The 288,358-nt window shown below is 46.7% G+C and overlaps 2 protein-coding genes across 10 annotated transcripts; one reads left to right on the top strand and one right to left on the bottom strand.

Annotated features, from left to right (window-relative positions):
* Nucleotides 1–60,214: 60,214 nt before the first annotated feature.
* znf408 (zinc finger protein 408) lies at nucleotides 60,215–88,600 on the bottom strand. 2 transcript variants are annotated; one of them, XM_038807409.1, is made up of 7 exons: nucleotides 88,471–88,600; nucleotides 78,988–79,084; nucleotides 74,675–74,949; nucleotides 73,224–73,291; nucleotides 66,156–66,352; nucleotides 63,885–64,847; nucleotides 60,215–61,545 (listed from the first exon to the last, which is right to left on the bottom strand). In XM_038807409.1, exons 2-7 carry the CDS (start codon nucleotides 79,067–79,069, stop codon nucleotides 60,275–60,277), a joined length of 2,856 nt encoding a protein of 951 aa, XP_038663337.1. In that variant the 5' UTR covers nucleotides 79,070–79,084; nucleotides 88,471–88,600; the 3' UTR covers nucleotides 60,215–60,274. The 2 variants fall into 2 exon arrangements, with proteins under 2 accessions (XP_038663337.1, XP_038663338.1); XM_038807410.1 differs by lacking the exon at nucleotides 88,471–88,600 and adding an exon at nucleotides 84,736–84,790.
* A 40-nt stretch (nucleotides 88,601–88,640) lies between these two features.
* prdm11 (PR domain containing 11) lies at nucleotides 88,641–286,325 on the top strand. Of its 8 annotated transcripts, XM_038807407.1 has the most exons (13): nucleotides 88,649–88,717; nucleotides 89,629–89,677; nucleotides 112,752–112,854; nucleotides 145,428–145,812; nucleotides 167,163–167,283; nucleotides 170,858–170,970; nucleotides 172,968–173,230; nucleotides 176,272–176,339; nucleotides 183,085–183,272; nucleotides 200,536–201,318; nucleotides 219,999–221,392; nucleotides 237,184–237,406; nucleotides 248,409–248,912. In XM_038807407.1, the coding sequence occupies exons 5-13, from the start codon at nucleotides 167,168–167,170 to the stop codon at nucleotides 248,543–248,545; spliced, it is 3,285 nt and encodes a 1,094-aa protein (XP_038663335.1). In that variant the 5' UTR covers nucleotides 88,649–88,717; nucleotides 89,629–89,677; nucleotides 112,752–112,854; nucleotides 145,428–145,812; nucleotides 167,163–167,167; the 3' UTR covers nucleotides 248,546–248,912. The 8 variants fall into 8 exon arrangements, with proteins under 8 accessions (XP_038663336.1, XP_038663333.1, XP_038663329.1 ...); XM_038807405.1 differs by lacking the exons at nucleotides 219,999–221,392; nucleotides 237,184–237,406; nucleotides 248,409–248,912 and adding exons at nucleotides 164,119–164,295; nucleotides 283,643–286,325 and having other exon boundaries at nucleotides 88,642–88,717; XM_038807401.1 differs by lacking the exons at nucleotides 219,999–221,392; nucleotides 237,184–237,406; nucleotides 248,409–248,912 and adding an exon at nucleotides 283,643–286,325 and having other exon boundaries at nucleotides 88,642–88,717.
* The last annotated feature ends 2,033 nt before the right edge of the window (nucleotides 286,326–288,358 follow it).

Raw genomic sequence — 288,358 nt, 5'->3', positions numbered from 1 at the left:
AAAGGGTAATTTAGCATGGCCAATCCAACTAACCTGCACATGTTTGGACTGTGGGAAGAAACCGGAGCACCAGGAGGAAACCCACGCAGACACAGGGAGAAAGTGCAAACTCCACACAGACAGTTATCCAAGGCCGGAATTGAACCTGTGTCCCTGGCGCTGTGAGGCAGCAGTGCTAACCGCTCTGCTAAAGTTCCACCCAGTGGATGTAGTCTACATGGACCTTTAGAAAACCTTTAACAAGGTGTCACATCGCATATTATTCAAGGAGATTGAAGGACATGGATCGGGGTGAGGGGGAGGAGTGGTAAGAAATTGGACAGAACACAGCTTAGAAAGAGGAAGCAAAGTAGGAAATCTGCACAGTTTCTCAAAGTAAGTGAGTAGTGTTGCCCCACACCCTGGGACTATTTCTGCTCACTATGCACATTAATTATTTGGATACGGGACCAAAAGGAATGGTGTTCAAAGTTGTTGCTGACATTAAATAGGAGTCATGGTAAATAATCCCGAGGGGGAGGGTGTCTAATGTAGGGATTTGAATATTGAAAAGCTATTGCTGTAACAATAAAAAAAACACAGTAAAGAGGTGTGGTGTTGCTGATCGCTACTACACCAGTTACAGGTTTGTGACTTTTGGACCAGTGATTGGCAACCTGTGTCTGGGGTCCACCTGCAGCCCACCTGGGCTCTGAGTGTGAAACTGATGTGACCATCAATTCACCCGAGACACGATAGGAAATAAACTTACAGCTGAGCCTGCCTGCGACCAGAAGAACTGAGGGCAGGCTCGCAAGGCTGCAGCACTTTATACTTCCGGTAGTGGGAGGGGCCATGGGCGGAGCCATGGGCGGAACCGAGGGTGGAGCTCCGTTCCTGACCGGTGCGACAGGCGAAGGGGGGCGCAGGAAACCTATAGGCATGGGGGCGCAGGGCGTGGGGGTTTGGGTGGGGTGTAGTGTGAGTGGTACCTCGGCGGTGGTGGTGGTAGTGGTGGATCCTGCAGGCGCTATGTCCCTGAGGGAGACGGTGTCCTGACGGCCGTCGCAGTATTCAATAAAGGCGTAGTGTGGGTTCGAGTGCAGCAGTAGTACCCTCTCTGCTAGTGGGTCCGTTTTGTGTTTCCGGACGTGCTTCTGGAGGAGAACCGGGCCCGGTGCCCTCAACCAAGATGGGAGCGAAGCCCCCGTGGTAGTGCCCCTGTGGAAAACAAATAGTCGTTCGTGAGGGGTCTGGTTGGTGGCAGTGCACAGGAAGGACCTAATTGCATGGAGCGCATCGGGGAGGACCTCCTGCCAGTGGGAGGTCGGGAGATTCCTGGACCGGAGGGTCAGTAGGACGGTATTCCAGACTGTCGCGTTCTCCCTCTCCCCCTGCCCGTTCCCCCTGGAGTTATAGCTGGTAGTCCTGCTCGAGGCGATGCCCTTGTCGAGCAGGTACTGACGCAGCTCGTCGCTCATGAAGGACGAATCCCTGTCGCTGTGTACGTAGCTGGGGAAACCGAACAGGGTGAAGACACTGTGCAGGGCTCTGATGACTGTGTGGGAGGTCATATCGGGGCACGGGATGGCAAAGGGGAAGCGGGATAATTTGTCTATGACGTTGAGGAAGTACACATTTCAATTGGTCAAGGGGAGGGGCCCTTTGAAATCGATGCTCAGGCGTTCAAAGGGCCAAGATGCCTTTACCAGGTGGGCCTTGTCTGGTCTATAGAAGTGCGGTTTGCACTCAGCGCAGATCGGGCAATCCCTGGTGATGGCCTTTACCTCCTCGGTGGAGAAAGGCAGATTTCGGGCTTTGACGTAGTGGGCGAGACGGGTGACCCCCGGGTGGCAGAGGTCATTGTGGATAGCCTTTAGCCGGTCGTCTTGCGCGCTGGCACATGTGCCGTGGGACAGGGCATCTGGGGGCTCGTTGAGCTTCCCCGGTCGATATATGATGTCATAATTATAGGTGAAGAGTTCGATCCTCCACCTCAAGATTTTATCGTTTTTTATTTTGCCCCTTTGCGAGTTGTCGAATGTGAAGGCAACTGATCTTTGGTCGGTGATGAGGGTAAACCTCCTAACTGCGAGGTAGTGCCTCCAGTGCCATACGGCTTGATGGAACCATCAATTCACCAGACACGTGTTTCCGATGTGAATCTAGGCTTTAATCGACTTACTTCAGAGCCAGCCTGTTACCTGTCGATGAACTCGTAGTGAACTCAGGCTGACTCTGGACAAGGGTATTTATACAGCTGCACTAGGGGGGAGGAGTCATGGGCGGAGCCAAGTGTGGAGCCCAGTACATGTTCCTGAGTGCTCCCAGCGCTACTCCCCCTAGTGGTAGGATAGTGCTACTGCGCTTACAAAGGCAGTGTGAATTAACATATATACATCGATATTACATTCACCACACGGCTTCCACAATGGCTTGAGCTTCTTTTTCGACTAAGGAGTGTCGAAGTTCCGAAGCGGAGAGGGTTCGGGAGAAGAAGGCGACTGGTCTCCCTGCCTGATTCAGAGTGGCGGCGAGAGCGACCTCTGAGGCGTCACTCTCCACCTGAAAGGGGACGTATTCATCCACCGCCCGCATGGCGGCTTTGGCGATGTCCTCCTTGATGCAGTTGAAGGCCTGGCGGGCCTCGGCTGACAGTGGGAAGAGTGTGGTCTTAAATAGTGGGCGGGCTTTGTCCGCATACTGGGGGACCCACTGGCCGTAATAAGAGAAGAATCCCAGGCACCTCTTGAGGGCCCTGGGACAATGAGGGAGAGGGAACTGTAAGAGGGGGCGCATACGGTCCGGGTCGGGGTCCAGGACATCGTTTTCCATGACATAGCTGAGGATGGCTAGTCTGGTAGTGTGGAAAACGCATTTCTCCTTATTGTAGGTGAGATTGAGTTTCTGGGCGGTTTGGAGAAATCGGTGGAGGTTGGCGTCGTGGTCCTGCTGATCATGGCCGCAGATGGTGACATTGTCCAAGTACGGAAACATGGCCCGCAGCCCGTACTGGTCCACCATTCGGTCCATTGCTCGTTGGAACACCAAGACCCCATTCATGACGCCAAAGGGGACCTGGAGGAAATGGGTCGAGTTCCAGTCGATCAAGTTTGAGGGCTGATTCCATAGTAGTTTTCTTAAGTCTATCAAATTGATGTGACCATCAATTCACTCGAGACACGATAGGAAGTAAACTGTGGTTTTAATAGACGTACAACTGAGCCTGCCTGCGACCAGAAGAACTGAGGGCAGGCTCGCAAGGCTGCAGCACTTTATACTTCCGGTAGTGGGAGGGGCCATGGGTGGAGCCATGGGCGGAGCCGAGGGTGGAGCCCTGTACAAGCTCCTCATCTCCCCCTGTGGGCAAAGCCACGCAACGGCTCACAGACAGAGCCCACAAGGACACAATACTATACAGTGTGAACACAATACTATACAGTGTGAATTACATGAAGTACATTCACCACAGAGACATTGTGCTGACCATTACCCACACGCAGGGGTACCACATTCCGGTGATTTCCATGTGTGCATTTTTTTTCCTACCGGTCTGACTGAAGTGTTAGGCACATAAAACAAGGGCAAGTGAAGTGAGGTGTGTGCTGATTGCAACAACATTGACTGTGAGAGCTGAGCACTCTCTGCATCCAGAGTGTAAATATTTCTTTTGTTTTTACCATTTAAACTTGATGGTAGTTCTGTTAATATATGAATGATTAAGCATTTTCTGTAACTCATTATGAAATATTCGGCAATTATCAAATGTGTTTAATCATGGGGTCACGGTTAATGAACAAGCCTGACTTCCATCTTGCAGCCCACTGAGATGAAGGAGGACTACTCATGCGGCCCACTCACCAGACTAGGTTGGCCAATACAGCTTTAGATCCTGAATTAGACTGTGTCAAGGTGGACGTTCAGAGAGGATGCTTGATGTCTCCTAACAATGAGAAAGGAGAGGATCCATCTCCTGGCACTGCTACACAGTGACTTGACAGTGAGAAATCAGCAGGGCTCAAGTTAGATAGGGGAAGCAAACATGAAAAAAACCTCAATTCGAACTTGATCTTTTCCAGCCGAAGGGAGTCATACAGGTCCCTCAGTCAGGCCGCTGTCCCCGGTGTCGTTGGTGACCACCATTCCAACAGAATCCTTTGCTGGGCAATAAGAGAGGCGAAGGCCACCACATCAGCCCTCTTCCACTGCATCAGCTCTGGCAGCACGGTAGCATAATGATTAGCACTGTGGCTTCACAGCACCAGGTTCCCAGGTTCAATTCTTAATCGGGTCACTGTCTGTATGGAGTCTGCACGTTCTCCCCGTGTCTACGTGGGTTTCCTCCGGGTGCTCCGGTTTCCTCCTACAGTCCAAAGATGTGCAGGTTAGGTGGATTGGCCATGATAAATTGCCCTTAGGTTAGATAGGGTTTCAGGGTTACTGGGATAGGGTGGAGGTGTGGGCTTAACTAGGGTGCTCTTTCCAAAAGCCGGTGCAGACTCGATGGGCCGAATGGCCTCCTTCTGCACTGTAGATTGTATGAGATAACTAAGGGATTTCCAATACCCCAAAACTTGCCACCATACAGTCCGCCCAGCCTCTACCTCCACAATCTTCTATAGCGTCCCGAACACACCCCTCCCAGAACCTCTCCAGCTTCTCACAGCCCCAGTTTATATGCGTATGATTTGCTGGTCCTCGTCCATTCTTCTCACCTCGTCTGGCACCTGCTGGAAGAACCCACCCATCCTCGCCCGAGTGTTATGCACCCAGGCAACAGCTTAAGTGAATCAAACTCATCCTCGAACACGAGGAGGTTGAATTTACTCTCAGCATTGTCTCACTCCACACACCCCATCCTACCTCCCTTCCCGCTCCTCCTTCCAATACGCCACTAATATTAGTTACATCAGGATAAATACATATTTTTAATGATCACATCTCAATTAACCTGAATTTTTCTCCCATCAAGGTTGCTTTAGATTGTTTGCTTTTTTGAGCACAATTTGCGCGTGTACAATTTACTTTTGTGCAAAGTTTACTTTTGCATTGAGTAACACCACAGAACAAAATAAAGTGAACAAACAGCAGCAGTAACTGAGGGCAGAGACAAATCAGATAACAGGTAATCAAATATTAACACAATGACAGTGCTTCTTGCCAAAACACAAGGGTTCAACGGATTATACATTGTAGCTCCTTCTAGTGATGGGGAAACAACACTGCATCTCCTCCAGTGAGAGCGAATAGACACCGTGAGATACACACGGCACATCCTCCAGTGAGAGAGTCAGGTGTCACTGTGAGATATGCACCTCAACTCCTCCAGTGAGAGAGAGGGGTCACTGAGATACACACTGCATCTCCTCCAGTGAAACAGATGAGTCACTGTGAGATACCCACTGCATCTCCTCCAGTGAGAGAGAGGAGACACTGTGAGATACACACTGCATCTCCTCCAGTGAGAGAGAGGAGACACTGTGAGATACACACTGCATCTCCTCCAGTGAAACAGATGAGTCACTGTGATATATGCACTGCATCTCCTCCAGTGAAAGAGAGGAACCACTGTGAGATACACACTGCATCTCCTCCAGTGAGAGAGAGGAGACACTGTGAGATACACACTGCATCTCCTCCAGTGAGAGAGAGGAGACACTGTGAGATACACACTGCATCTCCTCCAGTGAGAGAGAGGAGACACTGTGAGATACACACTGCATCTCCTCCAATGAGAGAGAGGATTCACTGTGATATATGCACTGCATTTTCCCCAGTGATGGAGAGGTTTCACTGTGATATATGTAATGCATCTCCTCCAATGAGAGAGAGGAGACACTGTGAGATATGCACTGCATCTCCTCCAGTGAAACAGAGGAGTCACTGTGAGTTATGCACTGCACCTCCTCCAGTGAAACAGAGGAGTCACTGTGAGATATGCACTGCATCTCCTCCAGTGAAACAGAGGAGTCACTGTGAGATATGCACTGCACCTCCTCCAGTGAGAGAGAGGAGACACTGTGAGATACACACTGCATCTCCTCCAGTGAGAGAGAGGAGACACTGTGAGATACACACTGCATCTCCTCCAGTGAAACAGATGAGTCACTGTGATATATGCACTGCATCTCCTCCAGTGAAAGAGAGGAACCACTGTGAGATACACACTGCATCTCCTCCAATGAGAGAGAGAATTCACTGTGATATATGCACTGCATTTTCCCCAGTGATGGAGAGGTTTCACTGTGATATATGTAATGCATCTCCTCCAGTGAGAGAGAGGAGACACTGTGAGATATGCACTGCATCTCCTCCAGTGAAACAGAGGAGTCACTGTGAGATACGCACTGCATCCCCTCCAGTGAAACAGAGGAGTCACTGTGAGATATGCACTGTACCACGTCCAGTGAGAGAGAGGATTCACTGTGATATTGTGGTGGTATGAATGTGAACACTGCCATTGGTGCAGAGCATGGGTTCCCCATTGGCTCTGGCTTGTCATGTGCCTCTCGTCCGATTAGCTGGGACTAGTCATGTGACTGCTCACCAATTGGTCGAGAGGCAAGTTTACCCCGCCTCCGAGGCGGAGTATAAGTACCCAGAGTTCCCGGCGGTCGACCTTTGTCTGTAGTCGACCACTGTGCGAACAACTAGCTGATTAAAGCCACAGTTTGGATCTTCATCGTGTCTCGAGTCCAATTGATGGCACATCAATTTAATCAGCTAGAATTTTGGAATGGAGCTACGCATCAAGCCTGACTGCCTCCGCACCAGCCCGCATGCTGCAAATGCGTCTGCAATCTTTAAACACTGGCAGGCATGTTTCAACAGTTATCTGACAACTGCAGCCGGCAAGCCCACCAAGGAGCAGAAACTCCACATCCTCCACTCATGCGTGGGCACGGCGGTATATTCAATGATTGAGGACGAAAGCGATTATGATGCGGCCATGGAGATTCTCAAAGGACACTTTTTCCGGCCGGTCAACAAAGTATACGCACGGCATCTCCTGACGACTAGGCAACAGTTCCCTGGTGAGTCACCCGACGAGTTTTACCAGGCCCTAGCAGCTCTAGGGAGAATGTGCGCCTGTCTCCAAGTTTCGGCGACTGAGCACATGGAACTTCTAATCAGAGACGCTTACGTTGCTGGCATGCAATCCTCCTCTATCCGCCAACGATTGCTGGAGAAGAACGCCCTCAGCCTAGCTGAGGCACGGACCCTTGCAACCTCCCTGGAGGTTGCTGACCTGAACGCCCGCGCATATGCCCCTGGCCGCGCTGCAACCCCCTGGAGTTCATGGCACGCGCCACCCCTGTCCTCCGTGGACCCCTCCCCCCCCCCCCCCCCCCCCCCCCCAGGCCTGCGCTGCGGGTCGCTCCGATAAACTAGCGGGGCCCCGTTGCTATTTTTGTGGCCTCTCCAAGCACCCCTGCCCGCGCTGCCCGGCCCGCTCCGCTCTGTGTAAGAGCTGCAGGAAGAAGGGCCACTACACAGTGGTCTGCCAGACCAAGTTGGTCGCTGCGCGGAACAGCCCCCCCCCCCCCCCCCCCCCGGACCCCCTAAGGCCCAGCGCCGTGCACCAACCTCTCCAGCCCGCTTCCCGGCCCCCGCAATGGCCCCACGGTCCTCCCGACCCTCGCTCCCAGCTGCCCCGACCGGCCCGAAGACGCCGCTGACACTGCACCCAGTGGCCAGGAGGTACCCACGGGCGCCGCCATCTTGGGCCCCGGACGCCATGTGCGGGCCATGGGTGTCACCATCTTGGGGCCCCGGCTCCACGTGCGGGTCCTGGGCGCCGCCATCTTGGGACCCCGATTCCACGTGCGGGTCCTGGGCGCCGCCATCTTGGGCCAACACGGAAGGCCCTGCCAGCGATTACTCTGCCACCGAGGAGGATCTGGAACTCTCGCCACGACTTGCTGCCATCACACTCGACCAGTCGCGACCACGCACGCTCGCCAAGACTACGACAACGATCCAGCTCATCGGACACAAAACGAGATGCCTGCTGGACTCCGGGAGCACGGAAAGTTTCGTCCACCCCGACACGGTAAGACGTTGCGCGCCCCCCATCCATCCAGTTAAGCATAAGATTGAATTGGCCTCGGGTTCGCACTCCGTCCAAATCTCCGGGTGCTGCATAGCGGACCTCACGGTCCAGGGGAGGGTTTTCAAAAACTTCAAACTCCTCATCCTCCCCCGTCTATGCTCTCCGGCACTCTTGGGCCTGGATTTCCAGTGCAACCTGCAGAGCTTGACCTTCCAATTCGGCGGCCCTATTCTCCCCCTTACTGTTTGCAGCCTCACGTCCCTCAAAGTGGACCCCCCTTCCTTGTTTGCTAATCTCACCCCAGATTGTAAACCTGTCGCCACTGGGAGCAGACGATACAGTGCCCAGGACCGGACCTTCATCGGGTCCGAGGTCCAGAGGCTCCTTAAGGAAGGAGTCATCGAGGCCAGCAGTCCCTGGCGAGCCCAAGTGCTGGCAGTTCGGACTGGGGAGAAAAGCCGGATGGTCATTGATTACAGTCAGACCATCAACAGATTTACGCAGCTGGACGCGTATCCTCTCCCCCGTATTTCCGACCTGGTTAACAGGATCGCGAAATACAAAGTCTTTTCCACAGTGGACCTTAAGTCCGCCTACCACCAGCTCCCCATCCGCGCGAGTGACTGAAAGTACACCGCGTTTGAGGCAGATGGGCGCTTCTACCACTTCCTCAGGGTTCCATTCGGTGTCACAAATGGAGTCTCGGTCTTCCAACGGGAGATGGACCGAATGGTCAACAAGCACGGTTTACGGGCCACCTTCCCGTATCTCGATAACGTCACCATCTGCGGCCACGACCAGCAGGACCACGACATCAACCTCCAAAAATTCCGCCGAACCGCAAAACTCCTTAATTTAACTTACAATAAGGATAAGTGCGTGTTTAGCACCGACCGTCTAGCCATCCTTGGCTACGTAGTGCATAACGGAGCGATAGGCCCCGATCCCGAACGCATGCGCCCCCTGATGGAACTCCCTCTCCCCAACTCCCTCAAATCCCTCAAACGCTGCCTGGGCTTCTTCTCATATTATGCTCAGTGGGTCCCCAACTATGCCGACAAATCCTGCCCCCTCATCCAGTCCACCTCCTTTACCCTGTCGATGGAGGCCCGCCAGGCCTTTAGACGCATCAAAGCGGATATCGCAAAGGCCACGATGCGCGCTATCGACGAGTCCCCCCCATTCCAGGTCGAGAGCGGCGCGTCTGACGTAGCTCTGGCGGCCACCCTGAACCAAGCGGACAGACCCGTGGCCTTCTTTTCACGAACCCTCCACGCTTCCGAAATCCGCCATTCCTCGGTGGAAAAGGAGGCACAGGCCATAGTCGAAGCTGTGCGATATTGGAGGCACTATCTGGCCGGCAGGATGTTTACTCTCCTCACAGACCAACGGTCAGTAGCTTTCATGTTCGATAATGCACAGAGGGGCAAGATCAAGAACGACAAGATCTTGTAGTGGCGGATCGAGTTGTCCACGTACAACTACGATATCTTGTATCATCCTGGGAAGCTCAACGAGTCTCCCGATGCCCTATCCCGCGGTATCTGCGCCAGCGCGCAGATTAACCGCCTCCGCTCCCTCCACACGGACCTCTGCCATCCAGGGGTCACCCGTTTTTACCATTTTATTAAGACCCGCAACCTGCCCTACTCCGTTGAGGGGGTCAGGACCGTCACCAGGGACTGCCACGTCTGCGCCGAGTGCAAACCGCACTTCTACCGCCCTGAATGAGCGCATCTGATCAAGGCATCCCGCCCCTTTGAATGTCTCAGTATAGACTTCAAGGGTCCCCTCCCCTCCAACAACCGTAACACATATTTCTTGTGTGTTATCGACGAATACTCCCGCTTCCCTTTCGCCATTCCCTGTCCCGACATGACCACAACAACCGTCATAAAGGCCCTCCTATCCATCTTCTCCCTGTTCGGATACCCCGCGTACATCCACAGCGACCGGGGGTCCTCCTTTATGAGTGACGAACTGCGTCAGTTCCTGCTCAGCAGGGGCATAGCCTCTAGCAGGACGACCAGTTATAACCCCCGGGGTTACGGTCAGGTCGATCGGGAGAATGGCACCATTTGGAAGACCATCCTGCTGGCCCTACCGTCCAGAGGTCTCCCTATTTCCCGTTGGCAAGAGGTCATCCCCGACGCCCTGCATTCAATACCACTAATCAAACACCTCATGAGCGTCTTCTTGTTTTCCCCAGGAAGTCGTCCTCAGGATCCCCCCTCCCGACCTGGCTGGCCACCCCCGGACCCATCTTGCTCTGGAAACATGTGCGGGTGCACACGTCCGACCCGTTGGTTGAGCGAGTCCAGTTACTCCATGCCAACCTGCAGTGTGCGTACGTGGAGTATCCCGACGGTCGGCAGGATACGGTCTCGCTTCGGGACCTGGCACCTGCCGGCGTGCGGCCTTCTCCCCCTACATCAACACCTCCCCCAACCCCAATTCCCCCCAGCGCCCCCCACGCCCCCACGACCCAGCGCACATGCCCCCTCTCCCCCGATTACAGCGTCTCCACCACCGGCCCGGGGTACGGAGACACATCTACGACCAACGCTCCTGGAGGCAAGGACAACCATCGGCCCGCGTCACCGGCTCCACTGCGATGGTTCACCAGAACATCATGGGCACCCGACAGGCTGATTGTGGCCATCTGATGCGGCCATGGGACATTTTGTTTTAGGACTTTGTTGTTATTCTGTTGCACTTTAAGTTAGTAGTAGTATTGTTTTTTTTACCACGAGCCAGTGGGCAGGCCACCTTTCTCGATTTTCGCTGCTCATACCACCAGTCCTTGAACCCCCCCATTTCCCCCCCTCTCTCTTCCACTTCTTCCCCGCCTTCTTTCTCCACAAGGGGTGAATGTGGTGGTATGAATGTGAGCACTGCCATTGGTGCAGAGCATGGCTTTCCCATTGGCTCTGGCTGGTCATGTGCCTCTCGTCCGATTGGCTGGGACTAGTCATGTGACTGCTCACCAATTGGTCGAGAGGCAAGTAGACCCTGCCTCCGAGGTGGGGTATAAGTACCCAGAGTTCCCGGCGGTCGGCCTTTCACCGGGCTAACAACTAGCTGATTAAAACCACAGTTTGGATCTTCATCGTGTCTCGAGTCCAATTGATGGTACATCAGATATATTCACTGTACCTCCTCCAGTGAGAGAGAGGAGACACTGTGAGATACGCACTGCATCTCCTCCAGTAAGAGAGAGGATTCACTGTGAGATAAGCACAGGGCTGGTTTAGCTCACTCGGCTAAATCGTTGGCTTTTAAAGCAGACCAACAGGCCAGGAGCACGGTTCGATTCCCGTACCAGCCTCCCCGGAATGTGGCGCCGGAATGTGGCGACTAGGGGCTTTTCACAGTAACTTCATTGAAGCTTACTCGTGACAATAAGCGATTTTCATTTTCATCTCCTCCAGTGAAACAGAGGAGTCACTGTGAGATACGCACTGCATCTCCTCCAGTGAAACAGAGGAGTCACTGTGAGATACGCACTGCATCCCCTCCAGTGAGAGAGAGGAGTCACTGTGAGATATTCACTGTACCTCCTCCAGTGAGGGAGAGGAGACACTGTGAGATATGCACTGCTTCTCGTCCAGTGAGAGAGATAGGAAACTGCATCCTCCCATCTAGCCATCCTTCCTCCAGGCTACAGAAAAAGAAGGAAATAGCAGCAGCAGCTTCCTGCCTTCAGCAGCTAGAAGCAGGAGCTAGCACAACCTGCAACACCCCTTGAGAATATTTTGTTTATTAAATATAAATACAAACAGATTTTCAAATCAACTACGTTAACATTCCACATATCATAAATGCAGCATGGTAGCACAGTGGGCAGCACTTTTGTTTCACAGCATCAGGGTCCCAGGTTCGATTCCAGCCTAGGGTCACTGCCTGTGCAGATTCTTTCCATTCTCCCCGTGAATGCGTGGGTTTCCTCCGGGTGCTCCGGTTTCCTCCCACAAGTTCTGAAAGACGTGCTTGATGGGTGAATAGGACATTCTGAATTCTCCGTCTGTGTACCCGAACAGGCGCCGGAGTGCAGCGATTAGGTGCTTTTTACAATAACTTCTTTGCAGTGTTAATGTAAGCCTACTTGTGATGCTAATAAAGATTATTATTATTACTAACCATTAAACAACACGGAAACATTACCGTTCCATATTGGTACCAATACAATGATTTATTGGCTCATCACACAGTATCCCCATTCGCAGGTTCCTCAACTGAAACGGAGGATAAGCCTGAGAATATGTTACCATGTCCAGAGGTTTGTTGTAGAAATGATCTGTCCATCAATATGTGACTTGTTCCACACATCAGTTCCATTCTCCATCCAGTATCCGCAGCTGCGCAGGCCCTCCCACACGGCCCAATCCCACCAGAATCAAATCCTGGCATCCACATATTCCACTGGTGCTCATGTAGCACTCACCATGTCAGCAACAAAAGCATCAGCAATCTGCAAAAGCATTTCTTAGCGGTGTCATCAGGTGGCCCATTTGGATCAATGTCACGCACCAGGTCCTGTAGCGTCTTCTAGCTTCAAACCGGATTACCTTCTGGACTCATACATGCCCCTGAGCCCGGTATTCCAGGGTCCAGGTACCTTAGAAAAAATTGTCCTTCTCTCCAGCTACAGAAAGGTAAGGAAACAGCAGCCTCCGGGCAGTAGCAGCCACCAGCAGGAGCAAGCAGCAAACACAACCTGCAGCTGTGAAGTGCTCTCACAACTAACAAGGCTAATACCTCATTCACAATACCCTTCAGCTGTTAATTTAGAGGCTGCTCACAGTCAAAGGAACTTAAAGCGACCTTCAGCATAGAACCAATAACAGGCATCTGTCCTCCATGTTTTTGGTAGGACAGCCAGCAGCTGTATTTGCCCCTGTTATCAGTTTAATAAAGAAAGGGAGTCAGAGGTATAACTGAAAGAAGACGTTTCTTTATTTATTTTTAAAATACTTCTATACTCCATGTTTTCACCATTTTCACCACACAAGGAAAGAAAACAAAAACAAAACCACCCCAACAGTATAAAACCTAAAACATAAACTCGGAAGTTAAAGAAATTAAAGCAAACCCCGCTTAATTAACCCCCCTCCCCCCACCCCTGCAGTCAACGACAACCAACTCCCAAAAGTGCATAATAAACTAACCACAAGAATTGTAGAACCCCTCCTTCGCCCCTCCTCAACTCAAACTTCACCTGCTCCAGGGTTAAAAACTCCAGCAGGTCCCCTCGCCACACCAAGGCACAGGGCGGAGAAGCTGACCTCCACCCCAACAGGATCCACATGTGAGCAATCAGCGAGGCAAAGGCTAAAACGTGTGCCTCCACACCCGCCTGCATCTTAGGCCGGTCTGATACCCCGCAAACTAGTCTCCACATCCATATGGAAAACCCCCATGATAAAATAGAACGGCATGGTAGCATAGTTGAACGGTTGTGGTGATCTCTACCACTGTATATATGTGTGTGCTTGCATTAGGGGATGTATGACAGTACCTGTATTACAGGTTTGCTGGTAAGCCCCTGCCGGCTAGCTCCGCCCCCAGGGAGCAGTATAAATATTCATAAGTTTCCCTGAGATGCCATTCTACAGCTGCAGCCGGAGGAATAGCATCTCACTGTAATAAAGCCTCTCTTGTACCTTATCGAGTCTTTTGTGTACAATTGTTAGTGCCACAACGGCACAGTAGCACAGTGGTTAGCACTGTTGTTTCACAGCACCAGGATCCCAGGTTCATTTCCCATCTTGAGTCATTGTCTGTATGGAGTCTGCACTTTCTCCCTGTGTCTGCCTGGGTTTCCTCTGGGTGCTCCGGTTTCCTCCCACAAGTCCCGAATGACGTGCTGTTAGGTAATTTGGACATTCTGAATTCTCCCTCTATACCTGAACAGGCGTCAGAATGTGGCGACTAGGGGATTTCCACAGTAACTTCTTTGCAGTGTTAATGTAAGCCTAATTGTGACAATAAAGATTATTACTATTTTAAAAAAGAGTACTAAACAATGCCCGTGTGATTTCTCGCTGGGAAGCCGGTTAATTCCTGGGAGGCCTTTACATTCGACTTCAATCTCACTAATCAGATGGAAATTAATATAAATGAGAGCTAATGGTAAGTTTGCCATATTTGGGTGTGATCCAGAACTCACCATCGGGAGCGGACTGGTTAAATAGCTAACTGATTCGTACCTGGCACAAATCTCAATTTTGTCCTTTCCCGCTATTTAACTGCTGTGCCCAGATCCGCGCTGGGCACAACACCGTGGTTAAATTGCCCCCAGAATGTTTGTGGCCCGATCGTGATCTGTTCCATAGCACAATGGAGTTCAACCAGGCACCTCGTTAGTCACCCCAAAACTACACTGTCACATGATCGAGACTTGAGCTGTCTGAACTCCTTTAAATAATAAGCTGCTGGACCTTATCTTCAGTCACTTTTTTGACCTAGAGAGAGAAGGGCTCCAAGTAAATGGACTGTCATAGAATCATATAGAATTTACAGTGCAGAATCATAGAATCATAGAAGGAGGCCATTTGGCCCATCAGTCTGCTCCAACCCTTGGAAAGATCACCCTACCTATGCCCACACCTTCATCCTATCCCCACATTTCCACCATATCCCCATAACCTCACCTAACCCAACCTTATTGGACACTAAGGGCAATTTATCATGGCCAATGCACCTAACCTGCACATCTTTGGACTGTGGGAGGAAACCGGAGCACCCGGAGGAAACCCACGCAGGCACAGGGAGAGCGTGCAGACTCCGCACAGTGACCAATGCCGCAAATCGAACCTGGGACCGTAGAGCTGTGAAGCAACTGTGCTTGCTACCGTGCTGTCTACCATCTTACCATTGAATAGCTAGTTGCAGAAGGAACTCTGTCCTGGCCCTCATATACATGGTGAACAGAACATAGAACATAGAACTGTACAGCACAGTACAGGCCCTTCGGTCCACGATGTTGTGCCGAACTATTCTGAAACTAAGATTAAATCAACCTACTCCCAATCATTCTAGTGCACTCCATATGCCTATCCAATAACCGTTTGAAAATTCCTGAAGTGTCCGACTCCACTACAATAGCTGGGAGTGCGTTCCACGCCCCAACCATTCTCTGAGTAAAGAACCTACCTCTGACTTCCCTCCTGTATCTTCCACCATGAACCTTATAGTCATGCCCCTTTGTAACAGCTACATCCACCCAAGGAAAAAGTCGCTGAACGTCCACTCTATCCCTCTCAAAATCTTATACACCTCAATTAAGTCACCTCTCATCCTCCTTCGCTCCAATGAGAAAAGCCCTAGCTCCCTCAACCTTTCCTCATAAGACCCACCCACCAATCCAGGCAGCATCCTGGTAAATCTCCTTTGCACCCTTTCCAATGCTTCCACATCCTTCCTATAATGAGGTGACCAGAACTGCACACAATACTCCAAATGTGGTCTAACCAAGGTCTTGTACAGTTGGAATATAACCTCACGGCTCTTAAACTCAATCCCCCTGTTAATAAATGCTAACACACTATAGGCTTTCTTCACAGCTCTATCCACTTGGGTGGCAACTTTCAGAGATCTATGGACATGAACTCCGAAATCTCTCTGCTCCTCCACATTCTTCAGAACCCTACCGTTAACCATGTAATCCGCATTCAAATTGGTCCGACCAAAATGAATCACCTCACGCTTATCAGGGTTAAACTCCATCTGCCACTTTTCAGCCCAGCTCTGCATCCTATCAATGTCTCTTTGCAGCCTACAACAGCCCTCCACATTATCCACACTACTCCACCAATCTTGGTGTCATCAGCAAATTTACTAACTCAACCTTCAACTCCATCATCCAAGTCATTGATAAAAATCACAAATAGCAGAGGACCCAGCACTGATCCCTGTGGTACACCGCTGGTAACTGGGCTCCAGGATGAAAAGTTACCATCTACCACCACCTTCTGTCTTCTATGTGATAGCCAGTTACTTATCCAATCGACCAAATTTCCCTCTATGCCATGCCGCCTTACTTTCTGCATGAGCCGGCACCTTATCAAACGCCTTACTAAAATCCATGTATACGACATCAACTTCTCTACCTTCATCTATGTATTTAGTTACCTCCTCAAAGAATACAATCAAACTTGTGAGGCAAGACTTACCCCTCACAAATCAGTGCTGACTATCCTGGATTAAACTGTATCTTTCCAAATGATCAGAAATCCTATCCCTTAGGACCCTTTCCAATAATTTACCTATGACCGAAGTGAGACTAATCAGCCTATAATTCCCAGGGTTATACCTATTCCCTTTCTTGAACAAGGGGACAACATTCGTCTCTCTCCAGTCTTCTGGCACTCTTCCTGTAGACAGTGAGGACATAAAGATCAAAGTCAAAGGCTCTGCAATCTCATCCCTCGCCTCCCAAAGAATCCTAGGATATATCCCATCAGGCCCAGGGGACTTAACTATCCTCAGGCTTCTCAAAATTTCTAACACATCTTTCTTCCGAATATCTACCTTCTCCAGCCTACCAGCCTTATTGCACTATCCTCCTCAACAACATGGCCCCTCTCCTTTGTGAACACTGAAGAAAAGTATTAATTTAGGGTCTCGCCTATATCTTCAGACTCCATGCACACGTTCCGACTACTGTCCTTGACCAGCCCTAACTTCGCCTTGGTCATTCTTTTATTCCTCACACAAGTGAAGAAAGCCTTAGGCTTTTCCTTGATCCTACCCGCCAAGGACTTCTCATGCCCCCTCCTAGCTCTCCTAAGCCCTTTCTTGAGCTCCTTCCTAGCTATCTTGTACCCCTCAAGTGCCCCAACTGAACCTTGTTTTCTCATCCTTACATAAACCCCCTTCTTCCTCTTGACAAGACATTCAACCTCTTTTGTGAACCATGGTTCCCTCACTCGACCATTTCCTCCCTGCCTGACAGGGACATACATATCAAGGACACGCAGTATTTGCTCCTTGAACAAGCTCCACATCTCAATTGTGCCTATTCCTGACAGTTCCTGTTTCCATCTTATGCTCCCCAATTCTTGCCTAATCGCATCGTAATTACCCTTCCCCCAGTTATAAACCTTGCCCTGCCGTATGTTCCTATCCCTCTCCATTGCTATAGTGAAAGTTACCAAATTGTGGTCACTATCTTCAAAGTGCTCTCCCACAACCAAATCTAACAATTGGAACATTGGAACTGCTGCCATTAAGACTAATTGTTTTTTAGAAATGTTTTTATTTGTTTTCCCATTTTTATGCACACATTCCAGTGCGTACTTTAAATTTACAAGTTACATAGTTTTAAGCAAAGCAATCAAACACAAATTAAAAATGACAAGTGAGAGATAAACCAAAGATGAACGAGAAGAGGAAAATGAAAACAAAGATGGATTATTATACATATTGACATGTTTCCCCCTCTCTGTGGTTGGGAGCCCCTTTTGGCCACTCTGCCTTAGTTGGACTGCCCAGTGTTGACCCTAGCTTGTTGCTGCCACCCCTGCCTTTTCCTGCTTGCCCTCGGGCCCATCTCCTGTCGCTATGTCCCGCCGGCTTTTTAATAGGTTTTTCCATCTCCCTACCCCTCACTCCCCTTCCCTCCCCCCCCCCCCCATTCTTTTGAAATCCGTGGCTCGTCTGTATCCCCCCCGCCCTCTGTCCCCCCCCCCCTCCCCCCGCCCCCCTGATCTACTGGTTGCTGGCTACGAACAGGTCTTGGAACAAGTTGGTGAATGGCTTCCATTCTTGAGGAAGTCCTCTTCCGACCCTCGGATGATGGATTTTGGGCTTGATTCTCCCAATACGGGGCTAAGTGTTGACGCCGTAAGGAAGACAGTGGAGTTTCACTACGGCAACATTGGGCCCCCAGGTGGAACCATTCAATGGGCCACAAGGGGCTAGCACAGACGGGTCGTGCAAAGTGTGATGGACCGGCCGCCGACTCACTGGTTCTGTCATTGAAGTGATGCCGCGGCTCCAGTTAAGGTTTCTCCCCTCCACACACAGCCGTCGCAGGCGGCTCGCTGAGCAGTGCCGCGATTTAGGGACGGCGAATTGGAGACCCTCCTGGACGCCGTGGAGGAGAGGAGGCTGGTGTTATGCCCCGGGTGGGCCGCAGGACACTAGGCGCCATTGTTGGCCGTGCATGGTGGAGGTGGCCGACGATGTCAGCACCGTCGGGGCATTGGCCAGGACTGCAGACCACTGCCTAAGAAGCTGCACAACCTCCTCAAGGCAGCCAGGGTGAGTACCCAGCACTGTGCCCTTGGCACCAACTCCCCTACCCCCCACACACATGTGAACCACACCCAGGGGGATGGTCCCACCCGCACTCTGACCGCATGGCTGCATCCACCCATGCCAGCTGCAATGGCCGGGTGCCCTGTGCACAAGTACCTTCAGAGACCCAACCCCTGGGCTGCATGCGTCAGACCGTCTAACACTGTTGCTGTTTATGTTTCCCCTCCCCTCCCCTCCCCTCCCAGGTGAAGACCGGAGGGTGACTGGAAGACCTGTGTCCCCTCACCGTGCCCGAGCTGAGGACACTCGACATCGGCAGCGGCCGGAGGAGAGGGAGGGCGCCGACGCGGAGGTCAGAGGCGCGCCACCAAGTGAGACCCCCTGCCTGGTTGCGGCTCCTCACGACACACGTGTGCGCACCCCTCACCCCTCCACACCTCACCCCATACACCAACAGCCCCCACCCCTCCACCCTTCACTACTCACCCCTCACCCCTCCACACCTCACCCCACACCCCACACACCAACAGCCCCCACCCCTCCACCCTTCACTACTCACCCCTCACCCCTCCACACCTCACCCCACACCCCACGCACAAACAGCCCTCACCCCTCCACCCCTTACCCCACACACCAACAGCCCTCACCCCTCCACCCCTCACCCCTCCACCCCTCAGCCGTTACCCCACACACCAACAGCTCTCACCCCTCACCCCACACACCAACAGCCCCCACCCCTCCACCCTTCACTACTCACCCCTCACCCCTCCACACCTCACCCCACACCCCACGCACAAACAGCCCTCACCCCTCCACCCCTTACCCCACACACCAACAGCCCTCACCCCGCCACCCCTCACCCCTCCACCCCTCAGCCGTTACCCCACACACCAACAGCTCTCACCCCTCACCCCACACACCAACAGCCCTCACCCCTCCACCCCTCACCCCTCCACCCCTCACCCCATACACCACCAGCCCTCACCCCACATACCAACAATTCTCACCCCTCCATCCCTCACCCCACATCCATCCACCCCTCAGCCGTCACCCCACACACCAACAACCGTCACCACCTCATGCCTAACCCCCGTCCGCTTGTCTAACCATACATGCTGTCTTGTGTCTTACAGGACCAGCTGGCGATGGGCCCGGCTCATCCGGGGCCCCCTGCCCCCAGCCAGTGCCAGGTCCAGTGCCACCCAGGCACCCAAGCACGGACGGCGAAAGCAGCCGGAACACCAGCCCTCTGGTGAGACTACACAGCACACACAGCACAGGGGACAAAAACAGAGGACACCATGGCCCAGGAGGCAGAAACACAGGGGATAGAACACAGCACATGATGACCCAGGGGACAAAAACAGAGGACACCATGGCCCAGGGGACAAACACAGAGGACATCACGACCCAGGGGACAAACACAGAGGACATCACGACCCAGGGGACAAACACAGAGGACAGAGACACAGCACACTGCGACCCAGGTGACCCCGGACTTCGGGTCCGATGTGGACATTGACTTTCCAGCACTGCTATCTCCTACACCACGTCGGAGACTCTCACCTCGGTTGGGCAATTTAGTGGAGAAGCTTCTGGGACACTCACTGATGAGCACCACACAGCCGTACCGGTATAAAGTTGGAGCTAGGAGTAGCCGAGGGGCCGGGTAGTCAGAGGGCAGCCCGGCCCCAGCAGCCAGCTGCTGCCCAGATGGCTCCCGGGTTCCTGAAAGACCTATTCCCACCCATATTTCAGGTGTGTGGTGAATGTATAAATACTGTTAATTCACCAATATACTGTATTACGTTATACTATGTTATTAACCCTGTGGGCTCCATCTATGGGCCATTGTGTGGCTTCACCCACAGGGGGAGATGTTGGAGCATGTACGGGCTCCTCCCATGGCTCCGCCCTTTAGAGGAAGTATAAGAGCAGCAGACCTGTGGGACCGCCTTCAGTATTGTACCGGTCGCAGGCAAAGTCGTAAGTTGATTAAAACCACTGTTTACTTCGACACGAGTCTTCGAGTGAATTGATGGTCGCATCAAGGTGCAGGCAGAGATCCAGGGACCGGAGAAAGGGATGACGCCCTGCTTCCAGCAGCTGCAGATGCAGGTGGAGGAGTCCAACCGCCTGCAGGAGCAGGGAGTGTTGCCGGTCATGCGTTCCACCCAGGCCGAAACCACACAGGTGGCATCCGCGGTGGACGCAATGGGGGTGGTTTTGCAAGGTCTGGGGCATTCTGTGCAGGCAGAGTCTGTGGCCCAGGACAGGGCTGCCCACTCACAGGCAGCCATGTGCCAGAGCCAGCAGCAGATTGCAGCAGCTCTCCTCAGTGTGGCCCAGTCCCAGCAGGCCATGGCTGAGAGCGTTGGCGCCATTGCCAAGGTGCTGGCCAATGTCGCACAGACCCAGAGGGAGATGGCCCACTCCCTTGTGCTCCATGGCCGCTAACGTACAGACCCTGGTCGATACCAGTGCGGGCATCCGCTGGCAGCGCCAGGTGTCGGGGGTGCCTCGGGGTTTGCCTCTGCTCGCACCCTCATCCCGTGGAGAAGCCTGGGGGGCCATCGGGCACCCCGAGGGAGGAGGAGGTGTTGGGGCCCGTGCTGGTGACTCCTACAGGGGAGGTCTCGGAGTACCGCAGCACCTCGGACTCCCCCCTCCTGTGCCGGTAAATCTGGTGGGCAGCAGGCAGAACAGGTCGGCACCACGCCACCCGGGCGTCCAAGGAACAGATGTGCCCATCCAGGCTGTGCCACCCCAGGAGACGAGTGCCAAGGGGACCCTTGTCACAGGCAGGAGTCACAGCAGTCCACCTCCACTCCCTGCAAGGACATACAGGGCTTCCGTCACGGCACAGATATACCTGTGCGCCGATGCCTGGGAGATGCCGGACAGGTCCCCACTTGGCGACTGGAATGACCCTGTGGCACAGACGTTCAGGGCCATTGTCACCTTGACGGTCACCGGTAGCGGGTGTCCTCCCCCACTCCCACGTGTTGCCAGGTGTGCCATCATGTGGCAGATGTGTCCAACAGTCTCCTGGCTCATCCGCAGTCTCCTCCTGCTTGCCTGGTCTGGAAGTTCCTCAAAGGACATGCCGCCCGTACATGCGGGGCCTCATCAGGCGCCTCCTTGGCACCACCACCCTCTCTTCCTCCTCCTCCCCTTCCTCCTCACCTTGTTCCTCCTCCTCCTCGGCCTGTCGGACGGGCGGCCCTCCAGCCTGAGCGGCTACCACTTGCCCCTCTGCAGCCCGCTCCTTTGCTGCAGCCTCCGCCTCCTCTCTGAGCCGTATGTGCTCATGCTGCCACAGGGCTGCATGCAGGGCAGCAGCCCCCGCTACGGCAACCAACATCACTGGGTGGTTACCAAACATGATCTGCAGGGGGTGAGGGGAGAAGATAATACAATGGCGCATGGACCCGTGCACAACCAGGTGCCATGGGCTACATGGTCGTCCTGGTTGGCACTGTGCGCCCCAGCCATCCATGCCCACCACCCTTGCCCAGTCAGTGCTCCCGCACCTGGAGCCCATCCCTGCTGCCAGGGCCACCATTTCATGGCACTGCCCTCACTGGGGCCTACCGTCGGTGTGGCCCTGGGAGTACCCCCGGTGGGTGTCGCCGGTTGAGTGGGGTGGCCGGGGAGGGGGGGGTGGCAACCACCCATACGGCCGTTATCCCTGCGTTCACCCAGCGCCCGGGGTGGGTGGCTAAGAAGATGGCTGTCGCAATGGCAGCACAGTAGCGCAGTGGTTAGCACAGTTGCCTCACAGCTCCAGGATCCCAGGTTTGATTCCCGGCTTGGGTCACTGTCTGTGCGGAATCTGCACATTTTCCCTGTGTCTGCGTCGGTTTCCTCCTGGTGCTCCGGTTTCCCCCCACAGTCTTAAGATGTGCAGGTTAGGTAGATTGGCCATGATAAATTGCCCTTAGTGTCCAAAAAGGTTAGGTGGGGTTACTGGGTTACAGGGATAGGGTGGAGGCGTGTGCTTAAGTAAAGTGCTCTTTCCAAGAGCCACTGCAGACTCGATGGGCCGAAAGGCCTCCTTCTGCACTATATGTTCTATGTTCCTTGCGTGGGCACCGCCCTATCATGTCGGGGCTCCCCAACTGCTAGGCCTGTTCTTCCCCACCTTCCCCTCCCCTCCCCCGACACGGAGAATTGATCGGGGGGCACCTGAGGCGATTCTCCGGGCCGCATGGAAGGCACCATGATTCTGTTGAGTTGGGCGTTCTGAAGAATTGGAAATCGGCGCAAAAACGGAGTCAAAGCTGATTTCGGAGCCGAAGCCGATTCTCCGGCCGATCGCGTTTTGCGATTTCCGTGCGATATCTCAGAGAATCCAGCTCTTTATCTTTTCCAGTCAGATGAATTCCGACAGGTCAGACATCCTGTCTGCAGCTTTGGTGGTGCTGCCCATCGTCAGCCAAGCAGGATTCTTCGGTGGGAGATTAGGGAGGCAAAGGCTAGGGCGTCAGCCCCACTCTCCATAAAGAGTTCAGACTGATCTCAAACCCCAAAGACCGCCACTTTTTGACATGGCACCACCCTCACCCCACAGTGGACATCGCCTCAAAGTAGGTTGTCCAGAACCCGACAAGAGGGCAGCACGGTAGCATGGTGGTTAGCATAAATGCTTCACAGCTCCAGGGTCCCAGGTTCGATTCCCGGCTGGGTCACTGTCTGTGCGGAGTCTGCGCATCCTCCCCGTGTGTGCGTGGGTTTTTTCCGGGTGCTCCGATTTCCTCCCACAGTCCAAAGATGTGCGGGTTAGGTGGATTGGCTATGCTAAATTGCCCGTAGTGTCCTAAAAAGTAAGGTTAAGGGGGGGGGTTATTGGGTTACGGGTATAGGGTGGATACGTGGGTTTGAGTAGGGTGATCATGGCTCGGCACAACATCGAGGGCCGAAGGGCCTTTTCTGTGCTGTACTGTTCTATGTTCTATGTAAGTCTGGGGGAGGCCCAGAACATGTCGGGGTGGTTGGCCGTGCCTCCCTGGCACCATTCACATTTGTCCTCCACCTCCGGGAAGAATGTGCTCATTCGGGTTCTGGTTAGGTGTGGTCTGTGCTCCACCTTTAGCTGCGTTAGGCTCAGCCCTGCATATGTGGAGGTGGAGTTTGCCCTGTGCAGTGCTTCGATCCAGAGTCCCCCTCCTACTTCCATACTTAGTTCTTCCTCCCATTTTTCCCTTGTCTCATCCAGGGGTAACGTACCTCCTCCAACAGTTGTCCGTTCAGCTCCCACAGTTCCCTTTCCCTCGGTTACCCGCGTCCAACAGTTCCTCAACTAGTGAGTATCCTGCCATCCAAGGGTACGTCGTTGTTTCCCTACTGAGAAAGTCCTTGACCTGTACATACCTCATTTTGTTCCCTTTAGTAGTTGGAACTGTTATGTTCCTTGTCTTGTTCTCCAAGATAGCCAGATATGTAGTGTTGACAAAGAATATAAAACTACGAAGTTTAAATCCAAACTAATGTATTTCACACTACTGGTAGCATGTTATATTTCGACTACTTAACTTAATTGGGTTCGCACACTTTACTGAGTAACAGATAACAAAATAATAGTACTGAATCTGTAATACAGTAATCAATAATTTCTCTAATTTATAAACTACACTATAACTCAATCTCATGCTATCCTTCTACAATGAAATCTCCATCAGCTTCCCCCAGCATGCCTAGAGACACAGCCTTATATATGATCACTTAGTAACACCATCTAGTATTGAGTTACATGGAGTCTCTCTTGTTAACCCTTTACTACACTTGTACTATACACATCAATACAGGAACCTCTCCGTACCTCCAGAGTCGCCAGTCTGTTGTCTGTGTACATGTTTCTAACCGTCAGTGTCCACTCGTCCGGTCTCCACCTTCTGAAGGTGGCGTCCATTGTTGCTGGCATGAACCTGTGGTTGTTATAGATGGCGTACATGGTGGGCATTTCAGTTAGGCTGAAGTGTTGTCTCATTTGATACCATGTTCAGAGTGTGGCTACCACCATTGGGCTTTTTAAGTATTTGGTTGGAGGGAATGGGAGTGTGGTTGTTGCTAGAACTCAGAGCGTTGTCCCTATGCAGGAACTTTCCTCCATCCTTACCCATTTTACTCCTGGTTCCTTCACCCATCCCCTTGCTGTGTTCTTTTTTTTAGTTCTTTTAGGATGGTGAAGGTTGCAGTCCTAACAAAGAACAGCAAGCTGTGTTTAATAAACAAAGCTAATTTATTACACTACAATGAATTAGATTTGAACATATTACTAAGGAATTAGTTAAGTAAAAATTACACTACACATCTACACTATTAACTATACTATTAGTTCAACTATCTCACAACTACTGCTCTCTATCTCCATCTAGCTCCGTCAATCCTCATCTATCTCCACCGATCTTCTAGAAGTCAAGGAGGCATGTTTATATTTATATGGTTGCTCTATAGCACCATATAGTGACTGGAGTAGTAACATTATATTAACCCTTTATATGCTTTACAATATCCACATATTGTGACATCCCACTTCCTTTGAAAAATGTAAATTTGCATTCAAATATATACAGGTAGTGTATTGGAATTGTACAATAATGAACATCATTAAAAGTTACACATGAATTAAATCAGTGTTTTACAGTTCGTAAATTGATATGATCAGGTTTCTTTCTTGATCTCGTGGATCTTCTCAATCCAACTACCAGCGAGTCAGAATTTTCCAACTTCTGATTGGTGTTTGTATCAGGAAGTTGAGTATCAGATGATAAAGTTTCAACAAATGTCCAGGAAACCTACTGTTGGAACAGAACTGTTGAGGCTTAATTGGAGGTTGAATTGGAGTTGGAGGTTGATTCATCTTCAGCAATGCATGGAGATTTCTCCTGAATATTGAACCTTCAGACATTTTTACAAGATAGGAATGTGGAACTGCCTGACTTAAAACACGAGCAGTGCAAGACCATCCGTCTGTTGGATCTTGTGCAAGTACTCAATCTACTGGAACTAGCGGAATCAGCTATTTGGCTGACTTGTTATAATACAAGCTTTGAGTATGCTGCTGCTGTCTCATCTTGTTTACAATTGGTTTATCATCAAGATTGGGTGCAGTTAGGCCTGGTAATGTGGTACGCAGCTGTCTATTCATAAGACATTGCGCTGGTGAGAGGCCAGTCGATAAAGGAGTAGCTCAATAACTTAATAAAGCTGGAAAAAAATCTTGTCTCGCCTCATATGCTTTCTTCTACAATTTCTTCACGATACCCAACCTTTCTCAGCCTTCACATTGGACTGGGGATATAGAGGGCTTCACGTGACATGATTAAAATTGTGGCACTAAGAAAACTCAGTCCATTCCCAACGTCGAAAAAAGGTCCATTGTTAGGACTGTTAATGGTATCCCATGTCTAGAAAAAATATCTTTAGTTGCATTAATGCCTGCCTGCAAACTCGAGTTTGTAAGTTTAATAACTTTTGGATAATTTGAGTAATAATCGATAATGACGAGATAGTTTTTGCCTTGAAAGTAGAAAACACCTATTCCCACTTTAGGCCGTGAAATTGTAACAATATCCATCATTGTGAATTTCTCTTTCTGGTGAGCAGACTAGTTTCTTTGACAAATGTCACATTCAGAAACATAATTTTCAATGCCTGAATTGATGCCAGGCCAATACACGGACTGCCTTGCGCGGCACTTACAGTTCTCAACACCCTGGTGTCCTTCCTGGATCTGCGTAAGAATCTGTCTTCTCAACTTTGTAGGAATGACTTTCTATCCCGTTTGAGTAAAAACAAATTTACCACAGAGAGGTCACCTTTAACACTTTTGAAGCTGGAACAGCTCGCATCTGGCCATCCATCAGTCATGTGATGAATCACTCGCTGTAAAACTTCATCCTTTGCAGGTTCTGCTTTAATTAGTCTTAATTTGACTAATTTCCTGGAGTACATATTACTGGTGTAGCATTTTCTTTAAACGATATTTTATAGGTAAACGGTAACATTCCCATACGAGTAAACACATTTGGAAACCTAGCAATGATGTCCTCTATTTCACCATGCTGTGAACCAACACATTGATTGGCGCAGTGAATCCTTTCCACAAGATTCAGCATCAAACAAGCATCAACACTATTAGAGATGATTTATTGGCATTAACTATTTCAAATTGCACTGGCAAGTGGATATCATTGTTGCTTACTGTTAGACAACGCGATCCTCTTGTGCTAATGATGTTGCCATTGTAGCCCCTCAATTGGCATTTAGTAGCTTTAATTGAAGGAGGACACTGTACATTAGAAAGGTCTGATTCAGTGATCAAATTGGCATGAGCTCCAATATCCAACTTGAAAAAAATTTGTAGGGTTCGCTTCCCCCCGTCACCAGCCTCCCTCTTCCCGATCGACGATGTGTTGCAGCCTCCCCTCACTCCTACTTCCTGGTGCTTGCTTACATGGTAGTGTGGTGGCCCCCCTTCTGGAGTCGATCTGTATCTCCCCCTGCCTGCTGTTTGTCTGCTTCCCCTTCCTCCTCCTCACCCTCTCCTGCGCCCTGCTGCTCTCGCCGCCTCCTTCCTGATACTTAGCTTCAGCATTCAAAACAGGGCAGTACAGTCCCGAGCAAACAGTTTCTCAATGCCCAGTATGCCCGGTTCATCGCTGGTTCTGTTGCTGTCTTCCCAGCCCTTGTTTGTGGACGAGTTCATCCGCGTCCGCTAGTGTGGTGAAGTAATGTTCTCTGCCCTGGAAGGTCACCCAGAGCTTGGCTGGCTTTATTGTTCTAAATTTCACACAGTTCTTTTTTTTTTTATCGCTAAATTTTGAGTACCCAATTCATTTTTTCCAATTAAGGGGCAATTTAGCGTGGCCAATCCACCTACCTTGTACATCTTTGTGTTGTGGGGGTGAAACCCACACAGACACAGGGAGAATGTACAAACTCCACACGGACAGTGACCCAGAGCTGGAATCGAACTGGAATCGGCGCCGTGAGGCTGCAATGCTAACCACTGCGCCACCGTGCCGCCCTACACCGTTCTTATAATGGGCTGCCTTGGCTCTTTGAATTTCACTCCACGCTTGGCCAGGTCTGCCCCAATGTCCTGGTATCTCGATCGAATGACCCTACCAGTTGCAGGAATTTCCGTCTTGCCCAGTTCAAGATCCTTTCCCAGTCCTGGTACCGGTGCAGCTTCGTGATGATACCTCTCGGTTGTTCCCCGGTCATGGCTTTGGTTGGAATGACCTGTGGGCTCTGTCTACTTCTGGCAGCTTGGGAAAGCTGTCCCTTCCCACCATTTGGGCCACATGTTCTGTGGGGTTCCTGCCCTCGGTTCCCTCTGATAGGCCCACTATGCGGAGGTTCTGGCACTGCGATCGGCTTTCCTGATCCTCGATCTTTCCCCTTAGCGTCCCTTGTGTCGCAATCAATCTTGCCATCTCCGTCTCTAACGCGACGATCCAGTCACTCTGGCTTATCGAGGCCTTCTCCAGATCCCTTATCGTTGCGTCCTGGGTCTCCAACCAACCTTCCGCCTTTTCCAGAGCCTCCTGCAGGGTGATCAGTGCCTCAGCAACCGTCACTTTGACTGTTGCCCTCATCTCCGTCTTAATGGCCTCTTGGAGTTCCTGTGTGAGGAATTCCCTCCATCCATTCATCAGGGGCAGGGTGGGGGTGCTCTGTGTGTGGCATGGGGGTTCATCTCGTTCAGGTGTGGCCAGGACCTCGTCGCCCGCATACTTGCCGGCACCTCATTCCTTCTCTCTTCTGTCGTTTCAGGCCCTGAAGCTGCTGCTGCTTGGCACGTCTGGGTGAAGAGGGGTGTTTTCACCTGATTTTAGCGGGCTATTTGGGGCTTAAAGTGTCTGATTCCAAGTTTTCAGGAGCAGAAAATGAAATGAAAATGAAACTGAAAATTGCTTATTGTCACAAGTAGGCTTCAAATGAAGTTACTGTGAAAAGCCCCAGTCACGCCATTCCGGTGCCTGTTCGGGGAGGATGGTACAGGAATTGAACCATGCTGCTGGCCTGCCTTGGTCTGCTTTCAAAGCCAGCGATTTAGCCCTGTGCTAAACCAGCCCCATTCCTGTGCTAAACCAGCCCCATTAGAGCCATCTTTTGTGCGTCCACTCAGCACATCCCCGTCACCAGAGGTCCGCCCTTCAAGATTAATTCAACTCTATCTGCCTTGTCCCCTCATGGGAGTCCTCACTTCTGGAAAGACAGGTCACCCTGCGACAGCTAACCAACCTACCCTCTGAAGAAACATTCGATTAAACTTTCAATTCTGGATCTGGACTCACGTAAAAGAATAAATTGTATTTTTATTGTGGTTTGGCCCTGTACCCCTTTCCCTTATCCGTCATTCATTGTATGGGTGCAAAAAAGGGCAGATGTTGCAAAACCGCTTCCCCTGTTTTGTGCCTGTGCAAAATAAACCAACCCTGTTATTTTATCTCAGGGTTGCTGTGCGATTGAATTGTAGAGGATTGGAACACTCCAAAGGGGGAAATCAGAAATCAAAAAAACAGGGCAGCACGGTGGCACAGTGGGTTAGCCCTGCTGCCTCACATGCCGATTGGCCACACTAAATTGCCCCTTAATTGGAAAAAATGAATTGGGTACTCTAATTTTATTTTTTTTAAATAAAAAAAACACCATTGTGTTTCCAGACAGATAATGAGAGAAGAAATCATGGCTGTTTAAATGAAACAGCCAATACCATTACATAAGTGTATAGGACTGATTCATTTATGAGTCTCTAAGTCATGAAGGTAATTTGCGACCAGATCATTGCAGTGGTTATTCCTGTCATTCTTGGGTGTTATTCCAGGTTACATTTTGGATCTAGTCCTTGATGCAATAGGTAGTTGAGGAGCTGGAATGGATCTGATTTGTCCCCGGTTCTGCCTTTGTGTGAAATGACTTCAATAGGACCTTAGTTCCGAACAAATCTTTGCCACCTTGGCTGTTTACCATATCATTTTCAAACCTACGGTTTGTGACATTATGCATAATGTCAAGCACATTAAGGGTTAATGTAATACTCTAACCAACCACTAGATAGAGCTAGGGCGCAGACCTATAAAAAGGAATGCCTCTCAGGCTTCTGGGAGAGTGTAGAGAAGTCGGATGAGAGCTAGTGAGAATAGGAGTAGAGCAAATATAGATATAGTGCATGAGATAGATGCTAGTATAGTGTAGATTGTAGTTTCATTATAATATTGCTTGCTTTAAGAAGTGATCAAACTGTATAATAAGTAGTGTAATAAATTTAGCTTTGTTTATTAGATTTAGCTTTTGTGTACACTATGTAATCCATCCTAATAGCAGCACAAAGAACAACACAGGGTTGTGAATCATTTGTGGGTCGCGGGCTAGTGTCGGGGGCGGGGGGGGGAGGGAATGTATCACTGCGTTCTCAATCGCAGGACCATGCGTCGGCATTCCCGATCATAGGAAGAAGTGCACAGTAGCACAGTGGGTAGCACTGTGGCTTCTCAGCTCCAGGGTCCCAGATTCGATTCCTAGCTTGGGTCACTGTCTGTGTGGAGTCTGCACATTCTCCCTGTGTCTGCGGGGTTTCCTCTGGATGCTCCGGTTTCCTCCCACAGTCCCGAAAGACGTGTTTGCTAGGTTATTTGGACATTCTGAATTCTCCCTCTGTAGACGCGAACAGTCGCTGGAATGTGGCTTTTAGGGGCTTTTCACAGTAACTTCATTACAGTGTTAATGTAAGACAATAAAGACTATTATTATGAAGAGCCCAACTGCAAGAGCGGCTTTTGAAAATGCCGACTATGACTGGTTCAGGATACCGACCGTTCCACACGTGTGCCCCCCTCAGCAGTGCGTAGGCCCGGAGTCCAGCAGGGCAGAACGCCTCCGCCTGACGTCAGTGTGCTGATTGTTTTCAAATTGTTGGAGTCATCCTGCCTGGAGCGGTGGCGGAGAGCAGGTCAAGTGCCCCGAACACTGACGTCGCGTGGTCTGGGCACGAGAGAGAGATTCCTCTATTTTGCTGCTGCCAGCAGTGCTGGTGTGAGCTCCAGGGCCTCTGGTGAACAACCCATATTGAATAAGCTGAAAACAGGAACAAAGCAGCAGAAAGATGATTACTTGATATGTGGGTTTATTAATTGTGACTCTGCAAATCAGAATTTAAAGTTCATGGGCTGGGTTCTCCGCTGTCGGGATTTTCCGTTGCGCCAGCAGTGTGCCCACACCTGGGGATTTCCCGTCGGCACGGGGTTGCTTACAATAGGAAACTCCATGGAGAATCCCGCTGCCAGCGAGGGTGCGCCACAGCAGAAAATTGGTGCGGCGGAACAAAGGATCCTGTCCTATGTGTGTTAGATGTAAGGAAGCACTGGCAAATGAAAGTTTGAAACTCTCAAAGGCACTTGAAGATGAGTTCGAGGACAAACCTCTTGATTTTGTTCAATGGATGCAGTGAGATCATAAATCATCAGCTGAAGTCATTGTCAGAACTATAACATTGAATGACAAAGCAAGTGAGATCGGGATGTTCAAGCAGGCTCACCTGTCACAGGTAAGTGAAAATGATGGGTCATGAAGGTTGTCCGGCGTGGGTCGCGAAAGTCGACTGTCGTGGGTTGCGAAGGTCGGCCGTTTGGTAAAAATAGATCCCAGGCAAAAAAAGTTTGAAAACACTGGTATACCACATACCTTCGGTGGGATCCTGGAAGTAAACTTGTTGTCCTAACTGTAAATTTGGCAGTTCTGTACCCGCATTTTTATCCTGTATAAAGAACAAAGAACAGTACAGCACAATAACAGGCCCTTCGGCCCTCCGAGCCTGTGCTAATTATGATGGCTGGCTAAAACTTTCGCAACTTCCAGGCTCTGTATCGCTCTATTTCCACCCTATTCATGTATTCGTCACGATGCGTCATAAACATTGCTATCTTATTGGCTGGACACTCCCATTTTCAGGCTATGTCCTTTGGAGGGAGCGGCGTACCACTTTGGAGTGAGCGGCGTATTGCTAAAGTGGCGCTGCCCCCGATTTTGTTGCAAACCAGGATTTTCCGGCCAATCACCGAACGCGATTTAAAGGTCGGAAACCGGAGAATCCCTCCCTGGGGTTTCTTTCCTCATGGAGGGTGAGAGGGGGAGGAGAGAGGGGGTTTAGGGGATAGGGCAGTTGTTGAACTGTTGTTGTTTGTGTATAATGAAAATGTCTGAATAAAAATATATTTTTTTAAAAGCTGCCTGTTCCACGCCCGATGATGCTGACAGTAGATTGATTTTACAGTTGGCAGTTCAACTGAATCAGGGTCACACCATTTATCAGTTTACAGATGTGCAGATCCTTCCTGCTGAAAAGCACTGTTGTAGGGTGCGCAGTGGTTAGCACTACTGCCTCATGGTGCTGAGGACCCGGGTTCGAATCCCGGTCCTGGGTCACTGTCGTGTGGAGTTTGCACATTCTCCCTCTGTCTGCGTGGGTTTCACCCCTACAGGTGTGTGGGTTAGGTGGATTGGTCATTCTAAATTGCCCCTTAATTGGAAAAAAAATAACTGGGTACTCTAAATTTAGTTTTAAAAAGCCTACTGTTGTGCTGGCGAATGGAGCATGTATTGAACGAATGATGCTAGAGCAGTAAAGGGTTGTTTTACAGTCACTGATCTGCACAGGACTGTGCTTAAACAGGATGGGCAGGGTTAAAGCCACTCAAGACAGGTAATACAACAATGAACTCAACTGATCCAGTCCACAAGTGGAGACTGCTGTTAGGCAAGATTTCAACAAACCTGAATTTCAAATGAACCTAGTTACTTACAAATATTGTAGTTACCTGATTAAAAGTAGCGTTCACCAACCTTGTAAGCATTGACTTGTTTAATGGGTTCGTGTTTTGATTTGTAAAATGAGATTTTATGTCCTAGGACCATATAGGTAAGAACAGAAGTTGTCCATTCGGCCCCTTGATCTGTTCCGCGATTCAAGGAGGTCATGGTTGACCCGTTACCCAACTCCATATACCCTTGGCCTTTATTGCTTAATATCTTTGGTTAACAAGAATATGTCAATCTCAGCTTTTAAATTCGAGTCATAGAATTATACAGCACAGAAAAGGCCCTCCACAAATGGGAAAGTCTGTTCCTGTCAACTCTATCTATGCCCCTCATAATTTTATACATCTCGATCATGTTCAGCCTCAGTCTCCTCTGTTCCAAGGAAAACAACCCAAGTCTATCCAATCTCTCTTCACAGCTAAAACTCTCAAGTCCAGGCAATATTCTGGTAAATCTCCTCTGCGCCCTTTCCAGTGCTATCATATCCCTCCTGTAATGTGGATTCCAGAAATGCACACAATACTCTAGCTGTAGCCTCAACAACATTTTATATAGTTCCAGCATAACCTTCCTGCTCTTAAACTTCCTGTTTCAGCTAATAAAGGCTAGTATACCACATGCCTTCTTAACCACTGTATCCACCTGCCCTGCTACCTTAAGGGACATGAACAATTGATCTAGCACTGGTTGCTGTTTGCTGAAGAGAGTTTCAAACTTTCATCTCACTCTGTCTAGAAAAACTGTTCACTAATTCCACTGTCATGGGAGTGTCCCTTTAAGAAATGTTTTGTCTTATCACATGGTGTGAGTGATGTCATTATGTGGGTGGAGCTGGGCTGTAGCTCTGGGTTTTTATTTTCATTTTTGAGCTGGGAGTTGTTGTGTGGCTCTGAGTATTTTTACTTTCATTTTCACATTTGGCTGCTGGACTCAGACAGAGAAATTTTGTCTTGTCTCTCTCTCTCTCCATTTCTAAAGCTGTTTCCAGATTACTTGATAACTTGAAAATAAATAATTGTTTTCTCGAAGAAATTCAAACCTGCTGTTTTGGAAAGGACACAAGAGCATCTATACAAGGTCTTGAGTGCTGTGTGCTGGGCCACACCTTTGAAAAGGGTTTTCTGATCAATGGGATCTTGTTATTAATTTGGAACAGTTTTAAGGGGGAATTTATTGAGGGTTATACATAGAGTACTGTAGCTGTGTGGGGTATTTATGTTTGTAGTTGATAAAAATGCCTACTGTGTGTGTTTAGAAAAATGTTAACTAAATTCTTAGAATAAGCTTCGTTTTTGATTTTAAAAAGCGTTTAAGGCCTTCTGTTGAAGAACACCCGAAAGGTAGGCCCTTGTGCTCCTTGTACCAAAATTAATACACAGTTGTAGGCCAGGTGAACTTCATGGTATACTTTGGAGTTTTCTAAACTCTGGCCCATAACACAACTTTCTGAAATTTTCGACCATGCCCCCTCATCCCAGTTTCCCCAATTAGCAAAGTGATTTTTCTCTACCCATCCTATCTGTTCCCCTTAATATTGTGAAAACTTTGATCAAGTCATTGTTAAACTTCTAAATGCAAAGAAATATAATATTTCTATAATCTCTCCTTGTAGTTTAACCCTTGGAGTCCAGGTACCATTCTAGTGGATCTATCCTGCATTCTCTCCCAGGCCAGTACAACCTTTGCAAAGCATGGGGCGGGATTCTCCGGTCGCCGACGATGAAATTGCGTTTGCTGATTGACCGGAGAATCCCTGTTTGTGCCGAATTCGGAGGCGGCGCTGCTTTTGGGATGCTCCAACCCCTCGAAAGCGGTGTACTACCGCACACTGTCGGGACGGCCTCAGGACATCACCTGAGGCCCTCCCCCCGATGGGCCAATTCCTGTCGGCGTGGAACACTTATCCAATTTCTTTTGTGAACCCAACCTGGCAGCTGCGGACTGAGTCCTGCGCCGCACAGTCTGGTGGGGAGGGGAGGGGGAGCCGTTCCATGGGCTAGGGGGGCTTGGCAGGGGCTGGGGGCGCTGTTGGGGGACAGTCTGGGGGTGGTGAGCCTGTTCAATGGGGGGGCAATTTTTGGCAGGCCAGGTTCGCATGCGCGGCCACGGATCCGGCAATTCTCCGGCCATATCTGCAGTTGAAGGCGGGGGCTTTTGTAATAATTATGCTGCATGCCTGCTAGTCCCCCACCAGAGGGAGGATTGGTGCAGCTTCTGCGCCGTTTTCTCGGACGTAAAACGCCATCGTTCCCACGCCGGCGTCAGCACTTAATCTTCAAATTGGAGAATTCAACCCGTGGTGTCTAGAACGGCTCTGTACTTCAGTATAGTCTGGAGTTTGAATAGCTAAAGCATAACTTCCACCCCTTTAAATTCTTATCCTCGAGATATAGAAGCCAATATTCCATTAGCCTTTTTGCTTATTTTCTGTTTCTGTTCATAACATTTTAATGATCTGTGTACCTGCACTCCTAAGTCCCTTTGGATTTCCACTGTTTCTAGCTTTTACTATGTAGAAAATGCTTTGCTTTATCATTTTAAGTCCAATGCAGATGACCTCACATTTTGCCGACATTAAAATCTATTTCCCAGTTTTACTCATTCAATTCATCTTTTAATATCTTTGTAATTTTATATTTCCATTTCAATTCTATAAGCACTTGCCACTGTCCACCAGGATGATCCCTGCATGCAAGCTGCCCATTCCATTACACGGTCCCATCAAATCCTTGGGGTGGCGGAGGTTGGGATGGTGGTGTGTATGGGGGTGGGGGGATGGCTACTCCATGGGACGGGGTGCAAGCGGAGCTAACCCCTGAGGCTCCCCACCACCTGCCGCTGCCAGTCCTGGAGGCCCACCCCCTGACCATGGTTGTGGTGATCACAAGTTAACTAGATGCAATACAACTGAGCAAACACTAGAGGGGACACGGGAGAGCCATATAAATAGACGGGGACAGGAAGTGAGGACACACTTCACAGAGGACAGATACACACCAGCTAGTAGCACTGAAGGTAGCCATAGGTAAGAGCTCTGAAGAGAGAACGAACTCACAATAAAGCATCTTCTCCACATTGAGACTACGAGCTTTATTAAGACACGAGTAACAACACATGGTACCCAGGAGTGGCTTCAGAAGCTTACTACAGGACAACTCAGTGGCAGACACAGAAAGAACAAAATGGCATGGAAATCTCCTACTGGACATTCGACTTGGGAAGACATCGCTGATGGGAGGAAGTGCCTTGGATTCCCAGTTCAGCTGGACATGACTGGAAATGTAAAAAGTGTCTGGGAAACGTTTAAACAATGGTTCGGTTACGGTATCATAGCATATGATGCAGAAGCAGCCTCAGACGAAATTAAAATAGCAATTCTCATCAAAGGACATGAAGCTACGAAAGTTTATAATGGATTTAAATACTCAAAAGGTGAAGACAGAAACAGCTTACAAACGGTACTAAACAAATTTGAAGAGTACTGTCAGGAATTTGCACAGCAAGGCATGCTCAGAGTCCAAACTGCAGAGAGACTGAGTGATGCAAAACTTAAAATATCACGAAAAGAACAAGAAATCGCGAATGAAAAGTACAGATCAAAAAGAAGAAATAACAAGAATTTCTCACAAAGCCAAAACGCTGAAACCCAGTCCAAATCGGGAAGAGAAGGTAACTTACAACTTTTCGAAATCCAGTCCAGATGGGACAGAAAAATCGCTGAAATCCGCGAAAAAATGGCGTCGGAGCACATTTTGCAGTCTCCGGTAAGCAAAGAACTACAAATTGCGTCTGCGCATGCGCCGGAACCGGAAGCCGCGCATGCGCAGTTTAAAAAATGTCGCGGTGCCGATCGTTATGCGCATGCGCAAGCCGCGCATGCGCAGTCAAAAAACGTTTTGGTAGCGGATCGTAATGCGCATGCGCACGCCGCGCATGCGCAATGGAAACAAAACCGCACAGTGAAGGAGGAAGGCTGATTTGCGCATGCGCAATGCATTCCTGCGCGTGACGTCATGACGTCTGAGCATCCCGACCACGCCCACTTAAAAGGGAAATGCCCGAAAATTGCAAACAAGACACTTAAAGTGGTAAACACAAATTTTCTTGCCTCAGAACACAGAAAAACGCCTGAACTTAAACCAACAGTTAAAAACAACTTGCACAACACCCTGAAAAAAGCAGTCTGCACCACCCAAAGTGAAGAGAACAAAAAGAATTCCGAAACAACAAAAGATGATTTGTTTTTTGAAGATTACCTCTCAGACATGGCTGAGTCAATCAGATATGCTTATCACAGCATCAGCGACACGGTCGCAAAGCACAACACGAACCAACTCGTGGTAGATGAATCCAACCAAGATGATTTGGTTTTCAAAGAACACAACTCAGACATGGCTGAGTCAGTCGGATATGCTTATCATAGCATCAGCGACACGGTCGCAAAGTTCAACATGAATCAACTCGTGGTAGAAGAAGCCAACGAAGATGAAATGGGTTTCAAAGAATACTACTCAGACATGGAGGAGTTATTTGGACATGCTGATCACAGCATCAGCGACACCGTTGCAAAGCTCAACACGACTCTACTCATGGTAGATGAATCCAACACCATGATGCCATGGCAGCTCGTCGATACATTGGATGACAGCAATACCCTAGACGACGACGACGCCACACAGAGAGCACAGGAAGACTCCACAGAGCGAGCGATGACAGGCTCCACAGTGCGAGTGATGAAAGACTCCAAAAGGGATGCAAGCAAACACTCTCTGGCGAACACCATGCATGAACAAGACCATGCAGGTAAACCCGCTGTATCTGAGCAACCGCAAGCAGACTATGAAAGTCTACCAAGCTCACAGGAACAGGAAGAAGACAACGTACATCTAACCACTGACACCATGCATGCACAAGAAGAAGACAATGCACCTCTACCCACTGCATGCGAAGACAGTGACAAGGTGATCACACTCGACGTACAGGATCACAGCGAGACTGACAGTTCTCAGCTTGTCTGTACCGACGCACAGAGCGAAAACAGTAACAAGGTGATCGCACTCGACGTACAGGATCACAGCGAGACTGACAGTTCTCAGCTTGTCTGTACAGAAGCACAGAGTCGGGCCACCCAACAGTCCAGAGAGACGATGCCGAAAGAAACCATGCAGATTCTGACTCCAGAAGAGGAGCACCTGGAGTCCAGAGAGACCAAGCCAAAAGAAAACATGCAGATTTTGACTCCAGAAGAGGAGCACCTGGAGTCCCGAGAGACAACGCCGAAAGAAACCATGCAGATTCTAACTCCAGAAGAGGAGCACCTGGAGTCCAGAGAGACCAAGCCAAAAGAAACCATGCAGATTTTGACTCCAGAAGAGGAGCACCTGGAGTCCAGTGAGACAACATCAACAGAAATCATGAAGATTTCAACTCCAGAAGCGGAGCACCAAGAGTCCGGAGACACCACGTCAACTGAAATCATGCAGATTTGGACTCCAGAAGAGGAGCGCCAGAAGTCCACAGACACCACGTCAATTGTAATCATGGAGGTTTTGACTCCAGAAGAGGAGCGCCAAGAATCCAGAGACACCGCGTCAAATGAAATCGAGAAGAATTTGACTCCGGAAGAGGAGCACCAAGAAAGCAAAGATGAGGAATCCAATTCTCCACAAATGATTGATGTCACCTGCACCGATGCAACATCAGATCATTCGCACCACTCTCGAGACGAAATGCTCAATGACTCAAATTATCCACTCGGGACACGAATAGAGTATAAAAAGAAAAACAAAAGTCAAAAGAAGCACAGCAGAAACGGGACAAACAACAGCAAGAACAAAAGCAACATGAAGCGCGACAAGACCAACAACAATAGCAAGAAGCACAGCAGAAACGAGAACGACCACAGAAAGAACAAAAGCAACATGAAGCGCGACAAGAAAAACAACAAAGTCAGGAACAAAGATAGCGACAACACCAAAGACAGAAACGACAAAAACAGCAACACGAACGGCAACGAAAACAACAAAGTCAGGAACAACGACAGTGCCAACACCAAAGACAGAAACGACAAAAACAGCAACAAGTACGGCAACGAAAACAACAAAAACAGGAACGACAGAAACAACAGCAAAGAAACAACGACTTGTACGCAATGGTACTACTCGGCACATGAAGGACAATGCCACAGCACACTGCAAAACGATGACAAGACCACAAACATGTCATGGGATGACAACGAATCGCACAAACTCACGTCTGCTCCAGAACGAGCAAGCACACCAGCATCCAAGGCGGATGAGACAATAAATCAATACCACAAGCACAGAAAAAAGTCCATGCCAGTCAACATCAGTGAGGTGACCATGCAAACACCTCGGGATGATGCATTGGGTACTTAAAATAACAAGGAACACCAACAACATTCACAGCGGACTTGCAATATCAATATCACCACGTCATCAACAACAAAAAGAAAAAAAGCTCTGAACAAATTCATCAAGTTTGGACTCATAAATGTTTTTATTAAGATTGGACATATAACTACATTGGCTTTGTAAAATATGCAATAGCACCATCACCTGTATAGATACGCATATCATAAGTAACTGTTTTCTATAATTTTCTTTCACGATGTACAGCAAATATGTAAAGAGAAAAAGGGGGATGTGGTGATCGTAGATTGACTAGATACAAAACAACTGAGCAAACACCAGAGGGAGAGCTATAAATACACCGGACAGGATGTACAATTTTCTTTAACGATGTACAGAAAATATGTAAAGAGAAAAAGGGGGATGTGGTGATCACAAGTTAACTAGATGCAATACAACTGAGCAAACACTAGAGGGGGCACGGGAGAGCCATATAAATAGACAGGGGACAGGAAGTGAGGACACACTTCACAGAGGACAGATACACACCAGCAAGTAGCACTGAAGGTAGCCATAGGTAGAGCTCTGAAGAGAGAACGAATTCACAATAAAGCATCTTCTCCACAATTGAGACTACGAGCTTTATTAAGACACGAGGAACAACACAATGGTCTCAATGCTTGCGGCCATGGAGCACAGGGAGTGAACCACCTCCCTTTGGTTCTGCGCCACACAACAGTACAACTGTGCCACCACAGTCTGGGTCTGTGCCACCACAGCCTGAGTCTGTGCCACCACAGCCTGGGTCTGTGCCACCACAGTCTGAGTCTGTGCCACCACAGTCTGGGTCTGTGCCACCACAGTCTGGGTCTGTGCCACATCAGCCAGTGACAGCGCCACCTCCCACAGGATCTGTGCCATGTCGGCCAGTGTCCAGGCAATGCCGCTGACTCCCTCAGCCATGACCCGCTTGACTGAGTCACACTCTGGAGCACTGCTGCAATGTCCAATGGGCGCTGGATGCTTGCCGACAAACCCTCATGCAGGTCCCTGGCTCTGCGACTGTATTTCCCCTATCGATGGGTCAGCCCTTTCCAGAAGCTCGAATCCAGACGGCAGCTAGTCCCTGGGGTCAGGCCACCCTACCTCTACCTGCTGTAATGCGACACATTTGTGGTGTGCACTAGATAGTGCTCCACGATTCGTTAAATTGCCCAACCGAGGAGAGTGTCTCTGGAATGGTGGAGGGTACTGGAGACAGCTGTGGATGGGAAGTCAGCATCTTCCCCGGGCTTGTGCTGTGGGTCAAGGGCTCCTATCGGTGTGTGTCCTCCTCCTTCTCCTCCTCTCTGCTCTCCTCTTAGGGTTGGGGTTGTGGTTGAGGGCAGGGGCTGGGGGCACCAGAAGGACCCACCTCACTTCCCATACCAGCCTCGCCGGACAGGCGCCGGAATGTGGCGACTAGGGGCTTTTCACAGTAACTTCATTGAAGCCTACTTGTGACAATAAGCGATTTTCATTTTCATTAGGTGATTCTGCAAGACACAAAACAAGATGCATGATTGAACCGCTGGTTGGGGGATGGTGGAAAGGGCATTAGGGGGGGTGTGGAGGTGGTGGAGGAATAGTGGTGTGTGTGGTTGGGGTTGGTGGAGGGGTGGTGGTGAATGTAGGGGTGTTGGAGGGGGGTGCTAGTGGATGTGGGGGTTGTTTAGGTGGGATGGAGGCGTGGGTATGGTGGAGGAATAGCGTTGGGTGTGGGGTGCGGTTGGTGGTGAGTGTTGTGGCAGTGGAGGGTGTGGGTGTCATGTAGGTGGGATGGAGGTGGATGTGGTGGAGGGGTGGGGTAGTGGGGATGGAGGCATGGTGGTGGGTGTGGGGGGATGGAGGCGTGGAGGTGGGTGCGGGGGTGGTGACACATGTGCAATGGGGAACCGCAACCCAGCAGGGTCTCACCAATCAGGTGCAGTTGTGGTGAGGGGCCGCAGGTCCAGTGGTCCCTCTCCGGTTTTCTCTCTCTCAGGGTGGTTAGGCACTAACTTCCCCTGGGGTGAGGGGGGGTGGGGGGGTGGACAAAAACGCACACATGCAGGGGGTGAGTAGATGGTGGCCTTCGTGGCCAGGGCACCTGGCCATGGCAGCCGGTATGGGTGCTGGCAGGTGGTGTAGGGTGGGAGTTGGGTCGCCCCAGGTAGGGGGGTGGGAGGGAGGGGTGGAGTTGCGGGTATGTGGGTCGAGGGGTAGTGCCAGGGGTACAGTGCTGCCTACTCACCCAGGCCTCCCTTAGGAGGTCATGCAGATTATTGCGGCACTTCTGGCCGGTACTGGCAGTGTTGCCCACGGCACTCAATACCACTCCCACTTCGCCCAGCCTGGTGCAAGCCGGTGGCTGACAACCGTGTCCCCACCCAAGTGTACAGGGTGGCCCGCCTCTCCTCCACAGCGTCTAACAGGATCTCAGATTCCGCATCGGTGAACTGTGGTGCAGCTCTACTTGCTGCTATCTTGTTGGCTGGGATGGTGGGTGTGGGGAGTGGTGTGCCAATATGCAGCTGCTGCTTGTCAGCCTCTCAAGTGTCAATCCCGACTCTGGTGAATCAGACACCGTTTATCATTGGAATCAGTCGTATTCCACATGGTGCCTGTGCTAGCCCATTAACAGTCGAAGAGCTGGGCCGGGAACGGCGCAATGTTGCTGTCATAGAACACCACTAATTCAATCCCGGCATCAACACTTAGTTTCTGAAATGGAGAATTCCGCCGCAGTTCTTTGATGGGGCGATTGAAGGGGAGGCTTTCATTAAAGCTCAAAGACTTGGACTTAACTGAGGGGGTTTGAATAGAATTTTGTTTTCTCTTTTTTTATAAATTTAGAGTACCCTATCAATTTTTTTCCAATTAAGGGGCAATTTAGCATGGCCAATCCACTTAGCCTGCACATCTTTGTGTGGGACCTTGCAAAAGGCTTTGCTGAAATCCATATAAACTACATCAACTGTACGATCCTCTTCTACACATCTGGTCGCCTCCTCAGAAAATTCAATTAAATTTTGTTAGGCATGACCTCCCTCTGACAAAGCCAGGCTGACTATTTCTGATCAAACCTTGCCTTTCCAAGTTGAGGTAGATTCTCTCTTTCAGAATTTTCTCCAATAGTTTCCATACCACTGACGTGAGACTCGCTGGCCTGTCGTTCTCTAGCTTATCTCTACAACCCTTCTTAAATAGTGGAACCACTACTTTTCACTGTATACTATAATACATGTGACAATAATAAATCAAATCAAATCAAAATGAAATCAAATCACATAGTTGTTCTCCAATCTTCTGGTATCTCCCCCATGGCCAGAGAGAAATAAAAAATTTGGGTCAGAGACCCTGCAATCTCCTCACTCGCCTTCCACAGCAGCCTGGGAAACAATTCATCCTGGACCAAACAAGATTTGCCTGTCAACACCTCCAATACCTTGTCACTCCCTATGTCAATTTGCTCAACAGCCTCGCAGTCTCTCTCCCTGAGTTCCATACCTACATCCTCATTCACTTAGGTGAAGACAGATGTGAAGTGTTCGTTCAACACCCGACCAATGTCCTCTGGCTCCACCCACAGATTGCCTCCTTGGTTCCTAATGGGCCCTACTCCTTCTGTGGTTATCCTCTTCCCATTGACTTACTTAGAGAATACCTTGGCTTTTCCCTACTTTTGAGATCCAGAGTTTTCTCATATCCCCTCTTTGTCCTCATAATTGTTTTAGAATCATAGAATTTACAGTGCAGAAGGAAGCCATTCAGGGGCAATTTTTTAGCATGGCCAATTCACCTAACCTACATACCTTTGGACTATGGAAGGAAACTGGAGCACCCGGAGAAAACCCCCGCAGGCACAGGAAGAATGTGTCACACAGTCACCCAAGGTCAGAATCGAACCCGGGTCCCTGATGCTGTGAGGCAGCAGTGCTAACCACTGTGCCACCCAGTTTTCTTAAGCTCCATCTTGTACTTTCTGTACTCCACTAATACCTCCGCTGATTTGCTCCCCTTGCACTTGCTAAAAGCCTCATCGTATCCCGAACATCTCTGGTCATCCATGGTTTCTGGACTTGTTACTCCTTCCTATCACCCTAGAGGGAACCTGTTGGGCCTGTACTCTCCCCATTTCCTATTTGAATGCCCCCACTGCTCTTCTATAGATTTCCCCACAAGTAACTCTTGGCCAGATCCTGCCTACTAGGGTTACGTTCTCCAGATGTGATCTCCGTGCCCATGTGAATAGATCATGTTTGCTTGGCTACCTGAAGGATGACAAAATCATTAAGGTGTATAATCTTGGGATGATCTCTATTGTGTCAGTTGGAATTAGGGTTGTTGCTTTAACATCCTCCCAGATTCTTTCTATGCAGAAATTTCTTCAGAAGCAATTGAAGGGGGAAAGGAGGGAATTGGTGAGAAAATGACTGAGCGAGAGCTGATGCAAATCCAACATGAAAATGTATTCTTTCAGATGCTGGCTGATTTCTGCATTTCCCCAGCATTTATATGTATTTATTTTGTATTTTTCATTTGAACAATGCTATAGATGTAATCCTTCACTTTGCTCCTTGTGTAACTGTCACTTGCAGGTTCCTATGTTGGATTTGAATGCAGGGTTGGCTACCCAATGTGAATGCACTTCTGCCTTGGGAACAGTTTAGTGCCGAGCAATTACTTGCTGTGCCAGGGTTGCTGGAGTCAATTTCAGATTATTCAAATTGTATGAATTACTATAAGTCTCCCAGTAAAATTACTCCACGACCTGAAATTTACATTTTGAGGTTCGGTGCACATTCAACTGGTCTCAGCATGTGTCCCAATATTATTGCACACGATTGAGGTGCAATATTGAGGTTGGTGGGTGCACAAACATGCGCGTCATATCCCTATCTGCTGACAATTAATGGACAATTAAGGTAGTTGCCAAGCCGATAGAACATGATTTTACATTGTCCGAGCGATTTGCGCTCATTGCATGGGAAAAACAGATGTGCGGCCAACAGGTTTTAATCACCCAAGGGCAGGATGAAATGTCCCCAGAGTCAGGCACATTCAGTCTCAATGAGGGGTTGTTGCCATGTCCGTACAGAGTTGTGTGAGGTTTTCTTCTCATTTCTGTAGCTTTTCAAGACTGCCGGGCTGTATTTGACGACCTCATCTTGCCTGGAAGCTTTGCTTGAGGGTTCATAGAATCATAAATTTTACAGTGCAGAAGGAGGCCATTTGGCCCATCGAGTCTGCACCAGACCTTACAAAGAGCACCATACTGAATTCCACTTATCTACCCTATCCCCAGAAGCCAGTAACCCCCACTTAACATTTTCTGGACACTAAGGGCAATTTAGCATGGCCAATCCACCTAACCTGCACATCTTTGGACGGTGGGAGGAAACTGGAGCACCTGGAGGAAACCCACGCACACACGGGAGAACATTCAGACTCTGCACAGACAGTGACCCAAGCTGGGAATAGAACCTGGGACCCTGGAGCTGTGAAGCAACTGTACTAACCACCATGCTACCGGGTTGCAGAGCAGTGTACCCTTACTTGACAGGCACAGGAGCTTGAGCATTTCATCTAATGGGGATGGTATATATCAGCTGGTGGGACCTCCCCTGAAGAGGAAGAGAGGGAGTGGGGGAGGGGGGCTAGGTGAACATGGGCAGCATCCCAGGTGAGACCTCTGAGAGGAGAGGCATAGGCTCAGTTGGTGGAGGGCCAGCAGTGAGGTCAAGGTGGCCACTTGGCCCATTGATTCTGCACCAACCCTCCAAAAAAGCACCCTAGTAAGACCCACACCCTGCCCTATTCCCGTAACCCTGTAACTCCACCTAACCTGCATAGTTTTGTATACTCGGGGGAATTTAGCTTGGCCACCCCCCGAACCATGATAATGGCTTTGAAGGTCACAGTGGCCCTCAACCTCTACTATCTGGTTCTTTCCAGGGCTCAATGGAGGATCTGTGTGGTGTGTCTCAATCAGCTGCACATAGTTGCATTAAGCTTATGATTGACGCTATCTTCACATTTATATAGTGGACAGATTGGGGCAGTCAGGCAGAGACTTTGCCACATTACTGTATGTTCGCCCACATCCAAGGTGTAATTGATGCACTCGTGTGGCCAGCAAGGCACCAGCAGGTGAACTGGAAGGGCTTTCACTTAATGAATGTGCAGATCATCTGCAACCACAGGACACAAACTCTCCAAGTCTATGCCCGTAACCCTGGCAGTTCACATGATGCTAATATCTTGCAGCACTCACAGGTACCAAAGCTGTTGTGGCTCCTAGGTGACAAGGGATAGCCTTTGGAACGGTGGCTCATGACCCTACTGCAGCACTCAAGAACAGAGGTGGGGACAGATACAACAGGCTCCACATGGGGATTGGTGGAGAGGACCATTGGACTGCTCAAAATGTGCTTCAGATGCCTGGACCGATCAGGTGGAGCATTCAAGTATCCTCCAAAGAATGTCTCCCTTATAGTTATGGCATGCTGCGCCCTGCACAACCTGGCACTGGCAAGGGAGATTCAGTGGAGACTCAGGAAAGCGAGCAAGCTCCACACACCAGGGAGGATGACTTCAGTGATGAGGATGTGGAGGTAATGGCAGGGAAGTAGGGACACCAGGGACGCTTTGCTTGTGTGAACCTTCAGCTAGGCATTCAAGACATTGATACTTCCAAATGCCCCGCTTTCCTACACGGTTCCTCTCCCCTCCCCCTACTGCCTATCCCCACCTCAATGGCTGCAGCATTGGAGGCAATCTGCTAACACTGCTGAGCCCCTTCAGCCGGCTCCGTCATTCAATACTATCATGGCTGATCTCATCTCGGCCTCAACTCCACTTTCCTGCTAGTTTTCCATAACCCTTCAACCCACTGCTAATTAAAAATCTGTTATCTCCTTAAATTTACTCAATGTCCTGGCATCCACTGCACTCTGGGATAGTGAATCCTCTGTTTTAAATCTGCTATCCCTTATCTGCCTAACTAATTTAGTGGAATTTTTTGAGGATATTACCAGTGCAGTAGATAACGGGGAGCCGATGGATGTGGTATATCTGGATTTCCAGAAAGCCTTTGACAAAGTGCCATACAAAAGGTTGCTGCATAAGATAAAGATGCATAGCATTAAGGGTAAAGTAGTGATAGAGGGTAGAGCATGGATAGAGGATTGGTTAATTAATAGAAAGCAAAGAGTGGGGATTAATGGGTGTTTCTCTGGTTGGCAATCAGTAGCTAGTGGTGTCCCTCAGGGATCCGTGTTGGGCCCACAGTTGTTCACAATTTACATAGATGATTTGGAGTTGGGGACCAAGGGCAATGTGTCCAAGTTTGCAGATGACACTAAGATGAGTGGTAAAGCGAAAAGTGCAGAGGATACTGGAAGTCTGCAGAGGGATTTGGATAGGTTAAGTGAATGGGCTAGGGTCTGGCAGATGGAATACAATGTTGACAAATGTGAGGTTATCCATTTTGGTAGGAATAACAGCAAACGGGATTATTATTTAAATGATAAAATATTAAAGCATGCCGCTGTGCAGAGAGACTTGGGTGTGCTAGTGCATGAGTCACAGAAAGTTGGTTTACAGGTGCAACAGGTGATTAAGAAGGCAAAAGGAATTTTGTCCTTCATTGCTAGAGGGATGGAGTTTAAGACTAGGGAGGTTATGTTGCAATTGTATAAGGTGTTAGCGAGGCCACACCTGGAGTATTGTGTTCAGTTTTGGTCTCCTTACTTGAGAAAGGATGTACTGGCACTGGAGGGTGTGCAGAGGAGATTCACTAGGTTAATCCCAGAGCTGAAGGGGTTGGATTATGAGGAGAGGTTGAGTAGACTGGGACTGTACTCGTTGGAATTTAGAAGGATGAGGGGGGATCTTATAGAAACATTTAAAATTATGAAGGGAATAGATAGGATAGATGCGGGCAGGTTGTTTCCACTGGCGGGTGAAAGCAGAACTAGGGGGCATAGCCTCAAATAAGGGGAAGTAGATTTAGGACTGAGTTTAGGAGGAACTTCTTCACCCAAAGGGTTGTGAATCTATGGAATTCCTTGCCCAGTGAAGCAGTTGAGGCTCCTTCATTACATGTTTTTAAGGTAAAGATAGATAGTTTTTTGAAGAATAAAGGGATTAAGGGTTATGGTGTTCGGGCCGGAAAGTGGAGCTGAGTCCACAAAAGATCAGCCATGATCTCATTGAATGGCGGAGCAGGCTCGAGGGGCCAGATGGCCTACTCCTGCTCCTAGTTCTTATGTTCTTATCGTAAAACTATGACCTCTCATTCTAGATCGCCCCACAAGAGGAAGCATTTGTTCCACGTCTACTTTGTCAATACCTTTTATCATCTTATATACCTCAAATAGATTTCCTCTCATTCTTCTAAACTCCAGAGAGTATAGATCTAAACTTCTCAATCTCTCTTCATGAGACAAACTCCTCATATCTGGAATCAATCTAGTGAACCTCCTCTGAACTGCCTCTGATGGAACTACATCCCTTCTCAAATAAGGGGACCAAAACTGTATACAGTACTCTAGGTGCGGTCTCACCAATGCCTTGTAGTTACAGCAAAAAATTTCTTACTTTTGTACTTTATTCCTTGAGCTATTAATGACAAAATTCCATTTCCCTTATTACCTGCTGTGCCTACAGATTAGTTTTCTGTGATTCATGCATGAGGACATCCAGATCCCTCTGAATTTAAGCACTCTGACGTTTCTCTCCATTTAGATAATAAATTGCCTTTCCATTTATCTGACTAAAATGGATAACTCCACACTTAACCATATTAAATTACATCTGCCAGATTTTGGTCCACTCAACTAACCTATCTATGTCAATTTGTAAATGTCATATTTCCTTATTGCAACTTACCATCCCACCTATTTTAGTGTTATTGTAATCATGAGGCGCCCCTAAAAGGTTGGAAACAAATTACTTTATTTGTGAGTAAAGCCGCTAAGCGCCGGGGAGAATAGCCATCCGAAGATGCCGGTTCCCTCCTGGGCCAACTTTTATCTGTGGGAATTAATGAGACCCGCTGTTGAGCCTCCGTCCCTCAGTGGGGGAGTTTATATTCCATGAGCCCCACAGGGCGATCAATCGGTTCATCCACATGGGGTGACAACAAGTGTCAGCTGCAAATTTGGATATACTACCTTCCATACTGCATCCAAGCCATTAATATATATTTTTTTTCTGCTCCCTCCATTCTCTCCCTTCATCCATTCTCTCCCTCCCTCCACGCCCTCCCTCCATTCTCTGTCCTTCCCTCCATTCTCTGTCCCTCCCTCCCTCCATTCTCTCCCTCCCTCCCTCCATTCTCTCCCACTCCCTCCCCTCCCTCCATTCTTTCCCACTCCCTCCCCTCATTCTCTCCCTCCCTCCATCCAGTCTCTCTCTCCCTCCCTCCATCCATTCTCTCTCCCTCCCTCCATCCATTCTCTCCCTTCCTCCCACTCTCCTCTCCCTTCCTCCCTCCCTCCATTCTCTCCCTCCCTCCCTCCATTCTCTCCCTTCCTCCCTCCATTCTCTCCCTTCCTCCCGCCCTCCATTCTCTCCCTTCCTCCCGCCCTCCTCTCCCTTCCTCCCTCCCTCCCTCCATTCTCTCCCTTCCTCCCGCCCTCCTCTCCCTTCCTCCCTCCCTCCTCTCCCTTCCTCCCTCCCTCCTCTCCCTTCCTCCTCTCCCTTCCTCCTCTCCCTTCCTCCCTCCATTCTCTCCCTTCCTCCCTCCATTCTCTCCCTTCCTCCCTCCATTCTCTCCCTTCCTCCCCCCATTCTCTCCCTTCCTCCCCCCATTCTCTCCCTTCCTCCCTCCATTCTCTCCCTTCCTCCCTCCATTCTCTCCCTTCCTCCCTCCCTTCCTCCCTCCCTTCCTCTCTCCTCCTCCCTCTCTCCATTCTCTCCCTTCCTTCCTCCCTCCCTCCATTCTCTCCCTTCCTCCCTCCCTCCTCTCCCTTCCTCCATTCTCTCCCTTCCTCCCCCTCCCTCCATTCTCTCCCTCCCTCCATTCTCTCCCTCCCTCCCCCCATTCTCTCCCTCCCTCCCCCCATTCTCTCCCTCCCTCCCCCATTCTCTCCCTCCCTCCCCCCATTCTCTCCCTCCCTCCCCCCATTCTCTCCCTCCCTCCCCCCATTCTCTCCCTCCCTCCCCCCATTCTCTCCCTCCCTCCCCCCATTCTCTCCCTCCCTCCCCCCATTCTCTCCCTCCCTCCCCCCATTCTCTCCCTCCCTCCCCCATTCTCTCCCTCCCTCCCCCCATTCTCTCCCTCCCTCCCCCCATTCTCTCCCTCCCTCCCCCCATTCACTCCCTCCCTCCCCCCATTCACTCCCTCCCTCCCCCATTCACTCCCTCCCTCCCCCCATTCACTCCCTCCCTCCCCCATTCTCTCCCTTCCTCCCTCCATTCTCTCCCTTCCTCCCTCCATTCTCTCCCTTCCTCCCTCCATTCTCTCCCTCCATTCTCTCCCTCTCTCCATTCTCTCCCTCCCTCCATTCTCTTCCTCCCTCCATTCTCTTCCTCCCTCCCTCCATTCTCTTCCTCCCTCCCTCCATTCTCTCTCCCTCCCTCCCTCCATTCTCTCCCTCCCGCCATTCTCTCCCTCCCGCCATTCTCTCCCTCCCGCCATTCTCTCCCTCCCGCCATTCTCTCCCTCCCACCATTCTTTCCGCCCTCCCTCCATTCTCTCCCTCCCACCCTCCATTCTCTCCCTCCCACCCTCCATTCTCTCCCTCCCACCCTCCATTCTCTCCCTCCCACCCTCCATTCTCTACATCCCACCCTCCATTCCCTCTCTCCCTCCATTCTCTCCCTCCATTCTCTCCCTCCCTCCATTCTCTCTCCCTCCCTCCATTCTCGTGCTCCCTCCCTCCCTCCATTCTCTCCCTCCCTCCCTCCATTCTCGCGCTCCCTCCCTCCCTCCCTCCATTCTCTCCCTCCCTCCCTCCATTCTCTCCCTCCCTCCATTCTCTCTCTCCCTCCCTCCATTCTCGTGCTCCCTCCCTCCCTCCATTCTCTCCCTCCCTCCCTCCATTCTCGCGCTCCCTCCCTCCATTCTCTCCCTCCCTCCCTCCATTCTCTCCCTCCCTCCCTCCATTCTCTCCCTCCCTCCCTCCCTCCATTCTCTCCCTCCCTCCCTTCTCTCCCTCCCTCCCTCCCTTCTCTCCCTCCCTCCCTCCCTTCTCTCCCTCCCTCCCTCCCTTCTCTCCCTCCCTCCCTCCATTCTCTCCCTCCCTCCCTCCATTCTCTCCCTCCCTCCCTCCATTCTCTCCCTCCCTCCCTCCATTCTCTCCCTCCCTCCCTCCATTCTCTCCCTCCCTCCCTCCATTCTCTCCCTCCCTCCCTCCATTCTCTCCCTCCCTCCCTCCATTCTCTCCCTCCATTCTCTCCCTCCCTCCCTCCATTCTCTCCCTCCCTCCCTCCATTATTAATATATATTCTAAATAGTTGGAGCCCAAGGACTGAACAGTGTGACACCAGTTACATCTGGTCAACCAAAAAAAAAAAGACCCTTTATCCCGACTTTCCGCCTTCTGTCAGTTAACCAGTCTTCTATCCAAGCAAAAAAATTACCCCTAACACCGTGTGATTTTACCTTGTGTATTAACCTTTTGTGGCACCTTATCAAACGCTTTCCGGCAGTCCAGATGTACTACATCTACAGGATCCCCATTATCCACTTGGTTTGTTACACCTTCAAAGAACTCCACTAAATTAGTCAAACACAATTTACCCTTCATAAAACCATGCTGATTCTGATGAGCTTCGATTTTCCAAATGTCCTGTTATTACTTCCTTAATAATGGATTCTAATAATTTCCCAATGGCAAATATTATACTAACTGGTCTATAGTTTCCTAGCTTCTACCTCCCTCCCATTTTGAATAAGGACATTAGTATTTTTCCAATCCACTTAAACCTTTCCCACATCCAGAAAATTTTGGAATACTATAGCCGGTGGGTCCACTATCTCCGCTGTCACACCCTTCAATACACTACAATGTAGGCCATCAGGCCCTGGGTACTTGTGTGCCTTCAATTCTAATAGTTTGTTCAGTACTTTTTCCCTATTGATGATGATTGTTCTCAGTTCTTCACTATTACCTCTGTATTACCTGTTACTATTGGGATGAAACCAGTGTCCTCCATTGTGAAAACTGAGGCAAAATATTGATAATAATCAATAATAATCTTTATTATTGTCACAGTAGGCTTAAATTAACACTGCAATGAAGTTACTGTGAAAATCTCCTAGTCGCCACACTCCGGCGCCTGTTCGGATACACGGAGGGAGAATTCAGAATGTCCAATTCACTTAACAAGTACATATTTCGGGAGTTGTGGGAGGAAACCGGAGCACCCGGAGGAAACCTACGCAGACACAGGGAGAACGTGCAGACTCCGTACAGTGACCCAAGCGGGAATCGAACCTGCGAACCTGGCGCTGTGAAGCAACAGTCCTAATCACTGTTTGAATCTAATACTAGCCTTAGTTTCTTTTGTTAGTCTCATAACTGCTGAGGACTTATACGTTGGTCATGCCACCGCTCGCTCTTTGGCGTTCCGCCACATTTTCTCCTGAAAGGGAAAAATAGAATTCACTGTTAGTTACCTTTACCTGAAGGTCCATTCCAGCTTGATGCCCCATCCCCCGCCTCCGCTCCCACTCAAACCCCAGCCAGGTAGTGGGGTATGTCACTGTGGCACACTTCATCTTCCAATGCACTGAGGCCAATCATGCTGACATCCCAGCCTTGGCAGCACAGGCTTCAGTGCAAGTTGACACACATTCTTACACTTTGGAGGTCCCGAGGAATGGCCATCCGACTACACTTCCCCATACCATCGCTGCACTTACCTTTGTCAGCCACAAAAGATCATTGGACCTATTGCAGCACTGAAGCCACATGCGGTGCATCACGTTGTGCCCACTAAGCTTGGCAGCAACCTCAGCGCATTGCCATTTTGGTCAAGTGGGGCAGCCTTCTCTTGTCATCCCTGGACATGGGAATGTCCTGCCTGGCACAGATCTCCTTCACCAGGACTCCCAGGCACTCACCCCGAGAAATAGAGGGCAAAGTGCCCATTGAACTTGGCCCCCGTCTTCCATACCCACCAGCTACATGACTACTCCAGGCCTACCCACCAGCTACATGACTGCTCCAGGCCTACCCACCAGCTACATGACTACTCCAGGCCTACCCACCAGCTACATGACTACTCCAGGCCTACCCACTAGCTACATGACTACTCCAGGCCTACCCACCAGCTACATGACTACTCCAGGCCTACCCACCAGCTACACGACTACCCCAGGCCTACCCACCAGCTACATGACTACTCCAGGCCTACCCACCAGCTACATGACTGCTCCAGGCCTACCCACCAGCTACATGACTACTCCAGGCCTACCCACCAGCTACATGACTACTCCAGGCCTACCCACCAGCTACATGACTACTCCAGGCCTACCCACTAGCTACATGACTACTCCAGGCCTACCCACCAGCTACATGACTACTCCAGGCCTACCCACTAGCTACATGACTACTCCAGGCCTACCCACCAGCTACATGACTGCTCCAGGCCTACCCACCAGCTACATGACTACTCCAGGCCTACCCACCAGCTACATGACTACTCCAGGCCTACCCACCAGCTACATGACTACTCCAGGCCTACCCACCAGCTACATGACTGCTCTAGGCCTACCCACCAGCTACATGACTACTCCAGGCCTACCCACCAGCTACATGACTGCTCCAGGCCTACCCACCAGCTACATGACTACTCCAGGCCTACCCACCAGCTACATGACTACTCCAGGCCTACCCACCAGCTACATGACTACTCCAGGCCTACCCACCAGCTACATGACTGCTCTAGGCCTACCCACCAGCTACATGACTACTCCAGGCCTACCCACCAGCTACATGACTGCTCGAGACGTACCCACCAGCTACATGACTGCTCCAGGCCTACCCACCAGCTACATGACTACTCCAGGCCTACCCACCAGCTACATGACTACCCCAGGCCTACCCACCAGCTACATGACTACTCCAGGCCTACCCACCAGCTACATGACTACTCCAGGCCTTCACATAATTCAGTCTGCTTCGCTCGCAACCCTTGGCAGCTCTCTGGGTGCTTCCTGCTGAATCTATAACTCCTTCCCCCATCCCCCCTCCCTGCCTGGTGACCATCAGACTTGGCGCGTGACTTGTTCCCACTTCGTCAGCATTGTCAACCCACCCGGCACGCACGTTGCTCACTGAGTGGGACTTAATTGGCCACCCACTGTGATATTGCTTTGGGAACGCCTCGATCTTGGCTGGGAGCAGATTTTACACACGCTTCTGGCCCGCTGACTTTGCACGACTCCTAGGGCAACATTCAGGCCAACGTGTTTGTGATGTTAGTTACCATCAGGATCACATTTGAGAGATTTTTGTCCACAAGATAAAAGCTTTTTGTTCTTACAAATAAATTAAAAACATAATTAAATGGAAGTGAAAAGGAAATTGTTGGGAGTGGGAGCATGCAGAAATCACTGCGCTCACAAAACAGGTAGGAATAGTGTAAATGGAGACATATCTGTGGTGTATAGTGAATGAATGGCAGGGATAGCAACATCCTTTATCTCAGTTTTAAGAGATTTTTTTTGTTAATTAAGATTGTAAAACTGTCGGGTGTGGATGCATAAATATTAATTGACATTAGTATCCATAGTCCATATTTAAGGCTGCTGAGAAGAGGATTATAGCTTTTGAAATGTGGCTCTGGTGAAAGAACCGTGTCTGCAGGAAAGTCCGGGTCCCAGCATTTCATGGGGTCTTGGACAAAGTGCAGAAGCCAAATTGAGAAAGTACGACCATCGGAAAGGGTTGGGTGAATGTCTGATTTTGGAAGGCAAAATATCAGGAAAGAACAGGCCTGATCAGAGAAGGGCTGGATGGGCGGACAACATTAGGAATGGGACAGTGAAAGGAACAACAGCAGTGAACAGGACAGTAGTGATCAGAAAGAGGTGCCACTGATCCCTTGTGAGCAATGGCTAATTATAAAAAAGAACGAGTACCGAATAACATGCTTAAAATAGATAAATAATAGGGGCTCTATTCACATCAGAGGGGAGCACAGTTTGATGTGCCAGCATCAAATGGACAGCAGAGGTTCAAAGCAGTGGCTCATCACCACCTTCTATAGGGCAATTAAAGATGGGCAACGAATGCTGGACTTATTTGCAACACTCACATCTTATGAAAGAATAACAAGTCAGGATACCTTGACTGCATTTTCCAAAACCTTTTAGAAAAGAAAATTGTACAGGAAAACTGGATGTTAACAAATACCTGTGCCTTCTGAAGGAAAGGCAACATCAAGCCAGGATGTTATTGAGCAGGCAATCGTATTTTATAGCTGTTGGTAAACTGTAAGTTAATATGGGATGAAATTAGTGAGCCATCGGGGAAATGAGGGGAAACAGGGAAAGAAAATACCTCTGAAATGCTAAGACTTTTTAAATGGAATCGAGGAACTTTAGTGTGAAAATACACAGGTTACTAAGGGTGAAAGCACAAGTAGACAATAAAATAAAAAAGGCAAACTTTGATTTCTATCTTGAGACATGGCGCGAGATGGCGCGATGCTCCCAGAAGGGAACAAAGTCCAACAGCGAGCGTGTTTAGCCACGTGTTTCCCGGCGCTCGCAGTTCAACACGACTCGCGTTGTACACGGGCCCTGTATGGGGAATGTGTGGTCGAGGTTGCTCATAGCCTCTTTTGTACAGTGCTCTGCTCACTGGAACTCCCCAGTGTAGCGTCCCAATCTCGAGGCCCCCAAAGCGATCTGCGACTTCCCCCCTCCACCCCCAGCCCAAACACATTATGGGAGAGCCCCCCCCCCCCCCCCCAATCCTCCCCCAAAACCCATGCAGGGCACATCTGGCCCGACATGTGCAAAAAATTCCAGCTTGGCAGTACTAACCTGGTGCCTTGGCAGTGCCACTTGGACACCTTGGCAATCAGGTGGCACCAGCAGTTCCAGGTCACCACCCTGCCCAAAGTGAATGCAAATAGGGGCCTCCAATCCCCTGGGAGATCCAGAGTGCCATTCCGTCTGGTCCCCATTTGTGGGGACCAGTGCTGAATGGCGCTCACCCAAGGTCTCCGAGACAAAGGGGATGAATCCCAAAGCCTCAGGTACCAGCACATTAGAGTGGTTAGCTGCCTCGCTCTAATATGCAGATTTGCTGAAAAGTGATCCCGCCCACAACTGATAGGATTTACATTGGATCTCGTGAGGCAAGGGAGCCAGGTGAATCCTGGGTGTATGGGCTCCCGGCTTTTACCAGCCGCGCTGCAGCGAGCTGCTTTTCCGGCGCAGAGTGGCCATTGGATCGCGCCCATAGAATGAAAAAGTAAGGAGGTAATGTTAACTAGTTCGAGACCTCACACCATAGTTAGGAATATAGTGAGTAGTTCTAGGCACCTAGTATTAGAAGCAAACCGGAAGGTAGTTACGTGAATGTTACATTCGCACCACACAAGTGCCAGGCAATGACCAACTTCTCCTACAAGAGAGGATCTAACCACTGCCCCTTGAGGTTCAATGGCATTACTATCGCTGAATCCCACACTTTCAACACCCTGGGGGGGGGGGGGGGGGGGGGGGGGGGTGCCATTGATCAGAAACTGAACTGAACTAGCCATATTATTAGTGGGGCTACCAGGGCAGGTGAACAGCTAGGAATCCTACAACGTGTTGCTCACATCCTGCCCCGCCAAAGCCTGTCCACCATCTACAAGGCACAAGTCAGGAGTGTGATGGAATACTCTCCACTTGCCTGGATGAGTGCAGCTCCAACAACACTCAAGAAGCTCAACACCATCCAGGACAAAGCTGCTCGCTTGATTGTTCCCCCTTCCACATTCAAACCTTCACAACTGACGAACAGAGGCAGCCATGTATACAATCAACAAGATGCACTGCAGTAACTCACCAAGGTTCCTTAGACCCAAACCCACGGCCGCTACCATCTAGGACAAGAGCAGCAGATACCTGGGAATCCCATCACCTGGAGGTTCCCCTCGAAGTCACTCACCACTCTTAACTTGGAAATGTATCGCTGCTCCTTCGCTGTCGCTGGGGCAACATCCTGGAACTCCCTAACAGCACAGTGGATGTACCTATACCTCAAGGACTGCAGCGGTTCAAGAAGGCAACTCACCACCACATTCTGAAGGGCGATTAGGGATGGGCAATAAATACTGGCCTAACCAGCGACGCCCACATCCCCTAAATGAATTTTTAAAAAGGTTACAGGGATTGAAGGGATACAGTATTGGGAAGACGTGAGAAGTTATGACTTTTCTCATTGGATCGGAGAAGGGCAGCATTGACATATGTCATGTGAGAGAACCTTTAAGAACTGGGTGTTTATTAAATAGCTGCAGTGATAGATGGAAGCTTCCCCAGCTTGAAAGCCTTGGAGGATAAATTTGAATTGCCAGCAGGGAACGGGTATAGGTATTTGCAGGTGCGAGACTTCTTGAGAAAGCAGGTTCCGGCCTTTCTGCTGCTGCCGCCATGGGGATACAGGACAGAGTTGTCTCCAGTACCTGGGTGGGAGAGGGGAAGGTATCAGATATTTACCAGGATATTTGGGATGTGGAGGAAACCCAGGTGGAGGAGCTTAAGGGCAAGTGGGAGGACAAGCTAGGAGGAGAGATAGAGGTGGGACTGTGGGCGGATGCCCTAAGCAGGGTTAATACCTCCTCATCATGTGCCAGGCTTAGCCTGATACAATTTAAGGTAGTCCACCGGTCACACATGACTGTGGTCCGGATGAGCAAGTTTTCCGGGATAGTGGACAGTTGTGCGAGGTGCATGGGATGTCCAGCAAACCATGTCCACATGTTCTGGGCATGCCCGAAGCTTAGAGGGTTCTGACAGGGTTTCGCTGAGGCAATGTCCCCAGTACTGAAAACACGGGTGGTGCCGAGTCCGTAGGTGGCAATCTTTGGAGTGTCGGAAGAGCCGGGAGTTCAGGGGCGAAAGAGGCCGATGTCTTTGCCTTTGCCTCCCTGGTAGCGCGGAGATGGATCTTACTAATGTGGAGGGACTCAAAGCCCCCGAGTGTAGAGACCTGGGTTAGTGACATGGCTGGGTTTCTCAGTCTGGAGAAAATAAAGTTTGCCTTAAGAGGGTCAATGTTAGGGTTCTCCCGGAGGTGGCAGCCGTTTGTCGACTTTCTTGGGGAAAGTTAAACTGTCAGCTGAAGCAGTGTCCCAAAGCGGGAAAGGGCGGGGGCGAGGAGGAAAGAGGGCCGGATTGTTGATTGTTGTTTCATGGTTGGGGTGTGTGAAGATTGAGATGGGGGGGGGGGGGGGGATGTTTATTGTACCATGTTCATGCAATTGTTATTGTTATTATTATAAAAACTTGCAAATACCCTAATAAAAAAGGGGGTGGCGAGGACGGTGTCGAGGGTGGTGGGATCCAGGGTCAAGCCAGGATGGGAACTCGCGATTTTTGGGGTTGGGGTGGAGCCGGGAGTGCAGGAGGCGAAAGAGGCCGGTGTGCTGGCCTTTGCGTCCCTAGTAGCCCGGCGAAGGATCTTGCTACAATGGAAGGATGCGAGGCCCCCAAGCGTGGAGACCTGGATCAATGACATGGCGGGTTTCATTAAGCTAGAGAAGGTCAAATTCGCCCTGAGAGGGTCGGTACAAGGGTTCTTTAGGCGGTGGCAGCCTTTTCTCGACTTTCTGGCTCAACGATAGGGTACGGGGACAGCAGCAGCAGCAACCCGGGGAGGGAAAAGGGGAGGGAAAAGGGGGGGGGGCTGACAATGACTATATTTGTTTATTTAATTTTAATATTTTTAAAGTTCTTTTGTTGTTCATTAGGGTTGGGGGTGTGGGGGGATGTGATACATGCGCCGATACGGTCTGGGGGTGTCACAGATATTATGGGTTATTTTGTTGCATTTCATTGTTTGTCGTTATGTTTTATATTTTCTGTAAAAAATTCCAATAAAAATTATATAAAAAAAAACAAAAAAGAAAAAAAAACAAAAAAATATATATATTTAAAAAAAAATAGCTGCAGTGATGTCAGAGTGTGGGTGGAGCTGGGCTGGCGCTTTGAGCAGGGAGCTACAGGGTGTGTTTAGTTTTGTTTTTCAGATCTGGAGCTGCATCCAGCAAGACAAGGTGTGATTCTGAGTTTCTTCTGTATGAAAGGAATGTCTTCAGATCATTTGCTAATTTAACAGTGATAACTGCTCTCAGTAGAGAATTTAAACCTGATCTCGGTGTTAAAAAGGATCTTTTGTCTTATGGGTGTTGTAAGGCAAGATCAAGGGTTACTTATAGAGTACTGTATTCTTTGGTGGGAGTATTTTAGTTGATGGTTACCCAGATGTTTACTGTGTGTATTTAAAAATGTTAATGGGACTTATAGGATAAACATTGTGTTTTGTTTAAAAATACTTTTAGATCTCTGTTGCACCACACCTGTAAAATGGGCCCTTGTGCTCCCCATAACTAAAATCTATTCAAAGTTATGGGTCAATTGAACTCCATGATACACTTTTGAGGGTCTCTAAATCCTGGCCCGTAACACATACAAGAACTATTTTGATAATGAAGGGCTATGATAGGGTAAATAGGGTTTGCTTGTTTCTATTGGACAGTGACAAGAAGGGAAAAGTTCAAAATAGCAAAGAAAATTCATGGAAAAATTGGGGAAATTTTTTTTTTACATCGATGGTGCTTTAAATGTGTAATTCTTCACCAAAGGTTGAGCATTAAAAGCTAAAGGGAACAATCAGAGTAGAATTATGGTAGGACGGTCATGTGAAGGAAAGCATTAGCACAGATTTAAGGGGCTGTTTAGCACAGGGCTAAATCGCTGGCTTTGAAAGCAGACCAAGGTAGGCCAGCAGCACAGTTCAATTCCTGTATCAGCCTCCCTGAACAGGCGCCAGAATGTGGCGACTAGGGGCTTTTCACAGTAACTTCATTGAAGCCTACTCGTGACAATAAGCGATTTTCATTTTCATTCAGATTTGATAGTCTTCATGATCCCCAACTCTGTACTGCAACTCTGACCAATTCTTTGTGATATCAATCAGTGGCTAGACGTTTGTTCACCTGACATTAGGAAATTCCAAAATGTTCTCTCATTCTGAGCTCTACTGACATCGTTCAATGACAAAATATGAAGAAAAGCACTGAATTTTCAGACTAATAGTGTTAAGTACTCAATAATTTTCTAACACATTCGATCTCTAAGTGGAAGACTCTTGCACTCCAACACCAGAACGGAGTAGTCACTTATTTATTTTTGTTATATATACTTCCCATACTAGGGAAAAGAAAGTTCCCTGTTTTCATCAGACCATACTATACATTCATTCCTGGACAATATGATGTGTAGGAATTATTTTGGAAAGTAACTGCAATAATTCATGTCAACATATCATGGACTGAGCTCATCTTGCCTCCTTCCAGATGAGATGGCTTAAAGGATCTTTTAGTGAGTCTACTGTATTTTCCACTGCGTTTGCCTGGGTGGAATTTGAACTCACTTGTTCAAATCTGGATTACTAGATAGAATCCATTTGACTAAATTGATGGTCATTACCTGAAATAATTTTAAAACAAAAATCTTGTCTATTTTTTTTTGTTCTGATATTTCTATGCAAAATGCCTTTCATAAAACTATTATAAACAAGAATCTCCACATTGCGGAGATTTTTGAGGCTGCACTAATTCAGTTTTTTTATAAAATGGACAAGTGATTGATCAATTCCTTGCAAACAACAATGATTTTTACATTGAAGGCTATTGTGACACTTCTGCTACAAGAGTAGTCTGACAAATGTAATATAAATGGATCCTGCAAATTAACAACCAGCTATTTGTGATTGGCTTGCAATGGTTGTGATTGGCTTGCAGCTTTAAAAACCTTTGAAAGATGTGTTACACAGCAGCTGGTTCAATTGCTTTTGTAACAGAGCATCTGTTTATCACGGGTACTCCAGGAAATCCTGGAAGCACTGTAGTGGATTTAACAATCCCCGCTGGCCACACTCCAATCTGTATTTTCGTACATGCTTATCAACTAGTAACTTTGAAAATAGATTGGAAATAAATCCATTATAAATAAAAACAGAATCATGATATATGTAATTCAACCTGAATGGCAATTTGTGGAAGTGGATTGCAAGCTTCCAGGATGTACACTGTCATGTCTATCTAGAAATAGGTATTTCTAGGGAAAGCAGTGGCGTAGTGGTATTGTCACTAGACTGGTAAACCAGAGACCCAGGGTAATACTCTGGGGACCCAGGTTCAAATCCTGCCACTGCAGATGGTAAAATTTGAATTCAATAAAAATCTGGAGTAAAAAGTCTAATGGTGACCATGAAGCCTTTGTCGATTGTTGTAAAAACCATCTGGTTCACTAACGTACTTTAGGGAAGGAAATCTGCCAACTTTACCTGCTCTGGCCTACATGTGACTCCAGACCCACAGTGATGGCCTTCAAGGGCAATTAGGAATGGGCAATAAATGCTGGCACAGCCTGCAACACCTAGGTCCCATGAACAAATTTTTAAAAACTCGTCACATAGCAGTTACTGTGGAAAAAGATATAACATATCAGATTCCCAAATGCAGGAAATATATTTTAATACCAAGTCAGACACATTAATAAAGACACTGATATTGGAGTTCAACTGCCAGTTGATATCTCTATAATCTCAGCAACAGTATTAAACCCAATATCTTCCTCAATAACAACAGCATTGCTGGTCAATTTCTCCTGCTCCACAACAACACAGTTTCTGGTATTGACTCGTTCCCCATAATCCTCACTGTCCGGAATAATTATTTCTATGATGTCTTCATTGAGAGTTTGCTGACTTCCGACCAGGGCCTGAGCAACTACATCTTGCGATGGGTTTCCAACCACCCCTTCAGTCTCCAAAGTTACATTGTGCTCTACCTGCTGGAATGTAACACTCGAATCATCTAAGCTCTGACCATCAGTATTTAACGTCATGTTCTCCTTGCGTTCTGTACTTGGGATTTCCACCATTTCAATGGTGTGCACATAGAGGTTTAAAACTACACTTTCGTTTCCACCCGAGTCGGCACTCTCTTGGTTGACAGTGTTTAAACCGACTTTCCTAACCCGCTTGGGAGTCAAACTAAGAGTTTTGCTTTCAGAGCTTTCCTTTTCCAAAGAGGCGATAGCTTCCGCAACCTCGCCTAAACTACGTGCATCACTTTTCTTGTGGGATGCCCTGTGTCTCTTTAAGCTTTGGGTCATGGTGTACCCTTTTCCACATATGTCACATTTAAATGGCTTTTCAGTCAAGTGGATTCTCTGGTGCCTGCGAAGCTTGGTGGCAAGGGTATATGCCTTCCCACACTCATTACATTTAAAGGGTCTCTCTCCTGTGTGTAGACGCTCGTGAGCTCTGAAAGTGTGTGGATCCCTCAACGTTTTCCCACATATTGTACAGAGATAGACCTCTCCAGTGTGTGAAATCCGGTGCCTCCGCAATTCAGGTAATTGGGAGAAGAACTCGCCACAGTCCTCGCATTTATATGGTTTCTCTCCAGTGTGGATTCGTTGGTGGCCCCGAAGATTGCCGATCTGCCTGAAGGCTTTGCCGCAGTACGTGCAAGTGAATGGCTTTTCACCCGTGTGCAGCCTCATGTGGTTCTTCAGCGAGCCCGGGTTGGCCAGCTCCTTGTCGCACACACTGCAGCGGCATGCTTTCGGGTTGCCAAGATTCATAGCTTTAAGGCGGTGGAGTTTCTTATGAATTCGGAGGGATGGTGGCCTGGCAAATGCCTTGCCACACTCACCGCATACAAATGGACGTTCTCCTGAATGCACTCGCTCGTGCTCCCGGAGATCTCTCTTCAATGCGTAAGCCTTGTCGCATTGCTGACATTTGAATGGCCGCTCGCCTCTATGTAGCATCTGGTGGGCTATTAAAAAAGATAGAGAAAAGATGGTGTTTAAAATAGCAACCAGCTTGCATGAATAACCCAGCAAACTCTGCTAATCAGTTCTTGGGAGTGAATAGTAGATCTTGGATTGGATTTGTTTATTGTCATGTGTACCGAGGTACAGTGAAAAGTATTTCATGCCTTTCATGATCTCATGCCTTAGAAAAGCAAACATGGTTTCTATTTCTTTTAGCCCCTCAATTTTCCACTAATTAATTACCTTTTGGAGGGCAGTATAGTGCTGAAACACTATAGACTTGCATCTTTTACTCCCATGTTTTTAAAAATTAATTCAGAGGGGAAGTGGGGTCACTTGCTAAGCCAGCATTCATTGCCCATCCCCAGTAGCCACGAGGCATTAACCCCTTCTTCAACCACTGCAGTCCGTGTGGTGAAGGTACACCCACAGTGCTGGTAGTGAGAAATTTGATGGAGCAACAATGAAGGATAGGCAATGAGCTGAATTCTCCATCGGTGGGATCCTCCACTTCGCCAGCAGTGCACTCATGCCCGCGGATTTCCCGACTGCGTGGGAGTGCCCACAATGGAAAGTCCCATTGGCCAGCTACCGGGATGGAGGATCCCGCTGCTGACAGAGGCATGGCAGGTCGAAAATCCCACCCAATATATTTCCAAGTCAGGATGGTAAGTGATTTCAAGGAAATTCCAGGTGGTGGTGTTCCCATGGGCATGCTGTCCTTGTCCTTTTAGATGGTAATGGTCATGGTTTGGAAGGTGCTGTCTAAGGAACCTTGGTGAGTTCCTGCAGTGCACCTTGTAGATGGGACACACAGCTGCCACTGTGCGACAGTGGTGGAGGAAGTGGATGTTTCTGGATGGGGTGCTAATCAAGTGGGCTGCTTTGTCCTGGATGGTGTCAAGCTTCTCGAGTGTTTTGGAGCTGCTCTCATCCAGGGAAGTGGAGAGTATTCCATCACACTCCTAATTTGTGCCTTGTAGATGGTGGACAGGCTTTGAAGAGTCGTGAGGCGAGTTACTCACTATGGGATTGCTAGTTTCTGACTGGCTCTTGTTGCTACATGATTTATATGGTTTGTCCAGTTCAGTTTCTGGTCAATGGTAACTCCCAGAATGTTGATAGTGGAGAATTCAGTGATGGTAATGCCACTGAATGTCAAGGGGGCGATGATTCTGTCATGTTGGAGATGGTCATTGCCTGGCACTTGTGTGATCCAAACGTTACTTGCCACTTGTCAGCCCAAATCTGGATATTGTCCAAGTCTTGCTGCATTTGAACATGGACTGCTCAAGTATCTGAGGAGTCGCGAATGATGCTGAACATTGTGCAGTCATCATCAGTGAACATCCCCAATACTGACCTTACAATGGAAGGAATGTCATTGATGAAGCAGCTGAAGATGGTTGGATCTTGAACACTACCCGTAAGAACTCCTGCAGTGATGTCCTTGGCCGAGACAAAATACCTCCAACAAATATCCTCCTTTGTGCCAGGTATGACTCCAATAGTGGAGCGTTCCCAAAACCCCTTCAACATCCCACCCACCCCATCAGAGTCCCGGTGACTTCAATTTTGCTGGAATGCACCTCACCTCTTTCGGTCACCATTGGACCAAGGCTGTAATGAGGTCAGGAGCTGAGTGACTCTGGATGTAGAATAACCCCAGGGAAAATTCAGAAGAGCGGGGGTGGTGTTCTCCCCAGCGTCCTGACCAATATTCATCCCTCACCAACACTCCTAAAACATTGCCTAATAATTATTTCACTGTGGTTTATGGGGCTAAAATGTGAGCAAATTGGCTCCAGTGTTTCCTAATGACAACAGCAACATGAAAAATTGTAAAATTGTGAAAAGTGCTACATAATTCAAGTCCTCTCTCTTTTTCTAATATTTAAGACAGACAAACGTGGTATTAAAGAGCCTCTGCATCAAAGGATGCAAGACTGTATTAGCTGATCATCTGGCAGTCTGCCAGAAGGCTTGTCCAGATGTGAAGTGCCAATGATGCAGGGCAGCTGGGTCCTCTCCCAGGAAATCAATGAAGCTGCTTGTGAAACAATAGACTTGGCAAGGTCTGTACACAAGTCTGCCAAGTCTTCCCAACTGACCCAGGGAGTATTAGAACAGGAGACAGTAAAGGATGTGGGAAGATATTTTAAAAATGGTTCAACACAACACTAGAAGAATTCTATTGCTTTTCCTCCTTAAAGTCCACTGGTTTAGCATAGTAACAAAAGATCAGACACAGAATACTTTACACAAAAATAAAACCCCAGAGCATCAGCTCCCTCACTGGTGAAAACGACTACTGCAATGTTGGGTAGCCCCTTCCTTTTACCTCTAAAACTCTCCTCGGAGCTGTAGCTCTTCCCACACTCATTGCACAGGTATGGTTTATGCCCAGTGTGGGTGAACCTATGCTTCTTCAAGTGGCACAACTGGATGAAACCTTTTCCACAGTCATCACATCTGTACCTTCTCTCACTGGGGTCAATCTGGGAACTGTCACGCCGGCAGAACTTTCTCCTGCCCCCGGTTTTGGTTTTAGGTTTGCGTTTGCCAATGACTCGAATGTGCTCTCCGTTTTCAGCAGGTGGTTTTAGCCCCTCCACCTTTTTGTGTGGTGTGGCCAAATCACCGCCTGATTTCTCTTTGGCTGCATGATTCTCTGGAGATTTGGCCTCTGCATTAGAGGTAACGCAGCTTTTCTCTTTTACTTCTTTAGACTTTTCCTGGTTGTCTCTCAATGTCGCTTTCTTGCTTCTGTTCTGTTTTGGTACCTGCTGCTTCGGTGTTTGAGAGTTGAGCTCAGGGTGCATCAATTGAGCTCTCCCAGTTCCAAGGCCTTTGTTGCATAATGATGACCTTAAGGTCCTCTCACCAAGTTCAGACTGATTAATTTTCTTTTGCTTTTTGGGCTTAATTTCACAAGCATCCTGTGCTAATTTGTCAATCCCAGGGTCATGCTGCTTCTTTGTATTGCTCCGTTTGGAGCAAGGGGCTGGGAGGAGTACTTTTTCAATGTTATTGGTTCGTTTTAATTTTGGTGATCGTCCCAAGGCAACCCAGCTCACTTTCTTCTCTGGTGACATGCTCTGGGTTTTATGTTTGATCTGAAGCCGCTGTGACCTTTTAACTGGCTGATCTGTTTTCACCACATTCATGCCCTCTGGCTCTTTTTCAGCTACAGGTGATTTGATAGACAGTGGCTTCGACGGAAGAGGATCGGCTGGCACATCAACACCATGCACTGGTGTGTTATCCATAGGCTCTTCATCCACGGGCTGTTCATCCAGCAGATCTGATAACAAGAGGTCAAAGCATTCAATATAGAAACTCAACTGCATTTAACTATAGGTGATCAACAAGTATAAAATGACACGGTACCAAACTTCCTCCACAGCAACTCTACTCAATGGAAACTCTGATCTAAGCATAATTAGTACTTAAAAGGGGAAGTATACCCTTGAGTATTGATACACAATGCTCAATGTGCGAAACAGACGTCAGCTGCTTACTGTTAACTTGCTCTTAACAATAGTCTTTTGTTAAAACTGCTGCTTGGAGACAAATATAATTTGTACAAGCTGAACATCCTGAATATCATTTGATGGAGCCGATCATCTGTATTCATGTATTCACATAGCGGAGATGCGTGTTTAAAAGTAGACACTAAACTGTCCACCTATTGGATGTAGTGGTACCACGGATCTTGGTCTACCTAGCAGGAATGGCTGAGGCTGAGCATATAACATAGGCATAAGGATAGGCCATTCTGTCCTTCAAGCCAATCTAGTCATTCAATCAGTTCACGGCTGATCTGTACCTCAGTTCCATTTATCCATCTTTGATCCATATCCCTTGACCAACAAAAATCTATCAATCTGTCTTGAAAAAAATACAACTGTCCCAGCATCCACAGTCATCTGGTGCGGAAAGTTCCAGATTTCAATCCTCAATAGGTTGGCTCTAATTTTAAGATTATGCCCACTTGTTCTGGAAATCCCCACTCGAAGAATTTTGTTTTCTATGTCGAACCAATTAAACCTCTATCATTTAAACACCTCAAACTAAATCACCCTTTATACTTTTTAAATGCAAATCTATGCAACCAGTCCTTATTATTTAATCCTTTTAGAATGGCAGAACCAGAGGTTGTGGTTCAACCAGAAATTGTGCCCTGTTTAGCAAGAATCGTGAGACGAAAAGAAAATGATCCCTATTTATCTGGAGTGTTGGAAGCAGAGAGAATGTATTCTACCTACTGGGAATGGACAACATACTTCAACCCAACTACAGAAAAAGGGCTGAAAACACGAAGTGTCTGATGTACAAGCAGTGAATGAACCAGGTACTGTACACATAGCTCGGTGTATGCAGGGGCTAGTCTCTGCAGTTCCTCTCCCAATAAACCACATCAGTACCCATAGTTCAATTAGATAGAGCATTAGACTATCATGGCAGTATCCACATGGAACGATAGATGATAATACATACACTATACCTGTGCAGAGCTTTAGAAGCACAACTTGTAGTCCATCTCGCTGAAATTAGGGAAACATAAACTACATGGTATCTACATGAAGGTATGGAAGCAGATTGCATTTACCTGTGTGAATGGTGACTGTCTCACTGTCCTTGTGTGCATTGTTTACATCTTGCATTATTTGAATTTGATTCTCCTCTGGCCACAAGAGAAGTTCCTGGCCCAGTTCGATAATTTTAGAAAGCCGGTAGTAGATCTTTCCATAAAGTTGGAAAATGACTGCATTGCTTTCCTCTTTTGTTTTTGCCTTGTTTGCATATCTATGAAAACAAAAACCCTCAGATTAATCATCCATAAAACCATAGAAAAGTTACAGCACAGAAGGAGGTCATTTGGCCCATCTTGTCATGCCAGCCCGAGGACATTCAGGTGCTCTTTCTAATCGTACCTTCCTACACCCGGTCCATAGCGCTGTAGATTAGAGCACTGACAGTGCAAATCCAGGTATGAAAGAGTTTAGGGACTCCCACTACCCTCTGTATAAAAAGGGTTCTTCCTCCTGCCCCTCTACACATTCTGCCATTTATCTTGAATGTATGTCCCCTGGTTCTAGAATTCTCCGCCATGGGAAACAGTTCTATCCTGTGCATTATCTCTTCCCCTCATAATTTTTGAAACCTCAATTAAGTCACCCCTCAGCCTTCTTTGTTCCAAGGAAAATAACCCCACCTATCCAATCTCTCCTTGTAGCTACACTTTTCTAGCCCTGGCAACATTCTTGTAAACCTCTTCTGCAATCTCTTCACAGCAATTACGTCCTTCCTGTAATGTGGTGACCAGAATTGCACACAATACTCCAGTTGTGGCCTCACCAGTGTTTTATATAATTCCAGCATTATATCCTTACTTTTATATTCTATACCTCTGCCAATGAAGGACAGCATTCCATATGCTTTCTTGTCAGCCTTTACAACCCATTATAATTGAGGCTGGACCTCTGCAGAACCTCTCTGTAACAGCTGTGCATCTGACCAGCACACAGCTCAATTTATTGAACCATTTGGAAATGTATCATTTTTCAATTTAAAATGTCCACCCTACTCTCATACATGTCCTGCCACCAATGCATAGCATAGGCACGGAGTCATCTTTTTAGCATGTGACTCGAGGAGGATCGGTAAAGGAAGGTGAACGGAGGAGGAAAAAAGTAAAATGGAACCTTTATTGTGTGTGTCTCTGTTGTAGACGGGAATGAAGTCCAGAGGACATCTGTAATTCACTAGAGGTTTGCTCCCACAATTTAAGACACGACCCAATACTCCCAATTAGATTTAGCCTGTGCTAATTCTCAAGTGTCCTCCAATATATCTGAATTATTTTTGTGTCATCTTGTAATTTTGCGTGTATTCCACTTTTTAAGGTCAGTCTAGGGTGGAATATTTACTTGCTTTAACAGAATAGATAGAGGGCATCCAACAGAGGGCAGCAGTGAGAAGTGACTGAGGATAGGGCAGCACGGTGGCACAGTGGGTTAGCCCAGCAGCCTCACGGCACTGAGGTCCCAGGTTTGATCCCAACTCTGGGTCACTGTCTGTGTGGAGTTTGCTCCTTCTGCCCGTGTCTGCGTGGGTCTCGCCCCCACAACCCAAAGATGTGCAGACTAGGTGGATTGGCCAGACTAAATTGCCCCTTAATTGGAAAAAATGAATTGGGTACACTAAAAAAATTTTTAAAAAGTGACTGAGGAGGATTCTGGGAATAGCTAAACCCAGTGACAAAAAATGGTAACGCCCCAAAAATTACAGTGCTGTCTTGTGTCCATCCTTCCCCTCTCTTCAAACCAAAGAGAGACAGAGAGAAAGAGAGAGACAGACAGAGAGAAAGAAAGAGAGAGACAGACAGAGAGAAAGAAAGAGAGAGACAGACAGAGAGAAAGAGAGAGACAGAGAGAGACAGACAGAGAGAAAGAGAGAGACAGAGAGAGACAGACAGAGAGAAAGAGAGAGACAGAGAGAGACAGACAGAGAGAAAGAGAGAGACAGAGAGAGAGAGACCGAGAGAGAGAGACAGAGAGAGAGAGACAGAGACAGAGAGAGAGAGACAGAGACAGAGAGAGAGAGACAGAGACAGAGAGAGAGAGACAGAGAGAGAGAGAGAGAGACAGAGAGAGAGAGAGAGAGACAGAGAGAGACAGAGAGAGACAGAGAGAGAGAGAGAGAGACAGAGAGAGAGAGAGAGAGAGACAGAGAGAGAGAGAGAGAGAGAGAGACAGAGAGAGAGAGACAGAGAGAGAGAGAGAGACACAGAGAGAGACAGAGAGAGACAGAGAGACAGAGACAGACAGAGACAGACAGAGACAGACAGAGACAGACAGAGACAGACAGAGACAGAGACAAACAGAGACAAACAGAGACAAACAGAGACAAACAGAGACAAACAGAGACAAACAGAGACAAACAGAGACAAACAGAGACAAACAGAGACAAACAGAGACAAACAGAGACAAACAGAGACAAACAGAGACAAACAGAGAGACAGAGACAGAGACTGCTAGATCATCAGAGCTGGACTTCTGGTGAGGGGAATGTGCTGAGTGGATGCAGTGAAGGTGGCTCTCCGCTGGGAACTCAGAAAAACACCATTTTTAATGTGAAAATAGCCCACCAAGCCTGTTAAACGCCCCCCCCCCCCCCCCACCCCCTCCCTCACAAGACAGCCGCAACCATCGAAAAATGACTGGAAGGGTTGGCAGAGTCGGCTAAAGCCCGAGAGGAGGAACAGGATGATGATGAGCACGAGGGGAGAGTTGGAGCCAGCCACACACATGAGAGCTGCGCTGCAGGGAACCATGCCAGATTATCCACCATGCCAGATTATCCACCATGCCAGATTATCCACCGATAAACGAAGACCAGGAGAGCAGGTCGCACCGCCAGAATCTCGGTACCTTGGGCCTAGCGGAGGGCATCGAAGGCAGAAACCCCACAGAAAATCTGGCCCAGACGCTGGGTAACCTGGTCAGAAGGGAGAGCTTCCCCAACCCCCGGAGATAGGCAGAGCCCACAGGTCACTCCGGCCGAAACCTAAAGCAGGAAAGGAGTCAAGTGCAGTAATAGTGAAGTAGTGAAGCTGCCAGTGGAAAGGCCATTCATTCGAGTTTACCAAGACATTGGGGCAGACCTGGCCAAGCACCGCGTGGAACTGAACACAGCCAAGGCGGCCTTGTACAAGAGTGGGTGTGATTTGGGATGCTGGGCCTGGCCAAACTGTGGGTAACCGTCAAGGGGAAGGAATTCTACTCCACCGCGCCAGCCGAGGCGGACGGGTTTGTGTGCAGACAAGGGCTGGGAAGGCAACAGAAACAGTGATGACAAATTTGTTTTAAAAAGAAAGATATTTGCGCAGGACAGAACTGCCTCGCTTTCGACCTCTCTTTTAAGTACCAGGAAGGAGGGGACAAGAGTAGAAATAGGTGTTGGGGGAGAGAGGGGGGGGGGGGGGGGGGTAATGGGGAAGAAAACAGGGGATCGCTCCCAGCTGGGGGGGGCCACCACACTAGCGAGGGGGGGGGGGGAAAGAAAGAGGGTAATGGGGAAGAAAACAGGGGATCGCTCCCAACTGGGGGGGCCACCACACTAGCGAGGAAGCCAGTGCGGATAAGTACGGGCGGAGGAGTGGCCGCGGCACAGCTCCCGGCAGGGAGGGAGTGCCTGGCAGAGGGCGGGGGTGGTTGCGGTCAAGAGGGGAGGACAGACCCAAGAAGGGGAACCGGGGGGGGGGGGGGGGGGGGGGGGGGGGGATGCTGGCTACAACAGGTTGCACATGGTGGCAGTGAAAACAGTGACACCAAGAGAAGCTACCTTGGTGGACCCCGAAACAAAAAGGTGGGAACAGAAACCTCCCATCAGAATAGTCACCTAGAATGTCAGGGGACTTAATGGCCCGGTGGAAAGATCCAGAATCTTCGCCCACCTGAAAAATCTGAGGGCCGATGTTATCTTCCTCCCGGAGACACACCTGAGGGACAGGGACCGACTGTGAGTAAGGAAGAGCTGGGTGGGCCAGACGTACCAACGTGTTACAGTACGAGGGCTAGGGGGGGTGGCCATGAACAAGAGGACAGCATTCACGGCAACAAAGACGATTATGGAACCCAGGGGACAGTATATCATGGTTAAGTGGTGCTCCGGAAGGAACATCGGTGGTCCTCGTGAACGCATGTGCTTCCAACTGGGACGACACGGAATTCACAAAAAAACTATGGCAGAAATTCCCGACATAGATACACACCAGCTAGGGGGCGGGGGTGTACTTAAACTGCGTACGGGACCCACAGACTGACAGACCCAAAAATTGGGGAAACTAACCAATATGGCAAAGGAGCTGAACACCTTCAAGGAGCAGTGGACCCATGGAGGTTCACAAACCCTGGGGAGAGAGAGTTCTCCTTCTTCTCCCAGGTCCACAGGGTTTACTTTAGGACCGACTTCTCTCTAGTGGAGAAATCAGTGCCTCCAGGGGTACTGGGAGCGGAATAATCTGCAATTGTAAACTCTGACCAGGCTCTACACTACGTGGATGTGCAGAAACGGGCTGGGCTCAACACCCCCATGGAGGCTGGACATGGCCCTCCTTGCCAATAAAGGTTTTGCGATCGGGTATCACAGGCCATAAATGGATATAACCAACAACCAGAATAGGGAGGTCTCGCCCTCAACATTCTGGAGGCACTGAAGGCAGTTACAAGATGTAAATTATCGCATTCAAAGCGCACAAAGACAGGGAGGAGAGGGTGGCCAGGCAACAACTGGACGACTCTGTACCGGAGTTGAACTGGCAGTACTCCCCATCCCAACCTTGGAAATGCTGGCGGAGAGAAAAAGTTGCAAGTGAACTTCGACCTGATATCCACCAGGAAAGCAGTGCAGCAGCTCCGCCAGACACGGGGGACCTTTTATGAACCTGGAGACAAAGCCAGTCGTCTGCGTGCTCATCAGTTGAGAAAGTAGGCAGCCACAAGGGAAATTGCTCAGGTTAAAGACAGAAGCGACAGGCTAGTCGTTGCACCTGAAAAAAATCAATGAAGCCTTCGCAACTTTCTACCAAGGGCTATACACCTCTGAAACCCCAGCAGGGGACTGGGAGATGAAGCAGTCCTCGAGAGACTGGACACAGCGGTCGTGGGGAAGACAAGAGACAGGACCTAGAAGCACCACTAGAACTAGGGGAAGTCATGGAGGGTATCAACTACATGCAGACGGGGAAGGTGCTGGGTTCAAATAGATTCCCAGCGGACTTCGACAAAAAAGTTGTGTCAGCACTGGCCCTGCACCTGTGGAAGATGGTCGCAGACTCGCGAGTAAGAGGCACCCTGCCACCAACATTGGCCCAGGCCTCAATATTGCTGATACCCAAAAAAGTCAAAGACCGGACAGAGTGCAGGTCCTGCAAGGCCATATCACTCCTTGCTGCAAAGATCTTGAAGACCCTGGCGAGGCAGCGAGAGGGCTGCATGCCAGAGGCAGTCGTGGAAGACCAGACGGGCTTTGTCAATGGCACGCAGCTAACATCGAACATTAGGTGCCTGCTGAATGTGATCATAGCCCCATCCAGGGATAGAACACCAAAAGTGATCATCTCCCTGGACGCAGGAAAGGCTTTTGACAGAATCGAATGGAAATACCTCATAGAGGTACTGGAACGGTTTGGGTTTGGGCCACGATTCACCTCCGTGAAACTGCTGTACAATGTACACAGGTGATAGAGTAGCGACCCTGGGGGAACTAACAAGGGGGGGGGGGGGGGGGGGGAAGAGAGAGAGAGAGAGAGAGAATGCTCCTCCTGGACCAGACAGGATTAAATGGGAGGATAAACTAGGATTAAAGATAGGTGGAGGACTCTGCATCGAAGCACTGCACAGGCGCAGTGCTGAGCCTAACGCAGTTAAAGGTGGTGCACAGAGTGCATCTGACCAGAACATAAGTAAGCAGGTTCTTCCCAGAGGTGGAGGACAAATGTGAACGGTGCCAGGGAGGCCCAGCCAATCACACCCACATGTTCTGGGCTTGCCCGAGACTTGTCGGGTCTCGGGCATCCTTCTTCAAAGCTATTTCTCAGGTTAAGGCCACAAGACATAGGAGCAGAATTAGGTCACTTGGCCCATCATTCCACTCCGCCATTCAATCAAGGCTGATATTTTCTCATCCCCATTCTTCTGCCGTCTCCCCATAACCCCGAGTCCCTTATTAATCAAGAACCTATCTATCTCTGTCTTAAAGACACTCAGCGATTTGGCCTCCACAGCCTTCTGCAGCAAAGAGTTCCACAGATTTCCCACCCTCTGGCTGAAGAAATTCCTCCTCATCTCTGTTTTAAAGGATCATCCCTTTAGTTTTGAGATTGTGTCCTGCTTCTAGTTTTTCTCCAGGCAAACCCCTCCCCCACAGACCCTCTCAAGGCACACCTGAAGGCACCACCTTCTGAAGGGCAATAAATGTTGACCTAACCAGCGACGCCCACGTCCCGCAAATGAATTTTAAAAAAAAGAAAAAACTGACTTCCTCTCACTTCTGCAAAGGGAATCAGAATGAAGAAAAGAAACAGAATTGAGTAGACAACTTGTTCTGCTTCATTGACCCTTGGCACCAATAACAATCATGGAGGAGTCATCAGTTTTTAGATACTATTTGACGACGCCATCATAGATACAGGAGCTGGCCACTGATCAAATCACAGTGCTACTATCTTACTAAGCCAGTTGGCTTTTTGCACTGCATATAGAGTATTTCCAATTCCTTTAATGGTTTGAAAGTTTTCAATACACAATTATATTGATGTAGCTGGTTTCAGCAGATAAAAATAACATTCAACGTATGTGGATATTTGTAAGCCTCCATTGTTAGGAAGTGCACCCCATTACTGAAGATAATTACTTTATTGAATATTTTCAGAGGCTTGGAGCAGTGACTCACTGTGTTAGTGCCGATAAAGGTACCAACATACACATTTCACCTGAAAAAAATCAGTTATTGACCCTCTTTGGACCAATCCAGGACGTTTGTAGTTCAATGCTCCCAAACTGATGAGTCGACAACATTGAATTAGATTTTCAGATAAACCGAAACGAAATAAGCATGTTAATGGAGAATCTCTGTTGAGTGCCATCACGTTTATACATAAAGATTGCATTACCTCATCCAGTTTGAGAATGGCTGATTGACCTTCTGTGTTTCTGGTGCCTTTTCATCCTTTTCTCTAAGCTGTGGTAACAAAGACAATCAGTCACGATCAAAAGAAGGAAAGACATGCAGATTCATAGCATATCTGTTGTAATTGTGCTTGTTCACACATTTACAGTGTACTCTAACTACATGCACCTTGCTTCAGTGAGGATGTTACCATTATTGCTACACCACAGGCTTGATAAGTCAGAAACATAAATTATTATTTAATAAAGATTACAATTAAACTACTCGTTCCTCCCCAAATACATTCTATAAATGTATCCTGTTCAGCAATAGAGCCATTTGTTATCTAAAGTTTATAATCAAAAATATCCTGACAGCAATCAAGGCACCTTTGCAAATGTACTCTAATTTTGCTCTCTAATATGAAGTTATGGAGATAACCCTACTGTGCTAATTTAAAGGAACATTTGGGCTGCAACAGACCAGTAGTGATTTACTTCATCACTGCGAAACAACACATCTTTTTCTTCATGTCATCATTTACTCTTCTTGTCTATGTGGGGCAGTAGTTTATGTTTGGTGGGTGTAGGAGGTGATGAATTTGTATATGCCAACTGATTTCTTGTTAAACTTGCTGCAACAACTTTGCAAGTCTTGAAACTGCTGTGTGAATATTAAACACCAAGACTCAACCACGCTGACAACAACTGTGGAGTTTCAGTCTGGATAAATTGTTTACAAAATGTGTAAAGCAGCCAGCAAAACCAAGAAAGGAGTTTAGAGATGGTGATGGTGTCAACAAACATTTCTATAACAAGGAATGAAATATTTCCATAGTAATTTAAAGATCCATCACACTCATCTATCTGATGTGCTTGAAGCAACTTAGTAGTACAAAACTTGAGTATTTCTGAAAAAAAGCCTCCAAAGCTTTTCTTCCAGCATTCATCAGGACAGATGCAAGAATGCCAAATTTCAAAGGAAGCAACAATTGATACTGCATGAGAAAACGTGTTGATTGGTTTGCAAGCTGGTTCTGGTTGGTCGAGGTGTTGATATGGAAAAAGCACCAGGGTGCTATTTTCCTCCATGCTTTTGTTTAATTCAAATAAGGCATAATGCCTGGACGTATTCCTTTTGTCTGCAGAGGACAGGTTCCTGCAGCTGTTGAATGTAGCATCTAGCAAGTTTAGGTGAGTTACATTGCAAGCCCAACTGATAATTTTAAACTGGTTATTAGTGTAATTCTCAGCACACTCGGGATTTTTCAGCAAGTGCTTCCCCAATCATAGAATTATATCTGACGCTTCGATATCATGTCTGTTTATTCAATTATGTATTTAATTGACATTTTGACTGATGAATGTTTCTACCTATTTACTACATCTATCATGCAGTCAAACTCTAGATATTAAAGGGCTTCTGGATAGAAGGATTTATGAAGATGCTCTGTACCTCCTTTGAAAGAGAAGATGCAAGTCCATTTACGTCATCACATTCCAGTTTTCCTTCGAGGGGTCCAAAAAATACTCCTCTGGGAAGTGCCTTGGAAACACACCAGATGCCCAGTTGATTCTCCCGAGTCTGGGATGGTCCTGCTGCCAAACCGAGAGGAAGTGTGTAGAAGGCTCGGCATGGCAACCCAAGCGCCACTGGTGTATCTTTTATAAAAGGTGGCAGACCGTGCACTGGACATCTCTTTTCAAAGAACTCCTGACAGTCCTCACAGTCTGGAGGGAAAAAAAATTAAATAGTAAAATGTAGACAGCATTTAAAGTCCAAGAACAACCAGCTGAAGCAACAGATTAGTAAATAAAACTATGGAGCGGGATTCTCCGTTCCTGAGACTAAGTGTTGATGCCGCCACAGGATTTGTAGACTTTCACGACTGTAAAACTGGCGTCGAACCTGGACCAGCAACTGTGGAGGGAGGGGCTAGCACCGGCGCCACATGGAACACATTCGATTCTAATGGAAAATGGCTGTAGGATTAGCCGGGTCCGTGATTGACACTCGGGAGGCTGGCATGTGGAGCCTCATATACGCATTACAATCACCACACACACAACCCTGGCCAACAAAATGGCATTGGTTGTGCTGGAGCCTGCCCATACTGCTGATGGGTCGACTGGGGCCTGAGGGTACTAGGAGGGTGGCCTGGGGGGACATATACAACCGGTGGCCCTCGGTTCACAGTAGGCTGTCAGCAGTGTGTTCAGCTGCATGGCTGCCTTGCAGGCTGCGGCAATGGTGCTCCATGCCCGTCTACCTCGACCCCACACCCACCTCCTGGCCATCCCCCGCCATTTCCCCGGCCCCGGCAGATGCCCCCCCGACCAGCAGCACAGCTGTCAGAAAACTATGGTGATGTTGGACACCTTTCATACCACCACCCCCCCCCCCCCCCCCCAGCAGCCATGATGCCGGTTTCACGATTTTTAAAAGCAAAAATAAACCGCGCCGTCGGGAACTCAGCCCATTGAAAAAAATGAAAATCGCTTATTGTCACGAGTAGGCTTCAAATGAAGTTACTGTGAAAAGCCCCTAGTCGCCACATTCCGGCGCCTGTTCGGGGAGGCTGTTACGGGAAGATGGAGATGGAGAATCGCAATGAATATAGGGTCAGGCCCACTAATGATATGCAGACGGTGTTCACCGTACGTGTGTACCGGACCACATTGACACCGCTGTCGAAGTGACGGAGAATTGCGATTTGGAGTCAAAATCGGCACCCGCCACGGTTTTGCCGTCATAATCTATTCCCCGCCCAATCGTGTTTCTGGTGTCAGCCAACAGAGAATCCCCTCCCACCCGCACGACTTTCACTCAACATTATGTTTTGATGTTAAATTATCAAACAAGAGGCTCCATAGAATCATTCTCATTACTGTTCTTCCGAGGCAGTCAAGATGCCACGATGAAAATGGTGTTTAAAATTGCCCACCCGCTCAAACAAAATTCCGTGTATATCACACAGAGGTCCAAAAGAGAACAACAGTACGAGAACATTTTGCTTTAACGCTGTTCTGATTGTTACCTTCTTCAAGACTCCAGCTATTCACTGTCTGGTAGTACATGGGCATTACATAGAATTTACAGTTCAGTAGAAGGCCATTTGGACCTTGGAGTCCAAGGACCACCGGCCCTTGGAAAGAGCACTCTAATTAAGCCCATGCCTCCACCCTCTCTCCGTAACACGACATAACCTTATGGACACTAAGGGCAATTTAGCATGGCCAATGCACCTAACCTGCACATCTTTGGACTCTGGGAGGAAACCAGAGCACCCAGAAGAAACCCACGTAGACACGGGGAGAAAGCACAAACTCCATACAGTCACCCGAGGCTCGAATTGAACCCGGCTCCTTGGAGCTGTGAGGCAGCAATGTTAATCACAGGGCTGCTGTGTTGCCCCATGATGCTGCAGTTTCTTCAGCTCCATTTCACCCATCCCAACCCCATCCATTTAAGGGGTGGAAATATCTAAGAGGGAGTATTGCCTACAGTCACCATCCCTTTTTGTTTGAGTGCTCTTTGAAATGCTTTGGGATATTTCATTGTGTTAAAGATACTATCCAAAGTGCAAGATGTTGTTGTTGTAGTGTTAATAACGTGGGGTTCTCCCTTCGCACTTTTTAAATAGCTTTGTACATTCTTATTGTTAGATACTTTCCTGTTGCTATCAGCCCCCCAAGCAATGCGCATTGATAATGACACACACTCTATCACATGTTTGCTGTGTTTATTGTGCACAATTTAGCATTCTTCATATTTGTGTTAAAAATTAGGAGTAAAAGAAATTTATTGTCAGAATAAAATACTACAATGACCACTCACATCTCGATAGCATATTTAATATAGTAAAAAGATTCCAAAATTCTTCACAGGTGTATTTTCAAAACAAAACTTGATTCTAAGTTATGCAAGGAGATATTAGAGTAAATGGACAAAAACCTAATCAAAGAAGTAGGTTTGAAGGAGCTTCTTACAGAACAATATATTCTATATTTCAAACGTATTTCATTAGTTGTAAAACACTTTCAGGCCTAGAGGTTGTGGAAGGTGCAATATGTGTGAAAATATTTATTTCAGAAGAAGGCCGGAGACTTTAGGGGGAAAATTCCAGACTCTAGCACTTGTAGCTGAAAGTACAGCTGTCAGTGGTGGAGCAAAGAAAATCTTCCCAGAAATGGGCCATGAACGTTTGAGAAAATAATTCGAAGCTGTGTGTTGTGAGAGGGAAACTTCATCAAGGGCCTCATGACTGAATTACTGTTTTCAATTCTTAAAAATGTTGGACCACTGAAATTTAAAACCTGTTGCATTAAACGGTGGCAGAACTAATCCATAAACTAAAAGACTGCTTTCCACCAGTGAAGTGGTATTTTGAATGATGGGGCGGAGCAACAAAAACCAAATGCAATACTGAATCGGGGAACCAATGTGCAGCAAGGATACAGTGAGGAAAATAGTCTTCAGCTGACTTCTGCCTTCTGTTGGAGAAAGCCAAGCAGAGCCAGAGAATAAAAGTCCCAATCCCTTGGCTATTGTTAGGAGCCTCTTCAAGGCTCAGAATAGCAGTGGCGTTAATTTAAGAAACAGGGAATTTTAATTTAGTGGCATCTTTCATGACTTCAGGCTTGCAGCCAATGAAGCATTTTTAAAGTATCGTCACAGTTGCAATGTTGAAAACTCAGCAGCAAATTTCCAAACTGCACAAAAGCAATGTTTTATTTACCAATGGTCTGTTTTACTGGTGTTGGTAAGGGATAGATATTGAACTGGACGCCTAGCAGAGCTCCCCTGCTCATCTTGAAAATACTGTAATCCACCAGAGAGGTCAGACGGGGCCTAATATAACATTTTATCTTGAAGACAGCACTTCGAGCAGAGCAGCACTTCCTTAGTAACACTTTGGGGTATCAGTCTGGATTACTTGCTCAAGTATCAGAGCAGGGCTTGAATCAGCAACCTCTGACTCAAGAAATAACCTCTGACTCAAGAAGAAAATAATTATTATGTACTGAGCCAAGGGTGATACTCAAATGCTTAATTCCAAAATATCAACACAAGTGTTGGTTTCCATTTCAGAATTCCAGCCGTGCAGCTTTGAGCTATCTTCACACCGGTATGGGCCTGACTAGGAGAGAGTGGCACGTTCGTGGCAGCTGAGGAAAAGATAGGAATTCAGGGCTCAATTCAAAATAATTGTAATGCAGAAACTAAAGGATGTCATGATGGGACAAGAATCAATCTTTATCTGCTGACAGATTACAAAAAAAAACACTTCACAGTAATGATTCTACAGCCTATAGTTACAGTTCATTATAGTTACACTTGAACTGGTAAATAAAACGAGAATCAACCCCAGCAAACCCCTGATGGTATTGTGGGCAAGTGTATCACATGCTCTGGCACTCAGTACAGGAGACTCATAGACAGGCTGTTCATCAAGGATGATGAGCACTGACAAGGTTTTTGACATGTTATCACAGTCGAGTCCCTATCTCCCTTTTATTCGATGTTCACACGTTAGACGCTCCATCGGAGGTTGCTTAATCATAGGCACGAGTGGATACTCTGACTTATTTTTCCCTCCATCCCCTTAGTCTCGAGGCACAGAGACAAATAACAGCAGATTCAATTTGTTGCCTCAGCTGAGATTAACTAGCTCTGTACAAATTTGAATGAGACCCCACCATCCAAGTCAGTTGTGCCACTATCGCTAGCTTTTTAATTTAAAAAAATAAGTACAGGGTTTTACTTACACAGCTGCTGCTTGTGATCTGGTAGAATACTGTTTTCTTCAGTTAACACCAATCCCTCACTTTCTTCATTTACTTGTGGCATTTTGTGGTAACATACCTACAAAGAAAAGCCTTATTAATTCAAAACTAGAAAAATAAAACAGAATATATGCTACCTACATATTTCAAACAGTGAATCTTGATTGAATCCTGCCCTTGGCATACTGAGCCTGTATAAAGCAAATTCTAACCTGTACCACAGGAAACTACACAGTTTGATTTGAACCAGACACTCGTTGCTTAAATCACACCCAGGTAAGAGTTAAATGGGGACTTTCATGTCAAGGACGAGTCTGGTTTCTGGATCCTGCGACACGGTGGTACAGTGGTTAGTACTGCTGCCTCACAGCACCAGCGACCCGGGTTCAATTCCAGCCTAGGTTGACTGTCGGTGGGGAAATTTCACATTCTCCTGTGTCTGCGTGGGTTTCCTCTGCGTGCTCCGGTTTCCTCCCAGTCCATAGCTGTGCAGGTTAGGTGGATTGGCCATGTTAAATTGCCCCTTAAGTGTCCAAAAGGCTAGGTGGGGTTACTGGGTTACAGGGATAGGCATGGGTTTAAGTGGAGTGCTTTTTCCAAGGACCGGTGCAGACTCGATGGGCCGAATGGCTTCCTTCTGCACTGTAAATTCTATGATCGATGATGTTAAGTGGATCAGCCAGGCTAAATTGCCCCTTAATATCCTATTACGATCCCAGGCCAGACCCCAATAGTGGCTAGGGTGCTGAACCGAAACCCCAATAGTTTATTTTAATTTTATAAGACGGTGAAGAAAGGATACCTCGCTCCAGAATTGATCACACAAAGGAATAGGGATATGGTATTTGAAAACAAAAAAAAAATATTCCCAACACAGCATTAAAATCTTTAACATCACACCGGAAAATAACTTACAATTACTCCTCCTACTTAAACAATACTATTTAATACAGTGAATACAATAACCTTAATTGCTATCTTTATTCTCGCTTAGGCAACAAGAAAATAAACCAACTCAGCTCTCAAACCACCTTAAATACTAATGGCACAGAGGAATACTTGCTTTCCAGAGATTTTCTTTGAGAAAGAGATCTCTTGGCACTGCTTTACAGAACAGGTCTGACTCAGGTCCGAACCCCTGCAGAAACTCTAGCTGAATGTCTTCAAAAGCTGTTACATCTGGCTTGGTTCAGCTCCCCCTTGTCCTCAGATATGTCTGCACTGCTTTAAATACAGTTAATCTCTTTTAACTAGCCTGCAGTGAGAGCAAAACTGTTTCAGTGTGCACACCTTCAGCCAGATCAGAACTCGCTGAAAATGCTTTCTCAAAATCTCTGATGCCTTTGCTCCACTCAGCAATGACATCATCTCACTAAGCTCAAGTCTAATTAACTCCCAAGGGAATCCCCTTAATGAAAACAAAATTGCATTAGCCCAAGCTTTTTACGATTGTTAATTACACCTCTCACTCCTTTGTTGTCTTTGAAACTAAGGTTCTTTTAAAAACATGACTTCAGCAGGCAAACACACTAACCCAGGCTTTCAAACCTTACATCACCAAATACTTATCTTACAATCTAGCTGAAATTCCCACATTCATTACAGTCCAAAGAGATGTAGGTTAAGGCGGGGGGGGGGGGGGGGGGGTTTACGTGGGCCGAATGGCCTCCTTGTACACTGTAGGGATTCTATGATAAGTCCACGACACGGATCACCGCTTCTCATGCAGCAAACGTTACTGAAAACATACTCATTTCAAGGATATAATCTACATGCTGGAATTATCTAATATATAATACATGCTATTACACACACAGTCAGTTGAATCTGTACATATTGGAACCAAGACCAGAGAGTGAAAAAGACAGTATCCAATTTTTTTTTTTTTAGAAAACATCAGCCTGACAAACTTAGTTCTAACGACGTTCTCATTTGGATTTCAGTAACATAATATTGTATACGTGCAAAATGTTAATACTCTACTTAAGGGCAACCAAAAGCAACAAAACCATCTATGATACCTGATGTAAACATTTTGAGTTCCATACATTCAAGTGACGTTTTGGTGGTTACAGAGATTGTTACAGATTAAGATGATGATTATATGGTGGTTGGATACTTAAGGTCGGTTTCAAGCATACAACTCCTGCCCAAGAGGAAACCTATGGATGTGTCCCCTTAAGACAAGATGATTTGCACTTGCACAGAAAAGAGGTAGATTGGGAACTATTAACGTATAAAAGGGACCTGGGCGTTCTAGTACACCAGTCACTGAAAACAAGCAAGCAGGTAAGCAAGAAGTTAAGAAGGCAAATGATATCAAAACAAATTACTGCGGATGCTGGAATCTGTAACCAAAAAAGAGAAAATGCTGGAAAATCTCAGCAGGTCTGGCAGCATCTGTAAGGAGAGAAAAGAGCTAATGTTTTGAGTCCAGATGACCCTTTGTCAAAGGCAAATGATATGTTGGCCTTCACTGCAAGAGGACTGGAGTATAGGGGAAAGGATGTCTTCCTGTATCTGCACAGGGCCCACACCTGGAGCATTGTGTGCAGTTTTGGTCTCCTTATCTAAGAAAGGATATACTTGTCATACAGGGAGAGAAGCAAAGGGTCACCAGACTGATTCCCGGGGTGGTAGGATTGTCGAATGTGGCTGATTGGGTCGACTGAGCCTGCATTTGTGATCATAGGTAGATTATTATCTGTATATAACACAAGTATATATTCGCCTGAATGTGTATTATAAGTTATATATTTTACTGTTGCAGTTCTAGCATCTGGCTCGCAGGTGGTGTGAGTGTGCAGGCACGTGACCAGACGCACCATGTGTTCCAGCAGAAGGTGTTAGTGATGAGTTGATATCACATGCATATTAGAGTAGTTCTGTGGTATCTTAGCGTGAGTTAGTGTTAGACCATTATTTCCAACTGTATTAATGTTAAACATTATAGTAATCCTTTGGAGTAGTGTTGTTGTAGAACAAAGTCTAAATGTTCTTTGTCAAGATCAAAGATCAAAGATTGGCACAATCAAATAACATTACATGGTATCTAGGAGTGGATGTCAAAAGAGAACAGTTAGGGAAAGTTATGTATGACGAGAAGACACAAGAAAACAATCGGAGACTCGGAGCAAAACCAGCTGCAAAACAACATACTACCAGGATTGTCGAACCGCGATAGAAGCATTGAAGAATCCCAACTGACTGCTCACGACTGGTAATGTAGATGCGAACTGTGTGTGTTTCCAAGCAACAGTTCACTTTTTATTTATTTTTTAAATTTAGAGTACCTAATAATTTTTTTCTAATTAGAGGGCAATTTAGTGTGGCCAATCCACCTAACCTGCACATCTTTGGGTTGTGGGGGTGAGACCCATGCAGACGGGGAGAATGTGAAAACTCCACACGGACAGTGACCCAGGGCCGTGATCGAACTTGGGTCCTCAGTGTCGTAGGCAGCAATGCTAACCACTGGGCCACCGTGCCACCCCAGTAGTTCGCTTTTTACGTGCAAGCTATTGGTCTCCAGACACAAGAAAGAATAGCGCACCTAATGACAGTAGCAATCGATCAGTATAATACTTTTCAGTTTGCTTTAGAGGAAGACAAGAAGAGCTACTCAAAAATAATCGAGCAATTTGATAACTATTGTCATCCGCAAAAAAATGAAACTTTCGAGCTTTATGTTTACGGACTGCAATGTAATAAATTACGCGAGCGGGGAAAAAAATGTTAAACTAGCAGATGCCATAAAAATATGTACGGCCAATGAGATTGCACAGAAGCAAATCACTGAGATCCAGACACCAGAAAGTAGTGGCAAAAAGGTGGCGCGACCAAAGCAATCTTTATTGTGCTGCAGCGGGATCAGAAGCGTGGTCCAGGTGGTGGCTATTTTGAGAAATTTTCAGAGAACGCCATTTTATGTTGGAGGAGTGGCAGAATGTACGGCCCAAGAAAATGCCCTGCATATGGCAAAACATATGCCAGATGCACCAAGAGAAACCATTTGGCCCAGCAATGCCTGTCGATTGCAAGAACGCAGCAACATAAGAGTGTTAATGTAATAACCGAGGCTAAAAAAATTACTGATTCAGCAATTATGCCAAGTGAAGCCCTGAACAGGCAAGCTGAGTTTAATGATGCACCAGATAGCCCAGAAGGTTCTTTCTCCGTGGACATGATCAATGAAGGCACTGAACAACGAAACACAAAAATAGAAGAGGAAGTAGAAAACTACTTGGATAATTGGATGATTCCGCTCATAATTAATCAAACCAGCACCAACATCAAACTGGACATCAACAAAACAGACCTACTGAAGATGTGGATTCAACCACGAATAGAGGATAATGATTGCAATCTCACTGACTACTACGGTGCACCAATCAAGACATTGGGAACGTGTAACCTGCAAGTCAAAGTGAATGCACAATTGTTCAGTTACATTTGCAATTGCTGAAGCAGACAAGCGATCACTGCTAGGCGCAACAGCATGCGAGTCATTGCAGCTGGTACAGTGATTATACGATACAGACACCGACTATATACCAATGGTGCACATGGCAGCCATAGATGCAAAATCAGTACAGACTCCGGGGGAACAATCTAAGACTCAGCCACAGCTCCACACAGTGAATTACAAAAAAGATGCCACTGAAAGGATAGGGTCCTAGAAGTTATGGATGTCCTCGAGTGTAAAACAATGCTTAAATCCCAAGTCGGATGAAGATAGAAACAAAGTCTTCAAAGCGAAGCCAAAGGCTGCTTCAGAAGATGACTCTACGGAGGCAAATGTCTCCTCAAAAAGAAACACAACGGTGATGTCAATGGCTGCTCGTCAAACATCGAAACGTCATGCCAGAACAATAGAAAGCAATAACAAACAGTTCGAAGAGCGGGACAAAAAAAAGAGTTTTAAAAGTACGGAAAGAAATCAAATAAGCCAAAAAGCACTGACTTGAACGACAAACAAAAAACAACTGGCACAGTGTAGCATATCAGGGCTTCATAAAAGAAAATGATGAACTTTTGGAATTGCAACAGCACCATGAACTAGAAATGAAGGAACTGGAGAGGACACAAGCTGTGCTACAGGAGGAGAGGGAATTAGAAACCCTGCAACTTGCCTCTCAGCTTCAATGAGCAGGAGCAACTTATTGAGAAGGATCGGCAAGTCATAAACCAGCTGAGCACAAAGATTAATTCTCTTGAACACAGTATTGAGTCTCTAGAGAGAGAGAGAGAGAGAGAAGCCACATGAAAGGGAATTGCCTTGAATTGGAGAACAGACTTACTCAGTCAAAAAAGCATTTGAAGTGAAGACAAGAGAAATAATGTTGTGTTCAAACTGCAGGAACTATAAATTGAGATAGGTGAATTACATCAGGAAATCAAGCAACTGAATATCCAGCAGGAAGAGCTAAATGGGAAGACAGGAGATATGGAAACCTGCCTGCAAGAGAAAAAGGCAGAGCTGCGGTGGTGATGGGTAATCTCCTTGATACCAAAGAACAGCAGCTCAGTGAAAAGAACAGCACATTCAAGCAACTAGAGGAAAAGCTGAAAGGGCAGCCTGACTATGAAGAGGTTAAAAAAGAACTGAGTATCCGGAGGTCGATGGGAGGTGTATCATCAGAAAGATCTAGATCACAGGACACATCCAAAACCTTAGAGGTACTTCTTCTGGAGAAGAGCCGCTCATTGCAATCTGAAAATGCAACTCACCCTACAGTGACCTCAGTGATCCTGTTCCAGCATTAGATCTAGGACAACAGCTCCAGCTCAAAGTCCAGCGTATGCAAGATATAGATATCAAGAATTAGAAACTGCTGGACACACTTGAGGAATACAACAAAGAGTTTGCAGAAGTCAAAAACAGGAAGTAAAAATAAAAGCACTTAAAGATAAAAAAATCAACACGTAGGAGCAAATTCTGAGCAGCAAAGCAGAAAGCGTGGCTCTTGGGAAAGAGCAGAAAATACGGAATAACTTTGCGGAAAAGGAATGGTAGCTGCAGGAGATTCAAACATTTTGGCCTCCAAATTTGAGGAGGCTGATCACAAGGTCCTATTATTACAGGCAGCCCTGGAATCAATTCAGACTGAGCTATGTGATTTAAAAGCAAAGTATGACGCAGAATCAATTCCCAAAGTGGATGAAGTTGAAGTTATCGGGACAAGTCTGGAAAGAGCCAGAGGGCAGAGGTGGTTCAAAGAGAGACAAGAGACTTTACACATGTTAGAGTAACTCTGTAGTATCTGTCATGTGAGGGTTCCTTTCAGAAAAGTGTGTTTATCAAATAGCTGCAGTGATGTCATTGTGTGGGTGGAGCTGAGCTGTGTTTCTTGCTTTTTACTTTCGCTTTGAACTGGAAGCTGTTTTTTGGCTCTGAGTTTTAGTTACATTTTCAGTTGGGGAGCTGCTTTCAAACCAAGGTGGTGTATTTTGGTCTCTCTCTGCCTACTCAAGAATGTCTCCAGATCACTTGATGATTTCAAAGTAATACATGTTTCTTTGACTTATGGATGTTGTTAGGAAAGTTATTAAGGGTTACCTATACAGTATTGTATCTGTGGGGATTATCAGTGTTGGTAGTTGATAAGATGTTTACTGTGTGTCTATAAAATGTTATCTGGATTCATAAAATAAACATTGTTTTTGTTTAAACATACTTTTAGCTCTCTGTTGCATCATACCTGTAGAGTGGGCCCTTGTGCTCTCCATAACCAAAATATATTAAAGGTTATGGGTCAGGTGAACTCCATGATATACTTTGGTGTTCTCTAAACCCTGGCCCATAATATCTTAGGGTAAGTTAGTTTTAGACCATTATTTCCAACTGTATTAATCTTAGACATTTTAGTAATCCTTGAGAGTAGTGTTAGTAATATATAGTTTTGTTGTAAAACAAAGTTGTAAGTTCTTTGTTAACATAACCACATCAAGATCCAAGATTGGCATAATCAAAGAACATTACAGTATTCACCGCAGTTTAGAAAAATGAGAGGGGGATCTAATTGAAATGTATAGAATTCTGACAGGGCTGGGCATGCTGGATGCAGGGATGTTGTTTCTACAGGCTGAGGGGGTGCGGTCTAGAACAAGAGGTTATAGCCATCTGGGATGGCCACTTACAACAAGAAACATGGACGTTTGCAAAGCCTAACGGGAAATATGGGCCATGTAAGATTCAGCAGGCACAGAGCCTGAATGTATATTTTTGATCAGAGAATCCAGGCAGCATCGAAACCATCAACCGACTGGCATTTAATGGCCCATCTCCGTAAGACAAAGGATTAATACTCAGGTAACCGATACAAGCCCAGACATTTTGGCGCCACTCCCTTTACTCAGGAAGCGTAAACAACAGGGTCAATGACCGCTTAGGACATACCCAGCCATCAAGACACCCGCCCCTTTATTGGCTCAGATCGAAGGCAGTGATCGAGAACTGCCCAATTAATTGGGTCCAAACCCAAGGACCGCCCAAAAGAGCGCAAAACTCCCCAAGGGTAAAGAGAGACACTGCCATGTGTTCGATCTCTTTTGGACCTGCACTCCGGCAAAGTCCATCTCCAATCGCAGCATCGCCAGAAGCAAGTTCAAGTTCAACGCTCGCTACTAGACAGATGATCCTAGCCGAACCGCAGTTACTTCGCCAGATCCAGCCGATCCAGATTCGAACAAAGGCCACTGTTCCTCTGACCTAAGCCGGGTGCCTGAAGTTAATTACAGGTTGTCATAGTTGTTAGGTGTAGTTTAGCTCGTAGTGTTTATGTTGCATGTAAGTTAATCTTGTGTGTAAATAAAGTACCATTGATCTTGAACTAACTAACTGGTTGTTTGGCTCTTTGATCGATACCCGGTTGAACCTTGTGGCTGTATCATTTGATACCTGGCAACTCTGAGAGCATATAGAACATAGAACATAGAACAGTACAGCACAGAACAGGCCCTTCGGCCCTCAATGTTGTGCCGAGCCATGATCACCCTACTCAAACCCACGTATCCACCCTATACCCGTAACCCAACAACCCCCCCCTTAACCTTACTTTTATTAGGACACTACAGGCAATTTAGCATGGCCAATCCACCTAACCCGCACATCTTTGGACTGTGGGAGGAAACCGGAGCACCCGGAGGAACCCACGCACACAGGGGGAGGACGTGCAGACTCCACACAGACAGTGACCCAGCCGGGAATCGAACCTGGGACCCTGGAGCTGTGAAGCATTTATGCTAACCACCATGCTACCCTGCTGCCCCAATCATATCAATATCATATCAATATCTAGATAAAAGGGCAACCTTATTGACGGCCATATTTCGAACAAGCAAAAATGGCAACAGGGTCACAGTCTCAGGATACAGGGTAGGCCATTTAGAACCGAGATGAGCAGAAATGTCTTCACTCGGAGGGTGGTGAACCTGTGGAATTCTTTACCACAAGGCTGTGGAGGCCAAATCACCGAATATATTTAAGAAGGAAATAGATAGGATTTCTAGATACTAAATGCATCAAAAGGCATGGGGAGAGTGCTGGAGTGTGGAATTGAGATCGAGGATCAGCCATGATCTTGCTGAATGGCAGAGTAGGCTCGAAGGGCCTAATCCTGCCCCTAGTTTCTATGACCTTGGGGCCTGTCTCCAAGTATCTTTGCCAAGGTGAAAAAGAAGTGACGGCCACAAAGACAGAACGTGTGCAAAAGGCAGACAGAAGATGGGGAAGAAACAGGAAGACAGAGAGAGACAACGATATGAAAGAAAATACTCAGCAGAATGGAAGATGGGGAAAACCAAGGGTTTGAGACATATCCGCTGGGGTGGCACAGTGGTTAATACTGATGCCTCAGTGTCAGGGACCTGGGTTCAATGACAGCCGTGGGTGACTGCCAGCACATTTTTGTTTTCATGTTTCCCCCGTGTCTGTGTGGGTTAGCTCCCGGTGTTCCGTTTCCTCGCACAGTCTAAAGCTGTGCAGGTTAAGTGAATTGGCCAAGATAATTTGCCCCTTAAGTGCCCATAAAGGGTAGGCGGGGATAGGGTGGGGCATGGGCCTAGGGAGGGTGCTCTTTTGGAGGGTTGGTGCCAACTCAATGGGCCAAATGGTCTCCTTCTGCACTGGAGGCATTCTATGATTCTAAAGGATTAGGACGAAAGAGGCAAATAGTTACAGAAGGGAGATTTTAAAAAAATATCGTGTTCAATTCTGAAAATTGAATACACATCTTGTCTGGTATCGCAATTAACCAGATTTAGCTGGGTGGACGGATGGATGAGGAGGTGTTTTAAACACTCCAGTCTCCAAGAGAACTGAAATTTGTTCAGTTGCTGAAAGCAGGCTATGGGTTGATATATTGCTCCTGATGAAGCCTGTGTTGCGGCTGGGCCAGACTCTTTAAGATCACAGCCGGTCATCTTCCAGACACACTTCCGCCCTCCCCCCGAACGCGGTCTCACCGGATTTGTTGTCAAAAGTGATCAGACTCCATCCCCAGGCTGCAGGCACCCACACCGCTGCGGGACTCCATATTTGAGCGAGCTGGGGAACCGAGCTTCCTCTGCTTCCCTGCAACAACATTAACTCACAACAAACGTTCCGGCCCCGCTGCCAGGATGCAGTCTGCACTGACACAGGGCGGGGAACCATTCAACCAGCTGGCTAGCCAACCCTACTCTTTACGTCCCGGTTACAATTTAAACCAAAGTAAGTTATAGCAAGGGACACATGTCAGAAACACATATAAAACGTCGTTACAGCGTCCATAAATCAATATTCACCATTTTTATTTCATTCCAGTGATGACCGATTTTACCATAATTCTAAAAAAAATCCCACCAAACTGACGTGGGTGGGGGGCTGCGAACAAACGAGGAAGGTTTTCTCAACAGTCCGTGATATTGTGGTTGAAGGTGCTGTGTGTCTTTAAGCCAATGGTGGGCAACATGCAAGGGGGGGAGGGGGGGGGGGCACATGCACCCCATGTGGGTTCTGAGTGCAGCCCACCAGACATTTTGTTGACTGTTGCCCACATGCAGAGTTGCCCCATTCTGCTGATTATCCCTCTGCCGAGCTTTTTTCCTACCGGTATGACTGAAATGATACGTTGGATTGGATTTGTTTATTGTCACGTGTACCGAGGTACAGTGAAAATACATAAAGCAAAGACACATGAGGTGCGCACCAAGTGCACACAACATTGAGGGCCATGTGCTCCGTCTGTCCAATTAAGTGTGAATATTTCTTCTGTGTTTACCACTTGAAGTTGATGACAGTTATATTAATATATGAACGATTGAGCATTTTCTGGAAGTTATATTCAGCGTGTATTAAATGTATTCAATCTTCATGGGGTCACAGTTAGTGAACATGCCTGATTTCAATTCTGCGGCCACTCATCTGGCCCACTCACTAGTCTAGGTTGTCCATTATTGCTTTTGTTTCAATAGCCCCAACATGTTCTTTTGTACTTTTCCTTAAAGAATGTCTGGTTCGAAGAAAGCAATGCAAATATCAAAATATTTGCAAACCAATGAATAGTCATTCAGATATTTGAAACTAGCATGGATGCTCAAAATACTTATGGTCTTTATTGTGACAATATTTCTTTAAATTAGGACAGCGGGATCATTTAAGACCTCAGGAGATCGTTCCCCCCAGACTCAGGTAAGGTTTATGAGTCATGGTCAACAACGGAACCAGCAAATGTTTGGCAGTGATGGCAATAGACCTAGAACCTGGAAGGATGAGATGCGGAGGAGCCTTTGGGAATCTGGAACTTGTGCAAGCATATCTGAGGAAGGCAGTGGGAAACTGCCTCATGTATTGTTTTTCCTCATATTGCTCACTGCTTATTGACAGGGTGACCAATTTTCAAGTCAAACTGAAAAGTCTTGGGAGAGTGGGCTCTGTATTAATTGGCATGTTGTGGCTCAAGCCTTTGCTGCAGCCCCTGTGCCCAGGGTGCTGTTGTTGCCTCGCAGGCTCCAGAATGCTGCTGGAAGGTGCTAAGGATTTCCTTTTGATCTCTTCTTTCTCGGTTGACTGAGCCTGCTTGTGTGTGGAACCAGTGTCTGTCAGCAGCCAGCACAGCTCGAGTTTGAAACTGCCTTGGCTAGTGTACTCTTTTGGGGAAAGGATCTCAAAAGACATTTGCTGTGTTGTCGTTGAGAAGGCAATCTCAGTACATATTGAAATAATTTTGTAGTTTGGTAACTTGAGGTGAGTATGCAGAGTACCTCACAGGAACATAACAATCTGGATGTAAAATCAAAAACTGCTTTTATATAGTCCCAGCCTGGCTCAATTTCTCCGCTAATGATTCGGAACATTTTGCCCATTCTGGGGTCCGCACATATAATCCAGACTGACCGTTCAGTATTTTACTGAGGGAGAAGCTCAGTTTTTCAAATAACATATTAAATCAAGGGGCGCGATTCTCCGATGTTGCGTCGCATCGAGGAAGCCGCGTGAACTCGGTTGAGTTCAACGACGGCGCGAAACGGCCCCGATTCCGATTGATTCTGGCCCCGGGAATGGGCTAGCATCGGGGCCGCGAGGAACATGGGGGGGCGTGACGTCGAATGCACGTCGTCAGCGCGCGACGCCCGAATGGCGCCGCTCCGCGTCGTAAAAGAGCGCGATCCACGCACGGAAGGGAGGGAGGGAAATGTCGGAGCCACGGAGGGCCGCCCTGAGGTTCCGTGATACGGACCTGGAGACCCTCCTCGATGAGGTGGAGCAGTGCAGGGGCATCCTCTGCCCAAGACGAGGGCATTGCCACCCTTCCAGCGTCGTGTGATGGGCTTGGCGTGAGGTGGGCACGGCAGTCAGTGCTGTGGTGCAGACCCCTCGGTCCGGGGAGCAGTGTCGAAAGAAGCTCCACGACCTCACCAGGGCTGCCAGGGTGAGTGCCACGAGGGTGCCCCCGGGTCACAACCATCCCCCCCCATGTCCCTCATCACCCCCCCCCCCCCCCCCCCGCGGGCACGAGGGAGGGGGAGGCGAGAGTGAGTGGAGGGGGGTGAACAATGTTGTCACAGACCCACATGAGCGCTGCAACCCCCTGGAGAGATGCCATGGTGTGGCTGCAACTTTCCCCCCAAACTGTGCCAATATCTGAACGCGTTGATGTTCCCTGCCTAATTGTGATGATCTATCTATGCCACCCCCCCCCCCCCCCCCCCAACAGGACAAGACTGCTCACAACAGCCGGGAGCGCAACAGGACCGGAGGGGGTTCACCCATCATGCACCCCCTGACAGTGTTCGAGCAGAGGGCACTGGACCTTGCTGGGGGATCTGCCACCCGGGAGGTCGCGCAATGCGAGGTTGGAGGTGCAGAACCAAGTGAGACAACCCTGCATGACACCCCCCCCCCCCCCAGCCCATCTTCTGTCCCCTCACACTCTACCCACTGGACCCCCATACTCTGTCCCCTCACACTCTACCCACTGGAGCCCCCATCCTCTGCCCCCTCACACTCTACCCACTGGACCCCCCATCCTCTGTCCCCTCACACTCTACCCACTGGACTATCCTACGCCCGGCCGAGCATGTCTAACTAACCCCGTATCATTCTGTTCCCCAGGGCCAGCTGACGAACGTCCAGGGCCGTCTGGTGCCACACACAGGCGACCGTCCGTGACGACCACCACACCCAGGGTCGCATGCCAGAGGGTGGCAGGAGGTCGGCCAGGAGTGCCATCCTCCAAATCCGGGACTATCGAGCGGGACGTACAGAGGACGGACAGTGACGACTTTCATGGCTGTGCGTTGCCCGAATGTCGGGCCGTGAGACAGAACAGGATGGGGTCAGTGGACCCAGACGCACAGAGAACGGCGACGCAGTCAACGGACTCACCTGACGCTGAACCGTACATGGGCCACGTGTGCCCTGCGGTGGGACATGACTGGGACCAGGACACTCCTGAATTTCTGACGGACGAGGACCTAGAGCTTGCGGCACTGCTGTCTCCCACACCATCCACCATCCCAGAGACACTCACCTCGGTTGGGCAATTAAGTGATGAGGCTCCTGGGTCACGGTCTGGTGTGCACCACACAGCTGAGCTGGTACAGCAGGTGGAGGTCGGAGCAGCCGAGGGGCTGGATGGTCGGAGGACAGCCCAGGCCCAGCATCCAGCTGCCGCCCAGACCTTTCCCGGGTTCCTGGATTTACTCGACCCACCTGGATAGCCGATGCATTTTGAAACCCAGGGACACAATGACGGGATGAGGGCCATCTTCCAGCAGCTGCAGACGCAGTTAGAGGAGTCAAACCGCGTCCAGGAGCAGGGAGTGGTGCCGCTCATGGCAGCCACCCAGGCCGACACCGCATGGGTGGCATCCGCGGTCGAGGCAATGGGTGAAACGGTTTCCGCCATGGGTCAGGTTCTGCAAGGCGTTGGGCTTCATGTCCACGCATCATCCATGACCCAGGAGAGGGCTGCCCACTCACAGGCAGCAATGCGCCAGAGCCAACACGACATTGCCAGCACGCCATGGCCCAGTCCCAGCAGGCTATGGCACAGTCCCAGCAGGCCATGGCACAGTCCCAGCAGTCAGTCGCGGAGAGCATCGACCGCCTGACACACGTGCTGGATGGCGTCGCGCACTCACAGGTTGAGGTCGCACAGTCCCTGGCGGGAATGTCTCACTCCCTGGACTCCATCTCAGCGAACGTTCGGACCCTGATCGATACCGTTGCAGGCCTCCAGGACTGGAAGCGCCAGGTGTTGGTGGGGCGACGGGGCACCTCCCCGCTCGCACCTCCGTCCCACAGTGAGGCCCGGGGGCCACTGGGCTCCCCAAGGGAGGAGGAGGTTCTGGGGCCCGTCCCATTAACTCCATCAGGGGACGTCCCTGAACGCTCGGCCTCCCCCCATCCCATCCCTGGTGCATCGGGTGGGCAGCGGGCAGAGCAGGGTGGCACCACGTCATCCGAAACGCCCGCGGAGCAGCCTGGCCCATCAAGGCCAGGTCGCCCCAGGAAACGAGTGCCGACGGGGAGACATGTCGCGGGGCGTGATTCTCAGCAGTCCGCCTCCACTCCTGCTGTACCATCTGGGGATTCACTTAGACGTAGTGGTAGGGCCCATAAGGCAATGAAGAGGGACACAGAGTAAGTTGGCACGGGTGAAGGGCACAGTTTAGTTGTAGGGGCATTGCGATGTTGTGCAGCGCACAGCATACCACAACAATGCAAGCGACCCTGTCGGGCTGGTACTGCAGGGCCCCTCCGGAGCGGTCCAGGCACCTGAATCTCAATTTCAGCAGACCAAAGCAGCGCTCCACCACACCCCTGGTTGCTGCATGGGCCTCATTGTATAGGGTGTCCGCGTTGGTCTGAGGCCTCCGTATGGGCGTCATCAGCCAAGACCTCAGTGGATAACCCCTGTCGCCTAGCAACCAGCCCCTCAGCCGGGGGGCCGTCCCTCAAACATAGCAGGGATGAACGATTGCGCAAGAATGTACGCATCATGCACACTCCCTGGGAACCTAGCGCACACGTGTATGATCTTCATGTGGGGGTCGCATACCACCTGGATGTTCATGGAATATGTCCCTTTCCTGTTAGTGAACACTTCCCTGTTGCCTGCAGGCGGGCGCATGGGGACGTGAACACCATCAATCACTCCCTGGACCATCGGTATCCCGGCCACATTGGCAAACGCACGGGCTCGTGCTTCTTGATTTGCGCGGTCCTCGGGAAAGGTTATGTAGCGGTCGGCGATGGCGAACAGGGCGTTGGTCACATCCCAGATGCACCTGTGGACCGATGCCTGTGAGATCCCGGATAGGTCCCCACTCGGAGACTCGAAGGAACCGGTAGCATAGAAGTTAAGTGCCACCATCACCTTGACGGCAACCGGTATCGCGTGTCCTCCTCCCGTTCCACGTGGGGCGAGGTGCACTTCGAGGTGGCAGATATGTGCGACCGTCTCCCTGCTGAACCGGAGTCTCCTCCTGCAGGTGATGTCCGGCAGTGTCTCGAAAGAGATCCGGTCATGGTACACCCTCGACCTCGATTGGTGCCCTGGCTCCACCATCAGTGTCTCCTCCTCCTCCCCCCCCATGCTGCTTGACATCAGTGCCCGCATCCTGTGCCTTCCTCAGTGTTTGGGGGTCAATGTTCCCCATGGCATCCCCTGGACATACCGGCCATGAGTGCCTGCAGCCTGTATGGCGACGACGGGCCACTCCGCGGCCATTCCCTCTGCTGCTGCAGCTGCCCCTGCATCAACTGTGGGATGTCGCTGTGGATGCTGCTGGATGTCCAACTGCAGTGCAACGGCCCCAACCACTGGTCAGAACATAGCCGTTCTGTTCAAATACATGGTCACCTACAGAAGGGTGGTGGGGGGCAGAGAAAAGACGTTAGACGGAGGTTATTCGACACCTCGGCAGCCGCCTGCCACGGGATACCTGTGTGACCCGGTGGCCTGGTCGCGCTGCTGACACGCGGCCAGCCTAACCCCTGGTCACTTTCGGCGTCCAACGGTCAGTTAAGAACGTCCTCCTCACCGGTGCGTCAGTGGCCTGTGCCCATCAGCCACAGGGCAACCAGCGGCCGTGTCCTCGTCACCGTCTTGCCATGGCAGGGCAGCTGAGATGTTGCATCCGGGGGTGGACGACCCCCCCCACTCACTCCCTCTCCCCCCTCCCTCCCACTACTCACTCCCTCTCCCCCACTACTCCCTCTCCCCTCCCCCCCCCGACTACTCCCTCTCCCCCCTCCCACTACTCGTTCCCTCTCCCCCTCCCATTACTCCCTCTCCCACCTCCCACTACTCCCTCCCCCCCTCCCTCTCCCCCCCCTCCCTCTCCCCCCCTCCCACTACTCGCTCCTTCTCCCCCCCCCTCCGCCCACTACTCCCTCCCTCTCCCCCCCCCCCACTGGCCGCTGCGTTCTCGGGGAAGCCTACCCCAGTCTGCGGAGACTCCGGGACGGTCCGCTCACCTCCTCACTGCTCGCGTCAGCCCGCACGACTGGCTGACGACTTTAAAAAGCAGGTGTGGACGGCGACAGAGTGAACTGGGGTCACGCCATCGGGACTTCGGCCGATCCGGGCCGGAGAATAGCGGGGGTTCTGGAGAATCGCCATTTTGGCTGCCTTGGGCAATTCTCCAGGTTTTGCCGCGTGAAACATGACGGAACCGATTTCGCCGTTTGGGAGAATCGGGGGAGCGCGTCGGACCGGCGTCGCGTGAAAAACTGCTGCGGCCCGCTATTCTCCCAACCGGCGTGACATCGGAGAATCGCGCTCAAGGTCTCTCAGAAAAAGCAGCCCTGATGTTTAAGAGGAGATGGAGAGGATTTGAGTGCATGTGTTTGCAAAGGGGAACAGAGAAGTGCCTGGAATGTGGCTGTTCTGGTGAATTTAATGGGAGGAGGACCTCTTGTCTTTTTTTAGTTTCCCCTTCTCAGCCAGAATCAGAGGCTGGCCAGTTGCCAGGTGGGAAATCCAGCAGTGGAAATCTGCATCCAGGATGCCGATAGCGAAGGAAAGTTCTGGAGAGATGAAAGAGTAGGGGAAGCAATAATAATAGTAATCTTTACTAGTGTCACAAGTAGGATTATGTTAATGACGCAATGAAGTTACTGTGAAAATCCCCCAGTTGCCACACTCCGGCGCCTGTTCGGGTACACAGAGGGAGAATTCAGAATATCCAATTCACTTAACAAGCACGTATTTCGGGACTTGTGGGAGGAAACCAGAGCATCCGGAGGAAACCCATGCAGACACGGGGAGAATGTGCAGACTCCACACAGATAGTGACCCAAGCTGGGAATCAAACCCGGGTCCCTAGTGCTATGAAGCAACAATGCTAAGCACTGTGCTACCATGTTGCTGGTCCTCTTGGCCCACAAGCACTTACCTGCTGTTACCAGTAGCCCTCACCTCTGTTCAGCTACATTAAATGTAAATGGCTTCCAAATTGCAGCAATGAGGCTTCATTTAAATATCATAATTGTAGACTTGCCTCTCCAGAACAGTTTATCTGGATGCCCAAAACCTGCTGCAGTTAAACTGCACCTAAGCAGTTTAGTCATTGGATTACAGTCAGGTACCAATTCCCTGGGTACAGTGTGGGAATGTTTTTTTTTAGACAACAGTAAATGGAATGTGAGGGGTGAGCTTTCCCCTTTTGGGAATGGGCTTCAGTGGAGTTGAAAACCCTGATATATGAGCAACCTGAAGAAAACCGATGGGATACTGGGAGGTCTAGTGAAAAAGCCAGACTGTCCTGGCCAAACAGGGACATCAGGTCACCCTACTTATTGAAGTTGGAATTGGGAGGCTCTTACAAGCATCTGAAGAGGAAAGTGTAGAACCTCTGAGGCAGAAACTTTGGGCGCGATTCTCCCACACAGGGAGAAATCGTAAGGCTGGCATCAAATCCGGGCGGGTTTGACGCCAGCCCCCCCCTCCCCGACCGGGAACCGATTCTGGTCCCCGGTCGGGGCTAGCATGCCGCCACCGTAAACTCCGGCATCGCGGGCTTAACGAATTTCGTTAAGCCCGCTTGCCAGAGTTTGCGTCGGCTGACGCGTCATATGACGTCAGCCGCGCATGCGCGGATTGGAAGACTCCAACCCGCGCATGCGCAGATGACGTCATCGCGCATTTGCGCGAAACCCGCGCATGCGCGGGCCGGGATGCCCCTCAGCCGCCCCGCGAAGTGATACAGCGGGGCGGCGGTAGGACAAAGAGTGCGCGGGTATCGGACCTGCTGCCCGCGATCGGTGCCCACCGATCGCGGGCCCATGGCACCCTTGGCACGGCCGTGGTACTGCCGTGCCAATCGGTGCCATGGTTTTAAAAATCGGCACTTTACGGCCGTTTTTACGAACGGCCAGACCAGGTGTGTTTGCCGTTCGTAAAAACAGCCGTAAAGGGCTTGGAACTCGGCCCATCGGCCAGCTGAGAATCGCTGCTGGCCGTAAAAAAACGGCGGCAGCAATTCGTATCGGGAGTCGGGCGTGGGGGGGGGGGGGGAGAATAGCGGGAGGGCGTCGGACTAGCGTGGCCGTAAAATTTTACGACCCCCGTTATTCTCCGCACCGTCGTGAGTGCGGAGAATTGCGCCCTTTAGGTTTAATCCCCACTCCAGGACTTCATAGAATCATAGAATTTACAGTGGAGAAAAGAGCAGAGGACCTGCCCTTGGGCAGATCACCACTGCTGCTTTTTTAAATACGTGATTTCTAGATATTCCTTGACCAAAGAATCAAAATTTTGCATTCTGGAAAGACAACATGAAGCTGAACAAAGACTAAAAACAGACCCAGGAATATAAATACAAATTTTGTTATGAGTCGAGCCTTGGGACTTGTCTAGTCATAGTGTTATGACCGAGATTGGAGGGGTGCACTGTCTGTCTCTAGTTCACTACTCCACGGATCATCCATAGAATCCCTACGTTGCAGAAGGAGGCTATTTGGCCCATCAAATCTGTACTGACCATCCAAAAGAGCATTCTACAGGCCCACTCCCCTAACCTATCCCCATAAACCCACCTAACCTTTACATATTTGGACACTAAGGACAACTTTAGCATGGCTAATCGACCCAACCTGCACATCATTGGATTGTGGGAGGAAAGCAGCACGGCAGCATTGCGGATAGCCCAAATGCTTCACAGCGCCAGGGTCCCAGGTTCGATTCCCCGCTGGGTCACTGTCTGTGTGGAGTCTGCACGTTCTCCCCGTGTGTGCGTGGGTTTCCTCCGGGTGCTCTGGTTTCCTCCCACAGTCCAAAGATGTGCAGGTTAGGTGGATTGGCCAGGCTAAATTGCCCCTTAGTGTTAGGTGGGGTTTCTGGGTTATGGGGATTGGGTGGAGGTAGGGGCTTGGTTAGGGTGCTCTTTCCAAGAGCCAGTGCAGACTCGATGGGCCGAATGGCCTCCATCTGCACTGTAAATTCTATGAAAACTATGAAAAACTGGAGCACCCGGAGGAAACCCACACAGACCCAGGGAGAACATTCAAACTCTACATAGACAGTCACCCAAGGTCAGAATCGAACCCGAGTCCCTGGCGCTGTGAGGTAGCAGTGCTAACCACTGTGCCACCGTGCCACCCCAGCTAGATTTCCCCAGCTAGTTATACAGCCAAATATGTGCTTTACTTATAAATCTCAGGATGACCACTCAATGCCCAGGTTTCTTTAAAATCAAAAATATTCGTTTATAAAACCATACTTGTCAAGTTGGTGGCTAAGCTTATCAATAGAGTATGAAATATGAAATTATAATAATTACTGGGTCTAAATACCCTAATTCTCATACATCAAGAAAGAGGTAGCATGCCTAAAGCTTAAAAGTCAGTGGATCAAGGGAAAATGATAAATGATGGGAATCCTTGAAAAGGTGTCCGGGTTATACGGTTGGTCTCTCAGCATTGGCCTTTCAAACATTTAATTACTCTTCCAATACTTATCAGGTGGATGTCGCAGAACACTCAGTCAATTTCAGAACCAAGAGTGACTATGGAACAACTTTGATTCACTTTTGCTTTTGACTGGGTCTGGAGCTTCAAGAGCTGTTGTCATCTTTACCCACACAGTTATTTTCTCCCCAAAAGCAAAACCAGCCAGTTTTTATAAAGATTTCCGTGCCTTTTTATCAAAGCCGTAAACCATCGTGTGATCCTTTTGTAAACAGTCCAGCAGGGTCAAGAGATTCGCAGCTTTTAAAAACTGCTTGATTATACTTTTTGTAAAATGCTGTCTTTTCCAATACAGCAGCAACCAGAATTCTTGCATTAAATCGTCAAGGAACAGTGTATTTTTAGAAAACACAAACTTTTAGCCCTTGAAGATGAACCATTTTTCGTGATTAAAGTTTTTATAATAGAATGAGAATCTAATTGGGAAATTCGCTCCTGAGTTGAAAAGGCAGATTTACATGTGATGAACTTAATATGAGTCAACAAAGAAACCTACGTGAGTTCTTGTGGTGCAATGATAGTGCAACTGCCTCTGAGGCAGAAACTTTAGGTTTAATCCCCAATCCAGGATTTAATGGCCAATTGAAGGTGAATTTGTAGCATGACCAAACAAGTTGAGCATCAACTTGTAAATCCTCTGATCATATGCCAATGGCTGACATTAAGACTGGGATCCATGTGATGGAACAAAATTGGAGCTCCAGACTACAACATGTGTGTAAAACTATATGTTGCAGAAGCAACTGAGACTCTTTCCGGGGTGCAGGTTGGCTGGACGGATCAGTTTGGTGCCAACAGCACGGGGTTCAACAATAATTATAATCTTTATTAGTGTCACAAGTAGGCTTACATTAACACTGCAATTAAGTTACTGCGAAAAGCGTGTACTCGCCACATTCCAGCGCCTGTTCGGGTACACAGAGGGAGAATTCAGAATATCCAATTCACCGAGCAGCAGGTCTTTCAGGACTTGTGGGAGGAAACCGGAGCACCCAGAGGAAACCCACGCAGACACGGGGAGAATGGGCAGACTCCTCACAGACAGTGACCCAAGTCAGGAATTGAATCTGGGACCCTGGAGCTGTGAAGCTACAGTGCAATCTCCTAGTCGAAGTAGTTACAGCACCTGTCTCCTTATCCTACCCATGGTGGAGATTGTGAAGAAGTGGGTCAGATCTGCCTTTGGGCATAGAACTCAAGAAGAAGAAACACAATTTTCTTGAAATCTGGCCAGTTATAATTTCAGCATTTATCATTGAATAAAACAGTTTCCTAACTACCAAACTTGTTCCATGACAAAGTCCTTGTTTAGGATTCAAGTTTCGTAGCATCAGTATAACTGTTTATTCTTTGCAGTTGCGTGCCCATTGGAGTTAAACTGTGTAGATACACAGGAGGATATGGACTGTTATCGTCTTCTTTGTCTATAGAATAAATTTAACCTTATAATTCACCTTTTCTAAGACTTTTCCATTCAAATCAAGTGAATTATCATTTTGGCACAAAAAATAGCTTTTGAACAATACGTTTTATCAACTAATTGTCCCCACCAACTTCCAGTGGCGGCCATAAAGGAGTAGGTCGCACATTCGATAGCTTCCGTCTGTAACGGACTTCCAGACGTTTTTCCGCCGACTTTTCTTGAATTTTATGGGATAAATCAGTGAACTGTGCTACAGTAAGGAGGATTCCCTCGCTGGTGTATGGAGAATTGGACCAGAAGTGGCCGTGTGAAATGACTCGGTCCTGGTAGTGAGAAGCAAGCGGAGCTGGTACCGCGAGACAACATGGCAGAGGGCAAGGAGAGACGGCACAGTGGTCGACGGAGCAGCTGGTGAAGTTTTTTGAGGATTGCTTCACCAAGCTGAAAAAGGATACGCTGGACTCGATCAAGGCTTCAATTGATCAAGTAGTCTTGAATCAGGAGACCCAGGGGAAAGTTATACAGGAGATAGAACAAAAGTTATCCAACCAAGAGGAGTATATAACCGTGCTGGAGAACAAGGTGGAGGTGTTGGACGACCGCCAGAAGAGGATGCAGGAGAAACTGGAGGACCTGGAGAATAGGTCTAGGAGGCAGAACCTCAGAATTGTTGGCCTCCCTGAAGGCAGTGAGGGATCGGATGCGAGGGCATATGGGACGGGCATGCTGGAGAGGTTGATGGGGGCTGGGGCGTTCACTCTGCCCCTGGAGGTGGATAGAGCGCAGAGCCCTCGCGAGGAAGCCCAGGGCGAATGACCCGCCGAGGGGCATGATGGTTTGTTTTCACTGTTTCACGGATAAGGAACACGTCTTGTGGTGGGCCAGGAAAGAACGGAGCAGCAAGTGGGAGAACTGTGAGTTGCATATTTATCAGGACCTGGGAGCGAAGTTGGCAAAGAGACGGGCTGGGTTCAATCGGGCAAAAGCAGCCCTCTTCAAGAAGGGGTGAAGTTCAGGATGCTGTACCCAGCGCGGCTATGGGTTACGCACGAGGAACGGGACTTTTATTTTGAGACGCTGGATGATGTATTCATTAAAGAAAAGAAGCTGGAGACGGCTTAAAGGACATTTAAGCGGCGGAGAAGTTTTGTAGCGGTGGTTCGTAATACTGTATTGGTTCTTTAAAAGAAAAAAGATTGTATGTCGTTCTGGGTGAATTGATGGGTTGTGGTGATGGTTGGAGGGTGCTTTGTCTTGCAGGGAGTTGATGCGGGGGGGGGAGGGGATCTTGAAGTTAGAGGGACGAGGTAAGGGTTCCCCCTCTCCCCGTTATTGTTTGCTCTAGCTATAGAGCCACTGGCCATAGCGCTAAGAGCTTCGAGCAACTGGCAGGAGCTGGTTCGGGGGGAGGGGGGGTGGAGCACCGGGTCTCGCTCTACGCAAACGACTTGCTTTTGTACATTTCAGACCCGTTGGAGGGGATGGGGGAGGTTATGCGGATCCTGGGGGAATTAGGCAATTTTTCGGGGTATAAATTGAACATGTGGAAGAGCGAGATGTTTGTGATTCAGGCTAGAGGGCAGGAGGAGTGACTGGAAGAGCTGTCACTTAGAATGGTAGGAAAGAGCTTTCGTTATCTGGGAATCCAGGTGGCTCGGAAATGGGAGGTACTGCATAAGCTTAATCTATCCCAGTTGGTAGAGCAAATCGAAGGAGACTTTAAGAGGTGGGACATGCTCCCGTTTTTAATGGCGGGGAGGTACAGACCGTGAAAATAATGGTCCTCCCCAGATTTCTGTTTGTCTTTCAGTGCCTCCCCATCTTCATTCCTAAGGCATTTTTCATGCGGGTGAACAGGATCCTCTCGGGCTTTGTTTGGACGAATAAAACCCCGCAGGTGAAGAAAATGTGGTTGGAGCGTAGTCGGGGGGGAGGGTGGATTGGCGCTGCTGAACTTCTGCAACTACTACTGGGCGGCTAACATAGCCATGATTAGGGTGATTAGGAAGTGGGTAGTGGGGGAGGGGTCGGCATGGGAGCAGTTGGAGGGGGCGTCATGTAAAGAAACCAGTCTGGGAGCATTGGTAATGGCACCTCTGCCGTTCTCACCGGCCCGATACTCCAGAAGTCCGGTAGTGATGGCGGCACTGAGGATCTGGGGGCAATGGAGGATCTGGGGGCAATGGAGGATCTGGGGGCAATGGAGGATCTGGGGGCAATGGAGGATCTGGGGGCAATGGAGGAAGTATAGAAGGTGGAGGGCGCGTCGGTCTGGACCCCGATTTGTAACAACCACAGGTTTGTACTGGGTAGGTTGGATGGCGAGTTCCAGAGCTGGCAGAGGGTGGGAATTAAAAGGATGGGTGATCTGTTTATAGATGGGAAGCTTGAAGGCGCTGGAGGATAAATTTAAACTGCCACCAGGGAATGGCTTTAGATATTTGCAAGTGCGAGACTTCCTGAGAAAGCAGGTGCCGGCCTTTCCGCTGCTGTCGCCATGGGCGGATAGGTGTTAGATGGTTAAGGTGTGTGAGGATTGGGTCGAGTGGGGAAATGTTTATTTTACCATGTCAATGTTATTTTTGTTATTATAAAAATTTTGCAAATACCTCAATAAAAATATAAGAAAAAACTAATTGTCCCCACCATTTTGCTACGCTTAAATTCCATCATCTAAGCCACCTCTCCCAACCATGAAAACCCCATCCCGTCTCACAGAAAGAATTGCTCGAGCCAGGGTAACTTTGTTTTTGGACTTTCCTAACTTTCTGCTGTTCTGGTCCTCTCCCAATTGCATATCCAGCCACGTGGAATCTTCTGATTCAGAAGCAAGAGAGCTACCAACTGAACCTCCGCAATACAGGAGTGATTCAAATTGGGTTGCATAAGAGGTCAGAAATAGAGGAGCACAGAAATCTTGAAGACTTGAAGGAGTGGAGGAGGATACAGTTAAGGAGAGGACTGGCTCATGGAGAGATTTGAAAACAAGGATGGTGATTTTAAAATCGAAGCAATGGAAGGATGAAGTAAAATATAGATAATAAATGAATACAACTCTTTCAGGAATATACAACGTTGAGGGACAATAAAAGACCAGCTGGTCCGTTAAGCTTGCTTCACATTCACGATACCTGGAACATCATGACTAAACTAGGGCAGCACGGTAGCATAGTATAGAACAGTACAGCACAGAACAGGCCCTTCGGCCCTCGATGTTGTGCCGAGCAATGATCACCCTACTTAAACCCACGTAACCCGTATACCCGTAACCCAACAAACCCCCATTAACCTTACACTACGGGCAATTTAGCATGGCCAATCCACCTAACCCGCACATCTTTGGACTGTGGGAGGAAACCGGAGCACCCGGAGGAAACCCACGCACACACGGGGAGGACGTGCAGACTCCACACAGACAGTGACCCAGCCGGGAATCGAACCTGGGACCCTGGAGCTGTGAAGCATTGATGCTAACCACCATGCTACCGTGAGGCCCCAAGAGTGGTTAACACAAATGCTTCACAGCTCCAGGGTCCCAGGTTCGAATCCCGGCTTGGGTCACTGTCTGTGTGGAGTCTGCACGCTCTCCCCGTGTGTGCGTGGGTTTCCTCCGGGTGCTCCGGTTTCCTCCCACAGTCCAAAAAATGCGCAGGTTGGGTGAATTGGCCAGGCTAAATTGCCCTCAGGGTCCAAATTGCCCTTAGTGTTAGGTGGGGTTACTGGGTTATGGGGATAGGGTGGAGGTATGGGCTTGGGTAGGGTGCTCATTCCAAGAGCCGGTGCAGACTCGATGGGCCGAATGGCCTCCTTCTGCACTGTAAATTCTATCTATCTAAACATTCCCAAATGGTCTGCAGGCATGTAACTGACTGGGAACCAGTGTGGATCAGCCAACAAAGGAGTGATGCATGAGAAAGATTAGGATTGGGATTCTTTTTACTCTTTTGAACACATAGAACGAACAATTAAACTAAATCAAATAAACTGAGGGACAAATGAATAGAGCAGCCCCTTAAAGGGATACTGCATCAGTCAGGAACAAATTTTAATTAGGGCATAGCTCCCTATTGGAGTCCTCTCCTGGTCGTTGTCTTACTGGCCGATCTTTTATACATAGGTTAATTAAGTTAATTAGAGTTCCTCCACCCCTAATAATCATTCCCACCACGTAGGTCCCTGGCGGGATATTACATTCCTACCGCCAAAGTCCGAAGATCCCCTCGAAGACTGATGAGGAGAATAATAATAGTAATAATAATCTTTATTATTGTCACAAGTAGGCTAACATTAACACTGCAATGAAGTTACTATGAAAATCCCCTAGACGCACACTCCGGCGCCTGTTCGGGTACACTGAGGGAGAATGCAGAATGTCCAATTCACCGAACAAGCACATCTTTCGGGACTTGGCTTCTGGAGGAAACCCACGCAGACATGGAGAGAATTTGCAGACTCCGAACAGATAGTGACCCAAGCCAGGAATTGAAATCGGTCCCCGGTGCTGTGAAGCAACACTGCTAACCACTGTGCTACCGTGTCGCCAAGGAGAAGAGGTTGGAGGACGCCGGACTCTCTTTGGGTCCGGCAGATCGTCAGCCGGCATATACCTCACCGGTAAACGTCATCTGCTGCAGGAGCACTGTGGTGGCTGATTGGAATGAAGCCGCAAAGCTTCTGGTACTCTTGACAGATGGAGCACTGTTGGGCCAACGACTCGATGTCCGTGCCGAAACCAGGCCACCAGACATATCTTCTCACCAGCATCTTTATTTTGGACACACCGGTTGCCCATTGTGAAGGTTCTTCAACACGTTTGCCTGGCCCTTTGCCGGAACAACAACTGTTGTGCCCCACAGAAGGATACCATCTTCCACAGTCAGCTCCAAGAACTTTGTGGAGAAAGCCTTCAACTCTCTTGGTAGCTGTCAATCCTGGCCATTGTAGAGCATCTGATGCCGCATCTTGGCAAGTATAGGGTCGGTTTGTGTCCAGTCACGAATACACAATGCAGTAATGGGCTAGGAGTCCACAAAATTGAGGACAGCGACCACTTCATCCGCCTTAGGGTGATCTGCAGATTCGGTCTACGGGTGAAGACGGCTCAACGCATCAGCATGCTGTAGCCACCTGGGGTGGCCACGTCCCGATTACAAAATGGACACTTTGCAAAGAATGCAGGGAAAATGGACAATACCGAGAAAGCAAGGAGGTGCAAGGTTTGTCTGTTGATTGGAGCTGTAGCTCCCAGTCAAGACCGATACTGCAAAGCAATTACCATACTAATGAGCCATCTGCGGGGTCAAAAGTGTAACATTTAGGTAAACTATACTAAAACAGACACCCCGGCGCCAGAGGAGACTAGAACAAAGCAGGCCAACGGTCACCTAGGACACGCCCAGCAATCAGGGCACCCACCCCTTTATTGGAGGAAATCGATACGGATGATCAAGATACGGTCCAATTAATTGGGACCAAGTTCAAGGCCCGCCCAAAAGCGTGCAAAGCCCCCTTTGGGTATAAGAAGAAGCCCCCAAGAGAGAATTGCTCTCTTGGCCTTGGCTCTCAGCGAGGAGAGACCTGCCTAGCAGCTGCACCAGAACAAGTAAGTCCAAAGTCAACGCACGCTACGAGACAGACGCTCCTAACTACTATTCTGTACAAGCTCAACCCCAGCAGCCTCAGAACCGGACAACGGCCATTGTTCCTCTGACTGAGTGGGCGCCCGAAGCTAAATATAGGCTTTAGTAGTACTGATAGTTTACTTGGTAGAGTTTTGTGCATGAGTATATTTGACTGTGTGTGTGTAAATAAATGAGCATTGATTTCGAACTTACTAACTGGTGTATCGAGTCTTTGATCAGTATTCGATTTTGAACCTTGTGGTGGTACCTGGCGACTCTTGAGCAAATGTACTTAGAATTAAGGAAGGCGACCATATTAACCGCCATAAACAGAGCCAATTAAAGAGAGAACACAATGAGCAACAATGCGCAATCTGGGTTCCTGGGCGGTGCTCAAAAGAGTATTCCTAAGCAGCCAATATCAAGGCCCAATGCTGAATCCTTGCTTAAGCTATCGTCAGGATCACCATGTCTTCACGGAAAAGGCCCAGCAACAACTTGGTGGCCATAGACATACTGATGGATCCGCTTCACACCAAATATGACCATAAAGTCCTTCTTTCTCGATCTGAGCGTATTTTCTCCCAGCCAGTGATCGGATGTTCACAGCCATCACTCATCCGATGAGATGGGACTGCCCCAATACTATACAGCGATACATCGCCTGTGACGAATAATGGTTTTAAGGTCGACATGGGTCAACACGCACTTCACACATCGCAGGTAGACCCCATTGTTCCATCTGTCAAAGTTTTACCCAGGTGCCCTTAGTTGCAAGATGGACAAAGGACAAACACATGTAAAGGTTCAATAAGTTTATTAATAATACTATTAACACTTAAATTACCCACATAAAACAAGAGGATACCCTAGATGCAAGTATATTACCCGCAGAGATGGCTTGGTAGTCAATGGATCTGATCACTGGAATTCCTCTGGCCCATCTTCACAAAGGTGGTTCTTGTTTGCAGTCTCTTCATTGCTTCCTTCTGGTCTGGTTAGGTCACCTCGCACACAGAGTCTTTGCTGCTGGTGTGTCTGAGATGCGTACCTTTATCCCCCTCCCTCCTTGCCTTTCCAGAAACGTCTCTGGCTTCCGGCCAATGAGGTCTCGGGAGGGGATCCCAATACCTAGTGGGTTTCTTGGTGTCTGTCTAACAAGACACCGGGGCTCGCCCCCAGGTGTCCATCTCCATGGTTTTGCTTACATGTAACCTGTTGCCATATAAGGTAACGGCAGGAACTCTAGGTGACAGAAAGTCTGGCCTCATCTGGGCTTCTAACAATAGGCCGGTGCATTTCAATGGGGTGCGATGATCTCGTGCTGGATCTTAGTAGAGTGTGATGATCTTTTTTTATTATAAATTTAGAGTACCCAAGTCATTTTTTCCAATTAAGGGCCAATCCGCCTATCCTGCACATCTTTGGGTTGTGGAGGTGAAATCCATGCAAACAGGGAGCATGTGCAAACTCCACACTGACTGTGACCCAGGCCGGGATCGAACCTGGGACCTCAGTGCTGCGAGGCAGGAGTGCTAGCCACTGCACCGCTGTGCTGCCCCAAGTGCGATGATCTTTGATGGGTGATTGATGGGACTGGCTCAGCCATGTTTATGTCTTTGTATATTTGACCTTAGTCAAGCCTGGCCTGCCAGAGGTTTAACTGTGTTTGATTTTAATATGCTAAATTCTTTAATTTAGGATATCCAATTTAATCGGCCTTAAAACTAGGCCCTGATCATATTACCACACACTCCCTCCTCTTCATCCAGTGAGTGTCAGTGAACCGGATCACAGAATCCTTACCAAACCATCTCAACGAGCAAGTACCCTGAATCTGGGGTTTACAGTATCATCCCTAACCCACAATAATAACAATAAATTTAAATTAAGTAAAATAATAAAAGCAATAAAGAAACAATACATCAATAGGGTATATATAAAAAAAAGCTACAAGCAGTACAAAATGATAAGTGACTATACATATTGCAATATAGACAGGAGAGTATCAAGGTTCTGGATTGTAGAGCTTTTCCTGATGTCGGAAGTCCCTTGTTGAGTCCAGGTGTTGAAGGAATTCTTTCTTCCATCGGGCAAATTTAAATGTAAGGATGGTTAGGTACACTGCAATAAGTAGTAGTCCTATTACGCCCAGGTGTGACAGAATGCGGATACATTGGTGGATTTGGACATTTGAACCCCAAACCCAGAGGTCTTCCCACCATGTAGTGACTCCAATTTCATTTTTATTTCCTCTGTTTGTTGCACCACTTTGACAAAGGGCTTGTGTGCTGTGATCAATTGTGTCCAAATTTGTTGACGTTTCTCGGGTAGAAGTGTTATCCCAGTATAACGTTTTTCAAAATAGTCCCCCAAGCTTTGACTCAATTCTTCGCTGGCATTTATTTGTGTTTTCTCTCTTCTGTGTATGTCTACCATCTCAATCAATCCTATCCTAGTGGGGACGAGGCAGGGATGTCCTCTGTCCCCCCTGCTATTTGCACTTGCGATTGAGCCGTTGGCCATCGCATTAAGAAGTTCGGGAGCATGGAAAGGAATAGTGCGGGGGTGATAGAGCATAGGGTGTCCTTATATGCCGACGACTTGCTGCTGTATGTGTCGGAACCGAGTGTGTTGATAGGGGGAATATTGGAGCTACTGTGGGTATTTGGGTCTTTCCCGGGGTACAAGCTGAACCTAGACAAGAGTGAGTATTGTGTGGTGTCTCGGCCGGGGGTCGGGGGGCTGCCATTCCGTAGGGCAGGGACTCACTTTAGGTATCTGGGGGTGCAGGTTGCCCGGGAGTGGGGGAGGCTTCGCAGGTTCAACATCTCTAGTTTGGTGGGGAGAGTGAAAGTTGATCTGGCAAGGTGGGAGGACTCCCTCTGTCACTGGCAGGTCAGGTACAGGCGGTTAAAATGAATGTGTTGCCGTGATTTCTGTTTACTTTTCAATGCCTACCGATTTTCCTGTCAAAGGCTTTTTTCAGGGAGATTGAGGGAAGGATTACCTCGTTCACATGGAGAGGAAGGTGGCCAGTTGGAAAGGTGCTGGTACAGAGGGAAAAGCAGGCAGGGAGTTTGGGTCCTCCGAACCTGATGTACTACTACTGGGCGGCGAATGTGGAGAAGGTGCGGAGCTGGGTTAAAGGGGTTGATTCCCAGTGGGTCAGAATGGAGGAGAGTTTGTGCAGGGGGTTGGGACTGAAAGCACTAGCAACAGCGCTGCTCCTGATAGCTCCGGGGAAATACTCAGGGAGTCCGGTAATAATAGCTTCATTGAAAATCTGGAGGCAGTTTCACCAACACTCCGGGTTGGGGGCAGGGTCAAGGGAAATGCCGATTCGGGGGAACCACAGATTTGAGCCAGGGAGGTGGGATGGAAATTTTCAGAAATGGGAAGAGAAGGGGATTAAGAAGCTAAAAGATTTGTTTCTTAGGGGTTGGTTTGAAGGATTGAAGGAGCTGTAAACGAAGTATGGGCTGGAGCAGGGAGAAATGTTTAGATACATGCAGGTTCGAGATTTTGCCAAAAAGGTGATACAGAGCTTCCCGGAGGAACCGGCCTCCACATTGCTGGAGGAGGTGCTGGCGACAAGGGGACTGGAGAAGGGGGTAGTTAGTGTCAGCCGTGTACAGAACTATTTTGGAAGAGGATAAGACACCACTGGAAGGGATCAAAGCAAAGTGGGAGGAATAGTTGGGAGAGGATATGGAGGAGGGAGTCTGGTGTGAGGTGCTCCGGAGAGTAAATGCCTCCACCTCATGTGCGAGGTTGGGGCTGATACAGCTGAAGGTGGTATACAGAGCACACCTCACGAGGGCAAGGATGAGCCGATTCTTTGAAGGAATAGAAGATGTGTGTGAGCGTTGCGGGGGGGGGGGGGTGCTAATCACGTTCATATGTTTCGGTCCTGTCCAAAGCTAGAGGATTACTGGAAGGAGGTTTTTCGGGTAATTTCCAAGGTGGTGCACGTGAAACTGGACCCGGGTCCCCGGGAGGCCATGTTCGGGGTGTCGGATCAGCCAGGGTTGGAAACGGGTGCGGAGGCAGATATCGTAGCCTTCGACTTGTTGATCGCCCGAAGGCGGATCCTGTTGGGATGGAGAGCAGGCTCTCCACCCTGTGCCCTGGCGTGGCGGGAGGACCTGTTGGAATTCTTGACTCTTGAGAAGGTTAAGTTCGAACTGAGGGGAAGGACGGAGGGGTTCTACAATTCATGGGCATTATTCATTATGCACTTTCAAGAACTGGATAACATCGAACATTAGTTGGGGGGTGGGGGAGGATGGGTGGGATGGTTGGGGGGGAGGGGGGCTGTGTGTATTAAGGGTGACTATGGGCAATCCCTGATTCCTTTTTGTAATTTGTTTATGTAAACATGCAGGCTGATGTTTGGGGGTTGGTGGGAGGATGGGATTGTTGTTATTGTTATGGGGATTGACATATTTGTTGCTGTTTATTGTTGGTGGGTGTAAATTTGGGAGAAAATGTGAAAAAGGAGAATAAAAATATATATTTTTAAAATCCTATCCTGGTGGGAATGTGTGGTTTAATGCAAAAGTTAGTGTTGTGGATGTTACATATGTCTGCTCCATACTGGTAATTTTCCAGCGCGGTTGTAATAGAATATTTTCCCTTCCCCTTGTAAGCTACTCGGGTGACATCCCTTTTCAAACTTCGAACTTCCAGTCTACAATTTAGATCTGTGGTTGTTCTGAATCCACACAGGGTATGTTTATTTTTATACACCGGACATGGGCATACGACCATTTTGTCTGTGTGTTCCCATTTCTCCAGACTGGTGCCTCTTGAGCTTCCCTCCTTTCTCAACCACATACCGTAGAGTCCCCTGGTATCCCATCCACATCCCTCCATTAATGATCCCTATATTTTCGGCTTCAAAAAGTCTCACCCCGACCTTATCTTTTAACACTACTGGGATACCCAACACCATTCCTAGTGCGGACCCCTGGGCTCCTCTACAATTGCTCGACCAGACCTTGATCAGTTGCTGTAATTGGCAGTTAATGACATCGGGGTGTCTTTTTCCCTGGTACAGGTGTTCAATCTGTTCATCACTGATCCAGGACACGGAACTTTCCCCCTGCTAACCTGGTCAAGGTTCTCTCATAGTTGCTACTCATCCATTGCCCATAGATGCTACACAGGGTTTGGTTCTGTTGCCTGGCATCATCTTCCACCCTTCCTCGGGCAATCTGATGAATATTTCGGGCAGATTCTTGCAACTGTACGTGATCCTGGTGAGACCACATTTGGAGTATTGTGTGCAGATCTGGTCATCTCACTATAGGAAGGATGTGGAAGCATTGGAAAGGGTGCAAAGGAGAATTACCAGGGTGCTGCCTGGTTTGGAGGATACGTCTTATGAGGAAAGGTTGAGGGAGCTAGGGCTTTTCTCATTGGAGCGAAGGAAGATGAGAGGTGACTTAATTGAGGTGTATAAGATGATGCGAGGGATAGAGTGGACATTCAACGACTTTCCTCGGGTGGATGTAGCTGTTACAAGGGGGCATACTATAAGGTTCAGGGTGGGAGATATAGGAGGGATGTCCGAGGTAGGTTCTTTACTCAGAGAGTGGTTAGGGTGTGGAATGGACTGCCTGCTGTGATAGTGGAGTCGGACACTTTAGGAACTTTCAAGCGGTTATTGGATTGGCACATGGAGCACACCAGAATGACAGAGAGTGGGATAGCTTGAACTTGGTTTCGGACAAGGCTCGGCACAACATTGAGGGCCGAAGGGCCTGTTCTGTGCTGTACTGTTCTATGTTCTAGTACAGTAACCGTAAGGCTGCTGGCCCTTGTTATGGGCCAGGGCTTAGAAACTCCAAAGTATATTATGAAGTCCACTTGACCTATAACCTTTATGTTGAATTTGGCTAGGTTGAGCACAAGAGCCTTCCCTTCTTGTGTGATTCATCAGTCTTCCCAGTCACTTTAATTAAAATAAGCTTTATTATAAATAAGAACAAAGAAAATTACAGCACAGGAACAGGCCCTTCGGCCCTCCAAGCATGTGCCGACCATGCTGCCGGTCTAAACTAAAATCTTCTACATTTCCGGGGTCCGTATTCCTCTATTCCCATCCTTAGTCTAAGAACTTAGTTAACATATATATATATATATATAAATAAAAACAATCAGCAAGAATCTTTATCAATTACAAACATTAAGATGCCACACAGCTACAGTAGTTTATATATAACACGTAATGAATTCCCCCTTAACTGTTCCAATTCAAAAACAAAATCCAATAAACCAAAAACCCCTATTCAAGGGCGTGGCCCAGCACTCCGCAATCTCACTTGAATGAGACTGGCTTTCCCTGTGATTCTGATCCCGTCTCACCAGCAGGTTTAAACCCTTCCAGAAAGCAAACTGTATCTTTTAAGTTACGAAAGCAGGTAGCTGTAATCAATGTTTTTTTACTGGAACAACTCTTTAAAATAAAACCATAGAAAGGCAAGAAAAACCCCCCACTTCTTTCTCCCTCTGAGTCCACAGCAGTAAAAACGGAAAATGAAACTGAAAAACCTCACCGATACAGCTCAGCTCCACCCACAAAATGACATCTCTGAAGTCATGTGATTAGATAAAAACCTTTCTTTTAAAATTTTTTTTTAAGAGTACCCAATTATTTTTTTTCTAATTAAGGGGCAATTTAGCGTGGCCAATCCACCTAGCACATCTTTGGGTTGTGGGGGTGAAACACACACAGACATGGGGAGAACGTGCAAACGCCACACGGACAGTGACCCAGGGCCGGGATTTGAACCCGGATCCTCAGCACCGTAGTCCCAGTGCTAACCACTGCGCCACATGCTGCCCACAAAAACCTTTCTTAAAGGGACCCTCCCATGACACCCTGTTCTCAGCCAAATCTCCCTCGGCATCTTGCTGAGCATTTTAATTTAAGCTGTCCAAGGTCTGTTTAACTTGTCGGGTTAGGACTCTGAGCTTATTATCCAAATCAGCCAGATCTAATGCCTTACTGGTGGATATCCTCGCTCCGTATGCAGTCACCAGATCGTTCAGGATTTCCCTCCTCTTGCGCCCCTTTGACCTGGGCATCTCTTCCCCCTCGTGTGTCCTAATCTTTCGGCTCAGTAGCCTCTGGGTTAAGTGGAGATACAATTTTCTAAGTGGTGAGAGGACACCAGTCTGGTAATTGTGTTCCGGCTAAATCTACCACTACCAATTTGTAATGTGTGTTGTTTAGATTACCGGGAGTTTTTAGTTGACCTGAGCTTGAACATGGTCCATAAAGTCGATTGTTCTTTGAAGATCTGAATGCTGCAAAGCCTTCCAAAGTCGAATGGTCGGTACGAATTTTCTTATTTTCTTTCTAATTCTTGTCTAGTCTTACTAGTAAGCTTTCTTAAAGTTATTTTACCTGGTACCATGTTTAACATGTTACTCATTTGTTTTATACCAAGATGCTCTTAAATCCGGTGTTGATGAACACTCATAGTGGTCCAATAAAAGAAAATAATTTATTGAGTAACTAAACGATTAACTTGTGAGTTTGATTCTTTAATACTTTTACTCGCTATAAAATAAACAAGATAGAATAAGAATAAACTATGATTAACTACACTTGCACTCTGAGCTAACTCTCTACACCTCTGGTCTCTAGTCACAATACACACGAAGAGCGGGAAAGCAGATTGAGTCTGTCTTTATACCCCTTGCTAGTGCTGCCCTCTAGTGATCATTTAACTGTAATGACTATACATTAACCCCTTATGTATATACAGATATACAGATCACTACAGGGTTTTATTCCTGAGGCCCTGTAAATTGGGGTGTGTGTGCTTGTCCCGGGGGTACAGGGTGGGGTCGATAATCTGGGGTACAGGTTGTGAACCGTGGTTTCGGTCCGGTGGTATGGGGTGAGGATTGGAGCCCTCTTGTGGCTCAAAGATTCCTTCCAGGGTTACGTGGTATTGGTGAAAATTTTGCTGGGAGCAGAATGCCTTCATTTGGTTCACATGGTACCAGCTGCATTTCTTGTGGTCTACCATGACCTTGTACACCGTGGGGCTGGCCTTATCTACGACCGGATAGTATCCGGCGTATTTGGGGGACAGGAACATACTAGGCTGGAAGACTGTGATCATTATCTGTTGCCCAACTTCATATTCAATGGGTTTTACCTTACCATCAAAGTAGGCCTGCCTTTGCTGCTTCTGTTGCCAATATTAACAGCTGCAGTCCGTTGTGCGGCCTGTATGTTTTTCAGGGTAGCTACTTGTGATTTTAACTCTTCAATCTCGTGCAGGCATTTGGGAGTGGTCTGTTGGGCGTGCAGTATTTTCTTCTGCTTGGTGCAAAACATTTACTGCAACCAGCAGGTTGCTGCATTGACGTTTAACTTCCTGTACCTATTGCAGCACGGCCTCTGTCACTGACAGCGCGCTGTGCCTTTTGGTGGGCTTTATCACATTGAGCCTGGAACTGGCTCATGTATATCATATTAATCTGGTTCCTTTCTTCTCGTGTGCCTACCTCCACTTCCAATTGTTGTATGCGCATGGCAGCACTCATTAAGACCAGTTGGGTTACCTGGACCTCTCTGTCCCGATTAACCTGGATAATCTCTGCTTCTCTACCACGGAACTGTTCGAGACAACTGGCGATTGCAATCGCCTTAGTAAGCTTGGGGCCACTTTTACCCACTTCCTTATGGGCATGACTCCAACAGTCCTCTCCCTCAGATCCCAGATCTAGTTTTGGGGCGTCACCCCACTGCACCCATTTGGACCATTTATGGTTCAAATATATATGGAGGACTTTCTCCCATTCGGCATGACTGGCCATAATTATTTCCTTTTAGGGATCGCCACATGGGTATGGGTAAGGGATCGGGGTAGAGGTCCGGTTTTCACTAAATTGCTTCCCGTAGATTTTACCCAAAGTCCTTTGACTATCCTAAATCTAACTACACAGTTTGTCCGCCTTGTGTTTATGGCCCAATTTACTGGTCAAATCTGTATTAATCCTTCACTCATTTAAGACTGGCCATTACGTGGGGCAGTTCTCCTCTTAATCCAGGCTCAGATGGAGTGTTGGAAAATACTGGTTTGAAGGTTCACTTCGGAACAACCAATCACTTCTTATAGAAGGATCGTCCGAGGTGCCAAATGTTATATCTGCTCAGTCTCAGATACTTCGACCAGTATATCAATCAAAGTTTTACCCAGGTGCTCTGAGATGCAAGATGGTCAAAGGACAAACACAAGTAAAAAGGTTCAATAAGTTTATTAATAATAAACTATTAACCCTTAAATTACCCACATAAAACAAGAGGATACCCCTGATTCAAGTATACTACCTGCAGAGATGGCTTGGTAGGCTATGAATCTGATCACTGGAATTTCTCTGGCCCATCTTCACAAAGGTGGTTCTCTCCCTGTGTTTGCATGGGTTTCGCTCCCACAACCCAAAGATGTGCAGGCTAGGTGGATTGGTCCTTAATTGAAAAAAATTAATTGGGTATTCTAAATTTATTTTTAAAAATTTATACTCTCCGTCGTGTTGTCTTATCCAGCTACATAACGGGACCACCGGCACTGCCCAATTGGTGAAGTGCACAGATCGAATGACGCCCAAACTCTCTGAGCGACAAAGTTTTGGTCTCGACTTTCTCCACTAAAGCGTAGGGAACCGTGTGGGCACAAAAATAGTGGGGCTGGGCTTTCATAGAATCATAGAAGCTACAGTGCAGAAGGCAGCCATTCGGCCCATCGAGTCTGCACCGGTTCTTGGAAAGAGTACCCTACCCATCCCACACCTCCACCCTATCCCCATAACCCAGTAACCCCACCCGACACTAAGGGCAATTTTGGACACTAAGGGCAATTTAGCATGGCCAGTCCACCTAACCTGCACATCTTTGGACTGTGGGAGAAAACTGGAGCACCCGGAAGAAACCCACACACACACGGGGAGAATATGCAGGCTCCGCACAGACAGTGACCCAAGCCGGGAATTGAACCTGGGAGCTGGAGCTTTGAAGCAACTGTGCTAACCGCTATGCTACCGTGCTACCCAATTTTTAACCAATTCACGAGATTAAAGAGACCCATTAGTTGAATTTCTTGGATTAGATTTCATTGTTCTTCTAGAACATTCTGCAAAGGACTTTGTACGAGTCATCCAATCCTTCCTGATTACCATATGCCTTGGATGATAGTTTGCCTAATGATTGAGTGACACCTTTTTCCCAATGTGTGCTACAGCTATATTAAAACTGTGACTAGTATATCACAAGTGTAGAATATTTAGATCTGCAAACAAGAACAAAGGGCAGCAAGCTTTCGGTTCCAGCTGGATCTTGCCCACGGCTCCTTTAATTGTACCCAAGCCAGGCTGGAAAACCTTGGGGACTTTGCTCAAACCGCACATAGAAGACTTCCGATGACGGCGGGCGGGAGGCAGCCGCGCATTGGAGGGCTCCCGTTCGGGAATGGCATAGTCGGGGGGATATCGCCCGGTCCTAAGGGCAGCGGAGGCAGCAAAAGTCGGGAGACAGCACAGAGAGGGGAAATGTCGAAGATCAGCAAAGAAACGACCTTGAAAAAAGCGGCTGAAAGTCCGTTGGGGAGTGGAAAGGTCACTGCGGGGTCAGTAAAGAAAATGGAGGCTGGAGCACCAGGGGAGGTCGCATTGTTTACGGCTGAAGAAATAACTAAGGTGATGACCGTGGAAGTCGAAAGGCAGTTTACAAAACACTTGGAGGCAATGAGGAAGGAGATGGGGGCAGTTTTGAAAATGCTGGTGGAGGAGGCGATTACCCCAGTGAGGACGGCAGTGGTGAGCACAGTGGCGGAGGTGCAGGAGTAAGGCGAGGCGCTGAAGGAAGTGGAAGAGACATTACTGCAGCACAGTGATCAACTTACCTCGATGGGGAAGGAGATACGGAAGGTGATAGAGATCAACAAGGTCTGCGAGGCAAAATGGAAGACCTGGAAAACAGATCCAAGCGACAGAATTTGAGGATTGTGGGGCTGCCCAAAGGAGCGGAAGGACCGAGGCTGACTGAGTATTTTGCCACGATGTTGGCAAAACTATTGGCCCATCGGTCGTGGAGGCCTATACCAAAGGCGAATGAGCCGCTAAGAGTAGTGACTCTGTGCTTCTGTAAGTACAGTGTAAAGGAGAAGGTCCTGTGCTGGGCTAAGCAGAAGCTGGTGGTGCAGTGGGATGGAGCTGGTATATGCGTGTACCAGGACTTTACGGTAGAGCTGGCGAGAAGGCGGGCTGCCTTCAACCGGATGAAGAGGGCACTGTACATTAGCAAGATGCAGTGCGACATTGTATATCCAGCGAAGCTGAGGGTGACCTACAAGTTCATGGACTTTTATTTTGGGACGGCGGAAGCAGCGGAGGAGTTTGCGAAGGCAGAAGGACTGTGGCAGAATTGAGAAATGGTCATGAACCGATGTAGCCTCATGACTGTATTTTTTCTTTCACTATGTGCTGGTGTATGGGCTATAGGAGCCAACGTTGTATATATTTGGACAAGGGAAGAAATGGGGCTTTCACTCGCAATGAGGGTTCTTTGGGGTGTGGGTGTGTATGTGGGGTTTGTGTGCTAAAGGGGACTTCTGGGTTTTTCCTGGGGCCGGGCAAGGGGGAAAGACCCGGGCGGGGGCCTCCGCGCTGGCCGGTTTAACCCGGCCAGTGAACGGGGGTGAGGTGGGGGGCTGCGGCCATTGGAGCCTGGCAGAACAGGGTCAGAGGGGTCTAGCTGGGGTGCAAAGTTGGGGGGAAGGAACCGAGTCTGGGGGGGGGGGGGGGAGAAGGATTTTTACAAGAGGAAGTGGAGGGGAGGAATTGGGGAGGGGAGGCGGGGTTTAACAACTCTTGGGTGTCATTTACGGTACTCCTTTGGAGGTTGGATGGCATTGAGTGACATCAGGGGAGAGGGTGGGGGGGAGAAACTATATAGGTTAATGGTGACCATGGGCGATTCTGGACTCCTTTCTCTTTTTCGCCTTAGTTTTTTTTCCACCGTGGGAGGGTTTGTTTTATTTGATGCATAGATTGACAGGTGGGCCGTTGGTTGGGGTGGTTGGAGGATGGGATCGTTGTTGATGTTAAAGGTATTGACTTTGTATCTGTTACCGTTTGCTGCTTGTTGGTGGGGTGTAACTTTTGAAGGAAAATGTGAAAATGGAAAATAAAAACATTTTAAAAAACGCACATAGACTGCCAGATCCCACTTGGAGAATATATTGCCAATCCAACTGCAGCTGGTGCAGCCAATCGCAGTTGTTTCCTTGCACGACAATGAGGGGAAGGTGAACAGATTGGGAGCCATAAACTACCGGAGTAAGGGTGGACTCCACAATATTCAATCGGTCCCCAGTGTAAGTGGTCAAACGAGCTGCCGTGTCAGTCAAATTGTGCATACCCCGTCTAATAAGATCAAAGGTTCTCTGCGCCGCCACAGAAACGGCAGCTCCCATATCCAATTCCATTTGGAGCATATGGCCATTCACCTGTATTGGGACACGACTAGGGGCCACGTAGGGCACTGTTAAATATCTCAACCTCGTCCACTTCCGGATCATCCAGATGCAGGGCCTGGCACCAGGCTGGTGCCTAATTTGACCGGGGTGCCTGGAGTGCTGGCCCTCCTGTTGCCTGTGAGTACGCCTCGACAGGCGGCGGCAGGTTGCACAAAGGCTGGAATTGTCTTCAGCCGAGTCCGGTGATGTCCCACGCCTTGACGATCGACTCTTCGCCCAGAGGCTGGAGTCGCTGCAGTGGTCAGTCTGGACCGTGGGGATACCATGTGAGGGGCACCGGCCCAAAAGGTTAATCTCCATCCCTTGTATCTCTTGGACGTCACATTCCACATTTCTTGAGATAAAGAGACCTGTGGCTCCTGTTGAAGAGTCAGGGAGGTTGTGCCCAAAAGTTATTTTGTGTTTCCATATTATTTATACTGCAGACAAAACGATGGGTGAGCATATCCGATAAAGCAGTTCCATACTCAAAACTCAGCTATCTTCCATAGCCATGATATGAACTCGGTGACAGGCTCACCAAGGGCCTCTCCGCCCTATTGAAACAATACCTTTGAATGTTAACCGACGGGGTCGGGTTAACGTGTTGTGGCACAAGTGCCACGAGTTGGTCGAATGAATGCGTATCTGGTGCCGCTGGGTATGGGAGACTCCGGATCACCATGAGCATGTGCACTCTGCAGGCCGTCAATAGTATGACCGTCTGCTGCTCATTCTCCATGATGTTGGCCCAGAAGTAACACATCCTTTCTGCGTTCCACTCTTCAACACCGCCGTCAAATGCATCAAATGAACCGCTCAGAGGAAAGGTGAAATAATTTGTTCCAACCTGGGTCCAGAAAAGTGGGAGGTGGCTCAACAGAGTAGGTTGCAGTGTCAACAGCAGACCAGTTTACTCCTCCTCGCCAGTTTAATAAGGATACTGGGAGTCCATACTGAGTGAAGAACTAGATTTATTTACAGTGCGGTATATACTGTGCGCGGTAGATCCCTACTGGGTTCCTTTTCTGGTTGGCGCCTCACTGGCCAACCTTTTATAAATTAAGTTCCTCCACCCTTAGCAGAGGATCTTAATTTCTAAAAGGTTGATAAAACCGTTGATAGTGAGTTTGACCAGGTCCAGGAGTATGTCATAGATAATTACATGGAACATACAGTGCAGAAGGAGGCCATTCGGCCAATCGAGTCTGCACAGACCCACTTAAGCCCTCACTTTCATCCTATCCCTGCAACCCAACAACCCCTCCTAACATTTTTGGACACAAAGGGCAATTTAGCATGGCCAATCCACCTAACCTGTACGTCTTTGGACTGTGGGAGCATCCGGAGGAAACCCACGCAGATACGGGGAGAACGTGTGGACTCCGCATAGACATTTACCCAGCGGGGAATTGAACCTGAGACCCTGGCGCTGTGAAGCCACAGTGCTAACCACTGTGCTACTCCTTCTCCGTACCGGGTGCCTGTAAACCACGAGCGTGGCACTGAAGTGCAAACAAAACTGTAATATAAAGTTTTTCAAATAACTGACGGGATGTCTTTTTATTCGTTCATGTGTGGATTTCATTGGCAAGAACATTTTTTGTACCGCCTCAATTGTACTTGCTGGTGAACCGACTTGTTGAACTACAGCATCCATGTAGTGCAGCTAGAACAAAGGTGCTCACAGAGACTGCCGCTGTGCATCGGTGGTGGAGGGAGTGAATATTTAAGGTAGTGGATGGTGTGCCAATCAAGTGGGCTGCTTTGGCCTGGATGGTATTGAGCTGCTTGACTATTGTTGGAGCTGCACTCATCAGGGCAATTGGACAGTGAATGTTTTCCCCTTCTGATCTAATGATGGAGGGATGGTCATTGATAAAACAGCAATAAATGGGTGGGCTTTGGACACTGCCCTGAAGAACAAAGAACAATACCGTAAGAAGTCTTACAACACCAGGTTAAAGTCCCAACAGGTTTATATGGAATCACTAGCTTTCGGAGCGTAGCCTCTTCATCAGGTGAGTGGTACTCTCTGAAAGCTAGTGATTCCAAATAAACCTGTTGGATTTTAACCTGGTGTCATAAGACTTCTTACTGTGCCCACCCCAGTCCAACGCCGGCATCTCCACATCAAAGAAAAATACAGCACAGGAACAGGCCCTTCGGCCCTCCAAGCCTCCGCCGATTACGATGCCTGTCTAACCTAAAACCTTCTCACTTCCGGGATCTGTATCCCTCTATTCCCAGCCTATTCATGCATTTGTTAAGACGCCCCTTAAATGTCACTTTAGTACCCGCTTCCAACACCTCCTCCGGTAGCGAGTTCCAGGCACCCACTACCCTCTGTGTAAAAAAACTTCCCTCGCACATCTCTTCTAAAGTTTGCCCCTCGCACCTTAAACCTATGTCTCCTAGTAATTGACTTTTCCACCCAGGGAAAAAGCTTCTGACTGTCCACGCTCCTCATAGTTTTGTGGACTTCTATCAGGTCGCCATTCAAACCGAGTTTATCCAACCACTCCTCATAGCTAATGCCCTTCATACCAGGCAACATCCTGGTAAATCTCTTCTGTACTCTCGCCAAAGCCTCTACATCCTTCTGGTAGTGTGGCAACCAGAATTGAACACTATATTCCAAGTGTGGCCTAACTAAGGTTCTATACAGCTGCGGCATGACTTGCCAATTTTTATCCTCAGAACGCCGACCTTCCAATGAAGGCAAGCTGGCCGTATGCCTTCTTGACTACCTTCTCCGCCTGCGTTGCCACTTTCAGTGACCTGTGAACCTGTATACCCATATGGGGCAGCACAGTAGCACAATGGTTAGCACAGTAGCTTCACAGCTCCAGGGTCCCAGGTTCGATTCCCAGCTTGGGTCACTGTCTGTGCGGAATCTGCACGTTCTCCCTGTGTCTGCGTGGGTTTCCTCCAGGTGCTCCAGTTTTCTCTCACAGTCCAAAGATAGGCAGCTTAGGTGGACTGGCCATGATAAATTGCCCTTAGTGTCCAAAAAGGTTAGGTGGGGTTACTGGGTTACAGGGATCGGGTGGAGGTGTGGTCTTGAGTGCTCTTTCCAAGAGCCGGTGCAGACTTGATGGGCTGAATGGTCTCCTTCTGCACTGTAAATTCTATGATTCTACGATCTCTCTGACTGTCAATACTCCTAAGGGTTCTGCCATTTACAGTATATTCCCTACCTGCATTAGACCTTCCAAAACGCATTACCTCACATTTGTCCGGATTAAACTCCATTTGCCATCTCTCTGCCCAAGTCTCCAACTGATCTATTATCTGCTGTATCCCCTGACAGTTCTCATCACTATCCGCAATTCCAACCTTTGTGTCATCCGCAAACTTACTGATCAGACCAGTTACATTTTCCTCCAAATCATTTATATATACTACAAAAGGTCCCAGCACTGATCCCTGCGGAATACCACTAGTCACAGCCCTCCATTCAGAAAAGCACCCTTCCATTGCTACCCTCTATCTTCTATGACCGAGCCAGTTCTGTATCCATCTTGTCAACTCATCTCTGATCCTATGTGCCTTCACCTTCTGTATCAGTCTGTCATGAGGGATCTTGTCAAAGGCCTTACTGAAGTCCATGTAGACAACATCCATTGCCCTACCTTCATCATCTTAGTCACTTCCTCGAAAAACTCAATCAAGAACTCCAGTGATGTCCTGGGGCTGAAATGATTGGTCTTCAACAAACAAACATCTTCTTTTGTGCAAGAAATGTCTCCAACTAATACAAAGCTCTCTCCCTGATTCCTATTGACTGAAATTTAATTTTGGCTTCTTGATGCCACACTTCACTAAATGTGGCCTTGATTTCAAGGGCAGTCACTCTCACCTCATCTCTCGAGTCTGGCTCTTTTGTTCATGTTCGGACCAAGGCTGTAACAAGACTCATCTTTACATCCTTTTTAAAAAAAAACAAGAATATAACATTTACAATTCTCCAGTCCTCTGACACAATCCCAGAGTCCAAAGGAGGCTGGAAAATTATGACCAGTGCCTCCGAAATTTTCACTCTCACATCGCATATGATCCTAGTGCCTTATCAACTGTACAGCCTATTCAATATCACTTCCTTATCAATTTTAAACCCTTCAAGTGTCTGCATTACATCCTCTTCCACCATGATCTGCACAGCATCTTCTTCCATGATAAAGACAGATGGAAAGTATTAATTTAATATCTCAGTCACACACCCTGCCTCTATGCATAAATCCCCTTTTTGTCTCTAATCAGCTGCACTGTGTACAATTTTGGTCTCCTTGTTTGAAAAAATATATATTTGTGTTGGAAACAGTAGAGAAGGTTCACCTGACTCTTTCCTGGGGCAAAATGCTTATCTTATGAAGAAAGGTTGAATAAATTGGGCCTTCACCCATTGGAATTTAGAAAAATGAGGTGATTTTGATAGGGTAGATACGAGGAGGATGTTACCAGTTGTGGGGAGAGACTAGAACTAGGGGACACAGTTTAAGAATAAGAGCTCTACTGTTTAAGATGGATATGAGGAGAATTTCTTTCTGCGGTTGTTAATATGAGGAATTGTCTTCTCCAGAAATCAGTGGAGGCTGGGTCATTAAATATATTCAGGACAGAGTTAGACAGATTTTTGGATTGGATTGGATTTGTTTATTGTCACGTGTACAGAGGAACAGTGAAAAGTATTTTTCTGCGACCAGCTCAACAGATCATTAAGTACATGAAAAGAAAAGGAAATAAAAGAAAATACATAATAGGGCAACACAAGGTACACAATGTAGCTACATAAACACTGGCATCGGGTGAAGCATACAGGGGTATCGTGTTAATGAGGTCAGTCCATAAGAGGGTCATTTAGGAGTCTGGTAACAGCAGGGAAGAGGCTGTTTTTGAGTCTGTTAGTGCGTGTTCTCAGACTTTTGTATCTCCTGCCTGATGGAAGAAGTTGGAAGAGTGAGTAAGCCGGGTGGGAGGGGTCTTTGATTATGCTGCCCGCTTTACCCAGGCAGCGGGAGGTGTAAATGGAGTCAGTGGATGGGTGGCAGGTTTGTGTGATGGACTGGGCGGTGTTCACGACTCTGAAGTTTCTTGCGGTCGTGGGCCGAGCAGTTGCCATACCAGGCTGTGATGAAGCCAGATAGGATGCTTTCTATGGTGCATAGTTGGTAAGAGTTAATGTGGACATGCCGAATTTCCTTAGTTTCCTGAGGAAGTATAGGCGCTGTTGTGCTTTCTTGGTGGTAGCGTCGACGTGGGTGGACCACGACAGATTTTTGGAGATGTGTACCCCTAGGAATTTAAAACTGCTAACCACCTCCACCTTGGCCCCATTGATACTGACAGGAGTGTGTACAGTACTTTGCTTCCTGAAGTCAATGACCAGCTCTTTAGTTTTGCTGGCATTGAGGGATAGATTGTTGTCGCTGCACCACTCCACTAGGTTCTCTATCTCCCTCCTGTATTCTGACTCGTCGTTATTCGAGATCCGGCCCACTATGGTCGTATCGTCAGCAAACTTGTAGATGGAGTTGGAACCAAATTTTGCCATGCAGTCATGTGTGTACAGAGAGTCGAATAGGGGGCTAAGTACGCAGCCTTGCGGGGCCCCAGTATTGAGGACTATTGTGGAGGAGGTGTTGTTGTTTATTCTTACTGATTGTGGTTTGTCAGTCAGAAAGTCAAGGATCCAGTTGCAGAGTGGAGAGCCAAGTCCTAGGTTTTGGAGCTTTGATATGATCTTGGCTGGGATTATGGTGTTGAAGGCGGAGCTGTAATCAATAAATAGGAGTCTGATGTAGGAGTCCTTGTTGTCGAGATGCTCTAGGGATGAGTGTAGGGCCAGGGAACTGGCGTCTGCTGTGGACCGGTTGCGGCGGTATGCGTATTGCAGTGGATCAAAGCGTTCTGGGAGTATGGAGGTGATGCATTTCATGATCAACCTCTCGAAGCACTTCATTGCGACTGAATGACTGCTGGACGGTAGTCATCGAGGCACGTTGCCTGGTTCTTCTTTGGCACCGGTATGATGGTGGTCTTCTCGAAGCAGGTGGGGACCTCGGAATGGAGTAAGGACAGGTTAAAGATGTCCGCGAACACATCTGCCAGCTGGTCCGCACAGGCTCTGAGTGCACGACCAGGGATCCCGTCTGGACCCGTCGCCTTCCGAGGTTCACTTTCAGAAAGGCCGATCTGACTTTGGAAGCTGTGATGGTAGGTATGGGCGAGTTATGGGCTGCTGGGGCACTCGACAGTGGATCCTTAGTTTCCTGCTCGAACCAAGCATAGAATGCATTGAGTTCATTGGGGAGGGTTGTGCTGCTGCCGGAGATACTGCTCGGCTTTGCTTTGTAGCCCGTTATGTTGTTTAGGCCTTGCCACAACCGCCGAGAGTCAGTCTGTGACTCTAGCTTGGTTTGATATTGTCTTTTGGCATCTCGGATGGCTTTGCAGGGGTCGTACCTGGATTTCTTGTATAGGTCGGGGTCGTCTGACTTGAATGCCTCAGACCTGTCCTTTAATAGGGAGTCAATCTTGCGATTGAGCCATGGTTTCCATGGATTTTTGATAGACAAGAGAGTCGAGGGTTATTGTGGGGTGCAGACAGCAAAGTGGAGTTGAGACCACATACACATTAGCCATGTTATAATTGAATGGCAGAGCAGAGTCGATGGATTGGATTTGTTTATTGTCACGTGTACCGAGGTACAGTGGAAAGTATTTTTCTGCGAGCAGCTCAAACAGATCATTTAGTACATAAAAAGAAAAGAAAATACATAATAGGGCAACACAAGGTACTGGGCTGAGTGGTGTATTCCTAAGTCGTATATTGCTAGGTCTCTGTTATAGTCACATCATATTTCCATTTGGCAATCTGTGCCTGTAACTCACCAATCTTATTTACCACACCGCGCATTCACATACATGCACAGTGACCCTAATTTAGACTATATTACTTTCTCTCTTACTCAGAAGCTATCTAATAATTTACTGTAGGGTTATCTGTCTCACTTCTGTGCACTTTGGTATTCCCCTCTGATATTAGCTCCTGGTTCCCAGTTTGCTAAGTTAGTTAAAAATCTAATCAATAGCATTACTAAATCGCCCCAAAAGGAAATTGGTCTCGGCTTGTTTAGGTGCAGCATGTCTGGCCTGCACAGATCCCATCCTGCCAGAGCTGGTTCCAATGTCTCAAGAATCTAAAGCTCTCCCTCCTGCACCGTCTTTCCAGCCAGACATTGATATCCTCCTATTATACTCAATTCCACGTGGTACTGGGAGCAGAACAAAGGTGGGCCATTGACAGTTGGTATGTCATTTGCAGGTTGATGCAGGCCCTGATCTTTTAAGAAAGTTCACCTTTAAAAGAAAGAGTATGATCTCTTTAAGAGCCTCACCTTCAAAGGGCAATTGCTACTGGAGTGGTGGGAGATGTTCCCCAGCCAGTTGAGCATAATAATATAGAGAGATTCAAGAAATGCAGACAGGAGCTGGGAGCTGTCTCAGATTGCTGTGTGGAAGAGAAAGCAGAACTAAGGGCAGCAAAATAGGGAACTGGTGACCGCAAAAGTCTGGTGACTAAGACATGTGACTATAGGTAGCTAAAATACTTCAAACACTTCATTAATTGTTGAACTATCTTTGAAATTCAATTGTTAACATAATTACCAATCTGTAGATGAATTCTGACATGTTAAATGAGATGAATAATGAGTATTTGATGGTGTTAATGAAGGAATAATTTTGTCTAGGACACCAGAATTTGTGGGGTTTTTTTCACCCAAGATTATTCTTATTAAGTAGGTGCCTCGTTTAACAAAGATGAACACATAGAACATTACAGCGCAATACAGGCCCTTCGGCCCTCGATGTTGCGCCGTCCTGTGAAACCCCTCTAAAGTCCCTCTACACTATTCCCTTATCATCCATATGCCTATCCAATGACCATTTGAATGAGTTTAGTGTTGGCGAGTCACTACTGTTGCAGGCAGGGCATTCCACGCCCTTACTACTCTCTGAGTAAAGAATCTACCTCTGACATCTGTCCTATATCTATCTCCCCTCAATTTAAAGCTATGTCCCCTCGTACTGGACATCACCTTCCGAGGAAAAAGGCTCTCAATGTCCACCCTATCTAATCCTCTGATCATCTTGTCTGCCTCAATTAAGTCACCTCTTAACCTTCTTCTCTCTAACGGAAACAGCCTCAAGTCCTTCAGCCTTTTCTCATAAGATCTTCCCTCCATACCAGGCAACATCCTGGTAAATCTCCTCTGTACCCTTTCCAATGCTTCCACATCCTTCCTATAATGCGGCGACCAGAACTGCACGCAATACTTCAAATGCGGCCGCACCAGAGTTTTGTACAACTGCAACATGACCTCATGACTCCGAAACTCAATTCCTCTACCAATAAAAGCTAACACACCGTACGCCTTCTTAACAACCCTTTCATCCTGGGTGGCAACTTTCAGGGATCTATGGACATGGACACCGAGATCTCTCTGCTCGTCCACACTACCAAGAATCTTACCATTAGCCCAGTACTCTGCCTTCCTGTTATTCCTTCCAAAATGAATCACCTCACACTTTTCTGCATTAAACTCCATTTGCTACCTGTCAGCCCAGCTCTGCAGCTTATCTATGTCCCTCTGTAATTTGTAACATTCTTCTGCACTGTCCACAACTCCACCGACTTTAGTGTCATCTGCAAATTTACTCACCCATCCTTCTATGCCCTCCTCCAGGTCATTTATAAAAATGACAAACAGCAGCGGCCCCAAAACAGAGCCTTGTGGTACACCACTAGTAACTGGACACCAGTAAGAACATTTCCCATCAACCACCACCCTTTGTCTATCAGCTAGCCAATTTCTGATCCAAACTGCGAAATCACCCTGAATCCCAAGCCTCTGTATTTTCTGCAATAGCCTGGCGTGGGGAACCTTATCAAACGCTTTACTGAAATCCACATACACCACATCAACTGCTTTACCCTCATCCACCTGTTTGGTCACCTTCTCAAAGAACTCAATGAGGTTTGTGAGGCACGACCTACCCTTCACAAAACCATGTTGACTATCTCTAATCAAATTATTCCTTTCCAGATGATTATACATCCTATCTCTTATAAACCTTTCCAAGACTTTTCCCACAACAGAAGTAAGGCTCACTGGTCTATAGTTACCGGGGTTATCTCTACTCCCCTTCTTGAACAAGGGGACAACATTGCTATCCTCCAGTCTTCTGGCACTATTCCTGTAGACAAAGATGACTTAAAGATCAAAGCCAAAGGCTCAGCAATCTCCTCCCTAGCTTTCCAGAGAATCCTAGGATAAATCCCATCCAGCCCAGGGGACTTATCTATTTTCACACTTTCCAGAATCGCTAACACGTCCTCCTTATGAACCTCAAGCCCTTCTAGTTTAGTATAGGCGGCACAGTGGTTAGCATTGCTGCCTCACAGCATTAGGGACTCAGGTCGATTCTGGCCTTGGGTGACTGTATGGAGTTTGCACTTTCTCCCTGTGTCTGCGTGGGTTTCCTCCGGGTGCTCCAGTTTCATCCCACAATCCAAAGATGTGCAGGTTAGGTGGATTGACCACGCTAATGTGTACCTTAGCCTCGAAAGAGGTGCAGGCTATGTGAATTGACCATGCTAAATTGCCCCTTAAGAAATAAAAATAAAGACTGACACCCCAAAATGCAGCACTCCTTTAACACTATGTGAAATGTCAAACAAAATTCTGTGCTCACAAGATGGAGTGGGGCTTCAAACCAAGATATCGTCTGATAGACAAAAGGAGTACCATTTACGCCAACCTAACAAAGGCCAGTAATAATTGTAACTAGTGAGAAACAGGGACCACAGGAATAAAAGGAATAGTAACCACAAGATCACAACTTGAGATTGGGAGCAGTCGTGGCTGAGACCTCATCACAATTGAGAATGCAAAAGAGGAAACCACTTTCAGAGTATCCAAGGCACCAAAAGTGAGCAGAGACTGAATTTTTGGATCGAGGGCAATGATAGGAGCAGAATTATTGCAGAGCGTGAGCAGCAGTGACAAGAAACCCTTGATCTCTGGAGCATAAGCAGTGAATAGAGATCCGGGGCCTGGGAGTCCATGACCACCGAGAGGCAAACAGGTTTTTGCAGCCTGTGAGTCCTGCCTTGTGTGGAGTCAGTTGTGTCAAAACCTTGACAGTTAGGAGTGCAAGGGATAGTGAAAAATGAAAAAATGAAAATCGCTATTGTCACGAGTAGGCTTCAATGAAGTTACTGTGAAAATCCCCTAGTCGCCACATTCCAGCACCTGTTCGGGGAGGCTGGTACGGGAATTGAACCGTGCTGCTGGCCTGCCTTGGTCTGCTTTAAAAGCCAGCGATTTAGCCCAGTGTGCTAAACCAGCCAAACCAGTAGTGATGGGTCCTATGACTTTTGAGAGCATGAAAGCAGGTGACCGGGGATGTGTGAGGAAGCGATAGCAACAGAAACAGTATCTAAGTAGCCATGCCTGTTAGATATGCGAGGTCACATGTGGTACACCATGACCGGGAGAAGTGGGAGGGGCAGTAACTGGAAACTGAAGAGTGCTAGATTTGTGAGTGGGAGTTCAAAACCATGAGCAGCATGGGGTCAATGAGTGGGAGCCTGTGACATTAAAAGTACAGTGGGCAGAGGGGAAGACTAGAAGACAATTCTAATGTGGCAAACCAAATATGCTTGCTGCTTGTATTTGATCAAGACCTGACACACAAAATGCATTTAAACAGTGCCCTATACAGAATTACACAATTGAAAGAACCACTTTCATTATATAGCACCGTTAATGTAGTAAGATATCTCAAGAAACTCATCAAGTAAAGCCACACAAGCTTTTTTTTGTACAAATGACCAAAAGCTTGGCCAAAAGCCAAGTTTGAAGGAGTGCCTTCATCGAGAAAAAAAGAGATAGAGGGGCAGAGAGGTTTAGGGGGCTAATTCCAGATATTGCGGCCTCGGCAGCTGAAGGGACAGCTGCCATTGGTGGCATGACAACAACCAGGGGTATTGGAGGAATTTACAGAGGTAGGGAGAGAGGTGGGGAGGCGATGGAGATATTTTAAAATAAGGATGAGAATTTTTTTAAATAGGCTTTGCTGTGCCGGCAAACAATATAGGTCAATAGCATAAGGGTGATGGGAACTTGGTATATTTAGGATATGGTAAACAGACATTTGGATAGGTTCAAGTGCACAAAGGACGCAGGATGAGAGGCCGGCCATGAATGCATTTGAATAGTCAACTCTGGAGGTAACAGAGGCATGGATGAAGGTTTCAGCAGCAGATGAGCTGAGGAAGGTGTGATGAATGTCGGAAATTTTTATAGATATTGTATTACGTGTTTGTTGCAGTAATGTTATTAAAAGAACTAAGGTTAAGATATGTAGATAATATGTCTGCTAAAGCTGTGATTCAGGGGTTAACAGCTAGGCAGGCTGTGATGTCACTCATTGGAGGAACTGGGTCTGTATCTAGTTTCCTTTTTAGCCCTGCTTGGTGTCTGGTTTTTAGCTTAATTTTTAAAGTTCAGCTCTGGGTTCTGAGAAAGAAGTTGTGTTTCTCAGACTAACTTCTGAAAGCTGTTCTGCGAGGACTTTGTGAATATATCTGTAAGCCACTAAGTGTTTATTAACAAGTGGCATTTGATCTGTATGTGGATTTTGCTTAATTGAAATTTGAGAGGATGGGAACGCAAGCTCAATGACCTTCCTTTTTTAAAGAACTGCTTAACTGTTAATTGAAAAGCTGGTTTTTCCTTGGATGCTAATGGGGTTAATCCTGTGTTAATAATAAAGTTTGTTTTAATACAAAAAAAAACATATTTGTCAGTGGAATTGCTCCTGGGGGTGAAGTATCCTTTCCTTAGTTTACAAATTGAAAATGTTTGGGTTTCTCGTCCGGTTTCCTAATATAATTTGGGGGGTTGGGCCGGTACTGTACTACAGGGAGAGTTGGGAAATATTATTGAGGAGGAAGTAAGTGGCCTTGGTGATGGAGCAGATATGTGGTGGAAATCTCAACTCAATGTCAAATATGACCCCAGATTGGCGAGGAATCTGGTTCAGTTTCAGCCAGTTGCTCAGGACAGAGATGGAGCCAGTGGTAGGAGACGAAATTTGTGGTGGGAACTGAACACAATGTAAGTTTTTGCTGTACAACTTGTGTGTTGTGTCTCAAATACCCACCATATTAGTTGCAGTTGAATCGGATTGATTAAATACTTGATAACAAATGGTGCTTACAGAACAACGTTTCAAAGTAGAAACAGTGGCTGGGTGGGGAAAGATAATGGCAGGTGTTATCAGCGTCCATGTGGAAACTAGCAATTTTCCAGAATGCTGGTGCTGAGGGGCAGCAGGTAGGTGAGAAGTAGGAGGGGGGAAAAGGATAAATCCAGATGCACAAGCGAGTGGAAAGAGAGGTCTTTGCAGGTGATTATTTGGCTATGGCTGGATATACAAGGATGGAACCAGGTGATGTAACCCCACCCAGCTAGACAATGGATGAGGGGGACAGAAGAATGCTGTGGTCAACAATGTTGAAAGCTACAGATAGATTGTGTAGGATGAACAGGTATAGTTTACAAGCGTCATTGTTACCTAGTATGTCGTTTGCATCTTTGGTGAAGGTCATTTCAACACTGCAGCAGGAGAGAAATCTGATTGGTGGATTCAAACATGAAGTGCAATGAAAGATGGACATGGGTCTGGAGGGTGACTGCTTGTCAAGAATTTTGTAGATTGGGCAATAGGTTGAAAGGACAGAAGGGTCAAAGGTGATTTGACATGAGGATGGCAGCTTTGAAAGGGAGGAAGAATAAAGGAGCTGAATATTATTTAAATGGAGAAAGACTGTAGAAAACTGCAGCAGAGGGATGTGGGGGACTTCATGCAGAAATCACAAAAACCTAGCATGCAAGTTCAGCGTTAATAGGGAAGACAAATGGAATGCTCGCCTTTATTTCAAAAGGAATGGATGTAAAAATAGAGAAGTCTTGCTAAAACTTACAAGGCGCAAGTTAGACCACACAAAGAATGCTGTCAAGTTTTGGTCCCCCTCATCGCAGGAATGATATCCTGGCATTGGAGGCAGGCCAGAGAAGGTTCACTAGGTTGATCCCACGTATGGGAGGATTTTCTTATGAGGAGAGATTGAGTAGGCTGGGCCTGTGCTATTGGAGTTTAGAAGAATGAGAGGTGACCTTATTGAGACATACAGGATTGTCAGGGAGCTTGACAGTGTAGGTGCTGAGAGGTTGTCTTCCTTTGTTGGAGAGTCTAGGACCAGGTGGCATAATCTCAGACTAAGGGGGTCACCCATTTTACACAGAAATGAGGAGGAATTTCTTCTCTCAGAGGGTAGCGAATCTGAGAAATTCTTTACTGAAGAGAGCTGTAGGGGTTGGGTCATTAATTACGTTTAAGGCTGAGACAGGCAGATTTTTCAGCAAGTGTATCAAGGGTTGTGGGGATAAAGCAGGAACGGGAGATAAGGATTATTACATCAGATCAGTCGTAATCTTATTGAATGGCGGAGCAGACTCGATGAGCTGAATGGACGACTGCTGCCTCTACGTCTTATGGGGGGGGGGGGGGGTCTGCAGGGTTTGTAAAGATTGTCAGCAGCGTGGGATATTAGGGTTGACTATTAAGGAGTGGGGTTTAAGGAGAGGCCATCAGCTGGGGTGGGGTGGGGGTGTAAGGGGTGACAGTGCAGGGGCATTGCAATGGGTGACTGTGGATGGGTATTGGGGACGGTAAATGGGTGATCACTAAAAGGGTGGTGTAAGGGGAGTGTGTGTGTGTATATAAAGGGTGACCATTTGCTGCGGGAGTGTTTCTCTGTAAGGGGTGAGCGTTAGACATTGTGTGTATCTGAGGGGTAACCATTGGGGGCGTGTGTGTGTTTGTGGGTAACTGTCGGCAGGGTTGTGTGTGTAATGGGGTGACTGTCGGGGGGGGGGGGGGGGATTCTGTGTGTAAAGAGCTGACTGTCTGGCGGGTATGTGAGCGGGGCTGACTGTCGGGGGGGGGGGGGGGGAAGAGGGCACGGAGAGAATACATGTGCAAGGGGCTGACTGTCCGGGAGGTGGGGGGGGGGGAATGTGTGAGCAAGGGGTTGACTGTTCGGGGGGGGGTGGGGGGTGACGGTTTGTGTAATGGGGAGACTAGGGGTTGTGTAAGGGGGTGACTGTCGGAGGGGTTTGTGTGTGTCAGGGGGTGACTGTTCGGGTGTGACTGTGTCAGGTGGGGCGCTATGTGTGTAAGGGGGTGACTTGGGGGTTGTGTGTGTAAGGGGTGACTGTTGGAGGGGGAGGTCACGTGTGTAAGGGGGTGACTGCTGAGGGAGTCATGTGTGTAAGGGGGGGGGGTCACTATCCGTGTGGAGTTTGCGTATTCTCCCAGTGTTTGCGTGGGTTTCGCCCCCACAACCCAAAGATGTGCAGGGCAGGTGGATTGGCTTCGCTAAAATTGCTCCTTAATTGGAAAAACTGAATTGGGTACTCTAAATTTTAAAAGAAAATATGTTTAAGGGGGTGACTGTTGAGAAAGGTCATGTGTGTAAGGGGGTGACTTTTGGGGGGGTTGTCTGTGTAAGGGGGTGACTGGTGTGGGGGGGTCATGTGTGTAAGGGGGTGATTGTGTGTGTAAAGGGGTGGCTGTTGGGGGGGGTCGTGTGTGTAAGGGGTTGACTATTGGTATAGATATCATAGAATTTACAGTGCAGAAGGAGGCCATTCGGCCCATCGAGTCTGCACCGGCTCTTGGAAAGAGCACCCTACCCAAGGTCAACACCTCCACCTTATCCCCATAACCTCACGTTGGAGGGGCCTCACGGTAGCATGGTGGTTAGCATCAATGCTTCACAGCTCCAGGGTCCCAGGTTCGATTCCCGGCTGGGTCACTGTCTGTGTGGAGTCTGCACGTCCTCCCCGTGTGCGCGTGGGTTTCCTCCGGGTGCTCCGGTTTCCTCCCACAGTCCAAAGATGTGCGGGTTAGGTGGATTGGCCATGCTAAATTGCCCGTAGTGTAAGGTTAATGGGGGGATTGTTGGGTTACGGGTATACGGGTTACGTGGGTTTAAGTGGGGTGATCATTGTTCGGCACAACATCGAGGGCCGAAGGGCCTGTTCTGTGCTGTACTGTTCTATGTTCTATGTTCTATAACCCAGTAACCCCACCCAACACTAAGGGCAACTTTGGACACTAAGGGCAATTTATCATGGCCAATCCACCTAACCTGCACATCTTTGGACTGTGGGAGGAAACCGGAGCACCCGGAGGAAACCCACGCACACACGGGGAGGATGTGCAGACTAGACACAGACAGTGACCCAAGCCGGAATCGAACCTGAGACCCTGGGGCTGTGAAGCAATTGTGCTATACACAAGGCTACCGTGCTGCCCCCTTGTATAAGGGCTGACTGTCGGTGGGGGTGGGGAGTGGAGTTGCATGTGTAAGGTGGTGACAGGTGTTGGGGGGCTGTGTAAGGCGGTGACTGTTGGAGGGATCGTGTATGTATCGGGATGACTGGGGGGTTGGGAGTGTATGGTGGTGACTGTCGGGGGGGGGGGGGGGGGGGGGGGGGGATGTCGTGTGTAGTGAGGGCGACTGTCCGGTGGGAAGTTGTGCAAGTGAGCGACTATTGGAGGGGAGTGGGAACCATTGGAAGGTGTGCGATTGATCGTGGGGTGCGAGGAAATGGGGAGGGAGAATGGGGGAGACTGCCAAGTGGTTTCGGGTGACGCATTGAGTTCGGGGTATGAGCGGGTGAGGGGGAATCATGTGAGGGGTGGGTATTGTGAGGGATGGGGGAAGTGAGCAGTGACCGATGTGACTGTTGTCGGGGGGGGGGGGGGGGAAAGAGAGGTGTGACCGTTGGGGGGTGGGGGTGACCATTGGGGGGGCGGGGTGACCCTTGGGAGGGGGTGAGCTGACCGTTCCGTTGGGGGGATGACCGTTCCCGGGGGGGGGGGGGGGGGACTGTTGACTGTTAAGAGGGGGATGGGGGACTTCCGGTTGCGGCTATGCGGAGCGAAGTCGCACATTCCGCAGCTCCCGCTAGGAACGGACTTTTGGGCTCTTTTTAGGACCTCCAACGGAACTTTTTCGACGTCTCCCAGTGTGGGAAGGAGTCAGCAACATTTCCCCAGCGGTGTATGGCCTGGACCAGGAGTGGGGAGAGTAAAAAAGTGCCAGCAAAGCCAAAGCAGAAGAGAGGGAAGAAGCACAAGATGGCGGCGGGCGGAGACCAGGCGGCATGGATGCAGTGGGCGCAGGGGCAGCAGGAGGCTCTTTAGCGCTGCTTCAGGGAGCTTAAAACGGAGCTGCTGGAGTTGATGAAGGCTTCAATTGGTAAGCTGCTGGAAACTCAGACGGCCCAGGGGGTGGCGATCCGAGAGGTCCGACAAAAGGTCTCCGAAAACGAGGACGGGATCTTAGCCTTGCGGTGAAGGTGGAGGCGCACGAGGAGCTCCATAAAAAAATGGCAGGAGAGGTTCGAGGAGATGGAGAACCGTTTGAGGCGGAAAAATCTGCGGATCCTGGGCCTCATGGAGGGGCTGGAGGTGTCGGACATGGGGGCCTATGTGGTCACCATGCTAAATTCGCTGGTGGGAGCTGGGTCCTTCCAGGGGCCCCTGGAGCTGGAGGGGGCCCACAGAGTACTGGCGAGAAGGCCCAAGCCTAATGAGACGCCGCGGGCGGTGCTGGTGCGGTTCCACCAGTTTGCTGACCGGGAGCGTGTGCTCAGGTGGGCCAAGAAGGAGCGGAGCAGCAGGCGGGAGAACGCGGAGGTACGGATCTACGAGGAATGGAGTACGGCGGTGGCAAAGAAGAGGGCCGGGTACAACCGGACGAAGGTGGTGCTACACAGAAAGGGAGTGAAGTTCGGCATGCTGCAGCCGGCGCGTCTATGGTTCACCTACAAGGACCGACACTTTTACTTTGAGTCCCCGGAGGAGGCGTGGGCCTTTGTACAGGCCAAAGAATTGGACTCAAACTGAGGGTTGGGTACGGGGGTTTGTGTGTAGCTGTGTTACATTTTGATGGGGGGGGGGGGGGGGGGGGGGGTTCTCTGTGTATTGTTGGTCCTTTGTTGTTTTTCGGGTGGGTGGGGCACTGTTTTTGCTTGGGTCTGTCGGATGGGCTCGGGGAGGGGGGGGGGGCGGACCTGCAATGTGGGGGGCCGATGGCGGGAAGAGGGGATGGGTCCCCACGAGGGGACCGGGCCGGTAAAGGGAGCGGCGTCAGAGGAGGCGGGGTCGGGTAGGTGGAAAGCACGGGCTTCTTCCCACGTTGAGGGCTGAAGGGGGCGGGGCTGGCGTTAGGGGGAGGAGGAGAACCTGCTGGTGGGCAATGGGGAGGAGGGGAAGCCCACGCTGGGAGGGGTCGAAGGAGTGGCGGGAGTGGCCGGGGTCAGCAGACTTACGGGAGTGCATTTGAGGGAGCAATGCAGCAAGTCCTAGCTTGGGGGGGGGGGGGGGGTACCGGGATGCTGCTGTAATGGCCAAGAGGGAGCTGGAGCAGGTAGAGGTCGGGATGGGGGTCTGCCGCCGTGTGAACGGGCCGAGCGTGGGCACGTGGCGGGCTGAGAAAGGGTAATGGCTAGTCGGCGGGGGAGGGGGGTAGGTAGCCCCCTGATCCGGCTGATAACCTGGAATGTAAGGGGACTGAATGGGCCGGTCAAACGGGCCCGCGTATTTGCGCACCTGAAGGGGCTGAAAGCGGATGTGGTCATGCTTCAGGAGATGCACCTGAAGGTGGCGGATCAGGTTAGATTGCGGAAGGGATGGGTAGGCCAGGTGTTTCATTCGGGGCTGGATGCAAAAAATCGGGGGGTGGCGATCCTGGTGGGAAAGAGGATGTCGTTCGAGGCGTCGACCGTTGTGGCAGACAGTGGCGGGAGGTATGTGATGGTAAGTGGTAGGCTGCAGGGGAAGCGGGTGGTGCTGGTCAATGTATACGCCCCGAATTGGAACGATGCGGGTTTCATGCGGCGCATGTTGGGCCAGATTCCAGACTTGGAGGCGGGGGGCCTGATAATGGGGGGAAATTTCAACACGGTGCTGGACCCGGCACTGGATCGATCCAGATCCAGGACGGGTAGGAGGCCAGCAGCGGCTAAGGTGCTGAGGGGGTTTATGGACCAGATTTGGGGGGGGGGGGGGGGAGGTGTTGACCCATGGAGGTTTGCGAGACCGAGGGCCAGGGAATTTTCATTCTTCTCCCATGTGCATAAGGCCTATTTCCGGATTGATTTTTTTGTTATGAGTAGGGCGCTGATTGCGAGAGTGGAGGATACTGAGTACTCGGCGATAGCCATTTCTGATCATGCCCCGCATTGGGTGGACCTCGAGCTGGGGGAGGAGAGAGACCAGCGCCCACTTTGGCGATTAGAGGTGGGGTTGCTGGCGGACGAGGAGGTGGGCGGGCGGGTCCGAGGTTGTATTGAGAGGTACCTGGAGGCCAATGACAATGGGGAGGTCCGAGTGGGGATGGTCTGGGAGGCGCTGAAGGCGGTGGTTAGGGGAGAGTTGATATCCATCCGGGCCCACAGGGAGAGGAGAGAGCAGAGAGAGGGAGGGGTTGGTGGGGGAGATGGTGAGGGTGGACAGGAGGTACGCGGAGGCTCCGGAGGAGGGATTGCTAAGGGAGCGGCGTAGTCTCTAGGCCAAATTCGACCTATTGACCACCAGGAAGGCGGAAGTTCAGAGGAGGAAAGCACAGGGAGCGGTGTATGAATATGGGGAAAAGGCGAGCCGGATACTGGCGCACCAGCTTCGGAAGCGAGATGCAGCTAGGGAGATCGGTGGAGTTAAGGATAGAGGAGGGAATGTGGTGCGAAGTGGGGTAGGCATCTATGGGGTCTTCAGGGACTTCTATGAGGAACTGTATCGGTCCGAACCCCCACTGGAGGAGGGGCCGTTTTATGGGCCGGCTGAGATTCCCCAGGGTGGAGGAGGGACAGGTGGAGGGACTGGGGGCGTCGATTGGGCTGGAGGAGTTGGTCAAAGGGATAGGGAGCATGCAGTCGGGGAAGGCACCGGGGCCGGATAGGGTCCCGGTCGAATTCTATAAGACGTATGCAGACCTGCTGGGCCCTCTGTTGGTTAGGACCTTCAACGAGGCAAGGGAAAGAGGGGCTTTGCCTCCGACGATGTCTCGGGCGCTGATTTCCTTGATCCTTAAGCGGGACAAGGATCCCCTGCAGTGTGGGTCATACAGGCCGATCTCACTCTTAAATGTAGACGCCAAGTTGTTTGCGAAGATTTTAGCCACGAGGATAGAGGACTGTGCGCCGCAGGTTATTCACGAGGATCAAACGGGGTTCGTGAAAGGGTGGCAGTTGAATACTAACATACGGAGGCTATTGAATGTTATAATTATGCCGGCGGTGGAAGGCGAAGCGGAGATAGTGGTGGCGATGGACGCGGAGAAGGCCTTCGATAGGGTAGAGTGGGGGTACTTGTGGGAAGTGCTGAAAAGGTTCAGGTTTGGGGAGGGGTTTGTCAGGTGGGTGAGGCTGTTATATGAGGCCCCGGTGGCGAGTGTGGCCACGAATAGGAGGAGGTCGGAGTATTTTCGGCTGTACCGAGAGACGAGGCAGGGGTGTCCCCTGTCCCCCCTGCTTTTTGCGCTAGCAATTGAACCCCTGGCCATGGCGTTGAGGGAGTTGAGGAACTGGCGGGGGCTGGTGCGAGGTGGGGAGGAACACCGAGTGTCGCTCTATGCGGATGACCTGTTGTTGTATGTGGCGGACCCGGTGGGGGGGATGCCGGAGGTAATGAGGATTCTCAGGGAATTTCTCAGGGTACAAGCTCAACATGGGGAAGAGCGAGCTGTTCGTTGTTCACCCAGGGGACCAGGAGGGGGGGATTGGTAAGCTCCCATTAAAAAGGGCGCAGAAGAGCTTTAGGTACTTAGGGGTCCAGGTGGCCAGGAGCTGGGGGACCTTGCACAAGCTTAACCTTACGAGGCTGGTGGAGCAAATGGAGGAGGAGTTTAAGAGGTGGGACATGCTGCCGCTGTCTTTGGCGGGTAGGGTGCAGTCAGTCAAGATGATGGTGCCCCCAAGATTTCTGTTCCTGTTCCAGTGCCTCCCCATCCTTATCCCGAAGGCCTTCTTCAGGCGGGTTAATAGGAGCATTACAGGGTTTGTCTGGGCTCAGGGGACCCCGAGGGTGAGAAGGGTGTTCCTGGAGTGGGGCAGGGATAGGGGGGGGCTGGCGCTGCCCAACCTCTGTGGGTATTACTGGGCTGCCAATGCAGCGATGGTGCGCAAGTGGGTGATGGAGGGGGAAGCGGCAGCATGGAAGAGGATGGAAGTGGCGTCCTGTGTGGGCACGAGCCTGGAGGCGTTGGTGACGGCGCCGCTGCCGCTCCCTCCAACGAGGTATACCACAAGCCCGGTGGTGAGGGCTACGCTCAAGATTTGGGGGCAATGGAGGCGGCACAGGGGGGAGGTGGGGGCTTCGGTGAGGTCCCCGATACAGGGGAACCACCGGTTTGTCCCGGGGAGAATTGACGGCGGGTTCCTGAGTTGGCACAGGGCAGGTATTAGGAAGATGGGGGACCTGTTTGTGGACGGGAAGTTCGCGAGCCTGGGTGAGTTGGAGGAGAAGTTGGGGGGAGGGGGGTGATTGTTGGGAGGGGGGGTTGAATGACCGTTGGGGGGGAGATGACAGTTGGGCAGGGGGGACCATTGGGGGGGTGACGGTGACCGTTGGGGGGGTGACCGTTTGGGGGGGGGGGGGGGGGGTGTGGTGACCGTTGGGGGAGGTGGGTGACCGTCGGGGGGGAAAGCGGGGGTGACCGTTGGGGTGGGGTGGGACGTGACCGTTGGAGGGGGTGGGGGTGGTGTGACCGTTGGAGGACGGAGGGGGGGTGACCGTTGGGGGTGGGGTGACCGTTGGGGGGGGTGGGAGACTGACCGTTGGGGGCTGGGAAGAGACTGACCGTTGGGGGCTGGTGTGGGGGAGAGACTGACCGTTGGGGGCTGGGGTAAGAGACTGACCGTTGGGGACTGGGGGGGGAAGGGTGAACGTTGGGGGCTGGGGGGGGAAGAGTGACCGTTGGGGGCTGGGAGAAGAGTGACCGTTGGGGGCTGGGGGGGGGGGGGGGGAGTGACCGTGGGTGGGGGGGGGGAGTGACCGTTGGGGTGGGGGGGGAAGTGACCGTGGGGGGGGGGGGGGGTGGGGAGTGACCGTGGGGGGGGGGGAAGAGGGGGGAGTGGGGGGGGGGAGGGGGGAGTGACCGTTGGGGGGGAGAAGAGTGACTGTTGGGGGAGGGAGTGTGACGGTTGGGGGGAGGGAGAGTGACCGTTGGGGGGGTGACCGTTGGGGGGAGGGGGGACCGTTGGGGGGGAGGGGGGACCGTTGGGGGAGGGGGGGTGACCGTTGGGGGAGGGGGGGTGGACCGTTGGGGGAGGGGGAAATGGGGGTGACCTTTGCGGGGAGGAAATGGGGGTGACCGTTGGGGGGGAGGAAATGGGGGTGACCGTTGGGGGGGGTTGACCGTTGGGGGGAGGGGGGAGTGACCGTTGGGGAGAGGGGGGGGAGAAGAGTGACTGTTGGGGGGAGGGAGAGTGACCGTTGGGGGGGGTGACCGTTGGGGGGAGGGGGGACCGTTGGGGGGGGAGGGGGGACCGTTGGGGAAGGGGGGGTGACCGTTGGGGGGAGGTGACCGTTGGGATGACCGTGGGGGGGGGACGGGGGGGTGACTGTTGGGGGGACGGGGGGGTGACCATTGGGGGGACGGGGGGGTGACCGTTGGGGGGACGGGGGGGTGACCGTTGGGGGAAGGGGGGTGACCGTTGGGGTGAGGTGTCCGTTAGGGGGAGGGGGGTGACCGTTGGGGGGACGGGGGGTGACCGTTGGGGGAAGGGTGACCGTTGGGGGGAGGGGGGTGATTGTTGGGAGGGGGGTGTTGAATGACCGTTGGGGGGGAGATGACAGTTGGGCAGGGGGGACCATTGGGGGGGTGACGGTGACCGTTGGGGGGGGGTGACCGTTTTGGGGGGGGGAGGGGGGTGTGGTGACCGTTGGGGGAGGTGGGTGACCGTCGGGGGGGAAAGCGGGGGTGACCGTTGGGGTGGGGTGGGACGTGACCGTTGGAGGGGGTGGGGGTGGTGTGACCGTTGGAGGACGGAGGGGGGGTGACCGTTGGGGGTGGGGTGACGTTGGGGGGGGTGGGAGACTGACCGTTGGGGGCTGGGAAGAGACTGACCGTTGGGGGCTGGTGTGGGGGAGAGACTGACCGTTGGGGGCTGGGGTAAGAGACTGACCGTTGGGGACTGGGGGGGGGGGGGGAGGGTGAACGTTGGGGGCTGGGGGGAAGAGTGACCGTTGGGGGTTGGGAGAAGAGTGACCGTTGGGGGCTGGGGGGTGAGTGACGGGGGGGGGGGGAGTGACCGTTTTGGGGGGGTGACCGTTGGGGTGGGGGGGAGTGACCGTCGGGGTGGGGGGGGGAAGTGACCGTGGGGGGGGGGGGGAGTGACCGTGGGGGGGGGGGGGAGGGGGGGGAGTGACCGTTGGGGGGGAGAAGAGTGACTGTTGGGGGAGGGAGTGTGACGGTTGGGGGGAGGGAGAGTGACCGTTGGGGGGGTGACCGTTGGGGGAGGGGGGACCGTTGGGGGGGGGGAGGGGGGACCGTTGGGGGAGGGGGGTGACCGTTGGGGGAGGGGGGGTGACCGTTGGGGGAGGGGGAGTGACCGTTGGGGGAGGGGGAAATGGGGGTGACCTTTGCGGGGGAGGAAATGGGGGTGACCGTTGGGGGGGAGGAAATGGGGGTGACCGTTGGGGGGGGTTGACCGTTGGGGGGAGGGGGGAGTGACCGTTGGGGGGAGGGGGGGTGACCGTTGGGGGGAGGAGGGGGGGTGACCGTTGGGGGGAGGAGGGGGGGTGACCGTTGGGGGGAGGAGGGGGGTGACCGTTGGGGGAGGAGGGGGGTGACCGTTGGGGGGAGGAGGGGGGTGACCGTTGGGGGGAGGAGGGGGGGTGACCGTTGGGGGAGGAGGGGGGGTGACCGTTGGGGGGAGGAGGGGGGGTGACCGTTGGGGGAGGAGGGGGGTGACCGTTGGGGGGAGGAGGGGGGTGACCGTTGGGGGGAGGAGGGGGGGTGACCGTTGGGGGGAGGAAGGGGGGTGGACCGTTGGGGGGAGGAGGGGGGTGACAGTTGGGGGGAGTGACCGTGGGGGAGGAAGGGGGGGTGACCGTTGGGGGGAGGAGGGGGGGTGACCGTTAGGGGGAGGAGGGGGGGGTGACCGTTGGGGGGAGGAGGGGGGGTGACCGTTGGGGGGAGGAGGGGGGGGGACCGTGGGGGGAGTGACCGTTGGGGGAGGAAGGGGGACCGTTGGGGGAGGAGGGGGGGTGACCGTTGGGGGGAGGAGGGGGGGTGACCGTTGGGGGGAGGAGGGGGGGGGACCGTTGGGGGGAGGAGGGGGGGTGACCGTTGGGGGGAGGAGGGGGGTGTGACCGTTGGGGGGAGGAGGGGGGTGACCGTTGGGGGGAGGAGGGGGGGTGACGTTGGGGGGAGGAGGGGGGGGTGACCGTTGGGGGGAGGAGGGGGGGTGACCGTTGGGGGGAGGAGGGGGGGTGACCGTTGGGGGGAGGAGGGGGGGTGACCGTTGGGGGGAGGATGGGGGGGGTGACCGTTGGGGGGAGTGACCGTTGGGGGGGAGGAGGGGGGTGACCGTTGGGGGGAGGAGGGGGGGTGACCGTTGGGGGGAGGAGGGGGGGTGACCGTTGGGGGGAGGAGGGGGGTGACGTTGGGGGGGAGGAGGGGGGGTGACCGTTGGGGGAGGAGGGGGGTGACCGTTGTGGGGAGGAGGGGGGTGACCGTTGGGGGAGGAGGGGGGGGTGACCGTTGGGGGAGGAGGGGGGGTGACGTTGGGGGGAGGAGGGGGGGTGACGTTGGGGGAGGAGGGGGGGGTGACGTGTGGGGGAGGAGGGGGGTGACGTTGGGGGGTGACCGTTGGGGGAGGAGGGGGGGTGACCGTTGGGGGGAGGAGGGGGGTGGAACGTTGGGGGAGGAGGGGGGGTGGACGTTGGGGGGAGGAGGGGGGGTGACCGTTGGGGGGAGGAGGGGGGGTGACCGTTGGGGGGAGGAGGGGGGGTGACGTTGGGGGGAGGAGGGGGGGTGACGTTGGGGGGAGGAGGGGGGGTGACCGTTGGGGGGAGGAGGGGGTGACCGTTGGGGGGAGGAGGGGGGTGACCGTTGGGGGGGGGGGCGGGGGTGACCGTGGGCGGGGGGGCGGGGGTGACCGATGGGGGGAGGGGCGGGGGTGACCGTTGGGGGGAGGGGCGGGGGTGACGTTGGGGGGAGGAGGGGGGGTGACCGTTGGGGGGAGGAGGGGGGGTGACCGTTGGGGGAGGAGGGGGGGGTGACCGTTGGGGGGAGGAGGGGGGGTGACCGTTGGGGGGAGGAGGGGGGGGTGACCGTTGGGGGGAGGAGGGGGGGGTGACCGTTGGGGGGAGGAGGGGGGGTGGACCGTTGGGGGGAGGAGGGGGGGGTGACCGTTGGGGGGAGGAGGGGGGTGACCGTTGGGGGGAGGAGGGGGGGTGACCGTTGGGGGGAGGAGGGGGGGTGACCGTTGGGGGGAGGAGGGGGGTGACCGTTGGGGGGAGGAGGGGGGGTGACCGTTGGGGGGAGGAGGGGGGGTGACGTTGGGGGGAGGAGGGGGGGTGACCGTTGGGGGGAGGAGGGGGGTGACGTTGGGGGGTGACCGTTGGGGGAGGAGGGGGGGTGACCGTTGGGGGGAGGAGGGGGGGTGACGTTGGGGGGAGGAGGGGGGGGTGACCGTTGGGGGGAGGAGGGGGGGGTGACCGTTGGGGGGAGGAGGGGGGGTGACCGTTGGGGGGAGGAGGGGGGGTGACCGTTGGGGGGAGGAGGGGGGTGACCGTTGGGGGGAGGAGGGGGGTGACCGTTGGGGAGGGGCGGGGGTGACCGTTGGGCGGGGGGGGGCGGGGGTGACCGTTGGGGGGAGGGGCGGGGGTGACCGTTGGGGGGAGGGGTGGGGGTGACCGTTGGGGGGAGGGGCGGGGGTGACCGTTGGGGGGAGGGGCGGGGGTGACCGTTGGGGGGAGGGGCGGGGGTGACCGTTGGGGGGAGGGGCGGGGGGTGACCGTTGGGGGAGGGGGGGGGCGGGGGTGACCGTTGGGGGGAGGGGCGGGGGTGACCGTTGGGGGGAGGAGGGGGGGTGACCGTTGGGGGGGGGAGGGGGGGTGACCGTTGGGGGGAGGAGGGGGGGTGACCGTTGGGGGGAGGAGGGGGGGTGACCGTTGGGGGGAGGAGGGGGGGTGACCGTTGGGGGAGGACGGGGGGTGACCGTTGGGGGGAGGAGGGGGGGTGACCGTTGGGGGAGGAGGGGGGGTGACCGTTGGGGGGAGGAGGGGGGGTGACCGTTGGGGGGAGGAGGGGGGGTGACCGTTGGGGGGAGGAGGGGGGTGACCGTTGGGGGGTGACCGTTGGGGGGAGGACGGGGGGTGACCGTTGGGGGGAGGAGGGGGGGTGACCGTTGGGGGGAGGAGGGGGGGTGACCGTTGGGGGGAGGAGGGGGGTGACCGTTGGGGGGAGGAGGGGGGGTGACCGTTGGGGGGAGGGAGGGGGGGTGACCGTTGGGGGGAGGAGGGGGTGACCGTTGGGGGGAGGAGGGGGGTGACCGTTGGGGGGGGGGGGGGTGACCGTTGGGCGGGGGGGGCGGGGGTGACCGTTGGGGGGAGGGGCGGGGGTGACCGTTGGGGGAGGGGCGGGGGGTGACCGTTGGGGGGAGGAGGGGCGGTGACCGTTGGGGAGGAGGGGGGTGACCGTTGGGGGGAGGAGGGGGGGTGACCGTTGGGGGGAGGAGGGGGGGTGACCGTTGGGGGGAGGAGGGGGGGTGACCGTTGGGGGGAGGAGGGGGGGTGGACCGTTGGGGGGAGGAGGGGGGGTGACCGTTGGGGGGAGGAGGGGGGGTGACCGTTGGGGGGAGGAGGGGGGGTGACCGTTGGGGGGAGGAGGGGGGTGACCATTGGGGGGAGGAGGGGGGGTGACCGTTGGGGGGAGGAGGGGGGGTGACCGTTGGGGGGAGGAGGGGGGTGACCGTTGGGGGGAGGAGGGGGGGTGACCGTTGGGGGGAGGAGGGGGGGTGACCGTTGGGGGGAGGAGGGGGGGTGACCGTTGGGAGGAGGGGGGTGACCGTTGGGGGGAGGAGGGGGGGTGACCGTTGGGGGGAGGAGGGGGGGTGACGTTGGGGGGAGGAGGGGGGGTGACCGTTGGGGGAAGGAGGGGGGGTGACCGTTGGGGGGAGGAGGGGGGGGGTGACCGTTGGGGGGAGGAGGGGGGGTGACCGTTGGGGGGAGGAGGGGGGTTACCGTTGGGGGGAGGAGGGGGGTGACCGTTGGGGGGAGGAGGGGGGTGACCGTTGGGGGGAGGAGGGGGGGTGACCGTTGGGGGGAGGAGGGGGGGTGACCGTTGGGGGGAGGAGGGGGGTGACCGTTGGGGGGAGGAGGGGGGGGGTGACCGTTGGGGGGAGGAGGGGGGTGACCGTTGGGGGGAGGAGGGGGGGTGACCGTTGGGGGAGGAGGGGGGGTGACCGTTGGGGGGAGGAGGGGGGGTGACCGTTGGGGGGAGGAGGGGGGGTGACCGTTGGGGGGAGGAGGGGGTGACCGTTGGGGGGAGGAGGGGGGTGACCGTTGGGGGGGGGGGCGGGGGTGACCGTTGGGCGGGGGGGGGCGGGGGTGACCGGTGGGGGGAGGGGCGGGGGTGACCGTTGGGGGGAGGGGCGGGGGGGACCGTTGGGGGGAGGGGCGGGGGTGACCGTTGGGGGGAGGGGCGGGGGTGACCGTTGGGGGGAGGGGCGGGGGTGACCGTTGGGGGGAGGGGCGGGGGTGACCGTTGGGGGGAGGGGCGGGGGTGACCGTTGGGGGGAGGGGCGGGGGTGACCGTTGGGGGGAGGGGCGGGGGTGACCGTTGGGGGGAGGGGCGGGGGTGACCGTTGGGGGGAGGGGCGGGGGTGACCGTTGGCCGCGCGGTGTCTCCTGAATCACGGGAAGGTGTCTCTGATTCTCTCCCTCTCTCGGGCATCCGGACCTTTCCGGCCACGGTGAAACCAGCAGCTGTCCTCCCCCACCTTGCAATTTTATTCGGAGAAATTTTGGTCATTGTTTACAAATTAAACCAGCCCCGCCTACCACTCCTGGGTAATTTTCTGATAAGAATGCACAAACTTTAAAAGAAATAAAATCTATCATCGTTCCCCACAGTCAACCAAGCAATATTTCTGAAGACCATTCATTTTAAAGCATAAGATCGGTCAGCTAAACAAACTTTTTTCCTCCCCCACTGCCCGCAGGTCGCCATCCTCCTGTCCATAACCCGTCGCCAAACTTTGTGTGTGCAGCTTGTGCTGATCAGAGGTTGTCTGAGGGTCTCGACTCCTTTCTTCCGCTTCAACTTTTACATGTCATTTCCTGCAACATGGTGGTCAAGGCAAAGAGACGAGCCAGACTCCCCAAAAATATGTATTCCCAACACCAGCAAACAACTTCTTATTCGCCACTCTGACCAGTGAAACCTGCAGCACCGTCGGCAGCGGGAGCTCAAGGCAGCCGCCTCGACTGAGACCGAAACAAAGCCAACCTTCCTCGCTCAGTGCGGACGAGAAAAATATATATAATTAAAAAAGTGGAGAGGATTTAAGGAAAAAAAACCGACCATCAATATTATTTCCTGCAGGGGTAAGTGAGCTGCACTCGCCAAGGTGGCAAATTACAGAACAAAAATGGCTCGCTGGCTGAACAAGATCGCCAGCGCCTGCCATCCTCCATCCCCAAGTGCGATTTAATGGGACGGGCTTTATTTAAAAACGCAAAAAAATGTAGAGGCTGGCGAGATTGAAACGTTGGGGTCTTGTTTTTAATTTATTTTGTTGTTGGAAGCCTCGTTTGATGACTTGGAGAGATCACGTATTTTTTTTAATTTTGAGGCAGGATCTGGTTAATCAATGGCTGTGGATCGTTGCCCACTTTGGGGGGAGGGGAAATAGCAGGGCTGAAACAAATCCGGAGAGTGAGGGAGGGGCGGGAAGGAGCGTTGTGATTGACGGCTGGACTCTCCAATAGAGGGGCTGGATTCGCCCGCTTGGCAACGTCATGGAGCGGCAGAGGGCGGGGCATGGTGGTGAGGTCAATCTGAATGACATCATGAGTTTGGATTTGTGTACTGTTTTCAAATTCTGATTTGTAGAGTTTATGTCTGGTAGCCTGGAGATTTTGGCTATGTATTTATGGCTAAAAATACTTTGAGCGTACATTTGCACCCCCCCCCCTTAAGAAGTTTGTATCTTCATAGTTGTTACAGGAGTAGGCCATTTGGTTTATAATCTCTGCATCTGCTCTCCAAATGAGCTCCATGACTTCATGCAGGCTCCAACTCCCCCAATTGTTTCCATTCAAGTAATCACTTGATGCCCTTTTGAATGTCTCAATTGAACCTGCCTCCACCACACTTCCAGGCAGCGCATTCCAGATCCAAACCACTAGCTGTGTGAAAATACTTTTTCTCACATCACATTTGCTTCTTTTGCAAACCATTTTAAATCTGTACCCTCTTGTCCTCAATCCTTTTACAAGTGGGAACAGTTTCTCCCTATCCGCCCTGTCATGATTTTTGACACCTTCAGCAAATCTCCTCTTCTCCAAGAACAGTCACAACCTCTCCAGTCTATCCTCATAATTGAATCTCTCATTCCTGGAATCATTCTTGTAAAGCCCTTCTGCACTCATTCCAATGCATTCACATCCTTTCTGAAGTGTGGTGCCCAGAAATGTACACAGTATTTCAGCTGATGTCTAACTAGTTTCTTACATAGGTTCAGCACAATCTCCTTGTACTTGTCCTCCCTTGTTAATATAGCCCAGGATACTGTTTGCATTATTAACTGTTCTCTCTACCTGTCCTGCTACCTTCAATGATACATTAACTTATACACCCAAGTCCCTCTGGTCCTGCAGCACCTTAAGAATCGTACCACTTATTTTATATTGTCTGTCCACGTTCTTCCTACAAAACGCATCACCTCACACTTCTCTGCATTGAACTTCATCTGCCACTTATCTGTCGCCCCACCAACTTGTCTATGTCCTTTTGAAGTCCTCACAGTTTATAATACTTCCAAACTTTGCGTCATCCACAAACGTTTAAATAGTCCCCTGCAGCCCACCATCTAGATTATTAACAAATATATCAGAAAAAGCAAGGATCCCAAACCTGACCCCTAAGAAACTCCATTACAAAACTTCCTCCAGCCTGAAAAATATCCATTGACCATTATTCTGTCTTTCCTATTATCTAGCCAATTTTGTATCCATGTTGCTCCGTTCCCTTTTCTTCCATGAACTATAACATTTCCCGCAAGTCTGTTGTGCGGTAGGGTGGCACGGTGGCGCAATGGTTAGCACTGAGCCTCGCCGCGCTCAGGATCCGGGTTTGATCCCAGCCCCGGGTAATTGTCCATGTGCAGTTTTCACACTCTCCCCGTGTCCACGTTGGTCTCAGCCCCACAACCCAAACTATGCATGATTGGTGGATTGGTGACGCTAAATTGCTCCTTAATTGGAAAAAAAAGAATTGGGACTTTAAATTTTGCATTAAAAAAAGTCTGTGTGGCACTGTATTGAATGCCTTTTGAAAGTTCATGGACACCACATCAACAACATTACCCTCTTCAACCTTTCTGTTACCTCTTCAAAAAATTCCTAAACACGCTTTCCCCTTCAGAAACCCATGCTGTCTCCACCTAATCGACCCATATTTTTTCACGTGACTACTAATTCAATCCCAAATAATTGTTTCTAGAGGTTTCCCCATCACTGAAGTTAAACTGACTGGGCTGTAATTGCTGAGTTTATCCTCACAGGCTCTTTTGCAGTGAGGCAAATTCCCTAGTCCTCTTTCACCTCTACTGAGTCGAGGGAAGACTGAAAGATTATAGCCAGTATCCCTGTAATTTCCACTCTCACTTTCAGTGCCTTGTCACTTAAGTACCGACAGTATACCGAACACTTCTTCCTCAGCAATTTTGAACTCTGCTCACCAGGGCAAGTGAAAACAATCAATGATTTCAAAATAAAATTGGACAGGTATTTGAAGGATTGCAAGGTTCCAGAAGGGGAGTGAGACTGACTGGATTGCTCCATTGAAAGCCGGCATGGACTTGATCGGCTGAATGGCATCATTCTATACTGTAAATAATTCTATAACTACGGAGCATGTGGAACCAACACACATTGTCAGAAAGGATAACAGTAGTCTAAGAACGAAATAAATAGGAGTCGGTAATTTAGCCTACTCCTCTGGAAGTAGGGTTCAATAGGATTCATAACATTAGGGCAGCACGGTAGCATGGTGGTTAGCATAAATGCTTCACAGCTCCAGGGTCCCAGGTTCGATTCTCGGCTGGGTCACTGTCTGTGTGGAGTCTGCACGTCCTCCCCGTGTGTGCGTGGGTTTCCTCCGGGTACTCCGGTTTCCTCCCACAGTCCAAAGATGTGCGGGTTAGGTGGATTGGCCATGCTAAATTGCCCGTAGTGTCCTAAAAAGTAAGGTTAAGGGGGGCGTTGTTGGGTTACGGGTATAGGGTGGATACGTGGGTTTGAGTAGGGTGATCATGGCTCGGCACAACATCGAGGGCCGAAGGGCCTGTTCTGTGCTGTACTGTTCTATGTTCTATAACTGATTTTCGACCTCAACTCCACCTTTCTTGACTATTGCCATATCCAATTATCACCTTGGAGATCAACAGGATTTTACATACTCGAAATTTATTTTTAATAAATAACTTGCAGTAGGTTTGTATTATAATTTTGCAGCTTTCCTTTTAAAAAAATTTAGAGCACCCAATTTTTTTTCCAATTAAGGGTTAATTTAGCGTGGCCAATCCACTTACCCTGCACATCTTTGGATTGTGGGGGCGAAACCCACGCAAACACGGGGAGAATGTGCAAACTCCACACGGACAGTGACCCAGAGCCAGGATCGAACCTGGGACCTCGGCGCCATGATGCAGCAGTGCTAACCACTGCACCACCGTGCTCCCCTCAGCTTTCTTTTAAAGGAAAGATATGGGAACAGGAGTAGACCGTTCAGCCTCTCCAGCCTGTTCCACCACTCAACTAGATATTGAATGATTTGTGCCTCATCTCCATTTACCCACTTTAGCCTGATATCCTTGACTGCCATTTTCCACCCTGGATATATTTAACCTCATCCAGAACTCTGCTACCTACATCGTAATGCGGACCACATACTTTCATCCATTTTTGATACTCGCCGACCTATATTGATTGATCAATGCCTTGCATTTTAAAATTCTCATCTTGCCTATTTCAGTCCTACAACCCTCAGTTACCAGTTCCGGCCAATTACGCATCCTCGATTTTAATTGCTCCATCATTGATAACCATGCCTTTAAATGCTAAGGCAGTTCCAAGATTTCCTCCCTAGGCCCCTCCACAAATGATTCTTCTAAGCTGTGCAGCTACCCAAAAGTTCCTGGCAAGCCATGCACAAGCTGGTCCCTTTAAATTAGCACGTGTGTGCGACCATGTAAAAAAAATATTTGAAGGGCTGTGTATTTAAATAAGTTGATGCTCATTCTGAACAAAAATGGAGGGAATGTTGCTTCCAACCTCTTGCCATCTCTTTCCTGTTGGAAGAATCTCATTGAAGCCTACCTCTTTGACCAAGGTTTTGACCATTTGTCTGTTTTGACCTGAACCTTTGTTAGGCCACACTTGGATTACCATGTACAGTTTTGGTTGCTAAATTCTAAAAACAATAGAGAGACATTAGACCAGGGGTGGGCAAACTTTTCCGTGCAAGGGCCACATTCAGAAATTCACAATTCACAAAGGGCCGCATAGTATATTAAGTAAAATAATTACTTCACCCGGTTATGATTCTGGGCGCCTCATATAGAACATAGAACAGTACAGCACAGAACAGGCCCTTCGGCCCTCGACGTTGTGCCGAGCAATGATCATCCTACTCAAGTCAACGTATCCACCCTATACCAGTAAGTAACCCAACAGCCCCCCCATTAACCTTAAAAAAAAATTTTTTTTTAAAAATTAAAAAATTTTTTTTTTTTTTTTAATGACTTGGAGGGCCGCAGAAATACCTTTGGCGGGCCGCATGCGGCCCGCGGGCCGTAGTTTGCCCACCCCTGCATTAGACACTGCCAAATCAATATTTACAGGATGGTACCAGAACAACATGATTATAGCTATCAGGAAGGGATAAACAGAATTTTCTTTTCTCTTGAAGACCAGATTTAATAGAGTTCTTAATTTTGATGGAGCAGGGACAGAGATATGTTTCTACTTGTAGAGAAGACCAAACCTGAGGCCATTAATATAGGATAGTCACCATAAAACTAAACAGGGAATTCAGAACAAACATCTTTATTCAGAGAGTGGTGAGAATATGGAATTTATTGCCACAGGGAGTAGATGAGATGAATAATACCGATGCATTTAAGGAAAAAACAAGTAAACTTGAGGGAAAGAGAATAGAGCGTTACATTGATAAATTTAGCTGGGAGATGGTCGAAGTGAAGTATAAATGCTGGCACATACTGGTTGAGCCAAACAGACTGTTTTGGTGCTGTATAATCTAGTTAATTCTCTTTAACATATGCTATGTGGCTTGGTGTCACATTGTTTGATGATGCTCTTATGAAGTGCCTTGGCATGTTGTACTATGTTAAAGGTGCTATATAAGCGTAAGTAATTGATGATACCCTTGGATCATTGAAAATTTCAAATGAACCTTTGGGCGAGAATTCTATATTTCCACAATTCTCTTGTGAAAATGTGCTTCCTCATTTTATCCCCAAATGAGCCTACCCAAACTTTAAGATTATCCCTCCTTTTTCTGGATTCCTCCACCAGAGGAAATAAATGCCTTTCTCTGTTGTGGCACTATTGAATCCTTTTATTATTTTAGATATCCCACAACCTTCTAATCTCAAAGAGGGACAACTTGTTTATGCAACTTTACCTCATTATTGAAACCTGTAAGTCCTGATATCATTCTGGTGAATTTATGCTGTAACACAACCAAGGGCAATATATTCTTCTTGAGGTCTGGTGCCTGAAACTGAATCCAACACTCCAGCTGGGGACTGACCAAAGCTCCATGCAGCAAGCATAGTCTCATCCCCTTTGTGTTCCAACCCTGGTCAACGTTCCATTAGCTTTTTGAGTTTTTGTACCTATTATTGATTTGCATACCTAGAAACCAACATCTCTTTGCCATTTCACAGTTTCCTAGTTTTTCACAATTAAGATAATATTCAAATTTGTCTTCCTTGGATCCACAGTGAATGATCTCACACACTTTCATGTTGAGCTCCATCTGTCACAGTTTTTCCCACTCAAACTGTCCATGTAGAACATTTTGATCCCAACTTGACAATTTATTGTGTCTGTTAATTTAATGTCATATGTAAATTGGGTATATAACTAGCTATTCCTTCATAAAAATTATTGATATACAAATTATTGGATCTCTCCAGTCTGGAAATCTACTGCTTAGAAACACCAGTTGTTCTGGAATTCTTTTTTTAATTTTTGTTTTTAAAAATAAATTTAAAGTACCCAATTATTTTTTTCCAATTAAGGGGCAATTTAGCATGGCCTAGCCTGCACATCTTTGGGTTGTGGGGGCGAAACCCACACAAACACAGTGAGAATGTGCAAACTCCACAGGGCAGTGACGTCGAGCTGGGATCGAACCTGGGACCTCGGCGCCATGAGGTAGCAACACTAACCACTGTGCCACCATGCTGCCCCTATCCTAGATTTCTTTGAACAAACTTTTGGCATCATTGGCATCATTTTAGTACAGTACTTTGGGAGTAGAAACATGGAAGGTGCAGTATTTGGATAAGTAAAACAATTTTTATTGCTGCTTTATAATGTATTAGCATTCTGGTGAATATTGATATCTTTGGTCTTTTCCAGTTCACACAATTATGGTTAGGCATACTAAAGTCATCCTATAATCCAGAAAATTCCAAAATCCAGAAATGACTTGGTCCCAAGAAAACTGGACTGGAGGGGTTAAAATGAAATGAAATGAAAATTGCTTATTGTCACAAGTAGGCTTCAATGAAGTTACTGTGAAAAGCCCCTAGTCGCCACATTCCGGCGCCTGTCCGGGGAGGCTGGTACGGGAATCGAACCGTGCTGCTGGCCTGCTTGGTCTGCTTAAAAAGCCAGCGATTTAGCCCAGTGAGCTAAACCAGCCAAGGGGTTCAGTGCCCAGAAACTATACCTAGGGAACACCACTTGGCACATTCTACCACCAGTGTGCGTTGCCATTATCCCTACTTTCTGCTTCCGACTCCTGAATACAGGTTCCGACCCATGTCACAACGTAACATTTCACGTGCTCTAATTTTTGCTCATCCAGTGTGTGGATCGTTATCAAATGCCTTGGCTAGCCCTTGTATTATTTCCTTTACTAAAAAATGAAAGGGGAACAAAACCTTTCTCGCTCTGAAAGAAACTTGTCTCGGGTATCTGTTCACTGCTGCTCGTGTATCATTTTGGATTATTATACCACATATATCACATGGTCATTGGTTGCTGGATAAGTAATTAGGAAAGCAACTGGAATGTTGGCCTTTATTGCAAGGAGAATGGAGTAGAAAAGTAGGGATGTCTTGCTGCAACAGGATATTGGTGAGACTCCTTACCTGGAGTATTATGTATGGGTAAACGGGAGGTTCTGAGGAATGTGGAGAAACAGAGAGATCTTGGGGTTCATGTCCACAGATCTCTGAAGGTTGCCAGTCAAGTGGATAGAGCCGTGAAGAAGGCCTATAGTGTGTTGCCGTTTATTAACAGGGGGCTTGAGTTTAAGAGCCGTGGGGCTATGCTGCAACTGTACAGGACCCTGGTGAGATCACATTTGGAGTATTGTGTGCAGTTCTGGTCACCTCATTATAGGAAGGATGTGGAAGCATTAGAAAGTGTGCAAAGGAGAATTACCAGGATGCTGCCTGAATTGGAGGGTAGGTCTTATGAGGAAAGGTTGAGGGAGCTGGGACTTTTCTCAATGGAGCGAAGGAAATTGAGAGGCGACTTAATAGAGGTTTATTATATGATAAGGGGGATAGATAGAGTAGACGTTCAGAGACTATTTCCTCGGGTGGATGTAGCTGTTACAAGGGGGCATAACTATAAGGTTCGGGGTGGGAGATATAGGAGGGATGTCCGAGGTAGGTTCTTTACTCAGAGAGTGGTTAGAGTGCGGAATGGACTGCCTGCTGTGATAGTGGAGTCGGACACTTTCGGAAATTTCAAGCGGTTAGCTGTGTTCTATGTTCTATGTTTTGGTCTTAGAACTTTGGATTCAATTGAGAGCAGATTCACTAGGTTGATCCCTGGGATAAAGGGCTGCCTTATGAGGAAAGGTTGGGCCTATACTCATTGGAGTTTAGAAAAATGAGAGGTGGTCTTATTGAAACATAAGATTGTGAGGGGGCTTCATAGGGTGGATGCTGAGTGATGTATCCCCTTATAGGTGTTCCTAGAACAAAGAGGGCCAGTTGTCTTTGGAATTCTCTTCCAGAAAGCAGTGGAGGCTGGGTCATTTAATAAATCCAAGGCTGGGTTAGACAGATCTTGTGATCTACAAGAGGGTCAAGGGTTATGGGGAAGTAGGCAGGAAAATAGAGTTAGGGCCACAATAATATCATCATGATCTTATTGAATGGCAGAGCAGGCTCAAGGGCTGAATGACCTAATCCTGCTCCTGTTTCTAACAATCTTAGTAGCAATGATGTGATGTCCTGCAATCTGTGCAGCCATCCTCATATTTAAAATTATGCATATTTAAGATGGCATATTGTTGATGATGATGTCACCATATTAGTGACTTTGTTACTGCTTTTACTTAGATATTTTAAAAATGTTAACAGTTTAAAATGTGGTTCTTCAGTGGTTTAATAAATAATGTCGATGTAGTACCACATCAGGATACTATGTGCTCCAAAATCTCTCAAACACACTTCTCAAATTAAATAAAAATATTTGAAATAAGGCAGAAAATGTGAAATTGTGTCAGGTTCTTTCCTGGGGGGGGGGGGGGGGGGTTTAGCAGTCATTTTCTTGAGCTGCTGTCTTACAGCTACAGGAGACCAGTTCAAGTGTTGCATTCACAGCGCCCTAGCAGCCCTGTTACATTTGGAATACAGATTGAGCATCCCTTATCTGAAATGCTTGGGGTCGAGTGTGTATCAGATTTCAGAATTTTTCGGAATATTATTTTCAGTGGGGCGAAATGGCCTCTTTCTGTTCTTATGAAAGCTAATTTCTTGTTCCAGACATTTGTCAATCTCACCTTTATGTTGCTGTTATAAAAAGTCTGGGACCTGTGCATGTGAGGCGCATTGGGACCTGAGCATGTGAGGCGCGTTGGGACCCGCACATGTGCGGCACATTGGGACCTATGCTTCGCGCGGGACCCTTTCAGAACTTTGTGGGATTTCCCACTCATGATGTCATGTCGGTGCTCGGAAAAAAGGTGCGGATTACGGAATTTTTCTGTTTTTGGATAAGGAATCCTGAACCTGTATTCTAATCATTGGGAATAAGTTGAGGACCATGACAGGAAAAATGTAGACTCAATTCTAAATGAGATTAGATCACTTAGCTTCAGCCATTATTTTTAAAAAGCATATGTCATTCAATACTATCCACGATATTTTCAAAAAAACTGAAACATTGATGGAATTAAATGGCTGGCAAGAAATCCAGAAATGCAATACTAAACAAAACTGCCATTAACATATCCTCACCTCACCCGTGAAAACACATATTTGGGGTGAGGGGGATTGGATTTTCAATCCATAGTCTAGAACCCAACACCAGGATCATATCCGGGACCTGTCCCACGCCATGTCAGCCTAACAATGTTGTTGAATAGACCCTAACTGGGCCAGAGGTGAGTTTGGTATCCATTAGTGGCACCCGACACTACCTGGAGGCAGAAACCCATTCTGGAGGGTGACTTTCAAAGACATATGGCAACCATGACGACCTCCTGTCACCTTCAGAATTGGAGCAAGCAGGGGAGCAGAGTGCCAGTAGCCTCATGGCCCAAACAAGTTCCCAAATGCTCACTCATCAGGTACTTAATCTGCTCTGCTCGCATGATGGCAACTTTGCAAGTGTACCTCCATTTGATTCTCATTTTTGTTTAGAGGATTTTCAATCAACAGCCACAATTTATAATGTCTGCCTGCTGTGCTCCTACAGCTGTGCATGTCCCAGACCATTCTCACTCTTGTTTTTACCTTTGTTCCTCTCCAGCCCACCACCACCGCCACCCTTCCTTTAAAAATTGCATCATGGAGGTGTCAGATGATTGATATACCATCTGAGCTATTTTCAAAGTCTGTCCACACCTAGCCACCTCTCCACGGGTGAAAGAAATCCAGCTTGGGGTTTGTATATAGAAGTATAGAATACACAGACAGACCGTATGGTACCTGTTTATTTTTATTATGTATGCGTTGCTGGCTGGGCCAGCATTTATTACCCAGCTGAGTGGCTTGCTGTTTGGGAGGGCATTGAAGAGTTAACCACATTGCAGTGGGGCTGGAGTCACATCTAGGCCAGACCAGGTAATGACAGCAGATTTCTTTCCCTAAAGGATGTTTGTGAACCAGATAGGTTTTTATAACAATCGACAATGGTTTCATGGTCACCATTAGACATGATATTTTTATTGAATACAAATTTCACCATTTGTTTGGGTGGAATTCGAACCCAGGTCCCCAGAGAATTACTTTGGGCCTCTGAATTACTAGTCCAGTGACAATACCACTACATCATTGCCTCCCCTGCAAATAATTACATATTGTGCAATACTGAGTTAAACAATGAAATGGAATTTGCTTCCTGCCTCGGTACCTCTCTCCTCCTTTAAGACCTATCACTTTAATCTTTAGTCAAGCTTTTGGTTACTTGTTCTAATATTGTCTTATTGTAAGTCAGTGTCTAGTTTTGTCTGTTAACACTCTTGTGAAATGCCTTTTGATGATCTGCTATGTATAAAGACACTATATAGAGGCCACAGTTGAAGTATCGTATACAGTTTTGTGCCCTTCATTATAGACAGTATATAAATGTAATGAACAAGGTGCCATGGATTCGCTGAGAAATTGCTCACATTGAACGGTTAAGCTAATGAAAAAAAAATTCAGGCTTTTTCACTGGAGCAGGAAATGTTGATGAAAATCAATAGAGAAGTATTTACTTTATAAAAGGACATGTTAAGTAGATGTTTGTATTGGTCAATAATGGATCCTCTTATTGGTTTTCTTCTTTCAAGAAACGGGAGTCGGTTGGTCGAGTCTATTTTCAAAACTCTTTAATGTCAATTACTTCACTGGTATACACTTGAATAAGAACTACAGAACTGAATAAAACTTGGCCTGTTGGCGAGTACAAACTGAATCAAAATTAGAAATTAAATATCAAACAATACATAAAGTCAAGCACATGGCAAAAGCATAAGCACAAAAAAAATCAATAAAAACACAACCAAAACGGATAAATGATTCAAGAATTCAGGAACCAAAACCTGAACCACACGGTCCTATTTTTAAGGGAATTCTTGGGCGGGATTCTCCCTTCTGGGGACTAAGTCCCCACACCCACCGGAAAACGGGCCAGAATCACTCCGGACTTTTTCCTTGAAGGTCCGGAGTGATTCTCTGTTTTCCAGGGGGCTAGCAGAGCTCCGATGTGGGTCCCGCAGCTTTGGCCGCCGGCGGTGCCCTGCTACCCAGGCCACGTGACATGGCGGAGCCACACAGTGGGCCCGTGCGGAGGAAGATAGGTCCCTCCCAGATCGTGATGGCCTGCTGATTGGTGGCTGCCGATTGCGGAATCAGATGTCCCCCCCCCAGGACCGCGGCCGCAGGTCCCAGCTCCCGCCGGGTGGTACCACATTTAAACCACGGCGTGGGAGTTCGGCTGGTTTACCACGGAGAATCGCTGCGGGGGCCTGTTCCAACGGCCTCCGACCGATGCCGCGTCGACCACGCACGCGGGACTGACGGATCCAAGGAGAATCACGCAAGAGGCGTCTCTCTGGATGTCTGGCGTGAATGGCTATTCTCCGCCCCCGCGCAGGGCGTGATTCCGACGCGGAGGGTTGGAGAATCCCGCCCCTAATCTCTGGTTTAACGCCTCATTTGCATTCATTGGCCTCTAATTTTTAGCTGGGACCTCCCGGTTTTTTCAAATTAATGTTTGTTACTGAGAGGATAATTTGTTAATCAAACATTGGACGTTATTGGACGCCTATCAAAACTAGCTTAGTGTTTGCATGCGCAGCCTTAGGAAAAGTACTGAGTTACTATTAATGTATTTCTCACGCTTTGCCATATTTCATAGCTTGGCGGAGACTAAATAAACTAAAAATTGATTAGTTGATTACACAAGAAACACCCTGTTCTCAGTATTGAATACAATGGTTAATTCATTCTATGAGAAATGACTGAGTTCCCACATTCTGGACTGCTCTTAATATTTTGCTTATTGGTTATATGCATTCAACTAGCCCGTATATGAATAATATCAGCCAACAAGGCAGTAATGAGAAGGCATAATCTTAAAATGATCTCAACTTGAATTAAAAGGACGGTTAGAAACATTCAGGATAGCTGTAATATGGAATTTTCTGTTAAATTTATTAGAATCCGGACAGTGCAGGAGGACGCCATTTGGCCCATTGAGTCAGCACCGACACTCCGAAAGAACACTCTATCTGGGCCCACTCCCCCACCCTATCCCCATAACCCTGCAACCCCAATTAACCGTTGGACACTAAGGGACAATTTATTATGGCCAATCCACCTAACCTGCACATCTTTGGACTGAGAAAGGAAACTGGAGCACCCGTAGGAAACCCACGCAGACACGGAGAGAACGTGCAAATTCCACACCGAAAGTCACCCAAGGTTGGAATCGAACCCAGGTCCCTGACCCTTTGAGGTAGCAGTGCTAACCACTGTGCCACCCTCTGTGCCACCGTTACATACCAATATTGAAGCAGCATCGTTAAGTATTTTTAACAGGGTGCCAAATGTTTGCTTGAAAAAGATGAATGTCAGAAGAGTGAGCATTATAGTAAGATTAGATTTACATTACCATGGGTGGAGAAGGACTAAATTGATGGGCTGAGTGCCTTATATTGCTTGTATTGTTTATGATTCAGTTTTTTTCCTCTAACAAATTTTCTTCCCCATACTTCTGAAGACATGTACCTGTGGTGGAGTACCATTCTACTTTTTCGTCCAGTGTTTTGGGAAAAGCACACAGCTTTATTACATTTAATAAGATAATTTTGAATTGAAGCACTCAGAATACTTACCTTGTCTTCCCCGGTTAGATTGTTGGACTTCCTAAAATATCGATCTGCTGTTCATGTCATTGTCAGCATGGCTCTCAGGGTCTTCATTATCTCCATGCATGCCCCCTGACTTAATTTCCATAAATGAAAGTAATTCCATTTGAAAAAAATAAATTCTCATTAACATTGGCAGAGACCTTGGACAAAAATCCAAACTTAATGCTGTAGAGGAGGAATTCCTGGAGTGTATACGGGATGGTTTTCTTGACCAATATGTGGAGGAACCAACTGGAGAGCAGGCCATCTTAGACTGAGTACTGTGTAATGAGAAGGGAATCATTGCCAATCTGGTTGTACGAGACCCCTTGGGGATGAGCGACCATAACATGAGAGAACTTTTTTTACTAAGATGGAGAGTGAAGTAGTTGATTCGGAGACTAGGGTGCTGAATCTTAATAAAGGGATTATAGGATATGAGGCTTGAGTTGGCCTTGATAGATGGGGAGAGTTACTTAAAGGGTTGACAGTGGATAGATAATGGCAAACATTCAAGGAACACTGGAGGAACTACAGCAACTTTTCATTCCTGTCTGGCACAAAAGCAAAGGGGGTAAGAGGGCCAAGGCAAGGCTTACGAAGGAAATTAGAAATAGTATCCGATACAAGGAAGAAGCATACAGATTGGCCAAGAAAAATAATAGGTCTGAGGATTGGGAGCAGTTTAGAATTCAGCAAAGAAGGATAAAGGGATTGATTAAGAAGGGGAAAGTACAGTACGAAAGGAAGCTTGCAGGGAACATAAAGACTGACACTAAGAGTTTCTACAGATACGTGAAGAGAAAGAGATTGGTAATGAAAAATGTAGGCCCCCTAAAGACAGAATCAGGGGAATGCATAATAAGGGACAAAGAAATGGCTGAGCATTTGTATACATACTTTGGTTCTGTCTTCACAAATGAGGATACAAATCAGATCCCAGAAGTGGTGGAGAATGAATGGTTAAGTGAGAGGGAAGAACTGAGGGAGATCAACATTAGTAGAGAAATGGTGCTGGGAAAACATATGGGATTGAAGGCCGATAAATCCCCAGGGCCTGAGAATCTGCATCCCAGAGTGCTTAAGGAGGTGGCTCTGGAAATAGTGAATGCATTGGTGGTCATCTTCTGGGATTCTATAGACTCTGGAACTGTCCCTGCAGATTGGACGGTAGCTCACGTCACTCCGATATTCAAAAAGGGAGGTAGAGAGAAAGCAGAGAATTATAGACCAGTACGCCGAACATCGGTAGTGGGGAAAATGCTTGAATCCATTATCAAGGACTTTATAGCGGAACATTTAGAAAGCAGTGGCAGGATCAGTCAGAGTCAGCATGGATTTATGAAGGGAAAATCATGCTTGACAAATCTGTTGGAATTTTTTGAAGAGGTGACCAGTACAGTTGACAAGGGGAGCCAGTCGATGTGGTATATTTGGACTTTCAGAAGGCGTTTGACAAAGTCTCGCATATGAGATTATTGGGCAAAATTAAAGCGCTTGGGATTGGGGGAAATGTATTGAGGTGGATAGAAAACTAGTTGACAGAGAGGAAATAAAGAGTAGGGATTAATGGGTTCTTTTCAATTTGGCAGGCAGTAACTAATGGGGTACCACAGGGATCGGTGCTGGGACCCCAGCTATTCACAATATATATTAATGATTTGGATGAGGGAACAAAATGTAACATCTCAAAGTTTGCAGATGATACCAAATTAGGTGGGAGGGTGAATTGTGACGAGGATGCAGGGATCCTACAGCAAGATCTGGACAGGTTGGGCGAGTGGGCAAACCAATGGCAGATGCAGTATAATTTGGATAAGTGTGAGGTTATTCACTTTGGAAGCAAAATCATGAAGGCAGATTACTACCTGAATGGTTGTAAATTGGGAGAGAGGAGTGTGCAGCGGGACCTGGGTGTCCTTGTGCACCATTCGCTGAAGGTAAGCATGCCGGTGCAGTAGACGGTAAAGAAGGCTAATGGTATGTTGGCCTTTATTGCAAGAGGTTTTGAGTAAAGAAGCTGGGACGTGTTGGTGCAATTGTACAGGGCCTTGGTGAGGCCACACTTGGAGTATTGTGTGCAGTTTTGGTCTCCTTCTCTGAGAAAGGATGTTCTTGTTCTCGAGGGACTGCAGTGAAGGTTTACCAGACTGATTCCAGGGATTGCGGGACTGTCATATGAGGAGAGATTGACTAGTTTGGGATTGTTCTCGCTGGAGTTCAGAAGAATGAGGGGGGATCTCTTAGAGACTTATAAAATTCTAACAGGACTAGACAGGATAGATGCAGGGAAAATGTTACCAATGATAGATGTGTCCAGAACCAGGGGTCACAGTCTGAGGATTCAGGGTAAACCATTTCGGACAGAGATAAGGAGACATTTCTTCACACAAAGCGTAGTGAGCCTGCGGAATTCATTGCCACAGGAAGTAGTTGATGCTAAAACTGTGAGTATATTCAAGAGGCGGCTGGATATAGCACTTGGGGAGAATGGGATCAAAGGCTATGGGGAGAAAGCAGGATTAGGCTATTGAGTTGGATGATCAGCCATGATCGTGATGAATGGTGGAGCAGGCTCGAAGGGCCAAAAGGCCTCCACCTGCTCTAATCTTCTATGTATCTATATAAGTCAGTGTGCAAGTAGAAGCAAACATAATGCTGCTACCAATGCTATCAGATAAGAATATGCACCACATTGAGATCTCCCCGTCCTAGATAATTTTCAATATTACTCCTTACAAAAATGGTGATACGGTTTTGCAGAGGCACCCTGTAACTATTACAATTTATAGCAAATGAACTGATGAAAGGCAAAAATATTTGTGACATATCTAAGGGTGCAAATGTGATGACCACAGTACCTACCCAAACACATTCCACTCTTTTGAGAGAAAATGTATTTCTAATGAGACATACTAATGGAATTAATGGAGTTAGTTGGGTACAGTTGTTGATGAACACTGCAGCCTATTTGTTGGAGGATTGATAGATGGAAGAGCTTTAAATAAAAGTAATTTATCTTTTTTATTCATTCATGGGATGTGGGTGTCTTACTTAAGATTTATATCAAGTTACATGACTTGTTCAATAAATGCTGTTGAAATTGCATTGGAATATTGTAAACTTCTGATTGGTGTTCCAGTACAATCTCAAATATTTATGTTCAGTTAGAGAACCAACACGATCAAATTTGTACAAAATCTGTTCCGATTGTTACAATGGCTAAAATGGAAAAAAACTTTTATCAGGTCACATACCTAATTTTGTACGGGGGTGATGCAGAATTTTGCACTGCTATTGCCTTACATTAACATATTACATTTTGGAAAACTTTAGCTTATTTGTATTCCAGCATTTGGTGTCACCATCTAGCTTGGCACCGTATTTTGTGGTGTTGAGTAATTCCCTTTGTCTTAGTTATTGTCTACATCCCTGCTGCCCATTTTTCATTCTACCCTTCTTTGAAGATGTTGGGCGGATCCAACAGCCATGCTGAGCCGGAAAAGCAGCTCGCAGTGTGGCCGGTGAAAGCCGGGAGACCCCGAAGTTGCGCTGCCAATCCTGCCCACATTTTAGTAAATCTGCATTAGTGAGGCAGTACGCCTCACTCTAATGTGCAGATTCCTGTGGTACCTGAGGCTCTGGGATACAACCCCTTCGCCTCAGAGACCTCAGGCGAGCACTGTTTAGCACTGGCAATTGTGTGGTGACATACATTTGTTTTGTTTAAACTTCATTTTTGATGTTGCAGTTGGATCCATGTTGCACATGGATAGCAAGCATGCTGTTAATACAAGAAGCGTAGTTGAAAGAAGTTTGCATTCCTAAATATCGTTTCACATCCTCTATTAAGCAATTGCACAGACAATGAGATAAATGGCTAAATGGGGAGGCAGTGGTATTGTCGTTGGACTAGTAATCCAGAGACCCAGAGTCATGTTTTGCCGATCCAGGTTTGAATCCTGCCATGGTGAAATTTAAATTCCATAAAAAACTGGAATGAAAAGTCCAAAGATGACCTGAGGCCATTGTCGATTGTTGTAAAAACCCATCTGGTTCACTAATATCCTTCATGGAAGGAAATCTGTCATCCTTACCTGGTCTGGCCTACATGTGACTCCAGACTCACAGCAGTGTGGTTGACTCTTAAATGCCCTCAAGGATGGGCAATAAATGCTGGCCCAGAATAAAAAAAATAAATCTTTGCCTAAATTTTCTTGTTTCTGGGTGACCGGAGACAAATGACAGAAGATGTGTGTCAGGACGCAGTGGAAGTCCTGATACCCAGATCTAGGTGGAAATTGCCCAAGAGTGTTTAAACTCTTTTTTGGCATTGAGCTTCTTCCCTCCTCCCTGCAACCTTCCAAAATATCTCCGACTCTGACCTGGAATTGGAGAATTGGGAGAGACTTGCGATACTTACCTGAATATTTATCCAGGAAATATTAGACAGCTTAAAACGTGGGATACCACCTGAGTAACTCCACAATCGCCCGTGCCAATTACCGCCCTTGACCACCCAACTTACACTCCTGACTCGACTGGACTAGTCCCTAACCACTTGATTACCCCCGACCATCCAATTACCCTCTTTTCCACCTGACTAAACCCATACCCGACTGAAACCCAACCCTCCCCCAACAACCTGACAACTCTCTGACCCAATCTGGCTATCCTCCCCTGGCCTGACTACTCCCCCAATCGGACCCAACTAATCCCCCCCCCAACCTGACCTGACAACCACTCACCTGCACCCCCAATCCAACTAGCTCCCTAACCCAACTACCCCTCCACTCAGAGCTGACTATCATGGCTGCAACCGTTTGCCATTATGACTCTATTTTGCACATTTTGTTTTCAACCTGTTCACCCATTCCACCAGCATGTCTATCACCATCCTCTTCGCTGTTCACTACACTTCAAAATATAGTGTCATCTACAAGTTTTGAAATTGTGCTCTGTACTCTCAAGTTCAAGTCAATAGATATATCATGAAAAGCAGTGGTCCTAGGTTGGCACGGTGGTCAGCAGTGCTGCCTCATGGCGCCGAGGACCCGGGTTCAATCCCGGCCCTGGTCACTGTCCGCATGCAGTTTGTACATTCTCCCTGTGTCTGCATGGGTCTCACCCCCACAACCCAAAGATGTATGGAGTAGATGGATTGGCCACACTGAATGGTCCCTTAATTGTGGATAAAAAGAATTGGACACTTAAAAAGAAAAGAAAAGCAGTAGTCCTAGTGACAACCACTGCGAAACTTCACTGCACACCTTCCTCCAGTCTGAATAACAACTGTTTACCACAACTTTCGTCCTGTCTTTTAGCCAGTTTTGTATAAGTACTGTCACTGCCCCTTTTCTTTCATGAACTTCAACTTTGCTGACGATTCATCAGATGGAAGTCTATTAACTGCATGGCCTGCATCAATCCTCTCTGACTTTGCCTTTAAGGAAAGCCAGAATGGATTTGTTAACAAATCTACATTCATCTAAGCAACTGTTCCGGATTACTTATCCAAAAGCTTCTCACCCAGAAAGTTAAACTGGTTGGCTTTTATTTGTTGTGTATTTCAGGAGTTTAACACCAAGTGTCACTCACTCCCCAACTGACCAAGACGACACTGAAAAGAGTTTCAGTTCAAGAACTTCTCTATTCTAGCCAAAGCAGGAGGGCTAGGCATCCACTAGACGGCTTACCAGTTCCCCAATCACAGAAAATACAGGGCAATTATATATTTTCCTTTCTTTCAGGTAATTAACATACACCAATCAAAACAATAGATTTGTTTAGAAATTATCTATGCCCATTCACAACTAATAATTAGGATGACATAATGCATTACATATGAATATAATTACCAAACATAATCAAGGCACGTAGTGGTATGATACCACCATCCACCCTACTTATCTACAAGCTGCTGGACATGCATTAGATTAAATGTACACGGTGGGCAGCAGGGTAGCATGGTGGTTAGCATAAATGCTTCACAGCTCCAGGGTCCCAGGTTCGATTCCCGGCTGGGTCACTGTCTGTGTGGAGTCTGCACGTCCTCCCCCTGTGTGCGTGGGTTTCCTCCGGGTGCTCCGGTTTCCTCCCACAGTCCAAAGATGTGCGGGTTAGGTGGATTGGCCATGCTAAATTGCCCGTAGTGTCCTAATAAAAGTAAGGTTAAGGGGGAGTTGTTGGGTTACGGGTATAGGGTGGATACGTGGGTTTGAGTAGGGTGATCATGGCTCGGCACAACATTGAGGGCCGAAGGGCCTGTTCTGTGCTGTACTGTTCTATGTTCTATGTTCTATGAGTTGTGGTATCTTTACTCCCATCCCATTGTCCTGTGTTTTGTGAGAATCACATGGGCAGCGGCTGCATGATCAATTCAATTTCTGTGTGTAACTTGTGTGTCTACACCCTTGCTGAAATAAAAAATCCTTGAATGCTCATCTGTTGCTATAGCAACTGGTTTCTATCTGGGAATCCACCAAGCTACAGCAAGCAGCAGCCCATATGAACACTTAGGTTTTATTTAAAATCTGTAGGTTTTATACATAAACGTATATGATTTGATTTATTAACCCTTTCACTATGTGTGTCTTGCACCCTTTTCTGAAATAGGGTATAACTTTTGCAATTTTCTAGTTTTCTGGCACCAACCTGTATCTAAGGAGGTTTGCAAGGTTATGGCCAGTATTTCCTCAATTTCCAACCATACTTCTCTCAACAGCCTAGCAAGCCTGTGCGTCTATGTATATATGGGCGGCATGGTAGCACAGTGGTTAACACTGTTGCTTCACAGCGCCAGAGTCCCAGGCCCGATTCCTGGCTTGGGTCACTGTCTGTGGGGAGACTGCACGTTCTCCCCGTGTCTGCACGGGTTTCGTTCGGGTGCTCCGATTTCTTCCCACAAGTCCCGAAAGACGTGCTGTTAGGTGAATTGGACATTCTGAATTCTCCCTCTGTGTACCCGAAGCGGTGCCGTAGTGTGGCGACCAAGGGATTTTCACAGTAACTTCATTGCAGTGTTAATGTTAGCCTACTGTGACAATAATAAAGATTATAATAAAGATTATTATTATATGAACAGCCCATCTGGATTGGTGACTTATCTAGGTCAAATATTGCCTGCCTTTTCAGTACCTAATTTTTTCAATGAATGTTTAGCCAATATAGTATCTCAACTATCTTCTTTGTTGATATGACTTTGAAATATCTTCTTCCATAGTACAGAATAGAAATAAAAATAGATGTAAAGACTCTTATGCTACTCCATTCATGTCCTCTTTTCCCATATGCAGATCTCTAGGACAGGGCAGAAGAGTGGAGGAGGGAGACTGCAAAAAGAAGTCCTTCTGTTCACTAAGATGTGGCTTAGCGGGTAGTATTCTCACCTCCGAGTTAAAGACTGTGGGTTCAAGCCTCACTCCAAGGACCCGAGCACAAGTGTCTAGGCTGGCACTCCAGTGCAGTACTAAGGGTGTGCTGCTCTGTAGGTGTTGGCTTTTGCATCAGATTTTGAGCCAAGATCCCATCTGCTCTCTGGTGGATCCCAAGGCACCATTTTGAAGAACAGCAGGCGTGTTATCCCCAGTGTCCTGGCCAATACTTACCCCTCAATCATTGTCACCCAGGATGGTGAAGGGATGAATGTTTAAGGTGGTGTGGAAGGACTGCTGATCAAGAGGTTGGTTTGTCTTGGATGGCATTGAGCTTCTTCAGTGTGGTTGGAACTATAGTCCTCCAAGAAAATGGAGAGTATTTCATGACACTCTTGCCTTGTGCCTTCTGGATGGTGGGCAGACTGTAGGGAGTCAGGGAGTGAGTTACTTGCTGTAGAATTCCAGCTTCTGACTTGTTCTTGTAGCCATGATATTTATAGAGCTGGCCCAATTTCTGACCTGTGGCAACTCCCAGAATGTTGATGGTTGGGGATTCAGAGATGGTAATACCATTGAATGTCAAGTAGAGATGGTTAAGTTCTCTACAATCATAGGATTGTTGCAGCACAGAAGGAGGCCATTCAGCCTATTAAGTTTGTCCCATTATGTTCGTCCTGGCTCTCTGGAAAAGCAACTCCCCTAGTCCACTCCCTTATCCGTTTTCTACAGCCCTGCAAATATTTTCAGTTCAGTTAATTATCCAATTATCTTTTGAAATCCTCAATTGAATCTGCCAGAGGTAGATCTGGGTGTCATCAGTGTACATGTGAAAACTGTTGTGATGTTAGCTGACATCGCGCATGGTCCCTTTATTGTTTATTCAACATAGGGCCCTCAAAATAACATTAAAAATTGCTCTGCCATGAATGGGACATCTTTTTAATGTGTCCACTGCTTGCCTTGTCACATTTGAGTTTGTTTTTCTCTGGCCTTCAATTTGTTTCTTGCCTTATTCCCAAGCTTCTGCATTTTGGCCTCTCCTTGTGTTAGGACTAGGCAAAAGGCAGTAGCTAACTCTTGATTGGATGCTTTGGACATTTGTAACTATCCTGAGAATACTTGATACTGTGGGTACACTGCAAAGAGGAATAAACTGGCATAAATATCTTTCAATTCGATACATGCATATGTCCAAATTTTGCTTTCTTAAGCCAATTTTAAACCTTTTTTTTTTGTTGCAGATAAAATGAATGAAAACTGGTCTTCAAAACAAATCAAAGACCAATTGGACCACAGGCAAGCAGGTGTGAAGGTGAAGATTGAAAAAATTTTGCCTGAAGAGGAAGCAAAGTATGGGCAATGGTACGCAACAAAATAAACATCCAATCTGATTTTGATGCTGTTTCCACTTTAATACGAACGTATGAATTAGGAGCAGGAGTAGGCTCTTCTGCTCTATTGGTCAGTCATTCAGTAAGATCATGGCTTGTCTGATTGTGGCCTCAACCCAACTATTCTGCCTACCTCCGATACTCTTTGGTTCTCCTTGTTAGTCAAGGTCTATCTACCTTTTCCTTAAAAATATTCAATCACCCTACCCCTACCATCTGTGGAAGAGAATTCCACGGACTCACAACCCTTTGAGAGAAAATACAGTTCCTTATCTCCCTCTTAATTGGAAGATCCCTTATTTTTAAGTTGTTCCCCCTAGTTCAAAATGCACCCTATCAAGTCCCCCCAGGATTTGATATGTTTCAGTCAGATAACCTTGTATTCTTCTAAACTTCAATGAATAAGGGCGGCATGGTTTTGCAGTGGTTAGCATTGCTGCCTCACAGCTCCAGGATCCCGGGTTCAATTCTAGATCCAAGATAGATACGCAAAGTGTACATTTAAATAGCTGTCATCACAGGTCAAGAACTGGCAAGAAGCTGGACTTTAATGTGGTGCTAGTTTTGCGAGCATATCTATAGAAAATATATTTTAATATTTATCACAGCAGAGACTATTGACAATTTGGATTAGTTTAGAATTTAAAATGTCAATAACCCCGAAATGTTACATGCGAGGGTCTCCCAACTTGGAACCCCGGTTTGTGGGGGTGTAGAGTTTTGGTTTTGGAATTGTGTGAGGAGTCAAGTGAAACTCCGGTGAGAATAAGCAGTCCAGTCTCCTGTAACAATTATTAAAGACTATTTATTAAATTTTTAAAAAAGATAAATATGCACGAATAGGACTATACCTCTCTAAGACAATTAAATATATGACCCACTGAACACACACACATTTTATATAGAACATACCCCTTGTTCCAAAAATATATCTACTATTCCAAACAACTTAACACTTCCCCTGCCCGCCAAACAATATCCAGATTAAATAGATCTTATGAATTTAATCCATTTTATAATTAACACAGAATACAGGGCCGATGATCAAGTCTGGGAAACTGGTCCAGTGAAGATATGTAAACTGCCTTTACGAAGGATTCCGCACTGCCTTGGCACTGAGACTTGAATGCTGTTAGATGTAAAAGTGGTCTCCAGGCTGCTAGTTGTCAACTGGCCTCCCTTGCTTCTGAGGTTCCTGGCAATAATATCTTTGTTCTCCATTGATTCTGCCTTTTGTGCAGCTGACTGCCCCCCTCAAATGCTTTGACTCGAGAAATTAGAATGTCTATGCCTCACTGATCGCCCAATCATCTGGATGAACTGTTTGTGCTAATGGAGGATTCATACTTTATTCTATCTACTAATCTCGTTTGGGAAAGACGCTGGGCAGAATTTTACCTGTTGCTGAAGATATCACATCCTATTGTAGCTTGTTAAATTTGTGTTACTGCTGTTTCTAGGCAAATCCATGACAACACCAACAGCCTTCCTTGAAGATGTGAATGAATTAGGCTTTTATGCTAAGCTCTCCAAGAAGATATTCATGAACTCTCAATTATTTAGTACCTCAGAATCATCATTAAAATTATTTTAGCAGGCAATGAGTGTGCAAATAGTTCCATATAGAAAGTTAGTGACCAAATTAATAGTGGTGCAATAGAAATTCAGTGAGTTAACAGTAATTCAAGATTGCTGATTATCGATTCACAGATTACTGAAAATTCATTTTGAATACAGATTTAGAGAAACTCTTACACCATGTTTCATCAAAGACTCTGAAATTAGTATTGAATTTTGTGACACCCTATTTTGGCAGGCCGGTAAATATTAAATAATCCAAAACAATATTAACAATGTGCCTTCTATCCTTTTGACAGAAAAACATTGTTCAAAAGAGGCTGCACACTCAGACACAGACTGCATTCTCGTGGAAAGAAGCCAGGCTCTCTCAGGCAGAAGTACACTTTGCATAAGGCACTTTGCATTAATTCCATCTAAAGGAAGCATCAAATGAGAAATGATATTGCAGAAAATTATAATGAGTCTGAGGAATGATCACCGATAAAATGTAGCACACATGAGCAAGGAATACAATTAGTGGACAGAGTAAGGCAGCTGGTATTAGGTAGAACAAAAACAGAAAATACCGGACCATCTCAGCAGGTCTGACAGCATCTGTGGAGAGAGAAGCGAACTAATGTTTCGAGTTTAAATGACTCTTGAAGCTATAGAGAACTGGAAATAGGATGAGATTTATATTGTTGTGGGGGCTGCTTGGAGCAGTGGGACTAGATAGAGGGCCAGCGACAGGTGGAGGTTGACAAAGATGACGTGGACAAAAATGCAAAGGGATTACAAATGGTGGTGATCATGGCTGAGAAGGGTGCTGATCGTGGCACATTGACAGATCAAAATGTTTTAATGGCAGAACAATGGTAAGCAGCGTGACAAAGGACAACTAGGGACAGGGAGTGCATGGCCCTTGTGGTGTGGGGGGGGGGGGGGAGGGGAGACAATTGTGAGGGGAAAACGGATCAATGGAAGAAATGAAAATAAACTGATAGAAATAAAAATGGGTTGAAGTGAAGTCCGGAAGGCTGCAACATGCCCAATCGGAAGATGAGGTGCTGTTCCTCCAGTTTGACTTGGCCTTCACTGGAACATTGCAGCAGGCCAAGGACGGGCATGTGGGTATTAGGTAGACCTGGCATGGCTTGTTGCTTCAGGAATGACACTTCATGGAGCTTACTTTCAAATTACTACATTAAGGTGAAAGCACATGCTGATCTCTGTCAGATGTGAATCAAATGCTGATGGATTATGTGGGTGAACTGAGAGTACACCTGCATTTGTTCGCAATATGATCAGTGGGGTGATGCAGAGGTTGTTCATTCACCATTCTGCCAGAATGGAACAGATGTCTGACCAGCATTAACCGTTTGGTAACTGTAATGGAGGAACACATGAAGAAGACATAATAAAAGCATTTTCACTGATCCTGTTATGTTCTAAGGGGGCAATTTTATGGTCCATTTAGGCTTGACTGTTTCCTGGCTTATACAGAGCTGGCTTACAGTGAACTGAGATGTACATTGGCAATGTCAGCTCAGTGGTATTATTATTCATAGCTGTGGGCACCCCATTAATAGCTAGCCTATAGGAAATTCCCATAGGATTACCAAGCGTCCATAGATTATAGATTAATTTCCTAGACACTGCTGTGAGTAACTTGCAGGAGTGTTAAAAATTATACTTTTCTATTTCCTTTCAGCACTTTACTTTTATTAATTCTAAAATCATTAATGGAGAGACGGGAACAGGGTGTTTGACTCCAGGAATACAGCCACAGAGTTAGAAACCCAGGGAAACTCACTTTGTAACAAATAATTGCTGTTCTAGATCATTGTCCTTTGTCATATCAGCTGAAATCTTACATTACACAAACCAAAAAACTATGTCCATATATCTTTGGTCTTGACACCAGGTTGCATTCACGTGATTAAAATGAGTTCAAACTCACCTTTCCTTTCTTTGCCCTCATATAGCATTGTGCCGGGCCTTACCCAGGTATATCCCACAGAAACAGAACTGGAATTGGGGAAGGTAAAAGGTGAAGAAGTGATGATGAATCAACCCCCTGAGCAATATGAATACTGGTGTAAGTGGCTTTCTTATGATTTTATAGAAATAAGTCCAGTTGTTCAATCATATAAACCCATGCAATTCAATCCGGATAAGTGGGGTTGTGCACTTGGGCAGGACAAACAAGGCAAGGGAATACATGATAAATGGCAGGATCCTGCGAAGCACCGAGGATCAGAGGGATCTTGGTGTGTATGTACCCTGGCCCCTTAAGTTAGCAGAGCAGGTGGATACAGTGGTTAGGAAGGCATGTGGTATACATATCTTTATTAGCCGAGGCATAGAGTTTAAGATGGACTAATGATCCAGAGAACCAGAGTCATGGGAACCGGGTTCGAATCCTGCCATGGTAGATGGTGAAATTTGAATTCAAGAAATATGGAATTAAATGTCTAATGATGACCATGAAACCATTGTCGATTGTCATAAAAACTCATCTGGTTCATTAATGTCTTTTAGGGAAGGAAATCTGTCGTCCTTATATGGCCTGGCCTAGATGTGACTCCAGATCCACAGCAATGTGTTGTCACTTAAATGCACTCGGGGATTGGCAATAAATGGTGGCCCAGCTAGTGAGGCCCACATCCCATGAACGGGAAAAAAAAAGCAGGGAGGTTATACTAGAACTGTATAAAATGTCGGTTAGGCCACAACTAGAGCCTTGTGTGCAGTTCTGGACTCTGCATTACAGGAGGGATGTGATAGCACTTGAAAGGGTGCAGAGGAGATTTACTAGATCTTGCCTGACCTGGAGAAATTTGCTGTGAAGAGAGATTGAATAGAACGGCTTATTTTCTTTGGAGCAGAAGAGACTGAGGGGGTATATTATGTATAAAATTATGAGGGGCACAGTTAGAGTAGACAGGAAGAAACTTATCACCAGAGGGTGATGAGAGTCTGGAACTCCCTGCCTGAAAGAGCGGTGGAGGCAGAGACCCTCATAACATTTAAGAAGTATTTAGATATGCACTTGCGATGCCAAGACATACAAGGCTATGGACCAAATGCTGGAAAATGGGATGAGAGTAGTTAGGTGGTTATTTTTGACCGGCGCAGACACGATGGACCAAAGGTCCTTTTCTGTGATGTATACCTCTATGACACATTGAAACAAAACTAGCCAGTACAATGTGAATAATACTGACACTACGCGAAGACCTTGGCCGGGATTCTCCGGTATCCGGGGGGGCGGGCCATACCGGCGCCAAAGAGTGGCGTGAACCACTCCGGCGTCGGGCTGCCCGGAAGGTGCGGAATCCTCCGCTCTTTTGGGGCCTAGGCCGGCGCTGGAGGGCCAACCGGCGCCGAACAGAACCACTGGCGTGATCGCTGCACATGCGCAGGGGGTTTCTTCTCCACACTGGCCATGGTGGAGCTTTACATAGGCCGGCACGGAGGGAAAGAGTGCCCCCACGGCACAGGCCCGCCCGCAGATCGGTGGGCCCCGATCGCAGGCCAGGCCACCGTGGGGTCCCCCGGTCCCGGATCCCTCCGAGCTCCCCCGAGGACTCCGCAAGCCGCCCTCAGAGCCAGGTCCTGCCGGTACCTTATGTAATTTACGCTGGCGGGAGTGGCCGAAAACGGGCGGCCGCTCGGCCCATTAGGGCCTGGAGAATCACCGGGGGGGGGGCACTGCCAACGGCCCCTGACCGGCGCGATCCCCACCCCCGCCAAAAACCTGCGCCGGAGAATTCGGCAGCCAGCGGCGGGATTCACCCCCCCCCGGCCGATCCTTCGCCCCAGCGGGGGGTCGGAGAATCCCGCCCCTTGACTTTGAGATGTGAGGTCCTTGACTATAATTTCAGTTTTGGTCAGGTAGAATTCTTGTTCCAAAAGATTTGTTTTTGTTGAAATGGGGATGGTTGTCATGGTACACTTTGTCAGAATAATAAGGAAAGATTAGAATAAGAGAATTTTTTGGAGCAAGTGAGATTCAGAAAAGATGGTTTAATTGCAATTTTTGTTTTTCTGTGAATGTGCATCTAACTCTTATTATTTGTATTTGTATCCCAGTTTGCGAGACTTGCCAGGAGTACTTCATAGACCAGTGTGCTCTTCATGGATGCCCGATATTTGTTACTGATACGCCTATACCAGTAGGTACACCGGACAGGGCAGCCCTCACGGTCCCTGTTGGAGTAGCTGTTGTGAAAGAGCCTGGAGGAGAGATTGATGTTCGTTGTTTGGATGCCATCATTCCAAGAGGAAGGATATTTGGACCATATGAAGGAGAGGTGTGCCAAACCGATAAATCATCTGGCTTTTTCTCATGGCTGGTATGTGCTTTTTTATACTTAAAGAGAACATGCGCCCACTCTCACTTGCAGTGAGAGGTACATGGCTTTGGCAGTTGAACATTGCCTTTAGACCAGAATAAGGATAACATTATAAGTACATTTTATGAGATGAGGTACCTAATATCGAGCCATGATTGATGGGAATGTAGACCACAGAGATTTAAGGATCATCCTAAATGAGGAATGAGAAGTCCATAGCTTAGAGCCTTGGCAGCTGAAGGCTTAGCTAGCAAAGGCGGAGCAATTAAAATTGGGAATCTACGTGAGGCTATAATTGGAAGAGTACAGAGATCCCTGAGGATTGTAGGATGGAGGGAATTACAGAAATATGGACGGTCAAAGCCATGAAGGGATTTGAAAGGGCAGCATGATAGCACAGTGGTTAGCACTATGGCTTCACAGCGCCAGGGTCCCAGTTCGATTCCCGGTTTGGGTTATTGTCTGTGTGGAGTCTGCATGTTCTCCCTTTGTCTGCATGAGTTCCCTCCGGGGGCCCTGGTTTCTTCCCACAGTCCAAAGATGTGCAGAGTTAGGTGGATTGGCTACGCTAAATTGCCCTTAGAGTCCAAAAAAGGTTAGGTGGGGTTACAGGGATAGGGTGGAGGTGTGGGAATAAGAAGGGTTCTCTTTCCAAGTGCCGGTGCAGACTTGATGGGATGAATTGCCTCCTTCTTCACTATGATTCTATGAAAACAAGGAAGGAATTTAAAAATTGAAACATAGCTTAACTGGGAGCCAGTGTAGGTCACTGAGCATAGGAGAGATTGGTAAGGTGGACATGGTGCAAGTTAGGATATGTGTAGCAGATATTTGAATGACCTCCAGTTTGTGGAGGGTAGAATGTGAGAAATCATCCAGGAGTACATTGGCATAATTAAGTCTGAAGCTAATAAAGAACATAATGAGGATTTCATCAGCAGTTGAGCTGAAGCAAGATGAGAGTTGAGTAATAATAATAATGTTATGGAGATGGATAACGGCAGCCCTGGTGATGGTGCAGAAATGTGGTAGGAAACTCTTCAGGTTAACTATATCGCAACGGTTGCGAACAGTCTTTTTCTCATACGTTTGCCAGGGACTGGTATGGTGTTGGTTGCAAGAGAACAGAGTTTGGGATTACATAGTTTTGGTACTGAAGGAGGCTATTTGGTCCACCGTGTCCATGCCAGTTTAGAAAGAGCTATCCAGTCCAATCCCGATTCCAACACTAAGCGGGTAACCTTGTAGGTTCTGACATCTCATGTGCTTATCCAAGTGTTATTTTAAACATTATATGGGTTTCTGTTTCTACCACCTTTTCAGACAGTGAGTTCGAGATACCTACCATCCTTGAGTGAAATAAATACTCCTCACCTTCATTCTAATCCTCTACCTTCTTTAAATCCATGTCCCTGGTTATTGGCTTCATTGCCAATGGAAATAGATTCTTCCTATCCACTTTATCTCAGGCCCTTAAAAATCTATATACCTCAATAAATCTTCCCTCAGCCTCCTATGTCAAAAAGAAAACACCTATGCAATCTTTTCTTGCAGCTAAAATTCTTCATTCCAGGCAACATTCAATAAAACTCTTCTGAACCATCTCTAGTATGACCGCATCCTTCCTGTAATGTGATGACCAAAACTGTAGCTGTGGTCATAGTTTTATACAATTCTACCATAACCTCTCTGCTCTTATACTCAATGCCTTGGCCAATAAAGAAACATTTCCTGTGTGCTTTCTTGACTGCATTATCCACATCCTGTAATCTTTTGGGATCCATAGACATACACTCCATGTCCCTCTGTTCTTCTAGACTTCTCAGAATACTAGAATTTATTGTGTATTCCTTCGCTTGTCTTCCTCCCCAAATGCAATTGTATAATTATGTAATTGCATTCATATGGTGAAATTGGGCAAGTTCGCTAATTATGACCCTTGAATAAGATTGAAAAACATTTAATACATACTGAATATTTCCAAACAAGTTATATAAAATGCTTTTCACACATCAATGGAACTGTCATCTTCAAGTAATAAGAACAAAATAAATATTTACACTTTGGGCGCAGAAGGAGCGCACAGCTCTTACCGTCAATATTGTGTGCAATCAGCACGCACCTCACTTCACTTGCCTTTGCTTTACGTGCACACCACTTCAGTCATACCAGTAGGAAAAAACAACACGGACAGAAATCAACGGAATGTGGCAACTCTGTGCGTGGGCAACGGTGAACACAATGTCTCGTGGGCTGCACTCAGAACCCCGATGGGCCCCCAGGCCGCAGGTTGGCCACCATTGCTCTAGAGATCAAGAGGCTATCACAGCATCAGGCTGAGTTGTTGAAGGGGACATAGGGGAGATGGAAGAGATCCTAAAGAAAGATTTGGTTTGGAGCAAGGGGATCCTTAAGAGGAAGTTAGGCTGGTGGGCTAAGGGAGGGAAGCAGTAGAGGCAGCTGGCCTCAACCTTTCGAACAATAGTCCATGATGCCAGAAAGCACTTCTTCACACAAATGGTTGCAGGAATCTGGAACATTCCTCTTGCAAAAAAACAGGCTGGAGAGATTAATTAAAAATGTCAACACTGAGATTGATTGTATTTTATTATGTCAGATGTTAACTGGTTATGGTACCAATGCAGCTGGATGAAGTTAAGTTGCACACGATCTATAATCTATTTGAAAAGTGGAATAGGGCTGGAGGACTGAATTATCTCTTCATGATTCTATGCAAATAGCATTCCTCATTCTCCCAGTTGGCCCTTAGGAGGAACTTGATAATTGATATCAAAATGTTTGTCTTAATTATTTAATAAAATTAAATTTTTATGTCTTAATTTGCTTAAAGTCTTGAAAACTACTTATTACTTTTTTTATTCTTATAAATATTTTTCAAAAGGTTTAAAGGAACAAGTGGAACTTTGCCTGAAACTGTTAATGATTGGTTCTCTGCAGGCCTGTGACGTTAACAATTGAAACCTCAGCTGTGTATTGATCAAATTTTGTTCCCTTCCATGTCATATTTTTTGTTAATTCAGATACTTGGCAAGAATAACACATACAAGTCCATTGACGGCACAGATGAGACCAAAGCCAATTGGATGAGGTAAGCCAGGAACTCTGATTACAATCGTTATGATCCGCAAAAACTGCTAACCTTTAAAAAGATACTTTACTTTCCAGTGACTGACTAAAAGGATTACACAACAAAATTTCAAGTTTTAGACTTTTACTGAATGAACAAACTAAATGCAACTTTGACAAAAAAATATTCAGTAGACAACTTATACTCTAAAATATAGGAAATATCCCCCATTTAACTTTTAAGATGGACTGAAGTCCCCTTCCATGATTATACTTTCTAACTTTGTCCCTTTGTTCTCCAGGAACCAGCCCAAAGCTATTCTCAATTCCTGATGGTTGTCTCCTTTTTCATTTTTAAATCCCCTAACTGACTTTCCCAGCAGGGGTTAACATGGAGATTTCTCTCTCCAACCTTGTTTACATCCTCACCAACTTGATCTCTTCGATCTGTGTGTGAGCTCTTAACTGCATTCTGCGTGCTGACAGGCTGCCACTGGGCAGGATTCTGTGATCCTGGGGCTAAGTGTTAACGCTGGAGTGTTTTACGACGGCGTCACCTGGCCCCTCGGGGCAGCGATCCCCGCCGCACAGGGGGCCAGCACGGCACTGGAGCGCCTCACGCACCTCCAGCTGCCGATACAAGAGCCAGCATGGCTGACTTGAGTTCACGCATGCGTGCCATGGCAGACCCCCTGGGCAACATGACAGAGCCCTATAGGGGCCCGGCGCAGAGAAATATAGCCCCCCCCCCCCCCCCCCCCCCCCCCCGGATCGGCCCGATCGCATGCCTGGCCACCGTGGAGGCCACCCCCGGAGTCGGATCCCCCCTTCCCCACACCAGGACGACCCCCGCATTATGAACGCTGAGGGTCCGCCGGGTAGGACCACACGCGAACGGCGCCGGCGGGACTCGGCTGAACTTGGCGGGCATTCGGCCCGGGTGGGCCGCTTTGAGTGACCCCTGACTGGCGCCGCGCCACTGCCGCCGATTCTCCGGTCGCCGACGTGGGGTCGGAGAATCCCGCCCTCTATTTCTATTCATTCTCTTTCTCTCTCAGATTCTTGCAGAATGTAAATCATATGGGCCCTGTATTGAGGTAGATATGCTAATTATATATATTTTACACCACCAACTCAATTCTATCGTGAAATTATATAGACTGTTTAAAATATAACTATTTACAAGACCAGATATTCCTAACATCTGTCTGTGAGACCTGAAGCCAAACAGTCAACCAAAATTAATACAACTACTTTTGCCATTGCCTACTGATGTGGATATCTTGCAGCTACTTCCCCCTCAAAATTCATCTACTAAACAACCAATCTTAATGTTAGGCAGAATTCAGAACAGGTCACATGATTCCATTCATTCCTGCATTTTACCCTAAGTTAAAGAGACAGTTCCAAAACATAACTATTTGATAAACTTTGAATTTGTAACACATGCAATTATCATTAAAATGATAACACCATTAAAATATAACATTGCAGTGTTAATGTAAGCCTACTTGTGACAATAATAACGATAATTATTATTAAAATACCACCCATCTCACTTTGCACAGTTTGTAAAGTTTTGTGGCATCCTTGATTAAAAAGGTGACACAATTGGTTCAGTCTGGGCAACTGTCAAAAGCCACACTTACTTATTGACAGTCCCTGTGATTTTTGAATTTCCTTCGGTGTAAGTTGTAAATTGAGACATGGCTAATTTAGAATCAGACATTATATCCACAAAGGTTGTTGACTTTTAAACACAGTTTCTGAACTACTTTGCTCAGGCTTTAACTCAGGAACTCTATTCTCTTTCATGGTCGTAGGTTTTTTTTATTGTCTCTGTTGGTAAGGAAAATCTCAGCCTGTCAAACATGTGAATTGTTCTCCAGTTTAAACACATGGTTATGGTTCTGCTTCCCTCTGTACGGTCATGTCGATGAGCAGTCATTTGAACGCATGAATTAGGAGCAGGAGTAGGCCATTCGGTCCCTCAAGCCAGCTTTGCCATTCAATAAGATTTGATCTGATCCTACCACCAAATAACCTTGACTCCTGTTAGTCAATAATCTTTATACCTCTGCTGTAAAAATATCCATTGACCCTGCCTCTACTGCTCTCTGGGGAAGAGAATTTCAAAGATTCACGCCCCTCTAAGAGAAGACAAGAATTAGGGAACACAGATTAAAAATAAGGGCTCTCCCATTTAAGACATAGAAGAAATGTTTTCTATGTCTTAAATGGGAGAGCCCTTATTTTTAATCTGTGTTCCCTAATTCTTGTCTCTCCTCCATGGCAAAACATCCTTTTAGCATCCACACTTTCAAGCCCACTCAGGATCTTGTATGTTTCAGTAAGATCACCATTCAGTCTTTTATACTCCAATGGTCACAGGCCCAGCCTGTCCAACCTTTCCTGGTAAGATAATCCTCCCATTCCAGGTATCAGTCAAGTGAACCTTCTCTGAACAGCACTCTTGTATTCTTTCTTCAGTAAGGAAACCAAAAACTGTGCACAGTACTCTCGACGTTGAGTACGATTGAACGGCCTCGTCGTGCCCAATTCAGTGACAGGACGAGGCCGTTAAATCTCGTAAGATTTGTGACGCTCGAAACGCTTGTGAGACATCGCGATCTGGATCTCCCCCTGGCTGGACGAGATCCAGATTAACATACTTAAGTGAGCCATTAGGATCATTACAAAATATGTTTCCGCCCAATTCGCCCAAGGCCCAGGAACGAACACCCATGCCTGGGAGACCGCATCATGGCGCTCTTTAGCACTGGTTCACACAATCAAAGACTAGGTGTAATGGCACCTGGGTGTGGGGTATCCCAGACCATCGGAGACCGCCTGGTCGTCTGGCTCTGAGCAGGGTGGTACTCTGGCAATCCTGCTGTCACCTTGGCACTGCCAGCCTGGCACTGTAGCAGTGTTACTGTGGCACTGCCAGGCTGGAAGTATATAAATATAGGGCCTAATCAAAAATAGTATAGTAGGAGTTACCTCACAGTTACTGTCACTCTCTCACATTTATTGATCTTTGCTTTATTTATTGTTTTTGGTTTACAGTAAATGAGTAGAAGTAGGGAACACTACCTGTCATTTTTTGATTCATCAATTTTTTTTTTGTTCAAATCAAAAGAGTTTAAAGAGAGACTTGCACTTCAGCCCCACACTCCTGATCTTCGGTCACCCAGTGCAGAGGCGCATAAGCCTGCTCTTGGGCCTGGCCAAATTGGCCATTAACAGGTCCAGACAGAAGCAATCAAGGGGGTTGTCTGATCCAAACTGTCTGCCCCTCTACTGTGGCTATATTCGCAGCTGGATGGCCTTGGAAGGAAGCACACGGTGTCCATCAGCGCGCTTCAGGCCTTCCGGCACCGGTGGGCACTACATGGCTGGCTGCATCATCACCACCCTCCATCACCTCGGTAATGACATTTTGGTTTAGTTAGCTAAGTTTCCCTTGAAATTTTGATTTTTTTTTTGTTAGTGTCCCACTCGGAGCTATCACTGCATCATTTTTGATTTATTAATTTTTGCTTTCTCAAAAGAGTGTAAAGATAGACTTCTGTGAGACTGGGTATTGGTTTGAGAGGAGGTAGACATTTGTAATGTTGCATTCTGTAAATTAATCTAGTATTTATCAAAATCATTGACATCTGGTTTCCTATGTCACCATTCCCACAGTTAGAATACCAGAAGTTAAATCATGTTTTAAATTAACTTTATGCCATGAACTGATTCAACAACACCCATTAATACCCTTAATCAATATATTCCTAAATAGCATACCTTTTCAAGGGAGTTTTGCGTCACCTACTACCATCAGCAATTTAGCTGTCTCCATGTCTCTTGGATTATCTATTTGTTTCCCTTCGGACAAAGATCTGGAGACCTCACTGTAAATACAAAATCCTTTTGATTTTTGCCAATAGTAAATATTGTTGAAGCTACAGTTTGTCACCAGCGCCACCTACTGGTAGAACATTTCTGTGCTCAAACCATGTATTCGCACAAATGTGTTTTATGGGTTTTAACCTACAGTAATCTGCCTTCACATGTCCTCTCTTAGAATCATAGAATCCCTACAGTGTAGAAGGAGGTCGTCTGGCCCATCGGGGGATCTTGACAAATACATGAATAGGATGGGAATAGAGGGATACGGACCCTGGAAGTTTAGAAGATTTTAGTTTAGATGGGCAGCATGGTCAGCACAGGCTTGGAGGGCCGAAGGGCCTGTTCTTGCGCTGTACCTTTCTTTGTTGAGTCTGCACCAACCCTCTGAAGGAAGACCCTACCTAGGCCCACCCCCCTGCCCTATCTCTGTAACCCCATAACCTCACCTAACTGTTGGACACTAAGGGGAAATTTAGAAGGGTCAATCCACGTGGACTGCACATCTTTGGACTGTGGGAGGAAACCGAAGGGTGGGGTGGGATGGGGGTCGCGGTTGGTGGTCCTGGAGTCTGCTTTGAGTGCTCAGTAAGTCTGCTGTCTGTATTGTGTGAGTCTGCTTTCAGTGCTGTTTGACAATGCAATCCGGGGTGAGGTGTCTGTGGGGCACATGGGATTATGATGAGAGTCAAGGAGCCAGGCCTAATAGGCTGGGTGGCTAAGACTCCGAAAGAGAAAGCAACAGCAGTTTTTCTTCTATTAGAAGCTTTATAGTCTTTTAGGTGGGATCTTATTCCTGAAAGGGATAATGTTTTAAAATTCTTCCATGAACATTACCTCTAATGTTTTCAAAATCTTGCCATACCATCTATCAAATACTGTTTCTTTCTCTCAAGCAAGATCCACATAAGTCTGATTCTGTCTTTTCCTCAGATTTCTAAACTTTTGCTTGTAAGCTTCTGGAACTAATTCTTGCGCATTAAGCACATCAGTCTTACGCATATCATAATCTGCAGATTGTTCATTTGCAACGGTTGAATAAATTGGACGTAGATGAAAATATGGAACTCGAAACAAAAAAGATCAGCCATGGCAGAGAAGGCTTGAGGAGTTGAATGGCCTGCTCCTAATTTGCATGTTCGTATGTAAACCGCCGATGCTTTCCCTATCAAACACTTTATAATAGAAATATCTAAATTTCTCTAGATCATTGAAGCAATTTCCTTGAATTATACAAATGCATTGCAATTCCTTCCTCATTGAATTTAACCACTGAGCAAATATTCTTTCCAAAGGCAGTGGCGTAACTGAGTTTGAATCTCGCCACGGAAAATGGTGGAATTTTAATTCGATGAAAATGTGGAATTCAAAGTCTAATGATGACCATGAAACCATTGTCGATTGTTATAAAAACCCATCTGGTTCACTAATGTCCTTTAGGGAAGGAAATCTGTCATCCTTACCTGATATGGCCTACATGTGACTCCAGACCCACAGCTATGTGGTTGACTCTTAAAATACCCTCAGGGATGGGCAATAAATACTGGCCCAGCCAGAGACGCACATCCCATGAACAAATTTTTAAAAAATCAAATGAGGAGTTAAAATTGACTCACCATCAAATCCCCCGCTACTCCTTGTTTGCATAATCAAAACCTTATTCTGTTGAGATCAAATTCCCTTGCTTTCTTTCCTTTCTGGAATTCAACATTTTCCCTTTCTAATTTTTCCTTTTCTCTTTCCCTTAGAAACTCAAGTTCAAGTTTTGTATTTCTCTTCCTTTTTCTCTTTCTTTCTTATCACTTTTGGATTCAAGTCTTTTAATTCATGTTTCTTTCTCTAACACCTTTTGCTTAATTTCTAACTAAATGCTGACAAACTAGACCTGCATTTTATCTGCATTAGTCTTTTCTCCCCAAGATTCAGAGGTTGAACCAATATCTCTACACTTTCTATTTTTAGCACCTACTTTTAAATCTATTTCGTCCAACTTTTCTGCTATTGCCTTCAACTGCCGAAAGGGTAGTCTTGTGCCGTAGTGAGTAAAGTCCCTGCCTCTGAGCTGGAAGCTCCAGGTTCAAGTCCGTTTCCAGGGCTTTATGACCAAGGAAGATGTATTCAAAAAGTAGTAAATGCTTCCAACATACATCAAAGACTGGTGGTAAGAACGGAAAGAGTCCTGGTTAGCCATGTCTTCTGATGTGAATATCTGCATCTGCTTCCCAGTAAGACAACCTGGGTTCCCCTTTAACAACCAAGCCACCCAAACTTGTTGTGCCGAATTCAGAACAGATCTAATCAAATGGTGGAGAAGGGCCAAATGGCCTACTCCTGTTCCTAAACGCTAGGTCTCATGACCATTTAATTCCTTAATTTTACCACAAATTACAGAGACGGTCGCAAAACAAAACAATCTTATGAACTCTGTATTTATAACAAGAGGGGAGAGAAGAGGATTTCAACCTGAATCCTAGCAATGCAAGTTTCTTCTTTAGAACATTACCAGGAACAAAGTGCTGTGATTGTTTTAAATTATGAGCCAAGATAGAAGAATTGAAGGGACTTCCTTAATTTAGCAACTTATTAGTAGAATTCTAGTCCGTTCCTTAGATGTAGCTAATGCCGCTGCTCAATTCCTCCACCAGCAAATACACATTTTATTTCACAATGAAGCACCTTCCTCATTCTGGCTGAAGTGAGCAGATTTGCAGCCAAAAAGAAAGCCAAATTTAAAAATGTCTTCCCATTGAGATTGAAATTCCACCCAATTGGTCAAGAATTCAGAGCTCAGACATCAATCTTATTTATGATGAGAGTATATATTCTAGAAGCACTGATTGCATGTTTTTAGAAGTATTGTTCTGTTGTAGGTATGTAGTTATATCAAGAGAAGAAAATGAACAGAACCTCATGGCGTTTCAGCACGATGAGAAGATTTATTTCCGAGTGTGTAGAGACATTCACCCTGGAGAGAGGCTAAGAATTTGGTATAGTGATGATTACATGAAACGTCTCCATGCAACTACACAGGACACAGTGGACAGAAGTCTCCTAACTGGTAGGTACTTTATGCAATAAAAATAAGAATCAGCTGGAATTGATAGCAGGATTTACCATTTTGGTGAATTAGCACTGTTACAATATGTAATTTTTACAACAAATTATTTCTGTTTTTGGTGGCTAGGAATAATAGGAATCATAATTCAAAATTGGTTTAAACATATTTTTGCTGAGAGTCTTTGTTTACACATTGAAAATGACCCACCCCAGAACCATTGTGGTACTGGTTTGTGAAGCATATTAAAGTACAGTGTGATCTAATAATGTTAGCCATTGGTGCTAGATTGTGTGGGTATTCAACAAAATATCTGGCAACTTTTATTTGTAGAATATCAATTGCATAAATTTTAAATTTATAAAACTATAAATCATAATCCAATGGATATGGTGATTCTTTAAAGTCTCATGGATTCCCTTTGGTAAAAACTTAACATAGCCTCTGGACCCGATTATTTCCTGTTGTGTTATATTACCTGATTCAAGTATGTCAATATGCTATACGGTTGCCCCTGAGACTAAACCTTGTATTGATCACTGGCTATTAAAATTGTCGTTTCTAAACAGTAAGTTTTTTTTAGCAAAAGTGTGTTGTTGAAAAATCAATGCTATGTACCTCAGGGATAGGAGACTGTTAGCACTGCCAACATGTTACTTTTGTTTTTAATAAGTATTACAATATTTATTGTACAGGGAAGGCACAGCTTTTATTTGAAAGCTTCTGCAGTAACTGATGAAAATATTACAGCGCTACTCAGTTATAGAAAGCTGTCAAAATGACCGTTTCTTATGTAATTAGGGCAGTTTGTGGAAGGATATAAAATGTGTTCTGTTTCTGCAAAACTATAATGAAAAGTTGAGGCTTGTAATTAAAGTCCAGCAAGCAAGTGGCTCATGCAGGCCTGGCTCATAGTGGGACCACCCTGGACCACCACATACCATTGTATCTTTTGCTTTTTCCAGTGCTTTATCAGTTATTTCTATTGTCAATATAAGATAGTCTAATGGTTTTATTCTGTTTGTTTTTGGTATGGCAGAAGGCTGCTTCATGCTCTTTGCAGAAGTGGTATATGGCAGCCTATTTCTGTACAATATAAAGGGGATCTGCTTTGTTTGTAAAGGTAGAAAATTAAATTTAAATGTTTGATTACTTTTTTACAGCAATATTAGTGATTTTGTTGCAAATAGTGTGAAACATTTAGTGTGAGGGAATGCTTTTTAAGGGATATTATCCTTGGGATTGTGCATGAGGAAAAGTTACCAGCTTCAGACCAGTTCATTGTAAAAAAAAATGGTCACATCCAATCCACACATACAATATAAAATAATCCATAATTCTTTTATTTGGGAGGTTATTTGTCAAATTCAAGAAGTATTATAAACTCAAAGCTTATTGCCAGATTTATATTAAATAACAACTATTTTTATTCTACATAACAAAATTTAATAAATGTACCTTTATTATTCGCTCCAGAGAGAGTGGGGCTAAACCTCTGATACTTTAAATTATTCAGAAATGCTATTATAGAATAAGTCACTAAATAGTGTATTTTAATTATTAGTTTCTTTTCTTAAAGGATTTAAAAATTTACTGAGATAGATAATGGGACAGTTTTCCCACATTTTTTATTCTCTGTCAATCACTTCTAGGTCAGAGAATGTATATATCAGGTGCAGAGTAAAAGATCTTCTTCATTTCCATTTGAACAATATTACATACCTTAAATTTAGTCACTCTGACCACCACCAGAGTGATATTTACACACTTGGCATTTTTTATGGCCTTTCTGAATGAGATTAATAATGTGTAATATTCTGGGCAGCTTCATGTTGGATCTATGGTTACTGGAAGCTGTGAAATTACCTTTCTAATGATGGCAGGTCTAAACAAAACACAGAACCTTAAACTTGGTGTCAGCTGATGAATGGGGCTCCTGTCTAGCCCACTGAATGTAATTAAGGAGGGATTGCCAAGTAGGAAAGATGATGGGAAATTGGTGCCTCAAACCTTTAAAAATACTTGGTGTCTCCTTGGCATAAGATCCAATTATAACTGAGCCCTTTGCATAATTTGGACCTGCACTTTCTAACTATATAGCTATATAGCTTATGCAGAGCTGGGACCTGAATAGTTTGGGAATTAAATAAGTCTCCTAAATATTCCAGTGAAAATCCTGTTATTTGGGTTAAGATGAACTGTGACTGAGCCTCGTAATTTACCATTATTGACAAATAATTAATGTAGAATATAGTGTTAGGAGCCACCTGTTATTACTGCAGTTGTATAAAACCGTTTTATGATCGTTGGTTACTGAAACAAAGTTTAACACATATTCACATGTTATAGTAGGAAAGGAACATGTTGTAGTAGGAATAGTAGAATAGCACAATAATCCTGTAATCACTGGCCCAGATTTTGTGACTGGTGGTGAAGTGACAAAGCTCCCTGTTGACTTCAAAGAATGTTGTTCAAAGATCTAACAACCTATTTGTAGCAGATTTCACCTTTTTAATATTAATTTGAGTCTGGCACCAATGACAGGGGATCTTTGCTTTCCAGAAACAGTGATATCATCGCTAGCTAAATAACCAATCATTTTGAAACATTCTCCCAGACAGAAAATCGGGAAATAAAATGTACTAATAATCCTCTGTTTTTAATCCTTTTTGCAGGGTGAGATAAAGATGGGAACATTACATATGTTGTTAAGGCAGAAGCCAAAATAAAATTTTAAAAATGATATTAAAAACACCTGGAATAATAATGGAGAAATTTGACGTTGACACATATAAAATTGTTTTTTCTGGACCGCAGAGGTTGTTCATTCATAATTATGACTTTGTACGCCATGAAAAATAGTTACGCCTCATCAACAAGGCATAACTTTTTGAGGGTTTTTTAAAGTGCGATTAGAGCTTAAGAGGTGGAAGCTCACAATATAGCCAAATTATTTCTAAAGATTTCCATTTATGGGGACTTCCAACAACTCATCCTGTGGAGGACATAAGAAATTACTGACAGCAATTTCTCGATTTCCACATTTGACTGCATGTTCAAATGCCAGAAATCCCTGTTGGTTTCTGTGTGCAATGATGGTGAACGTTGCCAATTTCGGCATTACAGTCGCATAATCGGAGCCATGTTTATTCTCTGGGTGCCATTGAATGGCATATATAGAATGGCCAAACTACAGAATGTGAAGCTAAATAAGCTGTGAAATGACAGCTGCTTGTCTTATTAATTGTCATTGCAATTACTTATCCTGTTGGAATTACCACAGAAAAAGCACTGACAGGGAATAAGACACATGGATTTGTGTGTTCAGCCTTGGTGTAAACAAGTCTTACTTTTCCTCATCTAAATACTCAAACTCTATCATCCTTTTTTTTTCTTTTTTTTTTATAAGTTTAGAGTACCCAATTCATTTTTTCCAATTAAGGGGCAATTTAGAGTGGCCAATCCACCTACTCTGCACATCTTTGGGTTGTGGGGGCGAAACCCACGCAAACACGGGGAGAATGTGCAAAATCCACATGGACAGTGATCCAGAGCCGGGATTGAACCTGAGACCTCGGCGCTGTGAGGAAGCAATGCGCCACCGTGCTGCCCACCTATCATCCTTAAAATGGTACTGAAGGAAAGAGGCTCCCCATTTTTAATAGTTAATTTTCAGTGCTGGAGAAGTTGATTGGTGGCAACTAACAAATATCAAGCTATTAAGAGAATAGTTTGGGTTGAAATTACAACATTTTATTTTCTATAGCACGTTTAGTTTATAAATATCACCCAAATGTTACCAACTTCACCTCGTTCATTGCATTTCAACAGACAGCAAATGCCTTCATAAGGGAATACTGAGCATTAAGAAGTTTTCTAATAAATCTATTTAATAATGGAGGAACATATGTATTTTGAAAGCTGCAAATGAAATTTAATACCATAATATCCTTTAAAAGTGGATTTGGCCTTTAAATATTTATCTCAGTTCTTTACTTTTCTAAATTAATTTAAAAAGAAACTAACTAGATATCTTACATGCAAATATTTGGAGTCAGATTTAATTGTATGTGTAAGAATGTTGCATCAAATTGTATGTAATATAGACAATGCTAAAGAAGTAAACATTGAACCTAAGTGCACAGAGAATATTTATTGTTTCATGTTGTGTAACTTATTTTTCAAATGTTCTGGTTGCGAGTTATAGATTGACGGAAATTCTATTCATTTGATGTGAAATTAGATCCTGTCTTACTGGACGTTTTATAAAATAATAAATAGGTCATTTTTTATTAGGGTAAAATTAAGTATGAACCCATTTTTTTCAAAAAGGTTTTCAGTGACTTGCAGGATTTGTAAATCACTGTTTAATTTTTCTGATTTACCATTTATTTTAAGTCTAGATGCCTGTGGTTGCAGTAAATGCTCCATTATTTTAATGTAAACCGTGCTACTTGCATCTGCACAGCATCCATGTAGAGACACGATTTAGTAACCATTTCCACTTGTCATGGTTGTCTTGTGTATCAAAATGGTTTAATGTTTTCAGTTTTGTGCATTCCCTTTGTAGTTTGATGCATGTATTGTGAATTTTATTGTTTTCAAAATCACACAACAGTGTGGGCATAAAGAATTAGTGATGTTTAACTTTCATGACTTTAAAGCAAAATGTTTCACTTTTGTGCAAAAATATTTTGTTGTGTGAATTAAGACATCCAGAAATACTCAGTGGTAATTAGAAGTAACAAGATTTATGAATTGTGTTAAAGCACCTACAAGAAAGCATCAGAACTTAAGGGTTTAAGAAAATTCTATATTTAAAAATGGGTAATGCTGGGAAGCATGTTGAAGCCATGATGTACTTTTGGGATTAGATGACATTTTAAACCTGTCAAGATCCGCTGTCACAGAACTCTGGTGTATATTTCCCCTTGAAACTACAGTGGAGTATTACACCAGCATTGCTTGCCGTTTAATTCACATAGTACAATGATGCTTATCTAAAATCACAAAATTTTATTGTGCTAGTCCACACACTTAGCCATTTGTCATGACTCCTTTTGTTAATCTTCTAAACAGACATCTGGTAAAAGAAGCTGGAGCCAGTCTGTCTTAAACATTGGGTTTATTGACAAACCCAGGAAAACATAAGTGAAGACTACTTTTCCCTTCTACCCAGTTTCTCCCCAACACAGATGGAAGCTGGTTCTTATACACATGTCCGAACCTTTTCCCAATTAGTATTAGCAGCTCTTAATCACCACTAGAACATGCACTCAATTGTCACAACATTTGCAACCCTTTGCTACCAATGACGAGTACCAATAAAAATGAAATTTTGGGCCTCACGGTAGCATGGTGGTTAGCATCAATGCTTCACAGCTCCAGGATCCCAGGTTCGATTCCCGGCTGGGTCACTGTCTGTGTGGAGTCTGCACGTCCTCCCCGTGTGTGCGTGGGTTTCCTCCGGGTGCTCCGGTTTCCTCCCACAGTCCAAAGATGTGCGGGTTAGGTGGATTGGCCATGCTAAATTGCCCGTAGTGTAACGTTAATGGGGGGATTGTTGGGTATACGGGTTACGTGGGTTTAAGTAGGGTGATCATTGCTCGGCACAACATCGAGGGCCGAAGGGCCTGTTCTGTGCTGTACTGTTCTATGTTCTATGAAACAAAATTGGTCCATGAATTTTAACATTATGGGCATGATTCTCCCCAAAACTTTCTAAGTTAATTTGTGGCTGGAGTATCCCGCCGGCTCTGCCAGCAAGTTCCCTACCGCTATTCGATGACACTTAGTCACTTTTTTGAGCCTTGGGGAGTTTCTCATGGGTTTAGCCCACACTTATGAATTTGTTTTAGCACTGGGGAGCTGAACTCCGAGATTGGGCCGCCGTTTTGAAAGTGTGCCCCGATCTTTAAGTGAGCTTATGGGTCCCCCACACCCCCCACCCATGGGCAATGTCACCCCCCACACACATGGACATAACCCCACACCTCCGAAGTGAGGACACCCTGCAATGGCATATCCCTCTTCAGGCCCCCTTACAGCGCCCCTTCCCTTCCAGGACCCCCATCCGTCACCCCTCCAAGCTCCCCTACTTGCCTGCCCTGTTCTCTCCCACCTTCATTTCATGGGAATGGCCCCCCTCAGCCCCTGACCCCTGTACTGGCACCCAGGCAGTGCTCCTGATGACTTGGCTGTGCCATTCGGTCGCTTTGGCAGTGCCAGGGCAGTAGTGCCAAGGTGTCAGCTGGGCAGTGCCAAGGTGCCCATGTTCCAGGGGGAGGGCCAGGGAGCCATTCTGCACTTACTCTGACCACCTCGGGGTCTCCAAGGACCCGGGAGACCCCCACCCCCCCCCGGGTGCCATTCAACCTGGTCCACGTTGTTGTGGACCAGCACTGAACGGCGTCCGGCTGCAGCCTTCCTGGGGAGACCAGAGAATAGGCCAGTGGATTCTGGGTAGGTAGGTTGTAAGTAGGGTTACGGCCTACTTCTGCCAGTGGCATTTGGCCCCACCCATTTTGGGTGGAGTTCCAACTCGAACGTCTTGTAGGACTTCGGTAAATCTCACAAGGCATGGAGCCTATCGGGAGGTCCATTGGAGGGCTCTCCCGAGATTCTTCAGCTGCGTTGTGCTCTTGTTTGAGCCCAACGCAGCAAGAGAATCGCGCCCTATATGTTATAAAAAAATAACAGAAGCAGGCGTGCATGACTATCACATAACATTTGGCGCAGGGAAAGGAGGCTGGAGCGACGTTCACGATTGCGCGAGCACTTGGGTTCCATTTTGAAGAATCGCCCCCCATTGTGTGCCTTAAATAGATGCAAACACAAAATAACCTGCAGAGGAACTGTGGCGAAACACTCTTCTCTACTCCAAAGAATATAGACCCAATTTATCTAGCCTCTCATCATAGGACAACCGTCTCCTCCCTGGAACCAATCTAGTAACCCTTTATTGTGCCATCTCCAATGCAAGTATATCCTTCCTTCAATACAGAGACCAAAACTGAACACTGGTCCAAGTGTTGTTTTGTCAAAGTCTACCATTGTAGAAAGCCTTATTCTTGCATTCCAATCTCCTTGAAAATTCCATTTGCCTGCCTCTTTTAAAAAAAAATATTTTTATTGCCATTTTTCAATTTTTGCTGAATAATTTAACGAATAGCGCACCTGATATTTACATGTTGTAATACTTTTTAACATACATTCTCCCGCTTCCGCCCTGGGTGTCATACTACTGAACTCCGCTCCTTTTTTCTGTGTTTTTTGTTGTTGACCTTGTGGGTTCGGGTGGGTGGGGATTTCCTGCCCCCTCCCCTCTTCCCTCTTTCCCCTTGTTTCGCTCTGTGACTCCCTTGGGTTCCCTCCTCATCTCCTCCTCCCTTTGCTCTTCCTCATTGCATGCATTTTTGTCTGCTCTCCCCTGTCTCCCCCTCTTGGGAGTGCTTGGCCGGGCATCCCAAGCATACTTGCCTATGGCCTGCGATATTTTCTGGCAGAAGGCCATGTCGGCCAAGAGGCCTGTCTCCAACCTCACATCCATGTAATGTGGAGTGTGGTCAGAGATGACTGTTGCAGAATATTCCCCTCCTACTATTCCTGGAAGCACCGATTTTCCCACTGCAAAGAAGTCTATCCTTGAATATGCTTTGTGCACCGGTGAAAAGAACAAGAATTCCCTCTCACCGGGTTGTAGAAACCGCCATGGGTCCACCGCCCCCATCTGCTCCATGAATGCTCTCAGTTCCCTAGCCATGCCTGTCTTTTTCCCCGTTCTGGGGTTTAATTAGTCCGTCATAGAGGGTCCTGTACACAGTTGAAGTCACCCCTCATGATCAGTTAGTGTATGTCAATGTCGGGGATTTCCGCCATGGTCTTCTTTATAAAGTCTCTGTCGTACCAGTTGGGAGCATACAGAACTATTGGTGCTCCGTCCAGGACTGACCATGACGTACCGTCCCCATTGGTGCGAAAACGTCTTTGCTGCTGTAAACTTCGTCCTCTTACTAATCAGTATGGCTACTCCCCTAGCCCTCATCCCGTAACATGAATGGTATGTCTGTCTCACCCAGCCCTTTCTTACCCGCAGTTGGTCCTCCCTCAGGTGTGTCTTCTGCAGGACGATTATGTCCTGGGCTGTTAGGTCCCCTGACATTCCAGGTGATAATTCTGAAGGAGGGTTTCTGTCTCCCACTCCTGCCATACCTACCTGGTGGATGCGCCCCTGCACTCTGGGGTTTCCCTTTTTTAGGAGGCCATCCAAAATGCCGCAGTTACCACACTCACCAGGATGGCGGGCCCCAGTGCTCCAGGGTTTCCCTTCTCCAGGGGGCACCCAACATGGCCACCAACTATATCCGGGTTTTTCAAAGTGAGGGTCGCAACCCGTGGGTGGGTCGTAAGCGGGTGTCAGAAGGGTCGCGGAGCCCACAGCCGGTAACAATATTGTATTTCATAGGGAGAAGCCGCTCCCCTGGAAGAACAAGAGTTTAACAAGCCATTAACTGGGTACGAAGCGCCGAGGTGATGTGCCGTACCCGCCAGCACTCCCGCTCAAGCGGCCTTGCATCCAGCTACCTGCCAAGTTTCTCTCAGCGACTGCCCAACTCCGGGCAGAGCTGCCACATGAAAGCTATGTTCAAAGTCCGCCCTCCTCCCAACAGCACCATTCACCCCCCTCCCCTGCCAGTTAGCACAGCAACAATTCCTGGGTGTTAGCATTTTTGCCGGAAGCACAAAGGAATCTTTGATTGAAAGCAGGTGGGAAGATGTTTCATTTTCTTGTCCTTGCAGCTGCAACAGACTTTGGGGCCGAATATCAAATTCACACGTTTGCCTGACAGTGAGCAAATTATTCCGTCAGTGGCAGTTTTTAAAAAAAACATGCGTCACTCGCAACAGATTGGAATAAAATTACATTTTCACAGCGTGTTTCCTTTTTGGTTTGAATGAGCTTTGTTCTAATCTATATAATTGGAAAGTCTTCTGAAAAGCAATTCTGACGGGCAATATACACTTGTCATGCCGTGAAGAGAAGGCGCAAATTCTGTGTGCAAGCTCCCTGCATATTGGTGAACATGATACAGCTGGTGGTTTGTATTGGATAGAATGTTTTCTACAAGCAGGGGTGTGGAGCTGATGTTGGACTGCTTTGTGAAAATTGAAACATTGCAAAACCTAGACTGCTCTGGGGAAAGGAATATTGGTGTCGCTCACTGGTTACCTGATTTAGATTTTGAAAAGGTGAATGTTCTCAATCTCCAGTTTGAGTCTTTTGGGGGCGGGGGTGCAAAATAGGGGGTCCTAACAGGCGTGAGGCTTGATAGGACCGGCCGAGGTTCTTCGGCATCGGAGGCGTCGGGCAAGGCAGCCAAATCCTCAATGGAGAAAATACCCAGCAAGAAGCTGCGGCTGCTCCTCTGCTTCGTGGGAGTCGTTGTCTGTTACTTTTATTCCTGGATTTTACAACAGATGGTGTAAGTACTTGGTGGCCAAAACAGGGAGCACCCAGTGAAAATAGGCCATTCATGGATCATATACGCAAAATGTCCTTCAACCAAGGATTAATGATTCATTAAGGTGGAATACCTCCTGCGTCTCGTGTGGCCCTGGACAGTGCACATTCATAGATAGGAGGACGCATGCCTCATCCTGTCCTCACTCAATTCTGGCACAAAATCAATGCACCAGGAGCTACAGCATAGTGGATGCAAACAGGAAAACTAAATGATTTTCCTGCCCTTCCTTGCCTAGGGCAAGAAAACCTTGCTGTCCTAAACACTGCCTTGACTCAGGGTAGACTGGGAAAGCAAATGTGGCATTGTTCCCAAAGGTTGGCCAGCGTGTGTCCCGAAGATCGGTCAGTTGACAAACGTGGGTCCCGGGAAAAAAAGTTTTAAAAACACTGAACTATGTGTGCGCCACATGGGTGCGCCCCTGCACTCCGGGGTCTCCCTTTGCCCAGGGACCCTCCAAAGTGGCTGCTTGCGGCACCATCTTGTTTCATCTTGCTCTCTACCAGCCTAAGCCAATTCAAGAACCAACTCTTTTTTTTCCAGTCCTGTTCCCTACGTGTTCCTTCCCCCCCCTCCCCTTCTCTGCGTCGCACCCTCCCTGTTTCCCCTCCCTGTCCCTCCCCCCAGCCAGGTACTCCCTCCCTGCCAGGAGGTGCGACGCACCCCCCCCCCCCCCCCTCCCCCCCCCCTTGCTATCTGTCTTCCTGTGCTAGCTTTCCCTGCAACTGTGGTGGCTCCCCTCCTCGGGCTGGTCTAGCGCCTAACTTATGCCCACTTACTGCCCGCTTTCTCTGCCTATACCTGCATTCCCCTGTTCTCGCTCTATCCTGTGACCTGGTTTTTTGAGCTGAACGAGGCAGTACAGTCCCATGCAAACATGATAACTGTCCAATGAGTCTCTATTTCTTTAGCGCTCCTCCTGTGATCAACCTTCATCGCTGCCTCACCTGTCCCTTGTCTAGGCCGCTGGTCTGCACAAATTTGTTTGCCTCTGCCGGAGTAGTGAAGTAGTGCTCTTTGTTCGGGTACGTGACCCAGAGCCTGGCTGGGAACAGCATACCAAATCGCACCCCGTTCTTCTATAAGGCCGACTTTGCCTGGTTAAACTCAGCCCTGCGTTTTGCCAGATCTGTCCCAATGTCTTGGTAAACTCAGATTTTATGGCCTTCCAATGTGCTCGCTCTAGTCTGTCTTGCCCACCACAGGATTCTCTCCCTGTCCTGATATCGGTGCAGCTTCGCTATGATCGCTCTCAGCTGCTCCCCCACCTTGGGTTTCGGCCTGAGTGACCACTGTGCCCTGTCAAGTTCTGGGGGACTGGGGAAGATGTCTCTCCCGATTAGGTTGCCCAGTATTTGGGCGACGTAGTCCGTCGGGTCTCTACCCTCGATGCTTTCTGGCAGACCTACTATCCAAATGTTCTGTCATCAGGACCTGTTTTCCTGGTCCTTGACTTTCCCCTTTAAGCTCTCTTGGGCCGCCATCAACCTTTTAACTTCTGCCCCGTGAGTCTGTCGGCTCATCTGCCTTTCCGCTACTTCTGCCGGCTCTTCGACCCCTTGACTTCCCGTTTGCTGGCATTTTTTTTGTGGTTGTTTTCTTTTCTCCGTTGAGGTTAATCTGCCTTCAAATGTTCGGGCAAAATACGCCTAAAAGTACTGGTTCTGGTTCGGAGGAGAGCCACTTGATGTGCGTCCGCTCAGCACGTCACCATCACCTGAAGTCCCATGTGCCTTCCTAATTGGTTTTTGTACTTGCATGCTAACTTTCTCTGTTCCTTGTACGAATATAGCTACATCCTTCTGACAATCAAAATTTACACGTTTTGTGCCTTTAAAAAAAAATAACCATCTATCTTTTCAAGCTACCAAAATGAATAACCTCACACTTCCCCACATTATACTCCATCTGCCATCTGTTGTCCACTCACTTTAATCTGTCTGTCTCTTTGCAGCCTCTTTGTGTCTTCTTCATAGCTTGCATTCCCACCTAACTTTGTATTGACAGCAAACTTTGATACATGCCTCTTTGTCTAGGTTATTCATATCGATTGTAAATAGCTCAAGCTGCAGTACTGATCCTTGTGACACTCCACTAGTTACAGGCTACCAATTTGAAAATGCCTCCTTTATCCCTTTTTGCTTCCTGTCCATTAATCAATCCTCTATCCATAGAAGTACATTAGCCCCAACTCCATGAACCCTTATCTTTCATATTAACCTTTAGTCTGGCACATTATTGAAAATCCAGCTATAAAACATTTGCAGGGTCCCTCTTTACCTCACTAGCTACATCCTCAAAAAACTTTAATAAATTTGTCAAACATGAATTCCCTTTGTAAACCATGTTGTCTTTGTCTGATCATATTCTGATTTTCAAACTGCATTGATAATAGATTCCAGCATTTTCTTGATGACTGATGTCAGGCTAACTGGCCTGTGGTTCCCTATTTTCTCTCTCCCTCCTTTTTTGAATAGCAGTGTTGAATTTGCTAACATTGAATTCCACTTTAGAATCTAGGGAGTTTTGGAATATAACTCGGAAATCCACCAACTCTCTATCTCTTTTCGAGCTCCAGGATGTAAGTTGCTGGTCCTGGGGATAGTTGGATTTTAGTCCCTTGTTTCTACTGATATCAATCACCTTAATTTTCGTCAATCTTATTAGCCCTTGGTTTACCTTTCATTTTTGGTACCTAATTTGTACTCTTCCACAGTGAAGAGTATCTATTCAATGTCTCTGCCATTTCTTCATTCCCCACTTTATCTGGTCTGTGCCTCGAAGCGACCAATTTATTTTAGATGCTCGCTTTCTTTTTGTCAGAAGCTTGTAAAAGCTTGTACAAATTACTTCTATATTCCTGGCTTGTTCATTCTCATATTCTATTTTAACCCTTTTTAACACCTTTTTGGTGATCCTTTTCTGGTTTCTAAATCACTCCCAATCCTCAGGTTTATTACTACCCTTTGCAGCATTATAGGACTTTTCTTCAATTTAACAATTTAAGCTTCCTTAGTAAGCCACAAATGACTCTTGTTGAGCTTTTGCTTTTTAATGAGTGTTTTTTGTTAAGCATTTTGCATGATCTTTTTCAATGTTTCCATTTTATTTATCGCCAAACCTTTAAACTATTTACCTAATCAATCTTGGCCAATTCTCCCCTCATACCTAAATATAGACTTTGTTTAAGTTTAGAATTCTTATTTGTAATTGGGTTGTGCCACTTTCAAATTTAATATGGAACTCAGTTATATTATGATTGTTATTTCCCAGTGGGTCTTTTAATATGAGATTACTACTTAACCCTGCCTTATTACACTAGCACTACTCCTAGTTGGTTGCGCAATACATTGTTCCAGGAAATTGTCACAAAACCTTTCTACAAACTCATCTTCCAGATCACCTTTGCCACTTTGATTGGTCTAGTCTAATTGAAGATTAAACTCCCTCCCAATTATTACATTACCTTTGTTACACGCATCAATAATTTTTTGCTTAATGCTCTGTCCAACAGTATGCCTACTGTTAGGAGTCTACAAACTACTGCCACCAGCGTTTTATGACCGTTGTTATTCCTAATATCCACCCATACTGATTCTACTTCCTAATATTCTGAGCCAAAATTGTTTCTCACAAATATCCTTATGCCATCCTTTTACTATCATTGCTTTCCACCCTCGTTTTCCATTCTGTTTACCTTTTCAAAATATCGTGTACCTTGGAATATTTATTTTACCAATCCGAGTCAACTTGTAACCAAAGTTGGCATCTAATGATCGCAACGGTGGGTCCATTCCCCAACTGAAGAACCAGAGGCAATCTCATCAATCGTTTCCAGGGGTCCTGTCAGGATTACTTCCTAATCAGGCAGTCTGCAGGCTGCTTTTGGGCTTCCAGACCACTGCAGTGAGCATTTGCTGCAGGATGTTTCCTGCAGGGCAACTGTTCCACCTCTAAGAGCCTCTGGCCATTCAGAGGCTGGGAGCTGTCCAGTATCAGCAGTGCCTACTGTTGGAATTACAATAGGCCTCTTGTAATGAGGTGAGGATTGTCGCAGGAGCCCTAGAACATAGGTATGTTGGTTGGGTTCGCTGGAACCAAGTCAGTGAAGCCCCACGAGCTGGGTGGGGGAAAGGGGGCTGAATTCCTGCGGCGCCATCCCTAGCTGCCAGCAGGTTCCATTGTTGGACATCGGATGCCTGAAAAGAAGAGATCCCCCCCCCCCCCCCCCCCCGATTGATAATAACAGGGGTTTTTGAAATTTGTAAGGATGAAGGTATCAATTCAGTGCCATTTAACCATTTATTATGTTGCTTATATGTTGATTGCAAAGAACTGAGTCCAACTGGTGTTCTTTTAAATAAATTTAGAATACCCAATTAATTTTTTCCAATTAAGGGCAATTTAGCGTGGCCAATCCACCTACCCTACACATCTTTTGGGTGTAGGGGCAAAACCCACGCAAACACGGGGAGAATGTGCAAACTCCACACGGACAGTGACCCAGAGCCAGGATCGAACCTGGGACCTCTGCGCCGTGAGGCAACAGGGCTAACCCACTGCGCCACCGTGCAAGCACACTGGTGTTCTTGAGTTTAAACACGCACTCTGCTTAAAAACCCACCCACGAAAACTATAAAGATGCTTCGAGAGGTAAACACATGTCCCAACCTTCAAAACATATACATGCTCACAGGCATGAAAAATTACAGGTTATACAGTAGTGGAGATTAACTTTTAGCCCAATTAAGATTCAATGATAAACGATAAATCGGGGGGGGGGGGGGAATCTCTTCTTTTCAGGCATCCTATGTCCACTGTTTATGAGTACTTCTCAGTGGTTCATGGCTGAAGCAGCTTTTCCACGGTGGCCTTGAAATTTCAGTGGGTTGATGCTGATGTCGACTGGGGACAGTCTCTTAAACCATAATCTTGTCTTTTACAAAAGTCGATACTTTTGCACCTGCGGTTCCTTTTGATTGAAATTCTCTATCTCTGTGATAGATCCCACAGTATAAAAGAGATAGGTCTCTAAACTTGAGAGGTGGTGTTCCTTACTATTTACAGACACCCAGATAGGCTAAAAGCAACCAGGATTTTGTAATGAAAGACATTTCAAAATAGTGATTCTGGTCACATGACCGCTGCCCCCAATATACTACAGAAGGTAGTTGATTAGTACATGTCTGGTTAGACCTTAGCATGTCTTAATTGTAGTCCACATTGAAAACGTCCAGAAATAGACCAACATGTAGTACCAACATATCAAGCGAACTATGCAGCCGTCTTAAGTGTGTGTTTTTGCTGGCTTTTAAAAGTAATTTGAAAGAAATTCAGTATATCTTTGACTAGCCAATGAAATTAAAGATTAATATTACACATGTACACCGCTAATATCTTTTTCATGGACCTCATTTGTTGATTCACGATTGCTGTTAAACTCTAAATTTCTTCCTGTCCCACTCTGCTTATCTTTACCAACTTCATCTGCTGTTCTATTGTCGCAGCCTTTCTCTTGGATTTCTAAACCTTCTTAACTTTCCCACTTTCTGTTAGTGGTCCTAGTTATTAGATTTGCCAGGACACTGATCCTATCCCAACAGAATAGCTCCCTCTTTCGAGTACTGGTGCTAGTCCCCCATGAATCAAAACCTTTCTTTTCACACCACTCTTACAGCCACGCATTTAATTTTCCTTTGGTATGTTGCTCAAGTAATGATTCAGAAATGATTACCTTTCAGGCTGTGCAAGCCTGAACTCAGCAGAACATCATTACTAGTCCTCCCAAGATTGCTGTTCGTATTTCAGTGTCTTCCAATCTTCATCGCCAAGGCATTTTTTATGAAGATGAATGCGGCGATCTCGGGTTTTATTTGGACCGGGAGCGCCCACGAGGGTGAAGCAGGTCCTTCTTTAACGGGGTGTGGCGAGGGGGGCTTGGCCCTTCGGAACGTTTTTTTCATTTTTAAATAATTTTTATTAAAGTTTTCACAAAATATCAACAACAAAAATATAAAGTACAAAATGCAAAAAATGTAAAGGAAACTCAGTAACAAAAATAATAAATTAACACCCGCCCAAACACATAGAAAATATATACACCCAGACAAAACCTCTAATATATAGAAACAAAATTGAAATAAAAGGGCATGAGTCTGAAGGCTTTGTCCTCACCGGCGCGGTACTCCACAAGCCCAGTGGTAGTGGCAGCCCTGAGAGTGTGGGGGCAATGAAGGCAGTACATGAGACTGGAGGGGACGTCGATGTGGTCACTGATCTGTGACAATCACCGGTTCGCTCCTGGGGGGGCTGAATGGGTGCTTCAGGAGGCGGCAGCGGGCAGGGATTTAGAGATTTGGGGATCGCTTCATTGAGGAGAATTTCCTGAGCGTGCAGGAGCTAGAAGAAGAGTTTGAGTTTCCGGGTGGAAACGGGTTCCGGTATCTGCAGGTACGGAATTTTATTCGGAGTCAGGTCCTGAGCTTCCCTCGCCTCCCACTCAGGGGACTATAGGATAAGGTGTTTCTAAAACAGGAATTGTGGAAGGGAGGGTCTCGGAAATATATAAGGAACTGATGGAGTGGGAAGCGGTCCAATTGGGGAGGTGAAGAGGAAGTAGGAGGAAGAGTGGGGGCAGCACGGTAGCACGGTGGTTAGCACAGGTGCTTCACAACTCCAGGGCCGAGGTTCGATTCCCGGCTTGGGTCACTGTCTGTGTGGAGTCTGCACGTTCTCTTCGTGTGTGTGGGTTTCCTCCAGGTGCTCCAGTTTCCTCCCACAATCCAAAGATGTGCAGGTTAAGTGGATTGGCCATTCTAAATTGCCCTTAGTGTTCAAAAAGGTTAGGTGGGGATAGGGTGGAGGTGTGGGGCTTAAGTGGGGTGCTCTTTCCATGGGCCGGTGCAGACTTGATGGGCCGAATGGCCTCCTTCTGCACTGTAAATTCTATGATATATTTCTATGATGATGGGAGAGGAGTTAGAAGTCGGGTTGTGGGACAAGGCCCTGAACAAGAGTCAATGCATCCTCGTTGTGTGTCAGGTTTCGCCTGATCCAGTTTAAGGTGGTCCACAGGGCTCACATGACTGTGACCTGGATAAGCAGGTTATTTTGTTTTAAATTTAGAGTACCCAATTAATTTTTTCAATTAAGGGCAATTTAGCGTGTTCAATCCACCTACCTTGCTCATCTTTGGGTTGTGGGGGCGAAACCCATGCAAACACGGGGAGAATGTGCAAACTCCACACGGACAGTGACCCAGAGCTGGGATCGAACCTGGGACCTCGGCGCCGTGAGACTGCAGTGCTACCACTGTGCCACCGTGCTGCCCTTAATTTTGTTATTGTTAATTGCACAAGGAAACCCTCCTTTTCCTTAAATGAGAAATTTTGTTCGCACCAAAGACTAACTCATGTTCTTTTTGTATTGAACTAGACTTATAAACAGTGAATCTAGTGATTCATGATTTATGTTAGCCGTAAGCCTATTAACCTGTTTCAGACCAGGGCACCAGAAACTTTAAATGTGATTCAGAAAAACAGTAAACTAATTCCAGACTGTGTTGTCAGTAAACTATTTGGTCTAGCTCATCACCCCATTGGAGTCCAAAACTCCTTTGTCTTGGTGACATTAAATAAATATTACTGTGAACATGATCATTTCTTCTGCTAAATCATTACTATGAGCTCAAAAATTACATTCAAACCGTGTACCTTGCCAGTAATTTACATCATGTACCATTTCAGCGGAATCAAAGTGCAAGAAGCCTAGCCTAGGACGACATTCCACTGAAAAAGTCACTGGAAATCCAGGGATATCCAGAAAACCAGGGATTCTAAATAAGGAAGATATTGAAAGACTTGAAAATACCAGTTTGAACAAGGGTGGAAAACGAGGCAACAAAGATGGCGACAGCAGTCCAAGCCCTAAAAAAAAGAAGCTGGAACAGTTGTTTAAAAGTAGCCATGGCTCACCTGTTGATACCTCAAGAGAAAAACTTGGTTATCCCGTTTCTGGTCGTGGCCCATGTGAGCATGTATATTCTATGAAGCAAGCTAGCAATTTTCATTTAACTACCTCATCTCCTGTACCTCAAAAGTCTCAGCTTGTAGGCCGTAGTGGACAGGAACATGAAATCAATAAATTGACCACAGCACAAGCCAAGTATCCATTGCCAGTTGACAGTCATTTTCCTGCTCGACAAAGGCTCAAGCATCAAGAGGGTGATACATTCAACAGGCCAGGAACTTCTTCACATGCATTATCTCTGTCCAGCACAAGAGGTGAGGTAGACTCCAGGCCCCAACAAAGGATTAATGAAAAGCATTTAAATTCTGGATTCCTTCAGAACACTGAAGAAAGCAGCAGTACTTTGTCAACAGATAATTCAGGTGGACGGCATGGGGGTATCATTGAAGAAGATCTTCCAAAAAGCCAGCCCTCATCATACTGTCCAAATTGTGTAATATTGCAGGAGAAAATTCGACAGCTTCAGGAGGAACTAGATCGGTTGAAGTCTAACTTACCAGGTACGTCAACACATATGAAGTGTCCAAGAAGATTGGAGGTTCATGTACTTGCTTTTACACTTTACTAGAAATAAGTTTGATTTTTAAAGCTGTGGCTGGCACTCTAACCAGCCTATCAGCCTATCTATAGTTTTCACAGTAATTAGCTGTGAGGTGGGAAAGCTCACCCATATTTTTATTTGCGGACAAATGCCTTGCTGGTTGATCCAAGAAATAGTCTTGGTCTTGCATATCCATAGTTTTTGCAAAGAGGGAGGAAGGCTATTTAGATGTGTTATCATGTGACAGATGGGAAGGGAGAATAAGGGAGGACAGTCAGGGGATTCCAATGAACTTAGAAACAAAGAGACAGTATCCTGTTTGTTGACCTGCATAGGCTGTATTTTAAATCAATGCTTCTTTCACAGATCATTTTGTGGATAAAGATTTGACTTTAGGTTTGTGTATGGTAGGTAGCTGACATTCCCCAGGCCAGGTTAGAAAACACCTTTTAAAAGAATTCTGTGAGCTGAACAAGCCATTTTTGGCTATTGTTAAGTATGGTACATAGTTTGTGTACTCAATAGAAAGAAAAGAAAAACAAAGACTGTAGATGACTTTGACCTGAATGTACATTATTTAACAGTTGTATTCCCTGCAAGTTCACTAATTTAATACAAATCAAACATTTGTGCCAGTTTCCTGATCAGTCTAGATCCTTTTTGCCACTAGATTTTGAATCAACACTGCTTTTGCATTTCTATTTTGAAAGTACGTCTTGATTTTATATTCTTCCAAGTGAATTTTTAGTTGCCAGAAATAGTAGCTGGAGAAAATACCTCAAATAAGCCTTTCAATGAAAGAACAAGGGTTAGGAGCGAGTGAGGGAAAATGAGTGATAACAACAATTTTGAAAAGAGAGAGTAGGAAAATAAGAGGAAGATGTAGGATTGTAGATGAAGGAATAAACACTCATTACTTTCAGGCTGTCAAGTCATTTTTCTCTTCCCAAGCAAGTTAGTAAGTAGTCTAGCCCTTGTTCAGTTAACCTTATCCCTTATTATCACTAATAAACAAGACTACTGAATAAGAGAGAATGGAACAAAATTTTAACTTTGCAAATTTGTAGTTTTGTTATCCGCTGTGTGTTTGGAAGAAGGACAATTATTTTTATTTGTATTCCTTATGCGTTGAACTTGGGGTCTCTTGGTAACCCTACAGACCTACAATTCCCTTTAAATTCCAGCCATATTTCAGTCTATTCTTGCACACCTAATCTAGACAGTTCCTTTCCCGCTTACCCCTAGCTGCTCTTAATAATTCCCTGGTTCTCTATCCAGATACAATCACTAGAATTAAGTAATGAAGAAGGCAGCACAAACACATTCTGCTGAATCTTAGAATAATAGTGCGAGTTTGCTGACTTGTCTGTTGTTGCTTGTAAGTTGGTAACCACATTTTGAATGTTACAATAGAGCCAGGCATGTAGATGGCCAGGCCTGAAACTTTAAAAACTTGTTAAATTTAGAACATTCACTTTGCAGCTTTCAAAATAAGCATTATATATCCCGTACAGTGTGACTTCCTCAATAATCTTTGTACATTTCTAATGCAGAATGCTTTTTTTAAGAAAAGAGGGTTACTTATATTTTACGAATGTTGTACTGTCATGAAAGCTATAGCTGATAGCAGCTGTAGGTATTCTGAAAATATGTATATTTTGGTTTTATTTATAGTCATTTCTCACGTTATTTGTTGAGTTCATGATCAAACTATCCAAACCAATATGTGTTAGTGTTGAAGTGGTGAGAAACCAATTCTAGCCGTGCACTATAAGCATATATTTTACATTGATCCAATGTGAAATATGGATTGTACCTTATACCAACCAGTGTGGCATGCATCACAGTTGGTGAGACAGTTATGTATGAGTAATGTATGAGTAACCTGTTACAAGTATGTTTTATCCAGAACACTGGGGGAATGTTTTCAACTGGAAAACAATTGTGATAAAGAGTTTTTGTATACCATCTCAGAAATGATGACTTTACATAGGCAGAGCATTTGTTTGGAGCCATAAGGAGCAATATACCAATTCTTTGAGAATGAAGATAGGTTAAAAACAATTGGGGCCCAATTTTCATGGAATAAGTGAGAAGGTTGGGTCAAGTAACATCTCTACTCAGCAGACCCATCTCCTTTAAAAAGACTCCTGCCCACCAAATATTTATTTTAGGAAGGTGGAGGCAGGATGGAGTCAGACCCACCAGCCCTGGAGGCAGGCTTGTGGCTGTAATGGAGGAGGACGGATGGTAAGACCGGTAGGCTGGAATACCCCCCCTCTGTTTTCTGGGACATTGGTCTCATTGTAATGATGAATGACAGGCCCTCAAATCCTCAGCTTTCACCCCTCCCATCCCATCCCAGATGCCCCCATGCCCACTTATGCCCTCATGAAATGAAAATCGCTTATTGTCACGAGTCGGCTTCAATTAAGTTACTGTGAAAAGCCCCTAGTCGCCACATTCCGGCGCCTGTTTGGGGAGGCTGGTACGGGAATTGAACCGTGTTGCTGGCCTGCCTTGGCCTGCTTTAAAAGCCAGTGATTTAGCCCAGTATGCTAAACCAGCCCCTTACTCCTCATGCTTCCTCCATGTCCCTTCATACACCCCATGCCCCATCACACTCCTCATTTCCCCCATGTATCCTCCACAGCCATTCATCTAGTTTAAAAAAAAAAAAAAATTATTCTCCTTTTTCACATTTTCTCCCAACCACTCATCTAGTTACCACTATGGACATAACTCTGGATGTGTTTAAAATGAACATTTTACAAATTAAACTTCTAGCAATCTAATAGAACTGTCATTCAAATACACTTTGTACTGAACAAAACCTGTTCATAAAAGCTTTTCAAAGAAATTTATGCCCCCCCCAAGTGATCACTCTTGTTAAAAAAAACACTTATTCGTTCACCATATTAAAGACAGATATGATCATTTAATAACCCCTTAAAACTGTCAACCAAAATATAAACAGAGCTCCATGTGTAGGGAAGTGGTCCTATAGCCTGAAACACAGCCAAGCATTCATAATGGATTTAGCTGTAATAATGACTCCTGGGAAATGTGAACAGCACAGGGCTAAATCGCCGTCTTTGGAAGCAAACCAAGGCAGGCCAGCAGCACGGTTCAATTCCCGTACCAGCCTCCCAGAACAGGCGCCGGAATGTGGCGACTAGGGGCTTTTCACAGTAACTTCATTTGAAGCCTACTTTGACAATAAGCGATTTTCATTTCATTTCATTTCATTTCTTATTGAAACTGAAGGAAAACAGGTGGCTTTATGCCACACTTACGAAGGATGTGAGCCATTTGGGTAAGTGCAAAAAAGATTCACAATTTTTCCAGGAATGAGGAACTTCCGTTATGAAGATTGACTGTTTTCCTTGGAGGAAAAGAGGTTGAGAGGAGATTTAATAGAGGTATAATAAATCATGAGGTTTACAGATAGACCAGTTGGAAGAAACTATTCCAAAGACTAAAGGAACAATCCTTTAAAACTGAGATGAGGAGGAATTTCTTCAGTCAGAGGGTGGTGAATCTGATTGCTGCAGAAGGCAGTAGAGGCCAAGTCACTGAGTGTCTTTAAGACAGAGATAGGTAGGTTCTTGGTTACTAAAGGCAGAAGGATAGGGATGAGAAAGCATATCAGCCATGATCGAATGGCGGAGCAGGCTCGATAGTCCGAATGGCCTAATTCTGCTCCTATGTCTTATGGTCTCAAATCATGAAATGATCGAGAATGAAAGGGCACAGATTTAAAGTAATTCGCAAAAAAGCAAAAGTAATATGAGAAAAACTTTTTCATGTTGTTAGTGGTTAACGTCTGCAATGTATGAGCCGAGAATGTTGCAGGTTCAATCAAACCATTCAAAAAGGAATTAGTCTGCTATTTGAAAAGGAAGAATGTGCAGAGTTTCAGACAGAAGGTGGGAAAATGGCACTTAGTGAATGGCTCATTCAGAGAGTCAGTGCAGACATGATGAGCTGAATGACCACCTTCTGCGCTGTAACAATTCTGTGACTCTGATATTTTTCTAAGCTACACCAGATATTCTTCTAAGCTACACCAGATATTCTATCAATCAAAGTGGTCCAGGAGCACATGATTTTTTTTCTCCAAGTGAAAGCTGCCCAAGGGCTTCTTTTCAATTTAAAAGGGCTCTGGGTATTTGAATCACTTCAGATTATTGCACTAGAGATCCGACCTACTGTTTTCTCAGTTTTGAATTGGCGCTAATACGTTTCCTTGTGGAGAAGTACATTTCAACATTTACACAGTGCTGATCAATCACCTGGTCAACTTACTTTTACCGGACAGAGCCCCATAATCAACTGAATAAAAACACTGCTAACTTACAATACACCATCTACCTATTGAAACTGAAAGAAGACAATGATAGGCTTTGATATACAAAAACAATGGAAGAATTCCCAGAGAGGTGGCTCTGCTTCCCCACTTGGGACTGGGGTTTCCCGATGGTTCATAATTCCTCTTAAGAGTTCTGAACCCAGTCTCCTGACAGAAGGGGCTTAACTCCACTAAAATTGTGGGGGGGTGGGGTGGTGGTGATATGAACTTCCCAATCCCACCCCCCAGAAGCAAAGGAGCCAGCCAGGGTCAGGAGTGCTGCACACGAGCTGTTGGTCGTTCTGGGTGAGTGTGCTTCTCACTCACTTGGCTCTGTTTCTCGTTCTAAGCTCTGGAGTCGCCAGGTGCCGTTAAGACACCGCCACAAGTTTCAAGGTGAAGTTCAAAGCAATAAAAACCGTACACCAATTAGTAAGTCCAAACAACTAGAGTTTATTATAACACAATTATAATAACTACCCATGCACACGCTAAAGAATTAAACTTACTCCTACCGCTAAACAACTAATACTTATCTCGAAGGAACTGCAAAGTCAGGGAACAAGGCCTCTTGCTCTGCTCTGGTCTGCAGACTTCGGATTGCTATCAGTTGCCAAGGGTGTCAGGAGTGCCTATGTCTGGTAGCGGTCGTTGTCTTTAGGCACTTACTTGTTGGTGGCTGCTGCTCGACGGCTGTAGAAGACAGGAGCCCGGAGACAGGAGACTGAACCATGTGTGGGACCTTTCTTTTATAGGTCCCAGGGGGTCCGCGCCCCTTTGGGCGGACTCCCTTACCTGCTTGGAATCGATTGGGTCTCTTCCCAATCGATATGTTTGAACCCCCAATCCTAGGGCAGTTCCTTGGTTGCTGAGGCGGTTCTTGGGACCTATTGTTTTGGGCTTCTCTGGCGCCACTGGGTCTGGCCTTCCATAGAATGTATCGATTTGTGTTTAACTTGTGTCCATTGTATCTGGGACTCGCCCGGTATTGCCTCATTAATATGTTTACGGGTTTTCTTTCACAGTGCTGTCTGGTCTCTGCAGCAGTCAAAACCGGTTTCTGCAGTCGTCCCAATACACAATCGCCTTGCAAGCGGCTTGCTTTCCAACATGTCCATTTTCCCTGCATTCCTTGCAATCTTCCATTTTGTGTTGGGCAGTGGCCACACCAGGTGGCTACAGAGCTAACTGTGTATCCCCTGCCAGCGAAAATCCAGGCCTTGTTTTCATATTTACTAATGAATGACATAATCTGGCAGCAGACAGCTTCTCTTTTAGATTACAGTAATTCAATTAGGCAACAGAAGTTTTGTTTCTGACTGGATGGTTTATTTTTGGATCAAATAAACATTTTTAGAACTATGACCAATAATTTCAGGATGCTAGGCTACTTTTGGTCAGTAGGCGGGGCTATTGCACTTAATGGCTCTTTCTTGACCTGCAGAGGGTGACGGTTATTTTATCATGATGGTTAATAGTCTGAGATGGGGTTTTAAATAAATTTAGAGTACCCAATTCATATTTTCCAATTAAGGAGCAATTTAGCGTGGCCAATCCACCTACCCTGCACATCTTCAGGGTGTGGGGGCGAAACCCACGCAAACACGGGGAGAATGTGCAAACTCCACACGGACAGTGACCCAGAGCCTGGATCGAACCGAGATGTTAACTGATGCTGGAAGGATTTTACACTTCACTTAACTTGTGTGCATGTGTTTCAGCTACTGACCTGAGTCCACTTTTAAAAGACTGCTTTTAGTTGTTGTTCCTCCTGTTGCCTGTGTTCATGGACCTCCAGCAGGAGAACAATGGGGGAAGCAGAATTCTGAAACTCATGCAGATTGTGGGATGAATTAAGAGGGCCTGATCAGCTCATTGAGCTCTCACTAGGGCTAGCTAGTCAGTGATATTTGTCACTTAAATCGTCAGCTCAAGTCCTTAGCAGAAATGTAGCATTGAATGACAAAGCAAGTGAGATTGTGAGGAGCAAGAAGGCTCACTTGTTGCATTAATGGTAAGCAATAATGGTGTGTCACGAAGGTTGGCTGGCGTGGGCCCGAAAGCTTGACTAGTTGGTGAAAGTGATATTTGTGACAATGGAATTTATTTAACCTGCTACCTATGGGCTTTCTGTTATTTAAGGATATCCATGAGGTGCTAAAATAATGCTTATTTTCCTAGAAAGCAATTAAAATTTAGTCTTGGTTATCAAATTTAACCTGTTTTATTGTCACAACTTAAATTATTCTAGTCAAATGATTTAACTTCTATTTCGTATGTGCCACGCCATCAAGTAACCAGTCTAGTTACGTTCCCTCATGCTATTTAATGGATTTTATATTTTATATTTTGACGGTGGAGAAGCTCCCATTTTACCGGCTGATAGGAGTTCAGGTTATTTACAGGCTTCTGCCTCTATTATTTTGCCTCTCTATGGATAGAGAGAAAGGAAAGGGAGAGGAAGGGAGGGGCAGCATGGTAGCATAGTGGTTAGCACTATGGCTTCACAGCGCCAGGGTGCCAGGTTCAATTGCCGCTTGGGTCACTGTCTGTGCGGAGTCTGCACGTTCTCCCCGCGTGTGTGTGAGTTTCATCCGGGTGCTCCGCTTTCCTTCCACAGTCCAAAGATGTGCAGGTTAGGTGGATTGGCCATGCTAAATTGCCCTCAGATGGGGTTGCTGGGTTACAGGGATGGGGTGGAGGTGTGGGCTTAAGTAGGGTGCTCTTTCCAAGAGCCGGTGCAGACGCAATGGGCCAAATGGCCTCTTTCCGCACTGTAAATTTTATGTCTATTCTATGAAGAAAGCAAATTCAAATCAGTACGTGTAGGTGCCAAACCATGTAACTGGCAGTTGGGGGAAGAAATTAAGAAAGTAGTGGGAGAGCCTATAAATAAAAAATGTAGTTGGAGTTATTGGAAAAGGGGAAATACAGTGATGTGGAGTATTCCACGAGGGCGTTTCAATCCAGTGGCATGTGACAAAAGGATAAACAACCAATGGATGAGTTGAAATGGAAAATAGACATTGTGGGAAGGGGGTTGGTAAAAATGTTGAGCTGGAGATAGGGAAGTGAAAACTTGCTCAGAGGGAAGAGAGGTGACCAATATATCCACCCAGTGCAGTGAGGGGACTATTTTTGCTTTCTGTATTTTCAATTGGACCTCTGTTTCTGGTTCAGTGGAGAGAGATGTTTGGCCAAAAGTGTTTGCAGGGATGTGGGAGGAGGGGTGTGGATAGAGTGAGGCCAGTTCTTGCAGGGACTCAGATTTGCTTCTCATATAAACAGTTCATGATTTCCGAATATATAAATTTAAAAGAAATGTAATAGGCTAATGACTTGGAGAGGAACAAAGGAGGTAGGAGCAGAAGTAGCCATTCAGCCCCTTGAGCCCATTCCACCATTCAACTAGATCAGTATTTTTCAAACTATTTTTCCCGGTACCCACTTTCACCAACTGGCCAACCTTTGGGAGCCACGCCGGCCAACCTTCGTGACACTCCATTATTGCTTACCGTTAATGCAACAGGTGAGCCTGCTTGATCTTCACAATCTCACTTGCTTTTTCATTCAATGTTACATTTCTGCTAAGAACTTGAGCTGATGATTTAAGTTCTCGCTGCAACCTTTTGAAAAAAATTGAGAGGTTTGTTCTCGAACTCACCACGCTTAGTCTTCAAATGCCTTTAAAGTTTTGAGGGTTTTAAACTTTAATTTACCAATATTTCCTGTGGTTTGTCTTGCTGTGGATTCTCCCAAGAAGCTCTCTCCAACAGATTCAGTAGTGAGTTCCTGACCTGTTTGTGTCTCTGGCCCTGACTTCCTTATTATAAAATGGTCCCTTATTTTAAAATATATATTTGGTTTTGGACAGCACGCTGATGTTAGGAGTAGACGACCTGCCCCATTGGGCTCCGGGCTGCCCCACTGGACTCTGGGCCTTCGCACTGCCTGATCCACATGTGCTGTGCAGCCAGCATTCTTGAAAGTCGGTTGAGGCCGGCATTTTTAAAAGACAGTCGCGACCGTTCGTCACTTCTGCCACAATCGCTTCGCGGCCCTCCCAATATCCGCCAGGTCATGGCACTGAGTTTGAAAAACCCTGAACTAGATCATGGCTGTTATTCTGCCTCAATGCCATTTTCCTGCATTATCGTCATATCCCTTTATATCCAGAAATCCATCAGTCTTTGCCTTGAATATACTCAATGACTTGAGACGACACAGCCCTTTGTGTTCAAGAATTCCAAGGTTTCACCACCCTCTGACTGAAGAAATTCTTCTTCTCTGTTCTAAAATGCCTATCTCTTATTCTGATTCTCATGACATTGAAGCCTGCTACCATGTTTGGGTCCTTGATAATCAATTGGCCTCTTAATGCTACCTACTGCAGCAAGTCTTCAAATTCCTGAGACATGTTGCAATTTTATAACAAAGTTATTTTTTAAATGGCCAGCAAAGACATTTTGTACAGCATGCCCTTGGTGCTTCTTGTTCTGCAACTAATATGGAAATGGTTACCCACATCTAATGCATTCTGTCCATTTGTTATTTTTTTATATTTTCTGATCTTCAGTTCTGCCTCTCTTTTACATCAATTCTGATGAGAGGGTGTATCGATGATCGGCTCCCAAGAAATTGCCAATTCCTCCTGTACTTAGTGCAACAGGAAACATCTATATTGCCCAGCTACAGATCTCCCTCCTTCCCCATTTTCATTCCAGGAGTTACTCCAGTCTCCAATCCATGTCAAAGAACATGATTGTTGTAACAGTGCTGCTCCTTGATTGTGCTTTCTTAAATTGATCTAACAGAGTTTGGATTAAAAATTTACTGAGCATGTGCTACACTATCCATTCTGTTTTTTGAACTGTGTTCAAAATCAGCCCAGATTGCTGGAAGAAAATCTGCTTAGAAATTAGCTCAATGAGCCTTGATTTAGTTTCTTATGGAAGATAGTCCATCACATAGAACTATCCACAGATGAACACCATTTAACATTAACTGGGTTGGATCATTTAGAGAGCACAGGAATGACTGATGTTCAAAATAGAACTGTAACACTTGTACAGAGAAGGATGCTGAAATGAAATGGTAGTGAAGGAGCATTATTTGATAGTACGGAAAGATTTGTTCTGCTTCTAACCTATGACGTGCTTAAGGGTGAGACTGGTTACAGAAAATGGAAAAAAAGTTCAACTTCTGAGCAGGGCTGTTTTCATCTTAAGCAACACAAAGATGCACTCACTAGATCCTGAATGGAGGTAGGGAAACAGCAAACACAACTACAGGAGCACGGTAATAAATAAGAAAATGCTGGAAGTGCATAGCAAGTCTGTCAGCACCAGAAAAAATAAAAAAGATGGTTAAAGTTTTGGATGTAAGCCCATATCACAACCTCAAACTGAAAAATAAGTAAGACCCTTTTTGGACTTGAATAAAATAAACATGGGGGCACAGTGTGGGCATTACAGGGGTTGTTGGAGTGGGGTGGGGGAGCAAGGTAATGAATTGGACTATTTATTTCTGAAAGGCTAGAAAATAATTGAAAATTAATGGGTAGTGTATGGAGATTATCCAACTAAGGCAATGGAAGGGAATAAAATAACACGGAAATAGTAGGCAAATGGAGTGAAAAGATATGAAGAAAAACAAAGGGAAAAGAAACAAACTACAAATGCAGAAAAATAGAAATAATGCAAAACAGACTCACCTGCATTTGGAAATGAGAAGATAGACAAAATCTTCAGTTGTTGGGTATCGCTAGCTCCACTTGTGATGGTAGGTAGCGTACCTGAGTCTTAGGCCAGGATATTTCAGAATGCGGTGTTTCACTTCCTGCCATCTATGGAGTCAGCAGCAAATACATACCCACCCATACCAACTACCTCACAGCCATTTCACACTCCAGTTGTCTGGCGGTGGGACTTTTGCCCCTCAGCCAGAAGGAAGTCCCACCTCAGAACGCTTTTGGCCCCTACAGAGATAAGACCTTTTGGGGGACTGCTGGTGCTGGAGGTACCCCCATCGCATTTCCGCCCAAGGTCTGAACAGGGTTAATTTTCAGGTTTACCCGCCAGTCTGAAAATTGGGGATGGACAGGAAATGTCACTTGAAGTGGGCAATAGGGAAACTTTTACAATCACACACCCCCATTTACAAACTTGTCATATAATTCTGTCCTTCATTTTCAACTGTTGTTTTTTTCCTTTCAACTTCATTGTTTTCTGTAAAGTTCCTGTAAAGAACTTGATTATGCTCCAGTTTCTGGTTCTGACAAGAGTCTCCACCCAAAATGTTAACTTGCATTTTTCCTTGCAGGTACTGACAGAAAATGCTATGTCTTTGTAACATTTTCTGTTTTTATTTCATTTTTATCATGATTTGCATCTTGAAAGTTTTAATTTGCTGTAAGAGTAATTACAAAAAACATGATTAACCATAAATGTCTAGAAAAAGTTTCAGTGTTTACATTATTTTTAAATTGATTTAACATTAAAGAAAGCCCTCCAATTAATAAAAAACAGCTTGTATTAACATAATGGTTTCTACGTCTTTTAGAATAATCTGAAGTGTTTAATCTTGGATGCATTATATTGTGCATTTGCACATTTATATTGTAAATGCGCCAGCTGTTTTGTTCAAAGATTTCATGTCTGAAAATCCCCTGCAGCCACTTACTTGTGAGTCAAAACTAGCTTTTGAAGTTAATACCTAAATCTGAAGAAGTAAGCTAACAACAAGGTTTTAATGATTTGGTGCTAAAGCTAAAACAAAAGTGAAAATCCAGTGTTCATAAGTTTTATTTACAGCCTGCATCAGGTGTTGATCTTGATACTGAAAATATTGTTATTAATCAGACACAGTGGCAAATTGTAAATGGTTGTAATTTCTAATTTAATTATGAGAAATTTCAAAATCTAATCAAATTACTTTTTAAACATTCACTAACATATTGCACTTTGCCATAGTTGGGCGTAGTTTTACCTGTCATTTTGCATTGAAATATAGTTTTAGTATCAGGTGGGTCATTTTATGGGGCAGAGGAGGAAGCCATAAAAGTTACCTGGCAATGAGCAACTAAATAAGTGTGTAATTGTACAATGTAACTACTCTCCTTAACTGAATGCAATACTGTTCCACGGTGGTTTTTCTGATTGCGTTATAATTAAGTATCTGAATTAAGGAATGAGAAAGAAAAGGTCAGTATGGTATTTTCTATAATTCCATGAGCTTTAAAAATTTCATACTGAATTGACTTTTGCCAAGTCAGTACTCAGCCATAAGGAAGGGACAGTAAGAAGTCTGACAACACCATGTTAAAGTCCAACAGGTTTATTTTGAATTACTAGCTTTCGGGAGCACAACTCCTTCACCAGCTGTGCTCCGAAAGCTAGTGATTCGAAACAAACGTGTTGGACTTTAACCTGGTGTTGTAAGACTTCTTACTGTGCCCACCCCAGTCCAACGGCGGCATCTCTACATTAAGGAAGGGAAATTAAGAAACAATTAACCAATTTGTTCCAGCGGAATAGAATAATCTAAATCCAAAATGAACATATTCTGAACTATTGTGGTATGAATTAATTAGATGAGTTAATGGCACAACTATCGATATTATTTTAAGACGTTCTTCTTGACAAGAAAAAGGAGTATACCAATGGTACAACAACCCGATATAACCTGGAGGTCCATGTGTGTTATGGAAGATCCCTGATATGGTGTTGCCCATTGGGTAGATTACATTACTTCTGTGTGTTTTTTTGACCAAAGCATTTCTCTGGTTCAGGCCATATTCAATCTTTAACCCCTCTCATGAAACTGCTCTGTATATGCTTGCATCATATCTTTCTTTATCTTTACTTTTCCTGTTGCTTAGTAGTGTGCAATAATGTAGAACTGCTGTAGAGCACCATGCTAATGAACTGACGAGTTACACAATGTTCAAATTACCTGTTTAAATCTAATGTTTTGTCTGTTAGCATATACTTGTCATTGATGCATAAGTGTTTCACATAAATACGTTAGGACTGACTCTTCTTCCTCCCTATACAGAATAAAATGTACGTACTCGGTAGTCCCTGTGTTTTCATTGTAACAAAGCAATGCAGAATGCAATGGGAATGTCTAAGCTAAAAGTGGAGGATGTTTGCTTTTTAATCTGGTTAAAGATATCCAAACATATGATCCTTCATAACAATACATCTGGCCATCAGCAATCTTTATGACCTTACCAGCTCTAGTTTGATCAATTCCAATTTGGTCTCCAAAATGAGCATGCAGAAATGAAAGAAGACCTTTCTGCTCTCATTCCTTCATGCTATTTTATGATGGGACTAATGTATGTCTTACTGATTCATCACTTCCTAATTATTACTAGTTCATAAATCTTTTGGTAAGTGAACAATATTTTTCTGTAAATGGGATGATGTTAATTTGAAAGAATCAGGCACATTTTTGGAGGAGCTATTTTTGGCTTTGGTGCTGGTGAGCCATAAGGCAAGAAAGGGGTGCTGATAATCCGGTTTATACAAGGATCCCTTTTCTAAGGTGATCTTTTGAACTTATTAATGCATTTGTGCAATGCTGCTGTTGAGTTTTGCTCACACCAAACAAAAAAGAAAATAAAAATCTGGAAGTGCTGTCAGACACCAGAGGAATGAAGATTCTGACAGCTGTATTTCAGTTTCTGAGATCCTACCGGAAGAGATGGAGTGACGATGGCAATTGTGAAGGTAAGAAATTTACATTTTTGCTTGATTTTTCTTACTTATTGAAATATTGTGTTGATTTGGAAGAAAGATTATAATAATAAATTTTACAGAATTACAACCAAAGATTTCTAAACAAAAAGTTATCTGTGGAAACCAATCAAAGGATACAGTGGGAGATTGATGGCACCTGTGGTTTATTAAATCTGTGGGATAGATTTCAAAATTGTATTAAAAAAAGCCACGTTCTGGATTGTGACGGATGCATCTCATGAATGGGACTCTGCAACCTCTCATTGTCTTTTCACATAGAAATCGACTGATTTTTGAAAACAAGTGCCAGTTTCAATACACCTTTTTAAAATGTTAGCTTTCTGCAGTGAGGAAGAGATGATGTTGTGAAGTGAATAAAACTTCACTAAGAACATAGGAATCTATGGCTGATAGCAAGATTTTTTAAAACTGCCTCACCATATTTGTCTCCTACTACTTATGCCATAAAATTACCCACCTCCCCCTTGAATTTTCCAGCACCATTTGTTGCATTGCCCCTGACCAATGTAGTTTACATATTCATCACCCTCTGTGAAATAATAAAATCTGAACTGTTCATATTCTGCATTCTGTGCTTGGGTTTTTTATTTCTTGTTTGTGGTTATGTAGAGCAATTAGAAAGGATTTCATTTATCCATGCCCCTTAGATCCTCAACAGCTTTAATAAGGTTCCCCTTCTTTTCTCTGGTAACACTTAGACTTTCTTGTGTATCTCCTTGTGGCTCTGTTGCTCAATTTCCTAATATCCTTTACTTGATCTCCTCTGCACCCTCGTCAAATTTGGAACAACCAGAACTTTACACCGTGCGTAGAACTGGTTGCTCTCTGCGGGCTTGCGATCATCCTCTTTAAGGGATTATATTAATATCCTTGCAGTTGAAGCATGTTACATGAGCTTTTTGTTTTAATTAAATTTAGCTATTCTGCAGAATAAAAACAATCTATATCCGACTGTATCTAGGCTGTAGGGAAACACAGAGCCTTGAGCCCTCAAAACCTTACGGCTTTGATACTTCTGTTAGGAAATGGATTCAAACCTGCAATTTCTCTGTCTGATGAGTTTATATCAAAATTGTCCCTTTGGGGGGGAAAGCACTGAGTGAAAAGCAAGCATTGTGCTCTAAGAAGGAAAAGCTAAACGGCCATGCTCAGGGATATCTTAGAAACTGTTTTTGTATGGTAGTGGTATTACCGTACCAATTTTCTTTCTAGTGCATGTCACTGGATTGTAGAAATACTTTTCACTTTGTATTTTGTGACAGTACTAAGTAGTCTTGAGTCAAAAGAAAGAAAACAAATCAACAGTAGGACTCTTGAAAGGGAAATGAAGAGAAATAACGATTCATTGAAATCTCACTTAAATACAGATTTATTATTTATTAGTTGCCTTTGAATCATTCTTGCACTGTTTATGAACATGTACACAATGACCCGTAACTTCCTCAAGAGTGGCAATCTCCGACATATTGCCGCTCTTGACAGACTTCAAATTCCAAAGTTCCTGTCTCACCTAACCTTCCTCAATCAGGCTGGGTGAGACAGGAGCAACAAAGTGCGCCCCCGGCAGCATCGGCGCAAAGTGAATGGGACGCAGAGAGGTAAGAACCGTCCCCTTTTTTACGGCACGAACTGCCATAAAGGAGGTGTATAATGGGACGATTTAAAGGCAGATGGTACGTTTCAAAGTTAAGTGGATCCGAAAACGGGGTGTGGAGGGATAACAGTCCGGGAGGTGGTGTGGGGAGGGTTGGAACAGACAGGGAGTGGGCAGTCTGGGAGTGGAGGTGGGTGGGGAGAGTAAATCTGCAGTGTGGGGTCCCCTGCTGGGGCCATGTGTGTGGGGGTGTATCACATGCAAGGCTGGGTCTGGGTGTTTAAATTGTTACACAGGAGTTGGAATTGATTTTTTTCCTCTAATTCTTTCAGAGTAAATATCAGGGTAAAATTGGCAGAACAACCCAAAGTTAGCCATTTGTATTGCTTCTGTCGGATGGTTCCCAGTCCAGAGCAATTGTCCAGAGGAAGTTAGCACTTCTGTGCAATCACCAGGTGAACCATTATGTGGATTCCTCAGTGCATGTTAGGGGTACCCCCTAAATGTGGTGCTGTAGTGCTGGAGAACCAGGAAGTTATGGGCATATATTTTTGGAGGGCAATGAGATACCACTGCGCCTAGAATTTTAAACCAAAAAAAACTGAGCATTGCAATTTAGTAGAATACTCACTCATGTTTGTATTCTCCCACGTGGTGAAATACTGATTTCAATCAAGTGGGAAGACCATTTAGATGGGTGAAATCAGAGGGTATTTCAACCAGCACTTCCATGATATACCTCATAGTAACTTGCATTGATGAAATCCTGGATGAGGTTAGCTCGCCACCATGCAATGTGGGTGGCATAGTGGTTAGCACTGCCGCGTTTTACGACGGCGTGAACGGGCCGCTCCCATGACTAATTCTGCCCCCTCCAGGGGGCCAGCACAGCACTGGAGCGGTTCGCGCCACTCCAGCTGCAGATACCGGCGCGAAATGCGTGCTGCGGGATCCGCGCATGCGCAGTTGTGCCGGCGCCAATGAGGACATGTGCAGTGGCACCGGCGCCAATGTGCAGTGGTGACCTTCAACACGCCGGCCCCGACGCAACATGGCGCAGGACTACAGGGGCCGGCGCGTAGGAAAGGAGGTCCCCAGCCACAGAGGCCGGCCTGCCAATCGGTGGGCCCCGATCGCGGGCCAGGCCACATCGGAGCCCCCCCCCCGGCCAAATGCCGCCACCCGACTCTTATACACCGAGGTCCCACCGGCCCAGAGCAGGTTAGAACGGCGCCGGCGGGACTTGGCTCTTTTCTCATGGCTGCTTGGCCCATCCAGGCCGGAGGATCCGTGGGCCGGCTGCGTAGAGCGGCCCACAACCGCCACCGTGCCAACCACACCGGCACCAATGGTGCCGATTCTCCGCTCTGCGGAGAATCGCGTGCCAGCGTCGGGGCAGCATGGCGCAATTCACGCGACCTGCCGGCTCTTCTCCGACCCGGTATGGGGTCAGAGAATCCCGCCCATGACTTTCAGTGTGTAACTCTCCCATGCAGCCGCATCACCCAAAGCATTGCCAAGTTGCCTTTCACTCAAGGGTGCATGCATTTTCAAACAACAGTGTTATACAACAGAGGTATATAGTGGCTTTAATGTAATAAAATGTTCTACGGCTCTTTACAAGGGTGTTTGTTATGAGGCAAAATTAAGCACTGAGCTATATAAAACGATACTAGGGCAAATGGCTAAAAGCTTGGACGAAGAGATAAGTTTTAATGAGAATCTTAAAGAACGAGAAGTAGGGGATTGAAGAGGTTCAGGGAGGGAATTCCTGAGCTTGGAGCCCAGGCAGCTGAAGGCACAGCCACTGATGGTGGAGCAATTTAAATCGTGGATGCCCAAGAGGCCAGAATTAAATGAGCACATATCTTGATGATTTTGGTATTTGTGGAAATTACAAAGATAGGGAGGGATGGGAATTTTAGGATAGAGGTGTTGGTTGACAGGGATACATGGCAGCATTTTGCGTGAAGAAAGAATAGACTAACAATGCAAGAACTCTCATTAAATCTGATCTCAGCAGGGACAGGCTTCATTAAATTGCAGCCCTTCTGGACTTCTCTTACTTAGATGATTTAACAAGTTCCCTGGGTCGAATGAGATTCTCAGGAAAACAAATTCTTCATTGGCTGTGCGAAAATTCCATTGCAGTTGGAGTAGGATGCTGATTCTATTGGTGGATTTAATGATCTTCCCTGAGGTGAGTTTGGTGGCAGGTGTGCATTTAATCGAGCAGGGGGTTGACAGGTCAGAACCCAGCCACCTTCCTAGCTCTGTCCTGAATACGTCCATGGTGGGAAGATTTGTTGACAGCCTTCCTACCCCACTGCCAATTGAAGCCCTTAAGTGGGCAGTTAAAGACCATTTAAGGGTCTCGCAACACACCACTGGCTGAGAGCCATCCCTTTACCTTGCTGCAGATCGTCCGCCCCCTTCTCGCGACTCTCACTGCATTACTCCCCCACTCACCTGTGGCCTAGGTTCCTCATTGATCTTAGGCCTCTCTTTTGGTGCTGTTAGCTACCACCATTCCGGCAATGGCACAGCCAGCAATGACAGCTGCAGGGCTCTGATTGGCCAGCAGCTCTCTGGGGCTGGGAGGAAGGTGGCAAAGGCTAGGAGTTCTGCTTCCAGGGTTCTTAATCCCATGGAAGTCCTGCCGCTGGCCAGGGGCACATAGTAGTGCAAGCCTTCCCAAAAGGAGGCAACGCGGGGTCTTGCCAGCTCCAGCCAATAGGGAAAGCCCATCCCTCCATTAAATATTGCCCTATATATTTTTATGTAGAATGGATTACATTACAACTATACACCTTGAATGTTTTATTCTCTTCATATGATTCAAGCACATATATTACTTTTGGATTATATCTCTGGTTAGGGCATTGTGAATGACCAAGTCTTGAACGTTTGAACTTTCTTCCCAAAAAGGAAATCAGCTGATCATCCATGTGTTATGTGTAATATCAGAAAGAATGTCTAATCTTGTTGACAATTCATGCTGCCTCATTTTTTGCGGTAGATTTTAAATAAGCCCCCTTTGATCAGGACATGCTACTTCTTGCCAATGGTATAACCCCCTGGTGTTACACGTTTAAATATGGAAATAACTATTTTGGTTTTGCGAATAAGATTGTTAAATTATTTAGTTGGTTGATATTCCTTTAGATGGCTTTACTAAATCTTTATTTTTAAAAAAATTAACACTACTTACACTTTTAATGCCCTGGAGAAATGCCGGGCATTATGTTAGAGGATTAATCCATTTATTAAGATGATTAATGCATTGTATTTTTCTTTATTGGTAAAGGAAAAACCTGGTAGAAGTGCTTAGTACTGTCAATAGATTCAAAGTTGAAACCAACTGGGGGAATTCTCCGTCGGCGGGATCCTCCGCTTTGCCAACAGCACATTCATGCCCGTGGGTTTCCCGACGGCGTAGGAGTGGTCACAATGGGAAACGGAAAATCCCGCTGCATGCCCCGTCAGAAAACGGGGCTGGAGAATCCCATCCCAGGTTTTAGACTGGGCCACTCCCATATGCTTAGAAAGAATTGTGCACCAGAAAGATGACTTGCAAATGAAGATTGAGTGAAGATGTTTTGCCAAGGTTAAGAGTTTGATGTGGTTCAGGGGAAGGAAGAAGCTGTATCTGTCTTCAAAAAGGAATAGGAAGCTCACATTCTCTTACAAAACGTTTACTTTTGCATCTTTTAAGAAGTATTTTTTGTATTTAAATACAGCCTATGTGTTCCAACAAAAGAGATACTGTCTACTCTGCACAATTAACTGCAGAACTCTTCGCACAACACTTGCGGAAGTTAGCAGTCTATTTTCCATGTCTTGTTTATTACTATGACTACAATTTTTAATCAATTATTCACTTTTAAGCACTGATTTTGATGCAATTAACTTGTGATTTGTTTTTTAAGTTCCTTCTTTGGCTACGTTTGCCTTTCTGGAAAATCTTGTCCAGTACTACAGACTCCATCTCTTGCAATCAGAAATTGGAGATGAAAGAGGCATCCTGATACCTGAGTCACCAGATCACCAACAACAACCTTTAATGAATAAAGTTCACCTTCATTCTTCTCAACATCATTCTCATCACCCACCGACACAGCTACACCTTCAGCAACAGCATCCAATTCAACCTACAGAAGAACAACAACCAGTGGACCAGCAGAGTCCAGAACCTCAACAGATGCAACAGAAGAGTTCAGAACAAGAGCTTAAGGTTGAACAATGTGATGAAATTCCAGAACAGCATCATAGCCAACAATATTACCCAGAGCAACCAAAACAGCAGTATCCCCAGAAAACCCTCAAAGAACAACTCTGTGAGATACCATACAATGACAACCAGTGTCAACCGCAGCTGGTGGTTGAGCACCATGCATTAAATTCAAACCAGTTGCCACAGCTCCAGCAACAGTCACCACACCAATTACCACAGCTCCAGCAACAATCGCCACATCAATTACCACAGCTCCAGCAACAGTCACCACACCAATTGCCACAGCTCCAGCAACAATCGCCACATCAATTACCACAGCTCCAGCAACAATCGCCACATCAATTACTACAGCTCCAACAACAATCACCACATCAATTACCACAGCTCCAGCAACAATCGCCACATCAATTACCACAACTCCAGCAACAATCGTCACATCAATTGCCACAGCTCCAGCAACAATCGCCACATCAATTACCACAGCCCCAGCAACAATCGCCACATCAATTGCCACAACTCCAGCAACAATCGTCACATCAATTGCCACAGCTCCAGCAACAATCGCCACATCAATTACCACAGCTCCAGCAACAATCATCACATCAATTACCACAGCTCCAGCAACAATCGCCACATCAATTACCACAGCTCCAGCAACAATCATCACATCAATTACCACAGCTCCAGCAACAATCGTCACATCAATTACCACAGCTCCAGCAACAATCGCCACATCAATTACCACAGCTCCAGCAACAATCGCCACATCAATTGCCGCAGCTCCAGCAACAATCGCCACATCAATTGCCACAAGTCCATCAACAATCGCCACATCAATTGCTACAACCCCAACAGCAACTACCTGACCAAAAGACATTCTTATGGCAGCAAGAAGATCTTCAACCATTGCCACCAGTGCCACCGCATCCACAACATCCAGTTCACCATCAGCTTCCACAATACCAATACCCTTCAATGCAGGAGCCACCACGTCTGCAACATAGGTTGCAGCCTTCAACTTTCAAGGAAATATGCCGTAATCTGAAAGCAGTAGCAGCTCGCAAACGTATGCAACAAAGCCAACCATCGGTAAGAATCTTTATATAAAATTAAACTTTATATTGATTAACTGTTTTCACTTGAATGTAGTAAATTGGATAAAAATCACTCTCTGCCAATTCACCAATGACCCCAAAGTGAAATACATTTAAGAGGTATACATATGATATCCATGATTATGAATCCACAGATTAAAACTATTTTTACAGTCTCAGGTAAACTACATTAATTGAGGGTATGAAAAGTTGATTACTTGGGGTGTCTGTGGCAGTATGCATATCTGAGCAAGAGTGAGAAAGACATGCCAAGGCCTTGGAGAGAGTGGAGGACTTTGCTGGAATGGTAACAGCGATGGGGTACTTTGTGGAAAGACTAGAGAAACTAAGATTGTTCTCATTGAAGCAGAGACGGTTAAGGGGAAATTCAATCGAGTTGTTGAAAATTATGAAGAATGTTGTGAGTATAGAGGGTGAAACTGTTTCCACTGGCAGAAGAATTGGTAACTAGCCCTAGGTTGAAGATAATTTGCAAAGGGACCAAAGATTAGTGAGAATGTTTTTACACAGCAAATTGTTATTATCTGGTATTCACTGTCTAAAAGGGTGTTGGGGACATTTCAGTAATGATTTTCAAAAATAAATTGCATATATATTTGAAAAGGAAAGATTTTAAAGGTTATGAAGAAAGGGCACGGGAGTTGGACTAATTGGATACCCTTTCCAAAGGCCTGGATTTTCATCGATCCATGAAGACTCTGGTGACCTTCCAAAATGGCAGTGGCACCCAGATCCGGAAGTCCCATCCACATTTTTGATAAATCCCTGTTTTCGCCTGTGGGAGGGGGATCTGTGGTTTGGAAACGTGGGTTGGATGTGATTCCAAATGTGGGAGGCCTGAACTCCGCAAGACTGATTTCTGTTTTTGCTGGAACAATGAACACTACTACCTCACAGTGCCAAAGATCTGGGTTCAATTACCACCTCGGATGACTGGAGTTTGCACTTTCTCCCCATGTCTGTGTGGATTTCCTCCGGGTGCTCTGGTTTCCTTCCACAGTTCAAAAGTGATCAGGGATTAGTGGATTTGCCATGCTAAATTGCCCCTTAGTGTCCAAAGATGTGCATGTTAAGTTACGAGGATAGGGTGCGGTGGATGGATGAGTGGTTCTGGTATAGTGCACTTTCGGTGGGTCAATGCAGATTTAATGGCTGAATTGTACTGCAGGGATTCTATGATTCTAAGGGCCTTATCCTCAATGTAGGAGTGACAAACCTGTAGAGATATCATACATTTCTTGATGGTGGGTAAGGCCAGGTGAACTGTCAAATTACTTAAATGGCTAGTCCTTGGGGGGTGGGGGAACTGCTTGCCTGTCTCTAAGAGGTGAAAAAGCATTGTTCAAGCAATTTAAATAGCTGTTCATTGACATAATCCTAAGTGCTGTTATGAAAGCATTATCGATGCACAAACCATCATTTTTTTCAATTTTAAAAATATGGTATTGGGGAATGAGCCCGGTCAGGTGGTAGAAGGTTCAGTAGGGGAGCATTTTGGGAACAGTGACCGCGATTCAGTAAGTTTAAAAGTGCTGGTGGACAAGGGTAAGAGCGGTGCTAGGGTGAATGTGCTAAATTGGGGGAAGGCTAATTATAACAATATTAGGCGGGAACTGAAGAACCTAGATTGGGGCGGATGTTTGAGGGTAAATCAACATCTGACATGTGGGAGGCTTTCAAATGTCAGTTGAAAGGAATTCAGGACTGGCATGTTCCTGTGAGGAAGAAGGATAAATATGGTAAATTTCAGGAACCTTGGATGACGAGAGATATTGTAGGCCTCGTCAAAAAGAAAAAATGAGGCATTTGTCAGGGCCAGAAGGCTGGGAATAGACTAAGCCTGTGTGGAATATAGGGAAAGTAGTAAGGAACCTAAGCAAGGTGTCAGGAGGGCTAAAAGGGCGAAAAGTAATTGGCAAATAGGGTTAAGGAAAATCCCAAGGCTTTTTACACATACATAAAAAGCAAGAGGGTAGCCAGAGAAAGGGTTGGCCCACTGAAGGACAGGGGAGGGAATCCATGTGTGGAGCCAGAGGAAATGGGTGAGGTACTAAATGAATACTTTGCATCAGTATTCACCAAAGGGAAGGAATTGGTGGATGTTGAGTCTGGAGAATTGTGTGTAGATGGCCTGGTTCACATTGAAATCCAAAAAGACGAGGTGTTGGGCGTCTTGAAAAATATTACGGTGGCTAAGTTCCCAGGGCAGAATACTGAAGGAGGCAAGAGAGGAAATTGCTGAGGCCTTGACAGAAATCTTTGGATCCTCACTGTCTTCAGGTGATGTCCCGGAGGACTGGAGAATAGCCAATGCTGTTCCTTTGTTTAAGAAGGGTAGCAAGGATAATCCAGGGAACTACAAGCCGGTGAGCCTTACGTCAGTGGTAGGGAAATTACTGGACAGGATCTACTCCCATTTGGAAGCAAGTGGACGTATTAGCGAAAGGCAGCAGGGTTTTGTAAAGGGGAGGTTGTGTCTCACTAACTTGATAGAGTTTCTGAAGAGGTCACAAAGATGATCGATGCAGGTAGGGCAGTAGATGTTGTCTATATGGACTTTAGTAAGATCTTTGACAAGGTCCCTCATGGCAGTCTGGTGCAAAAGGTGAAGTCACACGGGATCAGAGGTGAGCTGGCAAGATGGATACAGAACTGCCTAGATCATAGAAGGCAGAGAGTAGTAATGGAACTGTGCTTTTCTGACTGGAGGGCTATGACTAGTGGTGTTCCTCAGGATCAGTGCTGGGACCTTTGCTGTTCGTAGTATATATAAATGATTTGGAGGAAAATGTAACTGGTCTGATTAGTAAGTTTGCGAACGACACAAAGGTTGGTGGAATTGTGGATAGCGATGAGGACTGTCAGAGGATACAGCAGGATTTAGATTGTTTGGAGACTTGGGCGGAGAGATGGCAGATGGAGTTTAATCCGGACAAATGTGAGTTAATGCATTTTGGAAGGTCTAATACAGGCAGGGAATATACAGTGATTGGTAGAACCCTGAAGAGTATTGACAGTCAGTGAGATCTAGGTGTACAGGTCCACAGGTCACTGAAAGGGGCAACACAGGTGGAGGAGGTAGTCAAGGCATACGGCATGCTTGCCTTCATTGGCCGGGGCATTGAGTATAAGAATTGGCAAGTCATGTTGCAGCTGTATAGAACCTTAGTTAGGCCACACTTGGAGTATAGTGTTCAATCCTGGTCGCCACACTACCAGAAGGATGTGGAGGCTTTAGAGAGGGTGCAGAAGAGATTTACCATGATGTTGCCTGGTATGGAGGGCATTAGCCACGAGGAGAGGTTGAATAAACTTGGTTTGTTCTCACTGGAACGGAGGAGGTTGAGGGGCGACCTGATAGAGGTTTACAAAATTATATGGAGCATAGACAGAATGAATAGTCGGAGACTTTTTCCCAGGGTAGAGGGGTCAATTACTAGGGGACATAGGTTTAATATGTGAGGGGCAACGTTTAGAGGAGATGTACGAGGCAAGTTCGTTACAACAGAGGGTAGTGGGTGCCTGGAACGCGCTGCCGGAGGAGGTGGTAGAAGCAGGGACGATAGTGACATTTAAGGGGCATATTGATAAATACATTAATAGGATAAGAATAGAGGGATACGGACCCAGGAAGTGTAGAAGATTTTAGATGGACAGCATGGTCGGCGCAGGCTTGGAGAGCCAAAGAGCCTGTTCCTGTGCTGTACCTTTCTTTGTTCTTTGTTCTTTAATCATATGGGATTCAATTTTGCTCACCAAATTATGATAAATTATGATAAATACAGATGGACTGCAGTGGTTAAAGTAGTTGGTTCACTGCAATAATCTCAAGGGACAGTAAATGGCCCCACATCCATGGATGAATAAAAACAAATGAGAGAGAATCATAGAATTTATTTACAGTGCCAGCGAGCCCATCAAGCCTTTACTGGCTCTTTGAAAGAGCACCCCACTTAAGCCCATCCCAGTAACCCCATCTAACCTTTTTGGACACGAAGGGCAATTTATTTATTTATTTTTAAAATTTGTTTTATTGAAGCTTTTTTCAAACAGAATTTTTACACAACCAATAACAGGAAATTAAAAGGAAAATATTTAACAAAACTAGGTGGCTGTTCTCATTGTACAAACAGAGAATATGCATTAAATGAACAGTACCCCACCTAAGCCCCCCCCCCCCCCCCCCCCTCGGATTGCTGCTGCTGCTGACATCGGGGTCCGACACCTTCCCCTCTCCTACCCAGATGCCAGGCACCACCCTGTCCTGTATCCTACGAGGGGGTAGCAACACAAATGTCCCCACCTGTTTTTTGAGAAAGTCGCAGACTTGGAGGTATTTGAAGGCGTTTCCAGGGGGCAGGCTGAATTTCTCCTCCAGCGCCTTCAAGCTAGGGAAAGTTTCATCTATGAACAGGTCCCTCATCCTTCTGATGCCTTCCCTGTGCCAGCTTTGAAACCCCCCCATCTATCTTGCCCAGAACAAAGCTATGATTATTCCGTATCGGGGTCCAAACTGAGGCCCCCGATACGGCCCCCTCCTTCCTGTGCCTTCTCCACTGACCCCAGACCCTCAGCGCCGCCGCCACTACCGGGCTTGTGGTGTATCGTGCCGGCGCGAATGGCAGCGGTGCCATTACTAGTGCCCCTAGGCTGGTGCCTTTGCATGATTCCACGACCCCTCCTCCATTACCCCCATTAGCTGCCCAGTAGTAGCTACAGAAGTTCGACAGTGCCAACTCCCCCCCACCCCCGGCTACGCTCCAAAAACAGTCTTTTAACTCGCAAGGTCTTGTTTGCCCACACAAATCCCGTGATAATCCTGTTCACCCGCTTGAAGAAGGATCTGGGGATGTAGCTGAGAAGGCACTGGAAAATGAACAGGAATCTGGGGAGGACCGTCATTTTCACTGTCTGCACCCTTCCTGCCAGGGAAAGCGGGGGCATGTTCCACCTTTTAAAGTCTCCCTCCATCTGCTCTACAAGCTGAGATAGATTGAGCCTGTGTAGAGCATCCCAGTTCCTAGCCACCTGTATACCTAGGTAACGAAAGCGCCTCCACCATCTTGAGCGGGAGCTCTCTCAGTCTCTCTTCCTGACCCCAAGTGTGGATTACAAACAGCTCACTTTTCCCCACGTTCAACTTGTGCCCCGAGAAGCTCCCAAAGTCCCTTAGGATCTGCATGACCTCCCCCATCCCCTCTATCGGGTCCGAAATATACAATAGCAAGTTTTCTGCATTAAGTGAAACCCGGTGCTCCTGCCCTCCCCGGACCAGCCCCCTCCAGCTCCTTGAAGTCCTCAGCGCTATGGCCAACGGCTCAATTGCCAGGGCAAATAGTAGCGGGGATAGGGGGCACCCCTGCCTCATCCCTCGATGCAGTCTAAAATACTCTGACCTCAGCCGGTTCATGGATACACTTGCTACGGGGGCCTGATACAGTAGTTTGACCCACCCTGTGAATCCCTCACCAAATCCAAACCTACCTAACACTTCCCACGGATACTCCCATTCCACCCGGTCAAAGGCTTTCTCTGCATCCATTGCAGCCACTATTTCTGCGCCCCCTCCTTCTGAGGGCATCATGATAATGTTTAGGAGCCTCCTCACATTTGTGTTCAATTGCCTGCCCTTGATGAAACCCGTCCGATCCTCATCAATCATTCCTGGGACACAGTCCCCTATTCTAGTAGCCAAAATTTTAGCCAGCTGTTTAGCATCCACGTTCAGGAGCGATATCGGCCTGTAGGACTCACATTGAAGCGGATCCTTCGCCCTCTTCAAAATGAGCGAGATCAAAGCCTGCGACATCGTCGGGGGGTGGGGGGGGGGGGGGGGGGGGGGGGGGGGGGGGGGAGTGAGTTCCTCGCTCCTTTGCCTCGTTAAAGGTTCTTAGCAGGAGTGGGCTCAGCAGCTCTGAGAAATTCTTGTAGAATTCTACAGGGAAGTCATCTGGACCCGGGGCCTTGCCCAACTGCATACTTTCTAGGCCCTTAACTATCTCCTCCAACTCAATCGGGGCTCCCAGTCCCTCCACCAGCTCTTTGTCCACCCTTGGGAACCTCAATTGGTCCATAAATTGCTTCATCCCTGCCCCTCCCACCGGGGGCTCTGACTCGTACAGTTTGCAATAAAACTCCTTGAAGACTTTGTTGATCTACTCTGGGCCCAAGACCGTGTTACTTGCCTTATCCCTAACTCCCCCAATCTCCCTGGCCGCCTTTCTCCTGCAAAGTTGGTACGCCAGCATCCTGCTTGCTTTCTCCCCATACTCGTAGATTGCCCCTTTCACCTTCCTCAGCTGCGTCTCCACCTTCCCAGTGATCAGCAGATCGAACTCTGCCTGCAGTTTCTGGCGCTCCTTTAGCAGCCCCTTCTTGGGGGTCTCCGCGTACTTCCTGTCAACTCTGAGTATCTCTCCCACCAGCCTCTCCCTCTCCGCCCTCTCCCTCTTCTCTCTATGGGACCTAATAGAAATCAACTCGCTCTCATAACTGCCTTCATAGCCTCCCAGACCGTTGTTGCTGTTACCTCCCCTGTGTTGTTTGTTGTCACACAGTTTTGAATGCTCCTCCTTATCTGCCCACACACCTCTTCATCCACTAGCAGTCCCACATCTAGTCTCCAGAGAGGGCGCTGCCCTCCCTCCGCCCCCAGTCGCAGGTCCACCCAGTGCGGGGCATGGTCTGAGACCGCAATAGCCGAATACTCAACCCCCTCCACCCTGGGATTAACGCCCTGCTCAACACAAAAAAGTCAATCCGAGAGTACACTTTGTGAGCATGGGAGAAAAAAAGGAGAACTCCAAGTCCGGGATTTTACCCAGCAATTACCTCATGAATTCCACGTCATCCCAGTTTGGTGTGTAGACGTTTACTAACACCACCCGGGCCCCCTGCAGCTTGCCACTCACCATTATGTATCTGCCCCCCTTGTCCGCCACAATACTCCCTGCCTCAAATGCCACCCGTTTGCTAACCAGAATTGCCACCCCTCTGGTCTTCGAGTATAGCGAGTTTTAAGTGCGTCTCCTGCAGCATGGCCACGTCCGCCTTTAATCCCTTTAAGTGCGAGAACACGTGGGACCTCTTGACCGGCCCGTTCAGACCCCTCACATTTCACGTCATCAGCCTGGACGGGGGGTTGATCTTCCCCCACCGCCGACTAGCCATCTCCCTTTTTCGGCCAGCCATGTGCTCGCGCCCCCCGCTCGCTCCAGCCCTCCTACCGGAGGACCCCCCCCAACCCGACTCTCCATCCATCCCCAACAGTTGGCTCCCCTTCAGTCAGCAAAGCAGCACCCCATTCTCCGCCCCCCCCCCCCCCCCCCCCCCCCAGTCCCCCAATACTAACACACACACACACACACACACACACACACACCCCCGTGCCAAGCACTTACTTAGCACTGATTTCCCCCCATTACGCTTCTGTAAGTCAGCTGACCCATGCTGACCCCGGTCGCTCCCGCCTCTATCCCCAATCTTACTGTAGTCTCCTCCTTCGGTCCCCCAACCTCCCCTCCCCCACAGGGTAAGAGGGCAAGCGCCATCCAGAATCTTCCCATAAAACGAGATACACAACCTGGGCGTTACCCCGCCACCTGGAAGAAGAAAAGCGGACAGCTTAAATTCTACTACCAATCTTACATCAAGACAACACGCCAGGCCCAGGATCTCGTCCTCATTGTCAGATACCTTTCACTCCACCTCTTTGATCACCTGCTCCTGTACCTTCTGAGCCTCCACCATTCTTTCAATGGAAGCCTTCATAGGGGCCAGCATCTCTGTCTTCAGCTCTGCGAAGCAGCTTCGCAGGAACTCTTGCTGCTCTCTCGACCACTGGGCCCACACTGCTTGGTCCGCGCCGGCTGCCATTTTGTCTTCCCGGACCCGTTCAGCTCGCTTCCCCGCAATCGCTCTCTTTACGGCCCCACTCCTGATTCCCTCCATGCAGCAATGAGGGGAACCTCTCCAGTGTCTCTTGCCACGCCGGGAATCACCGCCAAAGTGCCGCTACCAGTCCGTTGAAGGGCCCAAATATCCGATCCCAGCGGGAGCTGCCGTGTGCGCGACCGAGTCGGACATGGCCGCTACCGGAAGTCCACGAAGGGCAATTTATCATGGTCAATCTACTTAACGTCCACATCTTTGGACTGTGGGAGAAAACCAGAGCACCCGGAGGAAACCCACGCAGACATGGGGAGAGCGTGCAGACTCCGCACAGATATTGACCCAAGCCAGGAATCGAACCTGAGACCCTGGTTCGTACACACGGAGGGAGAGTTTAGTCAGGCTTGCAAAGAAAACAAATAATCAGACGCAGGGTGAAAGAATTCAGACAAGTGGGGATAGCTTCTGCAGGGCTGCAAAACAGATCGGAGCGCATAAGCAACCCGTTATACATATTACCTCAGTTTAATTTCTATTAACTTCAAACGAGAAGAAAATAAGAGTCGAGTGTTTAACGGGTAGCCAATCTGTCAGTTTTATAGACATATAGAATTTACAGTGCAGAAGGAGGCCATTCGGCCCATCGAGTCTGCACCGGCTCTTGGAAAGAGCACCCTACCCCCTACCCAAGGTCAACACCTCCACCCTATTCCCATAACCCAGTAACCCCACCCAACACTAAGGGCAATTTTGGACACTAAGGGCAATTTATCATGGCCAATCCACCTAACCTGCACATCTTTGGACTGTGGGAGGAAACCGGAGGAAACCCACGCACACACGGGGAGGATGTGCAGACTCCGCACAGACAGTGACCCAAGCCGGAATCGAACCTGGGACCCTGGAGCTGTGAAGCGATTGTGCTATCCACAATGCTACCGTGCTACCATGCTGACCTACAATGCTACCGTGCTGCCCTCATGTTGCGCCCCACATTGGTTAATTTGCCATAATGTCCATGGAGTCATTTAAATACAGGGTCTGAAAGGCTGAGATATCAATAACAATTTGTATTTATATGTTGAGTTTAATATAAAAAGACATCTCCAGGCACTTCACAGGTGTATTTCAAAGTAAAAGTTGACACCAAGCACGTGAGGTGATTTTAGGAAGCTTGACCAAAGACATAGGTTTTAAACAGCATCCTAAAGGAGGAGCAATAAATTCTCAGATGAGAATAGGGTGAGCTCTCCGAGATCTTGGAAGATTATGGGTCTTGAAGAGATCATAGAGATAAGGACAGGCAAGATCATGATTTCAAAATGCCAATGAGAATTTTAAAATCAGGAAGTTGCTTAACCGGGGACCAAGCTTGGTCAACAAGCACAGGAATAATGAATGAACGGGACTTGGTGCAAATAAGGATACAGTCAACAGAGATTTGGTGAACTCAAATTTACATAAAATAGGGCAGCACGATGGTGCAGTGGGTTAGCCCTGCTGCCTCACGGTGCCGAGGTCCCAGGTCATCAGAGTTGGAGGCTTCTCGGGGCTCCTCGGTGGAGAAAATGGCAGAGGTTATCCCTGGGACACCAGCCACTCCACTAACTGCCAAGATGTTTGCCAGCATCTTGGTGGTGGAATTCGAGAAACAAAGACGGGTTGCATCTGAGGACCACCGTAAGCTGTGGCTCCCATTCGGTTGGCATTGGAGAAATCCAGCGAGGCAGTAAATGCCTCGCATGTTCCTGCGAAAAAGGGTGAGGAGTTGACTGTCTCAGGGCATATTGACCAGATTGCCTCTAGAAATTGTGATGCTTCAGATGCCCAGTGCGAGTAAAGCACTGAAGGCCAAAGTGGACAATTTGGAGGATCGTGCCAGGAGGCAGAATATTCAGATTGTGAGTTTGCTGGAGGGAATGGAAGGCCCAGCTCCCACAAAATATTTTTCCAAGATGTTTGGGAAGATGGTGGAGGAGGGTGGAACCACATCCTCTCCTGAGCTGGATCGAGCCAACTCGACACTGTGACAGAAGCCCCATCCTAAAGAACCACCACGGGCTGTTATTGTGAAGTTCCACAACTTCCAGGAAAAGGAACATGTCTTGAGATGGGCTAAGGAACATCTCGACTATAAATGGGAAGGCCACGCTATCAGACCTTATCAAGACGTTAGTGTGGAATTGGCAAGGAAGCGGGCGACGAATAACAAGGCTAAAGCCGTCCTGTATAAGAGTAGAGTTCAATTTGGGGTGGAGTACCCGGCACGGCTCAGAGTGACTTTTGAGGTGAAATACTGTTTTTCGATGCGCCAGAGGAGGCGGATACTTTTGTTTAAAAAAAAATGTCTGGCTGAGAGTTGAAGGAGGTTTCTGTGAGGTTTTTGGATGTCGGTTGTGGGCATGTGAATATGGGGAGTTGTTGGGGTTCCTTGTACAAATTTGCATTTCTTTGTTCCCGTGTGGGATGAATGTTTTGTAAGGTGGATTTGGGTGGAGGGCTTAATTGTGGGGAATTTTGTTCTTTGTGCTATAACTGGAAATATATAGCACGCTGTTGGAGTACAATGTTGTAAGGGTTTTTTTATGCTATGTGTCTTTTTTCTGTTAGTATCTTTCTTTACTCTGGGTGGGGGTTGCCCTACTAGTTGAAGAGTTGACTAACGTGGTGGAGTGGTGGGGGCAGTTGCGGCTCATTATGTTAGTTTGGGTTTAGATAATGAGCTTAATGGTTTTGTTTTGTTTGCGGTTAGGGTCAGTAGAAGTAGGATTTGGGAATTTTTGTTCGCCTCACTGTTATGTACAAGTATATTTGGTTGTGGCATTGTGTGGGGGTGGGGAGGTGAGGTGAAGAGCAGGGATGGTTTGCTGATGGTGACTCCAGATTTTTCTTTGTTTTGTCTTGCTAGCGGGTTTGGTGGCCATCTTGGGCCTGGTGCCTGTACTCTCTAAGTAATTGTTGGATGGCCCCTCTTGGTGGAAATGGCTGACTCCAGGTCAAGGAGGGGTGGGAGGCCTCAATTTGGTTGGTTACCTGGAAAGTAAGGGGGTTGAATGCCCCAGTGAAAAGCTTGAGGGTATTTGCTCACCTTAAAAGTTTGAATGCTGATATGGGGCTGGCACTTCTGATCAACAAAAGAGTTCAATTTTCGGCCGCTAAGATATTGGCAGATCCAAATAGCACGCATGTGATTGTCAAGAGTCCTTGGCGGGCACCTCAGTAGTCCTGGTTAATGTCTATGTGGCAAATTGTGGTGATACGGGTTTTGTTAACAAATTGCTAATCTTGTTAGCAAGATTGGGGGGTGGACTTAAATTGTGTTCCAGATCCATTCAAGCCAAAATCTCTGACTCCATGGGAGCAGATCCATGGCATTTTTACACCCAAGGGAGAAAGATTTTTCTTTCTTTTCCCATGTCCATCAGATTTACTCGAGTATTGACTTTTTTGTGGTGGGTAAGCCTCTCTTCTCTTGGGTGAAGAGGGGGATATTTGGCAATTGTATGATTTCAGATCATACCCCACATTCTGTGGATTTGATGTTCGAAACGGGTCCCTTCCAACGGCTGCCATAGAGATAGAATACGGTGCTGTTGGCAGACAAAAGATATTGTGAACGTATGTTCTCCACTATTGGGGAATATATACATTTAATAAGAGTGAGTCTGTCTCACCCTCTATGAACTGGGAAGCCCTTAAGGTTGTCATCAGGGGGGAGTAATTTCCGTTGTCATCAGGAGGGAGATAATTTCCTATAAAACATATGTGGAAAGGACTGCGAGGTGGAGTGACAGAGGCTGGTGAATTCCATTCTTGAGGTGGACCATCAGTATTTGCTTGCCCCTACCCCAGTGTTGCTGGTGATTAGGGAAAAGCTGCAGACGCAACCTAAATTACTATCAATAGGTAAGGTGGGAGCCAGCTGTGATGTTCGAGGGGGGGCTTTTTAATGAACGTGGGGACAAGACCAGTCGTCTTTTAGCTCAGCTGAGGCAGCAGGCAGCTTCCCGGGAGACTGCAAATTTGAGACTTGGGTGGCAGTTTGGTTTTCATCTTGCCTAAGGTCAATGTGCCTTTTGATGCTTTCTAACAAGATCTCTATAGATCGGAGTCCCCGGAGGAGAATTCAGCCGTGACAGAGCTTTTGGAAGGGTTCTCCTTCCATTGGTGAAGAGGGAGAGTTGGAATCACTGTTGGGCCCTGAGGAAATTATAAATTGCATTTGGCTAATGTAGACGGGTAAACATCCTGGCCCTGATGGATTCCCTGCCAAGTTTTATGAGAAGTTTGCAGGACAGATGGTCCCTTTAATATTAGATATGTTCAATGACTCCTTGTCCTGGGATTCATTACCCGTAACACTTGCGCAGGCCTCTATCTCCCTGATCCTGGAAAAGGTCAAGGGCCTTGCAGAATGTTGATCATTTTGTCCCATCTTACTTTTGAATGTAGATGCTAAATTACTCATAAAAGTGCTGGCGCTGCGGTTGGAGCGTGCCTTTCAGAACGATCTGGAAGACCAGACAGGCTTCGTCAAGGATTGTCAATTGTCGGCCAACGTACGTCGGCTGTTTAATATTGTCCTTTCCCCCTCTCAAGTGCCCGAAGCGGAGGTGATTGTTTCCATGGACACCGAAAAAGCATTTGATTGGGTGGAGGGGGATATCTCTTTGAGATTCGTGGAAGGTTTGGTTTTGGGCAAAAGTTCATATCTTGGGTTTGTTTATTATATAGGGCCCCACGACTAATATTTGCACAAATGCCTTGAGCTCTGGTTTTTTTCCGCTGAATAGGGGTAAAGGGCACAGTTGTCCATTATCTCTGCTTCTATTTGCTTTAGCAATTGAACCGCTGGCCATAGCGTTAAGATCTTCCAGTAAGTGGAAGGGGATAAATTGGGATGGAGGGTGCATTGGATGTCCTTGTACACAGATGATCTGCTTCCATATATTATGTGCCCAGGTTCCATTATGGATGAGTTAATGAAGTTGATTAGGAGGTTTTGCTCCTTCTCTGGGTATAAGTTGAAGTTGGACAAGAGACAATACAGTCTGGTTAGTCCCAGAAAGGGGGCCTATCTGGGGATGTTGCCTTTTTGCTTAGCCAGAACTAGCTTTCGTTATCTGGGAATATGGGTGGCACACGACTGGGCCTCGCTCCATAAAGTAAATTACACTAGTCTAGTAATAGGGTCAAATGTGACTTGCAGCAGTGGTATCACCTCCCCCTGTCCTTAGCCGGCAGACTATTAAAATAAATGTCCTCCCGAGATTATTATTTGTTTATTCCCACTTTTCTCCCCAAATCAGAGTGAACAAACTAGTGCCCTCTTTTATTTGGGTGGGCAAGACCCCAAGGACCTGTAGGGTGTTCCTCAAGCGAATAGACAGGTTATTTAGCTTTGCCCAATTTGTTATTTAATTATTGGGCTGCCAATATTGAGAAAGTACTGGGGTGGCTTAGTGATCCGAGTTCTGTGTGGAGAAAATGGAGAAGTGCGCTTGAAGGGGCTCTAGTTTGGGTGCTTTAGTAACAGCCTTGCTTTTGTTCTCCCCTGCAAGATTTTCTTAGAATCCGGTGGTTGTGTCCATTCTGAGAATCTGGAAACAGTTCAAACAGCATTTTAAATTTAGCTCCAAGTTATTGTTGGCTCCTATTGCAGTTTCTTTTGGTAACCCATCTCTTTGTGCTAGCAGGCTTAGACTCGACGTTTAAGTCATGGGAGCGGAGGGATTTGGAGAGGGTCGGGGATCAGTTTGTGGAGGGAAGGTTTGCCAGCTTTAAGGAGCTGTCGGAAAAATTTCAACTTCTTGGGACCAATTTGTTTAGATATTTCCAGATAAGTGATCTTTTGCAGAAGGCTGTTCCTTCTTTTCCCTTGGGACGACCATCCTCTCTGTTGGAGAGTATTTTCTCTTTGGCTGGGTCTGGTGGAGATATATTTTGGATTATTACAGCCAAATCCAATCAGTGGACTCAGCTCCATTGAATGAGGTGAAGGTGAAATGGGACGGTGAATTTAGTCCTATTTTGGATGAGGAGGTATGGAGCAAGGCTCTTCGTAGTGTCACCTCCACGTTCTCCTGTGCTCAACTTAGTTCAAGGTGGTGCACAAGGCTCATCTGACCAAGGCGAAGATGAGTTTTTTTTTCGAGGGTGGACGACAAGTGTGAGTGGTGTTCTCAGGGACCGGCTAACCATACCCATATGTTCTGGTCGTGTCCCAAATTATTAGGCTGTTCGATCTCCTCCTTTAACACCATGTCAGAGATTCTTAATGTTGAGCTGGAGCCTTGTCCATTGGTGGCTATTTTCAGGCTGTCGGACTCTGCCATCAATGGTTCTTTTGTTAATGAACTTAAATCTATGCCTTCAAGTTACCAACACTCAGTCATCAAAAGTGGAATGTTACTTCCCCGTTGTGACCGGGATGGGGCTATAAAAAGCAGTGGACCATTCGAAAGTCCAATGACTTTGGTGGGACCAGAAGATCCTGCCAGTGGGAAGGTCCTTAAAATTCCACTCCATGATTAAATCACCTCTATCAAATCTCCTCTTAGTCTTCACTTTTCTGAGAGGTGCAACTGTTTCTCCAGTTGTACCTCATCCTTGGAACCATTTTTGTATCTCTTCTGTACTCTTTCCAAAGTCTTGATGTCCCTCCTAAAGTGTGGTGCCCAGAATTCAATGCAGTAGTTGGGGTTGAATTGGCGTTTCCTGTAGATTCAGCGTAACCTTGTGGCTTTTGCAGTCTGTGCCCTATTTAAAAGCATTGAATCCCAAATGTTTTATTAACTGCTTTGTTAACTGCTTTGGGTGGCAGGTTGGCATAGTGGATAGCACTGCTCCTTCACCATGCCAGGTTCAATTCCAACCTCAGGTAACTGTGGAGTTTGTACGTTCTCCCTGTGTCTTCATGGAGTTTCCTCTGGGTGCTGTTGTTTCCTCCCACAGTCCAAAGATGTGCAGGTTAGGTCGATTACCAATGTTAAATTCCCATTGGGATGAAGTTGCAGGAATAGGGTGGGGATTGGACCTAGGTAGGTTGATCTTTTGAAGTGTCGGTGCAGACTCGATGGACTGAATGGCCCCCTTCTGCACTGCAGTGATTCTGTTATTACTGATCCTACGTCCTTCACACGTCTGTGCACAAACATCACCTAATCTCTCTGTTCTTGCACCCACCTTTAAAATGATACCACTTAGCTTGCACTGTGGCGCCTCATTTTTCCTATCAAACAGCGTCACATCATACGTTTCAATGTTGGATTTTATCTGCCATATCCACCCATTTCACTAGCTTATTTTGTCCTCAATTAAGTTTAAACTTGTTTTTCAATAATTGAGTTTCATGTCATCAGTAAATTTTTAAATTATTTACCGTCTACCGAGGTCCAGACTATTATTCTACACCAAGAAGCACAATGATCACAATACCAACACCTTGGGACCATCACCATATACTTCCCTCCACTCTGGAAAAACAACCCTTCACCGCTGTTCTCTGCTTTTTGTTAGCCACTGTTGTCTGCACATTGTCACTGTCCCTTTAATCCCATGGCCTTCAATCTTGCTAACAAGTCTATTATGTGAATATGTAAATATGAACGGGGGAATATGTAAATATGAACACATTATTTGGATGATCACAATGACAAATGCACAATTTGGCACGTTATGCTCGCATAGCTAAACTATAAGTGGCTAATTTATCTCTTTATCAAACCAGTACAGTTGTTTAGTGTGCATATTCACCTAAGTCAATTGCTTGCCGTTTAAGTTGAGATATAGCCTGGTTGGAATTCTGTCGTCAAGTGCATGAATGTATTTTAGAAACACTGTTCTTTAATGTTTCTTGTTGCTTGTCTTTAAAAGGAAGGAGTGCAGCCTGGCTCTGGGATTTCAGTCTGCTGCCTTAACTTAAATTCCATAAGTCCTGCTGAGAGGAGTGACCCCAGCAAACTAACAAGAGCACTGCTAGAATACTTTTATACTGAGCAGCATCTGGCTTCACACTGTGCTCGAGGCAAAGGCAAAAACAGTGGGTTCAACATGTCCAGACCAGCTCTTGATCCAGATGTTGTGGATGCAATCAAAGGTACGCAACACTTTTTTTTGAGTGTTAACATCTGTGAGGATAATGTTCATTCATTTATAATTTCAGTCATGGCCATAAGTGTAACTATGCAAAGAATCCACACAAAAAAGCAGCAGAGATGTTTTACTTTGAACCTAACCTGGGCTGTACTTGACCTACAAGTGCCTGAACCTGATATTGTGTCCCAAAAACCCTTGGCTCCCTTGTAAATCATAAATCTGTCCAAATCAACCTTGAATTAATTCAATTACCCAGTGTATACTGCTCTCTGGGGTAGTGGAAGCCGAATATTAAAAACCTGCTGAAAGCATAAATTCCTTCTCACCTCCATATTAAAATGGACACCACTTATTCTGAAACTGTGTCCCTTTATTCTAGATTCCCTCAAGGGAAAATTTGTCCTCTCGGTTTTTACCCTGTCAAGCCCCCTCAGGATCTTATCATTTTCAATAAAAATCACCTCTCATTTTTTAAAATTCCAATAAGTTACAGACCCAACCTATATCTTTCAATCTTTCTTCATAAATCAACTGTTTCATCTCAGGAATAAGCATAGTGAACCTTCTCTGAACTGCCCCCAATGCAAGTATGTCTCTCCATTAATAAGGACACAGAACTGTGCACAGTACTCGTGGTGCAGCCTCATAAGCCCCGTACAATTGTAACAAGCCATAAAAGCTAACATTCTATATGCTTTCCTTGCTGTGCCTGCATGGCAACAAGGACCCTAAGAACTACAGAGTCCTGCAGTCTTTGTCCATTTAAATATTATTCTGCTTTTCTACTCTTCCTTACAAAGTGGACAACCCACTAGTTACAATTTACCAACATGAAAATTACTCATTTATCCCAACTATCTGTTACCTGTTAGTCAATCCTCTATCCATATAATCCCCAAAACCATGAGTTCTTATCTTGTACTGTAACTTTTTATGTGGCACCTTATTGAATGTTTCTTGGAAATCCAAACACACTGCATCTTTCTTTATATTTCCAAGTTTCATGTCATCTGTAAACCTTAAGATTATGTCCCGTGTCCCCGATTGTATACCGAAAAGAACAATGATCCTAATACCAACCCATCAAAGACATCACTATGTTTTCTGCTTTCTGTTAGCCAGTCTTGCATGCACACTGCCACTGTCCCTTTAATTCAAGAGGCTTTAATCTTGCTAACAAGTTTATTATGTGGTACTTTATCAAATGCCTTTTACATATGCATATATACAACATTAGCCCTTTTATTACTTCATCAAAGAACTGAACAAAGTTAGTCAAACACAATTTGCCCTGGCCAATTTGTGGTGGATGTAATTTATTTACCATATTTTTCCAGGTGCCAATTAATTCCATTTCAGATTATGCTCTCTAAATTTCCCTCACCTCACCAACATTTGCAAACCTGCATTTCTCTGTTCCCGTTTATCCACTCTGCTTCTTGCATCCTCAAAGAACTCTAATGATTTTTTCAAACACAATTTCTCTTTCGTAACACCATGTTAACTCTGCTTGTTTGTATTATTTTCTAATAATTCCCCATGACAGATGTTAGGCTAACTGGCCTATATTTCCTGCTTTCTGTCACCCTCTTGAATAGTGGTGTCCTTTTTGCAGTTTTCCAATCGGCTGGGGCTCAGAATCTGGGGAAGTTTGGAATATTACAACAAATGCATCCACTATCTGCAACCACTTCTTTTAGGAACATAGGATACCAGACAACTTGTCACCACTTTGTTCCATTCGTTTTTCCTAGTACTTTTTCTCTAGTGACAGAGATTGTTTTAAGTTCCTCCCTCTTTTTGCCCCTTGATTTTTTAATCTATTCATGGGATGCCTTTTTGTGGCTTTTGGAGATACAAAATGCATGTTCAAACACTTACATTTATTCATTTCCCTTTATTAATTCTCCAGACTCATCCTCAAAATGATCAATGTTTACTTTAGTTACTCACTGCCTTGCAGAAGCTCTTACTGTCTATTTTTATATTTCTTGCTTGTTTACTCTCATAATCTTTTTTTTCTTTTTAAAAATCATTCTTTGCTGATTTCTAATATGTTAACAATCTCCTGGCATGCCACTAATCTTCGCAACATTATACACCATTTATTTTCGTCTGATACCTTTCTTAACTTCCTTAGTTAACCATGGGTGGTACCTTCATCTTGTAGTCTTTCTTTCTTAATGGTATACAGTTTTATATCTCCTTAAGGTATAACTCCTTAAATATCTGCCATTGCTTATCTGCCATCTTAACTTTTAATCTGTTTTCTTCGTCTATTTTAGTCAGATTTGTCTTCATACCTTTGTGATTGCTGTTATTTACTCTAAGTGAATAGTTTCAGACTCAAGATTTCTCACCCTGAAATTGAATGTGAAATTCTACCATGGCGTGTTTACTCTTGCCTAGATGATCTTTTACTAGGAAATTATTGATTAATTATATCCCATTGCACGTTACCAGTCTAAAATAGCCTATTACTTAGTTGATTCCAGAATGTACTGGTCTAAAACTGTCCCAAAAAACACCTTATGAACTCAGCCTCAAGGCTACCGTTGCCAATCTGGGGCGAAATTCTCCGGTGACCGTCGCGATGCCCGGGACCCGGCGCCAAAAACGGTGCTGATGACTCCGGCGTCGGGCCCCGCGAAACATCGCGTATTCTCCGGGCCCAAATGGGCCAGCAGCGGCGTTACGCCATTCACGTCGGTGTCACCCGCTGACGTCGGGCGACGTAATCAACGCCTCCCAGAGTGACTACACAAAAGAGGCCCCCCCCACCGGCTCCCGCACTCTGTGATCTCCCCCCCCCCCACCACCGGCACCCGCACTCTGTGATCTCCCCCCCCAAACCCACCGGCACCCACACTATGTGATCTCTCTCTCCCCCTCCCCAACCCACCGGCACCCGCACTCTGTGATCTCTCTCTCTCCCTCTCCCCCCTCCCCAACCCACCGGCACCCGCACTCTGTGATCTCTCTCCCTCTCCCCCCTCCCCAACCCACCGGCACACGCACTCTGTGATCTCCCTCTCACCCCTCCCCAACCCACCGGCTCCCGCACTCTGTGATCTTCTCCCCCCCCCCCCCCCCCCCCCCCCCCCCCCCCCACCACCACCGGCACCCGCACTCTGTGATCTCTCTCTCTCTCTCTCCTTGCCCACTCTCTCTCTCTGCCCACTCTCTCTCTCTCTCTCTCTCTCTTCCCCCCCCCCCCCCCCCCAACCCACTCGCACGCTGTGATCTCCCTCTTCTCTCTCCCCCCCCCCCCCCCCCCCCCCACCGGCACCCGCACTGTGATCTCCCTCTCGTTCTCTCCCCCTTCCCCCAACCCACCAGCACCCGCACTCTTGTGATCTCTCTCTCCCCCCTCCCCAACCCACCGGCACCCGCACTCTGTGATCTCTCTCTTCCCCCCCCTCCCCAACCCACCGGCACTCGCACTGTGATTTCTCTCCACCCCGGCCTGTCACCCACCTCCACGATGAACAGCGTCAACCATCAGCACTGGTTCACGGCGTTAAATACCTGTTGTGATTAACGCCGAAGTGACCCGTCACCACGTCGGCGGGACTTCGGCCCATCTGGGCCGGAGAATAACGGCAGCACAGAAACCCGTAGCCTCCCGCCGGCCCCCGCCATTCTCCGAGGCGGGCGGTGGGATTGGCGGCGCGCCGACTATTTGCGGGTGGGAGAATTCTGCACATGGCGGGGGCGGGATTTTCGGCGGCCCCGGGCGATTCTCCGACCCTGCTGGGGGTTGGAGAATTTCGTCCCTGATTTGTCCAATCTGCATGAAGGTTAAAATCACCCACAATTATTGCAGTTTATTTCTTGCAAGCCCCAATTATTTTGTGCTGTGTCCTCTATTCTAGAGTGTATCTACTGTTAGGGGGCCTATAAACTTCTCCGACCAATGACTTCTTTGTCTTACTATTTTTTATTTCCACCCAAACTGGTTCTACATCTTGATCTTCTGAGCCAAGATCACTTCTCACCACTGCTCTGATCTCATATTTTATTAAAAGAAGTACCCCACCTCCTTGATCTTTTTTTCTATCCTTTCAAAATGTCAAATACCCTTGAGTAGTCAGTTTTCAGCCTTGGTCACTTTGCAACCTTGTCTCTGATATGATAGCCTGTAATGGACAAGTGAAAGGGCTGAGGCTCCTCCAGTACTACTTTCTGGATCCCCATATCCACATCTACTACAATCACACCTTGCTTTCCCTGACCATGGACTAAATCTGATTTATCTAATCTAATGCATGCGACTACCTCTAATGCATGCGACTACCTCTGGAACAAAGTATCGATGTAACTTTCCTTCTCCCTGATTGATCAAAGTTTGGAATTTAGCTTGTCAATCTTTAATGTATTTTATATAACTAATTAGTGTTTCAAGTTTAGAAGTACCATTCAATTATAATTTGTAGTTATATTAAATAGTTTAAGTAGTTAAGCTATAAATTTAACACAGTACGAAGAGTCCAAAGATATGCAGATTAGGTGGTTTGGCCAAGCTAAATTGCCCATTAGTGTCCAAAGATATGCGGGTTAAGTGGCATTATGGGGTTGCAGGGAAGTGCAGGAGCCTCTGCTCTTTCAGAGGGATGGTGCAGACTCAAAAGGGCTGAATAGCCTCCTCCTGCACTGTAGTGATCCGATGATTCTTCTAATGTCTTACCGGTACTATTTTAAATTTCTGCCCCAATTTAGAGAAAATAGGAGCCTTGCAACTCACCAACTGATCACTTGCTTACCTAATTAATGCCTTAGACTTCAGGTCTTACTGAGGGTGAGGAGCACTCTGTTGCAAAGTCAGAAGTGGGAAGGGGGGCTGGCGATCCCAAATTTGTCGCATTATTATTGGAATCCGAATGTGGAGAAGGTGAGACAATGGTGGGAGGGGGGAGGGGGCAGACTGAGTCAGGTTAGAGGAGGAGTCTTGCAAGGGTACAAGACTAAGGGCTCTGGTAACAGCCCCACTGCCGATCGCCCCAAGGAAACACACGAGGAGTCCATGGTAGAGCCGTCTATGAAAATTTGGAACCAGCTGAGGAGGCACTTTAAACTGGGTCATTTGTCAGTGATGATTCCACTCAGTGGGAAACATAGGTTTACACCGGGGTGAGGGGGGCGGAGTGGGGATGGGATGTATAGGAGGTAAGGGAGGAGGGTTGGAGCAAGTCAAGGATATATTTGCGGACGGGAAGCTTGCTCGACTAGAGGAACTGTGGGCGAGGTTTGAGCTGCCAAGGGGGTGGGATTTTAGATATTGGCAGGTGTGGGTCTTTGTGCGCAAGGAGCTGCCTTCACTTCCTCAGTTGCCGGAATATACGCCTTTGGAGAAAATGTTGCTCCTGTAAGTGGGGTGGGGCGGAATGGTAAGATTGGGGATATATATGGGTGGTTGGAGGAGCAGGGCATGACCTTGGTGAAAAGGATCAAGTGGGAGTGGGAGGACGAGTTGTGGAAGGAGTTGGGATTTGGATGGTGCAAGGTAATGCGCCGAGTGAACTCGACCTCTTCCTGCGCAAGGCTGAGTCTTTTACAATTAGGTGGTGTACAGGGTTCACAGGACTCCCATGACTCATGACTTCCCGTACTGGCCTCCCCGAACAGGCGCCGGAATGTGGCGACTAGGGGCTTTTCACAGTAACTTCATTTGAAGCCTACTTGTGACAATAAGAGATTATTATTATTATTACTCAGGCCTGGATGAGTGGCTTTTTCCAGGGCTAGCAGACGCGTGCGAGGGGTCTGGCAAACCATGCCCATATCATCTGGGGATGTGTGGAGTTGGAGAACTTTTGGGAGGTGGTATTTAGGAACCTATCGAGGATTGTAGGGTTGAGATGAAGCCGGACCCTATGATGGAGGCCTTTGGGGTGTCGGAGGTGCTGGAGCAGCTCGATGTTGTGGCCTTAACCTCTCTGATTGCTCAGCGATATATGCTTTCAATTGGGGGTTGACCACACCGCCAGTGGTTGCAGCATGGTTGGGAGATTTGTACGAGTTTCTCAGATTGGAGAAAATAAAATTTTCCCGAAGAGGGTGGGAGGATGGCGTCACGGTTCAGTGGAGGCCGTTCATGGCTACATTTGAGGAGGTGTTTGTCACGCGGAGGGGGGAGTAAATGGGGATCATAGGATCATAGAATTTACGGTGCAGAAGGAGGCCATTTGGCCCATTGAGTCTACAATGGCCCTTTGAAAGAGCATCCAACTTAAGTCCACACCTCCACCCAATCCCCGTAACTCAGTAACCCCACCTAAACGCTTTTGGACACTAAGGGCAATTTAGCATGGCCAATCCACCTAACCTGCACATCTTTGGGCTGTGGGAGGAAACCGCGCACCTGGAGGAAACCCATACATTTGTACAGACATGCACAAAAACCTTGCATTAGTCACAGATCAGCTGAGCAATTTTGGAATGGAATCTATTCTGAGGGCACCTCGATTGTCCCGTTTGTGCAGGTTATAACTCTCTACATGTGGGAATCCAGCCACTACAGCAAATGTGAAAACTCTCTGGTTCTGGTTTGCCCTATTAGTAGTAAAGTGGATGGCCCTAGCAAAGATCACCTGGGAGAAACACTTGTGTGCAACTGATTTTGGAATCCTACAGATGTCATTAGCAGATTCCTGGAGGCAAAGATATGCAGGACTGTGGTGGCTTTGATGGCCACAGGCAGTGTTTGCCCACCTGGTCGACCGGGAAAAAGATCTTGCACCAGGAGGTTGCATATGTTAGCAATGACCTGATGCGCTGAGGCATTCTTGCTCTGTATTGTTCAGAAAGCTGATACTCTGCCTATTTACCCTGTGCTGGGACTATTGCCTCCTTTGAACTGGAGGTCTGGGCGCAATCTACCCGAAAGGGGACAGAGTCCTATGACGAGTGAGCGCCGAGAAACACCCCACTATCTATCACATATCCGGGTAGATTTGGGGCCTCAGCATGTTAACATGTACTAGATGCTATGGTATGAAGAGGCAAGAGTTCAGCTCCTTTTTCACCAACACACCTTTAATGGTTCAAACTCACTCTGCACAGAACTCTACAGATCATCACAAGCTCCAGAGTCCACCTGAAGCCTCTTTACATATCAGTGTCAATCATTGAACACTTAACATAAATGAGACAATCATTGAACACTTAACATAAATGAGATAACTAATTGCAATGTCTTGTAACCCATTACTTAACACAGCAGGGAACTCCCAGATGAGTCCGCACTTAGCCGTGTTTTCTGCATCGAGGAGCTCTGCTCGCCGAAGCTCCACACTGCAGCGAGAGATCAGAATGCCATTTTTACGTGGTATTCCGATCTCTCACAACCCTGACCCCCCCCTGAAGCCCCAACTCACTATAAGGGGGTCATCACACACACCCATGCAGAGCACGCCGCGACCCACTCACCACAGTGCACAAATTGGCAGCTTGGCCCCCTGGCAGTGTCAACCTAGCACCCGAGCAGTGCCCCTACCAGTTGGCAGTGCCACCTGGGAACCTTGGCAGTCCCCAGTGCACTCTTTAATGGCCTACCAGCTGTCAGTTTTACAGAGCCATCATTCTCCAATGTGCCCTCACCTCATGATCCTGGCAAATTTTGCACCACTCAGAAAATACATGCATTGGGTGTTAAATTAGGTGTTTTTTAAAAATATTTTTATTCTCCTTTTTCACATTTTCTCCCGAATTTACGCCCACCAACAATAAGCAGCAACGGATATGTCAATCCCCATAACAATAACAACGATCCCATCCTCCCACAAACCTCAAACATCAGCCCGCATGTTTACATAAACAAATGACAAAAAGGAATCAGGGATTACCCATAGTCATCCTTAATATACACAGGCCCCCCCAAACCCTCTCACCCACCCCCCCCCCCCCCCCCCCCAACTAATGTTCGATGTTATCCAGTTCATGAAAGTGCATAATAAATTATGCCCATGACTTATAGAACCCCTCCGTCCTTCCCCTCAGTTCAAACTTAACCTTTTCACGGGTCAAGTATTCCAACAGACCCCTCCTCTATAACCTCTCCCAACTCTTCCTCCCATTTTGCTTTGATCCCTTCCAGTGGTGCCTTATCCTCTTCCAAAATAGCTCCATACACCACTGACACTACCCCCTTCTTCAGTCCCCTTGTCGTCAGCACCTCCTCCAGCACCTCCTCCAGCCGGTCCCTCTGGGAAGCTCTGTATCTCCTTCCTGGCAAAATCTCGAACCTGCAAGTATCGAAACATTTCTCCCTGCTCCAGCCCATACTTCGCTTCCAGCTCCCTCAATCCTGCAAACCGACCCCAAAGAAACAAATCTTTTAGCGTCTTAATCCCCTTCTCTTCCCATTTCCGAAAACTTCCATCCCACTTCCCTGGCTCAAATCTGTGGTTCCCCCGAATCAGCATTTCCCTTGACCCTGCTTCCAACCCGAAGTGTTGGCGAAACTGCCTTCAGATTTTCAGTGAAGCTATTATTACCGGACTCCCTGAGTATTTCCCCAGAGCTATCGGGAGCGGCGCTGTTGCTAGTGCTTTCAGCCCCAACCCCCTGCACAAACTCTCCTCCATTCTGACCCACTGGGAATCAACCCCTCTGACCCAGCTCCGCACCTTCTCCACATTCTGACCTACAGAATGGCAGCCCCCCCCCCATCCCTGCCCCCACCCCCGGCCGAGACACCACAAAATACTCACTCTTCTCCAGGTTCAGCTTGTACCCCGAGAAAGACCCAAATACTCGCAATATTTCTCCTATCGATGCACTCGGTTCTGACACATACAGCAGCAAGTCATCGGCATATAAGGACACCATATGCTCTATCCTCCCCCCCCCCCCCCCCCCCCCCCCGCACTATTCCTTTCCATGCTCCCGAACTTCGTAATGCGATGGCCAATGGCTCAATCGCAAATGCAAACAGCAGGGGAGACATAGGACATCCCTGCCTTGTCCCATGGTGGAGAGAAAAGTATCTCGAGCTGATGTTGTGTGTGCGGACACTCTCCTTCGGCTCCTTATATAATAGCTTTACCCAGTTCACAAATCTTGGTCCAATCCCAAAATGCTCCAGAACTGCCATCAGGTACCCCCATTCTACCCGGTCAAACGCCTTCTCGGCGTCCAATGCCACAACCACCTCGTTAAATTCGGTGTTAATTGCCTCTATGTATTTAAATGACTGAGCCAACATCTCCAAGACAATTTCCTATGCATCTCCGAATGCATGCCAGTTAAAAGTGGAAATGAGCGGGTTTCTTTTTTTTAAAAATATTTTTATTCAAAATTTTTACATCATCAATAAAAGAAAAGAAAAATATAAATAGAAGAAAAACAACCCCGCCCACACCCATGGACAGACCAGTGAAAGAGCGAAAATGAATAAACAACTAAACAATGCAATGTACAATAAACAATAATAGATCCCCAATCAAACATAAACATACCCCCCCCCCCCCCGGGTTGCTGCTGCTACCGACCATCCCCTAACGCTCCGCCACGAATTCGGGGAACGGTTGCCACCGCCTGAAGAACCCCATGCACAGATCCCCTTAAGGCAAATTTCATCTTCTCCAATTTAATAAACCCTGCCATGTCATTAATCCAGGATTCCACGCTTGGGGGTCTCGCATCCTTCCACTGAAGAAGAATCCTTCGCTGGGCTACCAGGGACGCAAAGGACAGGATACCGGCCTCTTTCGCCTCCTGCACTCCCGGCTCATCTGACACCCCAAATATTGCAAGCCCCCAGCCTGGCTTAACCCTGGAGTTCACCACCTTTGATAGCGTCCTCGCTGCACCCCTCCAGAACTCCTCTAACGCTGGGCATGCCCAGAACATGTGGGTATCGTTTGCAGAACCCCCCGAACATCTCACACATCGATGCTCACTCCGAAAAAACCGGCTCAGCTTTGTCCCGGTCATATGCGCCCTGTGCAGCACCTTAAATTGTATCAGGCTGAGCCGGTCCCCCCCCCCACCAACTCCCTCCAATTCCTAGACTCCATCAAGGCCATGGCCAGGGGCTCTATCGCCAGCGCAAAGAGCAGGGGAGATGAGGGGCAACCCTGCCTCGTTCCTCGGTATAGGCGGAAATATTCCGACCTCCTCCTGTTCGTGGCCACACACGCCACCGGGGCCTCAAACAGCAGCCTCGCCCAGCTGACGAACCCCTCCCCAAACCCAAACCTCCTCAACACCTCCCACAGGTATCCCCACTCCACCCTATCGAAGGCCTTCTCCGCGTCCATAGCTACCACTACCTCCACCGCCGGCATCATAATTTCATTTAGGAGCCTGCGTACATTGGTATTCATCTGCCTCCCTTTCACAAAACCCGTCTGATCCTCGTGTATAATCCCCGGGACAGAGTCCTCGATCCTCGTGTATAATCCCCGGGACAGAGTCCTCGATCCTCGTGGCCAATATCTTTGCCAGCAGTTTTGCATCTACATTGAGAAGCGAAATCGGCCTATACGACTCGCGCTGCAAAGGGTCCCCGCACTGCAAAGGGTCCTGTGAGCGGCCTTCTGATACGCCAGGATCTCTGAGGGATTTTTTTTCCCCCCAAAGCAACCCACCACCCTTAGATACAATCCTGTCCATCGATTCTAATGAGCTATCTATTTTTGATGTAAACCATTTACCAAAATCTGAACCTGTTGCGTATTTCAAAATCTTCTGTTTGTATTCTTAGAATATTCTCTTTTGACTTGACATACCCATAAAACACTTGCAGTGAGCCACAGCAAGAACTTTGTATCATATTCTGACCCCAACTTTAATACTCTGTAATTAATCCACTATTTCCAGAGATGTCTGTACAGATTGAATGTGGAGTTAAGTAATAAATTTGCTATTTCATTCTCATTCCGCTTCCTGCTGTGTCTGAACCCTTAATAGGTAATGGATTAAGACTTAAATTTCATGTTCCAATCATCCATTTGAAGAATATTCACCAAAACCTTTGCTTTCCATTTTGTATTTTGCAGCATATGTACAGCTGAAGTTTACGTATGTAACGGACAAGGCATTTTATGCCATGGTAAACAGCAAGTGCAGTGACAGCAGGAAAAAGATACGCTACATTTTGGGAGTCCGGGACAGAACTGAAGACACTCCCAACTAGTAGGAATTTGGTGTGGGTTCCATGGTGGAAATCGTGGGGCTAACAATGAAGAAGGAACCAAGACTGGAATTTGGGGGTACCATGAAGAAGGATATTTTTGTTTTGTTTAAATTATTAATGTCAGACAATCCCCAAATTAACTGAGTCTACCAGAAAAGAATAATTATTTTCTGGAGATTAGATCTATTTCAGTTATTTTTGATCCTATATTAGAATTGGCTTTAATCTACTAATCTTTTTGTCCTGATAGCCACTGCCATGAGCATGGCGCAGCAGTCTATATGTGTTTAATTTATTCAATCGGGTCTCGTGATGCAAAAAACAGCTGACAACATTGCTACCACAAAATAAAGCACATGGAAACCTGTTCTTAGTCATTTATTTATGAGATTTGCTCTGTATTGGGTGAAAAAAAATACTACTTACGAGAAAAAGAGTATTATTAGTGAGATGTTATGCAAAGGGTTGGATTTTAATAGTAGCCAGAAGTGGCGATGATATTACTAACAGCAGCTTTGTGCTTTCCAACTTGGTGATAGCTTTGATGTTTCCCCTAATTTCTGTCGCTCTAGTCCAGGGAGAGCACGGGTTCTGCTGACTGATTATCAAAGTTAGGCTTGTGACTAATTAGAAACTAATTTTACCTTTGGCTTCAGTACATTAAATATACTTTATCCCCATCAACCCATCCCAACATAAAATAGGTATGACCATTTGCTGTCAATGAAGCAGAACATGAATCCAAATTTTTTAGATTACACTTTCTGCCTGTTGCACTTCAGTAATAGCAGAGTTTGCTAGTTGCATATTATTAACCGTTTAAATTTGCTGGCTACTGAAAAGGGCATGTGTTTTCTGCTGGCAGGAAATGCTGCTACTGTAAACTATGTGAAAATTCAGCCCAATAACTTCCTAAACATTGAGGATGAAATGGGAAAATTGTATTGATGACACTAATTTTAGTTTTCGTGTTATGCTGATACATATTTTCTTTTTGCAGCCTCTTAAGCTGCTTATTTGATTCTTCAATTGTTGAAATGGACATGTGAAGTTGAGTTCCGCAGTATCTTTTGATTGCACTCTTAGATGGGGCATGGGTGGCTAAAATTATAGTATCCAAGTATTTGCTTTAACCAAGTGGCCCTTCTTGTAGTTAGTCATCTAATTGCATAATAATGAAGGAGAAACTCACTGGTCTAAGGAAGGCCACAAAGATCATTAGAAACATGAAGCAAACCTGAGATGTCAGAAAACTTAAGTTAATTTTTGTTCATTGAGGATGACGCACATGCTACTTGAGACTAGTACTAGACAATCCATCTTTATTTGTGATGACTGTTGAACTACAGCAGGCTGATTTTATTAAAGGCTGGTTTGGAAAGGATAGATTTTATTTATTTTTGTCCAATATGTGCACCAAAGTACAGTGTATAATTTTAGATATTCTATGGAGGAAAAAGGCAATAATTCATAAAATAAATAATCTAATTTCATCAACTTTATTAAACATGGTGATAAAATAAATATTTTAATTATAATCCTGTTTTAACGATAGGCTCTAGGTATAAAGACTAGCGTTTAATTTTATTATTTTCTATACCTGTCCATGACATTTTAACAATCTGTGCACATGGATCCCTAAGTCTCTGGATCTTCAAATCTAGCTTTTCTATATTTTGAAAATACTCTGATCTATTTGTTTGTGGTCCAAAGTGAACGACCTCATGCCTAATTACATTAAAATTCATTTGCCAGTTTTGCACATTCACAGTCTGTTAAAATTTCTTAATGTCATGCTTCCATCTACACTGCTTCAAATGCTGCCTATCTTTGTGCCATTGGCAAAATTGGATAAGTGGCTCTCTATGCCATTATCTAAGTTAGAACATAGAACATACAGTGCCGAAGGAGGCCATTCGGCCCATCGAGTCTGCATCGAACCACTTAAGCCTCCACTTCTACCCTATCCCCGTAACCCAATAACCTCTCCTAACCTTTTTTGGACACGAAGGGCAATTTAGCATGGCCAATCCACCTAACCTGCACGTCTTTGGACTGTGGGAGGAAACCGGAGCACCCTGAGAAAACCCACACAGACACTGGGAGAACGTGCAGACTCCGCACAGACAGTGATCCAGCGAGAAATCGAACTTGGGGCCTTGGCGCTGTGAAGCCACTGTGCTATCCAGTTGTGCTACCGTGCTGCCCAGGTTGTCAAAAACAGTGAATAGTTGAGACCCTAACATATACCTGCAGTCAAAACCTGCCAATTAGGTTACATTCTGAAATGCAACAGCCCTTACAGGTCAGAACATTTATCCATTGTTCTAATCAGCAGGGTTAGTCTCCTAACCATCTTGAATGAAGTAGTCTTAACATTATGCTTGGCTCCATCTTCCTCAACTAAGGAAGAGAAAATTGACTTGGTTTCTACTCTTTACTATTGTCCAGTGGCCCATGCTAGATGTATGCCCATGATGCCTTTTCTCAGCAGTGCCTCAAACATAGATATTGGCCACTCAGACATTATGTGAAGGAACTCATGCAACATCCCTGACAAGCTGTCAGTACCTATAAATGAGGGGGAGACGAAAGAAAGAACCAGCATCAACTAAAATATACAATGCGCATAAAAGATAAGCTAGTTATTGGTGTATCAAAAAGGTAGAGCAGAAAGAATGAACTGACAAAAGAGGCAGGATTACATTGATCCTTGCAAGCTGCTGTGACGCTTTGGTTTCAGTTCAACCAAAGCTAGAATGTATTTCATACCTTTTGGCCTTTGACCAGTTGGTCAAGCAGGAGAATTTTTAATCCCAGGTATGATTTAAGAAAGTGCAAAGTGATGTGGCTTGCTTGTTTTTTGGTACAACGTTTCTAGAAAATGTAGCTATTACATTTAATACTTGAGATGGCTGTGAATTAATTTACTTTATCAAATATGAGGATCCAGATTTGGTTCAGTTTAATCAAACACGTCAAACGAGCTCAGTTTCTCAGTTGTATTTGATAGACTAGGTCAATGCCGAGTAATCCCGTATTCTTGCATTCTGACCAATAACCAGAAATGAGGGGCTATATTGTGGTTTTGGCTCAGTCACTTGCTTGTCAAGTAATATTATTATTATATTAAATAATATCTTAAAGCAATCAGCGGTAGAATTTAACCTTCATGTCCTGAGTGCATCTGAATCACTTACAGTGAAATCTGATTAAATAGTTACAGCTGTTTGTAAGTCCATCTGTTTGCGAAAGTTACTTTTATTGCTGCAAAACCCCATGTTTTATCTTGGTCTGGAGGTTAAATCCTTATTCACAAGGGGATATAAATTAATATGAGCATGCATCTGATACCCCTACGTTTACAGAATTTATGAAACCCATAGGCTGTTAAATGAAGATTGTTTTGGGGCTAACATTTTGAGGTTCATGTTGGACCATGGAGGATTGTATGTGATGGACTAGAATTTTCGATATGTTCCTCGCTGAATGAATGATGAAAGTTTCCCCAGGATGCTTTCACTCGCCTTCTCAAAGTCTCCTGAAATGGTGTAATGAAACCTCAACAAAATTCGGGTTCAAATTCCTTTTTCAATTCCTTCCACAGTGTGAAGTAATAATGTGTTTATTTCTGGTACATCACATTCTCTTAATACTCATTTGTCAGTGGACCTTGAACTGGTTGTTCCAAATAGTTGCCTAATGTTTGTATGTAGTGGAGAGTCTAATGTTAATGATTCTCACCTTGTTGACTGCAGGAATGGAAGAAACCATGACAAATGTAAATATATTTCAGCATAGTCAGAAGGAAATTCATGTAGCTGGGATATATGTCCAGGAGGTTGTGATTATTTATGTATCCCTCAATTAATAACACACTGGCAGACAAATCATTCTGTACGTGGCAATTGAAAATATTATAAATATATATTTTTACAAATAGACCTGTTCATTTTTCAGTAAATATTATGTCAATATTACAGACAAATGTAACTTTATTTTATTCTGTCTATCTGTTAGTACTCATTGAGGGAACAATGCCCATTCTGGCAAACAACATTTTTGCATGTCACCATCGGATATAGGGTTCAGCACTATACCCTAATTTAAGATGAAAATTAGAAAGACCTACGACATTGATGTGATATTACAATTTCTGAAACTACAGTCAACTTCTGATGATTCAAAGTAATTTTATGCTATGACTATTGAATTATCCAGATATTTTGAATTAAGTGACAGAACTAAGAGGGATAGTTGGTGTTTATTGTGGCCAATGGGCAGCACTGTGGCACAGTGGTTATCAGTGCTGCCTCACAGCGCCAGGGGCCCAAGTTCAATTCTGGACTTGGGGGACTGTGTGGAGTTTGCATGTTCTCCCCGAGTATGCGTGGGTTTCCTCTGGATGCCCCGGTTTCCTCCCACAGACCAAAGATCAACAGGTTAGGTGCATTTGGCCATGCTAAATTGCCCCTTAATATCCATGGATGTACAGGTTAGGTGGGGTTACGGGGATAGGATGGGGGCATGGGTCGGAGCAGACTCAATGGGCCAAATGGCCTCCTTCGGCACTTTAGGAATTCTGTGATTCTAAGTTGAGTGGGATTGTCGACTGTGCAAAGTAATAGCAATATTGGAAAAGGAAGGAATCATTTAGCCCCTCAAACCTATTTCACTATTCAATTAGATCATGGCTGATCTGCAACCAAAGTCGAAATATCCACCTGTGTCTTGCATTCCCTTAATCCTTTTGGCTAACAAAAATCTGTCAATCTCATATTTAAAATTAACAATTGGCCTAGCATTAATTGCCATTTGTGGAAGAGAGTTCCGAACTTAGACTAACCTTTGTGTGAAGAAGTGTATCCTAATTTCTCTCCTGAAAGGTGTCGCTCTAATTTTAATATTATACACTCTACTCTTGACTCCCTAACTAGGAGAAACCATTTCTCAGAATTTACTCTATCCATTCCCCTAATATCTTGAACACTTTGATCAAATCGCCCCCCTGAATATTTTTTTTAATATAAATTTTAAATGCCGAATTCTTTTTTTCCCAATTATGGGGCAATTTAGCATGGCCATCCACCTACCCTGCACATCTTTGGATTGTGGGGGTGAGACCCATGCAGACAGGGGGAGAATGTGCAAACTCCAAATGGACAGTGACTCTGGGCTGGGATCGAAACCGGGTCCTCGGTGCCGTTCGGCAGCAGTGCCAACCATTGTGCCACTGTGCCGCCCACCCCTGAATATTCTAAATTCAAGAAATGCAATCCTAATTTCTCATCCTTGTTTTCAAATCCCTCCATGGCTTGCTCCTCCCTACCCTGTAATCTGCTCCAATCCGGCAACTCTCCAAGGTATCTGTGCTTCTTCAATTTTGGCCTATTCTGCATTTCCTATTATAATTCTCCACCATTGGTGGCCTGTTTTCAGTTGCGTAAATCTCAAGCTCTGGAATACTCTCCTTACACCTCTTTACCTCGCTTTCCTCATTAAGACAATTTTTAAAACCTACCTCTTTGACCAACCTTTTGGCCATTGATCTAATGCTCTAGATACCAGAAATGTTGGGAAATGCAGGGTTTAGCGAGAGGGAGGAACTGAGGAGATCAATATTAGTAAAGAAATAGTGTTGGGAAAATTGATGGGACTAAAGGCTATTAAATCCTCAGGGCTTGATAAACTTCATCCCAGAGTACTTAAGGAAGTGGCTCTAGAATTAGTGGATACATTGGTGGCCATCTTCCAGGATTCTTTAGACTCTGGAATAGTTCCTGCAGATTGGAGAATAACTAATGTAACTCCAGTATTTAAAAAGGGAGGTAGAGAAAAAACTGGGAATAATAGACGAGTAAGCCTGACATCGGTAGTGGAGAGAATTCTAGAATCCATTATCAAAGGTTTTATTGCTGAGCACTTGGAAAACAGTGGCAAATCAGACAGAGTCAGCATGGACTTATGAAGTTGATGCTTGACAAATCTACTGAAATTCTACAATGATGTAACAAGTAGAATTGCTGAGGGGGAGCCAAGTCGGTGTGGTATACTCCAACATTCAAAAGGCTTTTGACAAAGTCCGGTATAAGAAATAATCGTGTAAAATTAAAGAGGATGGGATTAGGGGTAGTGTATTGAGATGGATAGAAAATCGGTTAGCAGACAAGAAACAAAGGGTACGATTCTCACCCAAAATTTCTAAGTTAATTTGTGGTGGGTTTTTCAAGATGTTTCCAGACAGCTCTGCTGGAGAGTTCTCCGCCGCTATTCAAGGACATGGTCACTTTTGTGGGCCCTGGGGAGTTTCTCACCGTTATAGCCCACACTTAGAATTAAAAAAAAATTTTTTAGCACTGAGTAGCTGAACTCAGAGATTGGGCTGCTATTTTGAAAGGGTGTCCCGATCTCTAAGTGAGCTTGTGAGTCCCCCTACACCCCCACCCATGGACAATGTCATCTCCCACACACATGGACGCTACCCCATGCACCCCAATTGAGGTGACCCTGCTATGGGGTCCCTGGGGATCACCCTTCTTTAGGCCCCTCCAAGCCCCCTTACAGCACCATCTCCCTTCTAGGACCACGCCCTTCACCTCCCCCCCCCCCCCCCCCCCCCCCATCTCCCGGAGGCCCCTACTTACCTGCCCTGCACTCCCCCACCCTTCAAACTCCCTTCCACCCTAATTTCATGGGCATGACCCCCCCTGACCCATGGCAGTGGCAGCGAGGCAGTGCTCCTGCTGGTTTGGCAGTACCATCTGGGCAACTTGGCAGTTTCAGGGTGGCAGTGCCAAGGTGCCAGCTGTGCAGTGCCAAGGTGCCTGCATTCCAGGAGGAGGGCTAGGGAGCCACCCTGCACATCCCCTGACCACGCAGGGGTTCTCCAGTGGCCCGGAATACCCCCCGGGTGCCGTTCCACCTGATCCACGTTTGTTTGGCAAGCACTGATTGATGCCCAGTTGCAGCCTCCCTGGAGAATCAAAGGAGGCCATTGGATCCCGGGCAGGTAAGTGGGTTTCCTCCGGGTGCTCCGGTCCTACTTCCATCACGAGGCATAAAGCCTGTCAGGAGGCTCGTTGGAGGGCTTTCCCGAGATTCTCCGGCCATGTTGCGCTCTCGTTTAACCGCAACACGGCCAGAGAATCTTGCCCAAAGAGTAGGAATTAAAGGGGTTTTTTTTCAACTTGGCTGGCAGTAACAAATGGGGTACCGCAGGGATCAGTGCTGCGACCCCAGCTATTCACAATATATATGAATGATTTAGATGAGGAACAAAGTGCAATATCTCCAAATGTTTAGATGACACCAAATTGAATCATAGAATTTACAGTGCAGAAGGAGGCCATTCAGCCCATCGAGTCTGCACCGGCTCTTGGAAAGAGCACCCTACCCAAGAACACACCTCCACCCTCTCCCCATAACCCAGCAACCCCACCCAACACTAAGGGCAATTTAGCATGGCCAATCCACCTAACCTGCACATCTTTGGCCTGTGGGAGGAAACCGGAGCACCCGGAGGAAACCCACGCGCACACGGGTAGAATGTGCAGACTCAGCACAGACAGTGACCCAAGCCGGGAATCGAACCTGGGACCCTGGAGCTGTGAAGCATTTGTGCTAACCACTATGCTACCGTGCTGCCCCGTGAAATTGGATGGGAATGTGAGTTGTGAGGAGGATTCGGAGATCTTTCAGTGTGATTTGGACAAGTTGAGTGAGTGGGCAAATGAATGGCAAATGTAGTATAATTTGAATAAATGCGAGGTTATCCACTTTGGTAGCAAAAGCGAGAAGGTAGCCTATTATCTAAATGCCCATAAATTAGGAGAGGGGAATGTGCAACGTGACTTGGATGTCCTTGTACATCAGTCACTGAAGATGAGCATGCAGGTATAGCTTAGGGTAAAAAAGGCAAATGGTATGCTGGCCTTCATTGCGAGAGGGTTCGAGTACAGGAGTAGGGATCATAGAATTCCTACAGCGCAGAAGGAGACCATTTGCCCCATCGAGTCTGCATTGACCCTCTGAAAGAACACCCTACCTAGGCCCACTCCCCACCTTATCCATGTAACCACCTAATCGGCACATCTTTGGACATAAAGGGGCAATTTTGCATGGCCAATCCATCTAACCGGCACATCTTTGGACTGTGGGTGCAAATTGGAGCACCCGGAGGAAACCCAGGGAAATATGGAAACTCTACACAGAGAGTCACCTTGTCTTGCCTCAATTATACACCTGAGGCCACGCCTGGAATATTATGTACAGTTTTGGTCTCCTTAGTTGAGCAAGGATTTTCTTGCCCTACAGGGAGTGCAGCAAAGGTTTACCAAACTGGTGCCTGGGATGACAGGACTGATATATGAGGAGAGATTGAATCGGTTATGATTCTATTCGCTGGATATCAGAAGATTGAGGGGGGATCTCACAGAAACCTATAAAATTCTAAGAGGACTAGACAGGGTAGATGCAGGCAAGATGTTCCCGATGGTGAGTACATCCAGAACCAGGGGTCACAGTCTGAGAATATGGAGTCAACCATTTAGGACTGAGATCAGGAGAAATTTCTTCACCCAGAGAGTGTTGAGCCTGTGGAATTCGTTACCACAGGAAGCAGTTGAGGCCAGAACGTTGTATGTTTTCAAGAAGCTGTTAGCACTTCGGGCAAAGGAGATCAAAGGATATGGGGGGGGAACGGAATTAGACTATTGAGTTGGATGATCAGCCATGATCAAAATGAATGGCGGAGCAGGCTCGAAGGGCCGAAAGGCCTCCTCCTGATCTTATTTTCTATGATTCTCAGGTCCTCCAGCCCCATGTCCCTCGACAGTGGAGACAGCGTGCCATTCATTGGCAGCGGGATTCTCTGGTCCCTCCGCTGTCAATGGGATTTCCCATTAAAGCCACCCAAGCCGCCAGGATACTCATTGGGGGGGGGGGGGGGGGGGCTGCTGTTGGCGGGACCAGAGAATCCTTCCGCCAACGAATGGCCCCTTATGTTGTTCGGTGTTTAACTTTATTTATAATGCTGCTGTTAAATGCCTTGGGATGTTACATTGTTAAAAGAGTTATATAAATGTAAGTTCCTGTTGTTGTTGGTTAACCTGACCTCCCTTGGAGACCAGGTGCCATTCTAGTAAATTAATGCTGGATTCTTTGCAGGGCCAATATATCCTTCCTAAGATGTGGTGCCCAGAACTGCTTGCAGTATTTCAGTTGTGGTCTATCTTGCGTATTGTATAGCTGACGCATGAATTCTACTCCTTGCATTTGATTTCTCTATATTTCCAGCATTCCATTAGCCCTTTTGATTATTTTCTGTCGCTATTCCCAACATTTTAATGATCTGCCTTTTCCTGCCTGTCCCCCATAACCATTGATTCCCTTATAGATCAAAAATCTGTCTAAACCAGCCGTGAATATATTTAATGATCCTGCCTCCCCTGCTATGTTGGGAAGAGAAATTCAAAGACTAACAACCCCCAAGAGAAGAAATTCCTTCTCCTCCTTGCCTTATTTTGAATCCGTTCCCCCAGTTCCAGATTTCCTCATGAGGGGATGCGTCCTTTTGACTCTACCCTGTCAGCTCCTCTAGGAATCTTGTTTCAATAAGATCATCTCTCATTTGCCCTTTGAGTATTGACTCAACTTTGCTTCATAAAACAATCCGCCCCATCCCAGGATTCTGCCTAGTGACCCTTTTTTGAACTACTTTCAATGCAAGTATATCCCTCCTTAAGTAAGGATACAGTACTCCAGGTGCAGTCTCACCAATGCACTGTATAGTTGTAACACGCCTAGTTTTTATCTAAAAAATGTTTTTATTGGTTTTCACATTTTTATGTTACACATCCCCAATCGTACTTTTGTGTTTACAGGTTTCACCACTGCGCATATTGTTGAGCCAAAGAGCGATTAATATTTGCAAGTGTGTAATAGGCCAATGAAACAGCACAAAGAAACACACAAAACAGAAAGAGAGAGAAAAACAACAACACATAGTCAAACAAGGATTATTCTAAATATTTACATGCAGGGTAGCACGGTGGCACAGTGGTTAGCATTGTTGCCTCACAGCGCCAAGGACCCAGGTTCAATCCCGACCCTGCTTCACTGTCTGCATGGAGTTTTGCACATCCTCCCAGTGTCTGCATGGGTCGCACCCCGACAGCCCAAAGACGTGCAGGGTAGGTGGATCGGTCATGCTAAATTACACTTTAATTAGAAAAAGAAGAATTGAGTACTTTAAATTTTAAATAAATAAATATTTAAATGCCCATTCACCCCCCCCCCACCTTGCTGGCTGTGGACCCTATTTGGCCGTTCTGCCTTTGTTGGGCTCCCAATGTTGGCCCTAGTGTGTATTGCTCAGTGTGCTGATGTTGTCTCTATTATTCCCACTTGTCCTGGGTCTGTCCTCTGTGGCTATGTCACCTGTGTCCCGTGGTCATTTGCCCCTCCAGCCCTCCCTTCGCTCATTTCCCCCTCTCTCCCTTTGTTTTGTGGCTCATCTGTGCCTCCCCTCCTCCCCACTCTACTGGTTACTGGCTACGAACAGGTTTTGGGACAAGTTGGTGAACTGCTTCCACGTCTTGTGAAAGCCTCTTCCGAGCCACAGATGGTGAATTTTATGTTCTGCAGTTGGAGGTATTCCGACAGGTTGGATAGCCAGTCTGCAACTTTGGCTAGTGCTGGCGATCGCCTGCCGAACAGGGTTCTTTGGCGGAGGCTGGGGTGTCAGCCCCTCTCCCAGTAAAGAGTTGTGGCTGCTCTGAGACCCCAAAGACCACCAATTTTGGGAATGGCTCCACCCTCACCCCCACAACCTTGAACATTGCCTCAAAGAAATCCAGAACCCGATATGTCTGGGGCAGGTCCAGAACGTGGAGGGATGGTTGGCTAGGCCTCCCTGGCACCGTTCACATTTGTCCTCCACCTCCGAGAAGAACCTGCTCATTTGGGTTCCGGTTAGGGGCGCTCTGTGCACCACCTTCAGCTGCATTAGGCTCAGCCCAGTGCATGTGGAGGTGGAGTTGGCCCTGTTAAGTGTTTTGATCCAGAGGTCCCACCCCCCAACTTCTATGCCTAGTTCTTCCTCGCATTTTTCTCTTGTCTCATCCAGAAGGGAGCATACCTCCTCCAACAGTCGTCCGTACAAGTCCCCACAGTTTCCTTTCCGTAAGTTAGCCGCATCCAGCAGTTCCTCAACTACCAAGTGTCTTGCCATCCGGTGGTACGTCGTCATTTCTTTACGGAGGAAGTTTTTGATTTGTATCTACCTTAATTCATTCCATTTGAGTAGTTGGAGCCTTCAGAGTTGCTAGTCTGTTGTCTGTATACATGTCCCTAACCGTCAATGCCCTCTTGGCCTGTCTCCACCTGTTGAAGGTGGCATCCATTGTTGCTGGCATGAACCTGTTACAGGTGGGGGCCATGGTGGACATTTCAGTCAGGCCGAAATGCTGTCTGATTTGATACCACGTTCAGAGCCTGGCTACCACCATTGGGCTTCTTGGATGTTTGGTTGGAGGGGATGGGAGTGCTGTAGTGACTAGCACGCGGACAGAAGTCCCTATGCAAGAACTTTCCTCCATCTTCACCCATTCTGCTCCCGGTTCTATCACCCATCCCCTCACTCTTTGTGCTGTGGCCGCCCAGTGGTAAAACTAGGTTCGGGAGGGCCAGGCCTCCCATTCTTCTTTTCCTTTGTAAGACCCTTTTTTGGATCTCCGGGTTCATTCTCCTCCTCCCACCCTCGCACACGCACACACTCACAAACACCATGATTAGTTTATCCACCGTGTTGAAGAAGGTCTTGGGGATGTAGATCGGGAGGGATCTGAAGAGGAACCTGGACAATACGTTCATTTTGATCGTCTGCACTTTCCCGCCAGCGAAAGTGGGACTGAACCCCACCTCTGCAAGTCCTTTTTTATTTCCTAAACTAGACTTGGCAGGTTCCATTTGTGGATCCGTGTCCAGTTGTGGGCTATTTGAATCCCCGGGTAGTGGAATTTGTTTTGGACTTGTTTGAAAGGTAATCCCTCCAGTTCTGCCCCTCCCCCTGTGGGTTCACTGGGAAGACTTCACTCTTACTCAGGTTGAGAAGGCTCCAAACTCCTTTAAGAGCTTCATGATCCCCTCCGTACTGGCTTGGGGGTCTGAGATGTAGAGGAGCAGGCCATCTGATAGAGTGAGACCCTATGCCCTTTCCCCCCCTACTCTGGATACCTCTCCTGCCATTTGCCATTCTGAGGGCGATTGCCAATGGCTCAATTGTCAGGGTGAACAACAGTGGGCATTTCTGTCTCATGCCTCTGTGCTGCTGGAAGCATTTAGAGCTGGTGGTGTTAATCCGTACACTTTTTCCATGTGAGTGCTGTGTAGTAGTTTCACCCAGGGGGTGAACTCTGCTCCAAGCCCAACTGTTCCAGTACCTCTGTCGAAGACCTTTCCTGCGTCCTGGGAGATGATCACTTCTGGCGTTTTCTCCCCGGATGGGGTCATTATCACGTTCAGCAGTTGTCTGAAGTTCGATGTTAGCTGCTTGCACTTGACAAACCCATCTGGCTCTCCACGACCACCTCTGGCACACATCTCTCCAGCCGCCTAGCCAGGGTTTTTGCCAGGATTTTCACGTCTACATTGAGCGGTGAGATGCGTCTGTAGTTCCCCCACTCAGTCGGGTCTTTTTTCTTGAATATCAGCGACATTGAGGCTTGTGCCAGTGTTGGTGGCAGGGAGCCCCTTGCCAGTGAGTCTGCGAACATCTCCCACAAATGCCGGGCCAATGCTCGCAAAAATTTTTTGTAGAAGTCAGCTGGGAATTCATCTGACCCTGGCACCTTCCCCGCCTGGAGAGTTGATACTCTCCTTGACTTCCCCCAGTGTTAATGGTGCTTCCGGCTCCATCTCCTATTTTCCCCCACGACTAGCATGTCCATTCCGTTGAGGAACTGCTTCATCGTCGAGTCCCCCTCGGGAGGCTCAGTGGTGTAGAGTCCCCGGCAGAAGACCTTGAATGTCTCATTGACCTTTTTGGTTCGGCTATCAGTTTGCCATTGGTGTCTCTAAGCTGCGCTATTTACCTTGTGGCCTGCTTTCTCAGCTGGTCCCCTGTATCTGGTGGAGTTGGTGCACTGCTTTCCTCATGGAGAGCAGGTCAAAGTCCATTTGTAGCTTTTTCCTCTCCATCTGAAGCTCTACAGTCAGAGCCACGGAGAACCACCAGTCCACCTCCAGTATGGAGTTGACCCGTTGTTGCCACTCCGCTTTCCCCTTCCTGCTCTGTATGCAATAATCTCTCCTCTGATCACAGCCTTCAGCACCGCCCAGAACACAGAGGGTGAGACCTCCCCATTCTGGTTGTTGGTAACGTACCATCCATGGTCCATGGTGATAGAATTTACAATGTCTTGGCAGATCGAGTCTGCACCAGCCCTTGGAAAGAGCACCCTACTTAAGCCCAAGCCTCCACCCTATCCCAGTGACCCCACTTGACCTTTTTTAGACTCTAAGGGCAATTTAGCATGGTCAATCCACCTAACCTGCATATCTTTGGACTGTGGGAGGAAACCCACGCAGCCACAGGGAGAATGTGCAGACTCCGCACAGATAGTGACCCAAGCTAGGAATCAAACCTGGGACCCTGGAGCTGTGAAGCAACAGTGCTAACCACAGTGCAACCGTGCCACAGTGATATATTTTCGCAAAAAGCTTTATCGGCAAGCAGGGTCATGTCCAACCTCCATGGGGGGGCGTTGGGCCTGGCCCGTCTCCAACCTCACATCCATGTACTGTGGAGCATAGTCGGAGATTGCAATTGTGGATTATTCCGCTCCTACTACCCCTGGAAGCACGGATTTCCCCACTACAAAGAAGTTGATCCTGGTGTGGACCCTGTGTACCTAGGAGAAGAAGGAGAACTCCTCCCCTCGGTGTGTGAACCTTCGTGAGTCCACTGTCCCCACTTGTTCCATGAATGTGCCTAGTTCCTTTGCCATGTTTGATATTGTTACGGCCTTCTTTATGAATTCTGTGCCGTCCCAATTGAGAGCGAACACGATAACTGCTGAAATTTATGCTGCTCACAGTACCCATCTAACTTTGTGTCATTCACAAATTTGGATCCGTGGTTTTTCATGTCATTAATAAATACAATGAAGGGGCAACACGGTGGCGCAGTGGGTTAGCCCTGCTGCCTCGCGGCGCTGAGATCCCAGGTTCGATCCCGGCTCTGGGTCACTGTCGTGTGGAGTTTGCACATTCACCCCATTGTTTGCGTGGGCTTTGCCCCCACAACCCAAAAATGTGCAGGGTAGGTGGATTGGTTGCACTAAATTGCCCCTTAATTGGGAAACAATGAATTGGGTACTCTAAATTTATAAAAAAATAAAATAAATACAATGAATAATTGAGACTTCAACACAGATCCTTGCAAGAGACCACCGTTCACGCCCTGCCAATCTCGTACAATCTACAGGGTAGAAGGGGGCCATTCGGCCCATTGAGTCTGCACTGGCCCTCTGAAAGAGCAACCTACCTAGGTCCACACCCCCACCCTATCCCCGTACCCCACCGAACCAACACATCTTTGGACACGAAGGAGCAATTTAGCATGGCCAATCCATAGTTCCCTCATTCTCTTCTGTATCTTAAGTAGCAGAATGACATGTGCAATTTCCCAATCCAAAGAGATGGTTGCCAAATCAAGCTAGGACATCTGTAATGTTCTCCCCTGCTTTTTCTAAAACACTGGAATGGTAACCATCATTTCCTGGGAATTTGTCACTCTTTCATGCCATTAATTTCTCTATTACTATTATCTTGCATACCTTAATCTCTGTCTTTGATTTATTAATAGTTTCCTTTGGGTGTCTGGCATACTGACCTCTTCCAAAACTTTAAATATTGGAGCTAAATAATTATTCAGCTTGTCTGATATTTCCTTGACAATATCACTGTGGTTGGTTTTCAAGGGCCAATATTGTTTCTGACTACGCTCTTTTTTTCTGGTATAGTTAGAAAAGTATTTGTGTTAATTTTGATTTACTTGAAACGTTCCTTTCAAACTTCTGTTCTCTCCTATCTCTATTTGTCCATGGCTATCTTTTTTGGCAAGTGGAACTCTTCCTCTTTAGGGATATAAACTGGTTCTGATTAATGGTAAATTCCTTTTTGCCCCTAGTCGCCACATTCCGGCGCCTGTTCGGGGAGGCCGGTACGGGTATTGAACCTGCACTGCTGGCCTTGTTCTGCATTAGAAGCCAGCTGTTTAGGCCACTGTGCTAAACCAGCCCTGTACAGTTTATTGTGGACCATTCCTAGCTCATCACATTGAAGTGTCAGTGATATTAAATCTAGAATTTTAGTAGCTGTTTCACTCCCATTCAAACACTGTGGCTGGGATTTTTCCGGCCACACCATGGCAGGACCTGGTCTGGGGAATGGGGTGGGCAAGTCGAAATTGCATTGACTTTTGACGGGACTGGAAAATCCCAGCAGTGGGCCGGGCCCAAAAACCCGACCTATGTTGAACTTGATCACACTATGATCACTATTGGATAAATGTTCGCGAACGCAGTCGATTAATTAAGACTATCACATTATAAACATGTTCTGTCCTCTTGTTGGTTCTTGGACACATGTTTCACAAAATCTTCCCCAACAGACTTAAGCAATTCATAACTTTTCTAACAGGTGCTAGCCTTTTTAACCCAAATCAGTATGAAAGTTAAAATCATCCATCAAAAACACTCTGCCTTTGCTACATGCTTGTCTAATCACAGAATTCTATCACCTCACAGCTATTACTGAGGCCTATATACAACCTCTGCTACTATCTTAAATCTTTTTGTTTCTTAATTTTCCTCACAAAGTCTGAAGTGATTTCATCCTTAATCATCAGTTAGTCAGTACAGCAACATGACAATGAACATATAATCTGTTTTTAGTGATGTTGATTGAGGAACAAATAATGACCAGAAAACACACCCTATTTCTTCTTCAAAATAATGTAGTTAATATTTTCTTCCTTTACCTGAGAGGGCAGGAAAAGCTTCAAATCTCACCTGAAAGACAGTTCCTCTAACACTGCCTCAGTATTTCACTGATGCCGAGATGTTTCGGCTCAAGTCCGAGAGGGGTATTGAAGTCAGCACTTTCTGACTCCGAGGCCAGTGTGCTACTAAGTACAGCTGACACACTATTTACAGCTGACATACTATAGGGGCTGGTTTAGCTCACTCGGCTAAATCGCTGGCTTTTAAAGCAGGCCAGCAGCACGGTTCGATTCCCGTACCAGCCTCCCCGGACAGGAACCGGAATGTGGCGACTAGGGGCTTTTCACAGTAACTTCATTGAAGCCTACTCGTGACAATAAGCGATTTTCATTTCATTTCATCTTTCCTGTAGATATTATAACCTGATATATTAGTTCCCAGTCCCGATCATTTTACAGCCATGTCTCAGTAATCGCAACCATGCCATCCCCTTCAGGTTGAATTGGTGCCATACAGTTTATTCCTTATACTCTATATATTTGTGATGTGGAGATGCTGGCGTGGGGTGAGCACAGTGAGAAGTCTTACACACCAAAGAACAAAGAAAATTACAGCACAGGAACAGGCCTTTCGGCCCTCCCAGCCTGCGCCGATCCTGATCCTTTATCTAGACCTGTCTCCTATTTTCCAAGGTCTACTTCCCTCTGTTGCCACCCGTTCATATATCTGTCTAGATGCCTCTTAAATGATGCTATCGTGCCCGTCTCGACCACCTCCGCTGGTAAAGCGTTCCAGGCACACACCACCCTCTGCGTAAAAAACTTTCCACGCACATCTCCCTTAAACTTTCCCCCCCTCACCTTGAAATCGTGACCCCATGTAACTGACACCCCCACTCTTGGGAAAAGTTTGTTGCTATCCACCCTGTCCATACCTCTCATAATTTTGTAGACCTCAATCACGTCCCCCCTCAACCTCCATATTTCCAACAAAAACAATCCTAATCTCCTCAACCTTTCTTCATAGCTAGCACCCTCCATACCAGGCAACATCCTGGTGAACCTCCTCTGCACCCTCTCCAAAGCATCCACATCCTTCTGGTAATGTGGCGACCAGAACTGCACGCAGTATTCCAAATGTGGCTGAACCAAAGTCCTATACAACTGTAACATGATGTGCCAACTCTTGTACTCAATACCCCGTCCAATGAAGGCAAGCGTTCTGTATGCCTTCTTGACCACTCTATCAACCTGCGTCGCCACCTTCAGGGTACAATGGACCTGAACTCCCAGATCTCTCTGTACATCAATTTTCCCCAAGACCCTTCCATTGACCATATAGTCCGCTCTTGAATTTGATCTTCCAAAATGCATCACCTCGCATTTGCCTGGATTGAACTCCATCTGCCATTTCTCTGCCCAACTCTCCAATCTATCGATATTTTGTTGTATTCTCTGACAGTCCTCCTCGCTATCTGCAACTCCACCAATCTTAGTATCATCTGCAAACTTGATAATCAGACCACCTATACCTTCCTCCAGGTCATTTATGTAGATCACAAACAGCAGTGGTCCGAGCACGGATCCCTGTGGAACACCACTAGTCACCCTTCTCCATTTTGAGACACTCCCTTCCACCACTACTCTCTGTCTCCTGTTGCCCAGCCAGTTCTTTATCCATCTAGCTAGTACACCCTGAACCCCATACGACTTCACTTTTTCCATCAACCTGCCATGGGAAACCTTATCAAACGCCTTACTAAAGTCCATGTATATGACATCTACAGCACTTCCCTCATCAATTAACTTTGTCACTTCCTCAAAGAATTCTATTAGGTTTGTAAGACATGGCCTTCCCTGCACAAAACCATGCTGCCTATCACTGATAAGTCTATTTTCTTCCAGATGTGAATAGATCCTATCCCTCAGTATCTTCTCCAACAGTTTGCCTACCACTGACATCAAGCTCACAGGTCTATAATTCCCTGGATTATCCCTGCTACCCTTCTTAAACAAAGGGACAACATTAGCAATTCTCCAGTCCTCCAGGACCTCACCCGTGCTCAAGGATGCTGCAAAGATGTCTGTTAAGGCCCCATCTATTTCAACCCTTGCTTCCCTCAGTAACCTGGGATAGATCCCATCCGGTCATGGGGACTTGTCCACCTTAATGTCTTTTAGAATACCCAAAACCTCCCCCTTCCCTATGACAACTTGACCTAGAGTATTTAAACATCCATCCCTAGCCTCAACATCCGTCTTGTCCCTCTCCTTTGTGAATACCGATGCAAAGTACTCATTAAGAATCTCACCCCTTTCCTCTGAGTCCACGCATAAATTCCCTCTTTTGTCTTTGAGTGGGCCAATCCTTTCTCTAGTTACCCTCTTGCTCCTTATATACGAATAAAAGGCTTTGGGATTTTCCTTAACCCTGTTAGCCAAAGATATTTCATGACCCCTTTTAGCCCTCTTTATTGCGCGTTTGAGATTTGTCCTACTTTCCCGATACTCCTCCAAAGCTTCATCAGTTTTGAGTTGCCTCGATCCTATGTATGCTTCCTTTTTCATCTTAGCTAGTTTCACAATTTCACCCGTCATCCATGGTTCCCTAATCTTGCCATTTCTATCTTTCATTTTCACAGGGACATGTCTGTCCTGCACCCTAATCAACCTTTCCTTAAAAGACCCCCACATTTCAAATGTGGATTTACCCTTAAACAGCTGCTCCCAATCCACATTCCCTAGCTCCTGCCAAATTTTGTTATACTCTGCCTTTCCCCAATTTAGTACTCTTCCTTTCGGACCACCAGGTTAATGTCCAACAGGTTTGTTTTGAATCACTAGCTTTCGGAGCACTGCTCCTTCCTCGGGCATCTCCACATCATATTTGCATTTTAAAAATGCTCATTTCTATCTCCCGGGTAATTACTGTAAGTTTTCTAGTTTTTTTCCCCTTACATGCAGTTCCCAAAGCATAATTTTGATTTGTTAGTTTTTTTTGTTGTTTTCAAGCTATTATCTACTTTTGCCACCTGAGCCCTCCCTCCAAATGACTAAGTTAATGCCATTGGGCAGAATCTTGCACTGAGTGCAGGCTTGTGCAAGAAACCCTGGATTCTCTGTGCACAGAAAATCTGCGGGGATGGTTAACGCCACGTTGATGGATGGGGCTTGATATGGCCAGCTCCACAGAGTATGTCTTAGAAAGAAACTCTTCCCCCCCCCCCCCCCCTCCCCTTCCCATGGACACAGGATCCCCCGCAGCAGGGCAACCTCCTCCTCCCCCACCCCTCACTCACACACTATACACACACACACACACACACACACACACACACAGGGGAATTCCTCCAATGGGGTTCCTTACAGGTCCTGCCCGCGGTGCAACCCCCTGGTAGAATCATCCCCAGGGTGACTGCCCTATTTATCATTTCCACTCGAACCCTGGTCGTAGGCTGGTTCAGGCAGAGCCTGACCCAATGTTAAAGCTCCCGCCCTAGTACTGGTGCCAGTGTCTCATGAAATAAAACCACTCTTTCCCACATTACTCCTTCGGCCATGTGTTCACCTCCATAATCTGATTATTCTTTTACAAATTTGCATGTGGCTAATAATCCAGCCCTTTAGGTCCTGTCCTTTAATTTAGCTAATAGTTCTTGGTGCTCTCCAAACAGGACCACCCAACTGCTCTGTCCTATGGTTTTGGGCCCAACAAGGACCACAATGATGGATCCTGTCCCTCCCTCAATTACCTTTTAATCTATGGGTAGATATCTTGCTATGGACGAGTAGATAATGGATTAGCAGTGGACAAACTCATTTTATTGGACTATTTATATCCATGAGAGAGAATTGTTTAACCTGTCAGAACAGGCTGGATTCAAACTCAAATCTTGGAAGTGCTCTAACTAGCTGCAAGACTAAACTCCAGATGTATAGATATAAGTCTTTACTGTTCAGTGTCTACATTTAGATTATATCGCACATCTTCTTTCAGCAGGGCCGTGATCATCTGAGTGTTTTACCTTTGGCTGTAGAATACCTTTTTATGTGGCAACTATTCTAACATAGATGAATTTAATAATAAGGTAGGGTTGCATCTTTATGAATTATGCCCTTCATTGAGAACAATTATTAATTCAAAAAACTATTAACCTTGCTGTTGAAGCACCACACCTCAAATGTTAATCCACCTTTCTCTTTTCGCTGTTGACTGGCCTTTGTGTTTTTACTGCAGAAAATAATACTATTTCCAGTTTCAAGCTGGGCACAAGAGGAATGCAGAAATGAAGCTATTTTTTCCTAAACATTGCCACTAAATAATGCCAGACTCAACTTGCATTCGACCCATGGAATTTGTGGTAGAGAAACACATTTCCACAATTACTTCCTAAACGTTCTTGCAAAAAATATGAGTGTGTGTGTTGCAGCTGAAAAAAAAACCTAGATAATTCATGGTAATACTTGCCTCTTACAATGAATCCAGAAAAAACTTTATATCAGATTTGTTCCTAAATTAAGGTGTTGCTGCATAGAAGGATTATTGCGTCTGTATGACAGTGTAAGAACTTCAGGTTTGTTTCTAAAGCTTGGCATTTGCTTTTAGTTTCACCCATAGTAGTGGCACTTTTTTTGGCATGATCATTCCACATTTAAAGTCCGTTAAACAACACAATGACCTTATAATGGAAAAAAATATAGGAAATATTTCTTACGTTGTTATTTCATCCACTCTGATACACTTCACTCTCTCCCCACTTGTTCGTAAATGATTCCAGTCGTTTCACCACTTTGTCTGGCAGTATATTCCTCCAGTGCCATTCAGTGCCTGCCACAAACTCCTTTCCCTAGCCACCAACTCCATCACTCTCACTGGCCACTGTTTGAGGGTGTACCCGGACCATTCACAACATTACCTCCTATTTGATTCTTGAGCAATGTTCCCTTCCAGGCTTAGCACACGTCAGCCCCTTTACGTTAAGGTGCTCCGGTTTCCTCCCAGAGTCCAAAGCAGGTTCAGGTTAGGTGGATTTACCATACTAAAGTGCCCCTTTGTGTCCAAAAGGTTAGGTGGGGTTACTGGGTTACCAAGATGAGGTGGAGGAGTGGGCTTAAGTAAGGCGCTCTTTCCAAGGGCCGGTGAAGACTCGATGGGCCAAATGGCTTCCTTCTGCACTGTAAATTCTATATCTATGTAAGTTACCATGCAAAAGAGTTTAAGGAACCAACACTTACAATGAATAGATGGGCATGACAAATTAATTAGAGGGAACATTGCTCCTGAGCAGAACTCTGATCCACCTCCATAACATCAGGGATTACTATTTCTTAACATTTAAGTTGACTTTCAACTGGAATAAGTTTTATTTTAGTCATTTTTCGTTGATTTTATGAGGCTTTAAATTGCAGCTGAAGCATTGTTGAGAGGCAATTTAGTTTTTCATTGACATGGCCCTAACTCCAGATTTACAATACACAAATACAGTTTTTTTGCAAAGCCAGGATCTTTCACCATCATTGAAGTTCCAGGGAATTGTCTTGTGATTTTGACATGACACAAATAAGATTTTTCTTTCCGCTACATTCTTTTACAGAATTAATCGAAATGGATTTTTTTTTTAACAGTACATTTGATTTGCATGCATCATGTGCCAGCTTTGATGGGTGGGTGGACTATTCCCATGTTTTCTCCAATGCTGATCTGAACCTATTGGTAGGTGGTACAGAAGAACATGTTAGGGGTTAGTTACTGTTCCATATGTTTCCTCCCCTAGCCTCTTTTATAGGGAAACATCTGGCCTCCACCTGGCAGTTGAAAATGAAAAATAAGCAATCTGAAAAATCAAACCTATATAATAATAAAAATAATATTTATTAGTGTCACAGGCTTACATTAACACGACAATGAAGTTACGGTAGCATAGTGGTTAGCATCCCTGTGTTTCTTCAAAATAAGGGCCGTGAGACCTTTAATCCCAATCATGAAGGCACATGGTGTCTCCATTTTATATTGCATCCAAAAGAAGGCACATCCGACGTCAAAGTGAGACTTGAACCCAGAGCCTTCTGTTTCAGAAATGAGAGTGCTGCAAACTGAGCCATGGCTGCAGGCATGTAGCTGGAGCCAATTCTTATAAAAAGTTGCCGCTTCATGAAGCGTTTGTGAAACCAAACTTGACCCTCTTTTACATTGAAACTGTTTTAGTTTGGATCCTGAGGGATTAGTATATTGAGCCGATTCCCAGGTATACATAGCGAAATTCAGTGTTCCTATCTCAGAATCTAAACTAAAATAGTACAAGTATAACAGCAGCTTCAGATTATGCTACCAGATTACTATACTTAAAGCAGAGATTATGGAAAGGATTTCGTGAAGATTAAGGATTGATTTGGTCAGATTTTTTTAGTTCACCGAAACAGGAAGTCATCCGGGTTCAGAGAAACATGTTTAATAAAAATTAGATTTTCAGGATAATCTCTAAAATTGGAATAATTTTTTTATTGTGTTGTATGATCACTAATATTTCAGGGTATTTCTGGAAGGACCCCATGAAATATTATTGTTTTGAATGAATTTTTATGACGTGCTCTCCCAACTACTTATCCCTGTCTAAAGTAGATGAGGATTTCTTCTCACTTTTAATGGCCGAAAATATGTTTATTTTGAAATTAAAATGAGGATGAAAATGTAAGATTAATACAGGATTAATGAAGTACAAGTTGAAAGAAAATCACATTATTAAATAGTATGAAGTTTTTCCCAGTTTATCTAACTGGGCAGAATTAAATGTCTCCCCTGGCAGTGAGTTTGGGCATTTAATTGGGCAGGAGTGTGTTGCTGCCTTCCCACCGCCAACAATTAATGCCCTTTTAGGAACCTCATTCCCGCCGTCACTGATATTCAGCCAATAGCAAGCAATGGAGGTGTTTGTTGTTCAGAAACCTAAACGAGGGATCAGGAAGGGTTGGGGGGGGGGGCTCTGAATGCCACCCTCTGCCTTTGCGTCCAACTCCCCCTCTCCCACTCCTACAACCCCAATCCTACCCTCATTCACTTTTGCCCGTGGGTCGCTTTTTGATCCTGGGCCTCTGGTGGGTGCATTGTGGCAGCTGCCAATGTTCCCAGTGGCTAAAACTGCAATGCAGAGTTTCTGGCCTCTGTTTGGCCATCAGCTCTCAGGGGGCAGGATTTCCACCCAAGGGGTCCTTAATCCACATGAACGCCCGCAGTGGCCACTTAATAGGCATTTAACATGGCAGGCCTTTCCCAATGGAGGCAATGTGGGGCGACCCTGTCGGTCAGTTTAAATCTGCCCAAGATTCCCATGTATCATCTAGAAAATGATGTAACTAGCACTTTAAGACTCACTGTACTGATGTTTACACAGTAAAGTGAAAGGGAGAATGGCCCATCTGAATGGAAACTCATGGAGGTATCCATTTCCAGGTGTATAGAATTACTAAGGTATATTTTTCTCAAGTCTGGCAATTTCATATGGGATCAATATTTGTCAGAAAAGCAAATTCTCTTGACTATATCTTGGGCATGTTGCAGGAAAAGGTGGGTAATGCACATGCATGGGGATAAAAACAGCAATCTTGTAGGTTTGTAATTTATACTTTTTTTTTCATTTTGCTCAACTTGTTATTTGTTTACATATCGCTGTTACACTGTTGGTAAATTAAAAATGAATATTTGAAGATGAAAATGTACTTGTTTTTATTTAATTCTTTCACTATTTGGTGCATGCTTTCATATTGAACTCTCCACGGCGATGTTAGTTATGTACGGTTTGTACACTTTTGAGTGTGTGTTGATTTTCTTTCCTTATCTATTAAGTTCTTACAATATACATATGACTATTTGACCCAAGTTTTGGTGGGGGGGGGAAGGCAGAAATTAAATATTTTTTGTTCTGCCATCGTTTTTTGGAAGACGAGAAAACTGAAATATTGAAGAATCAAAAGAAGAGGTAAGCACATTTTCAAATCTGACCCATCAAGTGAATATTACTGAATGACAGCAAGTGACTAATTGGAGTGTTATTGACTCTTGCTTTAGATTCTGCCATAAGCCCTGAGAGTAACAATCAAGTTGTTTCTGGGTGACATCTGAATCCCAAGTAAATTGTAGCTTTCTACCCCTTGCTTCCTGTTTTTTTGAAGATATATTAATGTGTCAACAAAACAAAATGGACTGTAAAGACAGTTCAAAGCCACACAAAGTTCCTGTGTTTGGAACACTGAGAATTTGTCTATAATATCACATGTTTTGCATGTGAGGATAATAACGTAATTATTTTCAGTACTGAACCAGTTATATTTGAATTAAAAGTACACATAGTACAAATCAAAATCAGTGTGTTCTGTAATTGCTAGCTTTGCACATGCTTTCACACATCTCTTAAATTTGGATATAGTACTGAAAACCTTCCTTAAGTGTTAAATGCATTGTGACTGAAATTCACATAACATGTCACTTGCAAATTGCAGTTCTTTCTGTTTTTACTCTAAAAGGCATTTCTGAGTATGTGCAATTTTATATACAATGCCTCAGTTCACCTCTTCTGATGTTATTTTATGTGCTCATGGTTTATATGATCATTTGGGGAAGTAAGAAGGGAAACGTTTGCCTATAGATAAGAAACATTCTAGAGTTTCACAGCAGACTTGCTGTGGAAGTGGCTGGAATTCTAATATTTTATTTATGTATGATTTTTAAGTGTGTTCTATTCAATTAGATCAGCATATGAAATTGCACGTTTTGATGATCCTGATCTTTTGTTGCACAAACTGTAATGTGAACAAATATTAGTTAATGACCTACACTCCTATAGTTTGTGGTACCTTAATGCTCCCAAGCTGTTTGAATTTGATATCTCTCGGTGGAAATGTGCTGTACCATCTGTACTCTTTGCTATGAGGTAGTCTGGTTCTGAAGCACAGTTGTAGCATTCACCTACAAATCTGGCCTGTCTGTGTAATTGCATTGCCTTTTTTTAAAAAATCTGTCTTGTGCTTAGTGTTGAATCTTTATTGAATGTCTCATTTCAGATAAATTTCTTAATTACTCCAGATATCGAATGGAAGCCTGTAGTTTCAAACCATGAGGATACCTACAATAATCATCATTTATGAATTGGGAAAGCAATGAACATAGATCTATATTTTAATCTTATAAGATTGAACAGTAATATATATTTTCTGCTTATAATCTTCTGGATTATTGACCCTTGATTGTCAGATAATTGTGCATCTTTAAACTGCCTCCATTAATAACTGTTACAACAATTTGCATTTATATAGAGCCTTCAATGTAGTATAACATACCAGGAGCACTTCAGAGGATCATAAATCAGACAAAAATTCACACCAGACCAACGACTAGCTAGTAGAGCTTGAATTTAAAAAAAAAAAGGAATTCCAGATAATTGATGTTGTTTTATTTTCAGTCATATTTCCCTGTAATGCGTTCACTCTGGAAATGTAGGCCGCATCTCTAAACTGTACTGAAACTGTCCATGGCCCATCAACCCTGCTTCCTATTCTGTGCTATAAAATGTGCAAGATACGTATAGTATTCTGTCAGCCCGCTTTTATATCAAGCCTGACTTGACACCAAAGGAACTCCAAAACATTTTAACCTAATTTGTCCAAGTTAAAAAGATTATTTTCTGCTGTTGTACATCTTTTAATGATGATGCTGAGGAATTGTATGTTATCTGCAAGTTGCTCAGCAACTTTCGAATTCCACACATGCGCAGTTTAAGGTGGAAAGCTGGAGGTTGCTGTTCAGGAAGCTTCTCAGAAAATGGCATGTACCATCTGACTAGCCATCCAAATATACCGAACAACATGAAGTTGATGTACTTGCCACATAGGTACTTGTTCAACTTGCCAGAGTAGGGTTTGTTCTTTCCCTTCTAAGCATGCTTCTAGTGATGTGGTAAATCCTAATTACTAGTCAAGTATCTTTTATCTGAAACTGCTGGGACCAATTGCATTTCAGATTTCAGACAATTTCGGTTTCTGGATACAACATATAAACTTACCTTACAATAGCCTAAGATAGCTATGCTGTAAAGTAAATGAAATAGCTAGCAAGGTATGATGTATCACCAAATAATAAATGCAAAGTACCTGTAATTTCATGGGGCTGGTTTAGCACAGGGCTAAATCGCTGGCTTTGAAAGCAGACCCAGGCAGGCCAGTACCGTACAGTACCGTTCAATTCCCATACCGGCTTCCCCGAACAGGCGCCGGAATGTAGCGACTAGGGGCTTTTCACAGTAACTTCATTAAAGCCTACTTGTGACAATAAGTGATTTACATTTACATTTCCTTTTTGACATGTTCACAAAAAAAATTACATGGTAAACAATGCAGACAAACAACTAGATTTCTTTCGTTAACGCTTGATGAAGTTCAAAAAAGTGAGGTTCTTGGGTGTGTTCCATTTTTGGATTTACAGGTAAAGGTTCTCGACCTCTACTGCCAAACAACTTCTTAATACTGAAAATTAATGTTTCCTAGTGTGGAGACACATTCCCTCAGCTTTTGATTATTATAAATTTAAAAATAAATGTTTCAATTCCTGTGCCTTTTATCTCTTCCTCTCTGCGTCTTTAAATCTAATCTTTCTTTCTCTATTTCTGCATCTGATTTGACATAGAAGTCAATATTCTAAATCGTATTTCCTGGTTCAGACTCCGCACTGCTCATTAATGATTCCTCAATCTCAAAAAAGTTTAGTCTGAGTTGGTATCACTATTTCTTCTGAGTCTAGAAGGCTATAAGTTCAAGTCCCACTTCAGAGATTTAAGCACAAAACTCTACACTGACATTCCAGTGCAATATTGAGAGGGCACTGCACTGTTGAAAGTGCTCTTTCTCAGGTGATCAGACAAGATCATGTAGTCACTATTTTGAAGAAGAGCAAGGGAGTTTTAACCACTGTCTTGGTCAATATTTATTTCTCAATCGACGTCACTAAAAATGATTATCTGGTTAGTATCATTTAGCTGTTTGTGGGAGCTGTCAAACATAAACTGAATGCCATGTTTCCTACATTACTACAGTAATTCCCACTTCAAAAGTACTTAATTGGCTGGAAAATGTATTGGTACATCCTGAGCACGTGAAAGACGCTATGGGGGGATTTTTCTGAAAAAATAAAAAGTACCATTTTCGACGGGAAAATTGGTGGGATTTCTGGGGGCCTTGGCAGTGCGATCCGGACCACAATTTTCAAGCACTTGGAAGAAAAATATTTTCTTCACATGAAAAACGCTGAGCCTGAAGCCCAAAGTATCTGATTCACCCGCTCCAGGGGTCATCTGAACACTTCAATGAAGGGGGCTCTGCATTTAAATGGCTCCACAGCACCACTCAGATTCAAGCCAGGAGGATGGCAGCTCCTAGATTTACAGAGAGTGCCCTCAGCTATTTATTAGATGGCGTAGAGGAGAGGCTGGCTACAATATACCCTTGGGCTGGCAGGAGGCCCTCTAGAAAGGTGACGAGTTCCACCTGGTTCAATGGCAGCACTGGTCAGTGCCAACCTGACCCAAGAGGACGAGTGTGCAATGCAGAAAAAAGATGAATGACCTATTCCAATCAGCCAGGGTAAATGTTCCCTGTCTCCTCTCCGTACTCCGCTCTGCCGTCAACTTCCAGAATGCCACCTCGTCCCCACATGCCACCAGATCGCAGGTCCCCAGCACCTGGCTTCCCACTGGCATCCTCAAACTGGAGCCCCCCCCCCAACTCCCCGACACTCCTTACCAGAACCCCTCACTACTTAGGCGCAGTGCCCAGACATGCCAGGTGTTATCAGACTCTGACCTGCCAGGCATCCAGCTCATATTCTTTTGTGTTCCTGCAGGAGAAGCTCGCCCAAAGCCGTCACAAGCAAGAGAAAATTGACAGCGAGCTAAGGATCGTAATTCCAAACGAGGAGAGAGCCATGGAGCTCAAAGGAGAAAAGCAGAAGTGGACCTACGCTAAGAACAAGGTGGGCCTATGAGAGAAAAATGAGGAGCCACTACACGTTCATCCAGATGAGCAGTCTCAAGTGAGTGTGTAGTCCAAACCCTTGACCAGGCCATATACTAAAACCATGTCCCTTGCCTTGCAGGAGCATGAACTGAAGAGCCAGACCCGTCTACCAGCGGTGTTCCACCCTTGTCACAACCTCAGAGGAAGACACGGATGAAGCATCACAGTTATCACCTGTACCGCCCACCATCGCAGAGACACAGACCTCGCTGTGCAAACTTAGCAGGCAATCTTCTGGGTCACTATCTGCTAAGTTTCACACTGCTTCTGATACACATTAGGTGGAGGCAGGAACGTACCAGGGATCGGACAGTCAGTGTCTGTTATATCCCAGGTCTCAGCTGTGCCCCAGCCAAGTGCCTTGACTCTGGACGCGATAGTCCCTCTGCTACGGGAGATGCAATGGCAGAGCAGGGACTATCAGGAGGGGATGTCAGCAACACCCTTGCGACAGCAAGGCCGAATTAAGAGTCTCAAAGCCTTCTGTCTCAGGAGATGGTGCCGACAATGCATGGCACTCAGGCCACCACTGCCAGGGTGGCATCCGCAGTGGAAAGCCTGGGGCTAAGGGGTCAGACCCATGACAGGAGAACTCCGAAGTACGGCCCATTCCTGAGGGCCATGGCTGAGGGTTTCAATTGCAAGGTGCAGACAGCGGCAGGCCTCCAGGACTGGCAGCGTCAGATGACGTTGCGGCTTCTGGAGCTCAGTCTAGCTGCCCCTCCGTCCCATGTCGTAACCAAGGAGCTCATAAGTACTTAATGGAGAAAGATCTGTTGGAGCGCATCCTGGAGCCTTCACCCAGGAGACTCTGTGAGTGCTCAGCTGATCTGAATTCCCCCCCCCCCCCCCCCCCCCCCCTTCCTGAGACTGGTGCAACTCAGGCACAGCGGGCAGAGCATGGTGACGTGACAACATCAGTAACACCTGAAAATAGGCCGATGCCCTCCAGATCCCAGACCTCCAGAGGATGATTATTGCTAAGGGCATCTGAGGCAAAAGGGCGTGGAAAGGAGCAGGCCTCCTCCACTTCTGATGTGCATCCTGGGAACACACCCAGATATAGTGTAAGGAATTGTAGAGGCACAGCATGGGCACGGATGAATTTAGGCACAGGTAGTTGGGGGTCATTATCACTTGTAACATTTGCAAATGTCACTGTATTAAATATTATTCCTCTTCACCACCTATGAGGCGTTTTAATATTCTTTAACCCTCCTCCCAATGGCATAGTGCTTCTCCCCATCTGGACACAGTTCTTTTCGCTGTTCTTCAATTTCAGGCAAACAGTTAGGCCCACACATTGCGACTGTTTTATTCGCAGTGATATGACTCAGGCATGATACAGTGAACGCTAGACCCTCACCCCTAATTCCCCCTCTAGAGCTAAGGGGCAAAGGAATCTAGGGCTAAACCTCACTCAGACATGAGTCACGGAGTCATCTGGCCACAGACAGACAGGAATCGGACATGAGCAATAGGTGAGGAGCATCACAGAACATTCCTCACTGCGAGTCTTCATCACACTCCAGCATTGACTGGGCAGCAGGCACTCAAGGACTCCCAAGCCCCAGCACCCTGTCGAACAACATGCTAGTCTTACCATGAAGTAGGAGGCGATGAGAGCTTCCCTAGCCCTCCTGCCCATGCGCACCCTTGCACCAACCTGACATTCATCCTCCGGGTACTGAATGGCCTCTTCCTCAACTGTCTTCTGAATGTTCTCCTCATCCAAGTTTACATGCTGCTCCTAATGTGACCCTTGAAAATGCCCAGGATCTGTGATTGCACAAACATACCTGGAAACATGTTCACACGTGCATGAATCTCATGGGGTGGTCATACACCAGTTGCACTTTGAGGGAGTGGAACCGCTTCCTGGGACTCGCTGATATCACGGTGCACGTAGCGAGACATGAGTGCAGTCGATCACCCCCTGCACCTGTGGCAGACCAGCTATGGTGCCGAATCCCGTAGCCCTCACATATCGCTAGGCCTGATCCAGGTTGAAATGAATAAAGTCTTTGCACAGAGTGCATCCGTGACCTCACAGATCCACTTATGGATGGATGCCTGCGAGGAGCTACACAGGTCAATGTGGATTCCTGTAATGACCCCACTGCGTAAAGGTTGAGAGCTGCTGTGACCTTCGTGGCTTGGCTGCGAATGAAGCCATGGGAGAGGGGCAGAGAGTCAGGCTGGATGACCCCCTCTGCTGCTCGCTGCCTGGACCTGTTGATGGTGAGTTTTGCCAGGAGCAGGTTCATGAGGAGATCCTCCTCCTTCCCCGCCCCTCCACACCAGGTGCCATAGATCAGGAGCGTGGGGCTGAAGTGCAAACAAAATTGTAATAATAGGTTGCCTTCTCTTTCGGTGTCTCATTCACCCAACCCATTATGTCCTTGACACTCATCACGCCCATCCCCTGCCCTGTGTGGCCTGCAGTCACCCCAATCCCCCAGACTACATACTAACACAGCCCTCTCAGAACTTTTAAACAACAGAGCCAGCAGGCTTCAGAACCACCCACACCAGCCATGGCCCCATCCTAGAAACCCCCCTCCCTAGAAACCCGAAGCACAATTCCCCCACCCCTCTACTCCGGAACTGGCCAGCAGGCTCTGGACTCCCTGCTGCTAGGTGGAGACAGTGGTCATGTTTCCTGGTTTCCGTATTTAAAAAGCAGTAATAATTCGCGCCAGCGTAACATCACGCCTGGTGGGTGGGAAGATTCAATGAGGGCTAAAGATGTTGAATTAGCCACGCTAAGGGCATTATCATGAATTCAAATTCATGCAAATCAGGTTTGCACCCTTCCTGTGCATTAACGTGATTGCATCATTGGGGTTGGCCCAGGAAGATCAGGGACGCGATTCTCCGACCCCCACGTCGGGTGGGAGAATCGCCCTGGCACCCGCACACGATTCTCCCACCAACACCCCCCCCCCCCCCCCCCCAAAAACGTCGTGTCACGTTTTGCTCCAGTCGAGCGGCGATTCTCCAGACCGAATGGGCCGAGCGGCCTGCCCAATCCGACCGGTTCACGCCAGCGCCAACCACACCTGGTCGCTGCCGGCGTGAACAGCGTGCGACCGCTGCGTGTGGGGCCTGTGGGGGGGCGGAGGGAGGATCAAGCACCAGGGGGGTGCTCAGGAGGGTTCTGGCCCGCGATCGGTGCCCACCGGTCATCGGGTCGGCGTCTCTGAAAGTTGCACTCTTTTCCCTCCGCCGCCTCGCAAGATCAATCCTCCATGTCTTGCGGGGCAGCGGAGGGGAGGACGGCAACTGCGCATGCACGGGTTGGCGCCAGCCAACCTGCGCATGCGCGGGTGACGTTATTTAGGTGCCGCCAGCCGCATCATTCAAGCGGCGCCGCTTTGGCGCGGGCGTCAAGGCCCGGCGCGCGAGATTGACGCGCCGCCGCTCCTAGCCCCCTGGGGGTGGGAGAATAGGGGGCGAGGAGCGGCCTCCGACGCCGGAGTGAAACACTCCGGTTTTCACTCTGGCGTCGGCACTTGTCTCCCTTTGGGAGAATCGCACCCCATGTTTCAAAACTCGGCGGCACAAATCTGTAACCTCTCACGAGATTTAGCAGCCATTAGGGAATTTGCACCTGCAGCTATTATGGCCGCTAAATCCCACCCTATAGAAATGAAATTATTTTTCTTTCAATCTGATTGGTTAAGGAAATACATATTTTCTGACCCTGCTCCCACACATTGCAGGTGCTGTTTGCTTTTTGGATTGTGGTTTGACAAAACCGCTGCACAAAGTCCATAGTAATTCTGTGGGAAAGAGCACATCTAATGCTGTTCATTTGCTGCACTGAGCAACATAAACCATTATCTATTTGCAGGGTTTATTTTGTTATACACCATAATAGTGAGAGTTTGCATTACTCATTTGTAGATGTTTTTATTTTGGATCTACAAAATACAGGAAAAGCTTGCACAGCAAATTTGGTGATACTTTATTCCTTTGTGTAATAAGACATTTGTAATGTTTTCTTGTGTTTCACTGGCTGTGAATATTTATTTACATGACTAACATTGAAACTGTAGCACAACATTTCATCTGTACAAATTTTAAAAATCTATTTTATTTTCTTCATTCCTTGTTTTCACATTCAGCTAGCTTCCTAACCTCACCTATTTCCAGACTTCCTCAATAGGTTTAATCCATTTTCCTGAACTGGTAATTTGCCTCCCAGTGGATGATGACATTTGCCTGTGGATTTCTATTTCCCAATTCTTCCGTCTTTCTCTCCAAACTCAAGAAGGAGCAAATAATGTTCACATACAAGCGAATGAAAATCATAATCGAGATGATAAGTTATTAGATACAGTTTACCCTGGTATAAGTACCGGTTATTCAAATACAATACTAATTAGTTTAGTAAAGCTGCAGGGTAAAACTAGTTAGGCATTTATTAAGGAATATATACCAACTGTTTATATTTGTTTTTAATTGACTAAAAAGCCCATTTTCTGACACCGAGTTGAAGCCAGGCCCTTTAGTAACCACAGACGAGTCTGAGGCGAGTGGATAAGAAAACTAGTTATATTCTGGCTCTGACAAAGGGTCATCTGGACACAAAACGTTAGCTCTTTTCTCTTCTTACAGATGTTGCCAGACCTGCTGAGATTTTCCATCATTTTCTCTGTGGAACTAGTTATATTACAGAGTTATAGTATGCAAAATACTCTCCAGACGGGTCTGAGGTGTCAGTTCCAAAACTGGCTGAACTTTATATTACAGATTATTAGAGTGTCCATGGGCACCCTGCCCCTCAGCACAGAACTCGTACTAAATGACGCTCACAAGGAGGCTTCTATCCCTTATGTTTTGTGGAGTCCGTCTCCTGCAAAAATCTCATCTGCATGTATATATTCCCTTATTTATGATTTATCTCTATCTGTGTTACATAATCAGCTGTGCATTTTATTTATGCACATATATTAAAAATAATGAGGTTTAAAGATACGCAGGTTAACATTGGACTATGACAGCAAATTAGAATTGGATTTTAGTGATTAAAGAAAGTTCTAATCGATGAATATGAATTTATTTGTGTGTGTGTGCTTTTTGTATTTTCTTTCTGGATCTAACTCACTTGGCTGTGTGTTTAGTATACCGTACAAATTAGATTACAGAAATGGAATACAATGTACAGAGATGACAATTCACGTTCTTGGAGTAAAGTGTTCAGCTGTAACAAAATAAATCACAGTACTTATTATTTTAAATATAGACAGTGATAATCTGACATTTCCACCGTAGGATGTGGGTAAATCTAGCAGGATTAGTTGCAGGGTATCAAGGATATATAAGCAAATGTTAGCTGTCATTAGACACTTGGACACTATAATGGAAGTAGTTGTGCCAAAATATATGCAATAGGTTTCATTGTAGATTGTATTTGTATAAATCTCTTAAACAACTGTGAATTATCATCGTTTTAAAACAAAATTAGTATCACTGCACATCTCGCTGGAGAAAGATAAGAGCTGCTTCCCCTGACATGTTTCTTCAACAGTGATATCTAACCTATAAAGGATAGTGTTTGGTCTCAATTCCATCGTCATAATAGGCTTTAACGGCATCTAAACAATTTCTTAATATTAAACAATAGCTATTATTTTTAATTAGGTGGATTTACTAGATTTATATAATTTTTGAAAACCTATCCAATTCTGCAAATGTAATCATGGTCACTGCCTGAATGGCAGACAATCTCAGGCGTTCAAAAGAATGAAAAACTTTGAAATATGTCACCTGGAGGTGGCATGGGGGGGGGGGGGTTGATTTAATTTGCATTGCTAAGTACATGGATATAAATAAAGCATAGCGGAAGTAACAATTTCCTTTGTTGTTTGAGAGATATTGGTCCAAATTTCTTTATGGAAATAAGTGAAACTAATGCTGCTTGCCATTATTTATGCATAAGTCATTTAGCAACTTACGGTGAGGGGCAGATGCTTGGTTAAACTCAAATATCCAAAGGTTGTACTCTGAGTTGGTTTGCGAAAATGGCATCTGGCCACCTGGCTCACCATTGATACGCATCGGATGATGTGAAGTTGCTGTATTTGCCCAGTAGACGCCTCGTAACTCACCAAAGGCAGTTCAATCTTATTATTCCAACCTAAGTGCCCTTTCAATGATGTGATGAGTATTAATTACAGTCAACCAATCTCTAGCACTGAAAATGATCTATTACCAGAGTGGAGTCTAAATCTTAAGGTTTTAATTATTAGAGATTTTTAAAATGTGATCTTAACTATTAAAAAACTTTTCCAGTTGAATTCTCTCTCTCTAGATCCAATCTTTTTTCCTTCTCTTTATTTTCTTCAATACCTGATTTAACATTGCATTCGCCCCTCTAATTTACACATCCTTTTCAATATTTGCACTGTTAATTTCAGTCTTTCAACGTGATTGGTTAAGGGATTCACACTTACTTGCCCTGTTCACTCAGATTCCCCTTTTTCTGTCGCTGCAATGCTATTTCCTCAAACTTTCGGCAACTTGGGCAGCACGGTAGCATAGCGGTTAGCACTATGGCTTCACAGCGCCAGGATCCCAGGTTCGATTCCCGCTTGGGTTACTGTCCATCCGGAGTCTGCACGTTCTCCCTGTGTCTGCGTGAGTTTCCTCCGGGTGCTCCGGTTTCCTCCCACGGTCCAAAGATGTGCAGGTTAGGTGGATTGGCCATGATAAATTGCCCTTAGCTTAGATGGGGTTGCAGGGTTATGGGGATAGGGTGGAGGTGTGGGCTTAAGTAGGGTGCTCTTTCCAAGCGCCGGTACAGACTCGATGGGCCGAATGACCTCCTTCTGCACTGTAAATTCTATGATATTCGATGATATTGCCACATAGAATATTGAGATCAAGCCAAACTGATGGTAGATGCCACTAAATTCCCTTCTACAGCAAAATATGGCCCAATATGATGTGAATTTAAGAAATTAAGAAAAATAAATTAATCTTTTAATTGCTGAAGTTATCTGTATGTTTTTTCTCTTTACCCATCTTAGCTCCAGAAGCACAGACTCCTGTACCAGTTGTCATGGATGACACTAGTGAGCAGGAAATGGATTCAGCTGATGAGTCAATGTCGAATGAAATGCTGGCCACCACAGATGAAATATCGAAAACCGCTACTGGTACTGGTCGGAGAATCAGACGCTTCAAGCATGAGTGGCTAAAGAAGTTCTGGTTTCTACGCTATTCACCCACTCTAAATGAGATGTGGTGCCATGTTTGCAGGCAGTACACTGTTCAGTCCTCCAGGACATCAGCCTTCATCTTGGGCTCTAAGCAATTCAAGATCCACACCATCAAGCTGCATGCCCAGAGTAATCTTCATAAGAAGTGCTTGCAGCTTTATAAGCTGAGGATGCATCCAGAAAAAACTGAAGAGATGTGCAGAAACATGACACTGTTGTTCAACGTTGCCTATCACCTAGCCTTTGAAGGAAGACATTTTTCAGATTTCAGGCCTTTGGCTGAACTTCTGAAAAAATGTGACTTAAAGATTGTTGACCAATATTTGAATGAGGGAGACTGTCAAACTTTAATTCATCACATTGCAAGGTCTCTTCGTGAGGATCTTTTTGAGAGGCTCAGGGTATCTCCATTTATGAGTGTGATTTTGGATGGGCAGACAGATGACTTGGTTGCCGATAATGTTGCAATCTACATTCAGTATATTACCAATGAAGGGCCAGCTGCTACAGAGTTATTGTCCCTACAGGAATTGAGTTCTGCAACAGTGGATGGTTATACCCAAGCACTGGACAGGGCTTTTGGGGGCATAGGGATCAAATGGAAAGAGGAAAAGTTAATTGTAGGACTTGGGGTAGATGGAGCCACCATGACAACAGGGCTAAGGGCAGGTTTGGCCATGAAGATCAAAAAGGCTCTGCCTTGGCTACTCTCAGTCCCGTGTGTGGTATATAGGCCTCACTTGGAAGTATTGGATGCTATAAGCAACAAAGAACTAACCTGTTTGGAAGAATTAGAGAACAACTTGAAGCAGTTGCTGAGTTTTTATCGTTATTCCCCTAAACTCATGTGTGAACTAAGAGCTACTGCAGCAACACTTTGTGAGGAGACAGAATTCCTTGGTGACATTCGAGCTGTTAGATGGATTATTGGAGAACAGAATGTCCTGAATGCATTGATCAAGGATTATTTGGAAGTGGTAGCTCATCTTAAAGATGTTAGTGGTCAAGCACATAAAGCAGATGCTGCTGCCATTGCTTTGGCTCTACTACAGTTCCTGATGGACTATCAGTCAGTTAAGCTAATCTATTTTTTATTAGATGTCATTGCTGTACTTACTCGACTGGCATTCATTTTCCAGGGCGATCACCTCTTCATTACCCACGTAGATGACAAGATTGAAGAAGCCATTGAAGAAATCAGCAGATTGGTGGAATCACCAGGAGAATATCTACAAGAGTTTGAGGAGACTTTTCACGAAAACTTTCATGGTGTTCCTCTGAAAAACCTAAGAGTAGCAGAAGCCAAGTTCAATTCAATAAGAGAAAAGATATGCCAAAAAACTCAGCTGATTCTAGCCCAGAGGCTAGACTCTAATAGTCGCACAATTATTCGAGCATGTCAAGTGTTTGATGTTGCCACGTGGCCCCAAAATGAAGAAAATCTGATGAGTCATGGCGAGGAAGAGATCATACATTTATATAAGCACTTTGAAATAATTCCATCGTTTGCGAGGGAAGTAGGTCTGGATGGCAGAGACATTCAAGGAAGCTTATTGCAGGAATGGAAGGAGCTCAAATCTGAGTGTTACAACAAGAATGGTTTCAAAGAGTTGAGCCGTCACATTTTTAAATATAAACAAAGATTCCCAATACTAAATCGGATCACTCAGTTATTACTTGTCCTGCCAACTTCAACAGCAGCTTGTGAGAAAAGTCGTGGTGCCTTCTACCGGATACGTAACAATAACAGGTCTCGACTTAGCCTTGACCAACTCAATGACCTTCTGACAATTGCTGTCAATGGACCACCCATTGCCAATTTTGAGGCTAAGAGGGCACTGGATTGTTGGTTTGAGGAGAAGTCAGGGAACCGTTATTCCTTGTCTCCAGAGATGATAACCAGAGTTGCTTCATTGGACCAGAAACCAACATTACATGGTTTGGACATGGGAACTGATTGTCTAACTGATATTCATGAAACCATAATGTAAATGATTGGAACTTTGTACTTCCATGATTGAATGGGAATAATTCAAAACTCATTCATACTTAGGAACTTTATGAAAATGATCATTGGTGACAGACAGGTACAAATATCAGACCAGCAAATTCAACAGGATATTGGTAGTTTTTCACATATAAACCACAGCAATCCTGGCCTGTGGGATTCAATTTGTACATTGATTTCCCAGTTTCATTGTCACCTTTGGCATACCTGTAATCAACTATACTGAGAGCTCAAAATGGTCTGAATGGACTGGTCTGCTAAAGGTTTGTTCCTGTTTTGTCACCAAAGATATTAACTGCTAATTTGCTTTTAGTAATGCAGATATTAGATCTTAAGAAAAGTGATTGGTCATTCTAATTTTTCTTTAGAAACTAAGGTTATTTAAGCTGTGTACGGTTGATATAAGAGTCACCGTGTCCAATCTTTAACTCCTTTTGTTATTTACATAAACTATAAATATGCATTAATGATTAATGATTGATGGGGCGAGGGAGGGGGGGGGGGGATTTGTTATTTGTGGGGTTCTAAGAGATATAAAATACATAGCCCAAGTGATTTAAAAAGTATATGTATCTACATTATTTTTATAGATTACAATTATTGATAATAGATGGTCACGCTACATGTCTAGTGAGCATGTCTTAAAAAAACACCGGGAAAGGAATGAATGTATCATGCAAATATAATACTCTATCTCATTCCATTATTGCTGTGGAAAGAGGCACACCACTGCATTAGCTGAGCATGCACACTTTTGTTCAGTAAGTTAGGCTAGATTTCAAAACCTACCAGTATGTGTGCTTATACTGAAGAACTGCTGATCGAAATTATTCTTCCATCTGAGAAATGTTGACAGTCCAATCCACTTACCACTAGTTAACAGTCTTCTTGAAAACTGTCCTAAAATTAGATGATACTGAAACTGTTTGATAATTTCAGTCAGCAAGGGAGTCAGGACAGTCACTTTGAGAATGGCAAAGTGAAGCAGCAATATGACGCGTTGTGAGAGTAGTATTTAAACTTGGTATTTTTCATAGCATTTGTAGAGGATCCATACCTTGCCCAGAGTGCCAGATGCTTTCACTGGCTGTAAAGCACTTTTATTACATACAAATTCTCAAAAATGATGCTGCATTTATTTTGACAGTTCTTAGTCATGCTTGATGCCTGTGGTGTTTCAAGTTTTTACTCCGAATAGAGTAACCGCACAACTGAATCAACATCATTGTTGTCAGGACTACAAATTCGCATTTTAGCATTTAATCTTAATTTTTTTTAAGTATCCTACTCTGTAAATGAGACATCAGTTATAGAGGAGATATGATTTTTGAGAGTTTTAAAATATAAATTTTAGTAGAACAAAAAAAAATATTTTGTTAATGTGATATTTTCTCATTAAATTAACTTTGCCAGTAGTAGTGAGATTTCTGCTTCCAGGTGCCATTAGCAGTGGCCAGTGGCCCTTCATCAGTTAAATATGAAAGACTGCAATTTCTAGATGACCATAACAATCTATGGCCATTTTAAACATTGACTAGACATTGGTGGTACTTTAACTTGTAGCCAGCAACTCCTGCAGAACTGAACACTAGAACGGCATGAAAACCTGGATATTACGCCGTGCGATATTATTATACAACCACGTTACACATTTGCATGAAATTAACATTACTGCTATTTTTTAAAAAGTCAAGATCAGGCAAATTAACCCTGACGGCCTGGGCAACATTTTAATACACAATTCAAGTGACAAAGTCGATAGGAAAACAATGCAAACGGCTGTTCTACCTGCTCACATTTCTGATCTCCGAGCAATTTACTCAATGCACATTAGGTCATTGCATTTAGTCCTTTATGAATTCATTGCTCAATACAGATTTTAGAATGCGGTAAGACTATTCCTGAGAATGGTACAACATGTCAGGGCCTTTAAATATATTACAGAAAGACCCACAACCAATGTACACATTGCATTTCACAGTGAAGCTTAATGGTTTTATTTCTGTTATATGGCCCTGCAAAACATAAATTTTTGCCAGTTTATAGTGCACAATATCCTAGATGAGAATTAGAGAACTATATTGTTTTTAACCAATTGTTACAGTATATTCTAAATAACGAGGTTCATAAAATGTTGTAGCAATGTTAGTACATCCTAAAGTAATTGTGTTAAGTTTGAGCTTCATTTCAATCACTATAGATTTGATAGGTTCAAAGCAGAGAAGGGAAAGTGCTATAATTGAAAGTAGCTTTGTTAGCAGGTAAGATCAATTTCCATGACATAACCCCACTCAAATCTTGTATATTTGCAAAATGTCCCTTCTGTCTCCAAGTATAAACAGTAATCGTAGCTATGATCAAAGTTGCTGTCACTAAAACAAGTGCTTAAATTGACTTAAATTTAATAAGCGACCAGGAATAAACATTTATGACAGCCAGGAAATCTCCAGCTATTAAAATATTTGGTTTATGAATTTCAACTATTTTAGCAACCTGTTGTTTATTCAAGATCAAAA

This window comes from Scyliorhinus canicula, chromosome 9 (genome assembly GCF_902713615.1).
Source record: "Scyliorhinus canicula chromosome 9, sScyCan1.1, whole genome shotgun sequence".
Lineage (NCBI taxonomy): Eukaryota > Metazoa > Chordata > Chondrichthyes > Carcharhiniformes > Scyliorhinidae > Scyliorhinus > Scyliorhinus canicula.
Note: the sequence above shows the minus strand (reverse complement) of the source record. Positions and strands in the feature narration are given on the sequence as shown.

Bases quoted from the DNA above. Each gene is read 5' to 3' on its own strand.
- znf408 (XM_038807409.1), bottom strand. From the start codon at position 79,069: ATGCCACAAGTAAATGAAGAAAGTGAGGGATTGGTGTTAACTGAAGAA. The intron at 74,950-78,987 runs GTAAGTAAAACC...TTTTCCCTCCAG, and splicing joins AGATCACAAGCAGCAGCTGT to ACTGTGAGGACTGTCAGGAG. The intron at 73,292-74,674 runs GTACAGAGCATC...TTGTTACCACAG, and splicing joins CATCTTCTCTTTCAAAGGAG to CTTAGAGAAAAGGATGAAAA.
- prdm11 (XM_038807402.1), top strand. From the start codon at position 167,168: ATGAATGAAAACTGGTCTTCAAAACAAATCAAAGACCAATTGGACCAC. The intron at 167,284-170,857 runs GTACGCAACAAA...GCCCTCATATAG, and splicing joins GAAGCAAAGTATGGGCAATG to CATTGTGCCGGGCCTTACCC. The intron at 170,971-172,967 runs GTAAGTGGCTTT...TTTGTATCCCAG, and splicing joins TGAGCAATATGAATACTGGT to TTTGCGAGACTTGCCAGGAG.